Source organism: Oryctolagus cuniculus, chromosome 8 (genome assembly GCF_051225735.1).
Source record: "Oryctolagus cuniculus isolate XC-2025 breed Fujian yellow rabbit chromosome 8, ASM5122573v1, whole genome shotgun sequence".
Taxonomy (NCBI): domain Eukaryota; kingdom Metazoa; phylum Chordata; class Mammalia; order Lagomorpha; family Leporidae; genus Oryctolagus; species Oryctolagus cuniculus.
The window spans coordinates 55,334,644-55,602,233 of record NC_142874.1 but is presented as its reverse complement, the minus strand read 5'-3'; the positions used below and the strand labels follow the sequence as shown (position 1 = coordinate 55,602,233).

Sequence of the window (267,590 nt, the reverse complement as noted above, 5' to 3'; positions counted from 1 at the left end):
AGAGGGAGAGGGAGAGGGAAGGGGAGGGGGAGGGGGAGGGGGAGGGAAGGGGAGGGAGGGGGAGGGGGAGGGAAGGGGAGGGAGGGGGAGAGAGACCAGAGTTCTCCCATCTTCTGGTTCATATCAAATGCCCACAACAGCTGAAGCTGGGTCAGACCAAAGCTTCGCAACTAGAACTCAATTGTGGCTCCCACATGGGTGGCAGGGACTCAAGTACTTGAGCCGTCACCTGCTGCTTCCTAAGGTCTACTTTAGTGGAAGTTGGAATAGGGAGCTGATCTGGGACTCCAATCCAGGTACTCAGATATGGGATGCAGATATCCCAAGTAACATCTTAATGACTATGCCAAACAAACCCACTCCATGAGGTATAGAGCAGATAATCAGAAGAATACTGCAATTAGTTAACTCAGAAATGGAGCTGGGGCCAGCACTGTGGCATAAAGGGTGAAGTTCCCACCCGTGATGCAGTATATATGGGCACTGGTTCAATTCGCAGCTGCTCCACTTCTGATCTAGCACCCTACTAATTGTCTGGGGAAAGCAGCGAAAGATGGTCCAAGTGCTTGGGTGCCTGCCACCCATGTTGGAGACCCAGAAGAAGCTCCTGGCTCTTGGCTTTGGCCTGGCCCAGCTCTGGACATTGCAGCCACTTCTAGGAAGTGAACTAGTAGATAGAAGATATCTCTCTCTCACTCTCTCTGTCTCTGTCTTTGTCTCTGTATCTCCCTCTATATATTCAACTCTTTCAAATAAATAAATAAATCTTTTTTAAAAAGGGAGCTAAGGGTAGCTAATAATGGTATATTACTGTATGGAAAGGCAATATACAGTAGCTGCCCATCAATTATTTCCTTGCTTTCTGAAGAAAGAACAATTAGAAATAGATTTGAACAATTGGAAATACCACTGAGGATTGCATCTTTCACAATAAACAGAAAACTCTATCATAGCAACTCAAACAGACAGAGGTCTCCTAGTAGGGCCAAACATAGTCAATACTGGCCAACAAAGTGGCTTGGTGATTCTATCAGGGAGCAAACCTTTCATCTTTCCACTCCATCATCCTAGAAGGTGACCTTTTGTTTTCATGCTTGCTGCCTCATGTCTGCACAATGGCTACTGCACATCCAGGCATCACATCTAGGTTTCAGAAAAAAAAAAAAAAAAAAAAAAAAAAGAAAGAAAGAAAGAAAGAAAGAGCAAATGGTGGATTTAAAAAAATGCAAAAAGTTTCCCTGAAATCTCTAAAATATTTGTTTATATCTCAATCATCAAAAACATATCAAATTACTACTTCTTGATATAAAGTAATCTGGAATATTGAATTTTAAAAATTTAAGCTCCTTAAGGAAGAAGTGTGGAATGTATATTGAAAGCCAGCAACTAGCTTTAAGACTTATATTCACAGTAGTTTGCAAGTTATCTATAAAACTTTTACATTTTAAGTTCGGTTTTTATATTGACTATAAGTTACCAGTGTAATTTAAATATTGAACTCAATGACCATCTTACTGTCCTAAGAGCCAAAAAAAGATTTGTGATTTCATTGTCTCTTCTCAAGTCTATATTTATGATGGGACTGATGCCAAAGACCATTACTTTAATTGTCATGGACTAATGAGAAAAGAAAAAAAGAGATGGACAATGCATAAATGATGTGTTTGGACAAAGTAAAGATCAAATGACATCATGGCATGCTGTGCTGTTGGGGAAAGTAGATAAAATAGTCTGCAAAACCATTAGACAAGACTTTGCCTTTAGCCAGTGTCTTGAAAATGTACACTTCCAGACAGTGACAAAGAGGTGCTTGGAACAGTTTTCTTTTTGCTTCCAGTATTAGGAATCCAGGTAGTTAGAAGAGCCATGCATTTAGAGCAGCATGAGCCCTCCAATTTAGGCATTTCATTAACAAATGTGCATGTTACTGTTCCAACAACATAAAAACCTAGATTTAAAATAGAAAGAAAAGAAAAACTGGGCATATGTACATTATTGTGTCTAACAAAACCTAACTTCTTCTGTAGCTTTTTTATATAGTCTTGGTTGCTGAAAAAAAGCACTCACTGGAGCTATCAACCCTAGTAATAAAAAAAAAATCACTAACTTTCAATTGACTTCAGAACTGGCTGAGAAATCTGATGAGTGTCCATCTTGCTGTCCAAGAAGTTTAGCACTGTGTTGTTGCTGAGTCCTTGCCCAGTTTCAAAGCATCTTTCCCCTCCATGGTAAACAGACTGGTACAGGTGTCTGCCAAGCATTTTATCCCTCGGACAAAATTATCTCACAGAATCAAAACTAACCCTGTCATCCCACCTGGAATTCTAAAAAATCATGTTAATAGATAGTTACAGAGTCCCCAGAAAGACAAAGCATAGTGGCTAGGATTTTTTTTTTTAAGCTGGTAGAAGGACTTCCTTTTTTTCCCACTCATTGGAAAAAGCAACTCTTTGGATGCTCTACAGATTGCTGGAGCAGCTTCAGGGGTTTTGTGCACGCTGCGCTTCTTTCTAAAGCCCCCAGAAATGAAAACTGCCATTACATGAATAACTAGCCACTGCAGTGCAACACGACAAGTATGGAGCTTCAAAATGAACTTGAAATGGCAGGTTTTTCCATCCAAGTGGCATCTACTTAATGAACCTAACCAACATTCAAAATTTCCCCAAGCCAATCAGAGGTTCCTTTCCATGTGAGCTACATCTTAATCTTTCCTTGAACAAACAGTCTCAACTTGCACCCACCACACCCTTTCCCGCTCCTCGCCAGCTCCAGCTATCTCCACCTCACCCTTCCTCACCCACCTCCCATTCTTCTGCCATGTTAGGAAATGACCGTAAGCCCCTTTGAGGCTATAAACACTCATCCTTCATTAACATGAGTGACAGCTGTTAACCAATTTCTGGTGGACCTGGGCTTCTAGCTGTGAGCCTTGATTCTCTGAATCCTAGAACATTCAAAATCTGGTTTGTAACCACGAATAACTTTTTCTAAATCCCATTTGCTTTATTCCTTTTTGTTTTCCAGGTTTTTCATGCCAAGATGGCCTTATAGTTTTTTCTTCTTTCTCTCCTCCTCCTCCTCCTCCTCCTCCTCAGTTTCCTACCTAAACTCTCTGAGGCTTCAAGGGTTCACCTATTTTCTCCTCACTTCTTGCACTAACTTTGCTTACTTACTTGGATCAACCTGAGCCCTCCCCAGTGTAACACGTCCCTTTGAGAATCTCACCCAATCTATATGACAGAAGGTAGGATATGGGTAACATCAAACAGGTATCTCCAAAGCTTTCTTTAGGATATTGGAGGGAGGGATGCATTTCTATTCAAACTTCTTTAAATCTTTGTCACATATGGCTTAGTAATGCCATCTGGCCTTCAAGTGATCCAAATGTATCTTTTGCATATGAAGACTACCTCTCCTCTTTATGCACCAGTCAGCATAATTAAACTTACAATGCTGCCAGCTTGATCATCAATACCATCAGGCACTGAAAGAGCGGGACTTGGTAATAAGGTAAGTCGTTCAGAGTATAACCTGGCTTTTCTTTTTAGATTATTATCTAGATTTAAAACTCAAAATTTTAAAATCCCTGTGGATAGCTTACAAATCTCCAAGATTTCAGGACCAGTGAGAGAAATTCTGGCTTTGATGGTCTATAAGGTCCTTCTCAGCTCAGACATCCTGTGTGGTTGAGTGAATCCAAGATACACCCGCCCAGAAAGACCGTTCAATGCCTCAATATCACTTCGACACTCTTACAGTTGAAATCACTTCTGAATCCAGAGATTAAATGGCTTTCTCAAGTGGAGATATATCTCATCACTGGCATGAAACAAACCCTATGAAGTTTAACGATGAAATTTTCTAAGGAGGCCGGTGCCGCAGCTCACTAGGCTAATCCTCTGCCTGTGGCGCCAGCACCCTGAGTTCTAGTCCTGGTTGGGGCGCCGGATTCTGTCCCGGTTGCTCCTCTTCCAGTCCAGCTCTCTGCTGTGGCCCGGGAAGGCAGTGCAGGATGGCCCAAGTCCTTGGGCCCTGCACCCACGTGGGAGACCAAGAGGAAGCATCTGGCTCCTGGCTTCAGATCGACGCAGCCCACCGGCTGTGGAAGCCACTTGGGGGGTGAACCAATGGAAGGAAGACCTCTCTCTCTCCTTCTGTCTCTCGCCCACTGTCTAACTCTGCCAAGAAAGAAAGAAAGAAAGAAAGAAAGAAAGAAAGAAAGAAAGAAAGAAAGAAAGAAAGAAAGAAAGAAAGAAAGAAAGAAATTTTCTAAGGAAATGAAGAGAGAGAAGCTGCAGATTACAAGGCTCCATTCATAAGGGGTCATCGTAAGTGGCTGTCCAGTGAGACTTTCCTGCAGAACTCATTGTAATCCTGGAGCCTGAAATACACACCATTCATGATTTGATTATTTTATATCTAACCCTAGCTTGTGATCAAATACTCTGGGGAGGAGTTGTACTCACACAATGTTAGCTACATCCTTTCATCCAGTCTTTTCCACGTTCTGTTGCCTCTTCACATCTCCTCCAAAATACCTTTCTTTTGCCTCTGCACTGATCGTCCACTATATCCTTCAAACTTCAAGTCAAATGTCCACTGCCTTCTGAAGCTGTTTCCATTCCATCTTTGAGTGAGCTTCCTCCTCTACTTTCTCCTTACACTCTAACCATATATTGCATTGTATGTTCTCTTTTCTTCCTCTCTAGTCAAATTCTGGATATCTTATTGAATCTTTAAACTTTGGAGTCACTATTCTCTCTTTCTCTTTTTTGTAAAATTTGGAGCTTAGAAGTCATCATGACTCTGGTTGACACTAGGTCAGGAGAGAGAACAGAAGGATGGGCCTGGAGAGGCCATGCCCATGCTGTGGAACGGGGTTGGGTAGTCCTGGTAGCCCAGTTGGATTTCAGGGTGGACATCAGGCTGTTCACGGCTCCTCTGAGCTTCTGATTTCCTTCCTAACCACAAATTTGAAAGAAAAATGCCAACCTGTGAGCAAACATGGCAATTTGACTCTACACAGGATTTTTATTGTTGTTTTGTTTCCCTGCTCAGCAAGCTCCATCATTAAGACTTACACAAGAAGAAGCATGCATGTCTCCTATCTTACTGCTTGCCTCACCTACCAAGCAGGTGAGCCATTTCTGATACAGCAAGGCTACCCACTGCCATTGTAAAGAACATGATGCTAGCTTGGCAATCACATAGCTGTTCAGATCCCTTCCTTCTGGTCCAGGAAACACCCAGGAACAGAAGCTACAGTGCCTTCCAGCAAGGTTCACGTCCTCCATCACCTAGAGTCTCACAGTTTGACTCTTGTTCTGTATGAAGAAGGGTCACAGAAATTCCTGCATTCATTATGTATGAGGAGCCCCAGTAGGGGTCCACCAGTTGGCAGATGCAGCAGACACAGTGCCTCCTCTCCAGTCTCAGGAGCAGAGACCCCGAGGAGACACTTAAGACTGTCCCTCACGTCCACACAGCCACACATGGCAGGCAATGTGAAAAAGTGAAGAGAAAGATCAAAGAGCAAAAGAGGAGGCCAAATGAAGACACAGAGGAAAGTAGAAGATGGGGATAAAAGGAGGGCAATGGACAGTGAGGGAGAAGAGAAGCAGGAGGCAGGGCGGGGACTGAAGGAGAGAGGGACATGGCCCTAATGAGGTGGTCATCGGGACTGTTTGGTTTGCTCTCCTTGATATTTAATGCTTTGCTCCTGAGAGCATGCCTTCTTCCAGGCTGACTTGCGTGGGATGGTGCCAGAGGTGGATGGTGGCTACAGTGCTGCTGCTGCTCCAGGAGCCCTGGCTTCTGGTCCTGAACAGACCCTCACTCTGTCCTACACCGACTTCTCTGAAGTCCCCACACTGTACAGTACCCACTGCAGTCAGCTCAGCCCTTTCAACGAAATCCATTCCCATCAAATTATCACTTCTAGCGGTGATAGAAAAATTAATGATTTCTTGAAGGGACTATTGTATTTAAATATTTCAAGCCGGTTGGTGTGATGTGTGTCAGCACGAGAGAAACATATTGACTTGGAGCTGCAGCGAATGAGGGCTTTTATAAATATCCTGTCAGATAAAGAATGGCTCTCAATGGATCCAAGATGATGTACAGTTCTAAAGCAAGCAGGGTTTTGCCAAGAGGCTCAAAGGAAACTGCCATCACAATAGCCTGGGCTGAATAATGGAATTTTCGTTTATCTCTCCTACCAGAGAAAGAGAGGTTGGCTCAGCAGGCACCAAGGAGAAGGCAGATTGATTCATCAGATTCCACAAAGAGTCCGAAATTCGAAGGCTGCTAGCTGAGAGCTTCCAGAATACCAAAGAGTGAGCAACATTTCATTTGAATCCATCTGACTCCACGGGACAAAGGAGCAGCCAAGTGGAGGTGCTGCGGGCTTGCTCTTGCGGGATAACCAACAGTCTCGCTTGGCCCGTGGGAGTTGGGGCCGTGCAGAAGGAGCCTGGAGTGGGTGTGGCTCCAATCAGGGTGGCTGGGACAATGTAAGCAGGGCCATCATCCTCTTTATGTCCTGTTATCCCCTTACCCCATTTCCCACTCCTCTATCAGGAACCTTCTCCCATCCATGCATTGCTTCCATCACTCTGCCTGCCTTTGTTCCATTTTCATTCACATCAGAAAACAAATCCAATCAGAAAACTTGAATAATGTCATTCTACTTCCTGAAGGGTTCCAACAATTAGAGGTGGGGCATGAGTGGAAGGATTAAAACTGCAAGACTGAGAACAGATATTGTTATTGTCTGCAAGCCACTGAGGACTGACCCTAATACACCAGCATGTCCACAGTCCATCTTCAGCACAGTTAAGGATGAGAAATTCAAGGGCTTTAAAATTTCAAGCAACCCCACGCAAGGGAAACATTCACTTGTCCTGGACTTTTCTGACCTACTCTGGATGTTTATCATGCAGTCTGCCTAAAGCAATTGAGGATCTCTGCTCTGTAACAGATAATAGAATAGAGAGTAGAACATACTCTACCATCTTTCCTATGAGGATTTAGGGGGAAAAATGCAAACTAACAGTAGTTCTAAAGATCTCATCTTAACTGAAATCTTTTCTTTAATAGTTAAAAATACCTCATATAACTTTTAAAGACAAAATTCCATCTTGTTATTATACTACCACTATATTAAATTTCCTCACGTAAATGAGATAGCTCCATGTTCCTGCCAAGAAGCCATCTAGGTTATCAATGGGAACGAAAAGAAAGTATTACCACAGACATTTTTGGGATGGCTATTATGACTAAACTAAAAACAAAAACAAACCAAATACAAAAGCCTTTTTGTACCTCCCAGTCGTCCTGACCTTTAGTGTACAGAATGGCTGTGTCATCACTGTGCATCAGCAGTCATGAATCACAGCTAAGGTTTGTCCCCTAGAAACCAGGTATAAACCCACGTAAGCAGACAGTTTTTACACTTAAATGTAAAGCCGAAAAGCTGATGCTTCAGGGTTAGACTGCAGGCTTCCCACTTACCCATGTCCTAAGGCACAAATTGCTTTTTCCTTATCTCACCTTTTCCTGAACAAGAGGACCTTTTCAGGATAGATCTAATCTCACCACTTGTAGACCTCAATCAGCAACATGACAAAACAGAGGAAGGATGCACTGTCATTGATCTAGTGACAAATCCTGGCACCTGCCACCAGAGACCTGCCGCTGTTTCAGGATTTTGCCATGTTAGTACCCCTTCCTTGTAGCCCCTTTACAAATGCCAAGACAAATATTTATCCAGCAGAGTGGTCATCCTTGAGACTCATAACTCTGCTATGCTCCCACCTGTCACCAAATTGAATGTTCTCTTCCCTTCGCCCCAAACCCTTGTCCTCATTATTTTGATTGGCACCAGGACAGGGACTAAGGTTTCAGTAACATCCTCTAAAACTCATGCTGGAGCTTAATCCCCATTGTGAGGTAGGAAGAGGGTGGAAATATTATCCAACTTTGGTGTTTAGAGGTGGTGTCCTTGGGAGGTGATTAGGATTAGATGAGGTCAACAGGGTGGTGTCACCATGATTGAATATGGGTGATTTTGTAAGAAGAGGGAGAGGGACCAGTGGGACATGCGTGCATTCCCTGTCTCTCCCCATATGAGGGGCTGCACAACCTCAAGACTCTACCAAGAAGAAGTCCATCAACATATGTGGCCCCTTCAATCTTGGTCAAGAATGGTGAGCCAAAGTAAATTTCTTTTTCTTGTAAAGTACCCAACCTGGGGTAGGTGTTATAGTAACAGAAAACTGACTATTGCAGCCCCTTGACAGCGAGGACACTTCCTGAGAATGCATCATTAGGCAATTTCATTGTTGTACAAACATCATCCTTATATCAACCTAGATGGTGTAGCCTACTATACACCTAGATGATGTGGTATAGCCACTGTCATGTGACCAAAATATCATTGTGCAGTATGTTACTGGGTTTCTATTTACAGTGTATTCTATGAGTGAGCTCTTGCAAGAGGTGTGGCCTTGGCACAGCCTGTCAGATTCACAGACAGCCATTCTTCTTTTTGTACTACACAAAGCCACACTGTGGAGCCAGGAGGGTTGACTCTTCTACCACATACCAGTGATGCAGAATAAACTCTGTGCTGTCAGTCGCAGAGAAACCCTGACAGCCTTCAGAAGAGAAATATGATGGATGTATAATTCACCTTGGTATTTCATGTTTGTAAAGGAATTGGCCTTAAATGACACCAAACCAAATGGTCCATGCCTGCCAGGTGCTCGCTTCTTGGATATATTTTTTAAAGTTTGGGAAAAAAGAAAAAGGACGAAAGCAAATAGAAACTGGTTCCTATTGTTAGGGTCTCTACTCAGCTCTCTGAATTGAGCTTGGAAGCCTGAAAGCCAGGCGTTGCCTTTAAATGTCTGGTTTTTCACTTTGGAAACTGCTAACTGCCCCATCATGCAGACAGCCAAAATACTCTCCCTTCTTCCACGAAGCTATTCTTTCAAATTCGCACTGCTACTCTTGTAGACAGGAGGCTGTCACATGCTAAGAAAGGATGTCAGTCTCTTGTATTTCCTGCCATTAGTGAAAAGAGCCCTGACCTAAATAGTGTGAGGGGACCTGAGTTCCGGACTTTACCAACAGAACATCCTGACTCCTCGTGTCTACTTTGTCTTCCTGGTTTCTTCCTGGAAACTTTAGATGAGCAAATGCAGCAGGCATTACTTTGAAAGGTGTGTGGCATCATGAAATGTGCAGTGTTCATAATCCTCTTATCCACTTGAACTTCTCTTACAAAGCTGGACACCTCTTGCTCTGGTGTCCAACTTCTGTTTCCTCCAGGATTTTTGAGGTTCTGTTGCCATACACCATTATACTTCCCTTCCTCTTCATTCTGACCTTTGGTACTTTTCCAAACGGAGAAACACTTTCTGGAAGGTTATGTTTCACAATTAGCAAGAGGAACATCTTCCCTCCAAAAATTAGAGAAAGCAAAGATCACAGTGAAGGCAGTGCCATTCATTCATGAAACTACTCTTTATGGAATGGGTGCCCTGAGCTGGCCGCTCTGTTGTCACTTCAGATTCAGCAGTGAACAAGACAGGCAAGGTCCCTGCTCTTGCACAACTTGCAATCTGATATGAGGGAAGGACAGGAGAAAAAGAGAAAGCAGGAAAGGGAAACAAAAATAAACCTGATAACTACACGTTGTAGTGAGTCCTTTACTTGGATTTCTAATTTAAGCTGAAAATGGGTCACAACTTGGGAGAGGGGACAGCAGCAACTCACACATAATAAATCCCCTGGTCACCCTGCAGTGGTTATTTCACTCATCAGAAAGTGACTTCGTGTGGGTTTCTTTTTAGTGGGCACAAGGGTGTGCCTATGATCACATAATCTTGTGTGTGCAGAGTCCCCTGGCAAATGCAGTGACCTCTCTTTATATCTAAAATGTCAAAAAGTGGGATTTAATATGTTGCTTTCATTTTAACTACAATTTTGTTCATTCACATTTTATAAGCCAAGAGACTAATAAGGATTAAACACCCATAATAATAATAGTAATTCTACTTCCACAATCCCATCCTCATTCCTAAAGACCTTGTGCAATTTTTCTGTCAGCCTTTAGGACAATCAAATAAAGTTTTTGGAGGATTGTTTCCTTTTTTCTTAGTTTTCTCTGTCTTTCCAGCTCCCAAAGCATTTTATCTTTTCCTTCAAAATGTTTGCAGGCCTTGCTATCACCTACTAAAAACCTAACTCAGAGCCTTTTATTTCCTTTTGATGTGATTTCCTATATTCTTTATTGCAATTCCTCTGGTTATGACATTATCTTCTAACTTGGAGTAACCACCAATACTTCCTTTACCCCTAAACCACAAAGGACCCCCAGGTATCCTGACTCCCAAACACATATTCTGTCTGCTTCTCTTTATTCCTCTCCAAGGTCCTGCTGTCAACTGGCAGCAGAGCCAGGGCCAGCAGCCAGTTATATGGACCCTCCGCTCTGCGGCCCCCTCCTTTTCCTCTAGCTGACCACAGGTATCTTATCCAAAGTGAGCAATAGCTCTTCTGGAAACCCAGTCCACACCAGCAGGCAAGCCTTTGACACTCTCAAAGGAAAGCGTTAGAAAAAGCAAAAATCTTCACTCTAAAGTTTTCAGCAGGAAATGGAATGTCTCCAAAACTGTGCAGCCATGCTGTCCCTTGACAAAGACTGCAGGTATAGCAAACCCATATCTCCAGCCACTCTCCTCTGTGAGATGAGATTTTTCTTTCACAGCAGCAAAGAATGGCACTGCAGAATTTCACATCTTTATGAGCACAGAACAAAATTTTTTCCTCAAATAAGATATGATGAATTTTAAGTATTTCAAATCAAAACTTTAACAATACAATCCTGGTGCCTTCCTGGCAAGACCCCAATCCATCTTTTCATCAGTATCTTCTGTAGCTCCTGTTCATGGGCACTAACGTCCTACTGGGAGCATCATTCCCTGAACAACCAAGCTTTTCAGTCTCTGAGCATTGGCCCATCAGATTCCTCTGTCTTGGAATGTTCTTTCCTCTCGAGCATCCTCTTGGGCTCCTTACCTGCGGCTTCCTCCTGGAGTCCTTCCTTACCCACCACCAAAATCAGCTCCTTCTTCTCTGTGCTCTCTGAGTCCACTGTGTATAGGTCTACAATAAGATTGGCCATTTCCTGTCTTACATAGCAGCTTTTGACTATAAACGCATTGAAGGTGAGTTCTGGGTCCTAATGAGCCTGTTTTTCGCACCAATGTCCAGCACATACAGTAGACAATGTCAGTTCAATATCGGTGATCACAAATAGTGCCTCTCTTCAGCAATAGACTACAGTGGAAATGGAATTTCTCTTGTGAATGCAGACTGTCTTTTGCCACTGTGTGTAACTGAAATGCTGAACAGAGTACCCAGTGCAGAGTAATAATTCCACACATTTTTGGCACTATCAAGGAGGAAGAGGGAGAAGATGATGATACATGTTGAAAAAGTGAAATGGAAAAAGGAAGAGATGGCCACTCTGTGGTTTGAAGATGGTCATGGATTCCTTGACAGTCTTCCCATGGAGAAGTGGGCTCTGTGTCCTCTCCCACCAAGTATGGATGGGTTCTCCAACTGCTTTGACCAGTAAAATAAGGTGAAAGTGACATTCTGCCAGCTTCCAAGCCAAGTCCTTAAAAAACTGACAATTTTCACTATTCATCTCTTGGAACACTCATTCTTGGAATGTGTTACTCTCTGAGGCTCAAGTAGCCCAAGGAAATGTCTGTATAAAAATGAATCAAGGTTCAAATCCAATAGCTTCAACTGTACTTACAACCAATAGCCAGCACTGATTTTCCAGTCATAGAAGCAAGTCATCTTGTAAGTGAATACTCAACCTCCAGTTGAGCCACCCCAGCCTGACATCACCAGAATAAGAATAAACCATCCCTACCAAACTCCACCCCAATTACAACTCATGAGCAAATCACATTAGTGCTGTCATGGACTAGCATTTTGGCTACAGGTTAAGCTCCAGCTTGAGATACCAGCATCCCATATCAGAGCACCAGTTTGAGTTCTGGCTGCTCTGCTTCTGATCCAGCTTCTGGCTAATGTGACTGGAAGGCAGCAGAAAATATCCCAAGTGCTATTCCAGGTGGCTCTTGCCACCCAAGTAGAAGGCCAGAATGGTGTTCCTGCCTCCAGGCTTTGGAGTGCCTCAGCTCTTGCTGTTTCAACCATCTGGGGAGTGAACCAGCAGGTGAAAGATCACTCTCTCTCCCACTTTCTTGCTTTCTTTTTTCAAATAAATAAGTAAATAATTATAAATAAATATATTAGTATTATCACTTTAAGACATTAAAAGTTGAAGGGACCAGTGTTGTGGTATAGTGGGTGAAGCCACTGTCTACACCTCCAGCATCCCATGTGAGCACCAGTTCAAGTTCCAGCTGCTCAACTTCCGATCTAGCTCCCAGCTAATGCACCTGGGGAAGTAGAAGATGGCTCAAGTAATTGGGACCCTGCCACCCATGTGGGAGACACAGAAGAGATCCTAGTTTTGACTTGGCCCAGCCCTGGTCACTGCAGCAATTTTGGGGAAGTAAACTAGCAAATGGAAGATTTCTCTCTGTCCCTCTTTTTCCCTGAAACTCTGCCTTTCAAATAAATAAATAAGTCTTTTTTTAAAACGTTATGAATATTGAAAAATCTAGGGAGTTAAAAGAAGTTCAAAATATAGGACTTACAATTTTAAAAGGGCAAAAACAAAATATCAGCTACATGGTTGTCCCAGTTATTCAATGCTTTATACAAACTCCATCCACTGGTTCACTCCCCAAATGGTCAGAACACTCAGGGCTAGGATAGGTAGAAGCCAGGAACTTCTTCCAGGTCTCCCATGTGGGTGAGGGGCCCGAGCATTTGGACCATCTTCTGCTGCTTTCCCAGGTGCATTAGTAGGGAGCTGGATCAGAAGTAGAGCAGCCAGGACCCAAACCGGCACCCATATGGGATGCTGCCAGTGCAGGCTTAACCCACTTATGCCACAGCTCCAGCCCCAATATTCATAACAATTCAACCTGGCCAATTAGTAAACAAGCTACTCTTTTGAGTGACTCACAGGAGGTATGTGGCATTCAAACTGGACTGCACCAAAAATCTCTCTGGATGGAGCATAGGACTTAGTTGGAAGTGAGACCCCACCATTCTGTCTGCAGAAGCTGTTCCTCTCCCACCTGTTTTCAGTTTCCCTTAAGAATCCACTCAAACAAAAGATTCTACAGCTGCAAAATGTTTGAAAGGTGCTTTTCCAGAGTAGCAGACCCAGCAAAGGTGAGGCTGTGTCCTTTGCTAATAGCTCCAATTACTTTCATGAACCTGTGGGGCAACTGATTAAATTGTTTTCTGTTTACAGACAAAACTAAGCTGAAAACCTTGGATACCTCTCCTACAATCCCTCATAGGGTGGGCACTTTTGCTTCTGCCCGGGGTATCTGGTACATGAAAGGCAACTCCTGTTGCTTTCAGAAGCTTGCGCTAGAAGCAGCAAAGCAATGACACCTGCTTGGAAAAATTCTTCCCAGGGGTCATGGATGACATTTCTGGGAAAGATCCCAGAATGGCACATTGGAAATTAATAAGCGTACCAAGCAAATGGCTCCAGTGGAAGCTGTACCCTCTTGTTCATTCAGCAGAATTGTGCTGTCAGTGTAATGACCTACCTGCCTCCCTGGGCCACTACTACTGACTGCTGAAGCCATTTGACATAATTTCTTAGAGGTTTAGGCTTGCTTTAGACATTAGGACCCCCTTTAGCACTAACCAGGGGTGATTTAGGGATGTACAGGTCAGAAATAAGAGTGTTTCGAATTGAGAATGACCTTGATAATTCCAGTCTGATTTTGAGATCAGGTTCTATCTAGTAACTGGATACGACCTTGCTCCAGCGACCAGGTGCCTACATTCCTCCTCAGCTGACAACCACTGAGCCCCGTCTGGCTCCCCACCTTGAAAAACAGCCTCGCCCTCGGTTTTGTTCAAGCTACAGCCCTGTCCTTTTTGTCATCACTCATTCTGCCCGCCTGCCTGTCAGGGGTGCGTGTTCTCCTGGATCTGAGCATCTTGCCTTTGTGCAAGCCTCCCTCACATGCACTGCATCTCCCTGCAGAAATGCCACCTGTTGGCCGGCGCCGCGGCTCAATAGGCTAATCCCCTGCCTGCGGCGCCAGCACCCCAGGTTCTAGTCCCAGTTGGGGTACCGGATTCTGTCCCAGTTGCTCCTCTTCCAGGCCAGCTCTCTGCTGTGGACCAGGAAGGCAGTGGAGGATGGCCCAAGTGTTTGAGCCCTGCACCCCCATGGGAGACCAGGAGGAAGCACCTGGCTCCGGGCTTCGGATCGGATCAGCTCAGCGTGCCGGCCGCAGCACAACGGCCGTAGCGGCCATTTTGGGGGGTGAACCAACGGAAGGAAGACCTTTCTCTGTCAATCTCTCTAACTCTGCCTGTCAAAAAAAAAAAAGGAATGCCACCTGTCACCTCTTGCTGGCCTGCCTCGACTCTGGCTCTTCTCCAACCTGACTGCACTGCTCAGACTCCCCAGTGCACGTGCAGCACCGACTGCTCCCACCCCTGCAGGCAGAGTCAGCCTCTCCTGGGGCCTGCCCCACCCCATGGGGGCGAACCCTCCCTGGAATGTCCTGTTTTGGTTTATTGGTTTGTCTGCTTGTTTTTAGGCTGCTGTAGCGTTCCTTCCAAGGGAAGAGCAGGGGAGACCCTGTCCAGGCCTCTCTCTTCAGCTTGTAGATCACCATCTTCTCCCTCCTTCTCTTCACTCCTTCCCTCCTCACGGGTCTCCATGTCTGAATTTCCTCCCAGCCTAATGACCTCACTTTCATTTATTTTACTGCTGCAGAGAACCTTTCTGCAAATATAATCGCATTTGAGGCACGAGGCATGAGGGCTTCTGTATATGAACTTGTGGAAGGAGGGGCTGGGTTACCATTCAGCCCCTGATGGTAGTCATCTCTCCAGCTGGATTCATTCCACTCCCTACTGAGGTCTGAGCTTGAGAGGGTCTCGAAGCAGTGATCTTTATACCAACCTCACTTGTATAACAGGAAAATCCCAGCTTGAATCTAAACAGTGTCCCCTGCCAGACCTAAGGCATGAGTGAGACTCGCACTCTGGTGAAGCAAGCCAGTCAAAACCACTTTTTAACCACAGAGACTGGGGAAGCTCTGGGAGCAACCTGGCCCAAAAGAAAGCTGGTGGCCAAGTGACCAGTGACCAGGAAGAGCACAGTATCTGTCATCTGAGTATTACTTCCAACACCTTTATATCCTTATTCCTTTCAGAAAATACAGACTTCTAATTAAAATGAAAGGAATGCAACACCTTGGTTCTAGGGTATGAGAATAATGTTATCCTTACTCCTGTTTCTAAAATAGCACAGCTGGGTGTACTGACAGCTCAGAGCACAGAGGTTTTGAAAATCAGGGGCCTGACACATTAGCTAGTGGGGACATAAGTAGCAGAGTCAGGTGGATGCAGTAAGGCCCAGCAAAAGCAGGAGCCAGAAGTTTGGTGCCCAGCAGATGCCATATTGTAGGTGAAACCCCCCCCAACCCCCATTCATGAGCCTGCATAAATCACCTGGGGAAGCTAGTGGGAAAGGAGGGGTTTTGCTAGGAGCTAGAGAATTTTTAAACAAAGGTTAGCAAAATAAATATTGTCTTAAAAATAACATTTTTGTATAAAATTGGATAACTAGGGCTACTAAAGTCACAAAGAAAGGATTTTCAGAGAACTGAGATTTTAAAAAGAGAGATTCTTTGGCTACTATAGTATTAAGGATTTTGTGATTTTAAAACCTATTTTAGGCTGGCGCCGCGGCTCACTAGGCTAATCCTCCACCATGCAGTGCCAGCACACTGGGTTCTAGTCCTGGTCAGGGCGCCGCATTCTGTCCCTGTTGCCCCTCTTCCAGGCCAGCTCTCTGCTGTGGCCAGGGAGTGCAGTGGAGGATGGCCCAAGTGCTTGGGCCCTTCACCCCATGGGAGACCAGGATAAGTACCTGGCTCCTGCCATCGGATCAAGCGCAGTGCGCCGGCCGCAGCGCGCAGGCCGCGGCAGCCATTGGAGGGTGAACCAACGGCAAAGGAAGACCTTTCTCTCTGTCTCTCTCTCTCTCACTGTCCACTCTGCCTATAAAAAAAAAAAAACTATTTTATTTAAGTGAAGTTCAACATCTTATTTGATTATTGTTTATGGTTCTTTCCTATTTTCTTGCTGTACTGTGCTCTTTTTATTTGTGGAATTCTCTATTTAATAGAACCATTAAGCCTTTGACTATAATGTAAATTAAAAATATGGTATCTCAAAAAAATGAACTATTAAATGAATTTTAAAAAGAGAGATGAACCTGATTGGTTGCAAAAACAATTTCAACTTGGCTTTAGCTAAGTTAGAAAGGTTATAGTTTAATGTTTTAAATAATTACATGTTGTCAGTACATTGTCCCCAACAAACACCATGTTAAAGGGAGGCACACGTCTGTCTCTTGGAACACAGAGTATCTAGATTCTTCATTTGGGCAATGGAGCTGGGTGTTGGGAAATCCTACAAAGACACACATTATTTCACCCCAGTTATTACAACCACATTGAGGAAGAGTGGCCAAAATCAGAACTTCTTCATTTGGCTTCACTGGGATAAACAAAATTCCCAGAAGAGAGGGCATGTGAACCTCAACAGACTGCCAGCAAACCAAATAACTGCCAGGTGCAATTGTGTAAGATCCTACTGAGCCCCATTGACTCCTAATTGTGGTTTGTAGTAAAACCTGGGCTGTTTGCAATGAATCCACCAACCGAGGTGGAAAGTTTATGACAATCTTATTTTCCTTGGTGGAAAGTACATGAGAAAAGCAGGTAGAGAAGGGAAACAAAGAGCAGAAATCCTGGGGCTAAATTACAGGTTTATCTACCCTTGAAATATTATTAGCCTAGTCAAATTCCTACTGAGCTTCTGCATTCTATTTAGAGTTCCCCGGCTTCAGTGGGACACCATGCTCTATGCTCGGCTGCCCCGGGAAGCGTTGTTATTTGATAGTTGATGTGTTCTCTCCAGCTGCAGCAGGAGTTCCCCACAGAGGTTTCACATTAATTTAATTTTTCAAAGCTTTGCGAAAGTTCTTCTGAAGAGTTAAAAATTGTATATGTGTGGGTGTCAAAAGTTAAGCTTAAGCTTACAGGTTTAAACCTTCCTGGTACAGCTGTGAAAATAAGACAGAGTAAAGTAGCACCTTGACAGTAGGGACTCCATTTTGGAGCACTTGAGACTGCATTCTGGGAAAGCACCCTCCCCCCCCCCCCCCGTGAGACTCTGGTCTGAAACTATGATCTCAAATAGTCGGACAATAGCAGTGCACTACATCACCCTTGGCAATGCACAAAACCCCCCTAGCATGATTGCTCAAGCTTAAAAGTAGAAAGGTTGCACCTGGGTTACCTGGGCTAATAATGAAGATGTGATTTGTCTATGTCTTAAAATCATAATTGCTGATTGTAAGATTTTAGCAACCGCTTAGCAACCGTGTATTCTCTCCCCCCTCCCGATTTTGCGGTTTTTGCCTTTATAAACCCTATGCTGTAGTTCCTCACTGCTCCTCTGTCCTTGTCAGAGGGCCCCAACATGTTGGATCAATAAATTTAACCCTTTGCTGGTTGCATGAGAGAAAAAGTCTCTTGGAGTCGTTCTTCGGGCGGTGGGCTTTTTTCAGACCCTAACACTTCAGCTTAACGGAGGTAACATCCAGAGATGAGAAGTATTTTCAAGGTTCTTTCTAGTAGAACTGTGAGTACCTGGAGATGACCAATCTAGACTTCCAAGCTCCACTACGTTAGAAAAACATCAATCTTGTAAAGCACCCTAGCACCTAAACAAGACAGATCCAACAAATATCATGTCCCTCCCATTCCAGGTGACCACATGGCCATGGGGGAGGGACTTGTATTCAATCATGCACACTTTCAAAAAATGTCCCTAATGATATCTAAGACTTCATATTTTCAGACCAGATTTCACACCCACTAGGAGACCCATCTGCTTTGCACTGTGGGATGAGAGCACCCATCTGACGTCATCCTTTCTTAGCTCCAGGACTGGGCTGCCAGGCACAGGGTCACCAGCCAGCGATGTAGAAACCCTTCCACTGTAGGAGGGAGGGAAAACTAACTGCCTCAGGTCTAATGTGAAGCCTGGGTAACTCTGGGCTGACAGCAGAAGCTGAAGATTAAGGCACCCTCGAGTCCTTGGAGGACAGTGTCTGTGTGCCTTCTCCTGCATTCTGACCTTGAGGAAAAGAGGCAGAGACATAGGACATGGCAGGCAAACCCCTGTTTCTGTCAGCTTCTGGTGGAATTCAGCCAACAGGGAGATCCGATAGAAGCCTGGAAATAGAGAAGAGTGACAACAACGTATTTTTCCCCAGCATCTTCCAGCTCGTAACTGCACACCTCCAGCAAACGGTACAGGCCCACCCTAGGTCATTCTCCTTCCAGGTGCCAGGAATGTGCCTTCCCACATCTCTGGAGGCTTAGTGATGTCACTGTCCCCAGATACTTTGCTGTCCATTGAGGTTTCTCTACACCTGCCACACCTTTCTGCTTTGCCTCTTAATTCACACACTCTCAAATTATCCCTAAAAATGGCAGAAAAGTAGGGCTGCATTTATTCAAACTCAGCCTATGCAGAGTAGTACAAGGAAGACCCTCAACCACATTTTATATGAACATCTCTGGACACCAATGTCCAACTCTGCCATTCATTCTTTTGGTCAATGTTTATTTCCATGATTGGTTTCTATCAGCTGAACACAGACACTGTTGTAGGCATGTAGGTGAGTGGTGAGTTAACTGCATGCCCCATATCAGATCTGTATCTCCTCTCCTCTGTGCACAGAGGCCCTGCCTGAGGCCTTCCTTCCTGGTGCTGACTACTCAGCAGTCTCCACATCTGCCTTCTCACATCCTTCCTCCATTCTGCACAGGACAGTCGAAGGCACAGCATGGACCACAACATAGCCCCCACGGAGAGGCTGCTTCTCCAGGAATGAGCATGCTCTGTGGTCCCTGCCCACTTCTCACCCTCTGCTCCCATGAAGCCAAAGCTTGTGGGGCCTCCAAAGTGCCGGCCTCTTACATGCCTCTGTGGTTTTCACATACCGTTCTAGCTGCTTAGAATACCTCTCCCCCATTATCTTCCTAGAAAATTCTGAGCTCAAGTAAGTCCACAGCGGCTTCCAGGAGGACTGGCGGGCAGAATGAAATGCCGCCTCCTGTGTGGTCTTGGGCAGCCCACACAGACCTCGGTCATGTCACTTACAATATTCTGCTGCAAAGCTGGCTCGCACCTTGTCTCCCCAACTACATTTGGATTGTGAACAGGGGCCCTGTCATCTTAATTATGAAGCAGGGTGCTTGTCTAAAAGCTGCCCACGGCTGTTTCTGCATTCTAGGTTGTGCAACACAATTTATGTTTTGGGGGAAATCTTTTTTATTTCTTTGGGAAAACACTGTGGTGTACTTTTTATTTGCAAAGAAAATGCCCAAAGCCTGATAAAAAAAGAGAGAGAGAGAGAGACTAAAACAGTGAGAATCCAAACTGTTCAAACAAAGTGGCCACTTGGGTGGCCAAGTACACCTCTAAGGAGACACTGTCAGGCTACTAAGAAAGTTCTGGGGCCAGTGCTATGGCATAGTGGTGAAAGCAATGCTGCAACGCTGGCATCCCAAATGGGCATTGGTTCAAGTCCCCGCTGCTCCACTTCCGATCCAGCTCCCTGCTAAATATGCCTGAGAAAGCAGCAGAGGATGGCCCGAGTGCTTGAACCCCTGCACTCACATGGGAGATCTTGATGAAGCTCCTGGCTTCTGGCCTGGCCCGGCCCTGACTTTTGCAGACATTGGAGAAGTGAACCATCAGATGGAAATAAATAGAAAAAGAAATTCCTGTCTGGACTTCCCCAGTGAGGAAGCTGAGGCTGGAGGGAAAAGACATGATGAGTGGGTGTGGAGCCCGCCAGCAGCCATTGCTGCTGCTCTGGGAGCTGGGATAGCCAGCGTCTTGCTTGGGCTCTCACAATGGCAGCCTTGGGTGCTGAAGAAAGTAAATACCAGAACATACCAGAACACTTCAGAAAGTTCACAGAAAATGGAATTAAAAGATGTTTATTTGGGAGAAAAAGACTGAAATCTGTACAGTTTTTTTTTTTCATAATTTGTATTTTCCATGGACTTTTTGAAGTGTCCCCATGGGTACATTATCCTAATTTCCCATGAGTCCCCTCACTTGTTTATGCTTTGGGGGAATCCAAGTGCAAACAGAAGAAGCAACTAGAATAAGAGTTGAAAGAAGTGATAAGGGCAGTTGAAACCAGAGAGGAGCAGAGAAAGAGGTAACACGGAAAACAAGTGAGTTCTCACATAGCCCTTGGGAAGGCTGCTTGCACAAACTGCAGTTCACAAAACAGAGACATGTACCACTGTATTGGCTGACAAAAGAGTTCTCCTGGAAGGCTGCAAACATTTACACACTTGGCATTGACTCTGCTCTAAAACCCATTTGATGAGTGACTGGCTGAGTGAGTAATGAATACAGGATTGGAGATTTTACTTCAATGGGGTCTCAAGTACTTGTTCCTCCTCAGTTGCATCCCACTTCTCTTTCCTCTGGTTACTTTATTCTTGTAATGCCCTAATCAGCTGCAGAAGAGGCCAAATGCACAGAGAAAAGGACTGGTTAGTGACAAATCCAAAATAATGACCTTGGTTAAAAAAAAAAAAAATAGGGAGAGTGATTGGCTAATTAGTACAAGGCATCTGAGAGCTTATTCCGGTTCCAACATGCTCACCCCTCTCTGAGCCCCAAGCCAACCTCCTGCAACAGATGGAGCACATCATCATTTCAAAAGGACAGTGTCTGATATTCTCCTGGTTCTGGCTTTCCTGGAGCATTAGCGTGACCCTGAGAGGCTGAGGGTCTCCTTTCTTTAGCCCCTGGGACAAGCAACACTGCAATAGGGGTCTGCAGACCCCTCACATGTCAGGGAAACACTGTGTGTTCTGGAAAGGACAGGAAGCGTTTAGAAAGCTGAGCTTAAGGAGCTTCCAGGCCAGACGCTTTCAAGGCTCTGGGGTCAATAACTGTGTTTCTGAGTGTTCATTCAAAGCAAAACCCTCAGCTCTCAAAGGAGAGCCAGAGACAACTGCGTTCCCAGCTTTGACCTCCACATCACTTCCTTCCTCTTCAATTCCTTGGACGTCCTTGGATTTTGTCCTACGAAGCTCAAAAATTTCTCCCTTCTCCACAGTCCTTGCAAAGGTAAGGTCAGAGGACATCCCCATGGTCCAAGTGCGCTTCGGGCTCAAAACGCAGGCCACTGGCTTGGCTGCCAGGGGGCTTGACACGGGGTGCGCGCATTTACACGTGCCTGACTTGCCGGTGAGCAGGCCTGCAGGCATGCAAAACAACGGAGCCACAGAGCTCTTCCGCCAGTGGGAGTTCGCCACTCGGCTCTTTTCTATTTTAAGTGCTTCTGCGAGAGAATGGGAGTGGCAGGAAAGGTCAAAAATTGTGAGCTGTCCCTTACTGCGCACAGCTCCAAGTCTTGACAGGAAATGGAAAGTCACGGAATTATGATAAAAAGGGAAACGGATCAAAAGGAAATGACAAATCAGCTAGGTTTGACCAGGTATTTAAATATACTCTTCATCACCCTCAATGCAGAGGGCACAAAGAGTTAGAGGCTCTGAGCACACGGGAGGCACTCAGGGGAAAGCATCCAAGAACTTTGATCACTGGGGAACAATGACATCAACACAGGTGAATTCGTTTCTGGGCTTCAAATGAGTGATCTGGTATCTAGGAAAGCAAAGCAAGGAGTTTCACTTTTTAATAGATTTAAAACTGTTAACCAGTGGGTTTCCAAGAAATAAACCCCAAAATATCAGATCCTAAGTTCAGATTTTTTTCAAGATATGAAAAAAAAATCTCAAAGACAATAGACAGGCACCTATTTAATAAAACAGGTTGAATCTGGAGTGGAAACTAGAGCTTATGCATTCACAGCAAATGTAAAATTCCTCCACTAACACAAGGTAGGCAAAGCACTAGGATATAGCAGAGAGGGAAGAAAGAAGGGAATGCTGGGGTGGGGGAGAGGGTGGGTGTCAGATGTCCCCAGACCAGAGAGTTGAGTCCCCATCCCTCTGCCTACCTGGAAGCAACCATGGGGCACTGCCAATCTCCCTGCAAGTCCCAGATTGTTCCATGGCAACTGTGATACAAGAGACTATTATTGGCTTAAACCTAGCACATAGCCATCCCCTGGGAAATACAAGTTCCCTCCTCTCTTCCGTTAGAATGGCCTTGGATAAGCAATGCTGGATTCCTTCTATATGGTTCTGAGCTTCGATTTGTAGAGGCAGAGTGGTGATGAGTAAGAAAGCAGAAGTGAGCTAATGAGTAAAAAACGAAGCTGGAGGAAAGCAAACCCTGGAGTTGGAAAACTTCTCTTTGTTGTGACACAAGTGTAATACACATTAGGTTCTGTTTTCTCGCAGCAGGCAGAATGAATGTGAGTGCCTGGAGAGCCCGTTTGGGGAGCATGGCTGAATTGTGACCTCCGGAGCAGCTGGCCAGCAAGGCCACCTCCCTTTCAGTGTAAGATGAGGGCCGGCTCTTCCTAATAACCAGCGCACTCATGGTTGGAGTGAAAGTCTTGAACTCAGAAAGTGTGGTCGTTCAACTTGGGTTTAGGGCAGGGGTTCCCACTACTTACAAGTAGGAGCTTAGTACTTTAGGCACATATCATCTCACAGTCATGGAAAATATCATGGTGCCATCATGCGATATGAGCTGTCCTTTATGCATGTACTGATTGGGGGAATCTATCATCACAAAATATAAAAGCTGTGCTATTTAACCCCACAATATCTGTGTGAGTTTTTAAAATAATGATGACATATGTGCTCAAGATATTATTTATCCCTCAACAGAGGATAGTTAGGGCAAACACGGCTCTCTGGGCCCTTTCCACCAATGTTGTGAACACTCCAAGGGAGGACAGAGCCCACAGAGGAGGAGCCACTGGGCTGGCACACTGAACCCCTTGCTTTTGTATATGCAACTCTCTTAAGAAAGCTAAAGATGAATAATGATTTGGTCGAAGTTTAAAAATAGGAAAACAGGAAAAACATTGAAAAACAGAGTAAACTTATACATATTGTAATTAATGAACCAAAGATTTGTTTTGTAAAACCAGTGTTTTGATTTATTCCATCTTGTTTGAAGGAAATAACAAACATCCCACTATCTCTCCTCTGAAGCACTAGGAAAAATAAAATAAAGAAAGAAAGACCACCATTTTTGTGAGGAGTTGTTCGTACGATGGCACCAGTATGTCTGGGTCTATACAGAAATAATGTTGATCAATTGTTCTCAATCATTAAATCGGTTAAAGAGGAACTCTGTATTTATTGTTGGAAGAAATTTAAATTTATCCAAATAGCAACTCTTAAGTTATCACAATGAAAAGTCTTTTTTTTTAATTTATTTATGTATTTGAAAGAGTTACAGAGAGAGTGGGAGAGATAAACAGTTCTTCCATCTGCTGGTTCACTTCCCAGATGGCTGCAATGGTCAGGGTTGGGCCAGGCGAAAGCCAGGAGCCAAGAGCTTCATCCAGGTCTCCCAAGCTCTTGAGCCATCTTCACATGCTTTTCCCAGGCCATTAATAGGGAGCTGGATTAGAAGTGGAGCAGCCAGGACTCAAACCAGTACCCATATGGGATGCTGGCATTGCAGGCAGCAGTTTTACCCACTATGCCACAATGCCAGCCCCATGAAAAGTGTTAAAGTCCGGTTGCTAAAACTGAAGGAAAAAGCTCCTGACATTCATAACATTATTCTGCACGATATGCTAAAAGTCTAGGTGGCAACTAAGCCTCCTTTTTACCTCCTGAATCTTTTAAACATGACAGAAAACAATCCCCAGCAAGCAACTCCTATCGGCAATAATCACAGGATGACTCTTTCCCAAAAAATGAGACAAAAATGTCATTTTCATGAAGCTACCCCCTGTGGAACAGGTTCACAGCTTCAAAGCAAACAGTGTATTACAGCTCAGGTGAAAGAAAGAGCAATGCATCAATCCCACGCCTTGGCGTCATCGCGAGCATCTGCCTTCCACGTTTGGTTATGGTATATGTCAACAAACACGGCAGCAGAGAAGGCCCAGCAGAATTATTCAGCAGGGGCCTGTTCACATTTGTACTGTCAATTCTAATATGTTTTTTATTGAATTAAATTCTTCTGCCCTCATTAGAATCATGATTGCCTGTCAGTAGGTATGACACGTATGAGTTCCCACAAAGGTGTTATACTCTCCATCTTGTACATTGCCCACAAGAGGCCAATAACAAGACCCAGATGACAATTTTACCTGTCAGTCTTTAAAATTACAATATAAATAAAAGAAACTTCAAAAAGTTCATAGAAAATGAAAAGATGTTTGTTTTGGTACAATTAAAAAAATTGAATTCTATGCACATATGAGGTCTTCCAAATATTCATGGAAAATTGTGCCTTGGAAAAATGCTACATGGATTTCAAAAAAAAATGTTTTGTACCAAAGTAAACTCACCTTTTAATTCTGTTTTCCACAATCTTTTGAAATACCCTCAATCCATTCCACAAAGAAAATAACCTGAGAATTCTTCTCTCTTGCAGGCAGTTACAATGTGGCAGGTCCAGACAAGCAGAGGGACCCACAGCCACTCAACCTCCACATATAAATGTAGCACCTGCTGGCTCCTCAGATCCTTATTAGACACAACACCCACCACCACAACAGGGAACCTGAAGGGAAGGAGGCGTAGAAGCATGGAGAGCAATTGCACCTGGGATGCTGTTTGAGGTAAGGCTTATTTCTAAAAACAAGTTGAAGGAATAGGGAAAACTCGGGCATTGTGGTGAGCAGTTGATTCTCTGCTGGATAAGATGAGAGAAGCATCCCACTAACAGTCATACTCACTGAGCATTTATTCTGCTAAGCACGTTATTAAATTTTTTACTTAATTATCTTATCTGTTTGAAAGGCAGAGAGACGTATCAAGATCTCCTGCATGTAGTTCACTCCCCAAATGACCACAACAGCCAGGGCTGAGCCAGGCCAAAGCCAGGAGCCAAGAGCTCCATTTGGGTCTCCCATATTGGTGGCAATGACCCAAGCACTTGAGCCATCATCTGCTGACTTCCAGGGAGCGCATTAGCTGGAAGCTGGACTTGGGAACAGAGCCAGGACTTGAACCCAGGCACTCCAGTATTGGATGTGAGCACCCCTAGTGGTATTTAAAGCACTGCACTGAATGTCTCCCCCGCCCCCACCAAGCACTCTTTATACTTCTCATTTCATGATTACAACTCAGTGAGAAACAATGCTTACACCCCTCCCACAAATGGAGGAAACTGATGGCCTTGAGAGAGATTTTCCCACACTCACACAGCCAGTGGCCCAGCACAGCTGAGACCTATGTCGACCTGATGCTATTAGTGTGCCTCCCTCAGCTGTGGCCCTAGCAGGAGGACGCTGGTTCTCAGAGACATGGAATGAGGCACAGACTGACACAGACTTTGGGGACTTAGAAATGGGCCTGCCCGGGAGAAAAGATGGAGCCCAGGAACCAGATTCCAAAGTGAAAAGAAGTGTGGGTACAAAAGTCCTCTTCATCTGGACCAACCCTAAAATGCATTCCTAGTCTGGAATTTGCTCTTTCTTCAAGAATTAAATGGGTGGGGTGGGGATGAGGACTTTACTACCCACTGAGTTGGCGTGGGAGAAGCACAAACCATGTTCTGTTCCCTTTAGCCTTCATGGCCAACCAAGTATAAAGAGATTATTACATGAAACTATCTTTGGTGGGGAATTTTCTTTTTTTTTTTTTTACAGGCAGAGTAGACAGTGAGAGAGAGAGACAGAGAGAAAGGTCTTCCTTTTCTGTTGGTTCACCCCCCAGTGACCGCTGTGGCTGGTGCGCTGCTGCCAGCACACAGCGCTGATCCGAAGCCAGGAAGCCAGGTGCTTCTCCTGGTCTCCCATGGGGTGCAGGGCCCAAGCACTTGGGCCATCCTCCACTGCACTCCCAAGCCACAGCAGAGAGCTGTACTGGAAGAGGAGCAACCGGGACAGAAACCAGTGCCCCGACTGGGACTAGAACCCAGAGTGCTGGTGCCACTGGCGGAGGATTAGCCTATTGAGCCGCAGCACCAGCCTGGGGGGAATTTTCAACCAGCAACAAATTAAACTGTTGTTTCTTCTAAACTCTAAAAGTGTCACATGTTACCTCTGCCCCAGTTCCCAAAATTTCCCTACCGGGGCCTCTTTTAGAGAATCTGCCTTCCCTTGGGAATCTGAATGTGTGGGGAAGGTAGCCCAGGCAATTATCTTCTTAATGAGCTTCCTTCCAGAGAATCTAGGGCCCACCAAAGTAAGAGTCCCTGAGCTAGAAGGCAAGTGACAGCTGCCATGTGGATGTCAACCAGTCACATTCTGTTCATTCACCACAAAGGAGTGGACTGCATTTGGACAGGAGGCCATGAGAGGCAGGCTGGCTGTAGGGAGACCCTACCTTCTCATTGCTGTTAAGTTCATCCCCAAGGGATGTGAAATGAGGAACACTGGAAAGTTTGGGAAAGGTTCTCCTGTCACAGGGAAAGACTAACTGAGAAAGGGTCTTCTTGATGGTTGGTTTGTCTGCACTTGTGAAAGCAGAACTCAGTGCTTAGACAGAGAGATGGTTTTCCTGGTGACCTGCGACTGGCAGCCTGGTCATCTGCCGAAATGATGGTTTTTAGCCATGTCCCTTTAATGAGAAAAAAGCAGATGGTTCCTCTCTTCCTACTCCCAGCTCCTTCTTCCCTCCTACAATGTCTCCTCTCCTTCCCCTGGTCCCTCTTGTTCCCCACTCTGCATCCTGACTTTCTTGGACAACCCATCTGTGCCTTGTCTCTAGACACTTCCTTCTGTTTTGATGCTTTTTTTCTTTCCTTTCAGACTTCAGGATGCCTTCTGTTCGAACATCACCCCTTTCCCTGCCACTCACAGGCTCACGGTTTGGTACCCAAGCTGTTTTCTGTTCACTGGCAGCTAGCCTCGAATTCCATTCTGCCACAGGATTTAGCTCTAAGTCAGGCAGTAAATGGGCTCTTTACAAATCTAGCTTAATTTAAAGAACTCTCTCCGTGAGCTGCATTTCTGGGGACATTTTTCAGGGGTGTTAGCAACAAGGCTGTGTGTGCTTGCTTGTACAACAGCAGATTGGCTGCTGTTTCTGTCACTCTGAGAGTCCAACAAGAAGGCTCAAATTAACTAGCAAGTGTAAACCACAGGAACCCAGGGATGACTACACAGACTCATTTTTTTTCTCTATTTGTATAATTTTAGCTACAAAGGCATGAAGAGTACAGGGTTGCGTGTCAGTGCAGTGTTGACAGCAGAACAATGAGTTCATCCGCTTGGGGGCAGGTGGGATGTTGGAGGATGAGTGAAGATCGGAAGTCATTAATTATGATTCTGTAACTCAATCTGAATGACTGAGGGAGCTGGGATGGCTCAGCCATTGTCTTTTCTTCTCACTGTGGTAACTCGTGTGCCATCTTTTCTCATCCTCTCTAAGCTGGGCCAGATACTTGACTCAATAAGGCCACTTTTTAAAGGATTCATTTGGATAGACAAGCTATCACCTGGTCTTGCAGATGCTAAACAGAGTGACTGCTAAGCCACGTGACTAAGTAGATGGGACCACCATTGTAGAAGTCCCCGAAGGTGCAACACTACCAGGTCTAGCAAAGTTGTGCTCAACAAAATGACTTTACTTTGAAACAGTGAAGTTTTTGTTGGGATTAAGAAATTTTGTCACCCAAGGAAATAAGGAGCCATAGCCGAAAACAGCAATTCCATTCTCCTGTCTGTTCTGAACTGTTGACGAGGAGTAACACAGCCAAGATTCAGTAGCAGAAGATCTCCGTGAGAAACAAGAGCACACAGTGAGATGAGCTGCGATGCTTCTGTATGACAATGCAATGGCCAAACAGCATCAAAACAGAAATCAGCCTCCCTCCTTGCCATTGTGGTGCAGTCTAGTCTTTCACTGGCCACAGCTAACTATTCAGCTTGAAGTTAAAAAGTGAGTTCCTTAATTGCACTGGCCACATGACAAATGCTAGTGGCTTCAATTGGCCATTGCCCACCAACTTGGTCAGGGCAGATACAGAAAGTCCTATTGGACTGTGCCGTCTTACTATAGTCTGGTCTAATGACCTGCTCTGACCAGCAGCTTCCGGGCATAGCCGTTCTCAGCCAAACAAAGCCTTAAAAAAGGAAGACACTCCAGCATAAGTACAGCAAGCTTCCACCCTAAGTAGAGAGGACGCCCCACAGATGCAACCCAGGAGGAGCAGAGACCTGAGCATCTCTGTGAAATCGATTGCTCCTCTCGCTCTGCCTGAGGGTTCAACTGGGAGCAGCAAGTCGAGGAGCAAGTCCTCACATCAATTAGATGGTGAGGGAGAGCCATCCCAGCACTGCAGGCCTTGGGAGGCAACAGCTCCAACGTGATTGAATAATTGAACTGTCTCACCTTGCCCAGTCAAGCTGGATTCCAACGAGGGTAATTAATCTTCCCAGTGCCTGTTATTCCCTGCCCTGTGCATACTTCTCCTCCCATTCAAAGTCAAGTTTCCCACTCTGCCTGCTTCTCGAAAGACAAGAAAAGGGAGCAGGAAGCAAAATAGACAGACTGACTGGTAGAAGGACATTCAAAGATAGGAACCTTCAAATCTAGTCTTTAGGAAACACTCCCAAAATGGTAGAATTAATATTCAGTTGCATGTATACAGATCTCAGAGAAACAAAAATGTTTAGGGGTTAGCGTTCTTAGAAGCTGGGTTTTAGAAATCTCCTTCCAGACTCCTCCAGTCATTGTGATTCCAGAAGTCCAGAAACCAAAGGGGCAATGGCCAAGATAAGGCAGGAAGCCAAGGGAATAGACGCAGCATTGCCTCTGCCACCGAGTTGATCACTGCTCAAAAGCAAAGCCAGGGTGGGTGCTGACCCTGACACTGTGTTTAAATTCATTCACTCAACAAATATTTGCTTAGCACCTTCTGTCCCAGGCACTCTTCTGGGAGCTTGAGTTATATCTGTGAACAAACAGACATGATCCCAGAACTGGTGGGACTTACCTTCCTAAAGGCAATGGCTGGGCTATTTTTACTTTGTCCAAACTTGATCTAACAATAAGATTAGTCCATTTTAAAGATGCAACATTTAGCGTATACTTATTTTGTATCATTCCCTTAAAATAATGGCTTGACTCTTATTAATGTACGTTTATGAAGATGTATAAAAGTAATGATTCCAGGCCTGACATTGTGGTGTAGCAGGTTAAGCCACCACCTGCAAGGCTGGCATCCCACAGGGGCCCTGATTCGAGTCTCAGCAGCTCCACTTCTGATCCAGCTCCCTGCTAATGCATCTGGGAAAGAAGTAGAAGATAGCCCAAGTCCTTGGGCCCCGGCACTCTTGTGGGAGACTCAGAAGAAGCTCCTGGCTCCTGGCTTCAGCCTGGCCCAGCCCTGGCTGTTGTGATCATCTGGGGGAGTGAACCAGTGGTTGGAAGACCTCTCTCTTTCTCTGTCTCTCCCTCTCTCCCTGTAACTCTGCCTTTCTAATAAATAAATAAATCTTTAAAATCATTACCATCATATCCAGAAACTTCCCAGAACCACGTAAATGGTGAACCTGCTTTCATACCAAATTAGGAGAGAGAGCTTTCTAGCCAAGCTCTGTGCATATCCACCAGGCTCCACGAAAGGACCAGAAATACCAGTGTACTGCCAGCAGCCGGGTCTGTCTCTGCCTTGAAAGGACATGTAAGAGAGTGGTTGCATGACCATCAGACAAGCACAGTGAGATAAGATGGCAGAGGTAAATGAAAAGAAGAAAAATAACCTCACTTGCATTATCTACCACCCCTAAGCATGTATTAATGAACCAATAAAATATGCCCTAGAGAGTCTTAATACTACAATATTAAACTCTGTGCACCAAGAAAAGCAAAGATGGTACATTATAACAAAGGGAGTTTGGGTTCTGTGCTGTTGGTTTTCTGGTTCTTGCTAATGTTCTGGTTTTTAGCTTTGCTCACTTAGATGTTATTTTCCTTTAAAGGGCTGCTTGATGCAGAGATGGTTTTCCAACCAAAGTGCAATGCTGCCCCCTGGTGATAGAAGTGGGGAAGCGCACCTATAGAAATTCAGTCTCTCTCCAAAGGCAAGCTTTCGGCTCCACAATTCTGCAGAGATTGCATTTTGCTATCTTCTCATCCTCCAAAGTGCAAATATTTCACCCTTAAAGATTCTTTGCACAGAGATATTTTCTGGCTCACCTAGCTCACACACTCATCAGCAGCATTTTATCCTAAAATATGAACTGTGTACTGATTACAAAATAAGCAGGGGTAGAGAGTGGATTTCTCCCTCTTTCACTTGTAAATTAAGCGATCTCCCCAGAGAAAGCTCAGAAATCAGGCCTATTTCACATAACCTTTAGAATCCTGATTGGAATTCTCACTGGAAAGACATTTACTGAGAACTCAAGCTCAAAGAAATCAATGCCTGGGTCTGGCAGACATTCCACTCTCAGACAAATGTATTTGATTTCAGATCATCCCTCAATCTTTGTGCCAGGAAAAAAGCCTGGGACCGAAAGCTCTGAAAATAACAATGCAGGTGACGCACAGCACGATCGGAAGCCTGCTTCCTGGATTGCATGAAAATATGACTGCAAACTTAGAGAAAATTAGGTTGCATGGAAACACATGGCGAAAGCTTGACCGGAAGGCTAACCAGGACACAATTAGCTAAGAAGTCCAAGTACCTGGCCCCATGCACACTATTTTAACCACCTGCATCAGATACCCTGGGAGTTTGTTAAAAATAAAAATTGGAGGGCCCCACCCAGATCCATAGAGAACAAGAAGTGGAGAAATCTGCATTTTACCCTGTTCCTAGAGCAGCTTCGTGCACGGTCAACCCTGATCTGAGGGTCCTTGAGTAATATTTCGTAAATAAACAAGATTTTCCTCTTGAGGAATTCTGGAACACTATAAGGCTATAGAAAACCCAAAAATACGTAGCAATGAATGCTTCTTGATTTAAAATTAGAGGATATTATCTGACAATGCCAGGCACCAACCAGTAAGCCAATCCATTCACGAACACCACTTGGGAGTTGCAGATGAGAATTTCCGACTCTGCTCGCTAGCCGCACTATCCCTCCAAAAGTAGTACCGGGGAGCAGTGACGTGAAGTGATTTGTCAAGCAGAAACCACCTTGAGATGACTACACAGCTCTTCCCTCAGAGAGGGTCTGGCGAAAATGACCCAAAAAAGAAAAGAAAAAAAGAAACCAAGTCACAAACACTCCCTTGTGTTTCACTGTTGCCGGGCTGCAAACTGTCCCTGGTCCGCCCGCTCGCCCTTGCCCCTCCTGGGCCGTGGTTCTCGCCCGCTCTCTGTCATGGGTTCACAGCCACTTATCAGCGGGTCCTGTTCCAGGTCTTGGTGAGAATGGACTGTGCTCTGCTCTTGCCAAGCCCAGGAGGAGGCGCCAGCACCGTCCGTCGTCCCCATGCTGGCTACCGTGGTTGAACGGGGCCAGAACCAACAGGCTGTATTTTATTGTGCCTCCTATAGGGTGAGACAAGCTGCAGAAGGCGAGAGAAAGAGTTGTGGTTTTGCCTAAAGAATGCGTGAGATAGAGGTCTGCCAACTCTGCTTGACCATCTACTCAGCTGTCGCTTAGCCACCAGCAGAAAGAGCAAAATAAATCAACAAGCAAACAAATACGCGGATCCTAGAAGCTCCGAGCACCTGAGCGCCACGAGGTAGCACCTCCGATTCACCAGGCTGACTCACCGTCCAGAAATCTAGAGATGCCCCGGTGGTCCAGCTGATGGCCGAGAGCTGCCGTGCTGGGTGCATTAGGAAAACAGCCTTTGGGTTCTTTCTGGGGAAGGCTGCATGGACATGGTAGGTCTGCTTGTTCTGACAAAAGAGCGAATACTGTTAGAGCACATCCTTTAACTGCATGTAGAATTTCAATACATCTCTGACAGTGGATTCTAAGTCACCAGCGCCCACTGACAGACAGGGAGGCCCAGGACGAGAACTGACCTTGGAGACTGGCTCCTGCTCTTCATGTCTTGTTGCAGAGGGAAGCAAATTGCAAACTTAATGATCAAATGGCTTCGACAAGAAGGGTGTGTTTTTTAATGAATTATAATATATATATATATATATATATATATTCATCCAAGAGTTTTCCCAAAGGTAGGATTTGAATTTTCCTAAATCAGCTAATATCTGAGTCAATTCCCCATTTGTATCTGGCCCATGTCACATCTTAAAATCCATAGCACTTTCTCTCTCCCACCTTAATTGCTGCATGTGGCAACTTGCATTTACAACCAGGTCTGTTTGCCACTTGACCTTTAAAAGAAGATCAGAAAATAAATTTTTCATCTTGCAAAACTACCATACTTCCATACACATGAAATAAATCACGAGTACAGGGGAAAGGAATTCAATTAATCTGTTTGCCATTTTCAAGCCTGAATGGGACTGAAAACAACGGTTTCAAGGAAGGGGGAAAAAAAGTGTATTGGTGTAGCTCATTTGCCAAACCTGGTTTTCTAGTTTGCTTTTGGTTCCTGTGGTAGGCAGAAAAATGGCCCCAGAACCTGCAAACACGTGGCTTCTCATGGTAAAAGAGACCTTGCAGCTCAGCTCAGCTCAGGACCTTGAGATGGGGAAAGACTGGGATGGATGCAGGCGGGTTCAATGCTGTGGGCAAAGCTCAGGCCAGAGTGGCAACTGCTGGCTTTCAAGATGGAAGCAGGGAAGAGGGGCCCCTGGAAAAGCAATTAAGACATCACTTGGAATACACGTGCCTGGGTTGAAATCCCAGCTCTGTGTCTGACTCCAGTGTCCTGCTATTGTGCTCCTTGGGAGGTAGCAGGTGATGGCTCCAACACCTGGGTCCTTGCCACCCACTTGGGAGACCCAAACTGACTTAGCTGTCGGCTTCTTCCTGGCTCTGCCCTGGCTGTTGTAGGCATTGGGAACTGAACCAATGGAGGGATTGAAGATCTCTCCATCTCTGTCTCTCTCAGGCTGTGTCTCTCTGTCTTTCAAATGAAAATTAACAAATAAAATTGACTATTCGATGTTTAAAAAAAATTTTTTAAGGTGGAAGGGGGCCTCCAAACAAGGAATCTGGGAGTTTTCTCGAAGTTGGGAAGGCAAGGAAATGAGTCCTCCCCTGGAGCCCCGAGAAGGAAGCTGACCCTGAGGACGCCCTGGTGATGGCCCCTGCAGACCACAGGAACCCTGGGAGCCTAAGTGGGTGTTGTGGGAAAGCCATTGGGCTTTCGATTTATTACAGCAGCCGCAGGAAACTAATACAGTCCCCAAGTCCTTTCTGAAGGAAATTGTGACTGCCGCTTTCTATTTTGCAAAACTAACAAGATGGCAGTGGCCAAACATTCACAGTTGGTGACCTTCCCGGCAGTAATTGGGATCCAACACGTACTGCACAGCTAAGGCTGCCAATTACCACTGAAATAACGAATGCTATTGATTTTATTCTTTTAGAGGAAAGAGTATTAAGGACTTATCCCCGTGTAACTGCAATGATGAAATAATGCACATGTAAAATGAGTTGGCAACTGTCCCAATTATTTATCATTTCCTCTGATTTTTTTCCAAGATTTATTTATTTATTTGAAAGGCACAGTTACACAGAAAGAGACAGAGAGAAAGGTAGGGAGAGGGAGAGACAGAGAAAGAGATCTTCCATCACTGGTTCACTCCCCAAATGGTCACAACGGCTGCAGCTGGGCCAGGAGCTTCTTCTGGGTCTCCCCTATGGGTGCAGGGGCCCAAGGACTTGGGCCATCTTCTACTGCTTTCCCAGACCATAGTGAGAGCTGGATCCAAAGTGGAGCATCTGGGACTTGAACCAGTATCCGTATGGGAGGCCGGTACTGCAGGCAGTGACTTTACCCACTACATCAAAGCACCAGCCCCATTTCCTCTGATCTTGAGGATTTAACAAATAATGAGCAACTGACACAGAAACAGCTTTCAAAATGAGAGTGCCCCACTAGAAGAGACTTCCTATTCTATGTATCTACCAGATGAACCAGAATTTATCTGTGGCTCAGAAATGGAAGAGATGATGGGACCAGGCCTAGAAGGCCATGGAAGACAAGGGTATGGGGAAGCCATGACACCTCCCTCACCCAGAGGGAAGAAGACCACACCCCACCAAAAGGGGGCAGCCGCAGTGTCTGTGGTGCACTAGGAAATCTTGCCTTTGAATGGATTCAGCAACATTCATCAGTGTTGCCTCTTTCAGAAGTAGGTTAGGATGCAGTACCTCAGTCTGAAGGGATCTCGAATACCTTTCTCTAATTAAGATCCTGATTAATCTACCAAAGCCTAAGTGTTGCGGTGGATTCATTCTGAGAGGAGTGTGGTGGGGGCAAGAGGCGGAGTCACCACACAGACCCCGGGAGTCGGGAGTCGGGTGAAAGCAGGCCAGAGGCGAGCAGCCCGCAGACTCATTTATTTCAGTTGGTACAGCAGCTTAAATAGCCAAGGCAGCCAATCCGGTCAAGGGGCGGTTTATGCCCTAACCAATCACAGCCTGTTGCCAGGCAGGCTCTGTTGCCAGGTGGTTTCCCAGGGGGTTTCCGAAGCCACTCCTGAGTAACTGACACTCACTTGCCAGCGGCTATCTTGGCATGGCTTTCTTATTCCACCACACATAAGTACTTATTTTATGATTTTTTAAAGATTTTATTTGTTTATTTATTTGAAAGGCAGAGTAACAAGGAGAGAAAGAGAGATCTTCCATTTGCTAGTTCACTCCCCAGACAGCCCCACTGGCTGAGGCTGGGACCAGGCCAAAGCCAGGAGCCCAGAACTCCATCCAGGTCTTCCATGTGGGTGGCAAGTGTCGCTCCCCCATTCGCGGAGGAACGACACTGGACCCTGCGCTGTTCTTTCGTCTGCTCGGCCCTTCCCGGGTTTGCTGCCATTCCCTCACTAGCAGAGGAACGACGCCGTCCCAGGTTAGCTTCCAACCCCTCCACCTCCGTGGAGGGGCTGCACCCCCCACCGCTTTCCCTGCTTCCGCGGAGGAGCGGCACACCGCTGGCCGGCTCTCTCGGGGGCTGCTCAGATGTTATCCGGATGTTCCTTCAGATGTTCCCGGTGCATGTTGTCGCTCTCCTCCTTTATAGTCCTCTTCCACCAATCCCAACTCTGCTACCCACACGCCGAGCACGCTGCTCTCCTCCAATCAGGAGCATGATCAGCTCCTGCAGCTTGTCAAACTGATGAGGCAGCTGCGTAGTTGTTTGCTCCTCCCCAGCGCCATATTGTGGGAGAGCAGATGCATAGAATAAGTCTTAATTCCAGTAACTTAGTCTAGTCTCAGTTGCTCCCCACAGCAAGGACCCAATCATGTGGGCCATCTTCTGCTACTTTCCTAGCTGCATTAGCAGGGATCTGGATTGAAAGTGGATCACCAGGGACTTGAACCCTTAACCCATTGCAACATGACACTGGTCCCCTTATTCTGATACTGAAACCAGGAAATAGTCTGGCTTTTTTGGAGAATATTTTGGTCTTTTCCAAACCCCTCTGAAATATCAAAATCCTAGAAGCTTTAGCTTTCAGTATTTGAAGTTTCACTTTCAAAAGAGCTTAGGTTTTGTTTTCCTATTTGTTGTTGTTTTCTTATATTTTAGATTAACTGGATGTTGAGAGCTGGCCAGGAGTAAGAGGGTGTTTGGAAGTGAGAGAAAGGAGAAAATGAAGAGGCAGCAAGAGACTTAGGCAACCAGACAAACAAATCATCTGTCTTCCGACTCAGCTGGGATCGAGCAGGAAGCCCTGTGTCCTGCACCGCAGCCCTGAGCAGGTTTGGTGCAGCAAACGCTCTTGGGCTCTGAGTTAGAGAACTGGGTAAAACCCTCATGCCTCCCTGAACAGTAAGTACAGAAGACGAGGCTGTGTCCGTCTCATTGGGAATAATAGGAAGAAATTGCTCACAATCATCTCTAATCGGTGGCCACTGCTCTGACAGTGGGCTCAGCAATTAGTTTGTCATTTTTAACCAAATGCAAAAATAATAATAATCCTTTCATCTGCCCTCCCACCTTTCACCTGAGACTTCAAGGCCAGAGGCAGCCTCCATTGGCCTCTGGACGTTTGCCACACCCACTTCAGGCCGTGGGATCAATCTGTCTCATATAAGGTCTCATGGGAACATCCAGTAGCAAATCCCAACCATTCACCCTTTCCTCTCCTGCTTGCTTGCTTATAGCCTGGGCTAAATCAAAGATTGGGCTTTTCAACAATGAATTAATTTGAAAAGCAGAGAGACAGAGTCAGATGGAGATGGAGAACTCCCATCGGCTGGTTCAGTCCCCAGATGCCTGCAAGGCCAGGATAGGGCTTAGACTGAATCTCTGAAATGGGAACTCAATCTAGATCTCTCATGCAGATGGCAGGAGCCTGATCACTTGAGCCATCGCTGCTGCTTCCCAAAGTCTGCATTAGCAGGAAGCTGAGGTCAGGAGCTGGAGCCAGGGATAGAACCCAGGTTCCCTAATGAGGGATGCGGGCACCTTAACCCATGCCTTAACCTCTGGGCCTTTTAAGACATTTGACCTCTCACTTCCTTATAAGACACTAATGCCATGATTAAGGAGTTGTGGCTGCTTAAGAGATATCTCTACTCTACTTCTAGTGCTGTGTTTGTAACAGAAAGAACAACCCTGTCCACCTCTTATGCGGAAGTTACAACAGTCCAGACAGGACCCCTGGGATACGTGCTTGCTGGACCTGGAAAGTAGCTAGAGGACAAGGAGGTGGCATCACACCATGCCATCCAGTGGGCCTAGTGGGCCTGCCATTGTGGCCTAGAGGTAAAGCCGCCACCTGTGACACCAGTATCCCAAACAGGCATCAGTTCCTGTCCCAGTTGCTCCACTTCCTATCCAGCTTCCTGCTAATGGCCTGGGAAAAGCAATAAAGGATGGCCCACATGGGAGACTCTGATGAAGCTCCTGGCTCCTGGCTTTGGCCTGGACCAGTCCCAAGAGTTGCATCCATCTGGGGAGTGAACCAGCAGATGGAAGATCTGTGTATGTGTGTGTCTCCCTCTCTTTCTCTGTAACTGACTTTCAAATAAAAATTTTTTAAAGTAGGGCTGGTATCATGGCACAGTGGGTTAAACCACCACCTGCAACACCAGCATCCCATGTGAGCCCCAATTTCAATCCCAGCTGCTCCACTTCCAATCAAGTTCCCTGCTAACCCACTTGGGAAAGCAACAGAAGCTGGCCCAAGTGCTTGAGTTCCTGCCACCCACGTGGGAGACCCAGATGGAGTTCTTGGCTCCTGCAGCCCCAGCCATTGCGGCCATCTGGGGAGTGAGTGAGAAGATAGAAGACCTGTTTCTCTCTCGCTCTTGCTCTCGTTCTCACTCTCTATCTCTCTCTCTCCCTGTAACTCTGCCTTTCACATAAATAAAATATTTTTAAATATCTCTCATAAAGGAAATCACCTGGTGGCTAAAACATGCAGAACTAGTCACAAGGACCTTCATGGGGTCCTGATTCTATTCATGACATTTATAGCAAGTATCACCGACACGTCTTTGCTCGTCTTTCTCTCCTGGGAGAAACTAATGTCAAGCCCTGTTCCTGCCTCTGGTCAAAGCACTTGAGAGAAAACTCTCCATGACTCCAGCACCCAGGGACCATGTCATTGTATTTCCACTGCAATGCCTGTGCTCTTTCTAAGACTTGAGTTGTTCTGCCTCTGCACGATGGTGGAGAGCCGGCTAAGGCAAGAGAGAATATGTTCCAGCCAAGGGCACACGGTGAACCAGCAAACTACTGAGCAAGTTCCTCCTCCTGAGGCTTGTGTGTGAGCTGATCCCTTTAGAAAGAAGAGAAGGCAGGGAAGTCCGCTGAAACATCAACCCCCCGTGCCATGCGCCCCCTAATGTCCTACTTCTGCGGTCCTCGGGCAAGTGTTTCTGGGATCAAAGACACTACGAACGCTCATTTTACCTGGTGCCAGGATCTGGGATGATGCCACATGGACAGCGTCACATTCCCAGGGAACCTCCTCTGACCCCACAATTCTGTCCCTCACAGCACGGATAGTTTTAGTTATACACTCATTGGCTTGTTTGTGTCTCCTGTAAACTCTTGGAAAGCAGGGGTCAGGTCTGTTTCATTCCAGCACCTACCATAGTACAGCACCTAAAAATCAGTATCTGTATAATTGATATGCCAATTAACTAACTATAATCCCTATGTGGACAGTGGAAATAATGTGTGATCATCCCCATTTTACAGATGAGAAGCCTGAGTTACGATTTTCCCAAGATCACAGAGCTAAGTTGCTGCAGACACCAGGATCCAACCCCAAAACTCTTGGACCTTAACCCTGGCCCCAGGACCCACGTGTATCAACACAGTGCATTGTCCCCATCCTTCCCCCAGCCAACCCCTTCCACTTTGTCCAAAGAAGCACAGAGCCCACCTCCTCCGTAAGCTGTACCTGTGATTTTCTCCATTTCTCCACAAGAGCTGACCTTTGCAATAGGCTCCCATATTTACCAACAAAATAGCTCACATGCACGCTATTTGTTGACCTCAGCTGCATAATGCTTAGGAAAGAAAGGCAATGGGAGGGAAGGAGGGAGGGCAGGAAGCAAAGATGGAGGTAAATGGACTTCAGAACAGGAGGAGGGTTTGTGCGATGCAGCCATGGGCAATCAGAAAGGCTGATGGGGCCGTGAGTGCATCCTGACGAGTAGGAGGAGGGAGCAGGCTGAGGGGGGGCTCCTTTCTCTTGGTTCTGCTGTGTCTGGCGGGGTTTGGGGGGGGTTGCCCCACAGTGATGCAACTCTGCACACTGAGCAGGGGGATGAAGAGAAATGCCTGGCTCAGGACAGCTTTTCTCCCCACACTACACAAAGCCATGGCACTTGACCAAGGCTTCCTCATTTTTCCTTTGCTTCAAATCTACCAATAGCCTGGGGAGACAGGCAGCAAGGCGGCGACTGCTAAGTCACAAGGGCAGGAACTCTGCCCATTCCTGAATACATACCCACACATATGGAGCAAGGGTTTGCTTTCTAAGCTGCCGTGTGCTTTCCTATGAACCCCTGTTGCCTGCCTGGCCACCCACACTTGAGCTGAGGGCTTGTAATGTATCCAGACACAGAGAAAATGAGTTCTTCACCATCCTCAGCACCCACATCTCAAGACATCACAATTGCTCTTTCAGGTCTCTTTACTCCACCCTATTAGGAGTAGTCAGCCATCTGGAGAGCGAGCAGAAAAAGTAAGACTTAAGATGCAAAGTGGAAAACAGCTCTCTGGCTATCTGAGACTCTCACCAGGTTGCAGCCAGGCTGCAGAAGTATCTGCACGCAACTGTGGAGTCCAGTCACAGAACGGGGCAGATCCAACATCACTTATAGGTCACTGCCTTAATGCAGGTGGGCCCGTCCCTTAGCCTGCACCATGCAGGACAAAGAGATCATATATATAAAAAAATCACCTATTTACCACCTCTTTATTCTCTGCAGCAACAGCAAAAGCTGACACCCACAAGGATCCTTTTCAGCACGGGATTATATATCACATCACAGAAATACATAAAAGACAAATTATCCCTGAGATCATCATGGCTGCACTGACCTGCTCAAGGCTTAAAGGCAGCTGCAATTAGAAGCCGTGGTCACAGGGCTGCTGGCAGCTCAGAGGGCCTGCATTTACTTTAATCCTATAGAAACGGAACCGGGATGGATGTTGTGGGCATGTACTGCATCGATGTTTGAATGCTGTGGCTCTGATTCAGATTTGTGGGAGTTCAGTCATTGGCTTTGGTTACTAACCAGCTCTTTCTCAGCTTCTGCAGTATTTACAATATGAGATCTAATTTGAGCTGAAAATGCTCATGAAAATTAACTGCATTACTTTTTAAAATGTAGTTGGGAGGAGATGGAGTGGAGAGAGGATGTGACATGCCCCCAATTTACCACGTCAGCACATTTGCCAGAGCCCTCCCAGCTGCTGGCGGCTGGCGAACCTCCAGGACGCGAATGCTCCAGCCAGGCCTGACTCTCAGATGTGGGGATGGATTAAGACATCCATTTTACCACTTTTTGTAATAAGAGAAATCGAAAAACTATTTCATATGGGAGCATCAAGGTTTCACTTCTTTTAACTCTTGCGAAGCACACAGGCCCCCCGACGCCGAGCTTAAGGAGCTCGGTGGAAACAATCACAACGTGAATGGCTGATCCCTTCTCTTCCCTATAGTCACGAGCTCTCCCTTGCCAGCTGCTATTCTGAGCACTTACACTACCCCAGCACCACCTGATGAGCAGGTCAGAGCACACGGCAAGAAAATAAACTTCCTGAGTCACACAGCTGCGGACAGGCAGGTCCAGAACTCCAACTCAGCTCCCCAGGCCTTCAGCCGCTCTCCCATCACCACTTGCAAACACAGCTTGCTCCAAAATGCTTCTTATGCCAAAAAAAAAAAAAAAAAATCAGAGAAGATCCATTAGATGAGACAGCCACTTCCCCTGAACATACACAATACTTAAAATACCGTAATTTATGAGTTTAATAAAAGCCAGCCAGGTAAAGTGCAAGCCTGTAAAGCAAAGCATGGATCAGGCCAGAAAGTTCCAAGAAATATGGGTGCAGACTTTTAAAAGGGAAATAAACAAAGCTCATTCACCACACAGGACAGTCAGTTGTCATTTCCAGAGAATAGTCAGGGGCTGTCTCCAAAGACTCCTTCCAGCCAGAAATCTCATTTCTCCATCACATAAAGAGTGGGCTCAGGTCTATCTCAGAGACAGAAGAGGAACAAGAATGATGGATAAACCCAGAATCCCTAACTATTCATTTCCAATGAGAAGTAGGTCTGCCGTATGAACCATACTGGAGCATTATCCACCTGATTCTCTCCGGAGGCCGACCCATCAAAAGTCAACCTACAATCAAAAGGGGGAGTGGTGAGCATGAAAGCAGAACATATGCCCTTGGTGAGATGCACGTTAATGGCATCTCATGGCCATGGCTTACCAGTGAATCCAGCTCTGCAACAGGGGTGCCCTTGGGAGTCAGCCTGAATGCAGCTGACTAAGGCTTCCCCTCCCACAGACAAAATTTTGGGCTGGGTGATGTATGTGACCCTTTTGTTCTCCCTGCCTTAAAGTGAACCCACCTTCTCATCACCAGATCCCGCCAGGGAATAGTGAAATCCTTGTTTTCCTGCTTCTGTGAAGAGGTGTTTCTGTGTCAGTCCCCTGATCTCATAAGGGTTGAATTTCAAGAGTCTCCCCTGCTAGTGCCTAGGGAAGCAAACTCTGAGTCACAGCTTGTAGAACAAGGAAGGGATCAGCCCCTCCCCCCCACACACACAGCCTGAAGAAACAGCCCTGGTACACCCTATTCACTGGTAAGCTTTCTCCTGCTACACTCTACACCAAGGAGAATAGAAGCCACTTCCACCTTACTCATTGTCTTGTCCCCAACATCTAGCACAGGACCTGACATACAATACACAGCCAATAAATGTTTGTTGAACAAATAAGACATTTACTTAGGAGAATTCAGTGAAATATTCTCAAATTTACACTGGTATTAAAGCAAAATATGTTAATGTTTAACTAGCTTCCAACAGAGATGTAAACAAAAGAGTGGGGAACTTGGGGGCCCACTAAGAATATGGGAGCCCTATGAACCCTGCTGCAGTGGCAGAAGGGTCCTCCGTCCGTTTTAAGCATTAAAGAGGGTGACTGATGGATTTGACAAAGCTCAGAGATGATTGTAATCATATTCATGCAATACCAGGGACTTACTGAGAGTCCAGAAAGATATTAAGTGTGTTGTATACACAATATTATATCATTAAATTTTCAGTCACTGTGATATAGAAATTATTATCTCATTTTAAAATTTTTATTTATTTGAGAGGAAGAGAGACAGACATGTACACACACACATGCATGTGCAGGGGCAGTAGGGTGGGGGGGCTCCCATTTGCTAGTTTATTCCCAAAATGCCTACAATGGCCAGGGCTGAGCCAGAGTTGAAGCTGAGAACTGGGAACTCAATCCAAGTTTCCCAAGTTGGTGGCAGGAATCCAGTTACTGTTACTGGAGCCATTACCATTGCCTCTCAGTGTATACATTTGCAGGAAGTTGGGGTCAGGAGCTGGAACTCAGGTAGACTGATGTAGAGTAGGGGCTTCTTAACTGCTAAGCTAAATGCCCAGCTGTCTGTTTTTCTGGGGATGAAATAAAGATTGACTGAGATTCAGTCACCTGTCTCAAGTTATCAAACTAGTTAGGGGTAGACTAAGAATCAAAAGCCAGGAGTGCCAGACTCCAAATCTGTGTTCATCTGAAGTACATGGCAAGCTCCCTTCTCTATTGATACTACCTCTCCAAACAAGTGGGTTAAAGTGGGACACTTCAATATGACTATAGATGCACTACTGAAGTCAGCATTATTTTAGTTAAACTTCTGAATTTCTTAACACCATACCAATTTCCCCCATATTGCACACACAGAAAAGGCAGAGCAGAGCTAATTTACAACATCTGAATGGTAGAATAAATATTGACTGCTGAGGTTGATATTTACAACTTTGTCCCCAGTGTGATGGGTTAAGACATTGGGCCCTTGGGAGGCAAATGTGGCACGAGGGGTCCACCCTCATGAATGGGATTAGATCCTTTACCAAAGAGGCTAGAAAGAGCTTGTTCACCCCTTGTGCTGTATAGGGACACATGGGAGGTGCCACCCATCAGGAATGAGCCTTCACCAGACACTAAATATTCTGGTACAACAGTTTTGGCATTCCAGCCCCCATAACTGTTAACAGTACATTTAAGGTATCATATTACAGCAATCAGAATGCACTAAGTCAGAGATGTGGTTTTATAACCAATCCTGTCCCAAATGACTTCTCTTTCCATGTCCATTCAGCCAAGTCCTTTAAGCAATGTGTTACCCTTCACAATGCTTATGCAGAGCCTGAAGATTTTTTTATATGCACCCAAAGCTCTCTATTCACACTGACAGCCTGCATTTACAGTGTGTATCTGACCAATTGTGAGACAGAGGGAAGAGAATTTGGGCTTGTCTCTCATGACAGCATTGCTGCGAATGATGACCTGGATCATGGCTGTTTTTTATCCTGCCTTGTCACACCTAAAGGGAAAAGTGGATTGGAGCAGGAGATCTAAAAAACTAATGTGTTAGAACATTTCTCCTTTTTTAATTTCTATGTTTCCATGGTAACAGAACCATCAACCAACAAATGTGTCCTTCTATCCTGCAAGTAAAAAATGGTTCAAGGAAGAAAATGTTAATCCACACTTATCCACTTTTATAACTAATGTATCTTGAGAGCATCCAATAAAATCCATACTTCCTTTCGTTTCTGTTATTCTTAAAGACTTGTCCAAGAATTGGAATTCTGAATCAATGAGAAAAAAGTCTGGTAAAGTTTTCAATGGGATGAAGAAATGAGTTACACATTTATGAGAAGATCTTAGGTGATCTTTTTCTTGAACCAAAGAAACTCCTAAAATTATTTTTCCTCCACCTAAATTTTTCAGTGCTTTGTTTTAAAACCATCCTTAAATATAAAGAAGTACTTCAAACCTTCATGGAAAAATGAAATGAAAATGTAAGTTTATGTTGGTACAAAAAAGGTTGAAGTCCATGCATATATTTTGCATCATATGCATTTTCCACAAGCTTTTGAAGACCTCTTTTAACTACTGATTGGATCAATCTCATAAATGTAATAATCTGTGCTGATCCCTGGCCAGATATTGTAAATAACTCCATGATCCCTACTCACACTGAAGCCCCTTCTGGCTATTATCTCCCTGGAAGGCACTTGGTGTCACTTCCAGCTCTGCCTTCTTGAATTACCTTCTAAAACCCAAGGCTCCTTGTATGTCCAGTTCTTCTGGAAACTCTACTAGCTTGTCAGCACCTAAAATTAGCTCTTTAGCTGTCCAACTGTCCTGAACCCTCTGAAACAGTGAGGGGTCAATTTAATAGGATTTAATATTATAATCTGTCAAACTCCCTATTTTGCTCCATGTGGCTAATTTTTCTCAGCACAATGGCTCCATGTAATTCCACAAGCAACTGATTTTCTTGACCTCTCCTCCTGTGTGTTGTATTCCTTCCTAGATTGTGCCCAATGAATGGCAAATCCCTACTTCTTCCAGAATAACTGTAGTCAGATTTCTCATTCAAACCAATTTTTCTCAGAGAAACATTTTATTTAATGAGTAAAAATTCCGTAAGTACAACTTTAGGAATATAGTGATTCTTCCCACCACCCCCACCTCCTCCCCACCCCCACTCCCACTCCACCTCCTCCTCCCCCTCCCATTCTCAGCCCAATTCTCCATTAAGGTTCATTTTCAATTAATTTTATACACAGAAGACCAACTCTATACTAAGTAAAGGTTTCAACAAATTACACACACACACAAAAAAACTATTTGAGAACAAGTGTTACAGTTAATTCTCATAACATTGAGGACAGAGGTCCTGCATGGGAAGTAAATGCACAGTAACTCCTGTTGTTAATTTAACAATTAACACTTTTATGTAGATCTCAGTAAAAAAAATAAGAGGGGAATAGGAGAGGGAGGAGGAAGTTTCAAACTGTAAAGCTGTAAAATGCCATCTTAATTGTTAAAGTGATCATATTAAGTGTTAAAGTGAACATATAGATAGGATTAAGTGTTAAAGAGACCATATAAATAGCATCAAGTTCCTGGTAATAACAATAGACAGAATTAAAAAGGAGGGAATGTCCAACATGTAAAGCAGTCCACGCTGCAGACTCCTAGAATGACAATCACTTTAAGTAACACTCTGACCTCAGAATCAGCCCTTAAGGCATTCAGATGCATGAGAGCAATGCAGGCATGGAAAGCCAAGGCACTGTGGCAAAAATATCCTACATGAAGGATCTATGTGAATGAGACCCCAGTGGAAAGAAGGGGCCATCAAAGAAAGATGTACCTTTCTCTGAAGGGAGGAGAGAATTTCCACTTTGCATATGGCTTTTTCTAAATACTGACAAAGTTTGTGGTCACAAAAGGCTTCCATTGCCTTGGCAGCTCATGGCAAGAGCCTTGGGTAATCACTAAGGTCATAAATAATAGTGTTAATTGTTAAATTAACAGAATTCACTGTGCACTTACTCCCCATGTAGGATCTATGTCCTTAATGAGTTGTACTATGAGAATTAACTTCAAAACGTGCTCTCAAACAGTACTTTTTACATTGTGTATGTGTGTGTGTGTGTGTGTGTGTGTGTGTGCAAACTGTTGAAATCCTTACTTAGTATAGAGTTGGTCTTCTGTATATAAAGTTAAAAATGAATAAAGAAGAATGGAATGGGAGAGGGAGTAGGAGGTAGGATGGGAGTAGGGGAGGGAGGGTGTGTATGGGGGGGGAAAGCACTATATTCCTAAAGTTGTACCCATGAAAATTGTATTCATTAAATGAAAGTTTTAAAAAAAAACACTCTTATGTATGTTGTCAGTGATCACCTGAGGCTCTTGACATGAGCTGCCAAGGCAATGGAAGCGTTTCGAATCCACAATCTCCACCAGTATTTAGACAAGGTCACAAGCAATTACAGGGCACCTGGCTATTTAAAAGAAATGTTAATGGACTTAAAGGGAGACATGGACTCCCATACAGTAGTGATAAAGGACTTCAATACCCCACTTTCAGCAATGGGCAGATCAACCAGACAGAGAATCAGCAAGGAAACAACAGTTCATCGACACAATGGACAAAATGGACCCAACAGATATCTATAGAAGTTTTTACCCCATTGAAGAATATACGTTCTTCTCACTAGTGCATGGAACTTTCTCTAGGATAGACCACAAGCTAAGTTATAAAGCAAGTCTCAACAAATTAAAAAAAAATTTTGAAATCATACCATGTATCTTCTCTGACCATAGAAGAATGAAGCTGGAAATCAACAACTCAAGAATCTCTAGAACATATGCAAGCACATGGAGACTGAACAACATACTCCTAAATGAACAGTGGATCATAGAAGAAATCAAAGGGGAAATCAAAAATTTGTTGAGGAATAGTTTTTTAATACTATTTGTTGAACTCTTAGTATGGAGTTATCTTTTGTGTATGAAGTTAATTGAAAATAGATTTTAGTAAAAAATAAGACTAGGAATAGGAGAGGGAGGAGGAAGAAGGGTGTGAGAGTGGGTGGGAGGGCGGGTGCAGTGGGAGGAATCACTATGTTCCTAACGTTATATTTATGAAATTCATGAAGTTTGTATATCTTAAATAAAATGTTCCTTGGGGAAGAAAATACTTCTCTTCTTGTTAATATCTTCATCTTGATTAACTTAAAGCAACATCAATGTATGATCTATTGTGCTGGAGGTCAGAAATCTGAAATCAGTCTTAGGGGCCTAAAACCAATATTTGAGCAGGGATGCATTCCTTCAGAAGGCTATAAAAAGGCTCCTATGATTTGAATATTATTTGGCATCCAAACTTATTTGGTTTAGTTCCCAAAGTCTTATGTTAGTGGTGGTACAAGGGTAGAAACAGAATCCAATTATGATGTATAGAAGTAGAATCTTTGGGAAATGATTTTACTAGATTAGGTCATTAGGGTGGAGCCCCCATAGTTGAATCTCATGTCTTTACAAGGACCATGATAGTAGATGGATGAATGGATAGGCAGGTAGGTAGATAGATAGATGATTGATTGATAGATACAGATAGAGAGGCCTACTCCCAGTCTCCTACCATGCAATACCCTGCATCACCTTGGAATTCTGCCAGCAAGAATGCCATTAGCAGAGGTCAAACTGATGGAGCCTGCCTGACCATGGATTGTGAACCTCCAGAACCATGAGTCAAAATAAACCTCTTTTCTACAGAAAGTAATTGGCTTCAGATATTTTGTTTTAGTAACCAAGAGCTGGATAATACAGAAGTTCTGAAGGAGAATCTGTTTCCTGCTCTTTTCCAACTTCGGTATTGAGGCCACCTGCATACTTTGGCCTGTGGCCCTCAACCAACAATCACATACTTGGGCTCTGCTTCTCTGACGGCCTCCCTCTTCCACATAGAAGGAAGACTGTGATTACATTGGGTTGGGCTCACTGGGATAATCAGGATAATCTCCCCCATCTGAAGATTCTTAATTTAATTACATCTGCAAAGTCCCTTTTGTTGTGTAAGATAATATATTCACTGGTTCCGGGGATTAGTCGTGGATGTATTTGGGGGACAGGGGGTGTTATTCTGCTTACCGTACTCTTCTAGAACTATTAGGGTGGTCCAATTAGACAGTGGATGTCTGCCAGAGGATTCTCTCATTATCAAAGTCTCAAAAACCTCTTTGGCTTCAGCAGCCTGCTCATTCTGCTCACTACTTGTTTCCACTCCTGCATTTCCCGGTTAATGGTTCTCTCCTATTTCATCTCTCCTTATCTTTGCAGATACACAGTTTTGGATAAGACACAATGCTCATTTCTAAGTGAGACAAGTGCACTGCATTTGGCATGCATAAAAGAAAAATAATTTCAGAGCATAAGTTTACAAACTTTGTGCAAAATAAGCTCAGGAAATTCTAGAGCCAAATATTGTCAATCAGCATTCCTGGCACGTTTGCTCATTAAATGCTATGCAAGTCAAGCAGGTCTTTATCGTTGTTGAAATAGCAAATCTGCACATTTTGTGTGCTTCAAAATATTTGTAATAGAACTGCTACTAAATATATAAGCATAGCATTGGTCCTCACATCACAATTCCTTCTCAATAGTGAAGGAAAGTATCATGCCCAGCAGTATAGCTCTCGGGAGTTTTGCCTATGATAATAGAGTACTTTGGAGGGTAAAGAAGGGGAAGGCGGGGGAAGCAATCGTAAAACTGAGGGAGACGGGATCTGGGGCTTTATTTGCTAAGGGAAAAACAGCTGGAAATACACTGCGGTTGTTAGAGAAAATAAGAAAGTTTCTTGGAAATTAAATTCAGGGAAGATGAAATTGAAAGCAAGAGGAAATGAAAATTTTCTCTCATTTAAAAAAGGCACATTTAACAAAAAGTGAAGTGATAGCAAACATTTTTCACATACCTCGATGTATTTCTTGTTTTGTGAACAACCAGTTCTTCTCCATTCATTTTTCTATTATCATTTTCATCTTTTTATTGATTTATAAGCACTCGTTGCTATTAGGGCTATTACATTTTTTCATGAATATGTAGTGCAAGAAAATTTCCAATTTATCCATGTTGTTTGTGTCAAGCGTTTTTTTCTATGCAGAAATTTTAAACTTATAATCAGTCAAACCTAATCATCTTCCTTCATGCTTTTTGCATTTACTATTAAGCTCAGAAATGCCTTCTGTATACCAAGATTATGAAAATGTCAACCACTAGTCATTAAAAATGCAAATAAAATGAAATTTTATTTTTCATTTAATCAGGTTCGCTCACTCATTTCTTCAACAAACAATCCATTACATAATATGCATTGTCCTAAGAGCTGAGGATGCAGAAAAAAAGGAAACAGAAAATAAAATCTCTGCCCTTGTGACGCTGACATTTTCTTGGATCGAGATATGCAATAAACAGGAGCCTGCACTGTGGTGCGACACGTGAAGCTCCCACTTGCAACACTGATACCCACTTCCAACCTAGTTTCCTGCCATTGAGCCTAGGAAGACAGCAGAAGACAGTCCAAGTACTTGGGCCCTGCCACCCATGTGGTAAACCAGGATGGAGTTTCTAACTCCTGGCTTTGGTCTGGTCAATAACTACATGTTTCAGTCATTTGAGGAATGAACCAGCAGATGAAAGATTCTTTCTCTCCCTCCCATCTGTCCTTCCTTCCTTCCTTCCTTCCTTTCTTTTCCTTTCTTTTTCTTTTCTTTCTTTCCTTCTTCCTGTCTCTCTCTCTCTCCTCTCTCTTTCTGGCTCTTTCTAATAAGTCAATAAAAAAACCACAATAAACAAGATGAATAAGTAAACAATATAATAAAGTAAGGAATAGTACTATGAAATAAATAAATAAAGGGTATAGGGACTGTTGGAAGGTAGGGCAGGTGGCAATTTAGCATGATCAGGGAAGCATTCCCTGAGAGAGCCCTGCTGATGCCGGTGGAGAGTGATTCAGGCACAGCTGTTTGGTGTGTACCTAGAACATCAAGGAGGCCCAGGTGGCTGGAGGGCAGGTTCAGGACCACAAGGGTAAGAATGAAAACAAGTTAGAGAAGTACTATGGGGAGTCTAAGTGCCTATCACCCATGTCCTTATAAGGTGAGATGCGATGGCTTTGGAGGGTTTTGACTAGAGAGTGATGTTACCTTACAAGTTTTTACAATCACTCTGGCTCCCCTGTTGAGAGCAGACTCTTTTGGAAGTAGGACAAACTTGTTAGTGGGTGATTCCAGTAATCCCGGTGAGAGGTGATGGTGACTTGGGCCGTGTTGCTGAGAGTGCATTGACACCTGAGAGAATGGCATCCAGCACAGCAACAAGGCCTTTAGCCTGAATGGAAGGACACAGTAGCCATTAACTGAAGAGAAGGCTCCTAGTGAAACATTCATTAGGGAGGAGGAGGAAGCAAGGTTTCGTTTCAGATATGGTGGCTACCAAGATCCAAATGGGTATACACAACAATCGGCTGGAGCTCCAAGGAAAAGTCCCAAAGCTCTCTTCCTTCTCAAAGCAGGAGATCAAGCTTTGGGAATCAAGAGCCTACAGGTGGAATTTAAGGTCATGAGACTAAAGGAGACTACCCAAAGACTGACAAAGATGAAGAATGTTAATAATACCAAATGTTGACAGGTGTACAAGAAAATACACATTCTCAAATGCCCTCCACATAAATCAGGATAACCCTTCCAGAAGGCAGTTAGAATGTTCATCAAAATTTAAACAAACATGCCTTTGCCCCAGTAATTCTATAGCTAGGCATTCATTTAAGAAAGGAACCAAACCAGTGAATAAAAATAAAGATGTTGTGTATCATTAATTATTACAGCAAAAAGCTAGAAACAACCTAAATGTTGAAAAAAAAAGATAGTGGTAAAGACAAATACACAGTTGATATTACTTGGCCATTTAAATTTACAGTGTAAATATTTATATTCATATGTGCTATGGTATCTGTAATTTAGTAAATCCTTTAGCAAATACAGTGTGATACAGATCACTTGGTTGTGTTTTTCTTTTTCTGTGTAGTTTAGGCTACACTCTAGGAGGATACCATTGTTCTAATCAGGAACCCACACCCTGGGGACAGATAGCTAGCATTTTATCAACAAAGGTCACTCTCCAGAGGTGATTACTAAAAGCCCTTCTGTGATCCACATCTCTAATCAACAAGAAAGGTTTTTCTAATTAGCATACTGAATTTCAGAAATGGGTTTTCATAGGGGAAACTAATGGGTTGTTAATGAGCATAATGGATATTAGAAATGGGCAATCATTGGCGAAGTTTATGGTATTCAAGATCTGTGAATTGACTAAAATGTTTTGCAGACACTTTTCACCCTGCATGAACACAGTAAAAAGTATTTAGAAAAGCCTCAGACCTGTACTTTTAGGGACTTTCAGAGTCTTGATCCCTAAATAGTCCTGTATCTAGCCACCACTACAGACTTCTGGTTGCCCATTGCCAACTAAAAGAGTAAGGAAGTTTTGTCTGAATTTTGGGATTTGTCTGCAGCAAACCTTTCACTGAAGTTATGGTTGGAGTCCCTAAGAGAAAGAATTACAGGAGTTCAGTGAATTTATACAGCTAGTTAAAATATTACTTTACTGACAGTTGTTTAGCTGCTAAATGTCTGTCTGTGTGGTAGAAGTAGTTCTGAGATCCACCTTTATTCCAACCAGGGATCAGGATCATGAGCAGCAGCAACTCTCCCAGGGCTACTCCATTAACTCAGTGAAACTAGCTGCCAAGGGATGACTCAGTTGACAGGGGAGAGCAGGACTCCTTAAGATAGGAAAGGGATGGCATTTGGATTCAATGTTTATCATCAAGACAAAAAGATAAAGCTAAAAATACCATTTGAAAAAGGATTTATTTATTTACTTACTTACTTATTTGAAAGGCAGAGTTACAGAGAGAGAGAGATCTTCCATCCATTGGTTCACTCCCCAAATGGCCTCAATAGCCAGGACTGGGCCAGGCCAAAACCAGGAGCCAGGAATTCCATCTAGGTTTCTCACGTGAGTACAGAGGCCCCAGGATTTTGGGCCACCTTCCACTGCTTTCTCAGGATATTAGCAGAGGGCTGGATTGCAAGTGGAGCAACCAAGCCACAAACCAGTGCCCATATGGAATGCCAGCATTGCAGGCCACAATTTAACTTGGTGTGCCACAATGCTGATCACTTTTTTTTTTTTAAGTGAAGTTAAAAATACAATGTGAAGGGGCAGGTGTTTGGTATAATGGTTTAGAAAGCACTTGGGACACTCCCATCCTGTTCTGGAGAGCATGGACTCAAATTTTGACTCTGCTCTGGATTCCAGTTTACTACTAAAGTGCATTCTGGGAGACAGCAGGTGATGGCTGAAGCAGGTAGATCATAGCCACCCATGTGGGAAACCCAGATTGAATTCTGAGTTCTTGGCTTTGGCCTGGCCCACCTCATCTCATGTAGGCATTTGGGGATTTAACCAGTTGGTGAAAAACTGTTTCTCTCTCTCTCTCTTTCTCTTTCTCTCTCTCTCACTCTGTGTGTGTATGTGTGTGTGTGTGTGTGTGTGTGTGGTGTGGTGTATGTTTCTACCTTTCAAATAAAATAAATAAATGAAATTTTAAAAGAGAAAGTAGAACATGAATGGCAGGGGTGCTAAGAGATGGGTGAGAAAATCACCAGAGAAGTGCATCAACTTAATCAGGCGTCTGCATGTTGAGATTTCACTCCCATTCCTACCTCCAGTTTACCCCCATTTTTTTAATAATGGGAGTTATGACCTAACTTACCTATAAAATTTCTCCTACTATTTTCTGACCCTTGGGATCAATCGCCATGTGGGAATTGACTAAATACATTTGGATGAGCACAAACTTGGATTTGCCCTCTCTGGTTTTCTCCACCTCCCCCAAAGGCAGGCAGCAGAACTTAATGTATTTCCTGCCATGTGTTTTAAATAGCAAGATGCTATTTTTGGTTGTTCAAATTACTAACATTTTACATTGATTCCTGAATCTGCCTTTCCCCCTTCCTCTCTCTCCCTTCACTTTTTAAAGTAGCCCCTGATTTATTTCCCTACATCTGCTTTGATACCGCCCTCTCCTGCTTCCTCCTGCCTTCTTCCATCTTCCCTACTCCAATTCTCCCACAACCCCAGGTGCCCCAAGCTAAGAAACAGCTTGGTGAGATGTCCCCTGGTGAGTGATGAGCATATCCCAGCGCCACAGAAAGGGCGAGTTTTTATGAACCTCTGCTCAAAAACTTGCCTTCAGTGAACACTGGAAAGAAATAATCATCAAGCAAAGTCTTCTGAATGATTGTTTCCTGGATGAAAAAAGGCAGACCAGAAACAGATACAGAAGGGAAGTCTCATTCAGGAGACTGAAGCCTCACTGAATTCTGAGAACTTCAGGAAACACTACTCCCTCTTCAAACAGTGCTCTTTAAAATACAATTTGATTTTAAATTCACCCATCCCTGTCTGGATGAATATTTGCAAGCACACAGATTATTCCCTTTGGAAAATAGCCATTGCCCTACAAACCAGCAGGAACAGCGGAATGTCTGCAGGGGGTAGGCAGTAAGACCAGAGAGACCTGACCCTTTCAACAGCCTTAAGTGGCTGCCTACTTCCTTTCCTGTATCTTTCTCCCCTCCTGCTGCTATTACAGTTGTTTCTGCTTTGCAAGGACGTGTCATTCTACTTACCACGCTCTCTCCCCCTTCTTAATTAGTCCGCAGTAAAAATACAAATTGCACCACTGTACTTTATTATTAGCCATTTGATGGGTCAAAAAAATGCCTCCTAAATACTGCCTAGAGGGTATTAATCAGACCTGCTGCTTCTCCTAAACACCCACTTTTATATCTCGAACCCACCCGCCATGAGGTCAGTGGGTGGTAATCACGCCTCCCTCCCACGGGAGTGCTTAGCTGGTCACTGCCTGTGCGTGAGCAGAGGCTCAACCAGGAGGTGTGGCATCTGTCCTGCGTGAGCCAGGTCCACAGCCCAGCTCTCTCCTCTGCCCACTAGTTTTCATGCCTGTGATACTCCATGCCACGTGAAAGCTCTGACTCATTTTCTCCCCTTCTCCTGGGTAGAGACTATAGAGTGAATGTCTGCCTCGAAAGACGACAGCTAAGCGTCATAATCTTTAAAGTCTCATGGGTTGGCCAGGACAGCCTCCTCCCTTAAAAATAAAATGTGGGGAAGTTGTGGTCCCAAAGAGACTGATGTAAGGGTTTCAGCTACAAACATACGGTGACTGCTCCAGGGAGTGTTGTCTACTTGGCTGTTTCCACCCCGTGCAAATGGTTGTATGCTTCAATAGGGAACGCTTACTGAAGATCTGCTTATGTTATGATGATGATATAGGTTTGCTGTGAGATTTCGGTTTCACCAAGCTCTAGTCTCTGTGGAAAGCTCATCATCCACTTTCTCTATCAGATATCTTGAATTCACATCAGCGTGTTTGCTCTGAACACCAAAGTGGAGAAACCATGCTAAAATCCTCCCAACACAAATAAAACACAAAACAGTAAACAAACTAATTATGACTAAATCCCTGCTGCAACTGATTCACTCGAAAACTAACTTGCAGTGCAGACGCACCTCTAGGCCAGGAGCTATCATTTATTACTGAACTTATTGGTATATGCCCACAACCCAGTGTGGAATACGTTAGAACTTCCATTTCACATTTAACCTAGTGGTTTAATGCATAATTTACAGTTTTGTCTAACATTCTATTTTCTCCACCATGTGTCATTTCTTCCACATCTCTATTTTCTGTTCATAAATGTTCATGAGTCCCAAGGTTTTGTGGCCATAATGATTTTTCAGGAGGGCATTTCAGCTCCAAATGAAGCTTTCAATTGCGATGCAGTCAATGCAGTTGTTCTTGGGTTAGAAGAATGTCCAGCAAAGCCCTGGGTTTTTGATGTTACGGTGGTTTCTGCTTCCATCTTGGAAGCATGCGCATTGCTGGTAGATTTCTCCTCCCCTGAAGTCAAGGTTCTTCCAGACCAGTGAACATTCAGCAAACTGGAGGTTGCATGCCTTGTCCTTTTCTGGAAAATTACCTCCTCTCAGACAAGGAGCTCACAGACCACAGGACTGAGAACAGGACTCAAGAAGCACCAAGTCTCAAACCAAATGGAGCATGAGGAGCAGCAGTGAGCTGGAGTAAAAGCGAGGCAGAAGATAAAGAAATGAAGTCACAGAAGCCGAAGAAAAAAGTCCAGGACACTTTCCATGAGGAAGACATGCAGAGGACTGGGAGAAGGGTAGGGACTGTCAGCACAGCCATGGAGACCTCCCAGAAATCAGATGATGTCAACCTTGGCTGCACCTCAAACGATTCAGCCAGTGAACTCCAGACAGACAGACACCAGGACTCTGATTTCCCTTACAATTATCCTAACATCTTGCACAGTGCTAGACAGATGGAGACTTGGCATATAGACAGCTAGACAGAGTTTGCTATAAGTGTACATCCATATATTTTTGACCTGCAGCACAGGAAATCGATGTTGCTGTTATTGAGAGTGTTAGTAGATCACTACATCTGTGATATTAGTTTCAGGAATTAGTGTCGTCCCCAGGAAAGTTGAGTGCATGGCAAGTTAAGGGAACACAGTGACCCCTGGCTGCATGGAATAGTTGCGGTACCTGGGGTCGTATATCATCTCTCTGAGCCTCAGTCTCTATTGTAATATATTGGAGGAAGAGACTCATGTACTTTTCCCTATTAGAAGATGTTTTGCAAACCATCCTGGTTGCTTACCTCAAATTTACCCTTTATCGAGGTACCTTTCTCTGAAGGGAGGAGAGAACTTCTACTTTGACTATGACCTTGTCTAAATAAGATCGGAGTCGGCGAACTCAAAAGGCTTCCATAGCCTTGGCAACTCATGACAAGAGCCTAGGGTGATTACTGATGCCATAAACAAGAGTGTCAATTTGTTAAGTCAACAACAGGAGTCACTGTGCACTTACTCCTCATGTAGGATCTCTGTCCTCAATGTGCTGTACATTGAGATTTAATGCTATAACTAGTACTCAAACAGTATTGTTCACTTTGTGTTTCTGTGTGAGTGCAAACTGTTGAAATCTTTACTTAATATATGCTAAACTGATCTTCTGTATATAAAGATAATTGAAAATGAATCTTGATATGAATGGAAGGGGAGAGGAAGCGGGAGATGGGAGGGGTGCAGGTGGGAGGGAAGTTATGGTGGGGGGAGAAGCCATTGTAATCCATAAGCTGTACTTTGGAAATTTATTAAATAAAAGTTTTTTAAAAATTACCCTTTATCCATCTAGGCAAAGATTTTCCCCTGGCCATCAGGTCCTGCTGACCTCTTAGGTCATGTTCTGGCTATACCTCATTCATCCTTGCACATAGGCCCATGCTCCCAAAAATGTCTGTTTGCTCCAAAGAGTCACAATTGCAGAGCAGCTGGTCTCAGCCTACTGTTGTAAGGTTGTTTTGTTGACTTGGTTGACACTATCCTTCCCTGGTCATTTGGGTTAGTGTGAGGCATGTCTTCCATTTGGCCCCCTGGACGCCCTCTCTCCTCTTTACTCTTCCCTTTTGGGACCCCACTCCCGATGCTCTGGGCCTTCTCGCCAGTGAGAAGCCCTAATGGGAATTGACAGAAAGAAGGAGAGCAGGGTCAGGTCATGTCTCTCTCCAGGTCTTCCTTGGGGGGCTTCCTGAAGATGCCAGATACCTTAATTGGAAAGCACATCTTCTCTCCTGCCTACAAAACTTTCTTCTTGCAGGTTTGAGAACCAGTTTGGTAAGCTCTTGTTTCCTATACCCTTCTAGTCCCAGGAGTGGTAACAGCTCAACTGTTGGAATGTCAATTCCCTGACCTCTCCCTCTTGGTTTCCCTGCATCCACACCTTTGTAAACAACCTTCTTTACTCTTTCCTCAAATTATCCTAATGTGAATGTTTCATTTGTTCCCTGTTAACATCCTATACATAAACAGGGACATCACTGAGGGGTGTGTGTGTGTGTGTGTTTGCAGGGGAGCTGTGTTTTAAAGCCAGCTTGTTGGGAGAAAGCATTTAGTCTAGCAGTTAAGATGCCCACATCAGAGGACCTGGGTTCAATTCCCTACTCTGGCTTCTAACTTCAGTTCCCTGCCAGTGCTGACTCAGGGAGGCAGAAGGTGGCAGTACAAGTAACTGAGTTCCCATCAGCCATGTGGGAGACCTGGACTGAGTTCCTGTCTCCTGGCTCTGGCCCTGATGCAGCCACAATCATTGCAGGTATTTGGGAAGTCAGCAAGTGGATGGGGTCTCTCTCTTTCTCTCTCTCTCTCTCTCTCTTTCTCTCCCCCTCCGCTCTACCTATCAAAAAATAATAATAATAACAGCTTGCTAATGTAAGCTAATCTCTAGTTGGTAAAATGAGACCTATTATTTTGTTTTGTTTTGTTTTGTTTTTAAGCTGGGCTTCATTCTCAGTCTTGGTGTGTGCTTGGACCAGCCTGGTACCCTTCATCCTTCTGTAGCTTCTAAAAGTCTGTGATCCTTGGTCTATGCCAATCCAAACTGTGGCCAGATTTTATTTACTAGAACTAAAAGCACATTTAAAGTTCGACGTGTATTCAGGACCAATTTCCCCAGACTATAGGACTCCTCCGAAATACATACCCTAGAAACACAGTATGTAGAGTTTGCTCCCCCTATTATGAATTACTAATTTTAGATACCCGCTAAGGATAAACACCTACTCATCAGTCCCTAGAAGCTTCTGTTACAATGTGAACATCTCAAAGCAGGCAGCATTAGACAAGGTTGCTTGACCTCTTGGATTTCCATAAAAGGAATGGCCAGGCCAGACAAGGAGAGGGCACCCAGTGGGTTGGATTTAGCCATCCTTACAATACATCCGAACCCTGACAGAAGTGGCTTTTGAAGGTGTTACACCATCTTTTTCACATGTATTTTTATATTGTGTGTTACAGGGGATTTCTTTTTTCCTTGACCTGATTTTGTAATCACTCTCCTAGCAAGCACCGTATTTGGAAGTCTGGGGGTTTCCGTTCCACATGAGCTCCTGAAAATAGAGATATTTTTCTTCGGATACAGCAAACGTCTAATTCCTACATCTAAGTAGTCTAGGTTAATTGCCTCACTTAATGTCCTACAACAGCAAATTCTACAGCCTAATTCAATGTTACACTAGAAAAAAACTCCTTTTGTGTGACATTGAGCCTCCAAGTTGGAGTAGGGGTGAAAGGAAGTAGGTGTTAGCATTCACCTCTTCCCCAAATAAATGTTAGCTTGGTTAATGGGCTCTGGAGGCAAAGCCAGCACTTGTCTCTCTTCTGCATGGAGCTGATCCAGCAAGCATAGGCCATCAAGGAAAAGGTGGCTCTGTAAGGCACACACAGAGAAGCTTCTATCTCTGTATATAAATCACGTCTCTTCCCTGTGACAAGTCGTGTCCAGGCAAAGCTTATTACAAATTCAGCTTGAAATCTCGTGAAGGAATAGGAAAAAAAATAACAGCAGCTTTATGGAGCTGTACTCAGGAAATGACTTGAACTCATCCCAATTTTAAAGTCCCGTCCTATACAACAAGCAGCTAAAACCCCATTTTCTGGGGGAACTGCCCTTACAGGGAAGGTGTGGCAAAGCCATCTGCTGCTTTATAGCCATGGTCTGCAGTCTTGTTTTTCTGGTCCAACTATGAAATTGCACTAATCACAGAAACAGCCTGTTTGGCCAGGAAGCAGTGTATGCCAGACACAAGTGAATTTAAGCCCACATGTATTGAAGCTGCAAGCTTAGTTTGCAATTTATGTGCAAGTGGTTTTGTATTTATTGATCTGGACCGAGTGCAGGTCCTATAGGGGAAATATGACAGATTTCATCTGTCTGACAGCCAAGTCTAATTGTATTTTCAGTCTGAAATGACCAAAGACAAAAGTGCACATGTCGAGGGTCTTCACTCTGGTGCCATATGGAGTATTAGATACAGGGCTGGGGTCACTCTAAGCATTCATTTTCATAACTAAACACAGACTGCATCCTGAACAGCTAAAACAAAAGAGGCGAGAGTTTTTTATTCAAATCTGAATTAATAGACCATCAGATCTTGCCTGAACGTGGGAGGCCCATTCTAAAGAGTGCCTTTTAGAGACAAAATTGGGGGTGAGGATTTAAAAAATGTGTCACATATTATTGATTCATCTGGACCATGAAACTTCTGAGCCAAAAGTCAAATACTTCCCACAATGGTTGTCATTAAAATTATATCCAATACTTCTGAGAAGGCCTGCTACCTTAAAAATCAAAAAGTATCTTCTTTAACCTTACTTTCTGGTGGTGAAGACTAATTGTGCCTGTGAGAAGAGTGGCCTATGATTTCCCTGTCTGTCTCTCACACAGAGAGAGAGAGCAATACACACACACACACATAAACACACACAGGGGGCCATCAGCACTGAAGTTGCACAGAGGCTTATTAGAGGCCATTATATAATTAGTGCACAATGAAACCTGCCCCAAAAGAACATTGCCTGATCCCCAGCAATCCAGAGGCTGCATTAGAACAGAAGGTTGCTGGGGCTCTGAATTCTGGTTGACCAATCTAGCGAGCAGTATTGGACACTGTAGATCCCTCCATCTTCTTGGCTTCAAGGACCCCACTCGATGCAAATTCTCCTCCCACACTGTTCACTGTCTACCTTAGTGCTAACTATGCATATGGTATAAAGGAACAATTACTGGATGACTGAGTGAGGACTGGTTGTTTAACTTCTCCAACTCTGAATTTATCATCTTAAAACTCGCACTAAAACTGTGTCATAATAAAGGATTAATATGGAATGTACACAGAGCTGGCACTTGGTACAGAGGTTTAAGATACTATTGGGGGGAGGGGGACTGGTGCTGGGGTGCAACGGGTTAACGCCCTGGCCTGCAGTGCCGGCACCCCATATGGGCGCTGGTTCTACTCTCAGCTGCTCCTTCTCTGCTCCAGCTCTCTGCTATGGCCTGGGAAAGCAGTAGAAGATGGCTCAAGTCCTTGGGCCCCTACACCCACGTGGGAGACCCGGAAGAAGCTCCTGGCTCCTGGCTCCTGGCTTCAGATGGGCACAGCTCCGGCCATTGCGGCCATCTGGGGAGTGAACCAGCAGATGGAAGACCTCTCTCTCTGTCTCTACCTCTCTCTGTAACTCTGTCTTTCAAATAAATAAAATAAGTCTTAAAAAAAAAAAGATGCTACTGGGATGCACATACCCTATCTTGGAGTGCCCAGTTTGAGTGCCTGCTCCACTCTCAGTCCCCACTTCCTGGTAATGCACACTCTAGAAGACAACAGTTGATGGCTCGAGTATTTGAGTCCCTGCCACCCACATCAGAGATCAGGACCGAGTTCCCAGCTCCCAGCTTCATCCTGGCTGAACCTCGACTGTTGCAGACATCGAGGGGTGAACCAGTAGTTGGAAGATCTCTCTATGACTGCCTCTGTCTCTTTACAAAGAAACAAAATTATTTTACTTCAGATAAAGTAATTTTTAAAATTTTAATAAATTAACACATATTAAGAAATAAAACATACTCTCAAGTCTGTTCAGAGTAGGTGCTCAGTGGATGATAGCTTACCTTCCGTTTTTCTTGCTATTTTTAGACAACTGCAGAGAAATTTTGTGCATTTATCACTTCAACTCCCATCTCATTTCTGTCTTCCAGAGGCAGATTTGCAGTCCCAAACTTTTTTTTTTCAAATTTTTCATCTATTATTCATTATATTAACTTCATTATCATCTGTTAATCTATCATCATACCATGTTTTCCCCAAATCCCAAGACTTGATTCTTCAATCAAGGCCCCAAGTTCAATACCAACACAACTAAGCTGCCTGTTCATTCTGCCCCCCTCCCACACACTCTGTCCTGCTGTCCTACAGCCTGTGGCTCACTTCCCTCCCTCTTCCACCCTCCTGATTTGTTTAGTTGAAAGACTATTCTCTCACTCATCCAGTCCCTCCATTAGCAGGGAGCTGGTTCAGAAGAGGAGCAGCCGGACACAAACTGGCACCCATATAGGATGATGACACCTCAGGTGGAGTCAGCCTACTATGCCACGGCACTGGTCCTTAATTTACTCTTAAATGTCTCTCAAGCCAGATAAAATATTCCTGTGAAATACTCTCACAGTATCATTTATTTTCTTCCTTATTACATATCAATGAATTTTCATTTATACACATATTCTGTGATGACTTGAATAATATGTGTCTCCTCCACTGGCCCATAAGCTGCATGAAGACAAACACCATTCCTGAATTTGCTCAGTTTTGTTCCAGAGCCTAGAGAGCACTTGGTGAGCGTTAAATTAATATTCATTGAATGACTAAATCAGACCAGTAACTTATGACCTTCAGCTGTCATGAATATCAGCAGGAATTGACCCTTATCTCATGTAATTCTCATAACAAACTTCTGAGGTGCCTACTATCACTCCATTTTATAGATTAAGAACTGAAGAGAAAATATGTCAAACAACTTACCAAGAAGACATAGCTATTAGGTAATTGAATCAGAATTCTATTCCAAGTAGATTTGCTTCCTAAGATCATGCTGAGACCCAGAGATTCTTTTCACCTGAGCACTGGGTGGCTGGGACAATGGAATAAGCCCAGGTGAGGAGTGGGCATTTGGCACAGTTAATTCACCACCTGGGAGGCCCACATCCCACATCAGCGGGCTAAAGTTTGAGTCCCAGCTCTGCTCCAGATTCCAGCTTTCTGTTAATGTGCACACTTGGAAGCAGCAGGTGATGGCTAAACTACCTGGGTCCCAGACACCCTCATGGAGACCTGGATTGAGTTCCTGGCTCCTGGCTTTGACTTTTCCCAGGACTAGCTTTTGCAAACATTTGGGGAGTGAATCAGCAGATGGGAGATCTCTCTCTCTCTCTCTCTCTCGCCTTTTCTCTCTCCCTCCCTCTCTCTATCTTTCAAATAAATAAACAATAAATAATTTTAAACATTAAAAAAACAGTTGAAGTGTGGAGGTGAAAAGAGCACAGCCAAGCACATAAACCTGGGCCCTGGCACATTCATTCACAAGCACATCTCTTAATCCTTTAGAAGCCTTTTGGGCAATTTGGAGAACATTCACAGAAGATCTGCAAACTGAGCAGGTATGTCAAATAAAGTTCCATGAACATGACTGGAGTGACATCTCTTGACCCTCACCACATGAGAAATGAACAGGGACGATAAAGACTTTGATAAGTGTGGGTATATGTAAGGCTAGTGATATGGTTTGGATATTAGCTTGTCTGTACACCAAAGACTCTTCTTGGTTTAGAGGTTTGGTTTGCAGGGTAGCTCTACTGGAACATGAGAAGGTGGGGCCTACTAGGGGGTCCATAATTCACTGAGGTTTTGTACGCAGATAGTAGCTCTTGCAATATGGTTGTTATAAAACCTCCATTTGGGCTCATCTTTCCCCTTCCTCCCTCTCTCTCTCTCCCCTCTTCCTCCCTACCTCCTGCATCACTATATAATCCTTCCTCCATGTGCACTGTGACACTGGGGCCACATGATCTTAGACTTAAATCTCAAAAACTGTGCTCTAAATAAATCTTTCCCCTTTTTAAAGATGGTTACCTCAACATCTCATTTTATTGGCAAAAAGTAGACTAATACAACCATCCAAAACCTTCATTAGAGTTGGGCATGATTGTGTAATGGGTTAAGCCTCAGCTTGCAATAGCATCCCACGTTGGAGTGCTAGTTCAAGTCCTGGCTACTCTGCTTCCAATCTAGCTTCCTGCTAATGAGCCTGGGAAGGCAATGTAAGATGGCCCAAGTCCCTGGTCCCCTGCCACCCATGTGGGAGACCAGGATTGCAACCTGGATGTGCAACCTGGATGTTGTAGTCATCTGGGGAGTGAACCAGCAGAAATGGAAAATTCTCTCTCCCTCTCTCTCTCTCTCTCTCTCTCCGTGTGTGTGTGTGTGTGTGTGTGTGTTTCTGTCTCCCCCACACACACACTCCCTTCCCAACCCTCCCTTTGTTGCTCCAACTTTGAAATAACTTCAAAAAGCTGTCATTAATGCCCTAGAGGATGTACTACAAACCCCAGGAAATGCAAAAGACAACATAAGTTAAACATACATCCCAAAGAGAAGAGAACCTTCCTGGCAAAGAGCAGAGGTCTTGCTAGATTCCATCTGCTTTAGGATGGAATTTGCATTTAGGGGTTGAAAACCCCCTTCACCCCTGAACCCAAGGTAAACAAATGTTAGCAGTCCTGTCAGATTATTGGGTCACTCTCTTAGCTACTAAGAAGGTTGAGTCTCACATCTTGACCATAGTAATATAAGAAGAAAGTGGAACACAGCAACAGACCCTGAAAAGTTTGCAGGGCCTCAATACGTCTCTGAAAATGTGACTGAGCTTAACTTGGGAAGTGGCAGTAGACAAAAGCCTCTCTAAGATCAAATGAACAGGATCAGGGGACTTTGGGCAACCCAAGGCCCCAGCCAAGATGACACAACTTCATAGAGAGGCAGCTTTTGAGAAAGCAGACAGAAGAGGAATAGAAGAATCCCATGAGTGCCCTGAGCTACAGTGGAAGAAACCCAAAAGGCCTTCAGAACTTCTTCCACTCTTTCTCCTGTGAGGCCAACCCTTTGGGAGGAGCGTTTTAGGAGGATTATGAGGGCTGGGATATGCTTCTGCTTTCCAAGACACAATCCCTTTGATCAACCCAGAACGAGGGAATCCAGGGGTATCAACTCCAACTTATCCCATGAGTATGATCAATTGAACTGCCTTGTCAAAAGACCTACTGGATCGGAACTTAGGTTTAACTTGAAATTAGGCATAGGAGAAGTTTGGGAGTCTTCCTTTACACTCCTATTCTTTGCTACTTCAATCTCAGCCTTTGCAGATACAGTCTTTATGACATAGAAGTGGCACAAACATTTGCTATAGGAATTCATCTACATAGGGAGACAAAATCATGGAAGAAATCAAATTGAGCTTGAAGTTTGAAGGATGATGTGGTTGTTTCTTCCTGTCAGGGAGATTTTTTCCTGGATTTTTTATTTATTTATTTGGCAGGTAGAATTACAGACAGTGAGAGAGAGAGACAGAGAGAAAGGTCTTCCTTATGTTAGTTCACCCCCTAAATGGCCGCTACGGCCAGAGCTGTGCCAATCTGAAGCCAGGAGCCAGGTGCTTCTCCTGGTCTCCCACGCAAGTGCAGGGGCACAAGCACTTGGGCCATCCTCCACTGCCCTTCCGGGCCACAGCAGAGGGCTGCACTGGAAGAGGAGCAACCGGGACTAGAACTGGCATCCATATGGGATGCCGGCGCCGCAGGCAGAGAATTAGCCTAGTGTGCCAGGGCATTGGCCCCCCTCAGGGAGCTTTTAAAATCCTTGGAATTTACTGAGTGATAGGAGTGTCTTTTGTTACTATTGACCCTAGTTCCCCCAAACCTTATGCTAATGTGTTGACTCAGGGTGGGCACCTAGGTGGCTACAGAAGGGAGGCTGGAACCAGAAATACCAAGTATGTGACCTGAAGGTGAGAAATTTCATCCCCGTCTCCTCTATTGACTTCCAGAGAGGGGAAGGAGGTTGGAGATTGAATTAAAAACACTCTGGATGGGCTTCCAGATCGGCAAACACATAAAGGTGCAAGGCTTCTGCTGACAGAGTGTGAAAGCTTGGCATACCAGCCCTGGATCCAGTGCACGCATCTCTTCCACGTGGCGTTCTTGAGTTGTATCCTTTAAAGCAAACTAGTAATGGTAGCTACCTTCCTGAGTTCTCTTCACTCTAGCAAATTACCAAGTCTAAACAGGGGTTTTGGGAAATCACAAATTATAGCTGACCAGTCAGAAATACAAGTGGCCCTAGGGCTTGTGACTGGTCCCTGAAGTGGGAGCAGTTTAGTGAAAAAAGCTGTAAACCTATGGGATCTGTGCTAACTCTAAAGGTTTATGTCAGAATGTGAATACAGCCAGCTGATATCAGAGAATGGAAAATGGCTTGGTGTTGGGAATCAGAGATGGGTATGAAGTTAGAGATGAAAGGCAGTAACAGGTTGCACTGGGAAATTTGGACCCATAAAGTAACAGGAAGTATAGCCTTCCAGGAGTCCCACTGATGAGGTGGCAAGACACATCCCTGAATGCAAGCTCAGGAATTTATATTTTCTATAATTTGTGTGTAGTTAGCTACTGTATATTTTTTTGAAGGGCAGACACAGAGAGACAGGCAGAGATGTTTGACATACTGATTCACTGCGCATATCTCCACAAGATCCAGGACTGGGTCAGCCCAAAGCCAGGAGCCCAGAACTCAATCCAGGTTTCCCATGTGGGTGACAGGGGCCACTGTCCACCAAGGTACACATTAACAGGAAGTTGAAATTGGAAGCAGAGAAGGGATTTGAACCCAAGCATTCCAATATGGAATACAGCATCCCAAGCAGCTTTTTAACTGTTGCACCAAACACCTGCACCTTCTGTAGCTTTTTAAGCAGGAAATAGCGTAGAAATTTATCTTGTATTACAAGGAAACTTCTTCCCCTAGCAAAGAAATAGCAGCAGCAAGCGTATAAAATATATTTACAATTAAATAAGAAACCAATTTTTTAACTACACACATCAATATCGTTACTTAACATTAATATATAAAACTGTTCATAACTTACAGTTAACTTCATTGAATTTTTACCAGGTAGACAAAGTTAATCAGTCAAAATGTTCATGGTGGAGTACAGCGTGACTTTAAGAATTTTAAATTAAAGCACAAAAAACTCCCAGACAATTCATGAATATGTTACCTTTTCTTCTCAGAGTCATTGGCTGGTTTTAGCCATAACATATCAATTTTCAAAGAATGAACAGTACCTAGGACACTCCCTTATATCTGGGATTACTGTTAACTGAATTGAAACAAATTCTAAGTTCTGCCTCTAATGCTTCTTTTCACAGCCCTCAGAGATGCATTTGGAGTTTTGCACTGTTGGACATCCAATTTACGTGGTTGTGAGGAGCTGCTAAGCAGTTTATCTTCTCTCCATTTTAACGATCAAAACTGAATTCCACTGAAACTATTATACTGTTAGTATTGTGCTCTTCTATACTGGCTGTTGGCCTCATGAAAATGAGCCAGATTTACAGTCAGATTTATTAAGGGGTGTTGTAAACAAACTGTTTTGCATAAAACTCTACAAATCAAGTCATGTATAAGACATGAAAAAAACATGACAAAAACAGAGACAATGTCTGGTGCAGCTGTTAAGACACCACTTGGTATGTCCATATCCTGTATCAGAACGCCTAGATTTGAGTCCCAGCTCTGCTTACAATCCCAGCTTCCTGTCTATGTGCACCCTGGGAGGAGCCAGCAGGTCATGACTCAAGTGCTTGGGTCCCTGACACCCACTTGGAAGATCCAGACTGAGTTCTGGGCTCTTGGTTTCAACTGGCCCCAGAAGATAGAAGATAGCGCGTGCTGTCTCCCTCCTTCTCCCTCGCCTTCTCTCTCCCTTTCAGAAAAAAAATGATACAACATGGCACTTGAATCCAGGCTGCCTAAGCAGGTATATCCCCCAAAAAGGTTCAAAGCATCAGAGTAAACAAAAAGACCTCTCTCAAGCAGATGCCCCAATCTAAGCCATAGAGAAGGAGGACTAGGTTATTGTGCGAATTTAAAATCAATTTATTATTGCCTCTTGCCACAGTGTCACTAACTACTGTTTGTGTGTGTGTGTCTGTGTGTGTGTGTGTTTCCAATTTTAAAAGAAGCAGGGTTGGTGGTGGTTGTCGCCATGAACATCCTATGAATGATTCATTCTCGCTCAAGTGGAACCCATGGGAAATGTTGCCAATAACTTGGCTTATTTCTTATTTCCAGCTCTCAGCAGACAACACATTTGTCTATATTCTTACCAAGAGCCATAAATTTTTCAGTTAATATACAAATAATAACACTCTATGATTTCCATTTGGTCTCAGTCCTCGGGGCTTTGGGAATGAGGAAAAACACCATCATCTTGATCAACAGTGTGGACTGCGATCCTGCAGCCTATTGGGAAGTCCCAAAAGAGAAGTGAAGAAGGGCGAGGTGCACTGTTGTAAATCCTTAGATGCATTGCCACAACAGCAGGTAGCATTTAGCCAGATGACCCCAACCAATTTTCCTCGCTGCAAGGCCAGGGCAGGGAACTCAGATGTTCAGCTGCTGTCACCTGTGGTGGGTCTGAAGTGGCAACACCTCCTGCACAGCTCAATCTCCCTCTTTCACTCATTAAGCCTTGGGAAAATAACTTCATTCAGATGTAAAAAATGGGAAAATATCTTTCAGAATTCTTTTGAGGCTTGATTAAAACACTACAGGAAAAATGCCTCCTGCAGCACTGCATTTAGTAGGTCTTCAGCAAACATCAGCTCCCAACCTCCTTTAATTTCCCTATGAAAAAATATCTTGATGCAAAGTGATCCTCCACACTCCCCCCTCACTCCACAGGAATAACCATTGCACTTAATAGGCCCTGGGTCCAACCCTGATTTGGACACAAATTCAATCCAACTGTTGGCTGCCCCAATAGTCTGCAAAAGGACCAGGCTAAAGAACAAAACATCAGCCTCTACATTATTGGGAGCCAGGGCAAATCTATCCACATAGCTGGAAAATATTTTTTATTACACAATTTCCCAAAGAACGAGAACCGGGCCCTATTACTTTGTGACCGCACAGAAGGGCAAACCATGAATGGACAAGTGTCCATCAGGGGGCCGGCGCTGTGGCACAGCAGGTTAACGCCCTGGCCTGAAGCACCGGCATCCCATATGGGCACCAGTTCTAGTCCCAGCTGCTCCTGTTCCAATCCAGCTCTCTGCTGTGGCCTGGGAAAGCAGTAGAAGATGGCCCAAGTCCTTGGGCCCCTGCACCCACGTGGGAGACCCAGAAGAAGATCCTGGTTCCTGGCTTCAGATCAGAGCAGCTCTGGCCATTGTGGCCATCTGGGGAGTGAACCAACAGATGGAAGACTCTCTCTCTGTCTCTACCTCTTGCTATAACTCTGTCTTTCAAATAAATAAAATAAATCTTTAAAAAAAAAGAGTCCATCAGGAGCTCTGCAAAGGTCTCTACCACCAGGCACAGCTGGGAAGGGTTCACAAAGGCCTTGTTCTCCAGCCCAGAGTGTCAGAAACCCAGCTCCCTCACAAACACTCCTCTGCCCACAGCCCACCTCACTGTGGCCTTTTATCTGACCCACTAAGAGAGCAACACTTGCTCAAGCCACATGAGGGCAATAATGCCTGTTTTCCCCTCTAGTTTAAGGCTTAGAAGAAACATCCCTTCTGCAGCCATGCTAAAACCCTAGCTCCAGACACCTTCTGCTCTCCACTCAAACCTTGTCCCATCATGACATCTATTTCAGTATTTTTTCCCTTCACCGCTAAAGCAAAGCATTCACTCTGAGGCACGCTTTTGAAGCAATAAACAGCTCGCTTCTTTGTGGAAAAATAGGCAATTTTCGAGTAACCTTTGGAAGCATCTAAATAACCCACACATATTTATGGCTGAGTGAGTCTCTGGATTGAGGAAACTTTAAGCCTGTGTTTGCAGAGATTGCCATTAACATCTTTGAGCAACCTCTCCCCTCATTTTAAAACAAACAGCTCACTCAACAGAGGCAAATCTGGTGGGTTTGTTGCATGTTGTTTTCTTGGGTTTTTGTTGTTATTGTTGTTGTTTTCCTTGTTCCTCTTCCTTCAGCTTGGCTTCCTAAGCAGAGATCCGATGCACTCAGGAAAGTTCACATGGTGAATTTTCACACAGGAGGTCGCGGCATCCTGACAGGCAGGGGCCCTCACCACCACCTGGGGTCTCGCCTTCTAAATGAACTTCCATTTCACCTCGCCCCCATTCTCGCCTTCTTGCACGAATAATCCCCCTAGGAGAAGAAGGAAGGGCTCTCCTCTTCCTCCCACCACCAACACTGTAGCAGGAACACACTGTTTTTTAAAGGGTTTGTTCTCGGGAGAAAATGCCATAAGCTATATTTATCTCTAATCCATTTCTCGCTCTACTCCAAGATTAAAGAATTAATGACTGCTACAGCTGCTGTCCTTAGCACATTAATTACTATAAATTGGCTGCAGTCTCAAAAAAAAAAAATCTACTCACCAACAGGAGTGAGAGGGCGAGGTTGTAGGCAAAGCCTCAGGTACCTAACCTCAATAATAAGTCAGTGCAGCATCAAGCCCAGGAAGGCCTACCTGGGCATGGGTGCTAGGTTTCCACCTGCAGGCTGAAGCATGGAGGAAGGAGTAGGGCCAGGTGAGAGACAGGGAAATATATTGTATGCTCCAGTACACATGACTCTCCTCAGGGACCTCATGCCAAAGAAAACTACTCTTGGATTCATAAAAGCCGGCACCATTGCAAGCCTTCAGTCGTTTATCAGTCCGAGGGCTGTTTTACACGTGCTAAAATCTGTGCAGACAGGACACAGTGCGTGTGGGTGTTCACACCCACTTGCCCGTCCTGGCTTCCTTGCGCCCTCCCAGGACTCGGGATACACCCAGCCCCCAGCCCCCAAATCCTTTCATATTCCATTCCCTTCTCCCACTTCCCTTTTTCTATCTCTTCTCCATCCGACTGAGTTTCACAAATTCTCAGCCCCAACTCAAGCCCCCTCACTCTGGAAGCTGAGGTCCCCCAACTCCTCTTGCTTCCACAGAGCTCACATCTTTGCCCCCCAGTTTCAGTGTCCCCAGGCTATGAGCACCCGGAGATCTGGGCTTGGGAAACTTTCACTAACTCAGTGCTGCTCCTCTCTCATCTGCTTATCCATCCCCTCGCTCCACCCCAGCTTCCTCCTTTTCCTTCACACCCAAACTCTCCCCCTGCCCCCACCTCCGACTCCCCGTCCGCATCTCCTTTCCTACACAGCCTATATTCTGGCTTCTGGACACCATCGCTCCAATAAAACTGCTTTCTTGAGGGCAGGCATTTGGCAGAGCACTTAAGACCCTGCTTGGGACGCCCCCATTCCAATATCACCCTGCCTGGGCTAATCCTGATTTCAGCTCCAGACTACTGCTCACCCTGGGAGGCAACAAGTAACAGTTCAAGCAGTTGGGTTTCTGCCACCCATGTGGGAGACCAGAATTGAGTTTCTAGGCCCTGCCTTCAGCTTGACCCAGCCCAGACTGTTGCAGATATTTGAAGAGTAAACCATCCAATGGGAGATCTGTCTGTCTGTCTGTCTCCACGTTGCTCTCTCTTGCTCGGTGTGTGTGTGTGTGTGTGTGCGCGTGCACGTCTTTCAAATAAATTAAGTAAATAAACCCACTTTCTCTAATGCCACCTTGTTAAATCCCCAGGGCACACTTTAGACCTATCTTAGTGAAAAGCCCCAGTTGGAAACCTGAGGTTCATTCTCAACACTGTTGTCATCCTTACCCTGCACAGGAATGACCAGGCCCTGCCAGTTCCACATCCCAACTAGCCCTGAGCCTGTCCACCCTCTCCTCCCCTATTGGTGCTCCCTGTTTCCAGCCTCCACTACCTGTTAGCTTCACAGGTGCATGCCCCTCCCAATAAGTCTCCCCGACTCCCCCAGCAGCCGGAGTGAGCCTTCTTCAATGCAAATCATGTTTCAGCCCTCTAATAACAGCCTTCCATATTTCTGCCTTTCTCCTGGGATGAATTTCCAACTCTTAACAAGATTTACTAGGCCCTTGGTTGTCACACTCCAATCTCATCAATTTTAACTCTTGTTATCTCTGCCTCCTCCTGAATTCCTCAAGGTTTCTTGAGAGTGAACTGCTTCCTCCCATCGCCAGGCCTTTGCCCACGCAGTTCCTAATCCTTCACCAGCCCACTTTGCCCAGATAACTCTTCCTCGCCCTTCATTTCTCATCCTAGCCACCAGCTCTTCCTGGAACCCTTCCCCACCTGCCTCAGTCCTGGCTAGGTGTCCCCATGACCCCCGCAGAGCACCTGACCCTCCCTCATCACAGCGCCTAGCGCGACTTGGCACCTGCCTGCTTTCTGCTTGGTCTTCACATTCTCTCTCTGCAGAGAGCAGAGGTGCTCTCAAGCCAGACTAAGCTGAGCGGTTTTATGCTAAGGATGCTGACCCCCACAGACATGAACTTCATAACAGTGGGGGCATCAAAGCCATCAGAAACTGAGGCTAGGGTGAGAGCGTCATTGCTCCTGTCTGCCCCTCATGCCATCTTCCTCTCTGTCCCCCAGCCAGATCCCCCACACACACACACACACTTCAGCGCAGTCCACAAGGCCACCACAGCCTGTATTATGTTAGCTAACTCTCAAGGTCAATTCTCCTCTCTGGCACTCACTGCTGTAATCTCTCAGCTTCACAAGTCCAAGTTCGTGAAGGAATAATTGCTTTGGTCCCTCCTGTTCTCAGGTACTGTGCCACTGGAGTCTGGGTTTCCCACCACCATCTGGGAAAGCGCCCTTGATTCTGGTCAAATCAAGTGTTGCACAAGGATGGAGAGTGGTGGTGTGGAACTTGGCTGTGCTCACTCGTCAAGGATCTGGGGGTTCAGTTATAAATAATGGGTGCCTCTGAGCCTGCTCCATTCTACTCTGTCTTTCTAGCAGGAAACCAAGCCTTTTGCTGTTCATACTGCTTGCCCTGCAAAGGATAAAGTGCTGGGTTGTGGCTGCGGGAGCATTTAACAGAAGACCCTGTCCAGAAGATGCATTTGGAGATCCTTTTTCAGTCAGACCAGGCTGGGTAAACAAGTCCTTGATCCCCATATAACAAAAATATAGCTGTTGTTCCTTAAAGAGAGTTGCCCAGATAATAAATGTGTTCTGACTCTTCACTTCACTTAGAGTCAAACCTACCACTTAGCTGATAACAGCTCCTAGTAGCTTTAACCAAAACAGCAATAACCTTTTGTAGCTTGAGCCTGCTTGTCTGACCTCTCCTTAAAATAATTGCCCATTTGGGCTTTAAAAGTCCAAGAGAAAATCAGATAAAACACATAAACAGGATTAATGCAATATTTTAACATTGGTGTAATAACAACCGCTTCAGGAACTGGCCCAGTTTGAAGTTCACCTCCAGACTCAGCAGATTTATAAGCCACAAGGCCCATAAGGCACTAAGCATAGCTTCTGATATATGGCAGATGTGAAGGGCTCTATCTTTTTTAAAAATATTTATTTGCTTATTCAAAAAGCAGAGTGAAAGGGAAAGAGAGATCTTCCATCCACTGTTTCATTCCCCAAATGGTTGCAACAGCCATGGCTGGACCAGGCCAAAGCCAGGATATAAGAACTCCATTCAGGTCTACTCTGACATCACCTGCTGCCTGCCAGGATGCATTATTAGGAAGCTAATGGGGAGCACAGCAGCCAGGACGCAAATGGGCAGTCTGGATCCATGATGCCGACATGGCAGGTGGTAGCATAGTCCACTGTGCCTCATCACCAGCCCCAGGCTCTATCTTAAGTCATGTCTTTTTGATGCAATGCAGCCTTTTACTTCTTTACATTTTGAGATATCTCTCTCTCTCTCTCTCTCTCTCTCTCCCTCTCTCCTTCTCTCTCTCCCTCTTTTCTCCATTATTTGCCTTTCAATGCTGATGACCAGTCAGCTACAATAATACTTCAAAAAATTTGTGAAGAATGTATATTATGAAAAATAATGCCAGGGGTAAGCATTTAGCCTAGCAATTTAAACACCAGTTGGAACCCACACACACACACTCCATATCAGTTTCTGGGTTCAAGTCCCAACTCTGCTCCAGATTCCAGCTTTTTGCTCATGTACATCCCTGGAGACGGCAGGTGATAGCTCAAGTTATGTCCCTGACACTCGTGCAGGAGACCTGGGTTAAGTTCCTGGCTCCTGGTTTCAGCCTAGCCCATACACAGCCATTTTGAGTGCCTGGCCTTTGGAAAGTGAACCAGCAAATGGGAGCCCTCTGTGTCCTACCCCCTCACCCTTCACAAATAAATTAAATAAATAATAATTTTTAATTAACCCAAAAGAAACTTACCTTCTCTTTTATTTGAAAGACAGAGAGACAGAGACAGACACAGAGACAAATATAGAGCAATCTTCCATCTGCTGGCTCAATCCCTAAATACCTGCAATAGCAAATGCTAGACCAACCCAAAGCCAGGAACTAGGAACTCCATCTGGGTCTCCATGCGGGTGGCAGGGAACCAAATACTAGAACTATCACCTCTGCTTCCCAGGATGCACATTAGTAGGAAAACGGAATCAGGAGCAGAGTTAGTACTTGAAGCCCAGGCATGCAGATATGTCCTATATGGCATCTTTAACAGCTGTACCAAATGGATGTCCCCAAACTTAACTCCTGATTCCATTTTTCTATGAATTCTTTGAAGTCCTCTCATATTTTATTTGTCTTTTAAGATTTATGTATTTATATATTCATGTGAAAAATTACAGAGAGATCTTCCATCTTCTGGTTCACTCCCCAAATGGCCACAGTGGCCTAGCACTGGGCCTGGCTGAAGCCAAGCACCAGGAGTTTTATCTAGGTCTCTTGGCATGGGTCCAAGCACTTGGACCATCTTCTGCTGTTTTTGCAGGCCATTAGCAGGGAGCTGGATTGGAATTTCAGCACCCAGGACACAAACCGGTGGTCGTATGGGATACAGGTGTCACAGGCAGTAGCTTTACCCGCTACACCACAAAGTCCTAAAACATCTCTGCACTAAGTGATCTGGAAGCAGGGAGAGATAGAAATGCTGTGGATGAGGCTTCTCATTTTTTTTAAATACTTTAGAGATTTATGGGACCCAAACCAGACTTTAGAGGCACTAACTACAGACTCCAGGGCTGCCGTGCTGGACAGCTCCTATTCACCAGCTGTACACTCTTTGCCTTTAAGGCACCACCATTGAAGATCCTTCCTTAGACTCGCCTGGTTTAAGCATCCTCCAGTGGCTTGCTGAACATACATATTCATGGAGCCAACCTCATGTATTGAATCAGAAGCTCCAAGAGTGAGACCTGGGAATATAATTTTAATGAGCACTCCAGTGACCTTTATCAACTGACAAGTTTGGAAACACTGTTCTAGAAGAGAATACTTTAAAAGTTCCTGAAAAATAGAATTAAAATGTTAAGTTTATTTTGGTTAAAAGATATTTGAAATCCATGCATTCAAAGAATCTTAAAAGTTTGTCTAAATGCATAATACGGAAAAACAATGCATACCAAAAAATTTTTGCACCAAAGTAAATTTACGCTTTAATTTCATTTTTTTCATGATTTTTTAAAATCCTTGTAATATCTCTCCTGCCTCTTCCCAAAAGGTATACCATTATTGTAGGGGTTCTCACACCAGCTACATTGTGGCATCACCTAAGGAGTTTCTTACTCAAGCCAGTGTCTCCATCCAGACCCATTCAGAAACTGGAGGGTGGAGAGCATGACAACTTTTAAGTCCCATCCACACTGCCATTTCTGTTCAAATCTGCAGCCACAGTTGGGAATAACTGGTGCAACACCACCCTGCAAGATACCCATGAAAAACCATGGGTTCTCTAGTAAAATCAGTGCAGACCATACTGATTTCTGAGCCATCCCTGGATTCCCAGTACATATTGCCATGGCAAAGACTCTGGAAGTTCTTCAACAAAGAGCCCATTTAATTGTATTTAAATTTATTTAAATTTTTGCTCCAAATTTAATTGTCTAAATAGAGAATTTGTTTTTTGGGTTTGCTTGTTTGGCAGCTGGATAGTTTGCTGGTTTTACATAATGTGAATGATTATCACATACATATGTATACATACGTATTCCTATTTGTATGCATATATTCCCATATGTATTCTTATATTTCTATATATATTTAGGAATATGCCTATTAAATCCTATTGCCCTATGTTCTGAGCCAAGGACTAGCCTCGATGTTCCAATACAGTTTGTGGCAACTTCTGTATTATAATCCTGCTTCTATAAAGCTCTTCATTTCTGCTTCTATTCGATATTTATTCTTTATTTCATTCCGACCTCTGGATGTTATATAGCACTGATTCTTCAAACTTAAGCATAGGTTCTTCTTCAAGGAACGTGGCTGAGACATACCTTTCTCTTTTCCCTTCACTTAAGCTGACTTAGAACTAGTCTTATTCAAATAAAATGACATCTCTAAGTTTCATATAAACATATCAAATTCACAGTTTTTATTATCATGATTTCCAGGTTATCAACTCCAAACAAGAAAGGAATAGACAATGAGAAAGTAGAGATCATGTACCTCCTGCAGCTGGTCCATACTTGGGTCACCATTAAAACAAGAAGGAGCGTCAACCACACTCTTCACACTTTCATCCGCTTCCCTAAGCTGGCCAATTTCCCCAAGAGAAACACAAGCAAGTCACTAAAATACTTGAGGAAAACAAAGTGGAAAGTATTAGACTTTCTACTCAGGAAAAAAAAGACAATACATAGATAAAAGGAATCTTAAATTATTTGACATTAAATTTTCTCCCAAATTACACAGTAGAAATTACCATTCTGACCAGCACTCACTCTACACTGGGATTTCTTCATAGGAGTACTGTTGCCATTTTGAACTAGTGATCATTTGTTGTGGAGCCTCCTTTTGCACTGTAGAACTTTGAGCAGCATCCTTGGGTTCTACCTACTAGATACCAATAGCATGTACACCCCTGCCCACCCAGTTACAGCAATCAAAACTGTCTCTTCACAACGCCAAATGTTCCTTTGTGATAAATTGCTCTAGGTTAAGAACTGACACTCAGTAGGGGAAAAGCCAGATTCAGAAATAAAAAATTAAATTGCAAGTTTTTATTCTGGATTATTTAATTATAATTATATAAAAATAGATAAATTTTCCTATAATTTTTGTTTCCTGTAAAATGTTAATTAACATTGACACTCTTTTCTAAAATCTCTAGTTGATGGGGTAAGGCAAAGGGTGGTGTTCAGGGAGGAAGGTAAATTTCTAAGATGGACTTAGAATGTTTTTTTAGTGATCAAGAATGTTGGGTATACTTATTTTGCTATACAGAAATTTAAAATATAACATGCTAATTTAAAAAATTTGAAGGTGGACATTTGACACAGTAGTTAATCACCACTCAGGATATCTACGTTCTATGTTGGAGTGCCTAGTTTGAGTCTTGGCTCCTCCAGTTCCAATCCAGCTTCTGATAATACACACACCAGGCAGCAGCAGATAATGGCTGAGTATCTGGGCCCCTGCCACCAACATAGAATACTTGGATCCTGGCTTCAGCCTCACCCAGCCCTGCCTGATGTGAGCATATAAGGAATGAACCAGTGTATGAGATTTTCTCTCTCTCTCCCAAGCACTTTGGCCATCTTCCACTGTTTTCTTGGTGGCACATTAGCAGGGACCTGGATCAGAATTGGAGCAACTGGGGCTCAAACAAGCCTCCACATTGGATGCTGGCACTGCAGGTGACAGTTTAACTTTCTAGGTCACAGTGCTGGCCCCAAACAGGCATTTTGCAAAAAAGGAAATTCAAATGGCCAACAGACACATGAAAAACTGCTCAGGATCATTAGCAGCCAGGAAGATGCAAATAAAAACCACAACAAGGTTTCACCTCATCACAATTAGAATGGCTCCCATACAGAAATCTACAAACAACAAATGCTGATGAGGATATGGGCGAAAAGGTACCCTAACCCACTGTTGGTGGGAATGTAAACTAGTGCAGCCATTGTGGAAGACAGTGTGGAGAGTCTTTAGGAATCTGAAAATAGCTCTACCATATGACCTGGCCATCCCACTGCTGGAAAATTATCCAAACAAAATGAAATCAACATATAAAAGAGTTTTCTGTACTCCCATGTGTATTGCAGCTTAATTCACAATAGTTAAGATATGGAGTCAACCCAGATGTCCATCAACCAATGACTGGATAAAGAAAATGTGGTATATATACACTATGGAATACTACTCAGCCATAAAAAGAATGAAATCCTGTCTTTTGCAACAAAATGAATGCAACTGGAAACCATTATACTTAGAGAAATAAACCAGTCCCAAAAAGACAAATACAATGTGTTTTCCCTGATCTGTGGTAACTTATGAGTACAAAATACATAATGTGTATGAATGAAATGGACATTTTGAGAGATGATAATTGTTTACAATTCTTGTCTCTACAGTTGAGGAACAGTGTTTTTTCTTGTTACTGTTTGTTGTGTTCTTTACTTAGTGAGGTACTAATCTTATGAGTATAAAATAAACTGACAGTATGTCGTTGTAAAAATTAAAAGAAAGAATAGGAAGGAGGAGGGGGTGTGGGGAGCCTTGGTGGTAGGAAGGTAGGGTGGGGAGTATCACTGTACTCCTAAATCTGTACACGTGAAATGCATGAAATTTGCTCACCTGTATAAATTTAAAAAATAAAAAGAAGGAAATCAAAGAGAATGAAACACAATTTTTTTCTGATAAAATTAGTGTATTTTTTTAACTTTTATTTAGTAAATATAAATTTCCAAAGTACAGCTTGCGGATTACAATGGCTCCCCTCCCCCATAACTTCACTCCCACCCACAACACTCCCATCTCCCACTCCTTCTCCCATTCCATTCACATCAATATTCATTTTCAATTATCTTTATATAAAGAAGATCAATTTAGTATATATTAAGTAAAAATTTCATCAGTTTGCACCCATGTAGAAACACAAAGTGAAAAATACTATTTGAGCACTAGTTATAGCATTAATTCATATTGAACAACACATTAAGGACAGAGATCCCACATGAGGAGTAAGTGCACAGTGACTCCTGTTGTTGACTTAAAGAATTGACACTCTTGTTTATGGCATCAGTAATCTCCCTAGGCTCTTGTCATGAGTTGCCAAGGCTATCGAAGCCCCCTGAGTTCACCGACTTCGATCTTATTTAGACAAGGTCATATCAAAGTGGAAGTTCTCTCCTCCCTCCAGAGAAAGGTACCTCCTTCTTTGATGGCCCATTCTTTCTACTGGGATCTCACCCGCAGAGATCTTTCATGTAGGTCCGTTTTTTGGGTGTTTTTGGTTTTGTTTTTGTTTTTGCCAGAGTGTCTTGGCTTTCCATGCCTGAAATACTCTCATGGGCTTTTCAGCCAGATCCGCATGCCTTAAGGGCTGTTTCTGAGGCCAGAGTGCTGTTTAGGACATCTGCCATTCTATGAGGCTGCTGTGTATCCCGTTTCCCATGTTGGATTGTTCTCTCCTTTTTTTATTCTATAGGTTAGTATTAGCAGACACTAGTCTTGTTTATGTGATCCCTTTGACTCTTAGACCTATCAGTATGATCAATTGTGACCTGAAATTGATCACTTGGACTAGTGAGATGGCATTGGTACATGCAACCTTGATAGGATTGTATTGGAATCCTCTGGCACATTTCTAACTCCACCATTTGGGGCAAGTCAGCTTGAGCATGTCCCAAATTGTACATCTCCTCCCTCTCTTATTCCCACTCTTATATTTAAAAGAGATCACTTTTCAGTTAAATGTAAACATCTAAGAATAATTGTGTGTTAATTACAGAGTTCAACCAATAGTATTAAGTAGAACAAAAAAAAATACTAAAAGGGATAAAGTATTAAATTGTACATCAACAGTCAGGACAAGGGCTGATCAAGTCACTGTTTCTCATAGTGTCCATTTCACTTCAACAGGTTTCCTTTTTGGTGCACAGTTAGTTGTCACCAATCAGGGAGAATGATGATATTTGTCCCTTTGGGACTGGCTTATTTCACTCAGCATCATGTTTTCCAGATTCCTCCATTTTGTTGCAAATGACCAGATTTCATTGTTTTTTACTACTGTATAGTATTCTATAGAGTACATGTCCCATAATTTCTTTATCCAGTCTACTGCTGATGGGCATTTGGGTTGATTCCAGGTCTTAGCTATTGTGAATTGAGCTGCAATAAACATTAAGGTCCAGACCGCTTTTTTGTTTGCCAATTTAATTTCCTTTGGGTAAATTCCAAGGAGTGGGATGGCTGGGTTGTATGGTAGGGTTATATTCAGGTTTCTGAGGAATCTCCAGACTGACTTCCATAGTGGCTTTACCAGTTTGCATTCCCACCAACAGTGGATTAGTGTCTCTTTTTCCCCACATCCTCTCCAGCATCTGTTGTTGGTAGATTTCTGAATGTGAGCCATTCTAACCAGGGTGAGGTGAAACCTCATTGTGGTTTTGGTTTGCATTTCCCTGATTGCTAGTGATCCTGAACATTTTTTCATGTGTCTGAACCAGGGAGCTTCTGTACTGATATCAGCAAGAAGAAAAATATTTATATTCTAAGGGGAAAAAATTTAAATTAATTTGACAAAATTATTAACTTTATATGCATTCACTGTGCAAAACCTATACTACAAAATTAATCCTAAATATTGTAAAAGCTCATAGGTGCTCATTATAGCATTATCTAAGGTAATGAAAAATTGAATATCACCTAACTGCCCAATAAGTAAGTTATTTTGCAGAAGTTACAGTGTAGAAATTAAATTGCTTCTGTAAAACATAGTAAAACAAGCACAAAAGATATTATAATATATTCCTATGCATACATACATACCTACACATCTATATATATATATATAAAATTAATTCAAACTTTGTGGAAAGTTGGGCTTATTTTGGTGCAAAAAAATTTGAAATCCATGCATATGAAGGGGCTTCAAAAAGCTCTTGAAAAATGCATATTATGAAAAAACTTTCTTAAGTCTCCTTATGTGTGTTTGTGTGTGTGTCTGCATCTGTCTGTCTACGGGGCTTGATATACACCACCTGAAAGCTTGGCCCTAGTTAAATTGAGATAGCTGGAATGTAAACAACTTTTTTTCATTCCTTCTAATTTATATTTCTTAATTTGTGTAGTGAGTATGTATTACTTTCACAATGGAAAAAGTAAACTCCATAAAAAATGATTAACTTTTCCGAAAGTGCAGTTCAGTGTAGTGAGACATTAAAATAAACCGGCTTCTCAGTCATGTTTTCTTCAGAGGAAGCTATTTTGAAAACACTGTCATCTTATAAAGTTTATTGAAGCCAAGGAAACCTAATCCGCTCTAATTTCAAGGTCATCAGCCTCAGTCACATAAGCAACCAGGGGAAGATAGATTCTGAAATACCCTCAAAGAAGACTCACAATGTGATTTTTCTCCCTTTCTTAGTCACTTTTTTTCCCCATGAAGTACATCAAACAAGTTCTTCACATATCAATTAAAAATTCCAAACAGAAAAAAGTGACATCGAGTCAAATCACCAAAATAAATAAGTAATTAATACTCAGTGTATCTACCCTTCTTCATTACTTATAACTTGACCAATAATATCTCAACTATTGCTCTGTTTATTATAGCAATTCTCTAGACATAAGAAAGGAAGCAAAAGATAGGAAAATTTCTCAATTTGAAATAGTTAATATAAAGAGGAAGTAGATAAATGATAGACAGCCATTTATTTCCTAACAGTATCACTCATAATTGAATTTAGGAATTGGAAGTTATGTTAAGTACAACCAGTCTTTCTTCATTTAGTATAGGCTTTGATGTCCCAGTCAAGAAGAGTGCCACAGGAGGTCATCACTGACAGATGTCCTGGCTGGCCACCATGGGCAGAGCCTCGGATTCAAAGTCTTAAATTCAATTAAGGAATTAAATGAAATGAAGCAACTCAAAGCATAACATACTGCTTTTCAATCTCAAAGGTGGGTTTCTTTTCTACACCCACACAGATGGTCATGCGGGCGTAGTCACCCAGATCCTTAAAGGGTGCTGCCTCTAAGAATTATCACTGCTACCTTTACCATCCCCATATCATATGTCATGTCATGTGAATTTTACCTTACAAATATCTCTTGCCTCCATCTCACCCTTTTTTATTTCTACCAATCTGGATTTTTAAAACAATAAGAAAATGGGGGCACTGATACAGGCAAGCAACAATCAGGGCTAGGATGGTGACAAGGAAAAGGAAGAGGGTAGAGTGGAGGTGGGACGTATGTTAAAAGCAAGAAAGTCAGGAATTGATGACTGAATGGATATCAGTATGGTGCCCATGTTTTCTGACCCCCCAAAAAATGGGCTACATGACCTAACAATCATGAAGGTACTTCTGAGTTCAATGGGGCAGAATATTTGCTCTCAGGACCAACTCAGAAAATCCATATAGAAGGATGATTTTGAAAGAGAGCGTGGCTGGGAGTTATAGAATGGGAGTCAGGATGAAAGAATGGGGAGAGCCAGGCAATAGGCAGAAAAGAAGCCCTCTTTAAGCTTTAAGTACTAGGTTATTTTCTTTTTCTATTCAAGCATGTTCTCTTCTGCTGGAAAATGCTTTGTTAAACCGATCTGAGGTCGTTTCCATCCTCATGAGAAATCTGATGCAGTATTTCATCCTAAACATTATAAAGCTTGGCATTAAAAGCTTCCCAAAGTCTATTTTCCCCTGGAGTCAGGTACCGTTTGTCATTTGCGCACACATTCCTTCTGGCAGACTGCTTTATGATGATTCCCATGGGCAACTACAGGGCTGGAGAGCATCCTTCACACTTGACTTCCCACCGAGTCCAAAGGCTGATGGGCAGAAGTAGGAAACCAACCCAGCCCGTTATTGATGATATTTCCCATTTAAGGCACATAAAGGTATGCATTGTCTTCTGTTGGTATTGTTCACCTGGGTTTATAATGCACCACCAGGACTCAGAAAAACAGAACTTAAAACCTGAGAACAAGTTTCATGTTACAGTGCTCATCCCCGTGAATCTAAGCATTACTTTTGTGCGGTGCTTGCCCAAGTCTTTCTGTTCTAGATAGACACAGAACACTCAGTATGTTCATGGGGTAAAGATAGAAGGATTCTGACAAAGACATATATATTTCAGTAGTTAACCATAAATAGGGTGATTATATTTTCTGAAACAAAAAGTGTGACTTATGAGCCAAAAAAATTATATTCAATACAATGGAGACCAAGAGAAAAATATCTTTAAAATTAGGGCTAAAACAACCAAGACACTGATCAGTATAGCTGTAGAGTCACATAGAAAACAGTCTTTAAAAAAAAACTTTGATAAAAGGATTTTTTACAACTTAAGTTATTACATTTGGAAGGAATTAGGACAAAGGAGGTGACTATCAGAAAGTATATTTTACCTTTCTAATTAAATTGGCAAACCACCAACTGCCCATTTTTATAAATATGGTATGTGGTCTAGAAGAGAAATTTTTTTTGTTCCATAGCATTGCTCTCTAATATACTTTTAACCTACAGTTTGAAATAAATAGTGAATGTGAACCCTTTGGGGAGTTGTGGGAAGTATAGAGTATACATTTTTTTTCCTTATCTTGTGACAAGGAGGTAAGGGGGGATGAGCAGGGAGAGATCCTAAGAACAGAACGCCCTAAAATAGCAGTTTTATTGTCTAGTGGTTTTGGTGGTGGTCTATTTTAGTCATAGAGTGCATGCCTAGGAGCCCTTACGGTTAATGAGGGTTGTGGAGATAGAAGAAAATAGATCACTGAACAAGATTTTCCAGCTACTATCTCTGTGAATATGAGATGAAGTTTCTGGTACGTAGTGAAGTTATTGATTGAACCACAAAGCTTTTATGTATCCAGAACTGAGCTCATGTTTAAAATTTTTCTTTTAAATAAAGATTTTCTGTACCTTGTAGCTTCCCCAAATGTAATAGAAATCTTTCTCTGCTCAAAGGGCAACCATGATATAGAAAAAGACTACCACAGGGGAATTCCTAGAGCACTGGAGAAACTTTTTGTGGTAATGAGAGCCACACCTGCCAGGTATCTAACCCCTCCCTGCAAGCCCCCCTGTTGTGAGGGGCTTTGCCTAGGGACAGGGCAAGCACTGCGTCAGGGTTCCCATCCCACAGCCCCAGTGGACTCTGGAGCACTATAGTCAGTGTAGGGTGCTGCTTCATCCATGCTGGCTGGCACACCTGGACTGGGGAACTTGTAAGCACAGGAATGTATTTCTCACAGTTCAGGAGACTGGAACATTCCAGATAAAAGCTCCCATCAATTTGATTTCTGGGAAAAGATGCTCTGTACTTCCAAGATTGTGCCGTCTTGCTGTCTCTGCATGGCAGAAAAACATGGAAGCAGAAAAGGCCCAAGCTACTTCCCTGAAACCTTTTTGCTAATCCCATTCATGAAGGTGGAGCCCCAGTGCTTAATCACCCCCTAAAAGCCCACCTGTTAACACTGTCACATTGAATCTTGGGTTCCAACATAAGAATCTGGGATGGACACATACATAGGAGGCACAGAATCTTGCATGCTCCCCACACACAACAATCTTATAATTTCAAAGAAATGAAAAGAACTGTCTCCTTTTAGGGGAGTGGAGTGGTAAAGAGTATAGAGTTCAAGTAGCCCATTTCCAAGTGAAGTCTTCCATCTCTTCTGACAACCAGATTCTACCACACTCCAGGAAAAAAAAAAAAAAAAAGGCAGGCATATTCTCGGGTAAAAACTTGGGCAAGATTCTAAGGGAAGAGGTTAATGTCACTCTGTCACTCAGTGCTTTAGCCATTAGGGTCACGTCCACACACAGACAGGTGTGTGCAGACTCATTGGACTCACGGCACATACTAGGAATCTTGTGGCCAGGACTTAAATTTATCTTTCAATGATCAAAAACAAAAATGTCAACCAGTATAATTTTCTGTAGCACAATTTGGCAATACTTTCCCAAGGCCTTTGAAATTTGTGTACATTCTTTGACCCAGCATCTTCCTAACTAGAAATTTGTTCTTAAAAATAATAATTCATGGATTTGTACAAAGATTTAGCTGTATGGAGATTCAAACTATGTATGTGTCTAATAGAGGATAAGTAGAAACAAGGAAAGATCCAGCACCAGGGGACTGAACAAAGATATTCTAGCATTTTAGTATGAAATGCTATGAACCATTTTAAGCTGGTATTATAGAAGAATACTTAATGGGATTCAAGATCAGAAACAATATGAATATTGTGTTTCCATGTAGGGAAAGTACAGGCAAAAATCTAAGTAAAATTAAGGAAATAAATCTTTATCATCCTGTTAATATTCTGGTGTAGCTTATAAAATTCATACAATGAACATGTGCTATTTAAAATAAGAAAATAAAATGAAGTTCTTAATTACTATTTGGAAATTTCAAATAAAATATACCTCAATATTAATTATCAGCATAGCTGTTTAAAAAGAAGAAGAGAATCAACACAAGTTGTTTTTACAAATGTTGTTTCTTATTCAATTTAAATGTAGGATCAACCCAACTTTCACTGTCACCTTCTGGTTGATATCAAAGATAATTAGAATGTATATTTTCTACTGAAAAAGGAAAGAGAGATGCCTTGCTTCTCCTCTGAATCTCTTATCATTAAAGCCCCATGATTAAGATTACTTCTTCTATTTACTAAACTGGGTGAATTCCAAAGTCATTTTTTTCCTGAAGTGAAGGTGTTAATTTGCATTACCTCTGATTACTCATTCAAAGGAATAAACCCAGTTACTTCTGCTATATATTATGCAGTGAACTGTTGATTATCTACAGAGACAAGGACAGTGCAAATAATAAAATCCATAGAGAATACCCAAACTTCATTTTAGCCAGAAGTGTCAACAGTTTGCCAGAGTTGTTAGCAAGGAACAAAGCTGATTTGAGTTTTATCTCCCAACTCCCTTCCATATGCTTGAGGATTATGCAAATAAGTGAAATGACCAGCAACACAGGCAGCCCTGGGTAATTCCTAGTCAAGAGAATTGGTTTCTGATTAATCAAGATTTGGCTGAATTTGAGCATGGACATGCAACTCTCTTCCCACAAAGATCATAAACATCCTTTAAATATTCATTGTCTAAAATATTTCATTTACCTAACAACATGTTTACTAGAGTTTAGTCCACTTAGGAAGCACAATTAGTGTTAACTCAATCGATGCCTTAGCTGAACCCTTCAAATACAGAATAAAAATAGGATAATTTCTCTTTGTCATCCTGTACTACTAAACAACTAAATGAAAACCCTAAATATGTGTTATTTATAGTCATTGCAATTCCATTCAGCAGATCCATCTATTCTGGCAGTTTGCAATTAATTTAAAATTCAAAAGCCTAAAATTATTAGGTTTCTGAGACTTGAAAGGAGAATATGTCCTTCTGTGACCTTTTTCTAATAAGAATAATCTATAGAAATTCTCCACTCCTACATATTTACGCACATACATAAACCCTAGCAATGTCCACGGTTTGATTTCACAGATGTCTCTGATACTCCATATGTCCATATATCTCATGTTAAAATTGAAATTAAGAAATTTAAGACAGGCTTTTTCAGACCTTATAAGAAATATCATTTCTCTAAAACTGCTTTTCTTTGAGAGAGTATCATAAATTGACTGACAACAATGTTAACTGCATTCACATTTTAAGATTCTTTCAAGCCACTGTCTTTTGCGAAGTAACTACAAATTGAGGTTGGTGGTTCCTATTGCTTTTTAACCGTACAACAAATAAGAATAAGACAAATTGTACTAAAACTCCTTTGTGCTTTATTGAATAGCAGGCAGTAATAAAGTGGGCTCGGAGAACAGATTCTAATATCAGACACGTGGCATAGTTTTATACACCTTCTATTGCACAGGGTAGCAGATTAAAATCTGCCCCTGAACCGGAGTTTCAAATGCTCCTTCTGCACTTTTCAACAAGAACGTTTAGGTTGTTCCCTTTGCAACCTGATGAGACATTTTTACCTAATTTATACACCTTTTATGTTTCCCTCCCAGGAAAGCGTCTGTTTTCACCACCTCAGAAAATACTGGGCATCATGAGAGGAAGCTGATGTCTGATTTGCTGGGTTTCCACAATATTGCCTTCCCTTTGCGGTGAGTACTACAAGTCATGGTTACCAAGTTAAACGCAAGCCTGAGCAATCATCCTCAGTGACTCTGCTGTGTAAAGTTCAAGAAGCTTCCATAACTGGGAAAATAATTAGCAATGTACCTCTTTCTGGGTCCATATATTTGCTTTCTGACTCACGCTTTCTCACTTTAAATAATGGGGCATTTCCCTCAGGAGTCTGGAGGGATCCTGACTTTCTTCTGTGTATGTTCACCTCAAATCAGGCACCAGTTCACGTCTCAGCTGCTCCACTTCCCATGCAGCTCCCTGCTAATGGCAGGGGGAAAGCAGCAGAAGATGGCCCAGGTGCTTGGCCCCTGCCACCCATGTGAGAGACCTGGAATAAGCTCCTGGCTCCTGGCTTTTGGCCTGACCCAGCTCTGGACATTGTGACCATCTGGGGAGTGAACCAGCAGATAGAAGGTCTCTGTATGTCTCTCCTTCTTTTTCTGTAACTCTATCTTTCAAAGAATGATAAATCTTTTAAAAAATAAGTGAATCAAATATGGTCTATGAGTTTTTTTCAAAAGCTATTTATATAAGAAAATGCTACCTTGGGTTAAAAGCACACTGCTTCTCTAGCTGTTACATGAAGCTAAACTCATTTATATTGCACACACTTATTTCAAGCCAATGTATTAAACTAAACTAGGTCCTTTATCTTTGCTATTTTAAAAAATTCAAAAAACGTCCCAAGTAAAGAGAAGATAATTTCATAGATTCCCCATAAGAATATTCCTCTTTAAACTTTGTGTTATAGCAGCAAATAGAAAGTGGGAATAGAGCAAGGGTCTTTTGATTTCATATCATTGTGTTAGCCATTTGAAAAATGCAAACCAAATGGAGTCTGGTTTTTCTTTAATAGCAATATTTTGGGGCCTGAGATATGTGGATACCAACTTTTCACTTCACATGCAAATCTAGGTGAAACCCTGTAATTAAGACTACCTCACAAGGGTGTTGCAGGCAGAGTTGCCGCCTGTGACCCTGGTATCCCATATGGGTGGCAGTTCATGTCCCGGTTGCTCCTCTTCTAATCCAGCTCCCTACTAATGGCCTGGGAAAAGCAGTCGAAGATGACCAAGTGTTTGGGCCCCTGTCACCCCAGAGGAAGACCTGGAAGAAGTTCCTGGCTCCTGGCTCCTGGCTCCTGGCTCCTGGCTCCTGGCTCAGGCTGGCCCAGCAGTTGCAGCTATTTAGGGAGTGAACAGCAACAGAGGATGCTTCTGTTTGTGTGTGTGTGTGTGTGTCTCCCTCTCTCTCTATAACTCTGATGTTCAATTAAACAAATCTTAAAAAGAAAAAAAAAAAAAGACTTACTTTCCTTCCCTCTACAAGTAAACTTCTCAAAAGAGAAACTCTAACATAATTGCTTTTCACTCCTCTAGGCTGGACAATCTGGCTTCTTCTACCTGCGCCTCTCCCACCCGACTGCTGTCATTAACATTACCAATGACCACTTCAGTTGCTAAATCTTGTGTACACCATTCAGTCCTCACCCTAATTCCCCCATTACTCAGCCCTCAAAACTGTACAAGAACAATCTTCTCCACTGAGCCCTCCCAACCACACCCCTGCAGGGACCCTGGGCTTCCCTTCCTTGGTGACCTGAGAGCACTGTCACATATTCCATTAGGGCCTGGACCATGCGGCCAGAGACCCATCTGTTTTTCTCCCAACCCACTAGAAGCAACGCAAATGCAGAGAGTTTTAGCCTCATCGTCTTTATATCCACATTGCCTTCCCAGTGTCTAGACTCGGCTGGCAAACAATGCCGATTTTTCAATCTCAGGAAGTAGGGCAGAAAGCCCTGGTGACACTGCATGGTAGTTATTCCTCATGGTGCTAAGAAAGAGAGCTTTGCCTACTTTCTTGCAAAGCATGCCACGCCATGAGGATTCTATTTCAAACTAATATGTCATCAGATAGCCCAAGGCTCCTTTTGTCTCTGAAATGGGGCCTGAACAGAAATGGGGTGCATGGTGGCAAGGAGCCCTTGAGGACAGAGGAAGCCTAGAAAGTTTCCAAAACAAATCCACTTTTCCTGCCTCCTTCCCCTCTCTCTGCATTTTCATCTCTTTCACATGCACTGACACCTCCTAGCTATCTAATCAAGACAAATCTTTCATGCGGTAATTAAAATACAGCTCATCTTCAAGGGGAACAGAAAAACAAAGGCTGAAACAATTAGCTGACTGTGCCAAACAGCATGGTTCAGCCCCCTCCTGCCCCCACCCTCTTCCTCACTCCCCACTTCCTTCAATTGCTTGCTTTTAAGTATTTTCACAGGAAGAAAAACTTCATTCCTGCTGAAAAGAAATGGAACACTTAGACTAGGAAATAGTTTAATTGAATTTCATATGAAAAATGCTTAGGACTGTTTAAGACAAACATTGGGTTCCCCGCTCGGCTGGAATCGCATTAGGGGAGAAAGGGAGCCAGAGGCACTTGCTAATTTGTTATCGTCAGGTTAGAACAGAATATTGCATTAGCATGCAAAAGGACGCAGGCCAGCAAGACGGGAAAGACGAGGCTTCCTGAATGAAGACTGCAGAGCAGTGAGGTAAATTGTAGGAGTAATAACTCAGGCGGTGGAAAATGAACTTGCACCTCGGAAGGCTGTGTGTGCCTTGATTATATTAGCACTACTTGCAATATTATGCAGTATATTCATTTTTATTGTATTAGTTTTTGAATAGTCTGTAAAAGGCCAGTGTTTTATTTGGCTCCCTGAGCCACCTGTCTTTTCTACAACATCCCCTACCAGCACATTCAAGCATTAGCGTTCAGGTTTTCTAAAATCTTTTAACCATTGATGGCTGCCAGCAGTCAAATTAAATTCAAAGGGTTTAGTATAGCTCCAGGTTTTAGCTATATAATTTACTAAGAATGCCCAAAGCATTTGCAATCTAATTTGCAGTTCAGCAATGAATACCATTTCCTAACGAAATCTGCCTGAAATTTCCTTTTGAAAAATACACTTGTGACACCTGTGTGTCTTCCTTCTGGCACTGACTCAAAAAAAAAAAAAAAAAAATCTAGGAAGAGAGACTGATATGCCTCATGCAAAGTGCCCGGGGAAAAGGAACCGAGAGAATGGATTTGTTTTTATTGCCAGGTCATCTGGGCTTGTACAGACACTCTCTATTTTTTCTCTGGATTTTGACTTTTTTTTCCCATTTCCTCTGAATTCAATATCCATGCTGTGTAAAGTGCAACTTCACAAGTAACCAGCATAGGTGTAACCAAATTTTTGGCTCTCTGAAAAAGAAATAAACAAATAATGACACCACTACAAGAAATCTCAGATTCACATTTCCATATCATGATGGAAGTAAATTTAGTCTGTCTTCAATGGGAGGCAAACATACCAATTCCTAATCCTAGTGTTCATATCCTTTCTGTCACTTAATCCAAAGACTGCTGCTTACAGTGTCTGTGCCTCTGCTCATCTTTGCAACAGGGGTAAGGCAGACAGGGACTGAGAGTCTACAGATGGCACTGATTTGTAAAATAATAGACCTCTGTGACCTGAAATTTAATAAAGCATAAGGAGTGCTTGGAAAATGTTTTGAGAAACTACTATGAAAGCTGAAAATATAAAGTGTTCTCTAACTTCTCCTTTTAGATTTCATCTTCTCTCCTCTTGATACAAAGGAATTCCAGCTCCTAGCCTTAAGGATGAAATAGCTGAGGGAAAGACAGCTAACAATTGCCAGGGAGAATCTGAACTCTCACAAGCTCCCGCTATCACAGAGAAAGTACTCATCCTCAAAGGAGGCTGTGGAAATCAAATCATCTGGCTGAATTAATTTAATTAATAGGAGGCATAATTTGGAAGCCCATTAGAGAAGTCAGAGATGCTAGCTATCTATACTCAGAGCAGCGTTAATCACTCACCATCAAGCCAACTAAATGTAACTCTAGAAATCGAACAACTAAAGTATAAATTGGAAACAGCCAAGTTCTTAATGACTAATGATCTAAATTCATTGGTTGATGTGTCTCTTTTCATTTCCCGTTCAATAAGCCCTTTACATCTTATAATAAACTCTGAAAATTTTGAAAATCCTAATGGGAGAGGACTTTTAGTGTTTATAAAGGCTACCTCCATAGCAGCCCTTGAATGGAAAACTGAGGCATTTTAATTGAAGCCTAAGTCTCTGGGCATCTGCCCCCCACATACTACTCTTACTCCCACACCCCTCCACCTCCTCACACTTTGAAGGGTGACTCAGTTGTCCAAAAGTATGGCAGAAAACAAAAGTGAATGCTACAATATTTGGATTTTTAAAATTTCTATTACAATAGAAGAAAGCTGTAACATACCAATTTTGTAAAAATGAAAATGAATCTGCTTTTCAAATATCACCTTTCTCCTCACTCCCTGCTTAACCAATCTCCACCCACTTCAGCTTATAACAAGAAACCATATTTGTTTGGAGAGCATCAGTCAGAAAATTAATGTAGTCAGCCATTCACATTCCAATTAATATAGTGAATGAGCAACTAAAGAACCCAATTCTATTAAGTCTGAACATGATATAATGAGCTGCACAGATAACACTTAGTAGACAGAGGAGGAGCAAGAAGAATAAGTAGCATTTTTAAGTACCTTCTGTGTCTGGCACTTTGGAAGGCTCTTGTACACAGCGTTTCATTTTCTTCTTCCCAAGAAACACACAAAGAAGGGATAGTATTTCTATTTTATATAAACATTTTCTTACCTAGATTTAAATAATTTCTCAATAATCTCACAACAGAATATGGCAATAACAAGATGATATCCAATATCTGTCAGATTCCTTAAGTTTCAAATGAAAATGAATGAATGATAAAAAAATGATACTTTTTTATAATTACATTAAATGGGAGTTCATATTTGACAGGGTTAATGAGTGAAACTGATATTTTGAGATTTGATTATTATTTACAATTCTTGTCTCTACCATTGAGGAACAGTGTATTTTTTTCTTAGTATTTGTTGAATTATTTATTTAGTGGAGCATTAATCTTATGATTATAAAATAAAATGAAAGTATATCCTTGTAAAAATTAAAATAAAGAATAAGAGAGGAAGGAGGAGGGAGGTTGGGAGCATGGGTGGGAGTGAGGGTAGGGTAGGGAGTATCACTGTGCTCCTAAATCATATGTATGAAATAGATGAAATTTGTTCACCTTATATAAATTTAAAAATTGAAAAAAAATGTTTTTAAGTTTCAACTTTCTTTTACCAATCTTATCCTTGATATAGTCATCTACCTCTTGAGCAGCAACTCAACATATGTTCATTCCTTTCTTTTGCTTCATCTCCATCCTTTTCTGTCTGCACTGACTTGTTTTACCTTTAAAAGATCCACACTGGCAAGATTATAAAGACTATGATTTTTGGACTGGTGTTGTAGAATAATATGTTAGGCTGCCTCCTGCAGTGCCTACATGCCATGTGGGTGCTGATTCAAGTCTCAGCTGCAGCTGCTCCTCTTCTGATCCAGCTCCCTGCTGAAGTCCCTGGGAAAGCAGGGGAAGATGATCCAAGTCCTTGGACCTCTGTACCCATGTGAGAGGCCCGGATGAAGATCCTGGCTCCTGGCTTTGGCCTGGCCCAGTCCCTGCTGTTGCGGCAATTTGGGGAGTGAACCAGCAGATATAAGATCTTTCTCTCTATCTCTCCCTCTCTCTCTGTAACTCTGCCTTTCAAATAAATAAAATAAATCTTTTTTAAAACTTTGTATTTTAAAGAAGACAATAATTTCATGGAAATTAATGATTGTGTTTAAATATAACTGAATACAGATTGTCACATTTTATTGTGCTTCTCATATGCATTTGTGAATGGAATAACTTTACAGAGAATTAAGGTCCAATAAAATCCTACACAATATACAATATGTGTCAGACATCTAAAAATTCTTGAGAAAGTAATTACATTGAGTGCTAATAATAAATCCAAATGGACAGCAACGATGCGAACTGCCTTTCCTAACCACTCTCCCCCCACCTGACTCTGCTTTTCAATCTTTGCTAGTCTCTCTGCAGAACAGATGTTCTGCTTTGGGTTGAGAAATCAACAGTTACCATTCATATGTTCCAAAAATTCAAGGGCCTAGTGCTGCTGTTTTAAGGATGCTAATTAATTCTAGCCCTTATGCTGCAGTATTCTTGCAGTTTCAATCAATTGCAATCTCACAGGACCCAGGTCCCCACTATCTCCTTTGAAAGCCTATGGGGGAAAAAAAACTAGGAAGTGTTCAGTGACCTATGGAGGAAAAGGATTAATCTAATATGCTCTGCTTTGGTATAATTCTCATACCATTGTCATTGCTGTCCTCTCTGTTGTATTGATTTAAACAGGTAAGCACAGCTCAGGTGACAGATGTAATAATGTATATAAACAATACGTACAGATTTTTTTCGTCAATTTTTTCCCTTTTATCAAACACAGACTAGTTTTAGAAGAAGGCTAGAAAGAGTTACTTGCTGGCTTTTTATTTATTGTTTGTGTGCATAATACTCAGCCATATTAAGAATGCAGGTTCAGTAGATCTGTGACGGTACCAAGGTTTCCGTGCCTTTTATATACACACTCTATTCTGCAGCAGATGGTCTGAGGACCTCACAAAAGGCAAGCGTGTCCTGAACACAGATGTTAACAACCTGTGTGACCTCTGCCCAAGATGAGAGAGCTCAAGCAGAAAGGGTGCTGTGGTAAAGGGTGGTATAAAGATCCCGTTCCATTTGCATTAATGGACCCTGCTCAGCACCCAGCCTACAGAGCCACCTGTGGTTTGAATTACCTGGGGAGAGGACAATGGCTGGAACTGGACCCAGTGAGTCTTTTTGTACTAACCTAGGAGGAAAAAAGAAATCATCTAATTTGCTCTGGTTTTGCTTATTCTTATAGCATTAAATTGTTGCCCTCTCAGTTGTATTGATTTGAACAGGTAGGCATGGCCCAGCTGACTAATATAGTTGATGAGACTGCACAGCAGCTAGGCACGCTGCTATGTAACACCAAAGCAGGTGTGCCTGGTGAAAGAGCATCAGTTGAGGAGTCAGCCAGACCCCGGCTGGAATCCAACACTTTCACTTATAACTGCCTGATTTGAGCAAGTTCAAGTTCCTTAACCATGAACAAGTCTCCTTTCTCTCTGAGCTTTAGTTCTCTCATGACTGAATTTGGAATAATATTATCACCTTTGAAGACATTATGAGAACCGAATATGATATTGTATGTTGGAATCTACAGTGCAGAGTAGCAATTTGAAAACAGCAGGTGTGGGGAGCAACTCGGACTAGACTAAGTTACTGGAATTAAGACTTATTCTATGCATCTGCTCTCCCACAATATGGCGCTGGGAGAGGAGTAAACAGCTTCTACACAGCTGCCTCCAGTTCAACCAATAAACTGTAGGACCTGCTCCTGATTGGAGGAGAGCAGCATACTCGGCGTGTGGGTAGCAGAGTTGGGATTGGTGGAAGAGGACTATAAAGGAGGAGAGAGACAACATGCACCAGGAACATCTATCTGAAGGAACACCTGTGCAGCCCCCGAGAGAGCCGGCCGGCGGTGTGCCGCTCCCCCGCAGAAGTGGGGAAAGTGGCTAGGGGGAACCGCCCTTCCACGGAGGTAGAAGGGTCGGTAGCCAACCCGGGAAGAACCAGCAGCAAACCCGGGGAGGGCCGAGCAGACAAAAGAACAGCGCAGGCTCCTGTGTCGTTCCTCCACGAAGACGGGGAGCGACAAGCAGGAGTGAGGGGGTTCCCATCCTGTGTTGCCCACTCATCTGATGAGTAAGGCCACTGCCCCTTCCCACCAATTATTCTCATGAGTTGCTATATGAAATTCTCTGGCAAATCCTTTTATGTTTTTGCTGAAGGAGAATAAGGGATGCTTTCTTTGTTTTTGTTTCATTTGTTTTTGTCTTAGAAGAATAGTAGAGGGGTTTGGGGAAATAAATAAATAACATAAATGGATCTCTCCCAAATTCTTATATTGAAACACTACCTGCCAATTCAATGGTATTTGGAAGTGGGGCCTTTGGAAAGGGATCAGTGCCTTTATGAGAAGAGACCAGGGAGATAGTGCACTGTCTTTCTGCTGTCTGAGGACACAAGCAGCAGCCAGCTGTCAGAAACCTGGAAAAGCCCTCACCAGAACCCTCCCATGCTGCCATGCTGGTCTGGGACTTCCAGCCTCCAGAGCTATGAGAAACAAATGTTTGCTGTCTAAGTCCATGGTAATTTGTTATGGCAATCCAAGGTAAAATATACGAATATGTTGGTACTAATTCCTTCCCTGACATTTGAACTCATTTATATTTCAAGGCGTGGAAGAATTAGGGCCAGAGTCTGAAATAGCTATTTTCCAAGGCGACTTTTTAGACTGCATATCCAAGCAGTGATGCTTTAGGGTCTCCACATCGCAAAATGAGGGAAAGAAATCGGAAGAGAACCATTTTCCTTTTCTGCCTGGAATCCATTGCCACTCAGAAACCTAATATGAGGCACTGTTGGAAGAATCAAAATATAAAATTTGGTATACAGAACTTAGTATATAAATGGCTTTAAGAACTGGGAGTAAAGGGGCCTCCACAGAAAGCAAGGAATACAGTTCAATGCTGCTGAAACTCTGACAATAAACAATTCAGTTACCAGCACATGCTAGCATCACTGGAAATCCCCTACATACCTGGAGAGATCTTTGCAGGGAAATTCAATGCCCTGCAGAAGCAAATAAGGGACAGGAGCAGGCCCTTTGTGTTCTTGGTATCCCCGTGCCTTGCTTTGCATCTGCAGATGGGTGAGTACTCACAGCAACAATTTTCACCATAAATGCCTGTTGTGGGTCCCAAGGAAAACCAGCGAAGCAAGAGCAGAAAGAAACAAATGCTTTTTCTGTGCCAGGACTAAATGTCAAAACATAAGCTCAGATGGTGGTAACTATTATTGCTACATGGGCTTGGTTGTCACCAACCCGAAGCAAGCTATTTTAACTTATATATCACACAGTCTCCTCATCTGTGAAATAGCCAGGTTGACAGACTTTCAAGGCTTGATATATGAAGATCAAAGTAGCTCAAGATGTTATATAGAGAGCATATGGAAAAGTCAAGAAATTACAGGTCTGGTATATATCTGATTGTCCAAGAGTACAGCCATCTGTGAGTTATATTCAGATGGCTGATAGCCAGAGGGCAGAAACCTGGACTGTTCTGCCAATAACAAGCTGAGGGACCTTGAGCAGGTCCTTGAATCTCTGTTAGCCTCTCTCCTTCTCCATAAAGACAAGAGGCCCATAAGGTCTATTTCACGCCTAGGATTCCAAGTAGAAGGTGTCAGGTCTTGAGAAGGGCAACTACAAATATGATCCCCTCGTGATGCCAAGGGAATTACATCACCCAGCACTTAGAAGAATCCAAATGTTGACTGAGATTGTCTGTAAGCAAAAAGAAACACTGAAAACCCGCATCAGGCATTCTGTAGTCATTTGGTAATGCTGATCTGGCTGTGTCTGTCTTGAGTGTCACCAGATGTTTATTCCATTTGGATGGGTGGCCAAAAGTTATCATTTCACCCAAAGAGATGCAGTGAAGTCCCTTTCTGGTATTAGAGCCACAGTAAGGAAAGGAGGAAGAGCACAACTTGTTGTAACATAGAGAATGACACGCCGCAGTCACAAGCTTATTGATGACACAAGCCATCCGAGTTCAATCCACCCCGTTTCACTCTTTGCTCATCAATAGATATTGACTGAGTAACTTTCCTGATGTAGATACTGAGCAAAGATGTAGGAAATGAGAGGTATCATCCCTGCCTTTCCCAGGAAATCTAGCTTGAAAAGATGGATATATAAGCAACGATAAAACAAGACGTATCACAAGTATCACATGATTCAAGGCAATACATGTAATTTACCAGTGTATTTTAAATTTATTCTGTTTTTCTTCAGCAGGGTGTGACATCAGTTCTAGATGCAGTGCTCCAAGTTTCGATCAGAGAAAATGGAATTTTTGGCCAGATCACATGGATGAGTGAACTGTAAAATGAACTTTAAGAGGCTCACTCTAGTCCAAACCATGACACTAAGTTGGAAAATCACAAAGCAACCAGAAAAAAAAAAGAACAATGTAACTACACCTCATAAAGTGAATACCATTCACCAATCATTATAAACAGTCACAATACTTGTTTCTTTAACCAAATTACTCATGTCATTAAATTAAGTGACTAATTACTAGACCATAGTGTAGAGATCTATAGATCTAATCTGTCACTAACATGGAAGAAAACAGACCTTCCCATTTGGGGCTCACATCCAGTAAGAATAAAAGAGTGTGTGGACCCCCTCTCCTCTTAGCTTTAGGTGGATCTCTGCCCTTAACCCAATGTGTCTGAATTTGCCAGATATCTTTGCTCCATTGAGCATGTTATTAATCTTGTTAGCCATTAGCCACAGGTGGTCTCACATTCTTGCAATGAGCTTTCTTTGCAAACCAGAAAGACCTAGAGCATCATGTCACCAGCAACTGCTGTTGGGAAATAAAGTCAGGACTAACACCAACAGGAGACATAAATATTGGGATAAGCAAACACAGTCATGTACCGTAGAATGGCATTTGAATCAATGAGGGGCCACATAGACTTCGATTGACCCCTAAGATTGTAATGGAACTGAAAAATTCCCGTCACCCAGTGATGTCTATTCATGTGTTTGTGGTGATGCTGATGTAAACAAACCCACAGCACTGCAAGTCATATAAAACACAGCAACACAATTGTGTACAGCTCGTAACGCTTGAAAATCATAATAAACCACTACATTACTAGCTTATGGGTTTGCTATACTGTATTTTATCATTATTTCAAAGTGGACTACTGCCTAAAAAAAAAAGTTGACTGGAAACCTGTTCTGTGTAGTGTCAGCAGCAGTGTCATACATCTCATGTTTACTGCATCTCTTCTTTGCAGCAAGAGGACTGACCTGTGCCATCTAGGTTTATGTAAGTACCCTCCATTAGGGTCCTGCAGATACACATCACCTAAAAACACATTTCTCAGAACATGTCCCCATTCTCAAGCAACACATGACTATATGTATAATGAAAGAGATGTTTTATACCACGCATCTAGCAGTAACTGCTCTGAACTGAGTTGAATGTATCTTAATAATGGTGTTAGCCGGCCGGCGCTGTGGCTCAATAAGCTAATCCTCTGCCTGTGGTGCTGGCACAGCGGGTTCCAGTCCTGGTCGGGGTGCTGGATTCTGTTCCGGTTGCCCCCTTCCTGTCCAGCTCTCTGCTGTGGCCCAGGAGTGCAGTGAGGGATGGCCCAAGTCCTTGGGCCCTGCACCCGCATGGGAGACCAGGAAAAGCACCTGGCTCCTGGCTTCGGATCAGCGCGGTGCGCCGGCCACAGTGGCCATTGGAGGGTGAACCAACGGTAAAGGAAGACCTCTCTCTCTCTCTCTCTCTCTCTCACTGTCCACTCTGCCTGTCAAAAAAAATAATAAGAATAGTGTTAGCCTAGTGAGCTGCAAGAGTGTCAATTTGTTAAGTCAACAACAGGAGTCACTGTGCACTTACTCCTCATGTAGGATCTCTGTCCTTAGTGTGCTGTACATTGTGATTTAATGCTATAACTAGTACTCAAACAGTATTTTTCACCTTATGTTTCTGTGTGGGAGCAAACTGTTGAAATCTTTACTTAATGTATGCTAAACTGATCTTCTGTATATAAAGTGAATCAAAAATGAATCTTGATATGAATGGAAGGGGAGAGGGAGTGGGAAAGGCGAGGGTTTCAGGTGGGAGGGACGTTATTGGGGGGAAGCCATTGTAATCCATAAGCTGTACTTTGGAAATTTATATTCATTAAATAAAAGTTAAAAAAATAAATTAAAATCAGAAAAAAAAGAGAATGAATAACTGGATGGATGACTGAATATGTAGACGGTTTCTCCTTTCTTAACCCTAAAATTAAAAACTCTTATATCATAAAAAAAGAACAGTGTTAGCCTAAAATAATCCTCATTATTTTAAATAATTTTCAATCACTTGAGTACTCTAAAGTCTTATGAAAAGGGGGCCTGGGGGCATTTAGCACAGCAGCTTGAATTGTGTGGGACACCCACATCCCATATCAGATGACTGGTTCAAGTCCTGGCTCCTCCACTTCAGATCAAGCTTCCTGCTAATGTGTAGGAAGAGAGGCAAGTTCTTGAGTCCCTGCCACCCTCATGGGAGATCCAATGGAGTTCCAGGCTCCTGGTTCCAATCCTAACCCAGCCTTTGCTGCTGCAGACATTTGAGGAGTAAATCAGCAGCTGGGAGATCTCTTTGCCTTTCAAAAAAAATAAAAACCATATTTTTTGATCTGAAGAAAAGACTTTTACAAATAAATCATCTCTGTTGCAAGGTTTCTGTTTCAATTCCCTTCTCTAAGACAGCAGGTGTATTGTTTTAAAGTTTAGTGTTTGTTCCCTCACCTCACACATTCCACCCTTTAGCAAGTTCTTCTCAATTGGCAGTTTCTATTTATACTTCAACATATTAGTAAAACAAATTTAAATAAAATCCTCCACTTGTATCATTAATTAGCATTTGGCAATGGGCCTGATTAAATGCCCTTGGCAGCAAAATGATTTAAGTATTGAAAAGGTTATTTTTGTCATTTATTAAAAATGCCTGCTGGAGAGAGCTCTACCTACAAACTCCCCAACCCTGCACAGGGTGTAACGTAGTTCTTAATGTGCCTTTCCAGGTTTTAGTGAGTCAGTCAGAACTCTCAGTTTTATAACAAATGAGGACAGTTTGTCTGAATGAGAATTTAAATGACCTAAAAAAAAGTTTGTAAGATAATTCATCTGCTAACCCATGCTGGAACTTCAAGAGACAAGATAGATTTTTCTCTTCATTATTGATATTTAGGGGAACACAAACAGCAGTCTATTTAACCAGTGGGACTCTCTTCTGTACTCTTCCAACTAGGAAGCTGGAGGGACTTCATCAAACACTCACTAAATATGAACCTCACTGGGCATAGACAACCTTTGCCTTCTAACTATGAACACTGATTCTTAGGTTTCTCTTTCTCACCACTGTATTTCCAGCAGCTACCCCAGTGTCTGCTATGTAGTAAGTGTTCACTACATATGCATTATATAATGAAGTGAAAAGTATCAATGTATGGTCAACCTGTGGGAAGAGGGGATGGTTTAACAACATAGCAGATTGCCACATATTTTCTAGCTGTGTGCTTCCATTTGAATTATGAGATGCCATAATGAGAAGTAAACAACATGGAAGAAAAAATATTTGAATCAAGCAATGAAGTAAATCTTGGAAAGTCAACCACCATGACAGTGTATTTACCCCTTTTGTGAAATGTGAGAAAGAAATAGAGGAAAGGGGGAGAGGGAGAGAAAAAAAGAAATTTGTTCATATTGAACATGGAAAATATGATACTTAACTAAGTATTATCGCTTGCCAAGTTTTCTGACTTTCAAGATCCTCATTGTATAAAACGAATAAAAATATCCATTTGCAGTGACATTTACAGGTATAATGTTTTGTGTTTTTCTGACTCATCAGGAGAATTAGAAACAATATTCCAAGATGAGTAATGCTTCAGTAACTAAATAAAGATTCAAATGTTGCAAATGGGGAGTTTTATTTAATAGAAAAACTCTGGAATTTGGGGGTTTTGCATATAAATAAATATTTATCAAGCCAAGAGATTTAAGACATAAAGAAAGACATGGAGATAAAGAGCAATCTGTGTTTCAAGAAACCCTCTATAAGACAAAAAAATGAAAAAATTCTAGAATAAGAGGAGAAACTATATAATGAATTTAACACCTTCAAAAAAATTCCAGGGGCAGAAGGATGCTCAGAAATGTAATCTACTACCACTTGCAGTCATAGGTACAGTCTTATTTAATTTTAGGGGGAAAATATCCAAATATTGATGGAAGTGAGTATAGATCTAAAGTTATATTGCTAATAAAATATTTATCAGTCAAACATTCATAATCAGTAGCCAGCTACTTCTCAAACATAACTGAACAGTGAATGAGGTGAATTTTAGATCATGGATGTAAAAGAGGCTTGAAATAATACTCTGAATATCAATGCACATTTTTGTAAACACAAACAATTCACTTCTTGGCACAGAGTTCCATCCATCTTGGGAAGCATCCACTGCATTGGTTTTAGATGCTTAATTTTATTTTCCTGTTTCCTTAGTGCTACTAAAAAGCAAACAGCCCAGAAAATGATTACTACTCTTTTCCATAGAACAGTTAAGCAAAAGCATCCAACAAATAGATTGACTTGTGAAAGGTTACTCAGTAGGAGAAGGGAGAAGATCAGAAACAGGATCTGTATAGAGGGTCTTCTATGGGACAGATGAGGTACTGAGGATATTATATGTATTATCTCTCTTAATCCTGAAAATTGGGATACTAATAGGACTATTACTTCTATCGTAGAGATACATGTTAAAAAAAGAGAGAGTCAGTGAGGTTTACCAGTGTTCATAAAAGCTAACAGTTGGTGTAAGAGGGATATAAATGCAGGACCTTGGACTAAAAATATCAATAGTAGGTCCACTAGGCTGTGCAATATCCTTTACAAGAGAAAGATTCAGCATGACCACCATACATGCACCCATGGTTACAAATGTGACCTTCGTTACACTTTCATATGACCTTCATTACACTATGTGAATAAATGCTGCCAGGACTACTGCTTGCTCACTCCACAATATTCATCCATCTGTGTCATGAACCTTGTGAGCTTTTTTTTAGGTGGCCCTCTTGTGTAGCTAACACTGCCTGTTTTACAAATACTACAATTGTTTACTCGCCTTATGTTGATAATTACTTCCAGCACTGCCACCACCAACAACAGCAACAGATTGTGTCCTATTATTTTCTATAGCCCTAACACAGTGCCATGAAAACAACTGGTAGTTAATGGTTACTGAACTGAACTGAATTGTCCTGGATTTTTGGATCAGGGAACCTCGTCCACAGTATCTTTGACTGAAATAATTATTGAGCACCAACTGTAGGCCAGGTGACATTGTGCCTACTTCATAAAAACTTCCACACTATTTACTTTTTTTTCAACATCTTTTAAATAGAAAAAAGAAAGTTACATCATTTTGGACCCAAATACCTGAAGATTAAATAATACTTAGTATCTTTAAACTTTCATATGGAAAGCTTCAAATAATTTTTGTAGACAAGTCTATAGAGTCTTTCTAGCTGATTTTGTTTTTGGAAAAATGAATATCTTGTACTATAATCTTCTTATGAGTAAAATAATTGTGAAAACAAAGAGTGGGCATTTTTCCCAGTGATTAAACCTCCAGCTGGGACACCCACATCCTTATCAGAGTATTTGGTTTAAGGCCCAGCTCCACTCCTTTTTCCAGCTTCCTACTAATGCAGACCTCAAGAGGCAGCAGGTGATGGCTCAGGTAGTTGAGTTCTCTGCTGCCCACATGGGATACTGGACATTTGGAGAGTGAACCAGAAGAAGGGAATTCTCTCAGTCTCCATGCTCAAATAAATATTAAAAAAAATATAATCTTGAGTTATATGGGGCATTGTAGGTGTGGAGGAAAAGCAGGGAATCTGAAACAAATCAAGATGACTTGTGATTTACTCGCTATCCTTTACAGATTCCCACTCCATCTTTTGTTAGCATTGAGAAAACTACAGCTTCTGAAGAACTTAATCTGCGAGCTTCTGATCCTTCTCACTCCTTTTCCACGTGTCCATTCTGTTGGTTAAGATATGTGAATCCTCAGGGATATAATTAAGGAGGCGCCAAGATGCTTTCCCCAAAGGACAGCTCCAGCACTGCGTCTCTGCCGCTGTCTGTGTGGGTTCACTACTTGGCAGTCCTTTCATGTCCTGCAGTCAATCTGTGCTTAAAGGATGGAGGTGAGTGGGCAGGACAGGGCAGTTTATCTTTACTGCCTTCTCATTTATTATCACATCGCTCCCTCACACGGCACCACCTCTGCTGATCAGGATCAGGGACCACATATCACCAGAGTTAGTGGGATGAAAGGCAAAATATATCCTTTGTTCACTCTACATAAGAGTATTTAAAATAATCATGGCAATAAATCTGGCGGAAATACCCAAATACAGAAGTGGGCTATTCCAGAGCAGGAATTACTGTCTTCTTTTTGCTCCCCATGGCAGTCACAGACATCTTTGCATTACATGGACATTCTCAATTATCAGATCAGCTTGTAGAATTGTGTCAGTCCACACACCATGCCTGCAGCCAATGCATCTGCTTCTGATTTTAAGCAGGGAATGGCTGGTTATCAGCACAAGTTCAACTCTATTCTGCTTCCTAACATGAGGCCATAACCCCTTGAAAGATTTCAGAGTAAAGATGGTCTACTCAAATAGCATTCATTCAAGTCATGTTTTCTCTGTGTCCCTCCTAAATTCAACACAATCAAAATGTATTAGGTGTCTATCATGTCCCTAAAGGGTCAAAGTGAGAAACCAGAAAAAGGATAGAAGAGGCAGATGCAGGTAAGAACCAAAGCAGATGGAGAAATGCAACAGAAGATTTTTGAAAATGCCAGAAATCAGACACTGAAATCAAACAAGGACAGAAAATGAAAGCAGAAATATTTTCATCCATTGAAGAAACGTAACAAGTCAATCAACATCAATGTGACAGCTCAGGACCCTTATTAACACAGAAAGCTTGAAGAAAAAAATCTGTGCCAGGAAGACAGATGGAATCATTCCATTGCAGAATCCTGAAATAAGCAGGGCTTTGCAAACTGGCCCTCTGAACTGCAAGAGTCAAATCATTTAGCACACTTATGAAATGAAAGAGCCGTAACATGCATAACAACCATGTGTAGGGGACAGCATTCTGCTGAAAAATACCCAGGACACCTCAAACTTTGCTCACAGACTGAACAAAGAAAACTGTACAAGGCTCCCACACAATACTGAAAATCTGCTTGTTCAATCCAGAGCTATTGAGAAGAGATTACAAGCGCCAACTTATAAGTAGCCTCATTCAAGAAGCACATGATCAGGAATAAATCAGTGGATCATGACCATCTGTTTGCCAAGAGATGGAATGTGGGCTCCACTAAAGAGTAGGGGTAGTGGGGTGAGGTGCAGAGGACAATGAAGAAGTTTACATGGTCTGTCCACAGCTTTCTAGGGGTCTCCAGCTTATGGTATTTTTGCTGCAATGAAATGTTCTCTCTGAACAGGCCATTCCAGCACATGCCAGCAGGAACTAACAAAGCCTGGAGTCCAGTGGAAGCCACCTCCTCACCCTGCCTTATTATCTGTGGCTACTGTTGCTATGACAACTTTTCAAAGTAGCCTTATTGGGGACCAAAAAATAATAATAACCCTACAGGCACAGATTATATCTACAGGACATGAAAGAACTGGTCATTTCAGTGCAGGGTAAATGGACAGGACAGCCTTTAGGCATTTAGAAAACCTATACCTCTGATTTTTAAAATCACCCAAAAATCTTCATTTATATTGTCATAGAAGTATATAGAAGTTTCTTTATAAACCTTAATATAATAATAATTATGTAGAACCCAAAAAAATTGCCCTTTTTAATCCCTTTGACTGAAATGTAATTTTCTGCTGTCCTGGTACAAGCGTCCCACATTGCAAGAGATTTTTATAGCCCACTTGATATTCAAGCCCCATGAAAGAGGACTTTTGATGCAGAGAACCAAGTGGAGAAAGAAGATCAGAAAGTTTGTACATCACAGCTACTGTATGGTCAAGGACAAGCAATCAAAATAATAAGATGGATAATGAAGGACTCTCCCTCATTTCCCAATTCGATCAAGGAAAAAAATTATTTCCCTTAATAATTATTTATTTTCCAGTTTCTACACGTGGTTCTCATGATAATTGCTAACTTTGTGAAATGTTAGAACACTGACACTTATGTAAAGCAAAGTGCCTTTTGACATTTATGAAGTGCTGATTCTCTATAAATATAGAAAAGTGGTAATCATCACAAGAACTACTCAATGGAACAGATCAATAGTGAGGACAAATACTCTTCTTTCATTGAAATGCAGAAAGCGAAAAAAAAAAGTTCATTTTTTATCTCTTTGATAAACTAACATATTCTGTGACTTGCCAAATAAGATTTAAGATCAGAGCTATGACACAGACATGGGGAAATTTTTGTAAGAAAAGAATCATAGGTCAACTTGGTCTATTTCCTTTCCTCATATAGATCTATATATAGATATATGTGTGCGAACACCTTTGGAGACAGATAGCGGCAACTATACTGTCACTCACCTTATGATCTCTTGTTAAAAAAAAGTCACCAATTGTGGGTAGCTTGTAACACAAAATAAGCAGTGATATCTATCACAAAATTGCTGGAAAAGCAGATAAGCTTCGAAGAGTGATTTGGGGAATATTAAGTATAAATTGTGCTTCCATTTTTCAAGTGACATTTCCTTTCTTCACACCTGGAGACCAGTCAGTGTTGGAGAAGACACAGTGAAACCTCGTGCTTCTGTGCCTTCTAGCCCAGGCCAGAACCTTCTCAGAGGGCTGAAGATATTCAGTTATGCTTATTTGCCAATTGAAGTCTTGTTAGTGTGTCTGCAATGTGAGTGGAGGGCAAAGAGCTATAGACCAGAAAGCAAGCCCTACACCTGCTGAGGTGGGGTTCATCTCACAAATTCAGTGTGAAGGCTGGGTTAACTTAGCATTGCATAGGGACAACGTGGCTCTTCCCCCCACCCCACCTTCATCACAATCTAATATGTTAAAAGGATGAGGGATCTGATTATTATTAAAGAGGCTTCAATTCCCACATCAGTGATATATCGAGTGACCTTACTCCTTTACTGAAAAAAAAAAATATTTAACCATTGTCAAAAATGTGGGCAAGTCGCTTGATTAAAATCCCAGTTTGCTAGCTGGGGTGTTCTTGGACAAATGCACACTTAAACATTCTGTGTTTCAACCTAGTCATCTGCAAAATAAAGATAACAATAGTGGTGACTGCTTCATATGAACACTGCCAGGATTAAGGGGTTACTAATATGAATTACCTCAGCAGTGCCTCATGCACCCTGGCCCATAAGTGTCAGTCTTAGGTCCTACCGGATACGTCAGTTTCCATAACAAGGTGAATTAGGAGTTCCCAGTTTAATACGCCTTCCCTGGTCTCTTCTGTTTGATCTATTTGTCATCACCAAAGAAATAAATAAAATAGGATATTCTTCTATTTATTTTTTCCACTTATCCTAAGATATACAACCAGGTATACAAAAAGCTGTTAACTGTGCCTCACTCTTTCCAAATTATTTACCATAACTGACCTCATAATCCATTAGGCCAAAATTTTTGTAAAGTGGTTTGCTCCAGCTTCGAAAAGGAAACATTCTAGCCTTCTAATTTATAATCCTGTTATAGAGAATGATGCCTACCATTTATTGAATATTTACTATGCACTAGGCATTACAGTGAGTGCTGACAGACTATATCTCTTTCAAGCCTTAGCAAAAAACCCATAAAGTTATGATTAGTTGACCCAGTTTATAGATGAAAAGATTCATTAGAAGTGGGTCTCCTGCATAATACTACACATTTAATAGCATAACACCAGCTGCTATAACAAACCAGCTACAGAAGTTGGTGACTCGACAAAGGAAAACTTGCTCACTGGTGCCTCAGTATAGTGCAGCAGCAGTGGGGTGGGAGGGGAAGTGGGCGGTGATACACAAAGCCATTCAAGGACCCAGGCTCCTTCTACTTTTGAGTCCTTTTCCTAGTTAGTTCCTCCCCAGTCCTCTCTATTCAGCCAACTGAGGATAAAGGGAGTGAGGATCACACATGGAAGGGGAAATTTCTGGCCCAGGCCTGAAAGTAGCACACACTGCTCTTGTGCTCATTCCAGTACCTGTGATTCAGTCACATGGCCACACCGAAACTTCAAAAGAAGTGTGAAACTGTAGCCATCCTGGGTGCTCACACTTGCAGTCTCCAAGACAAACTGCCAGGAAATAGCAGAGCCAACACCGGAACCACGTGCACTGAGCTTCAAAATCCTTGCTCCTACTGACTGCACTATTCAGATCTGCGTAGCTTTGCAGGCTTCCTTGTACCACTCTGCCAGCTGACTTTTCCACACACCGTAAGACTAACTCACCCCATCAAAAGTGGTACTTGTGAAATTGTTTTAAAAACAGGCTATATATATTCCTAGTCATGTAAAACTTCTTGACACGGTTTATTTAATCTCGTTGGGAAGATCGTCTAGAACGTTGTATGACTGGCCTTGACTTCCTGTCATCTCTAACCAGCCGTGGATTCCATAAACAGGGACCACCCCTGATGGAAACAGAATGACCTCCATAGGAGCTCCAGATTCTTGCTGTCTTTTCAAAGCCCACATCAAAATATTACCACAATACTAAACTGAAATCTGTGACACAGGAGATTCTAAGTATATGTGTCTTCTGTTTAATCATATTCATGCCATATCAGATTCTTGTTCCTGAACTAAGGAAATAAAAAGATTATGTTGATGATGCATCTTATCAATATAAACATTCTGAGAAATCTTTAAGAAAAATATCAAAATTCTGATGTATTGATGCTACACTCATAAAATTTTATGACACACATAGCAAATATTTTTATAATCAAAACAGATCTACAAAATTGTTAAACTTTAGGAAAGTCTTGGGTCACACACAGCATCATAGAAGTCTGACAAACGTCCTAAATATAATGTAAGAGTCTTGAATAGGATTGGTTATTTCTGCTGCTTGAGCAATACACTATTGAAAACCAATTAATCATTAAAGACGTTATTCCCAAAACAACTGGAAAAATTTTATTGACATAATTATTTCTAATCACCAAATACTTCCATCCTGCTGTCTTCTTTGCACAGAAAATCAGGGCAGGAGTCTAGTTCTCCAGCCTCTTTGAAGTTGGGGGTGGCCATGAGTCCTGTTTTGGTTTATGAAATATGAAGAAAAATGACAATTGTCATGTTCAGACCAACGATTTAAGGACAAGTGCTGACATGGATTCCCACAATCTCATTTTCTTTCTGTGGTGGGAAACAGCAGCCATCCTCTGTCTTCTCCCATCAAGGAGTGGGGTCTTTTCCCTCCTTATGAAACTGAGCTGGCACTGTGACTTGCTTTTTCCTCAAGAAGTGTTGAAACTTTGCCTCTAATTCTCTCTTGGAACAATGCTACCCTTTATACAAGCCTAGGCTAGACTTCTTAAAGATGAAAAATCAGATGGCTAGAGTGATCCAGCCACCTCAGCTGTGTAAAACACATGTCCAAAGTCAGGCAGTCCCAGGCCACAACAGCAGAACTGCCCAGCTGAGCCCAACCAAGCTACAAAAGAATGATCAGATAGTTGTTTCTAGGTTTTAAAGTTGTTTGTTACACAGAAATAGGTAACATAGACAGCTGGCCTGAACAACTGACAAACGTAGAAGTATGCACAGAGATCCATCAGTCTGGATCTTGCATGTGGATGACCTGGGGCAGTGTCCTGTAACCCATGACAAATGAGTAATAAAAGTGAAAAACAGCCCTTTGTTGTTTAAGTCAATTAGATATCTTTTTCATTTCTATTTATTTACTTTTACTTTTTGGAAAGGCAGAGAGCAGAGACACAGAGATCTCCCATGCACTGGTTTACTCTAAATGCACACAATAACTGGAGCTGGTGGGCCAGGCCAAAGCCAGAAACTAAGAACTCAGTTTAGGTCTCCTATATGGGTGGCAGGGACCCAAGAACCCGAGCCATCACCCGCTGCCTTCCAGGTGCGCATAGCAGGAAGCTGGAATCCAAAACAAAGCCAAGACATGAAGCTAGGCATTGTGACCTGGGATGCAAGTGTCCCAAGTAACATCTTAACTGCTACACCAAATGTCCACCCACCCTCCAGCACATTGAGATTTTGAAATTGTTTTTCACTGCAGAATAACCTAGCCATTACTGACTAATTTGGAAATTGGTACCAACAAGTGCAATTCTGCTCTGCCAGAAGAAAACTAAAATTTGAGGTCAGGCAGGAGACAGAAAGGAAACCCTATCAGAAGATGCAAGGAAAACAGTAACTATTACATAAGGATAGAGTGACTGGTAGAGTGTTCACCTGCCAAAACTCAGAAGGCAAAAAATGCACCCAATGGGTCTGGAACTTCAAGGCAGAGTAAGGAGCACATGGAATCGCATCCCAAAGCCACCCTCAAGGGGCTCTTAGTATCAGTGAGAAATACATCTCCTTGCCCCACCGCCATCATTTTGAAGACACTGACGTGTTTGTTATCAAAGCATGTCCTCACTAATTACAACCAGGAGCCGTTTTCAAGCTTACCTAATGTCTTTCAGCACTGAAGGGGAAGACGCACCAAGTCTCTGCGTGTGGCCTATGGAGAAATGGTCGCCCACAGGGGAACACAGGAAATACTGAGCTGGGGCATAAAGCATTTGGCCCTGGAATGCAGGGAGGTAGAAATAGCAGCCAAACCTTCAAACCTTCCTGACTCTCCAGAGTCAAAGCACCAGGTAGTGGGTCAAGCACAGAGCTACAAACAGGGAGAAGCGTGGGAAAGAGCAGAAAAGGGTTCGCTCAGGATTTACTCCACTTTTCATATGCTTATACCCTGTCTACTGGGAGTGGCAACACTGAAGAAAATATAACTTAAAAATAAAAGAGTGGCCAGTGTTATGTCCCAGCAGATTAAGCTGCCACCCATGATGCCAACATTTCATATCAGAGCAGTGGTTCTGATCTAGTTCCCTGCTAATGCACCTATGACAGCAGCTGGAGATGGCCCAAGTACTTGGGCCCCTGCCACTCACATTGGAGACCAGGATGGTGTTCCTGACTCCTGGCTTCTACCTGGCCCAACCCTGGCTGTTGTGGCCATTGGGGAATGACCTCTCTCTCCTCTCTGTGTGTCATTCTGCCTTTCAAGTAAATACATAACTTTTTAATAATAGCATAATATAATGAATACAATGTCATATAACCTCATAAAAAGCGTTATCCTTTACTTCTTTTTATCAATGTGTAAGATGGTACAAACACAGTCAGGGTATTATATAGAACGTGGCTCTGAATAAAATAAAGGAGTTTGCTTGTTTTTAAATTTGGATTTCAGTTAGTTTTGAGAAATGTGACTTTTTTTGTAAAACAGTAGGACAGAGAGGCGCTGATAAAAATTTACAGTGATTCTCATACCTACCTAAGCTTTCCCCTGATATTTTTATAGACCTGACCTCCACTCAACCTTTTTTCCTTCTGGAACTGCAACCACCATACTTGAAGTGTGCAAAAGGGGACTTAGATATCAGCAGGAAGTCCAGGTGGGGGAGTGAGATTTAAGTGCAATTGATATCAGGCATCAGATAAATCTCAACCAAGGGAATGAGTCTGTCCCCTCTCAAGCAGCAGGTTTAAACATGCCCAGATCTAGGATTGATAGATGTGTGCCGCCGTTTCATATACACCAAGGTGACCCCTTTCACTCAGCCTGCCATAGCAGTGATTCTTGAATAAATGTCCCCAACCGAGAAAGAAGTGCAAAAAGTGATTCTAACAAACCAGTCTCATCATCAGAATCAACATCCCCAAGCTCCAGTGATTGAACCAAGCCAGGCTGGCCCTGTGGAGCCAGGGCTTCATCAGTCCCACTTCATGTGGCAACAAATGCAAGTTTCTCCAGCAATAGCTCTGCTGATTCTCAAAGTTTTTTCTGATTCTTATGGAAACAAGCATCCCAATACTAAGACCAGCTGGGCAGCTAATAAGGCAACTCTCTGTTTTCTAAGAAGGTCATTGTTCTTGGCTGCAAGTAAGGGAAAAGGCTCTGAATAAAGCAAACAACTACAGCAGACAACAAATATGAACCCAGAAGAAACATGAGCAGCAGTTCTTGTTTAAATGAGAATGAGTTGAATGCAAGATCAGTGAAATTTGAAAAGTGATTTTTTTATAATTCAAATGATTAATTTTTTTCCAATAGAATTGGACCAACAATGGAATTTCAGCTTTCCCTTTAAATACAATGTAGAGAAGAGCCCTCATTTTTGTTTTTTGTGCTTTGGTTTGTTTTCACAGTATCTCTTTCAGGCTGAATTATTTTCCCCTCTTTAGTACTACCTGGGGATGAAGTCATATAGTTATCAGCTTGTGAAATATCTTTACCGATGTCTTTAAAAATTTAATGCTGTTATAATTTTCTAGCACTTTAATTCTTTCCATAGGTGTTCTTAAATATAAATACACAGTACAATCCCTGTCACCACCACCATGTTCAAGAACTTAGCAATAGGAGGTCAACAAAACTTGGGGCTCAATGGAAAAAAGCTGTCCCCACTATTTTCTTTCTTTCTCTCTTTCTTCTTTCTTTATTTGATTGTAAAGGGAGACAGAGAGGGAGAGCACTCTCAGCCACAGGTTCACTCTCCAATTGCCCACTGTGGCCCTGGGCAGGGATCAAAGGTGGGAACTGGGAACTCAATCCAAGTTTGCTACTTAGGTAGCAGAGATCCAGCTACTTTGCCATTGCCATGGCCTCTGGGGGTAAACATCAGCAGGAAGCTAAAATCAAGACCTGAGCTCAGACCCTCTGACATGGGAGGCAGGAATCCTAATCAATGTTTTAACCAGTAAGTAAAATTCCTATGTCAGGACTGCAATTTTCTGTCAAAAGGCCCATGAAACTGACAAAAAAAAAAAAAGAAAAGAAAAGAGGGGATAAGATGCTTTCAAACACGTTTCAACTATAGGTAGCCCACCCAAAAGAACTCAACAAAGAATCAGACAAAACCTCTTTTAATATCAAATGAAATAATATCCAATCCCTCCTCCCACCCGTGGTTCTGTCACTTTAGACCTCTTGGTGTTTCCCGAACTTTCTGGCCCCCTTCACCCATTTATGTGCTGCCCTCCATGCCTGAAATGCCCTCCTCCCATTCCACAATGTAGTCAGATCCTAATCAAACCTGGTACCAATGGCTCAACTTGATTTTCTCAAACTTTGTCTTACAGAAGGAAACTCATTCTCTTTCCTCTTCCTAAAGACTTTGTTCATATAACTACTTTAGCAGGCACTGCAGCACCACATCTCCTTAAAAACAGCAGTCATTCTTTAGCAACTGTTATAACTTGATCTTTGAATTAAGCACTGTATTAGTTGTCTATCACTACAAAAAATTACCCAAAACTTAGTGGCTTAAAGCACCTTCTATTATTTTATTTTTAATTATTTTATCATTTCTGTGAATTAGGAATCTAGGCATGGCTTAGCTAGGTTTAGATTTCTAGGTCTAGATCTCTCACAAGCTGTAACCAAGGTGTTAGTAAGGAATAAAGTCTCATCTGAAGGCTCAGCTGGGGGTGGAGCAGTTTCCAGGTTCACACAAGAGGTTGTAGACAGGATTCAGTTCCTCATGAGCTGTTGGCTCCTTCAACTCCTTGAAGCATTGTACTCTCCAAAGTGTGTCTCAACATGGCAACTGGTGTCACCAGAGCCATCAAGCAAGACAGGACAGTGTTAGCATGAGAAAAAAACCAGCAAAGCCACTCTTCATCGTGTTAGCAATACCCCATCACTTTTGCCGTATTCTGTTTTTTAGAAGTGAGTCACTGGGTCCAGCCCACTCAAGAGATTATTACTCAAGGAGGTGAATACCTGGAGTTCAGATCACTGAGAGCTGTCAAAAGCTGCCTCCCACAAATGCTTTAGAGAGTAGGCATTCAGTAAGGGTTTATTTATAAAAGCAGAAAAGAAATGTGACATTTTCTTCAAATATCTTTAGCTGTATGATCAATTCTATAAACTTTTAAAGTTACGTAATGATAGAAATTATTGTGTTCAGAAACACATTTTCAAAATAAGCACTTGAATGAAAAGAATTGATTTTGGGGGAAAAGAAAGTCTTGCCATTTTACCAAAATCATTTCAACCATAAAATCTGAATCAAAACATTAAGGATTTTGATGTCCATGACTTATTTTCCAAAGATTCAAAAGAAGAAAAAATAGACATATAAGAAAGATTCAGAAAATGTGGCAAGATATTAACAACCAGTTCATCTAGATAAAGGATATGTGCTCATTGTTCAATTTTTCTAACTTTTCTGCAACTTTTTACATTGTTCAAAATAATAAGTTATGTGTGGGGGTGGATTTTAAAGAACTGTTTCAGTCAGCTCACTGGTACTCTAATAATGTCATCTCAGAGGTAACATGGATGTGTAATTCTAAATGATACTAGCTGCTGTAACTAACACACCCAACAATTCAATGACTTCAAATGATAAATGTTTGATTCTCGTAGTCAATAGTTTATTACCCAAATGACTTTCATTCACATAGTGCAAACTTCCATCTCCTACAAACCCCAGAAGGAGAAGAAGTATGGATAATTTAGTTGAAAAGGAATTTTTATACCCAGAACTGAAAATGACATTCATCACTTCCCATAGCATCTCATTAACCAGGGCCCATTCAAATAGCCCAAACCCGAAGCTAGGAAATACAGTCTTTCTACAGCCAGCACAGGAAAGTGTGTCTGGAGAATATCATGCCAGTCTCTGATCAAGGAATTCTGTCACTCTAGTTGTCTTCCTCACAGATGAAGAACTAAACCTTCCTTAAATACAGATTATACAACCATAAGTAACTAAAATACAGACACGAGTGCTCTCAAAGGAGTAGCTTGAAAATTATTTCCAAATCTGAATAGTGTCCTTAAGGATCAAGCTGGTTGTTTGAATTTATATCAAGTTCTCAAGGCACTACTTTTAACATGTTATGGTCAGGCTCACGTAGCACCACTGTCCTTAAAGACAGATGTGTTGTCCTCCTAGGAGACTGAGATCAGTCTGATCTTGCACTTCTTCATTTAGGCCTGATGAGATAGACTTATATTAGGAACCTGGCCCTGAAGCAAATCTTTTTTGCTTATGTTGTGCAAAAATCTCTAGCAAAGCCAAAATAGAATTCAATGTCTATTGATGAGAAAGGTAACCACTATCTGAATTCTGGATCCATTGTTTTGTTTTTAATTGGAAAACCAATCCAAATCTGGTTAACTGATAGGTTGTATTTCTTTTCCTTTTCAGAATTTCTTTTATTTATTCAAAAGGCGAGTGACATATAGAGAAGGAGTGACTGAAAGAGAAAGAAATCTTCCATCCACTAGCTCACTCCTCAAATGGCCACAATGGCCAAGGCTAGGACAGGCTAAAGCCAGGAGCCAGGAACTCCATACAGGTCTCCCACATGGGTGGCAGGGGCCCAAGCACTTGGGTCACCTTCTGCTACTTTCCTAGACTTATCAGCAAGGAACTGGATTGGGAGCAAAGCAGCCAGGACTCAAACTGAACCAGCACTCCTATATGAGATGCCAGCATTGCAGGCAGTGACTTAACCCACTGCAACACAATTCAGGCCCAGGGGGTTGTAATTTCTGTCCAATATTTCAATACTTTAAATCCAAAATTCTCATGGAAGTGGACAGGGAAAAAAGTTTGAAAGTATGTTTTTATATGCTTACTCATGCAATAGAAATATTTAAAGCTATAAATATACACATGTACAGGTCTATGGTGTATGTCCAATAGACATTCTGTCTAATAATATTGAAAAGATTGCTATTCAGAAAAGAAGAGACCCTATGAATGGTCTGTACTAGTGCAGCAAGGGAAAGGGAACCATACTTTTGCACCACAAATAGTGAACATAGTGTATTGAGCAATGCAGTCTAACCTTAACTGTTAGTATTCTCTTTCACCAATAGGATATCAGAGACAAAAATAAGCACTTATTTTGTTACATATAGAGGAATTTGAGACTAAAGATATATGAAAGTATTGACTATATTATTTCAGTATTTGTATATACTTTTTTTCAAAGTGCTTTTTAAATATCACAGTTACAAGAAAGAAGAATTTTTTTGCAAAAGGACAATTATAGTGCCCATAGTTTACTGCACTATACTGGAACGTGAATTCTTCATGATCATCAGGTAGAATGCTTGGTTTAAGCAGTTGAACTCCAAGAGAGTTTCAGTGATCAAAAGGCAATCACAGCAGTGATAGCTCAAGCTTTTTGGTTCCTGCCACTCACACGAGAGACCTGGATTGAATTCCTGGCTTCTGACATTGGCCCCAGCCGGGGTGTGTGTGTGTGTGTGTGTGTGTGTGTGAAATATTTAGGGAGTTAACCAAGGTATGGAAACGTCTCTTTCTCTCTCTCTCCCTCTATATTTTTTCCATGAGAAGCAAAAACTGAGACTATTTTTGCTATAGTTTAGCAATTATTGAACTTGCTAGAAAAGCAAAGGAAACATCTCTATGGTTTGAACTAATTGTGATTATACTCATCTTATTTATGTCTAGCTGTATAGGAAGGAAGGCACACAATTTAAAAGGCATGAGACTCTGAGTCATAGGAAATAGGGTTACTTGTACCCACTCTGGATATGACTTAAAATTGCAGGGAAGGTTCCATGTCCCATAATTCTGAAAAGATTTGTAAATCTATAAGTCACAGGAAACTGCACAAAAATGTGCCGTTGTGAAGATTTGTGACATTTTTCTGTACAGAGTGTCCGGAGCTCTCACCAGATTCCCAAAAGACCCTTGAGCATGCCAAAATGAAGACACTGGACACTTACCTGGTTCAAATGCAAATCATCCTTGGAGGGTCAGAGCCGCCTTGACACGATCAGTTCTTAGAGGCTGCTTGGCCTTTGACCAGTGCATGTGGGAAATTTCACCAACCTGAAGCCTCCCTCCAAAGTACAATTCTGATTAGTCCTGGTTGGGTGAATAGGCACTCAGTTTGTACAAACCTTTGTGTTAGCAGATGATGTGTGGCACTGTTCTATGGTCTATTTTCAGAAGATTTGCTAACCAGACACCCTGCTCACCACTTAATTTCTCAGTTATCTCATCTGCAAAGAGAATTTTGTAGAAAAGCAATGGACAACTGGAGAGCTATACCTCCTAAGCATCTCAATTCACCCAGAACATTCCAGATTGGGTGAACAAATTTAAAAATATAGCTTACATTTTTGTCAAGTTCCCACATATAAGATTTGATATTTGACAGTGTCTATTCTAAAAAAAAAAGTTTCAGATCTTGATATTTTGATGTGGGTTGTTTAGTTGACAATTTCATGTGTAAAATTGTAAAATAAAACTCAATACTATAATGCTATTGAATTAAATCTGTTGTATCCGTTTGAATTTGCCACCTCACCTGTACTGTGTTGGGCTTAACTAACTTTCATTGTAAGGCTACATCCATCTTAATTTGCAATTAAGCTGCCTCTTTTAAAATTATAGTGATAGAAAATTATGGATGAGAGGCCGGCACTGTGGTACAGCAGGTTAAAGCCCTGGCCTGAAGCACCAGCATCCCACATGGGTGCCAGTTCTAGTCCTGGCTACTCCTCTTACAATCCAGCTCTCTGCTGTAGCCTGGGAAAGCAGTGGAAGATGACCCAAGTCCTTGGGCCCCTTTACCCACGTGGCAGATCCAGAAGAAGATCCTGGCTCCTGGCTTCAAATCAGCGCAGCTCCGGCAGTTGCAACCATCTGGGGAGTGAACCAGCAGATGGAAAACCTCTCTCTCTGTCTCTACCTCTCTCTGTAACTCTGTCTTTCAAATAAATAAAATAAATCAAAAAAAGAAAATTATGGTTGAATAGAAGAGATGGCAATCCAAAATTTCCCTTATTCACAAAAATCCAAAAGCCAAGAACTGATTAATACCATAAAGTGAATTGGTTTGTCAGCTTTCTTTCCATTGTAGAGGGTTCCTCATGCTCTAATGAAGAATGGATGAAAGCGATGGGAGAAATGATTGAGAGAATTAAAGAGGTTGTGAAGCTTGGGAGCCCCGAGGGAGTTTGGGTATCTAAGTTTGTTTTCTGCTACTAAATTAAAATACCTTAGACTGGGTAATTTGTAAAAAAACAGAAATTTATTTTCTACAGTTCTGGAGGTTGGGAAATCCAAGATCTAGGCACTGGTGTGGGCCTTCCTGCTGCATCCTCACATGACAGAAGGTGGAAGGGCAAGAGAAAGGAATTGTCCATGCCTGCAGCCCCTTGTATAGCAGCATCCATCCACGGACCTGACACCTCCTGTTAGGTCTCACCCCCAATACTGCTTATTAGACAGTGAGTTCCCAGCACATGGATGGGGCAGAGGGGGAGAAATATTAAGATAGCTTTCGTAAAGATGGAACATTCTTGTGGGAGTTTGGAAATGTCGAGGGCAAAATCAGGGATCTGGGGACCTGGGTGCCAAAAAGGAAGTGATAGGGTCCCTCCTGACAGATTCTGTTTCTTGTGTCATATTACCAATGGCCTCCCCTAACTGTCCCAGTATATTTGTGATAGTAACCGCCTAACAAAGAGAAAAGCCAATGCCTCCACTGCAAAGGCACATTCGACATGTTGTATTTTATATTAAAACTGAAAATTATATTTAGAAAAGGTCATTTGACATGTTATTTATAGAGAATTCTGAAAATTTTGGTTTTATTTTATATTCAAGGGTCTACCCTCCGGAGATTTTTTTTTTTTTTCAATTTAAGTTTCCTTTTATTTTGAAATTGAAACAGCGGAATGCAGTGGTTTGTCACTGGGGAGAGAAGCAGAGGGCGCCCCCTCCGAAGATCAGAGCCAGCTGTCCCACCCCCCAGACAAGCACAGAACAGACTCGAGGCTGGGAAGTGGGGTACAATCAGAATTGGGGTGGCGATGGCTGGTGGGTGTCCAGTAATGTAGTTTTCAAAGTTGTCACGATTACAGAGTAAGGTAGCACTCGTTCTGAAAATAACAAATCACAAGAGGTAGTGCTCAGCCTTTCCCCCACCCACATTCATAAAAATACACCTGTCACCCTCCCGCGTCAGGAGATGCACACCAACCCACCCGACATCAGGAAAGGGGGCTCTTGTGATACATTCTGGCTTCAGATTCTGGAAAAAGAGCAAGAACTCACACAGCAATAGAGGTATTCATTATGCTAACTCATGATCTGCTGAAATTCATTCTGAACACCCTCCCATAGCAGTGGCGTCCATGAAATCCCCACAGAAATGTTACAAGGGGTCCCTCAGCCGCTACGGAGATGGTGCAGGGTCTAGACTTCAGTGCCCATAACACACACAAGCCTTCCTCCTGGTGGGGTCCCCAGAAGTCACCTGGCTAGGAGCAGGGAGGAGGTGAGGGGCCCAGGTAGGGCTCCCTGGAACGGGGTATAGGTGAGACGAGCAGAGCAGGCAGAATGTGACAGGTGTACCTGTCAGAACAGCCAGTGCGTTATCTTAAACAAGTAAAGAAAATCGCCAAAGAGTGAAACTTCATTAGGGGGGTGGGAGATTAAAACAATCCAGTGGTCACTGGAAAATATCTCCCTCTTTTTATTAAAAAAGTTTTTTGTAGTTTTTTGGAAAGTATTTTTAAGGTAACTTTTTTTTTACCTTTGGAAAAAGATATCTTCCCCCCACCCCCCACAAACCTAAGCAAGTGGAAGTGCCACTACTAATTCATCTCTATTGCCTGCTAAGAGGTAGATAAAACAGAAGAGAAATGGGGCTTCTAGGAGGAGGTCCTTTAGCCAGTGGGGAGGAGCTGACATCACCCAGTGACACTCCCCCACTACCAAGACGCCTGCACATAGTGGAGGCCTGGACCTTGGACCACCCTCTCTGGAGATATTTTAATATATGCAGACAAACAGGGAGGCATAGCTTAAGAATAGATAAAATCTTAATTAAAGCACTTCAAAAAGTTCATGAAAAGTGGAATTAAGGAGCCAGTGTTGCAGCTCAACAGGTTAAGCTGCTGCCTGCAATGTTGGCATCCCATATGGGCACTTGTTCCAGATGGCTCCACTTCCGATCCAGCTCCTGGCTAATCCACATGGGAAAGCAGTGGAATATGGCCCAAGTGCTTGGGCCCCTGCAGCCCTGTGGGAGACCCAGATGAAGCTCCTGGCTACTGGTTTCTGCCCAACTCAGCCCCAGCTGTTGCATTCATTTGAGGAGTGACCCAGGGGATGGAAGATGTCTCTCTCTCTCTACTTCTCCTTTTCTTTCTCTGTAACCCTGCCTTTCAAATAAATATAATATATCTCTAAAAAAAAAAAAAAAACAAAATGGAGTTAAAAGGTAAATATATTTTGGTGAAAAAGAATTCTGAAATCCATGCTACTGTGTCCAGCACGGCAGGGTGTCAGGTTAACCAGAAAGGGGACGGCGTCACATAGACTAAGGAAGCAGATTCAGATTAGAGATTTCAATGTGGGGAAACCAGGGGACACTCTGTCCACTGCCAAAGTTGGAGGGAGAAGCAGAGGCTCAGATGTCTGGTTACTCCAAGTATTTATTATCAACGGTGACATGATCAATTAATCATAAAAAATGTACAGCTTGATGAAAACAAGAATTTATGATGAGTGAGTTTAAACATGATGAAACAGGGAACAATGGGGAGTTTCAGTGTTTACAGGTGTTTGCTTGGAAACTAGGATTAAGAGAATAATCAAGAACAATCACAGGGGCCGGCACTGTGGTGCAATGGGTTAAAGACCCAGCCTGCTGAGCCAGCATCCCATATGGGCACTGGTTCTAGTCCCAGCTGCTCCACTTCCAATCCAGCTCTCTGCTATGGCCTGGGAAAGCAGTAGAAGGTGACCCAAGCCTTTGAGCCCTGCATCCACGTGGGAGACCTGGAAGAAGCTCCTGGCTCCTGGCTTTGGATTGGTGCAGCTCTGGTAGTTGTAGTCATCTGGGGAGTGAACCAGCAGATAGAAGACCTCTCTCTCTCTCTCTCTAACTCTGTCTTTCAAATAAATAAAAAATCAATCTTTTTTTTTTAAACAAAAGGGAACAATCACAATGCAGAGGAACCTTGAGGGGAACTAAATATTATGCAGAGGGAATCCCACTTGCTGTTTAGCTCACAGCATTCTCTTAGCTGCTTCGGCACCAGGTCAATTGGCTTTTGCCATTGTTAACATAACGTGACCTCGCACCCTTGCAATCGTGCCAAGCATGCCCTCAGCAGATCAGGTCATGTGGTGGTCTCTGAAATCTAGGCCTTCAACAGAATTCAGGCCATATGGTTGTCCCCAACACTGTGCATAAGAGAGGGTTGTCAAAAAGTTCACAGAAAATGCATATGATAAAGAAATATATGAATTTCAGAAATTCTGACATCGAAATAAACCTATCTTCCTTTTACACATTTTTTAGCTATTTGGTAGAGACAAAAAGAGAATTCCCATCTGCTGGTTTATTCCCCAAATGCCCACAATAACCAGGGTTGAGTCACACCAAAATCAGGAGCCTAGAAATCAATCTTGGTCTCTCTCAAGGGTGACAGGAACCCAGGCACACGATCCATCACCAACTGCCCCCAGGGTTCACAGGCAGGAGAGGAGCCAGGATGCAACCCAGGTACTCCCATAAGGATGCCGGTGTCCCAAGCAGCAGCTTAACCACTACACCAATTGCCTGTCCCTAAACTTAATTTTAACTGGATTTTTTTCATTAATTTTTTGAAGTGGCCTCATAGAAACCAAAGATCTTGCCTATATGTTTCACTTGGGTCTGGTGATATGGCCACGCTACATGAAAACTCCCCAGAGACCATTCCTGCTTTTCTGAAGATTGTCTCAACCATCCCTTCATTGCATCAGCAAATATTTACTCAAAGTGGCATATTTCCACCCAACCCAATCCAATGTACACCAGCCAAACAAGGATATCGGACCTTTAAACATCAAAGGCCACATTTATATTAAGCAGAAAATATGTCTTTAAATTTCTGAAAGCCCTAGCCAGAGCCCTTTTTTTTTTTTTAAGGAACTGTGACCATCAGTCAGAGAAGTGACCGCTCACCCGGTGGCCTGCTGCTGAAATCTCTCTGGACCACTTGGTGCCTTTGGTTTACAACAAAGAAAGTCTCATTCTGCAGCCATATAAAAGGATCTTCTAATAAAAAAAGCTTCTTACCTGTCTCAAAGGAATATTGCAAGGACGAATTAGATAATGCCTTCAAAAGCTACTTCTAAATGCTTCTATGGAAATAAAAGATGCCATCACTATTGTCATTTTTTTAAAGACAATAGTGTTACTTGTCTCTCTTAGAAAAGGTAGTGTTGCATCAAAAAGAAAAAGCCAAAGAGCAAGCATACTTAATGCAGCCACTTTTTTTTTTTTTTTTTCGCACTTGAAAATGCATTTGCTGCTAGATGGGCATTTTCTTTCTGTGGTTCTCTTCTCCTTTCCTCCCCTCCAAGTTCAAGCAACCCTATGAGACCTGAAGTTTCTGTAGTCAGGGGCTGGGAGAAGAATAGAAAGAGGCAATAGCAATATCTAAGCAGAAAACTGCAGAGAACAAAATTACAGAAACTTATCACAAGAGGAGACTTTTGACAGCATGTAATTCAAACTCTTTGCTATACTAGTAGAAAACTTAGACTAAAAAAGTTTAAGCAACATTCCAAACAATATATAGTTATGAAATAGTCTTGGTAGCTTGCTCTATTTAAATATTTATATTTATTTGAAAGGCAGAGAGATAGAGCTCACATCCACTGGTTCACGCCCCAAAATGCCTATAACAGCTTGGGCTGGGCCAGAATGAAGCAAGGAGTCCGGAATTCAATCCGAGTCTCTCACTTGAGCCATTACTGCTCCTTCCCAGAGTCTACATTGGCAGGAAGCTGGAATCAAGAGCCAGAGTAAGCATTGAACCCAGGCACACCCATGGTTTTCTTAATTGTTAGGCTATATGCCCACTCCCATGGTAATCCTTTTTAACACAGATTTATTTGTTTATTTTAAAGGCAGAGTTACAGAGAAGAAGAGACAGAGAGAAAGGGAGATTTTCTATCCACTGATTCATTCCCTAAAGGGCTGCAACAGCCAGGGCTGAGCCAGGCTGAAGCCAGGAGCCAGGAGCTTCAGTCGGGGTCTCCAACATGGGTGCATCATTCTGAGTACTTTGGTCATCCTCTGCTGCTTTCCCAAGCACATTAGCAGGGAGCTGGATCAGAAGTGGAGCAGCTGGGACAGGAACAAGAGCCCATATAAGATGCTGGCATCACAGGTAGTGGCTTAAGCTGCTACACCACAACACTAGTCCCCACCCCTGCTCCATGGTAATTTTTAAACATAACCATATGGAAAAAGAAAGGTAATGCCTGTTTCAGCACCATTAAAGTCCCAGAATCCATCTCATACTCAAGTTCTTAAAGATGGCATCTGGGCCCTGAGACTCTACAGCATGGGAGATAAGATTTATGGTCCTCAAGTCTGGGGGCCTAGTCTCCTTTCTGACCCTTACCCCGCCCCCCTTAGATGGGTAACCTTGGCCAGATAATCTCTCCAAGCTTAATTCTCTGGGCTGTAAAAGAGGACATCAGCAGTACCTTCTCACCACAGGGTTGTTGAGAGGATTAAATGAGACTACATAGATGGTGTTTAGAACAGTGTGTAATGATAATTGTTGCTGTTAATGTCCCTAGATAACAATATTAAATGAGAATTAAATGGGGAAAATGCATGTAAAATGTTCATCACAATGCCTGTCATCATAGTAAGTGCTCTACAAATATCAGGAAGTATTATTACTTCATAGACCCACACAAGCAATCACTTAACAAGTCCTTGCTGAGTTCTTACTTGGTGCTAGAAACTGTTCTCTGCCCTGGAGGGGGACCTCCCTGAGCTCACCTTGCTTATAGGCAAATGGGAGATACCACCACATCATCAAGAAGTCCAGTATATGGGGGTAGGGAGGGCAAACTAAACCCATAGGCCAAATCCCTGCCTATTTTTGAATAGTCCATGAGCTAAGAATGAGTTTTACATTTTTTTTTAATGCTTGGGGAAAAAAATAAAATGAAGAAGAATATTTCATGGCACATGAAGAGTATCTGAAATCCAAATTTCAGTGTCCATAATTAAATTTTGCTGGAGCACTGCCACGCTCATTCATTTACATATTGTCTATGACTGCTTACACCCTATAACAGCCAAGCTGAATAGATGCAAGAGAGACCATATGGCCAGCAAAACCTAAAATGCTTACTCTCTGGCCCCTCGAAGAGTCATTTGTCAACCTCTGCCCCATATCATGGTAAATCTTACAATACAGATGTGTGCTGAACATTGCTTTAGAAATATGAGGAAGGGGATGTGGGCACCTATTCCTGCCTGAGAATTTGAAGAAGTTTTACTGCAGAGCTAAGTAAGATAAGTGGGAGTTTGCCAGATACAGGAGGGGACTTGCTGTATAAAGACCCAAAATCACAGCAGAGCAAGACAGTGTCTGGGGAAACAGCAACACACTGAGCTGTTCTTCATGTCCACCCTGACCTCATTATCCCAGCAATGCTCTTGTGTGCTACCATGTGTCTTCTATGCAGGAACACACTAGGTTTTTAACGGTCTAACAATCTCTAGAACTTTGTCCTTAATGCCAGAACAGCTATCATGTCTGAGAAGAATCACATAGAGTTTTTGATACCTCCAAGGTTTTCAAGATTCTGATGGAAATGAGACTTAATGGCCTCATTATGAATATGCTCCTTCCTTGTGTCCATGTCTGCTCTCGGTAGCATGTATCACAGGATTAGTTGGTAACTGTGATTGGGTCTTATTGTTATTGGGTGTTAAAACCACACCAGGCTGCAGAGTTTTAAAGAGCACTGAGACATGTGCTCCATGAATAAGAAGGAGCAGAGAAAAAAAAGAAGTAAGAAAAAGAAGGAAGGAGTTAGCAGGTGACACCAAAATGACACTGGTAACAGAATGTTAAAGTCTTCCGATCCTTAGGCTGGAAGATGAGCAGCACTGACTGTTGGAGACACACCTGACACAGGACATGGAGAAGAAGCAAGTGGCAAATGCATAAATGGCTTCACCTGCAGGGCCCTGTGTCATGGACCTGCTTACATCCTATCAGTGAAAGGCCATGATCTTATAAACTCAGAGATTACTATAAACTTGAACTGTATCAAAATGTGAAATATATGCATACATGCACACACATGCGTGCACACACATACTAATCAGTTTATCTCCCCTCTGACTTGGAAGGGCCCGGGGATACCCAGGACAGCTCGGTCTTTCCATTTCCACACAAGGCACAGCACTTCTCCCCAACGTGACCAGGCACCCCCAATGCAGCTTTCAGCATTACTTCATCCTTCCAGCGTCCATCATTCCGCCAGTAACTCAATGACTGAGCCCCTCTGTGAGGCAAACTGTAAGTTTCAATGATACTGTAGGGAATGACACAGAAACCATCTGTGCTTCCATGAAACTGGGTTCCCAGCACGTCAATGAACTGAATCATCTGGAATGATAAACCAAGTTGCCCCATAGAGCCACCCTGGACAGTGATCTACAGTGAGGTAGGAAAGAGAATGGATGGCACCTCTCCACAGACAATACCTAACAGGAAGTTCCTTGGCAACATGATTCGTGTCCTATTTTTGGCAGTGTTGATTAAACAACTCTAACTCTCACTTTGAGCCATGAATGTGAAAAGCCAAGCCAAGGAGACAATTGCAAGTCACAGGCAACACAGGGTACTCAGCATCGTCTCCTGTTGCTAAGTTGATCTCTTCATGCCTAGTTCTCCCTTAACTTGAGATGAGTGATTTCCCCCCCAGATTCTCCTTAGTGCTTCTGCAAATGGGCTTCAGAGGTCATCACCACCAGCTCACCAGAGGTGCCTAGACATACATAGGAGCAGAAGGGGACACTGTTTGTTTCTTCAGCCCTAAGAGAATGCACTTCAATTCACCCAGCCCCTGATTCACTAGCTATGTTGGACATGCCTGAACCACACTTAGTAGCAGCTACAGGCGGACACAAATATCGCTTATTGACCCTGGAAGCAAAGAAACTCTGTGGTTTGGGTAACTGGGATCAAAATTGAATCCACGCTGCATATATATATATTTCAACCCCCAACCAATATTCACATCATAAATCAAGTTCTAGCACTTTGCATAAATGCTTTCAGGTACAAAGTGCCTCATTGCTATGTTCTTCACCTCTGAAACAGTGTATTTTTGTAAATATGGAACTGACAACAGCAAACCATTCAACTAAGTAGCAAAATGTGCTTAATGGAACAAGTGTTCTCCATGCTGCCAAACTCCAGTAAAATCAGAAGGAAAATAATACTTCTTCCTTCAGTAAAAAAGAATGTGCATAAGATTGGGAAATCTCAAGGATACACTGATAATCTCACCCACAACAACAATCCAACAAGCTACCTGCTCTTTGGAGGAATGACTACAAATAAATCTCCTTCAAACAAATGAAGTCACATTGTTATTTTAATATTATATGTGTCATAAGTATACATAGCCTTTTACAATAAAGAAGACTGAACCAAACAAACAGTAAAATCTCTTCAATTTTATTTGAAAGAGACAGAGACAGACAGACAGAGATCTTGCGTCTGCTGGTTCAATCTCCAAATGCCCAAAACAATCAGGACTAATCCATGCTGAAATCAGGGGCAAGGAACTCAATCTGGGTACCCCAATCGAGTGGCAGGGACCTAAGTACATGAGACGTCACCTGCTGTCTCCCAGGGTATACATTAAGAGGAAGCTGGGGCCGGCGCCACAGCTCACTAGGCTAATCCTCCGCCTAGCGGCGCCGGCACACCGGGTTCTAGTCCCGGTTGGGGCGCCGGATTCTGTCCCGGTTGCCCCTCTTCCAGGCCAGCTCTCTGCTGTGGCCAGGGAGTGCAGTGGAGGATGGCCCAGGTGCTTGGGCCCTGCACCCCATGGGAGACCAGGAAAAGCACCTGGCTCCTGGCTCCTGCCATCGGATCAAGCGCGGTGCGCCGGCCGCAGCGCGCCGGCCTTGGCGGCCATTGGAGGGTGAACCAACGGCAAAAGGAAGACCTTTCTCTCTGTCTCTCTCTCTCACTGTCCACTATGCCTGTCAAAAAATAAAAAAAAAATAAAAATAAAAATAAAATAAAATAAAGAGGAAGCTGGATTGGGAGCAGAAGAACAGGAATTCCAACAAAATAGAATCCGGGCGTTTCCAGCAGTGTCTTAACTACTACACCAAGTCTGCCCCCAAAGGACCCTTACAATCAAAATATAAATAAAATGAGAAGGGAAAGTATAGATGCAGCTGGGAGTAGTAATAGGAAACGGGGTGGAATGCTTCAGTCCGTATGTATGTGGCTGCTACAAGTTTCACAGCTGTCCTCTTTGGAGGAGAGGACAAAGGAGAGTATGAAAAAAGAGGGGACTATAATCAGTCAGAGAGTGAAGTGATGTCTCTTCTCCGTCATTTAGGCTGATGTTCAACAGCAACTCTTGACACAGTGACCCAAAGCACAGAGACAGCTTCAGAAGGAGTTGGTTCCACCTGGCAACTGAGTAGCATCTCCAGGATATGACTGCATTAGACTCTGAGCTCTCATTGGGTGAGTGGTGTGGATCAAGGTCCTTAATCACTTCTGTAAACCCTAGTTTTCTCATCTGTAAAATGGGGTAACATAACATAGTATGTAGATCCGTTGGGTTTCAAGAGGATTAAATGAAATAATGAGGAAATTATAGAGCCTGACATGCAAGAATTCTAAATAACTCTTATCTATGAGTTTTAATGTTTTCTTTATTTGCTGGAGAGGCAGTCAGAGATGAAGCAGGATAAGAACTCCCATCCTCTGGCTCACTCCCCAAATACCTGCAATGGCCAGGACTGGATCAGGTTAGCTGGGGCTAGGCTAAGGCCAAAGCTAGGATCCAGGAATGCAATCCAGATCTCTCACAGGTGTAGCAGGAAACTAGCCCCTTGAAACATCACTGCTGCCTCCAGGTTCTGCTTCAGGAGAAAACCAGAATAGGGCGTCCCAGCCAGGAATTGAACCCAAGTATTCTAATGTGGGAGGCAGGAATCTTAAACATTAGGCTAAATTCTGCTCCTCTACCACTTTCCAATAACTCTTTGTCCTTTTATTGAAGAATAAGGGAAGTGGTAGAAAGTTGTGGTGAGGAAAGGGCATAGCTACCAAATACCTTGATTTGAGTTTAGTACCAAAAAGCCATCTAACTATCTTGGGGACAATTTCTTAATAGAATACAAAAAAGTTAGGCTAAATTATGTTGAATGTAACCTACATCCTTAAAATAATTCCATGCCTTTGAGTTTAAAACCAGTAAGTTCCTATATAAATCACATTTCTTGCTAAAGTGCCATGTACCATATGGGCTCTCTTGTTCTCCATAATCTGGATTCAGTGTTGTCATAAATCAAATCAAGTGTCTTAAGACACAGCTGACAAGTTTAGACTAGAGTGTGGGTGTTTGTCCTGTTTCCTTACAAGAACTACAGAAGGGGTCATTCCTTTTTTTAGTTTAACATCAAAGTCTCAATAGCCTTAGGTTGTGACCTTGATACTTTTTCAGAGAAAAAAATCGCATCCTTGACTTTATACCTCTGGAGAATTGCCTCAAGGTTTAGAATTATGGAAATATGCCTAGTCTGTTTCACAAAGAATTCATAAATCTGATACCACTGAAATTTTAAAAATGCAATGCTTACTCTAAATAATAAAAAGTTATTAGAACTGCATGAGTAATTGCAGTAAAAAGAAATCACAGAAATATATCTTTTCAAGGAAAATATCTCACGGTGGGTGATTTCTGAAGCCCAGAGTTGTGATTCTGAATGGCATACATGCAATTTCAAAATGTCTCTTCACTCATGTTTCTTATAACCACAAATGCAAAACTCTTGCTCTTCTGATAACAGCTAGGCATCATTTCATTCCCTTTGTGTTTCACACGTATTCTGAAATCCTGTAACAAAAGGTGTTATGAAACGGATGTATGAGATTTATCTAAAATCCAATTGTGTTTAGCAGTAATACTGCTTATGGAAATCCCCCTTGTATAAGGTCATACGTGATATATTTACACAGTAACATACGGTAGCCACAACAAATAATTATGAGTGATTACTTAAGCTGCAGGTATTAATGTCCTCTTCTCCCATTCCTCTAGCTGTTTGAGTCCTTTTTGAATATAGTTCATTTCTATGGAATCCACATTCCTTTGGTTGAATGTGCTGATTCTCTCACACATGATTTAAATTTTCTAACAGATAAAGCTGGTACAACCACCAAGAGACTAGCTCTGCGTGTCTCCACAATGCTTATAATAACACATGCTGATTTTTGTTCAGATTTACTTATTGAAGAACAATTTCAATTTTTAAAATATGATAAAGAAAAAATTTTTAAATCTATCATATGGTATTTAATCATTTTAGGGGCCTTCAAAAGTACGTGGAAATGCATATTATGAAAAATCTACATGGGCTTCAATTTTCTTCTGCATCAAAGTAAACATCATTTAATTCTACTTTTCCCAAAACTTCTTGAAGTTCCCTCATAGAGACAGCTGATTGGATTGCATGGGATTGGTAAAACACTATGGGGTTAAGTCAGAAAATATATAGTTTCCATCCTGACTTCACCACTTAGTAGCATGTCTCTGAGACCCACTCAGCTCACTTGGAAAATTAGAGCTAGGACAGAAACCTCATAGGACTATTACAGGGATTAAATAAAGTAATTTATAGCAAAAGAAGAGTGCTGTGCAAATATTAACTGGGATTCTGTAATCTAATCGATGGTATATTAAATCCTCTGAGGAGATGTGGAATGACTAAATGGATAAAGATGATAGAAAGATAGATATATCACTCTTGTTATTGATAATGGTCCCTAACACATGTATAATATCATTACAAACCAAACTTTAAAAGTCATGGAGGAGCCAGAGCTGTGGTGTAGTGGGTTAAGCTGCCGCCTGAAGCACCAGCATCCCATATGGGCGCCGGTTCGAGACCTAGCTGCTCCACTTCCTATCCAGTTCTCTGCTATCACCTGGGAAAGCAGTAGAAGATGGCCCAAATCCTTGGGCCCCTGCACCCACATGGGAGACCCAGAAGAGGCTCCTGGCTCCTGGCTTCAGGTCGGCACAGCTCAGATTTTTGCAGCCAGTTGGGGAGTGAACCAGTGGAGGAAGGACCTGTCTTTCTCTCTGCCTCTCCTTCTCTCTGTGTGTAACTATGACTTCCAAATGAATAAATAAATTTTAAAAAATGTCATGGAATCTTCAGACAGAAGAATGGTGGAAGGTAGGGTTTGGTGGAAGAGGTAAATGGGGAGTTATTGTTTGGTGAGTAGAATTTTTATTCACAAAATGCAAAGAGTTATGGAGACAAATGATTGTACAACATTATGGATGCATTTAATACTACCATTAAAACAGTTGAGACTAAATTTTATATTATTTGTATTGTAACACAACAAAAAATTGGTGGATGGACATTTGACATCGTTATTAAGATGCTACATCCTGTATCAAAGTTCCCAAGTTCAAGTCCTAGTTTTGCTCCCAATTCCAGCTTCCTGCTAACATCCTATGAGGCAGCAGATGATGAATCAAGTGGCTGGATTCCTGGTATCCATGTGGGAGACCCAGACTGAGTTCCTGGCTCCTGGTTTTGGCCTGCCCAGCCCCAGCTCTTGTAGTCATTTAGGAAGTAAACCAATATGAGATCTCTCTCTCTCTCTCTCTCTCTCTCTTCTCTATCTCCCCGTGTGTGTGTGTGTGTGTGTGTGTATCTGTCTTTCAAATAAAATAAAGAAAAAATGGGGGAAAATGTCTCTGTATACAGTCATCTAATTTATGTTCTGTGTCAGGGCATCCCCCAGCCAAGAGGATGGATGGAGAGATCCAACTGTACTCCACTCACAGAAGGCATATCCTGTCCCAAGATTGTATTAAGAGTACTTTTTCTAATTTATACAGAACTCTCCTATGGACTAGCTATGAGCCTGATCAGAATTACAATATTAAATCCTCAGATAATTATCAATAGTATTATTGACCCACTCCTACAAATTAAAAAACCAAGACTCAGAGAACTGAAACCAATTTTTCAAGGAATGAAGCATGAATCAAGGTTTTGGGACACCTAAGCCAATGTAATGTCTTGTACAAAAGGGAAACCTAACAGCAAGGAACTCCCAAACAAATAGTGCATAGACTGATATAAAACTGGGCAAGAAATGAGACAGATTCGACCACAGAGGGTAAATTTCATACTCCTTTTATTTTCATCAACAAATCCTGAAGCCACTAAGAGGAGGGGTTATGTCAAGAACCTAGAGCACTACACTGGGGCACAGAAAGCCAATCACCACAAGCAACACGATAACATACAATTCCTTCCATGCAAATGCTTTTAATATAAGTAAAAAAGTTTTTTAGGTAAATAAAAACAATGAAATGTTAATAGGAGCTATGACAAAATATAATATAAATACATTTTCCAATTTACATTTCTAAACTGATGAAGATTTGAATAAATGCTCTCAAGAGGATGTGAGTGGCAGGCATTTGGTTCAGTGTTTGAGACACCTGTGTCCCATATCAGAGTGCCTGGGTTGGAGTCACTCCCAGTTCCAGGCTCCTGCTCATGTGCATGCTGGGAAGGCAGCAGGTGATAGCTCAAGACATTGGGCTCCTGCCGCCCACATTTCTCAGCTCCCAGCTTCTGTCTGGCCTTGCCCCAGCCATTGTGGACATTTGGGAAGTGAATCAGTGAATTGGGATCTCTATGTCTCTCCATCTCTCTCTTTCCATCTCTTTGCCCATCAAATAATTTTTTAAATGAAAGATGGGGTAGGGTGTGGCTTCAGACCTGGCAGGTGCTAGAAGTTGGGAGGGTAGCCTGAATCCATGTTTAACAACTTTTTGCAGAAAATCTGTCAGAGCATACTGGCTGACATGAGTCACAATGGATAGGGCAAGCAGCTGTAGCATCTACATCCTGCAGATAGAGATAAGCAGAAAAGACCCAAGGGATGCAAGTTGAAAGTTGAACAGAGCACATCAAAACCTGTGAGCTGGAGAAATGTGTATCAATGACCCATTGATGGAGGCAGATAATTGGGATGCAGGCAGGATGAGAACAAGGAACAGCATGTAAGCAAGGGGAGTCTGAACAAGCAACAGAAAAAAGTATGCTCTGTGTGCTCTTAAATATACTCTCATTGTGGATGAACTAGTTTCGTTTAAAGGACCAAGGTCAGAAGGGACAGGAGGATCTAAGCCCTGGAGCTCTGGAAGGCCAAACGGTGAGCAAACAGAATCTTTATATGGATTAAATCTTCAGCTTGATGCTGTGAAAGAGTCCAGTAGTCCTGGAGAGGATGGAGTCTTCAAAAACCAAGGTAAAGGGCGCTTGGAAGTAAAAGAAAAATCATAGGAACCTGTACAAAAAAGAGAATCTAGGGCACAGTAAAGCGGCATTCATTCATTCATTTATTCATTCAACAAACTTCACTGGGTGTCCATTAGTAATCTGTATGGTAGTAGTAGCAGCAGCTAAACTTCTGGAGAGCTTACCCTATGCCACACATGTTCTAGGGACTTGTAAATCATTCCACCCTTGTTCCCCTACCAGGCAGTTACCCTTACTATGCCTATTTTGTAGATGAGGAAACTGAGACAGAGAGAGGTTAAATAATTTGCCTGAGGTCATTCAGCTAATGAGTGGCATGAGCAGGATTTAGACCCAGGCCCTTTGGATCCAGAGGCTGAGCTCACATCCTTAACTAGGACAGCAGCCTGCGATATTCTGCCTCTGGGCGAGCTTCCACAGCTACAGAAAGACCTGCTGTTTCTAAAGGGATTTACCATCCAGTGGGAATTCTGGAATGACAGTAACTAAGAACATGAAGGAGAGGACTCCAGGAAAAGTGTCAATCTGTTTTTCTTGGTAGGCCAAGATTTTCTTGCCTTCAGGTGGATCCCATCCATGAAGAGTTTATCAATTCTGGTAACTTAACAGGTGGCATTAATGAGCACAGGAGGAAGACTCACTCTCAAACACTTGAATGATATATTTGAATTATGCGCATATAGTTTGAGTACTTAGCAGATAGCTTGAACTCACTTCTGCTTTCCCTGAAATCCTTGATTGAAAAAAAAAATCTAGGATTCCCTATAGTTTGCCCTTAAATGGATGTGAACCTCTACTCAGAAACTGTTCAAGTATCGTTTAGAAAGTTCTCCGTCAACATTACACAGCCTGCAAAGAAAAGCTCTGAAAACGCATCCATATTAAAGATCACTTCTGAGCTGAATACGTTGTGGAAATTCTGCTGAGGAGAGCAACACGTGTGTCCGTGAAAATGTACAGGAACACTCAGAGACTTCCAACATGCTTTCCTCAAGAGCTGCGTCAGGTGGTTTCTCCGCTTGGTGCTGTGGCTCCAGGTTTTGCTTGTATTGAGAAGCCTCGAAAAATCCATTTTTGAACCCCTAGGTGGCCACACAGATATGGTAAAGGATTGTTAGTTGCAGTTTTTAAGTTGACTTGAACTTAGCTATTTCAGTCACTTTTTGCCTCATAACAAAACACCTTAAGACAGAGTAACTTAAAGCAACAAGGGAAAAAAAAAAAAAAACCTTTTTGGCTCATAAATCTGCAGTTTGAGTGATGCTCAACGGGGGACAGTTCCTCTACTCCACACAGCCCCATCCTGTGGGTCCTGCCCTCTGTCTCCACCACATGGTCTCATCACAGTGGTTGGGTTTCCACATGTTGGCTCAGGGCTTCCAAAGCACGTGGCCCAAGGAAGAGTCAGAGGGAGGCTACGGTGCCTTTCATGACCTAACCTCACACATGCAGCCTGGCTTCTGCCACTTTCTATTAGTCAAGGCAACTGGTGACAAGGCCAGCCTGGGTTCAGTGAGGGCAAACAGACTCCACTTTTTCTGTGGGAGTGACAGTGTCTTGGAAATTCATGTGGAGTGGAAAAAATTGCTCCTGCCATTGTCAATGTAGTCTATGAACCCATAGGAAGAATCAATCTCAGATTCTATACCAGGAACTCAGGTGCAACAACCAAGAAAATGTTCACTTAGCACATGAAGCTGTGAAACTTGTTTCTCTCTTTTCTAGTGCCTTCCAGAAAGCCCAGATAAATGCATTGCCTTCCTCTAGCCACTCCTCTTGGCAAAGTGCACACGCAAAGACTTATTTTGTCCTTATCTTACTTCCCAACCATGTTTCTCCCTTTGCACCAATTTTCTTCATTTTTAAAACACCCTGTTGCTGTGTATGCATTTTGCTAAGCTGCCTTAAAGTGAGATATGAATTTTTAAAATGCTCTAAGAAACCAGAGATTCCACACAATAGGAAGTACAACTAGCAAAAAAAAAAAAAAAAAAAAAAAAAGGTTCCCACAAGTTTAAACCTCACTAGAAATATGGCACCATTTCTTATCATGTAATATAGGGCCTAGGCTCTGTGTGCAGGCCCTCACTAAGACTGTAAATTATTAAAATTATTTTTTTTCCTTTAGTCAAAGGCAGGGGTTGGGGTAAGAACAATGAGGTCAGTACTTCTGCAGTACCTGAGAGAACTGTAAAATCACACAATTTTTATCACATAATAATTTGGTGATACTTACTAAAGGTCATAGAATACCATAGATATGAATGCCATGAGACTACTTCTAGGTTCTAGGGTAACGAATACCCCAAAATCTAAGAAATCTTCATGCTGCATTAGAACATCACTTCCATGTGTTAGGAAGTCACCTCAGCTTATCTGCTTTAATTGTAGCAAAATATCATGTATTTTTACCATTTTAATGATGTTTCAGGGTACAGTTTGGTGAAATTCAGAGTATTCACTGTGGAGCCAGTGTTTGCCTATCAGTTAAGATAACTTCTTCCCACATTGGAGAGCCTGGGTTCAATTCCTGGTTTCGGCTCCCGACTCTGGCTTTTCACCAGTGTACACCCTGGGAGGCAACAGGTGATGGTTGAAGTATTTGAGTCCCTGCCACCAACATGGAAGTCCTGGATTGCTTTCCTGGTTCCTGGCTCTCACGCCAGCCTAGATTGCAGGCTTTTGTAGGGTAAGCCAGAAGATAGGAGCTGTCTGTCAGTCTGTCTGTCTTTGTCTCTTTCTTTCTCTGTTTCTCTCTCTCTCTCTCTCTCTCTGTACCTCTGACTTAAAAAACAAACAGCATCCATGTTGTCATGCAGGCTTCATCAATATCCATGTTCAGAATTCTTCATCATGGCCAACATGAACTCTATATTCACTAAATAATAACTCTATTCCCTCCTCCCTTGCAGCCCCTGGTAACTGCTAGTCTATTCTCTGTCTCCATATATTTAATCTTCTAGATAAATCATATGTGTGGAATCATATTTGTCTTTGTCTTCGTGTATCTGGCATATATCACTTAGCATAATATTTACAAGTTTCATCCTATTGTAGCATGTATCAGAATTTCATTCCTTTTAAAGACTGAATAATATTCCATGTATGACTGTGACGCATGTTTATCCACTCATCTATCAACAGATGTTTGTGCTAGTTCCACCATTTGGCTTTGTGAATAATGCTGCTGTGAACTTAGATGTGGAACTATCTGCTCTGAATCCCTGGTTTCATTTTTTGGATATATAGCCAGAAGCAGAATTGCTTTGGCATATTTTATTTCAATGAAATATTAGAAGTAATCATCACGTATAACAAATGAGGGAATTGCTGATTAAATTATGATACACGCCCTTGATATTCTGTCTCCTTTGACAATGAGAACTCTAGAGACCTCCTGCACTGCCTGCCACCTGCCTTTCCCAGCCCCTGGCTCTCCACATCCTGCCCTTGCTTCTATCACAGCATCTGTCCCACCATGTTGCATTCCCTAGACTGTTTCCTCTACCACAGCTCTGTCGGGAGACAGGTGTTGACTTCCATCACTAGCCTCAATTCCCCAATGCCTGGTACATAAGATGAGCTCAGTAAGTGTTGACTGAGTGAAAAATAGATTAGCTAGAAATGGCACAGTCGGAGAAATCATCTCAGTAAATTTGATTCAGATGCTTATCAGCTGATTGTGGAAAAACATAGCAAGGACATGAACTTATACTCTAATTTGGGGGAAACAAAATGAAAGAATTTTAGAAGTAGTAGGAGAATTTTTGTAGGAATGTGAATATACCTAGCACTCAAAGGCACTGAAGTGGGTTGCATTATCACAGAGAAGGAGTAAAGTTCTTAAAAGACCTGGAATCTTTCAGGAAGGTTGCGTGAATCTTTCCCACATAGAAGCATTTGCAATTATGCACTACTGCTCCCTTTCTGGTCCAAAGAGTGTGCATATGAATATGCATGCCTATGTTCTAAGATAATAAATATCTAATACTCTAAAGTGCTAGATCTAGTACATGTTTAATGATCATATTTCTCAACCACCCCTAAGTCTTAAGAAAATAAATTGATTTTAGTAACAAAATTCAGCAAATGCCAAATCTTACCCTGTCTAGGTATTCTCCCTTCATTCAAGGCCACATAGTCTTTGAGCCAGAATTTTATTCCATGTCACTTCCTCCAGGAAACTTTCCCTGATCCCCACTCCCTTCCAGAGCACACCCACCAATCTCTGCCATCTTCACTGCTTTACTTATTCTTCACATCATTGATTTTCACCTGACACATCACGTATTTAGTCTTTCCTTTGTGTACTTTTTGTGTCTGATTTTATAATATACCAAAAGGGCAAAAGCTTTTACTCACTCAATACCTAGAAAAGCACCTAGAATATGGTAGCAGTTCAATACATCTTGTTATATAAATATGCATCCATCAAAAGTAAAGTTAAATTTAAATTTAAATTTTCTGTGCTTTAAATTGAATTATTGATACACAATGAGAAAAACATGCATATCCACATAAATATGCGTGTGTGCACACAAACCCACTGCCATGGTTTGAATGATGGTGTCCCTTCCAAAGTTCCTATTTTAAAACTTGATCACTAGTATAACAGTATTAAGAGCTCAGTTCTGGGGGCCAGCACCGTGGCTCACTTGGTTAATCCTCCACCTGCAGCACTGGCATCCCATATGGGCGCCGGGTTCTAGTCCCAGTTGCTCCTCTTCCAGTCCAGCTCTCTGCTGTGGCCCAGGAAGGCAGTGGAAGATGGCCCAAGTCCTTGGGCCCTGCACCCACATGGGAGACCGGGAGGAAGCACCTGGCTCCTAGCTTCGGATCGGCACAGCACCAGCCATGGCAGCCATTTGGGTGGTGAACCAACAGAAGGAAGACCTTTCTCTCTGTCTCTGTCTCTCACTGTCTGACTCTGCCTGTCAAATTAAAAAAAAAAAAAAGAGCTAAGTTCTTTGGGACTGAATAGGTTAAGGGCAGAGCCCTCATAGGTGAAATTCTGACCCATCCTTCCATATAAAAAGGGCTGGAGGGAAGGAGTTCACTTTCTTATGTTCTTCTACCATGGAAGGACAGAACATTCATCCCCTCTTGCTCTTCTGCCTTCCACCATGTGAGGAAGGAAACAGAGAGTAGCCCTCACCAGAGACCGATCCCCTCGTGCCTTGATCTTGGATTCTAATCCTCCAGAACCATGAGAATATGAATTTTTGGTCTTTTGAAATTACCCATTCTGTGGTATTTTTTCTAGCAACATAAATGGACTGTAAGACACACACACACACACACACACACACACACAGGCTCACACTTGTATAAAGTGATTATTTGTATACACCAATAGTTAGCAGTAACACAGAAATGGTTGTTCTGGTGGGATTGCAGTTGGTTTTTTCTGTGCTTTAGATGTCCTAGTGTAGATGCGTTACTTTTGTGCATGGGCCCTGTAGTTAGTTAGGAAACTTGGCTGCCAAAAACTGCCATGTTGACACCTGAATTCACAGAGAATTCACAGTGTGCTACAGCTTGAACATGATTTGGCTCCTCAACCCACACAGATGTTTAAACTCCAAAGTCTTCTGTTAATGGATTAAGGATGGAAAGTAATCAAATGACGCTGCCCAAAGTTAAGGTCTTAGAAACTGGACGGATTGAATTTGATTGTTAGAGTGTGACCCCTATGACTAAGTCACAGTGAGTTTATGAGGGGAAATCACCCAGAAGAAAACAATGAGCATGATCCCTATTTCTCTGCTTCCTGAGTCACACTGTGAGCTTTGCACATACCCTACCATCGCCAGCCTCCACCTTCATTAGATGCTAGACTAACGGGGTTGTCCAATTTTGGACTCTGAACTTCCAAAACTGTGAGTCAAAAATAAACCTATTCCTTCATGTCAGGTATTTTAGCTGTAGTAATAAAAAGCTAATTACTATACAGGGCTCTAGAATCTTCTCTCATATTTACAAACTCAGTTCACTTTCCTCACAATTTGACAGTAGGTCATACCTCCATGGATACAGTCACATTTGCCATCTTATAAAAGATTAACATATAAAGCAAAGTAAAATTATATCTGTAAAATAAGAAATGTAACTGTTAAAGGGAATAGACAGTTATGGGGAACTTGGTTGTAACATGTTGACTCAGTGATCCTGGGATCAAATCAACAATGTCTCACTTTAAGACATTGATATGAGGGCTGGCATTGGGGCACAGTGGGTTAAGCAGCCATCTGCAGTGCCAGCATCCCATATGGGCAGCAATTTAACTCCCAACAGCTCCACTTCTCATCCAGCCCCCTGCTAATGTGCCTTGGAAAGCAGCAGATGATGGTCCAAGTCCTTGGGTCTTTGCACCCACTTGGGAGACCTGGAGGAAGCTACTGGTTCCAGGCTTCAGCCTGGCCCAGCCTCAGCCATTGAGGCCATTTGGGGAGTGAACCAGCAGATGGAAGAAATCTGTCTCTCTTTCTCTCTCACTCTGTAACTCTGTCTTTCAAATAAATAAATAAATATTTTTAAAAACCTGATGTTTAGTAGGATTGTCTGTGCACTATGAGGGCCTGCTGACTGCATCATTATTAAGTAGATTATTTTTGTCCTCAGAAACTCTTAGAGAGGGATGCAATAACCTATCTAGTTCTGTGATGTGGTAACTTCCATCACTAACCATCTATTTCCTTTTCTAAACACACATCTTTTTTGATTGAAACATATTAATTCAACTCAATACACAATAGTTTTCTGAAGTGTTAATATAACACATTTTACATTGTACTTTCTGCTTTTAGATCTTAGCAAGATTTATATTTATGTCACGCTTTGCATATATCTAAATTCATCATTATGCTTTTATTTTGTAGCTAATTCCCAAGGGACTCAGAAGCACCTTGTTTTCACTGTTGTCTACACTAAGATTATGAAAATAATTTCTGGAGCACACATTTAGCCTAGCAGTCAACATGCCCACCTCCCACAACAGAGTGCCAGGATTTGATTTACAGCTCTGGCTCCTGACTCCAGCTTCCCATCAGTGAAAATTCTTGGAGGAAGCAGTGATAGATCAACTTACCAGGCTCCTGCCACACAGGTGAGAGACCTGGTTTGAGTCCCCAGCTCACAGCTCCAGTCCAGATCCAACCCTAGCTATTGCAGGCATTGGAAGAATGAACCAGCAGATGGGAGTGTTTTTCTCTCTCACTTTCTCTCTCTTTCCTCCTCTTCCTCTTCCTCCTGTTCAACCTCCACCTCCTTCTCCTCCTCTTCCCCCTTTCTCTTTCTCCTTCTCAAATTTTAAAAATAATAATGTCTAAGGCCAGGAAAGTAAATAACTATATGATGAAAAATTCTTTTTTAAATCATGATTTTAAAAATGTAAACACTTTAGCACTTGGAACAGGGTCCCAGTTCAAATCTAAGGTATAATCACTTCAAAAACAGTATATTTGTATACTGGAAAAGAACAGATGAGGCAGGATCACCAGGAGTTTGTTTTAATTATGATCAAGGCTATTACTAGGAAAGAACTCATCTTAAAGATGAATTTAATGGGTTAATAGCTCAAGCTTGAAAGGGAGAAATAAATGTCATTATAGTATATAACAATCACTACAGATTTCTTACAGCCCAATCCCACAGCAGGTTGTGCTAAGAGGAGTCAAAATACTTCTTTCTCTGAAGCCTCTGTGGACCTTTGGACTCTGGAACAGCAGCAACATTGGCACCTGTGGTGGCTGGGTGGTGGTGGCAGCAGCTTTGTGCACTTGGTCACCATGGGTAGTAATGGCTTCAAAGCCCTAGTTATCAGTGGCATAGAAGTCAGTGCCCTCACTGCCAATCATTCAATAATATAAACACAAACATTGGTAGCTGTAATATCACGGTTGGATGCTACCAACTTGGCTGCATTTAGCATCTGTAGTAACCAAATCATTATGGTAGCTATTTTCAGAAGACATTTTTTTAAAAAGATTTATTTTATTTATTTAAAAGAGTGACAGAGAAAGAGAGAGATTGAGGGAGAGAGAGAGATTCATTTCACTGGTTCATTTCCCAAATGGGCACAATGGCTGAGCCTGGGCCTGGCTATCTGGATCTCCCACATGGGTGGCAGGACCCAAGCACTTGGACCATCATTGTGGCCTTCCTAGGCACATTAGCAGGAAGCTGAGTCAGAAGTGGAGCAGAGCCATAACTCACACTGGCTCTCCAATATATGATGTTACAGATAGTGGTTTAATCTGCCACACCACAATGCCACACCTAGGATATGATTTTGAAGTTTATATGACACAACACTTCTTTGAACCCTTTAGACTATTTTGCCAGATTTGAGACAGCTGAACTTTCTTCCAATGAGATGAGAACAGATATATAGATATATTTGCCCTGTAATTGTTGTTATACTACTCTATACCAAGGTAGCTGTGCCCTGAGAAATGTGGCTATACAGCCAAGAACTAAGTTTCAGTTGAATGGAATAATTTCACTTATGGAAAATGATTCATTCTCAGAAAACAAGAAGGTCAAGCAATCACCACTATTCCTATTAAAGCCAAGCTATATTTAGCTTTTTCAATGTTTATTTTTTTAATTTGAAAAATATTTTTAAAACAGAGAGTACAAATAATGGCATAAAAACCCATTACCCACAACCAAAACAAACAAATATTAACAGTTTGTCATATGTAGGCCAAATCCGTTTCTTATGAAATAAAACATTGCAGTCAAAGGTATTCTCCCTTGGAGCTCATTCTCCACTCCCATTCCCATTCCTCATCCTTATCCCAAGAGGACATCATGGCTGCAACCTCTAAGTGCATAACAAATAATATAACACATTCCTTATGTGTGTAGAGCTGGCAACAAAGCAAATGTATGAAGACAAGCAGTACATTCATACCAAGGTAGGATTTCAAAATAAGAGATAGGAAGAGAATGTTGTACTCTTCCTATAAATACTGAAAATTAGAAAGAAAAATTATTTAATGCATTTTTTAATTAAAGGAAAAGTAACCAGGAATAATCAAATGCCTTCGTTATAGAAAAGTATTTCTGAGTTATTATTTCACCCTTCCTTCTCAGTTGAGTGTAAGAAAAAGATAGAAGAAAGTCGGGAGCTGGGAAACAGAGATAAGATAGTATTTCTTCCTCCCAGCCATCCTTCCTTTAGAAATTGAAAAAAGGAGGAAGCTAGCAGACTCACAGCTGATCTCTGAGGAGTCAGCAGCTGCAGGCACCAGCACACCAGCCAAGCCTAAAGGAGAAAGCAAATGCCTGGGCATGGCCTTTGATTCCAAGCTGAGAAGAAGACAAGGTCAGTTACAAAAAGCACTCTGATCAGAGCCCTGGTGCATTTGATTACAATAAGGAGATAGACTTGTAAAATTGATGGGAAAGCTATATATTTTCTGTAACTTTTCAGTATTTATTTGCTTCAAGAGTGACCATGAAGCTTCATTTAAGTATAATAACCATTAAAAGTACTTAGATGAGATTTGCAATTGAAAGCAAAAGTAATGTACAAATGGGGGATTATACACCAACAACACAATTTATGCTTAAATGAGGAGATTTAGATCTATTCATTTGTCTGTCCTTTCCCAAAATTCAGCCATTATTAATATTAAAGGAATAAAACAATATATTAACATTTGGGTTCTCAGAGCGTGAGTGGGGCTTGGCAACTGAGATTCAACTGGGGGGAAAAAATGGGAGTCTCTCACAAAGCAAATCACAGGAAACAAGACAGTAGACAAAGCAGATGGACTGTGGAGCTTTTGAACAAAGCTTTGGAAGACAGAGAAGTGGACCTGTGCTGACTGAGTCAGAGAGGGCTGGAAACAACCATAGTGGAGCATACAAGAAGACAAGAGGAACAACCCCCTCACATCATAAAATCCCCGAGGGAGTCCAGATTTGGAGATGTTGGAAGACAAGTCAGACAGATCAATAACACTCTCCTTTTTGTCTTTTGAGTATGTGATGAATTAAGACACAGGCACCAGAGCCAGAAAACATGTCCCCTTTAGTGTGGAATCCTGAACTGGATCTGGGATCAAAAAAAGATATGCAAAAAAACCAATGAAATTCAAATAAGGTGGTTATAATGCATTATGAATGGTTTCCACCTGCATACTGTGGTTACTTAAGATCTTAGCATTAGAAAAAGTAGGGTAGAGGGTATACAGATACTCTCTGAACTGTCGTTGAACTCATCCATAAGTCTAAAAGCATTTCAAATTAAACACTTTTTTTTTTAAGGGAAAGAGTTTATTGGGGAAAACCCAGCAGACTGGAGGGAAGGGATGAAGAGGGAAAAGGGAGAGGAGAGTATAAGAGAGAGAGAGACAGAGGAGAGGAGATAGTGAGGAGAGAAGATAGAGCAGAAAGACGAGAGGAGGAGAGGAGAGCAGAGAGCAGGAGAGGAGAGCCAAGAGAGAGAAGCCAAGAGAGAGAGCCACCTGTTCAGAACAGGCCCTTTTAAAACTTTGCCCAAGGGTGGGCAGGGAAGCAGGAGCAGCGAATTTCATTAGGATGGGGGTGGAGCTTGACAACAGAGGTTGGGCCATGTGGCCACCTGGCTTCCAGTAATGGCGGCAGGGGCTAGAGCTTGGGGATGTAAATCAGGGTATAGATCGCGCCATAGATAAAACTGAGCCAGTTTCCTAACATTCCCCCCTTTTGTTTTTTATAAAGCAGGGTTTGTATGGGATTACATTAGTCCCAAGAGTCCAGGAGGGGTAGAGGGACGATGATCTGTCTTTAGAGCTACTTCCTGCTGGCAGGGGGCAATGTCTCAAGCTGCTGTCTCCTGGGTGGGGAGCTGAGTATATCCCTGTACCAGCATTTGGTTGACTGCCTGGTTGCTGAAGGCCTTCGTTTGTTCCATTATCACCTGCTGTAAACACTTAGATACTGTAGTATAACAGACAGGGTGAGAATAGTAACCAATGATCCTAAGAGTAGCATTAACCAGGTAATGAGAGGATTTCATAGAGGAGAGGAAATGGGAGGGTCTCTGGACCCTTATGGGGACAGTCTGATGGATGATGTGCTTTAAGCTGATTCCAGCCAAGACTGGGAGAAAAGCCATTCATCTTTTGCAGGTAGCGGAGTTTGTCCGTAAAGAAATTCTGAACAATCATACAACATTAAGTGGGGGAGAGAACCATCAGTACACACAGGTTGGGAATGGAGCCATTGGTGGTAGAGTAGAGGTTATGATTACAAAGGAATGAGGCCCAAGTGGGCTAGACAGGGTCTAGAACAAAGGACAGAGTCATTATTAGAGGAGCTAAGAAAGGTGCTATCTAAGCTACAAATAAGTTTTCTGATTGAGAGGCAAATAGAACCTGATGGAAGGGGCTTGATAATAATCTGGTGGGCTTTAGGCCTTGTAAGTTAAGAGGCCCAGACCTGTATCTCTTCACCTAGGGTACATCCTAAGGGAGCTGTGAAACTGAACACTTTTTTAAAAGCTAAATGCCTATTTGAGGGATGGGTGTTGTGGCTTAGCAAGTTAAGCCTCCTATGTGGGACACATGTATCCTCTATTACAGTTCAGGTTCAGGTACCAGCTGTTCTATCCAATCCAGCTCCCTACTAATGCCCCTGGGAAGCTGCAAACAGTGGCCAAATACTTGAGTTCCTGCCACTCACATAGGACATCCAGATGGAGCCTGGCTCCTAGCTTCAGCCTAACCCAGCCTCAACTGTTGCAGCCATTTGGGAAGTGAACCAACAAATGGAAGATCTCTGTGTCACTCTGCCTTTCAAATAAATAAATGCATAAATCTTGAAAAAAAAAAAACCTCCTTGATTACTAATAAAGCTGTATGAGAAAAGAATTTATTCTTCCTGATGCCAACTTCATCCCCTGAATTAGACAGATTTACCTAGTGACAAGTGGCAAACAATACATGGGCCTATTCAAGTTTTACCACAAGGTAGAGCCAGCAGGCTCCCAGCTAACCCATGGCCTACAGCTGACCAAGACACCTACTTTCCTACAGACAGGCAAATCTTCAGTTTAGGATACCCAGGTCAACTAAATGAAAGGTGAGAAGAGAGGGCTGAGCCACACCTTCCACCTCTTCCACTCTCTCCAACTAAGTCACTCCTTGTCACCAGGGGAGGAGTCAAGAGAAAGAATCCACAGGCTTTTCACATTATTAAAAATTATTAAAGGCCCCAAAGGGCTTTTCTTCATATTGGTTACACATGAGGAATCTTCAGAGCCTTCGTGGAAAATAGATATTATGAAAAAAAAAAACCTATCCATTGATTTAAAAAAAGTTTTGCACTAAGCAAACATCTTTCAATTCCAATTTCCCATGAGCTTTTTAAAGTAACCTCATATCCATATTTACTACAAAACTGATACCTTTGGTGTTTATTTAATTCATTTAAACTAGATTAATAAACAATAAGCTCAATGTGGTCAACATTAATCTCATATTTTATAAAAATAGTATTTTCTAAAACAAAATGTATATATTTTATTTTACATATGCATATTAGAGAGAGAGAGAGAGAGAAATGGCCTTGCACATTCTTATAGATCTCTGTAATGTCTGCCTTGATAGAAGATAGCTAGATTCTCCCACCTGCTTCTGCATTTAATCTGAAAGCACATAGCATGTTGCTTCTAGAAAATCCTCCCATTTGCTCATAGGAAAATGAGAGTGCAAAAGGTAAACTTTACCTTAGTATTATGATTTAAAATATACATACATATATAGATAGATCTTTCAGACCCCCAGAGATTCCTGAACCATACTATGAAAACTACTGTTCTAATAAAGGCCCCTGCATGTTCAGAGATGGAAAAGGTAAGTGTTCCCCAACAGAAGTCAGAAAGCCCCTGTAATGAAGCCTGGATGAAGGGCGAGTCTGAGCCACAGAGTCATTGGTTCAAAGTCCCCTCTGTCAGCTGGCAGTCTCTCTCCAGACTGGCGATTTACTGAGAGATGAAATCCTGACAGACAACAGACTCACAGATGCCAACAGAGGAACACCCTACCAAAACAGGAAGACTGGGTGGGTGGCGCATAAGGTGCACTCTGATCCCTCGTCATCCTCGCCCTACCTGGGTCCTTAATTCTGGGTAGCTTCATCTGTTACTCAGCCCTCAACACACTCCCCATGAGCAAGAGATGGGCCAGGTTTTCTAAGAGAAAAGTGTACAACCCCAGAAAACAGACCCATAAATCCTGAGATCTGGTATATCCTTCAATGAAACAGCCCCCAAAATTACACTAAATTAAGGACCCAGTCCCAACAAGACTGCCTCTGCACACATAGTTCCAAAACTTTAATGTGTCACTCATATATAATAATAAGCAACCCAGAATGACTAAACCAGACATTCTCAGAGAGAACATAATAAAAAATAGACAAAAATGATATTTAAAAAATGGATGGAAGGACGAAGTTAAAAAAAAAATACAAAGGACTTCTTGGAAGTTAAAAACATAAAAGCAGAAATTTAAAAATCAATAAATGTTTTGGCAGATAAAGTTGAGGATGTTTTTTAAAAGATAGATCAAAGAAAAATTGATAAAAAATAATACTTAGAAGATCAGAGAATTGATATAGGTTAAAGATACAACAAATATGAACCCAGAAAAAGATAGCAGAGAAAAATTATCCAATAATTAAAAAAAAACTTTGCAGAATTGAAAAGTTTGAGTTTCCAAGTTGAGAGAGCCTGTCATGTTCCCAGGAAAATATATGAATGCATGAAGGAGAAAACCCACACACTGAAACAAAGCCCCACAATACAATAGATAAAGAAAAGATCCTAAAGGCTTCAGAATCAGAAAAACAAGGACACATGACAATGGAGAGTCAGAATGGCACCAGACTTGATAGCAACAGTGCTGGGAACTGCGTAAGAGAGCAATACCTTGGAAATTCTGAAGAAAAATGATATCCACCTAGAATCATAAAGCCAAAACATTCAAGGATAAGGCTGGACCAAAGCAATGGGCACAAATGCAACATCTGGAACAGGTGACTTCCCGGGCAGCTTTAGGAAGCGTGCTTCTAGAGGATCTAATTCACAGAAAAGACAGACACAGCCAAATAAGGAGAACGAATGGGGTATCCAAGGTAAAAGCTGAGGCAGTCTGTCATCAAATGAGCACTCACTGTGGGACTAGGGGACTTCAGAAAAGTTCATGGAGATGCAGAATGAAAAGATAAGGTTTTTTGTGCCAAAAAAAAAAAAAAAAAAACAATTTGAGGGGGCCAGTGTTGTGGTGCTGCCTCCCACATCAGAGCTTATAACACCAGCATCCACATCAGAATGTGCCCTGGCTGCTGTGCTTCCAGTTCAGCTCTCCACTAATGCACCTGGGAAAGCAGCAGGAGATGGTCCACATACGTAGGCTCCCACACCCACATAAGAGATTCAGATGGAATGGCAAGCTCCTGGCTTTGGCCTTGCCCAGCCCTGGCCATTGTGGCCATTGTGAGAGTAAACCAGTGGTTGGAAGATTGACCTTTCTCTCTCTCTCTCTCTCTCTCTCTCTCTTTCTCTCTCTTTCACTCTGCCTTTCAAATAAATAAAATATATACTTAAAAGAAAAAATTTAAAGTTTATGTATAGTTTTTCATAATGCACACTTTTCATGAACCATTTGAATGGCTCTCATATCTTTATACCCAACACCCTGTCCTCTCCCATATTGGACAAGGATTGGTCTGTGTAACCCACAGAAGATGGCAGAAGTAACAAATTATCCCTTCTGAGGTGAAGTTACAGGAGCCACTGAGGTGTCCACCTCAGTTGCTGGGTCCCATTCTTTCTCTCTCTTGGGCTGCCTTGATGTGTGTTGTCCTAGAGAGAGGTCCATTTGGGGAGAAATTGGATCCTCCTGCTGACAGCCTTGCTTGTGAGCTGAGGAGCAGAATTGTCAGCCCCAGCCATGTTCCAGGTGATTTCAGCATCTTGAGAAACCTAAGCCAGAACCACCCAGCTACGATGTTCCTGGACTCACAAACCACAGAGACTGTGATAAAATAAATGTCATCATTGAAGCTGCTAAATTTGGAGAGAACTTGTCACATAGCAATAGACAATTAATAGACAGGAAATCCAACCCAGAAGAAAAGTGAAAGAAACCCTAAGATAAGGGGACCCCAAGGCAATACCATGTAACAGTCTTAAGGCATCTTGTTCAGATTTGAGGAGAAAGCCAGGGGGATCTAGGAAGCATGGCTCCCAAAAAAGGGGAACTGATAGAGTTATCTTTTATGTATTTCATGGTAAGAAGTTGCATTTTCTTGCTTCAAGGTGACTATACATTTACTTACTTCACAAACACTTTAATTTCAGACTGTAGTGTTAATAGTTACACAAAAACTAAGAGAAAATTAAAATAATTACTAAATCTAGAGAACAAAAAGTTTATTCAAGAAAAGAAATGTGAGGAAGGCATTTAGTGTAGCAGTTAAACAACTCCTTGGGAAGCCTGCCTCCCATATCAGAGCGCCTGTGTGCAACTTCCAGTGCTGTTCCTGGTTCAAGCTGTCTACTAATGTACACTCTGGGTGGCAGCAAGTGACAGCTCGAGTAGTTGGATTGCTGCTAGCACCAGGGGAGGCCCAGATTGGGTTCTTAGTTCCTGCCTTTGGCCTGGCCCAATTTCAGCTGTTCTAGGCATTTGGGGAATGAATCAGTGGATAGGAGATCTCACTCTTTCTACCTTTCAAATAAGAAAGGAAGAGAGAAAGGGAGAGGGAGAGAGGAGATAAGCAGAAGGAGGAGGAAGAACAGGAACAGGAGGAAGAGGAGGGAAAGGAGGAAGGGAGGGAAGAAGGAAAGAACTGCGAGGTCAGCATTTGACCTGGCAGTTAGACTCTAGCCAAGATGTCCACATTCCACATCAGAATGTCCAGGTCCAATGCCTGCCTCCAGTTGCTGTCTTCCTCCTAATGCAGACCCTGGGCAGTAGCAGTGATGACTCAAGCAACTGGACTCCTGCTGCTCATGTGGGAGACCTGCGTTGAGTTCCTGGCTCCCATTTTTACCCTGGCCCAGTCTCATCACTGAAGGCCTTTAGGGAGTGAACCAGTGATTGCTGGATGGGAGATCTCTGTCACCTCTCTCTCTCTCTCTCTCTCTCTCTCTAATTAAAAGAAAGGAAATGTAACTCAAGCAGATGTCTAACTCAAATGTTAATAATACTTCTGTAATCATAGTCATGTAGACACTGGATGCTGATTTACCCAGAAAGTGTGATCATTCTACTCAGGTTACAGAGAAATCGAAGTGTATACAGTAGGAAAGAGCTGGTGGTAGAGCATGCCATTCAAGAAAGCTGTAATTTATCTTTTGTTGTAGGAAGTTGACAGATAATGTCTAAAATGTAAAGATCAAAGTGTTTCAGTCTATGTGATTGAGAAGTTCAAAGATTAAACAGCTAAAAGAATTGAAAGTAGCTGACTTTAGGGAGCAGAAATTGAGACCGGGGAGTGAGGAACAGAGCTCTTCCATAAGCCTTGCCATTTCCTTTGTCTCAAAAACCTGATTGAAATTATAGCTTAATAGCATGTACCTATCATGAGACAAAATAATAGACAATGTCTACAATTAGTAAATCACAAAATAGAAATTTCTTCGTGTTTGTCATAAAACACCAAGAATGTAAATGTAATCATGCCTTGCTTGATTTTTGGAGCTATGTTCTGAGAAAGGCAGGGTTAGATTTCTTGGTTTTATGGACATCCATAGAATGTACTTAACAAATATAGACAGTATAGCCTATGTAATGGTCAACATTTTTTGTTAATGTAACAAAATACCTGAGGCAGGATACTGTATAGACACCAGGTTTATTTTAACTTATGGTGCTGGAGATTCAGAGTCTAGGGATTGCATCTAGTGATGGGTTCCTTGCTAGCAGAGTCCCAAGATGGCACAGATTATCATATGCAAGAGATGGGGAGCGTGTTGTGTGTGTCTGTCTGATCTCCACCCTGCCCCCTTCTCAGAAAGTCATGAGGATTCAGGCCAGCGCCATGGCTCACTTGGAAAATCCTCTGCCTGTGGCGCTGGCACACTGGGTTCTAGTCCTGGTTGGGGTGCTGGGTACTAGTCCAGGTTGCTCCTCTTCCAGTCCAGCTCTCTGCTGTGGCCTGGGAGGGTAGTGGAGGATGGCCCAAGTGCTTGGGCCCCAGCACCCGTGTGGGAAACCGGGAGGAAGCACCCAGCTCCTGGCTTCGCTTCGGCGCAGCACCTGCCATGGTGGCCATTAGGGGAGTGAACCAAGGGAAGGAAGACCTTTCTGTCTGTCTGTCTCTCACTGTCTATAACTCTCTCTCTCTGTCTCTCTCTCTCTCTCTCTCTCTCACTAACTCTGCCTGGCAAAAAAAAAAAATCATGAGGATTCAATATGAGGCTCCATTCAATGATCTTATATCATTGTAGTTGTTTCCCAAAGACTCAACCTCTGCATACCGTAGTAGGATTAAGTTTCTTTGTACTTCACAATGGAGATTAGACTCCAGCATGAGTTCAGGGGGACAAACCACAGCAGCCTATCACAAGGGTAAGCCATGTGGTATCCACTGCCACAAACACAGTCTTCCTTTGACTGCAACATTATTATGCAGCACATGGCCATAGTTCAATGTGGTTTAGAAGCAGGACTGGAAATGGTGTTCCAATATTTATTGTTGCTTTATACACCATCCCCAAACTTTGAAGTCTCAATCTAACAAAATCAAGACTTCAAATAAAAATAACACAAGGCTTAGTAGGCAAGATGTGCCTCTGCTCCACACAGATGCAGGTATGATGCCTCTACTGGGGCTTAAGTGATATTCATCCCAGATGTGCATGCAGTACTTTGTGCCAAAGCTACAGTCTGAGGGTCAGCTCTTAAATCCGACTCCTTGTGTTCTGCCTAAAGCCCACACTAAATTCCTAATGTGATTTGATTCTAACTTGCTATCAGTCCCTAGAAATAACAGAAAATCATCAAGATTAAAGAGAGACCAAGGGGCATGGATGCAGACAGAGCCCTAGCCTGGAGGGACTCCAGTCTCCCCAGAGTTGAAGTCTAGGGAGTTTTGAAAAGTGTTAGTTATGAGATTGCTTCTTTACACACAGGTATCACTCAGTGCTCAATTTTCCTTTTTTGAGCCAAGACAGGTGGATGATTTGTATATTTTGGGATGATACCATAAATGAAGTGGCCATTTCCTATGTTGCTTCTGCCTGTTTTCAACAGAAAAGAACCACAACCAGCCTTGGCCTTCTACCTAACATCTCTGCAAGACTTACATTACATGCTTGAACAGACAGATGGGTAACAGCACACACCTGGCATGTTCCAGAAGCCAACCCAGAGACAAAGGACTCTAACTCAAGGAATAAAGAAGTGCACACCAACCCTGGACCTCTTTGAAACTATCCATGACATAAGGTGTCTCCTTCATGTCCAAAGCCAAGGGACTGAATCCGGTTGTTGACTTTTAAGGTAAGAGACAGGTGACATTTTTAACACCTGCTTTGATACTGGGTAGTCAAGAGGAAAACAAGACAGCTCTGGGTGTAATAGGACTTCCTGATTGAGAATAGAGTCCATTTTAAATCAATTTTCCTTCCCATGGGTTATGGTGATTCTGAAAACTGGTTTACTTTTCTTTTCTTTTTCTTTCCTTTTTTTCACTTTGCCTTTTGCTTTTGTCTGAAATTACGCTATAGTAATTTTATAAAATGTAAACTAGACTAGAACTTTTCAATTTTCTATGTGAGTGATGATTGATTAGCAATTATGACTGGGAGGAAATACAGCAAGGATGAAGGCAATCAACAGGTAACGACAGGCTGTCAGCCTCTTCCACATCAAAGCCTTTTCTTACACATAAGAACATTCTCTTTGTTGAAAGTGTTTTGTTTAATGAAGCAACCAACAACAAAACCAAAAGGGTTAAGCCTCATCTTAACGTTAACTTCTTTTACTCAGATCTTGTGAGCAGTTTGCTGTTTTATATATGCACTTAAAAATTCAAAGGGAACTGCTAACCTGAAATTTTTAAATATGCAAGGGACTTTATAATAGGTAAATAGATTAATCAAGAGTAGACGTTCAACTAGGAAAGACTGAGAGAAATTTCCATGCAGAAACCAGTATATTTTTACCTCCAGAGCTCTGCATCATTTGTTAGTTCAGAAAATATTTATTGAGGAAGTAGGTTTCAGGAACTATTCTAAGTTCTAGGGAACATAGGAGTATTCTGGGTTTCTATGGCTGCTTCATGAATATCCCAAATTCAGTAGCTTAAAAAATAATTTTATTAGCATGCCTTGTCGTTCTGGGGTTACCTAGTCGGTTGTCTCTGGGGATCTCTAATACAATGGCAGTCAGATGGTAAGTGGGACCCAGAGTCGTTGCAAAGGTTTCTGCCATCACATGCTTGGCAGTTGATGCTGGCTGCTGACTAGGACCAGCTGGGGCAATTAAATGCAACCCTTTTGTGTAGCCCGAGTTTCCTCACGGCATGGAGGCTGGCTTCCAAGACTGGGAGTCCCAGGAGGACCAAGAGGATGTTATATTGCCTTTTATGGTTCAGCTTTGGAAATCACACAGCATAGCCTCTGCCAGTAGTCACTGGCCTGCCAAGATTCAAGGGGCAAAGGCATAGACCTCCACCACCTCTTGATGGGAAGAGTGTCAATGTCACATTCTAACAAGACAATGTGGGACAGGAGATCTTGTTGTGTGCATTTTAGAAAATTCAATCTGCCATGAAAGTAAACAAAAACCAAAGTCTCTGCCCTCATACATATGATTAGGGACTGTAGGCACCTGGTAGTAAATAAAAAAGAGATAAGTGTGCTAAATACCAGCAATGATAACTTGTTTGAGGATGAATAAGGGAAAAGGAACAGGCATACAGGGTGTTGAGCACCTCAGTTATTTTTAAAGCAATGGTTACAAGAGGCTTCTCTGAGAAGAGGTCTTTTGAGCGGAAATCCGGGGGAAACCAAGCAATTGAGCCACACAGATAATAGGGCAAGAGCAATCCAGACAGAAGAAACAAGTAGGATGCTCATGATCATGAAGCCACAGTGACAAGAATTCAAGAAGAGGGAAGAGGGGCCGGCGCGATGGCGCACTAGGTTAATCCTCTGCCTGTGGCACCCGCATCCCATATGGGTGCCGGGTTCTAGTCCCATTTGCTCCTCTTCCAGTCCAAACTCTCTGCTGTGGCCCGGGAAGGCAGTGGAGGATGGCCCAAGTGCTTGGGCCCTGCACCCGCATGGGAGACCAGGAGGAGGCACCTGGCTCCTGGCTTCAGATCGGCACAGCTCTGGCCGTGGCAGCCATTTGGGGAGTGAGCCAACGGAAGGAAGACCTTTCTCTCTGTCTATAACTCTACCTGTCAAATAAATAAATAAAAATCTTTTTAAAAAAATTTTAAAAGAGGGAAGAGAGCTTGATGAGAACCCATTTTGCAAGGCCTTTGGACAAAATGAAGACCAAAGACTTTGCTCTGAGTGAGATGTGAGGCTCTTGGAGAGTTTTTAGTAGGAAAATAGTCAAATTGACTTTTGTTTTATTCTGGTAACTGACCATTTTGTGGGAAATAGAAGCTGGTACTTTTGACAAGTTATTAATAGTGGAATTGATAATGGTCGGGTGCTAATGGCAAAAATATCTAATTTTTTTTTTTTTAGTGTTCTGTCATTGATAGCCATGTCTATCAATCCAAGGATTAAATGATGAATGTTAAAGGACAAAAATGCACAATTATCCTTGGGCTGCACATCACAAACACATTTTCTCCAACATAGCATTATGAGTTTTATCTAAAAACATTTTGGAAAACTTTTCCATTTACAATTTTTTACTTTTTCATCCTATGACATAGTCTAATCCACATATCCAAAGTAAGATGAAAAATTAAGGCAATTATTAAGTATGTCAAAAAACAATTTAACTAAAATATCTAGGCAACTGAAGAAAACATTTTTAGGGGTCCGCATGACCTAAGTAATTCTCTCAGATTTCTGCTTCCTTTACATGCGCAAATAGCAGCAGCTGGGGGAAACTCATAGGTAAGAAAAATGTCACCCCTGTAGGGTAAATGACTTCTGGAAGGACAAGAGAGTAAATCATTCTCCAGGCGACCAGGTGCCCTGAAGGAGGTCATTCCCTCCCACATATCAGATCACTTTATTCCCAGGGAGTTTTACACTCCTGCCGGCTCATTGACCACACAGCCAGGACACTTAGGCAGCTCTTAAAAGATTATGGGTTATTTCTTTATTGTGTTTGCTAAATGGTGATGCATCTAATCATTTTTATCATGTGAAGAAATTTCATGAGGTCTCTTTAGCTTAGCCAAACCCCAAAATGCAGGATTCCCCAGTTTATTCCCTTATGCCATAACTGCAAGTTGGCTGAACCAATTAGAGAGTACATAATAAGCCAATTAGTTGTTCTTTATTTTTCTTAATGAGTGTAAAATGTGTGCCTGCTTCAATTACAGCTCATTTGACAAGATTCTTTGCTACGCTACTACTACTACAATTTGGCATTATTTCATTTCTTTCAGTATCAACGGCATCAATCTCAGTAGCATCTCCTGTGAGCTTCCATAGGAATTTAGATTTTCCTTACAAGATAATCATTCACCCTTTGATTCCAGCATCATGGCCAACTATCTGAATTGCTCCAACGTGCCCACTCAGCAAAACCAAGCTGAGGCCAAACCGTGTCCTGAAGATGAAACACTTCTCTGGGGAATGAGCTGACATTTCCTGTATAAGGACTTTGGGTCCTATATTTCCAAAGCTGACACTGTTCATCAATATGTCTGGTAGGCAGCTTTTGTCATGATCCATCCACCAAGGTCAAGCAAAATCCATCTAAGGACCAAGATCCAAGCCAGGGATACTGAGGGAAGAGAAACTCTTGGGTTATTGTAAGACAGCCAGCTCTAGTATTCAAAGGGAAAATAGCAGCCAAAGAAAGAAAAAAGAACAGAGTCGGAAAATTTTGTAACTTTGTCAACATTTATTTTCACCAAACAACTCATTAAATCACTATAAAAGTCAACGCATATGGTCGGATATGACAGTTTAAATTCTAGGAAGAGTTATAAGTCAAACTAAACTCATAATACATAATGTAGTCTGGGTGTCTCAACCATGAATTATAACATTTTTATTATATCCCAACTGCAAATTACCAACTTGTTCCCTGTCCTGCCAATCTCTTGATTAAATGGAGAACTGTTAGACATCGTGAAAATATACTGTGGTAAAGGATGACTCCATCATTTGTCTCCGTTATTTCTACATCCTTATTTAAAACTTTATCGCTAGAGCAGCTGGTCTAAACTGAATTGTTGATTTAGCAAAGTGATAGTAGGAGGGATGGAGGAGAAAAAATTTTGGTCAAAGAGGCCCACATTCCAGAGCCTTATCTTGCTGAGTCTCATCATGTCTCACTCTGGTATTTGTGTACAGTCAATGTTTTGGGCATCCATTTTGATCACTGTGGCTCCTGCTCTTTAGTTATTCTTGTTTTTACAGCCTTTTTCCCATGGGCCCAACTGAAGGGCATTTTATTCTGTGTCTTGCACTGATAATGGTGCAATAACTTGTACCCATCAAGTTTCTCCATAAAATGGTTTAATGTCTTGAAGTAGTGCCAATGTGTCAGCTGAGGAAGTGAATTACATAGACATAGCTTCACATTTATCAGAGAGTCACACCGCATTTGGCCCCCTTAAAGGACGTACTTCAATATTAGCCTCTTTTAAGAACTTAGAATCTAAAGCTGAAGAACACTTTACTATTTCAAATTACATCACAAGTACCTCAATATTAATTAATTTTAATAATTTTATTTGTATTTTTATTAATGTGGGGTTTTTTTTTACTTTTTTCTAGTTGCAAAGTAGTCCATAATCATTATAGAAAATTTTCAAGGTAAGTAGATCTTTAAAAAGATAATCCCAGGGGCCTGCATTGTGGTATAGCTGGAAAAGCAGCTGCTTGTGACCCTGGCATCCCATATGGGCTCTGGTTCATGTACCGGCTGCTCCACTTCTGATCCAGCTCTGCTAATGGCCTGGGAAAATCAGTGGGAGATGGCCCAAGTGCCCAGACCTCTGCCACATATTTCGGAAACCTGAATGAAGCTCCTGGCTACTGGCTTCAGCCTAGCCCAGCCCTGGCCATTGTGGCTATCTGGGCAGTGAATCATTAGATGAAAGATGTCTACTCCCCATCGCCCCCTCTCTCCCTCTCCCTCTTTCTGTAACTCCGAATTTCAGACAAATAAATATTTTTAAAAGACAATCCAAGGCCGGCGCCGCGGCTCACTAGGCTAATCATCCGCCTAGCGGCGCCGGCACACCGGGTTCTAGTCCCGGTCGGGGCGCCGGATTCTGTCCCGGTTGCCCCTCTTCCAGGCCAGCCCTCTGCTGTGGCCAGGGAGTGCAGTGGAGGATGGCCCAGGTGCTTGGGCCCTGCACCCCATGGGAGACCAGGAGAAGCACCTGGCTCCTGCCATCGGATCAGCGCGGTGCGCCGGCCGCAGCGCGCCGGCCGCGGCGGCCATTGGAGGGTGAACCAACGGCAAAAGGAAGACCTTTCTCTCTGTCTCTCACTCTCACTGTCCACTCTGCCTGTAAAAAATAAAAAAAAAATAAAAAAAAAATAAAAAAAAAAAAAAAAAAAAAGACAATCCAGCTCCCAAAGATATAGATATAGCTTTCATGAATAATTCTGACTTATGTTCTCCACTTACTAAAAGAAAAAGATGTTTCGTTACTAGCAGGGTTTTTCTCAAGGAGAAAACCATCTTTGTTTAGGAACAACCCTAAACTGATATTTTTGGTTATAAGGTTGAAACCTGAAAGACTTGACTTGAATCATCTAAAAAGACAAAGGGATATCAGTTGGCTCTGCCTCTGAAATGGACAAGAATCATATTCTAGAAGGAGAGACGGAGTAAAAGGGCAGAAGGTAGGCCCCAAGCATGACAGAAGCTAGAGTCTAAACAGAAAAGATAACCAGAAATTGTTAAGGAAAATCTGTCCCAAGCATAACATGGAAGTGTCTAATAGGGTTGTAAGAATAACAAGGAACACGGACCTTCTGACCCTCCAGATCAACCCACCATCAATCTCCAAATCTTTAGTAAAATCTGTAATACACAATTTCCTAAGCTAGTGGAATTTTGAGGAGAAAACACATTGGAGAAAGGCAAAATCAAAAGAATAACACAGGGATTGCAAAGAGGTTTCCAAGATGGTAGAATAAGGAGAGAGCTTACCACTCTAGTCTAGGGGAAGATAGTTTAAAAAAACATGGGGAGAGTGAAATCAGGGAAGAGTTAGGCAGAAAACTGCAAAGGAAACTCCACACAAATCACAGGGACATTGTGGACCTGCATGGAGGATCTGGTCGTACACAACTCATGACCCCGGGAGCCGAGAGCCTCAGCACCAGCCTTAGAGTGAAGTGAGACCAGACTGCAGCAGCCAAAACCACTAGTGATGAAGCTGTGGGAAGAGCCTGGTTGTGTGCCGGCTTGGAGCCCTGTGGGGACAAGCATGCTTGCAAATCTAGAGAAAAAAAGCGGGAGGAGAAGACACATTTTTTTTCCCCTGACCAACCAGCACCAGTATTCTGTAACTAATTGAAAGAGGGCACAAAAAAAAAAAAAAAAAAAAAAGATGAAAGAGGGCAACCAGCCAAGAGGAGACACCTGAGTCTGGCTGGGAGACTTGACGGGGGGCTGGGTGTTCATAATGTGGGAGCCTTGTGGGCTGAAACTGTGAAAACACTGAGACTATGTGGGAGGGCACAGGGTGTGGCTGGGTCTTTGGGCAGTCAATGTGCACAGGGATCCCTGATTCCCTGGTGAGGATCATTGCTGCAGATCCATGCTTAGAACGAGGACTGGGGCTGGGGCTGGGGCTGTGGCGTAGCGGGTAAAGCCACCACCTGCAGTACTGGCATCCCATATGGGCGCAGGTTTGAGACCCAGCTGCTCCACTTCTGATCCAGCTCTCTGCTATGACCTGGGAAAGCAGTAGAAGATGGCCCAAGTCCTTGGGCTCCTGCGCCCATGTGGGAGACCCAGAAGAAGCTCCTGGCTCCTGGCTTCAGATCAGCTCAGTTCTGGCCATTACAGTCATTTGGGGAGTACCAGCAGAATAGAAGACCTCTCTCTCTGGCTCTACTTCTCTCTGTGACTCTGCCTTTCAGATAAATAAAATAATTCTTTAAAAAAAAAGAAATTTTATAGCAATTGGTGCCTACATCAAGAAATTGGAGGGGGCTGGTGCTGTGGCGCAGAGGGTAAAGCTGCTGCCTGCACTGCCGGCATCCCATATGGGTGCCAGTTCAAGTCCCGGCTGCTCCTTTTCCAATCCAGCTCTCTGCTATGACTTGGGAAATCAGTAGAAGGTGGCCCAAGTGTCAGGGCTCCTGCACTCATGTGGGAGACCTGGAGGAAGCTCCAGGCTCCCAAGAACAATTACACAAAGGAACAGGAATTTAAGTAAGTGCCTATTTCTACTTCATTATCTAAAATTCTAAGAAATTAACAGGACTCATCAGCCTCCTGGCACAAGATGAGGCAAAGAGTAGAGGAAGATGGTGGGAGTTGTGTAAGATAAAGAACTAAAGTAGAAAAGCAAGCAAACCTAGTGCATTAGTGTCCTATTACTGCTACAGCAGATCACTGCATACTCAGCAACTTCAAATAATGCAAATTTTGTACCTTGTGGTTCTCCAAGACAAAAGTCTTGACTAAAATCAAAGTGTAGGCAGGGCTGTGTTCTATCTGGAAGCTCCATGGGAACATCATGGCCACCTCCAGCTTCCAAAAGCCACCTGTGTTTTTGGTTCATGGCCCCTTCCTTCATCTTCAAAGCCAGCAGCACAGCATCTTCTAAGTTCTTCCTCACACCAACAATCCTACCTCTGTTTTCTAAAACACTTGTGATTACATTGAGTCCAGTACCCTCTTCTCGCCTCAAGATTCTCTGCTCAATCATATCTGCAAATCCTTTTTGCTACGTGAGGCAACATATTCACTGGGTTACGGATTAGGACATATTTGACCCTACCACATCCAGCGTTGTTTCCTAGCAGTACTAGGATGAGGTGGGGTGTTCTGTGCTGTTGATCAGATAAATGTGGACCCAATATCATTACTTTTGAATTAACCACTCATTCCACCAAACTTCTACTACAAGCTCTTCCAAATATAACTGCATCTCCCAAAATATTGATGGGCTAGAGAATGACCTTTTCTCCCACGCACTTCTGAAGTCCCAGTTGTTAAACCAAACTCTTTTTGCCAATATTCCTGCTTACTTCATGCAGTCAAATTTCTTTAGAGAATGTTAAACCTGATGAGTCTCCAATATTCTGAAGTTTTACTATCTCAAAGAAGCTCATAAAGAGGACAAATAATTAATGCAATGTACACATTGTGCCCTGTTCAGGGTAACAGTAGCTGGTGTCAATGTATAAACCAAAAAACTGATGCATGTTTAAGTCAATATAAGTTGCAGGTCTTCAGTTACCTTTGGAAGTGCCTTACTACCAAAGGTAGCTTTCAATTCCTGTATACAGGTGATTCAATATATAATAATAAGAACGGTAATAATGATAATAATAGGATAATAGAAATTAACCTTAACTTACCCTAAAGAGCATAGAGAGTTTACATATAATAAAAGCCATGACCATTTTGGAGGGGAAAAAAGGCAGAGGGAAAAATAGTAGTTTGTACACAGCCATCACTGTTGTCCAGGATTTTCATCTTCCCTCTTTTTCCTATGGATCTGGCCAACAATGGCATGACTCATATATCTCAAAGCCTACTAGACATTCTTGTGGGACTGCCTCTGAGACTATCTGAAAGCCTTGCCTCTTCCCAAGATTAGAATGAAACAGTAATCCCTGGAAAATATCACTAGCCTGATATTTTAGGAGGATTTTTTTTCTGCCTAGGATATCTGTGTAGGATATCCAGCTCTGGGCTATGGAATTGGTGATAATCCAGAGGTTTAAAAGTAAATAGTTGTATCTTAGAAAATGGCAGGCAGGACACAGAAATCAATCCAGGTGTTGTGCATACCTTAGTGTCACTGTGGGTGTTAGTGAGATCAACAGCCCTGTGGCAAAGATTAGGACCAGAAGTTAGCCAGGGTGATGTCATGGGTTAGAGGTTGATAAGGAGAACAATATTCTTGCTGGTATCACTCTCAACCATGCAATCACATCCATACATAACCTATTCAGAAAACAAACATCTTAACAGAAAAGGGAAGACATATAACGGTATCTGTTACTGTGTACAGCTTCTTTTTTAATATACTTTTTTAAGTTGTTATCTAGTAATTGTGCATATTTATGGGATACAGTGTGACATGTTAATACATATATGTCATGTGTAATGATCAGATCAGGGTAACTGGTGTATCTATCACTTCAAATATTTATCATTTCTTTGTGTTAGAAACATTCAAACTCCTTTTTAACAGCTACTTTTGAAATATTCAATTAAGTGTTGTCAACCATAGTTATCTTACTGTGCTATAGAATATAAGAAACTATTCCTTCTACCCAACTGTACTCCTGTACCCATTAACCATCCTCAGTCTACGGCATTAAAAACAGTTTTTTGCCACTTTTTTTCTAGTGAGCTACTTATATGAAATTTTCAATGACGGCAATGGACAATGAGTAGAAGACTATTAAAATCAGTTGGTACTGGCCGGCGCCATGGCTCAATAGGCTAATCCTCTGCCTGTGGCGCCAGCACACCGGGTTCTAATCCCAGTCGGAGCACTGGATTCTGTCCCAGTTGCCCCTCTTCCAGGCCAGCTCTCTGCTGTGGCCCGGGAGTGCAGTGGAGGATGGCCCCAATGCTTGGGCCCTACACCCATGTGGAGACCAGAAGCACCTGGCTCTTGGCTTCAGATCAGCGTGGTGTGCCGGCCGCAGCACGCCAGCCACAGCAGCCATTGAGGGGTGAACCAACGGAAAAGAAGACCTTTCTCTCTGTCCCTCTCAACTGTCCACTCTGCCTGTCAAAATAAATAAATAAATAAATAAATAAATAAATAAATAAATAAAATCAGTTGTACTATGTTTGGCTATTCTTAATAGAAAACCTGACAGTGATTAAAGAATTATGGAGTCTCTTTGCCTCAAATAGCTAAGAGGAGAAAGTGCAGGCCTGACACAGTACATCTGTGGGACCACTGGAACCAAGTCTCTCTGCCTTTTGGTGTTCACCATTCTGAACATGTAGGCCTTTTTCCCCACACTTCTAACCTCATGATGGCCAGACAGCTGCCGCTTCTCCAGGTACCTCCTTCAAGTCCCAAGGAGAAAGAAGAGGACCAGGGAAAAGGCCAAAAGGGCAGCAGAGGTAAATCTGTCTTCCTTTAAGAAGCTTTTATGGAAGCTTGACCCAGCATCCTCTGTTTACATCCATTGACCAGAACCATGCTATGCAATCACTCTTAGCCAGAGTTATGAGTACATGGGTCTGAGATGAGCCAGCCAGACAATAGTGTCATCACATCCCATGAAATGATTTCCTTAAGTGCTTTCAGGAGAAAGCTTTCAGAAGGAAATAAATCATTGTTTCACAATCAAACACCAAGAATGAGGAAAAGGAGAAAGGAGAGAAAAGAAAGGCAGTAGAGAAACGTTTCCTCACAGGAACCATTTTCTTGACACTTGATAGTATTTGCAGGACGCTCGAAACAATTTCCTGGTGAGATGGTGGCTTGTTTCTCCCTGGAGATTTTTAAAGATTTTCAATTGCAATCAAGTGGATGGAAATGTTTTATAATTTATCTCCTACTGGATAGCAAGGAAATGGACAAAATAATTCCCTGAGTTGTCATTCAATCCCAATCTCTGTTTCTGGAATAAGTTTATAAGTTTTAACTGAAAGTGATCCCTGTTAAATATAAGAGTGGAAATAAGAGAGGGAAGAGATGTACAGTTTGGGACATGCTCAATCTGATTTTCCCCAAATGGTAGAGTTAGAAATGTGCCAGGGGATTCCAATTCAATCCCACCAAGGTGGCATGTACCAATGCCATCTCACTAGACCAAGTGGTCAATTTCAGGTCACAATTGATCATACTGATAGGTCTAAGAGTCAAAGGGATCACATAAACAAGACTAGTGTCTGAAAATACTAACCGATAGAATAAAAAAAAGGGAGAGAATGATCCAACACAGGAAGCGGGATACACAGCAGACTCATAGAATGGCAGATGTCCTAAACAGCACTCTGGCCTCAGAATCAGCCCTTAAGGCATTCGGATCTGGCTGAAAAGCCCATGAGAGTATTTCAGGCATGGAAAGCCAAGACACTCTGGAAAAAAAAAAATGACCTAAATGAAAGATCTCTGCGAGTGAGATCCCAGTGGAAAGAGCAGGTCATCAAAGAAGGAGGAACCTTTCTCTGAAGGGAGGAGAGAACTTCCACTCTGACTACGACCTTTCTAAATATGATCAGAGTTGGTGAACTCAAAAGGCTCCCATAGCCTTGGCAACTCATGACAAGAGCTTAGGGTGATTACTGATGCCATAAACAAGAGTGTCAATTTGTTAAGTCAACAACAGGAGTCACTGTGCACTTACTCCTCATGTAGGATCTCTGTCCTTAATATGCTGTATATTGTGAATTAATGCTATAACTAGTACTCAAACAGTATTTTTCACTTTGGGTTTCTGTGTGGGTGCAAATTGTTGAAATTTTTACTTAATACATACTAAATCAATCTTCTGTATATAAAGAGAATTGAAAATGAATCTTGATGTGAATGGAGGAGGAGAGGGAGCAGGAAAGGGGAGGGTTGCGGGTGGGAGGGAAGTTATGGGGGGGGAGCCATTGTAATCCATAAGCTGTACTTTGGAAATTTACATTCATTAAATAAAAGTTTTTAAAAAATAAGTTTATAAGTTTAAGGAAGTGTTCCTGCCAATAATCCAGAAGCCCAAACTATAGGAACAAGAAAAATTGTCCAGACATTAAAAAATCAAAGCATTGCCATATTTCCAAGGATGTATTAACTACCACTGATGGCTTGGTATAGTATCATTTTGTGTGCAAACATGAAGCCTAGAGTTCATAATTCCTATAAGGAGTCAACTTCCACACATGAGCATTCCCAAAAGGCCTGAACATGTAAACTCTGGTTTGAGTTCTCATTCCCTGCTCTTGCTGTACCAGCTCTTCCCACTCTTCCCTCATATGGCTCAATCTTCCTTTTCCCACCTTTGGCTGTGAATTCCAGGTCAGCCATTGCTCTTTTCTAAGAACCTGCAGTATAGCCCTGCAATCTCATTTGTACTTGGCCAGACTGAATATACACAAGTGATTCCCTCCAATAATCCTCTCCTCTTGGCCCATATGATTTATTAAAAGAAATTCTATGAAGGTTTAAATATGGCCTGTGTAATATCCGATTTAATTCAATAAATATTTATTGAGTGCCTACCTAGAATTGTGCTAGGCATTGTGTGGAATATAAAAGAAATATACAGCAAGTCCCTCCTGTCAAGGAGTTTGCAATATTCCTGGGAATAAAACTTGGATGCTGAAGTAATTACAGGATGCAAGATAATACAGAGCAATGCAATAAAGTTATGTAACCAAGACCAAAATACAAGGTACAGACAACATTATGTTTGGTCAGGGCAGGCAGGATGGTGCTATGGGGAATAGTTCATAGAGGAGATGGAATTTGAGTTTGTCCTTGAGAAATGTATGAGTTTTTGCTGGGTGCAGCAGTGGATGGGGGCACTTCAGGCAGTGGAAAGAAAGTGAGAAAAGTCAGAGAGCAGGAACAGTAAGCATGATACATACAAGGCAATGTGAAGAGGTCAGCCTGACTGAAGAGAAAGGGGAACGGAAGTCACAGAGCTTTGTTAGAAAAAGCTGCATAGAAAGAATATAATGAAATCACAGAAAGCCTTGAAGGGTACAATAATGGACTTAAGCCATGTGATCTGAATCCCTCTGTGTCCCTTCCTTGATGTCACTCTGTCAGAGTCATTAGAAAAATTCTTTCATTGACAGTCAGCATGACATGTTGACTAGAACATGGGCTATGGAGTGAGGAAACAGTGATTCTGTCTCATTTACGACCTTAGCAAAGTCATTGAACTGCTCAAGCTGCAGTTTTACAAGTATAAAAATGGAAATATCTGTGCCTGTGATTTAGAGTTATTGTAAGAAATAGAGATTATTTATGCAATGTGTCTCATGGATACAAATAGATGGAATCCTTTCTGAGTTTCATTCACTTAGTAATTTTGCTGGATGTCTACCATATACCACTGAAAAAATGAAAACATATAGTGTTTATTCTCAAGACATGAACAAATACGTTTTAAAACAATGGAAAGAACTGCATATACCTGAAGCTGAAGTCCACTCTCTTTACTTATCAATTGCATGACCTTAGAGAAACTATTCAATCTGCCTGAATCTCGGTGTTATCATCTGCATAATTAGTATAATACTATCTACCTTATAGTCTGCTTTGAGGATTATGTATAAATACATTAAGAGCCAAATATAGTGTCTGACAATTGGAGGTATTCAGTAAGTGCTGTTTGTATGATAGTGGAATGACAGACATGAAAAATAAGCTCATAACAAGAAGCAAATGGCTAGAGGGGAGGTAGAGAAGTGTTCACTAATGACACAGTCCCTGCACTGAGACTTAAGTAATGTATGGGATTTGTTAAGTGGGCAAGTATTAGAGGATATTCCTAGAAGAGGAAGAAGCATGTGAAAAGATACGGAGATAATACAGGGTTTGGCACACTACAGGACACACAGAGAATTCAGTATTGATAGATAAGAAAGTTTAAAACAGAGTCCAGATATGTATTATGTCAGATAGACAGGTATCAAATTACGAAGAGCTAGGAATGCCACAGGAATAGATTGGAGCCCATTCACTATGCAATAGGGAGTCAGTAATAAATGTTGAATAAAGCAACTTGATCAGCTCTACACATTGGAAAGTGCTCTGTGATGTAGAAGCGGAGAGGCAGGAAGAGCATTAAGGAGCTATTGATAAAAATCACTTCAAACAAGGAGTTAGAGAAGGTGGGATGATTATTGGAGCTATTTAGTTGATTCCAACAGAATTTAGCTTTGATTTGATTTCATAGGAGGGTAAAGATTAGCAAAGTACCAGAGTGTTTGTTCTTGTTGCTGTTGTTACTTCTTTGGTTTGTTTTTGTTGTTGTTTTGTTTTGTTTTGTTTTTGTTTTGTTTTGCTAAAAGGTAGTCATTTCTTGAGATTGAGAATATGATGAGAAGTAGATTTGGGGTGAAGATGTAACCTGTCAAGGATTTGATGAACTTGAGGTGCCTGTGGAATATCCAAGTAGAGATTTTGACATTGCTTTGAGATGCACAATGGAGAACTAAGCTGACCGCTGCTGAAGACCTGGAGGTGGTAGTCCTATATGGAAGGAGGTTAGCCATGAGAATAAACTCACCCAAGGGAAAAAGCAAGGGAAGAGGTGGCTCTCAAGTAAAATGTTTCTTACTTAGCTTTAACAATTGAGCTGCTCAAATAGATGAAATTCCTTTAAGGTAGAAAGATAACCCTCAGAAGTAAAGCACGTTTAGGGATGCCCAAGGTCAAAGAAATGTGTTTTCTGGCATACCTCTTCTCTACTTATATAAATTCCACTTGTCTGAAAGAAATGAGGGACCACATAGAGAGCAGATCTTGGATATTGAGGGACTCCACACAGGATGACAATTATAAACACACAGTCTCTAGAAAAACACTTCATTTACAAAGCAGATTTGACAGCTCAAGTTGCTTTTTGGCGGAGCAATCCTGCCTGGCCCCTGTGCGACCTGGTGAGCTTCGATTACAGCTTTGATGCTGGCTCTACCACAGAGACCCCCTAAAAGGGGAGTGATAAATGAGGTCCTGTCAGGCTTCATTCCCTGGGTGGCCTTGAATCTCTGCCGTTATCTGTTACCCTGCCAGTTCTGACAGTGATGAACACGAGGCAGGCGACTAACGACACCCCGATTCATTACCCAGAAAGAAGGCAGAGCAGAAATAAAGAGAAGGTGACTGCGTGTCGAACCTTCTCTCCTGTCAGTGCTGACTTCCTTCTGCAGGATTTGCTGGTGGAAGAAATTATGCAAGTCTGTTTGTCTCATATACAGGCTCTAAATGATATTCAGAACAGAGCAAGTCCCCAGGAAGCTTGCCTGGAAAAGCACACCCCAGTTTCTTCACGGTCAAGTTCTTCATGAGCCTTACAAACACAAGAAGTATTCAACATTATTTTTTTTCAGCCCACTCTTATTCAAGAAAACTATATAAAGTAAAAGACTCTACAATCATCAGGCTTGCCCACACGAAGGAGACTCTGTGGCTTCTCTCTGTGAGAGCATAGTAAGACCAGGACTCTACAACAGTAAATCTGTTAGGCAGGCCTACCGGTGCTTCCCATAATAGACATTTATGTCTTTAAGAGGTGGCTGGTTCCTCCCTAAGAAATATTTCATCATGATTCTGGCTTCAACTGTTCTTCTGACCTAATGGGAAATTAATGCATTTACCGTATTGTCTCCTTTTTCTTTTCTTTTCTTTTCTCTTTTAAGATTTATTTTTATTTTATTTGAGAGGCAGAGTGACAGAGACCAGCTGCTGGTTTACTCCCCAAATAACTGATATGACCAGGACTGGGCCAAACTAAAGCCAGGAGTCAGAAACTCATCTATTTCTCCCACGTGGGTGGCAGGATCCCAGGCACTCAGGCCTTCCTCCATTGCTTTCCCAGGCACATTAGCAGGGAGCTGAATCTGAAGTGGAGCAGCTGGGACTCAAACCAATGCTCTGATTAGGGATGCCATCATTGCAGGCAGCAGCTTAATCTGCTGCACCACTACACCAACCTGTCATTTTTCTTATTAATGGGACTTCCTGTGGTCCCTGAAGACATTGTGCGTGTTGATTAAATACAATTCGAGTTTATGCCCAATGAAGACAAGATTTTTCATCTTAATCCAACCCATCTTAAACCCAGTTTTTAGCTAGAGCACTGCTTCTGTGGGACACTAAGAAGAATGTTTTGGGGATGGGCATTGGTGAAGCTGTCAAGTCACCACTCGGGATGCTCACATCCCATCTCAGAGTGCCTGGTTCAAGTCCCAGCTCTTGCACTTCCAGCCCAGTTTTCTGCTAATGCTCACCCTAGGAGGCAGCAAGTGATTTCTCAAGTACTTGGATCCCTGCCACCCAGGTGGGAGACCTGGATATAGTTCTGGTATTTGCCTAGCCAAACCCTGGCTATTGTAGGCATTCTGAGGCCTAAACCAGCTGATGGAAGATATCTCTCTTTCTCCCTCTGAATGTTGGCCTTTCAAATTAATTTTTAAAAAATTTTTAAGATTTATTTTATTTATTTGAAAGTCAGAGTTACAGAGAGGCAGAGGCAGAAAGAGAGAGAGAGAGAGAGAGAGAGAGAGAGAGAGAGAGGTCTTCTATCTGCTGGTTCACTCCCCAAATGGCCACAATGGCCAGAACTGTGATGATCCAAAATCAGGAGCCAGGAGCTTCTTCTGGATCTCTCACATGAGTTCAGGGGCCCAAGGACTTGGGTCATCTTTTACTGCTTTCCCAGGCCATAGCAGAGGGGTGGATCAGAAGAGGAGCAGCTGGGACTCAAACCAGTGCCCATTTGTGATGCCAGCACTGCAGGCAACAGCTTTACCTGCTACACCACAGCGCTGGCCCCCAAATTAATTTTTTTAAGAAAGAGGAAGACTGTTTTAAAAGATGAAGGAGTTCCATGGTCAGGTATATTTGACCAATCATGGCTTAATCAATTTTATCAGGTTTCTTTCTTACAGGATCATTTTACAGAGCCCTTTTGTTCTTTTTTTATTCTTTTTTTTTTTTTTTTGGTTGACACATAAAACATTATACACGTTTATGGGGTACCATGCAATGTTTCAATACATGTAGACATTTATTAATGTTCAAAACAGAGCAAATATACCTATCTCCTCATCTATCATTTCTTTTGTGGTACAAACATTCAAAAACCTTTTTTTTTTAAAATACAGACTTCACTAACATTATTGGTAGGGGCCAGCATTGTGGCATAGTGGGTAAAGCCTCCACTGGCAAAACCAGCATCCTATATGGATGCTGGTTCAAGTTCTGTCAGTTCCACATCCAATTCAGCTCCCTGCTAATGCACCTGAGAAAGCAGCAGAAGACAGTCGAAGTGCATAGACCCCTACACCCACATGGGAGACCCAGAAGAAGCTCCTGGTTCCTGGCTTTGGCCTGGCCCAGCCCCGGCCATTGCAGCCAACTGGGGAGTGAACCAATGGATGGAAAAGATCTCTCTCTCTTTTTCTCTCTCTCTCTGTCTCCCTCCCTCTCTGTATAACTCTGTATTTCAAGTGAATAAAATAAGTTTTTTAAAAAGAGACTTATTTAGAAAAAATAACCTGTAGTCTTCCTACTGTGCAATAGAACACCAGAATTTACTTTTCCTATATAACTAGAACTTAGTGACTAATAATCAAGGTTTCCATATCCCCTGCTCTCTTTTACTCTCCCCAGCTTCTGGGAAACAGCACTATGTTCTCAACTATAGATGAAATCAACTTTTGTAAATTCCATATACAAGTGAGATCACATGACACTTATCTTCCTGTACCTGGCTTATGTTATTTAACATAATGACCTCCAGTTTCATACACACTGCTGTAAATGAATATATTTCATCCTTTTTATGGATGAGCAGTATTCCCTCTGTTTACACAAGTATATTACACTTTCTTTATCCATTCATCAGTTGACAGACACCTAAGTTGACTCCACAGAGTACCACAGTTAACATGGGAATACAATTGCCTCTTCAGCAGAATAACTTCATTTCCTTTGGATATATACCCAGTAGTGGGATTACTGGATCATATGATAGTCCTATTTTTAATTTCTTGAGGAACTTGCATACAATTTTCCATAAGGGCTATACTAATTTTCATTCCCCCAACAGAGTGTAAGCTTCCCTTCCAGTTACATCATTGCCAGTAGTTCTTATCTTTTGTCCTTTTGATAACAGCCATTTAACTGGAGAGAGATGATACCTCACTGTGGTTTTGATTTGCATTTCCCTGATTATTAGTAGTGTTTATCATTTTTTTGCATACCTGTTGGCTATTTCTGTATCTTCTTTTGAGAAATGCCCCTTGGGGTCTCTTGTCCACTTTTAATTGGAATTTTTAATATTAAGTTATTTAAGTGCCTTTTATACTCTGGATATTAACCCCTGTGAGATGTGCAGTTTGTAAATATTTTATTCTATCCTGCAGGTTGTCTCTTTACCACATTGATAGTTTCCTTTTATACCAAAGCAAATCTAGTCTATAAAATCTCTAAATCTATTTTTTCCTACTCAGAATATTTACATAGAACCACGCTTTGGGGACTGTTGGTCTAGTCTCGACCACAAGCTCCACCTGCTCTGTCATTTATCCCATCAGCAAACTCAAATGATCATTAAACCATGTTCTAAGTATTTTGGCACAACAAGACAGTCTGAAAGTGGTGTAAGTGCTAATGAGTGCATGGTACCTGCCGCCAAAGTGTACAATATCCATTCCCCTAGATCCTTTTCTCACATATTCTATTCTTTATCTCTATTTCCAACTGTCCCTGGCTCAAAGAAAGAAGTGTGGGTTAAAGAAGATAGTTATGCAGATAGAAGAGTGATTATCTTAAATCAGGGAGAAAGGTAATAGGAGTGATTAAGACACGGATTTTACCCTTGCTTTTCTCTAAAGACCAAAAAACCTTTCTAAAAATAGCAGCATGAGAGATCACCATTTCTTTTGGATAACATTCAAGTTTTTCATATAATTATGAATGAAAATGGTCAGAGCTCAAGAACACTAAAAAATTACAACATAAATCTGTTAAGTTCCTAGTCCAAGAGCAAGCCCAAAGGGATGACTCATCGTTACATGACATCTCAGCATCATATGTTTCTTATGTAAAACACATGCAACATAAGTGCCGTTTATACTCTGGATATTAACCCCTGTGTTTCTCATGTTGACTATTTGATTGCTTCTATTTTAAAAAGCCACTAGTTGTGTTCAAAATAACCTAGTTGAGGAAATCTGAAGTCCAGACATCAGCACAAACAAAACTTCAAAAAGTAATATGAGGTGACAGCATTGTGGCCCAGTAGGTTAAGATGCCTCTTGCAATGCCAGCATCCCATATGAATTTTGGTTCAGGTCCAGCTTCTTCACTCGTGGTCCAACTCCCTGTTAATATGCCTGGGAAAGCAGTAGAAGACAGCCCAAGTGCCAAGGCCCCAGTACCCACAGGGGAGACCCAGATAGAGTTGCATGCTCCTGGCTTCATCTTGGCTCAGCCCTGGCCATTGTGGCCATTCAGGATGTGACCAGGAGATGAAAACTCAACATCTATCTATCTATCTATCTATCTATCTATCTTCCCACCATCCTCTCTCTCTGTGTCACTCTGCCTTTCAAATAAATAAAGAACTCTTAAAAAAAAAAAGTAACATGAACTAACCAGTTTTGTTTATCAGTACTTGTTTGTTATTTAAGCTTTGAAGAAAATAAAAATTAAAATTAAAAACAAATTTGAAACTATTAGCAAAAGTAAGGTGTATTAACAAAAGTAAGTTGCAAACTTATAATGACAAGAAACAGACTCTATAGCTCTCTGATCTTTTTCATCTTTAAAAAGCAATCCAGATTCAGGTGGGAAGAACCGATCATCCAAAACTAAAGTAATATCTGAGAGAGATGAAATCATCATTATAAATTAGACATAGCCCATCTTTCATTTTTCTCTTATCTTCTCTCCAGGAGAAACTAGACTCTGTGGAAAACCTTACTGGTGGTGTTTCCTTGTGTGCTCCAAGAATTCAAAAACCAATCACAATGTTCCCACAATAAAGTACAAAAACACTCTTTTATTTATTTATTTATTTGCCTCATTCCCAGTGGCAGGTTATCTGAATCCAGGACTCACGGAATTTATTTGAAATAGGGTGACTATAATTCTGCAGTTTTTAAAAGAACAAGGCTTTTCTTTCTCAAATTTTTTTCTTACCAGTTTCCTACAATCAACAGCAAGCCTACTACTTTTCTTGCCAAGGCATTTATTTCTGGCTGGCCAAACTGAGTGGTTCCATTGCTTTGCTGTCTTCCAGTGACAGATATGCTCCTTACTTCTAAGTTCTCTGAGCTGGAGGATTGATGGATATGAAGGAAAAACTGGAACACCAATGCAAGGAAGAAACTCATTTCATTAGTCTCTGGTTCAAGTTAATCACTAGGGAGAGAATATTTTAAATCCAAAGACTTCATGGAAGTTTCCAGAATTTCTCCAGAGGCACAGATCAATAGACTGGAATAATCAAGAAAAGAGAGCAAGTTTGCCAAATGCCACTCACTTGGTAGGGTGTTTTACTTGAGTAAGCAAAAGGCTTTAAATGGAATTATTCCAAACCTGTGGGGAAAAAAAGGGGGTGGGGACAAATGAACCCTCCAGGGAAGTGCCTCCAAATTGGAGCTGAAGATAAAAGAAAGGGTGACATTTCAATTCCAATCTCCAGCCTTCCACACAGGAATGTGGGTGGCCCGTGTTTGTTAGATTGTTCAGTCAATGAGCAGCTCTCCTGTAGCACTGAGCCATCAACACCCTGTCCACTCAGAATAATAATGTTCCATGATATGGGGGTCCAGGGCCCCATAATTTTGCACACAGCTCCTCTCTTCTCTTTCAGCTAAAAGTCACTGAAAATGAAGCCTGCCTGATTGCCATGAGGGCTCCTTGGGTTTCACAGATGTTTAAATATTAGTCCCCAGGGCTCAGAGCTTCACTCCCATCAGTCAAGCACAATTGTCTGTCCTTTGCCCTAAAACCAGGTACAAAAGTTTCAAAGCAAAGTTTAAAAAAAATCACACATGGTAGGATAGGAATCAAGAGTAAAACTCCGACTCCTGAAAACATTTTTCAACTGTTAATTGTGAAGCATACAGATCTCCTGCAGGGCGAGATGTCAAGGCTTCCCCTCTCCTTCCATCCTGTAAGGAATATCGTCCGTGCCTCTAGGGCTTGGCTCCTTCTGGATGGCTTCTGCCTTCCAGTTGACATGCCCATCTTGTTTTCTTATCCTCTCTGCTCTCACTGCTCCATCTCTTTCTCCGGTCCTCATTGTTCCTCTCTGTCTCACTGCAGGCCCCTTTCTTCACTGGCGACGGCAGCCACTTAAGCATCCATAGACTCTCCCACTTGGCTTACAAGTTAGGGGGCCACTGAAGCTGCCCAGGAGCAACAGGATCCTAAGAAAGAAAGAATCTGAGCTGGAACAAAGCATTTTTTTAACTCAAATTCAGAAGTATTATCCTTAGCCCAGGCTACATGTGCCGCATTGTTAACTTCTATCAAAGGGATTCATATCTCAAGAATCACGGGAAACTTTCAGACATGATTGATGGCTGGTCAAAAGAACATCCACAGTGTGATAAGCTGCAGAAACGGAATGTGCTGAAGCCGGTTCAGGACTGCCCGGCTGTGCCTTTCAAATTTCTTTCATCGCCATTGGTGACTGTAAGCACTGCAGGGCGAGAACAAGCCAGGACTTTGTGGAATATTCTTAACTGCTGATGTGTAATCCATACAGCCAGTAGTAGCGGCCCAAGGATAAAAGATTTAAAGAAATGGAGACACAAGGACTGATTTTTTTTTTTTTTTGAGAAGCAACTTGGAAGGAGGAAAAAAAGGGTGAGAAGAGTAAGATTTATGTTAACCCATTGGGAGTATGCTAGAAATCTCTTTGATGAAGGATTGAGATTGCTTTGAAGCAGACTTTATTGAAGCAAAAAGTAAGTGTGGTGCCCAGAGACTCAGGTTGACTGGGTCACTTATCAGTCTTCCTGACTTTTGAGTTTCCTTTTTCTTCCAAAGTCTGAATGCTACCAAAATCCTAAATGTGACTCTATAAAATATTTTCCCTCTGAAGAAGATGCTTTTATATAGCCTTAGTAATTAGTAGTAATATGACTGATGGGACATATGGTAAAAACAAGAGCCCATAAAAAAATACACACACATATGTACCCCATGTAAAAGACTACTAAAAATTCTCAACACTGTTATGCATGTTCCTTGTGACTGTAAGTTCAGATTTCAAATACAATACTGCAGTAGATTTGGGACAAACCAGGTGAGTGAATATCGTGGGAAGGTGAAAGAAGTTGGCAGTTCCTATTGGTTGAAGAATCAAATCAAATCTGGCTTAGGGAGTAAGAGTAAAGATGCCTTGGCTAGAAAGCAGGAAAAGGTAAACAGAGGGTTTTGACCCAGCAAAGAATTTGCCTGGAACTGAAAGTAGAAAAGTTTCCTTAAACATAGGAGCTCGCTAGTTCAGGGATGATGAGAGAAAGCCTCAACAGAATGGGTAGGGCAGGTAAAGCCATGGTCTGCAGTGCCGGCATCCCATATGGACACTGGATCAATTCTTGGCTGTTCCACTTCCGATCCCGCTCTCTGCTATGGCCTGAGAAAGCAGTAGAAAATGGCCCAACTCCTTGGGCTCCTGCACCCACGTGGGAGACTTGGAAGAAGCTCCTGGCTCCTGGCTTCAGATAGGCGCAGCTCTGGCCATTGCGGCCATTTGGGGAGTGAACCAGCAGTTAGATGATCTCTTTCTCTCTCTCTCTCTTTCTCTCTCCACCCCCTTCGTTGCCTCTGCCTCTCCGTAACTCTGCCTTTCAAATAAATAAATCTTTAAAAGAAAGAAAAAGTTTAAAAAAAAGAGGATTTTAAAAAAATCAATGAGGAAATGAGACAGGTAACAGTGCATGACATTCTAACCAGGAAAAACACATTGCTGATGATTAAGAAAAAGCTGAAACTTGGGATTATTTTCCCTATAATCAACTTTTGACTCTAGCTGTGCTAGGATGTTCTTATAATGACTCTTTTCCACCCTTGTTGGCTTTGACAGTAAAGTAATAAGGCTGTTTTTTTTTTAACAAACAACTACTGCTTCAATGAGCATATTCAAACAGTGTTGATTTTCAAAGAGAGCAATACTGCTGTTCTTAGATGTCAAAGTCTCTGATGTCAGCAAACTCTTTCATTTATGGCCAGTGCTTTGCCTCTGAAGACAGTTACCAAAGGGAAGTTCCAAAAATAGTTCAAATGCTTAGTGGTATCACTGGAGTCAGGGTTGAACCTTCCCCTGGGAACTTTTGGGGAAGGCAAATGTTAATTTTGGTATACAAGTTCAGGAATGATAGTTCAGAAAACAGTTATCGTTCACAAAATAAAATGACAGGATGCCTGGAGCAGAGTTGGTCCTCTTCTCTGGAGGACTTGACACAAATACTGAGAAATATATCAATCTGTCTACACTGGCCAAAGAATAAACCACACAAGTACAGTGGAGAGTCCACCTACCAGATCCTTGTAGTTCCTGAAAAATAATGAAATTACCATGCTGCCACTTTCCCTGATAAAGAAACACAAGCATAATGTATTCTCAGATGTTTGTCACACAGATCTCTTCTCTAGAGAGCCACAAATTATACTAATAGCCAAGGTGGTTCCCAGGGAAATCGATAAGACCACTACTTGGCAAGTGCTGAAACCCACTGTGTCCTCTTCGATTTTCCACAAGAGAGCGAAAATACTTTAAAGGAACACACAGAAACTTCAATGTCTTAAATGAGCAAAGGCTATAATCCTTTTTTTAAGGAAACTGTCTAGGAATGCAACAGTCAATGAGAACATCTTCCCTACAAGGAGGCAATGGGCAGCACTGTCCCACCCAACCTCGAGGGTTGTCAGGAGGACAGACATCACCAACTTTGTAACACCTGGGCCAGTTCCTTTTGCTTAATACAAGTGTCCACCACTGCTGGAGATTTTTATGGATAGTCATCCCAGTGCCATTGAAGTAAGGAATTTACATTACATTGAAGTGAGGCATCTACATTTGTTAAATAAAATAGTAAACACAAAAAACTTGGAAAAGGGTGAGTTTGGGGCCACTTTTCTTGCTTCTGTAAACTGTTGGTTGTCTAAAGCTTTTTCCAAAACACAAGGGAAATGATTCAGCACTAAAATGCTGAATTTGGGCACTCAGGAAAGCTAGAATCCAATACAAGTTGATCTATTGGTAAATGTGATGAGCTAAAGAGTGGTATCACTTCTAAGGCACTGAGAGATGAGCAGGGACCATGGAGAGGATGTCCTCAAGGTCATTGCAGGGAGCAGAGTCAAAAAACTATCATAGGTCCTCCAGGCTCGAGGATAAGTCACCAAAGTCCAAGGAAAGCACTAAAACATTTTGAGGAATGGGTTCTTCACCATAACTGACCAGTTTCTCCAATAAACCAAGAATACACTTGCAGTTCAGGCTACATTTTTGTGCTAAAGCATTAGGAAAGGAGAAGGAATGGAATGAAATGACATTTGTTGAGCCTCTATCATGTGCCAGAGACTTTATGTCACAACGACCCAAGTGTGGGAAGAATCATGACCTCCATTTCTGCACATGAATCAATTGAAGACTCTGAAGTTAAGTGATTTATCCACAGTCAGGGAGCTTACAAATGCTAGATGCAAGTCTCCAAAGCTGATCTGTTGATTCTAAAAGCTCAGTGCTTTTAACAGCCCTAAGCAGAGTTCAAGTGACATCTACAAAGGTGTCCTACCATTGTCTTCTGCTTTCACGCAATTTACACTATAAAAATCTAATTGTATAAAAGATATTAATTAGAAACTCTACTTTACGAATAATTTTCTATTAGATTCCTTCAATGAAGAGCTTATCTGGGGCCAGCATTGTGGTGCAACAGGTTATGCCGCCACTTGTGACACCAGTATCCCATATCAGAGTGCCAGTTCAAGTCCCATCTGCTCTGCTTACCAACCAACTCTCTGCTAATGGGCCTTGGAAGGCAATAAAAGATGGCCCAAGTACTTGGGCTTCTTCCACCCTTATGGGAAATCAGGATGGACTTCCTGGCTCCTAGCTTCAGCCTGGTCCAGACCTGGCTAATGGAGCCATTTGGGAAGGAGATCAATGGATAGAAGAGCTATTTCTCTCTGTCTTTTCTTCCTTCCATCTCTGCTGCTCTCCTTTTCAAAGAGATAAATCATTACGAGCTCATCTATAATATCTTAATACGGGAAATCTACCTGTTGTATGAAGCATGGGGTTTTTTGTACAGAAATGGTGTCAATTTTTTATTATGTACCCAAACTTTTCATTAACTTTCTGCCTCTCCACCCTATCCCCAAACAAGACCACCATTATCAACAATCCCACTATACCAACCAAGCATTTACAGTATATCTAGCAAGGGCTGGTTCTCAGAGGAGACATCCATGAGACATGGCACTTAAACAAGTGGAAACAACAGAGGTATGAACTAGGTAATAATAGGACAAGGTACATCTTTTTCACTTCAAGTTCACCTCTGCTCTATTGTTCATAGTCACTCTCCCCAGCCTCCCACTAGAAAGCTATATAGTAGCCATTTTTCAGTGTCAGGCATCCATTAAATAAAACATAAACACTATACTCCATGGAGCCTGGATTGAGCTCCAAATAGAACCTAACGTGCAGGCAGCACTTAAAGGCCCTTGGTCTCCATTCTGTTCCTCCCATCACCATCCCGGTTAAGAAACTTCATAACTTGTCCTCTCCAAAAGTGACTTGGCTACAGAGCAACTTGTTTAGAGGAGCAGATAACAACTTCCCGTGAAGGAAACTAGAGAAGTGTTTTAGAAAATAGGGTCTGTAGCAAATGGGATCATAGGAAGCACAGCAACCTCTCTGGACTTGTTTCCTTCCACATCACTCTAATGATGCTGCTTGTGATCTAAGTGATAGAAAACAGTTCTTCTGCATCCTCTCAGTTATGTGATGGTGCCATGTTTTTTCTGCATCTCATTCAAGGAGAATTGAAAGGATGACAGTGCCAAAGAACTTTCTCCTGGTTAATAGAGAAAATTTGAGATCACCCGGAGAAGCTCTATCTGTTGCAAAGACTCTGGGGGCAATAATGAGATGTGAGAGATTTATCTGCCTTCAGGCAAGGATTCTCCTAATCTACCCCAAATGAGACTCTAGCCTAGTTTTAAAGACCTCTTAAGAGAGCGGGTTCTTAACTCTTCCTTTTGCACAAGAATAGAGAGGAAAAGATAGAAAGGAGACTCATTTACATCTCAAATCAGCGTGTGTGAGTCAGCATAACTGGCAAAAGCAAATTGCATTCCATGATAACAGGTGAGTTATTCTTAAGTCATTCATAACGAAAGTGGTTTTCTACCTACTGCCTATTTATGAAATCTGAACTAAGGAAATCCAACCAAATCATTTCCTTGATCACAATTCTTCTGTAGCTCCTTGTAATCTAAAGAATCTCACGTAAAGGAGATTGAAGGAAAAAACCCTCTTTTAACTTACTGTTCTGAGAGCCTAAGGCTCATTCCCTCACCTTATCCCTTCTGGGACATAAGTATGCAAATGTCGCTTTCTCAGGTTTTTCATTCCTATTCCATTTAAAAGTGCAACACTCCTCCTCCCCCTAGCCTCCTCCCCCACACACACGTGTGTGCATGCACAAACACAGCCTATAACTCTTTTTTACACATCATTTTTCTCCATAGCACTTAACACCACCAAACATACTATATTGTTTATTATCTGTTTTCCCTATCATAATGTAAATTCCATAAAAAGAAAACATCTTGATCTGTTTTGCTCACTGTTTTGTGCTATAATTATTAAAGCAGAGCCTGTTATATTGCACGTACTCATTTACATGAGTGTTCAAAGAAATGAATGAACACATTGCTTCCTGTAAGATACGGGATCTTTTCTTTGTTTAGAGATGATTGCCTTCCATAGACAGGTCTTGGACTGATGACTATGCAATAACAATTCTCATGTAAAATCTTAACTCTACTGCTCTTTAAAAGTCTGAAGAGGAAGATTTTTACCTGTGATCCTTGGAGCCTTGGCACTCCTCTGAGGATCCCTTCATTTTCAGTTCCCCAAAGAGAGACCAAAATATGAGGCTTCTGGCTGCCTGAATCTTGCTTCAGCCAAGCCATCTCTTCTGTTGTCTGTCTGATGTATTGGGGTTTTGGGGTTTTCTGTAAGATGTTACTGGAGAGGAAACTGTCCCATTGCTAAATACACAGCTAGAAAGCATCTAGCCCAAACCATAAAACAGAAAAGCCTGAAAGAATATTGGACAGAGTGTCAAAGAAACACAGGCTTCATTCACTCAACAAGTAATCATAAAGCAATTAATTGTGAGCCTGGATTTGTACCAGACACTGGGAAAACATTGAGAAGCAGGTCATAGTTAGCCCCACATTCAGGCAAGTTCATATAACAAATAATTATAATATGCTCAGAAATTTGGGGAAATCAAAGGAGCTTTGAAGAAGGATGTCAGGAACGTGTCATGCCGGAGGCACCTTCTGAGACTTAAGTGGAGTTGTTAGGTGAAGCACAAGAAATCTGACCTTCACTTTATGATTTTAAATAAAACCATAGCTCTTTGGACTCAATTTCCCCAACTATAAAATAAAAAGCTGGAAAGTTGATCAAATGTAAATTCCTTTGTGTCTGGCTTTGCATCCTCATTGTCTGTTATAGTTTGAATGTTTGGTTTCTCCAAAACTCATGTAGAAATTTCATTTCCATTGTAAGAGTATGAAAAGGTAGGACCTTAAAGAGGTGATTAGGGCATGAGAGTTCTGTCTTCATGAGTAGGATCACTGCTATTATAAAATGGTGAGTTCTGCACTCACTTGCATGCTCACTCTCCCTTCCTCTTCGGCAATATGATTAACAAGGTTTTCCCTCTCTGGAGGATGTAGTACCTTGGAAGCCAAGACAGGGCCCCTTCCAGACACCATACCATTTGGACCTTGACCTTGGTCTTCTCAGCCTCCAGAACAATGAGAAAGAAATTTTCTGTATACAAATTACACAACACAAGGCAGACTTCAGCACCCTACAAACAGATCATGAAAATAATTTATTCAAGTAATATCGGTAAGTAAAGAAAGCTTCAGTCAATTGATCTGGCACAGGATTATCATCAGTAAGCCCCAAGAGAAGCTATTTTAATCCATTATTGCATTCTTCCATAAGTGAGTGATTTTTGTTTCACTGTCCAGATTCATTCTCAAGAATTCTGTTATGGGAGGATTCCAAGACGGTGGAATAGGGAGGGAGCTTACTGCTCTCATCTAGGGGAAGATAGTTTTTAAAAAGTGGAGAGTGAAATCTCAGAGAAGAGCTAGGCAGAAAACTTCAGAGGAAACTCCATACAAATTAGATGGATACTGTGGATCTACATGGAGGGTGTGGATATACACAACTCAGGACCCTAGCAGACAAGAGCTGCAGCATCAGCTTTGGAGAGTGAGGTGAGACCAGACTGTAGCAGCCCAAGCCACTGGTGATAAAGCTATAGGAAGAGCCTGGCAAGAGTCTGCTTGGAACCCAGTGGAGGACAGTATACCCATCAACTTAAGAAAAAAAGGAGGGGGCACATTTCTCTCTCCCCAGCAACCCAGCACTGGCATTCTGTAAATAGTCGAGAGAGGGCATGAGCCATTTTGGACATACGTAACAGCTGTGCTAGCTCATGTCCACGTGCCCAGGAACCAGCCAAGAGGAGATACCAGAGTCTGGCTGGGAGAACTAACAGGGGACTGGGTGCTCATGACTGTGGCAGACTTGTGTCCTGGGACTGTGAAAACACTCTGGCTGTGTGGGAGGGCATAGAGTGTGGCTGGATCTTTGAGCAGTCACTTTGGGCAGCTCTATATGATCAAAGCTCCCTAATTCCTTAGTGAAGGTCATAGCTGCAGGATCCATGCTCACACTGAGGATGGCACAGATCCTTTATGTAGTTCTTGTAGCATCATGGATGAATATTGTACCCACTCGGGCTAGCACCAAGACATTGATCTCCTTGGAGGAAAGGAGGTGAATGTGAAACTATGCCAACAGAGTTTATCAAACCTCCCATCTGATTAAAAAAAAAAGAAGAAGAGATGTACCTTGCTCAAATTAGGTGTCACTTGGACACCCCCCCCTTACAGTGGAACAGAACTCCCTGGCCATGTGCAGTACAAGCCTCTGGGTACTCACTTAAAGAGCAGACACTCCACTAAGCCACAGGGGAATAGTCCAAAGATAAAAGCCATCACAGGAGAAAAAAACAATAAGCATCTCCACAATTGCCTAAAAATAAATGCAGCAATTCAAAAAAGAAGAGTAAAGGAGACAACATGATGTCCCCAAAAGGACACAACAACATGTCAATACTAGAATGGGAAGATGAAGAGATCGAAGAAATGCCACAAACAGAATTCAAAAAATTAATCATAGGATAACTTAGAAGTAATAAGAATCAAATCCACAAATTAAAGAAATCCATATGACATAAATGAAAAAAATATTCCCATGAAATTGAGATTTTCAAAAAATCAAAATGAAATATTAGAAATGAATAATTAAATAGATCAATAAAATAGTGCCATGAAAAGCCTTAACAACAGACTCAGTACTGCAAAAGAAAGAATATCTGAGTTAGAAGACAAATCTCTGGAAATTTTACAGTCAGACCAAAAAGAAGAAGAAGAAATTAGAAAACTAAAAAACAGTGCTGGAGATTTATGGGATACTATCAAATGACCCAACATATTGCTCTTGCGAGTTCCTGAAGGTGTGCAAATAAAGAATGGATTAAAGACCTTTTTAGTGAAATCATTACAGAAAACTTTCCTAATTTGGAGAAAGAAAGGTACATCCAAGTACAGGCAGCACATAGAACTCCTAATAGATATGACCTGAAAAGATCTTCACCATGACACACTGTAATCAAATTCTTCACAGGAAAACATAAAGAAAAGATGCTAAAATGTACACAAGAGAAATGCTAGATTACTATCAAACTATCTCCAATTACACTCCCAGCTGACTTGACAACAGAAATCCTACAGGCTAGGAGAGAATGGCGAGATATATTCCAAGTCTTAAGAGAAGAAAACTGTCAGCCCAGAACACTGTACCCTGAAAAGCTCTCATTTATGAAAGTAGCTGAAATAAAGACTTTCCATAACAATAGCTACCAAAAAAATCCAATACCTTGGAATAAATTTAAGCAAGAATGTCAAAGACCTCTACAATGAGAATTACAAAACATTAAAGAAGAAATAGAAGATACAAAAAATGAAAATATTCTCTATGTTCATGGATTTGAAGAATCAATATCATCAAAATGTCCATTCTTCAAAAAGCAAGCTACACATTCCATGCAATACCAATAAAAATACCAAAGACATTATTCTCAGATCTAGAAGAAATGATGCTGAAATTCATATGGAAACACAAGAGATCCTAAATAGCTAAAGCAACCTTATATAACAAAACCAAAGCCAGAGGCATCACAATACCAGATTTCAAGACATACTACAGGGCAGTTATAATCAAAACAGTCTGGTACCGGTACAAAAACAGATGGATAGACCAGTGAAACAGAATAGAATGCCAGAAACAATCCAAGCATCTACAACCAACTTATATTTGACCAATGAGCTAGAACCAATCCCTGGAGCAAGGACCATCTCTTCAACAAATGGTACTGGGACAACTGGATTTCCACATGCAGAAGTATGAAGCAGGACCCCTACCTTACAGCTTACACAAAAATCCATTCAAAATGGATTAAAGACCTAAATCTACAACCTGATACCATCAAATTGTTAGAGAACATTGGGGAAACACTGCAAGATATTGGCACAGGCAAACACAGGCAAAGAGTTCTTAGAAAAGACCTCAGAGGCACAGGCAATCAAAGTCAAAATTAACAAATGAGATTACATCAAATTGAGAAGCTTCTGAATTGCAAAAGAAACACTCAGGAAAGTGAAGAGGCAACTGAAAGAATGGGAGAAACCATGCAACTGATAAAGGATTAATAACCAGAATATATATAGAGATCAAGAAACTCCACAACAAAGCAAAAAACTCAGTGAATAAATGGGCCAAAGACTTAAACAGACATTTTTCAAAAGAGGAATCCAAATGGCCAACAGACATGAAAAATATTCAGGATCACTAGCCATCAGAGAAATGCATATCAAAACCACAATGTGGTTTTACCTCACCCCAGTTAGAATGGGGTGAAGGTAAAACAACAAATGCTGGTGAAGATGTGGGGGAAAAGGTACACTTATCCACCGCTTGTGGAAATGTAAACAGGTAAAACCACTAAGGAAGATAGTATGTAGATACCTCAGAAATCTGAATATAGACCTATCATTTGATCCAGCCATCCCACTCCTGGGAATTTATCCAAGGGAAATGAAATCAGAAAATAAAAGAGTTATCTGCACCTACATGTTTATTGCAGCTCAATTCACAGTAGCTAAGACATGGAATCAACCCAAATGTCAGTCAACGGAAGTCTGGATAAAGAAATTATGGGATATGTACTCTATAGAGTACTACACAGTGGTTAAAAAAATGAAATCTGCTCATTTGCAACAAAATAGTTGAATCTGGAAAACATCATACTTGGTGAAATAAGCTAGTCCCAAATGGACAAATACCATACGTTCTCCTTGATCTGTGATAACTAACAGAGCACCTAAAGATTTATTTGAAAGAGTTACACAGAGAAAGAAGTTATACTCCCCAGATGGCTGCAACCACCAGAGCTTTACTGATCAGAAGCCAGGAACCAAGAGCTTCTTCTTCCATGTCTCCCATGTGGGTGCAGGGGCCCAAGGACTTGTGCCATCCTCCACTGCTTTCCCAGGCCACAGCAGAGAGTTGGAACAGAAGTGGAGCAGCCGGGACTCAAAACAGCACCCATATGGGATGGTGGCACTGCAGGCTGTGGCTTTACCCACTACACCACAGTGCCAGCCCCTAAATTGACACTTTGAGAAGCAATGACTTGAACAGCCCTTGTCTTGACAGTCAAGAAACAGTTTTTTTTTTCTGTTCTCCATATTATTTGTTGAACAATTTACTTAACATAGAGTAAATCATATATGTGGAAAGTCAATTGAAAATAGTAAAACATAAGAGTGGGAATAAGAGAGGGAGGAGAAAATTTGTAACTGTAAAGCTATATAGTTCTGCATACATTCCTCGGACTTACTTGTAAGGGTACAGTTTAAATACCTGCCATGTGACCCCAAATCCCATTAAGTTGGGTGGCAAAAATGCCATCTTAAGTGTTACAGTGACCATATTAAGTGTTAAAGTGAACATATAGATAGGATTAAGTGTTAAAGTGATCATATAAATAGGATCAAGTGTCTGGTAATAATAATAAATAGAATTAAATCAGAGAGAATGTTCCAACATAGAAAGCAATCCACACAGCAAACTCATAGAATGACAATCACTTTAAGTAACACTCTGACCTAGGAATCATCCCTTAAAGCTTCTTGACCTGGCTGAAAATCCCATGAGAGCATTTCAGGCATGGAAAGCCAAGACACTGTGGCAAAAAACTGTCCTATATGAAGGATCTCCGTGAGTGAGACCCAACAGAAAGAAGTGGCCATCAAAGAAGGATGTACTTTTCTCTAAAGGGAGGAGAAAACTTCCAATTTGCGTATGGCCTTGTCCAAATACTGATGGAGTTTGTGGACTCAAAAGGCTTCCATAGCCTAGGCAGCTTATTTCAAGAGCCTCAGGTGGTCACTGATTTCATACATAAGAGTGCTAATCATTAAATTAACAACAGGAATCAGTGTGCACTAACTCCCCATGCAGGACCTCTGTCTTCAGTGAGTTGCATTATGAGAGTTAACTGTAAAACTTGTTCTCAAACAATTGTGTGTGTGTGTGCGTGTGTGTGCAAATTGTTGAAATCTTTACTTAGTATAGAGTTGGTCTTCTGTGTATAAAGTTGAATGAAAATTAATCTTAATGGAGAATGGGACTGGGAATAGAAGAGGGAGGAGGAGGTGGGGTGGGAGTGGGAGTGGGGGTGGGAGAGCAGGTACAGTGGGAAGAATCACTATATACCTAAAGTTGTACTTATAAAATTTGTATTCATTAAATAAAAGATTTCTTTAGGGAAAAAAAGTACAAAGGAAATCCAAAGTAAACAATAGGAATATTTATGGAAAAATGGCAGAGCAAAGTCATTACTTATCAATAGTCACCTTGAATGTAAATGGCCTCAACTCTCCGGTTAAAAGATACAGACTGGATAAATGAACTAAAATTCCATCTATTTGCTGCCTACAAGAAACACACCTCAAAAAAAAAGATACATGCAGGCCGGCGCCGCGGCTCACTAGGCTAATCCTCCGCCTAGCGGCGCCGGCACACCGGGTTCTAGTCCCGGTCGGGGCGCCGGATTCTGTCCCGGTTGCCCCTCTTCCAGGCCAGCCCTCTGCTGTGGCCCGGGAGTGCAGTGGAGGATGGCCCAGGTGCTTGGGCCCTGCACCCCATGGGAGACCAGGAAAAGCACCTGGCTCCTGGCTCCTGCCATCGGATCGGTGCGGTGCGCCGGCCGCAGCGCGCCGGCCGCGGCGGCCATTGGAGGGTGAACCAACGGCAAAAAGGAAGACCTTTCTCTCTGTCTCTCTCTCTCACTGTCCACTCTGCCTGTCAAAAAATAAAAAAAAAAAAAATAAATAAAAATAAAAAAATAAAAAAGATACATGCAAACTGAAAGTAAAAGAATGGACTAACAGAACCAAAAAAGAGCAGTGTAGCCATCCTAAAATCAGACAAAATAAACTTTAGCACAAAAACTATTAAAAGAGACAAAAAAGGCCATGATGTAATGATTAACAGATCGATTCAACAGGAAGATGTGACTATAATAAACATATATACACCTAATTACAGGGCATCTGGCTATTTAAAGTAAATGTTAATGGATCTAAAGGAAAACATAGAGCCCAAAGAATACTAATGGGAGCATCAATACCCCATTTTTAGCAATGAACAGATCAACCAGACAGAAAATCAGCAAGGAAGCAACAGAGCTCATCAACACTATAGAGCAAATGAACCTAATGGATATCTACAGAACTTTTCATCCTTTAGTTGCAGAATACACATATTTCTCACCAGTGCATGGAACTTTGTCTAGGACAGACTACATGCTAGGTCATAAAGCAAGTCTCAGCAAATTCAAAAAAATAAAAATAAAAATCATACCATGCAACTTCTCTGACCACAATGGAATGAAGCTGGAAATCAACAACTCAGGAATCTAGAATATAAGCAAACACATAGAGAATGAAAACATGCTCTTGAATGAACAGTGGGTCACTGAAGAAATCAAAAAAGGAATCAAAAAATTTATGGAAATGAATGAAGATGACAATACAACTTATCAAAACTTATGGGACATAGCAAAAGCAGTGTTAAGAGGAAAGTGTATAGCAACTCATGCCTACATAAAGAAATTGGAAAGGCACCAAATAAATGAGCTATCAATGCATCTCAAGGACCTATAAAACAACAGCAAACAAACCCAAAATTAGCAGGAAAAAAAGAAATAATTGCAATTAGAGGAGAAATCAACAAAATTGAAACCAAAAAAATACAACAGATCTTTCTTAGTATAGAGTTGATCTTCTGTATATAAAGATAATTAAAAATGAATCTTAATGAAGAATGGAATGGGAGAGGGAGTAGGATATGGGATGGTTTGTGGGTGGAAGGGTGGTTATGGAGGGAAGAACCACTATAATCCAAAATTTGTACTTTCAAAACTTATATCTATTAAATAAATTTTTCTATAAAAAATAATAAACAAATTAACAAGTGAAAAAAAAAGATCAGCAAAACGAAGAGCTGGTTTTTTGAAAAAATAAACAAAATTGACATACCATTGTCCAAACTAACAAAAAAAAAGAGGGAGAAGACCCAAATCAACAAAATCAGGGATGAAAAAGGAAATGTAACAACAGACACCACAGAAATAAAACAAATCATCAAGAATTATCAAATTATTAGAAAACATTGGAGAAACCCTGCAAGATATTGGCACCAGCAAAGACTTCCTGGAAAAGACACTAGAGGCGCAGGCAGTCAAAGCCAAAATTAACTATTGGGATTGCATCAAATTGAGAAGTTTCTGTACTTCAAAAGAAACAGTCAGACGAGTGAAGAGGCAACCAACAGAATGGGAAAAAATATTTGCAAACTATGCTACAGATAAAGGATTAATAACCAGAATCTACAAAGAGATCAAGAAACTCCACAACATCAAAACTAACAACCCACTTAAGAAATGGGCCAAGGACCTCAATAGACATTTTTCAAAAGAGGAAATCCAAATGGCCAACAGGCACATGAAAAAATGTTCAAGATCACTAGCAATCAGGGAAATTAAAGTCAAAACCACAATGAGGTTTCACCTCACCCCGGTTAGAATGGCTCACATTCAGAAATCTACCAACAACAGATGCTGGAGAGGATGTGGGGAAAAAGGGACACTAACCCACTGTTGGTGGGAATGTAAACTGGTAAAGCCACTATGGAAGTCAGTCTGGAGATTCCTCAGAAACCTGAATATAACCCTACCGTTCAACCCAGCCATCCCACTCCTTGGAATCTACCCAAAGGAAATTAAATTGGCAAACAAAAAAGTGGTCTGCACCTTAATGTTTATTGCAGCTCAATTCACAATAGCTAAGACCTGGAATCAACCCAAATTCCCATCAACAGTAGACTGGATAAAGAAATTATGGGATATGTACTCTACAGAATACTATACAGCAATCAAAAACAATGAAATCCAGTCATTTGCAACAAAATGGAGGAATCTGGAAAACATCATGCTGAGTGAAATAAGCCAGTCCCAAAGGGACAAATATCATCATTCTCCCTGATTGGTGACAACTAACTGTGCACCAAAAAGGAAACCCATTGAAGTGAAATGGACACTATGAGAAATGGTGACTTGATCAGCCCTTGTCCTGACTGTTGATGAACAACAATACTTTATCCCTCCTAGTATTTTTTGTTTGTTCTACTTAATACTATTGGTTGAATTCTGTAATTAATACAGAGTTATTCTTAAGTGTTGATGCTTAACTGAAAAAAATGATCCCTGTTAAATATAAGAGTGGGAATAAGAGAGGGAAGAGATGTACAATTTAGGACATGCTCAAGCTGACTTGCCCCAAATGGTAGAGTTAGAAATGTGCCAGGGGATTCCAATTCAATCCCATCAAGGTGGCATGTACCAATGCCATCTCACTAGTCCAAGGGATCAATTTCAGGTCACAGTTGATCTTAACGATAGGACTAAGAGTCGAAGGGATCACATAAACAAGACTAGTGTCTGAAAATACTAACCTATAGAATAAAAAAGGGAGAAAACGATCCAACATGGCAAACGGGATACACAGCAGACTCATAGAATGGTGGATGTCCTAAACTGCACTCTGGCCTCAGAAACAGCCCTTAAGGCATGTGGATCTGGCTGAAAAGCCCATGAAAGTATTTCAGGCATGGAAAGCCAAGACACTCTGGAAAAAAAAATGACCTAAATGAAAGATCTCTGCGAGTGAGATCCCAGTGGAAAGAACAGGTCATCAAAGAAGGAGGTACCTTTCTCTGAAGGGAGGAGAGAACTTCCACTCTGACTACGACCTTTCTAAATATGATCAGAGTTGGTGAACTCAAAAGGCTCCCATAGCCTTGGCAACTCATGACAAGAGCCTAGGGTGATTACTGATGCCATAAACAAGAGTGTCAATTTGTTAAGTCAACAACAGGAGTCACTGTGCACTTACTCCTCATGTAGGATCTCTGTCCTTAATGTGCTGTACATTGTGATTTAATGCTATAACTAGTATTCAAACAATATTTTTCACTTTGTGTTTCTGTGTGGGTGCAAACTGTTGAAATCTTTACTTAATATATACTAAACTGATATTCTGTATATAAAGAGAATTGAAAATGAATCTTGATGTGAATGGAAGGGGAGAGGGAGTGGGAAAGGGGAGGGTTGCAGATGGGAGGGAAGTTATGGGGGAGGGGGGAAGCCATTGTAATCCATAAGCTGTACTTCGGAAAATTATATTCATTAAATAAAAGTTTAAAAAAAAAGCTATATAATCAACAAATCCAGAAACCTAGAAGGAATGGATAGATTCCTGGACATGTACAACCTACCTAAACTGAGCTATGAAGACATAGAAAACCTAAACAGACCAATAACCAAGGCAGAAATTGAATCAGTAATAAAAAGACCTGTCCAACAAAGAAAAGCCCAGGACCAGAGGGCTTCACTGCTGAATTCTACCAGACATTTAAAGAACTCCAGTTCTTCTCAAACTATTCAAAACAATTGAAATGGAGGGAATACTCCCAAACTCCTTCTATGAGGCCATCATTACCTTAATGCCTAAATACAAAAAAGATACAACAGAGAAAGAGAACTACAAATCAATTACCCTGATGAATATAGACACATTCAGCAGTTAAAAAAAATCAAATCCTATCATTTGCAACAAAATGGATGAAACAGAAAAACATCATACTTAGTGAAATAAGCCAGTCCTAAAATGACAAATACCATAGGTTCTCCCTGATCTATGGTTACTAATAGAGCATGTAAAAGGTAATCTATAGAAGTGAAATTGATACTTTGAGATGCAATGACTTTGAACAGCTCTTGTCCGTACAGTTGAGGAACAGGGTTTTTTTATATTATTTGTTGAACTCTTTATTTAGTATAGAGTTAATCTTAGGTGTATAAAGTTAATTGAAAATAGAACTTAGTAAAAAATAAGAATGGGAATAGAAGAGGAAGGAGGAAGATGGTGGGAGGGCAGGTGGAATGACAAGTATGGTGGGAAGAATCACTATGTCCCAAAATTTTTATGTATGAAATGCATGAAGTTTGTATACCTTAAATAAAAGGTTTCTGGGAAAAAAAGAATTCTGTTATAACCAAGTTCAATACCAGATATGAAGCAATCTAAAAGAAGTATGGAATTACAAACTTTATTGTTTACCATTAGCATCAAGTTTGGTTCCTACATTTCAGACATTCCTCTGCATTTAACATATTGAACATGGAAACAGAGTTCTTGAAGTCCTGGAAAATTTGAAATTAGGAGGGACTTCAAAATGTTTTACTCTTCCAGAGTAAAAAAGATTTATTTGTTTATTTATTTGAAAGTCAGAGTTACACAGAGAGAGGAGAGGCAGAGAGAGAGAGAGAGGTCTTCCATCTGCTGGTTCACTCCCTGGATGGCCGCAACAGCCAGAGCTGCACCAATCCGAAGCCAGGAGACAGGAGCTTCTTCCAGGTCTCCCACGTGGGTGAAGGGGCCCAAGGACTTGGGCCATCTTTTACAGCTTTCCCAGGCCATAGCAGAGAGCTGGATCAGAAGTGGAGCGGGGCCGGCCCCGCAGCTCACTAGGCTAATCCTCCGTCTTGCGGTGCCGGCACACCGGGTTCTAGTCCCGGTCAGGGCGCCGGATTCTGTCCCAGTTGCCCCTCTTCCAGGCCAGCTCTCTGCTGTGGCCAGGGAGTGCAGTGGAGGATGGCCCAGGTGCTTGGGCCCTGCACCCCATGGGAGACCAGGAGAAGTACCTGGCTTCTGCCATCGGATCAGCGCGGTTTGCCAGCCGCAGCGCACCAGCCGCGGCGGCCATTGAAGGGTGAACCAACGGCAAAGGAAGACCTTTCTCTCTGTCTCTCTCTCTCACTGTCCACTCTGCCTGTCAAAAAAATAAATAAATAAATAAATAAGAAGTGGAGCAGCCGAGTCTCAAACCAGCTCCCATATAGGATGCCAGCGCTTCAGGCCAGGGCGTTAACCCGCTGCGCCACAGCACCGACCCCTTTCCATGATTTTAAATGATAACTGGCATGCCAGCCAGGAATTTGCACACCCTCATCAACTACCAAACTATCAAAGTTAATAAGTCAGCATGATGGCAACAGGGGGATTCTGAAGTAAATGTGCTTGGAGAAGTTTTGTATTGAGGTTTTAAGTATATTTAAGGCTTCTTAGATTCATGGTGCCTACGAGCTTGGTCTCTACCCAGGAAGGGTTGAAACAAATGACTTAGCTGCAAAAGAACCAATTTAATCTAACCATAAATGTTGGATGTTCTGATTTTAAGAGGATGCAAAGAGAAAGTGAAAGAATATGAAAAGAGATATTTTCTTAAGTTATGAGCATGCACTGTATTTAATGTCTGTAATTCTACCTCTAACTAGCTATGTGGACAGATCACTTGAGAGTAGATCCCTTGAACTCTTTAATAGATTACTCAAGTTCTTTGAGACTGTCTTCTCATTTAACAGATAAGGGTGATAGCACCTATCTGAGTGGAAATATAAACAAAATGTGGTATATCTAGGCAACAGGCTATTAGTATTAATAAAGTGCTAATACATGCTAGAATATGAATGAACCTTGAAACTATTATACGAAGTAAGCCAATCGCAAAAGACTACATATTGATGGCTTCATTCATATAGGGGGTGGGGAACTTTTACTCTGCCAAAGGCTATTTGGATATTTATAACATCATCCATGGACAAGGCAAAATTGTCAACTTAAAAATTAGCCTGCTATAGACTTATTGAATTTCAAGTCCTGCCTGCAGTTGCCTTGGCAGAGCCAGACCAGATGATTTTGGGGACCTTATATGGCCTATGGGCTGGATGTTCCCCATTCCTGATATTAAGGTTCAGACAAGGCAAATCTTCAGAAACAGAAAGTAGATTCATGATTGCTCGGGCTGAAGGAAAAGAGGACCATGAATGGTAGTGGGGAAGAGGTGGTATGGCAAAGCAACTGGTAAGAGGTAGGGAGTTTTTGGAGGGATACTGAAAATATTCAAAAACTGACTTGTTACAATGGTTTCACAACTCCATGAATATGCCAGAAACAATTTATCATGGACTTAATGTTTTTGCACCTCCCACATGGAACCTCCACTTCAAGTGCTGGAGTCCTGACCATCAATGTGAAATTTGGAGGCAGACTTTGGGGAGGTAATAAGGGTTTTTTTTGGGTTGGTTTTTTTTTTGTTTGTTTTTTTTTTTGACAGGCAGAGTGGACAGTGAAAAAGAGAGAGAGAGAGAAAGGTCTTCCTTTGCCGTTGGTTCACCCTCCAATGGCCGCTGCGGCCAGCGCACCGCGCTGATCCGAAGCCAGGAGCCAGGTGCTTCTCCTGGTCTCCCATGGGGTGCAGGGCCCAAGCACTTGGGCCATCCTCCACTGCCTTCCCAGGCCACAGCAGAGAGCTGGCCTGGAAGAGGGGCAACCGGGACAGAATCCGGCGCCCCAACCAGGACTAGAACCTGATGTGCCGGCGCCGCAAGGTGGAGGATTAGCCTAGTGAGCCGCGGCGCCGGCCAGTAATAAGGTTTAGATGAGGTTGTGAGGGTGGAGGCCCATACTGGTTAGTGTCATTATGAGAAGAGGAAGAGTCCAAAGTTTACTCTCTTTCTGACCTATGAGAAGTCTGCCTTCTACAAGCCAGAATCAGGGTCCTCACTAAGAATCAAATCTTACAGCACTTTGATCTTGGACTCTCCATGTTCCAGCACTGTAAGAAACAAATGTCAAGGCACCCAGTCTATGATATTTTTGTTATAGCAGTCCAAGTGAAGATACCACTGAATGGAATACCTTAATGAAAGATTGTTTGAATTTTATTATTCTGTGTATTTGAAGGGCAGAGAGACAGAGATATCTTCCATCCACTGGTTCACTCCCCAGATGCCTGGAACTTCTGGGGCTGAGGCAGGTCAAAGCCAGGAGCCAGGAACTCACTCTAGATCTCGCAGATGGGCGGCAGAAACCTAAGTATTTGAGCCATCACCTGCTGTCCTCCTCCTCATGGTGCTTCTCGGTAGGAAGTTGGAATCCAAGGGGAGCTGGGACTTGAACCTAGGTACTCCATTCTAAGCCACTAGGCCAAACACTTCCATCTAAAAACTTTAAATAGACAAATTGTATAGTATGTAAGTTTTTTTCTCAATAAGGGTATGCTTTACAAAATAATACCTATCAAGTTTGGTATAAGAATGAAACCAGGGCCGGCGCCACAGCTCAATAGGCTAATCCTCCGCCTGCGGCACCGGCACACTGGGTTCTAGTCCCGGTCGGGGCGCCGGATTCTGTCCCAGTTGCCCCTCTTCCAGGGCAGCTCACTGCTGTGGCCCGGGAGTGCAGTGGAGGATGGCCCAAGTCCTTGGGCCCTGCACACGCATGGGAGACCAGGAGAAGCACTTGGCTCCTGGCTTCGGATCAGCGCAATGCGCCGGCCACAGCACGCCGGCCACAGCTCGCCGGCCGCGGCAGCCATTGGAGGGTGAACCAACGGCAAAGGAAGACCTTTCTCTCTGTGTCTCCTCTCACTGTCCACTCTGCCTGTCAAAAAAAAAAAAAAAAGAAACCAGATAAGGTATATGAAAGCTCTTCATTAATTAACAACATCATATATAATATCAGCCATACAATTATATTTAAATTATCTTTGAAAAAATATTTTCAGTGCCACCATGTCAACCAAAAGATACCCAAAATAAACCTAAAACTAGCAAAGTAAGAGATCGCCACCACCCAGTACCCGCCCTTCAGTTATCCTGTGTGACAAACATAGAGACTGTCCCCGTGATACAGTGGCACTCTGGGGGTGAATCTCACTAGGATTCTGCTACACTATCCCCAGTGCTGACAACTCAGGCAGCAGTTACTTTAGACATGTCAAACTTCCAATTGTCCTACTACTTAATATCTTAATCTGACCACATATCAGTTAAGCAAGCAAGGATAAAAATTATTCAAGGATTTTTGAACAGAGGAAATCTGTGGAAACAGAGGTTATCAGGTATACATAGAACAGGAAAGTTAGAGGCAGATTTTTCTCATGTGACATTAACTATGTTGTTTCTAATTCCAAACCCATTTTCCTTGTGTTTGGTGTACATCTTAGTGAACACAGCTTTCTCTTGGTTCGCTTAACAACGGCTGTTAAAATCTTAGTGACTGAATGAGGAAGTCATTTAGTGGAGATTGCCAAATGTCTAATTAGATGTGGTTGAAAATCAAAGGAAGGGAATTCAACTGCTAAATATAGTAAGCTTAGGCATAAAATCACTGATAAAAAAGAAAATAGCACCTTTACTTTGTTAAAACGGGGTACACTCACGTAAGATATTTTCTATAATTCTTCATTGATTAAGCCCATTAGGACCAGTTATTGACTGAGTTTCTTCTCTACATTGGTTTCACAACTGATTAAGTTAAGATCCAGAATTACTGTGACTCATTGCAACCAGAAGAAATAAAGGAACTAAATTTGTCTTTCTTAAATTAAAAAAGTAAAAATAATAAGAGAAAATAAAAATAATTTAATTTCCAGAAAATTTTAAACTACTGTTCAACAAGACACCTAAAATTCAAAGACAAGGACATGAATGTGAAAGATATTTGAAGGAAATGTGAAGGATAAAATGTTTGTATCCAGAATATATGAATAGTTCCTAAAAATTAATGAGAAAAAAATCCAATAGAAAAATAAGCCAAGGATATATAAAAAAAAAAGGCAATTCACTGAAGAGGGGAAAAAATGGCCAAAAACATGTGAAAAGAAGCTCACCCTCACTTTAACCAGAGAAATACAAATTGAATCACTAGTGCTATTCTGCAACAGCTAGGAAGAGGTTAACTTTTGAAAACACCATACATCGACAACATGTAATAAGAGAGAGATATTTTCATCATGGGATTTTATTGGAACATTCACTTCCCACTGCCTGTTAAAAAATGTTCATTACTTTAAGCCAGTTTTTATACTTCTAGATATCTACTCTATCATATGCAAACACATTCATTACAATATTATCTGTAAAGTAAATAGGGGAATTGTTAAATAAAAAGATGGCAATTCAAGATGTGGAGTATTGCTGGCACTGTGGCGTAGCAGGTAAAGCTGCCACCTGCAGTGCCGGCATCCCATATGGGTGCCAGTTCGAGTCCCCGCTGCTCCTCTTCTGATCCAGCTCTCTGCTATGAACTGGGAAATCAGTAGAAGATGGCCTAAGTCCTTGGGCCCCTGCACCCACATGGGAGACCCAGAGGAGGCTCCTGGCTCCTGGCTCCTGGCTCCTGGCTCCTGGCTTCAGATCAGTGCAGCTCAGGCCTTTGCAGCCATCTGGGGAGTGAACCAGTGGATAGAAGACACCTACCTCTCTCTCTCTCTCTCTCTCTCTCTCTCTCTAACTCTGCTGTTCAAATAAATAAATAAATCTTTAACAAAAAAAAAAGATGCGGAGTATTATTTAGTAGACAAAAGGAATAAACATGTGTGTGTCACCACAGATGGTTTTCATAAGTGATTTGCATAAGATTACAGAAAATATAAAGCTTTTCCTGTCTCAAAACAATATAACAGTATAGGATATATATATATGTATGTATGTATTTAAGTGCAAAAAATGTATTTTAGTGTAAAAAGCATTTGGAACATGTTTTAGTGCAAAAGTCATCTGGAGGGGCCAGTGCTGTGGTGCAGTGGGCTAAGCCTCCACCTGCAGCACCAGCATCCCATATGGGCACTGGTTCAAGTTCTGGCTGCTCTTCCTATCCAGCTCTCTGCTATGGCCTGGGGAAATAGTGGAAAATGGCCCAAGTGCTTGGGGCCCCTGCACCCACTTTGGAGACCCAGAAGAAGCTCTTGGCTCCTGCCTCCTGCCTCCTGCCTCCTGGCTTCAAATCAGCACAGCTCAGGCCATTGTGGCCATTTGGGGAGTGAACCAGCAGATGGAAGACCTTTCTCTCTGTCTCTCCCTCTCTCTTTCTTTAACTATACCTCTCAAATAAATAAATCAAATCTTAAAAAAAAAAAAAAGAAAATGTTAAGAGAGTGGATGTTAAGTGTCCTCACCATAAAAATGACAACTATGTCAAATAATGCAGATGGTAATTGGTTAGATTTAACCATTTCACAATGTATAAACACTTTAAAACATCACAATGTCCATGATAAATACATAGTTTTATCTGACAATGTTTTTAAAAATAAAGAAAAAATATTTTTTTTATTTTTAAAAACACTATACAGTTAGGAAAAAAGTCTAAAGACAAATCTTTCAAAATATTTGAGTATTTTATAATGAGTGGTGTATATATTCAGAACTAGGGTTTTTAAAATTTATTTTATTTCTTTGAAAGTCAAAGTTAGAGAGAGAGAGAGAGAGAGAGAGAGAGAGAGAAATCTTCCATCTGCTAGTTCACTCCCCAAATGGCTACAATGGCCAGAGCTGGGCCTATCTGAAGAGAGGAGCCAGGAGCTTCATCCGAGTCTCCTATGTAGGTGCAGGGGTCTAAGCAGTTGGGCCATCCTCTGCTGCTTTCCTGGCACATTAGAAGGGAGATGGATTGGAAGTGGAGCAGCAGGGACTCGAACTAGCATCCATGTGAGATACCAGCACGGCAGACAGTGGCTTAACCCACTGTACCACAGCACAGGCCCCTGGAATTGTTACTTTCACACATACACATCTGCTAGTGTGTGTAGGTATGTTCTTCAAATTCTTCCAGAAAATAAATAAATAAAACCACGCAGGAAATGTGGCTAGTATAGTTTAATATTTGATCCAATGGATGAACAAACCCAACTTTCAGAGCAGCCTGGATCTCAAAGTGGTAAAAGCACTCTGTACATAAAAGCATGTTATATGGGAGGGATAACTCAGTAACTAATCCACCATTATCCACTAGATTGAACATCAGATTAAAATCTTTATTAGGCTTTAAGCTTTCACCTTGGAAATCAGGGAGCAGATCTTTGAAGAAATGAGCAGAACTCGTAGACTTTTGTGATTAAATATTACTACATAATTTGTCTTAAACACTTTTCCTTTTTAAAATGTCAAGATAATTATATGTTAAGTATTATCTTAATAAGCCTCAGGAATTTAGGTTTTAATTATAGAAACTGAGGAAACATGAGCCTCTAGCCTCACGTCATTTAACTGTGGCCCCACAGAATTCGCAGGTTGCACCAGAATTCTCCATTACCTGGTTACACACTAGTGGACAATATGACATTTTGCTAGGAAATGATATAGGATAATATGATGGAAAATAACTGCACTTTTTCTATTGTGCTTCGCCTGTAAGGCTATAAATAAGTTGAATTGTGCTCCTTTGATTTATGTTTATGACTATTATTATGATGATTTATTTTGGGTTGAGTGCTGACAGTATGCTGAGTGCTATTCCAGACTCATAAGAAGAAATGGTTATGCCCCAGAGGCTTACACACCAAGACAAACAATTCAGCCATAAAACACGCTGGCTAAGAGATGCTTAATCTCAGCAGTGCTATGCTTCTTGGACTTTATATGTAGGTGGAGAAAATTTCCTCCTCCTGGGGAAAGAAGGTTCATGCTCTTTGAAAGACTTTGAGGGCCAGTTTTCAATAGAGATTTCATACAGGGGCAGAGAAACATCAAGGTACACACTCTTAGAGCACAGAAAAAGGTTGGTCGATTGAGGGTTCCACAGCAAACAAAACATTTTAGCTACTGAGTTAGGAGCTGTGGTTATAAGATTGCCCTTCAAGCCCTTCAATGGAGTGAATGCACTCAACTCTATGATTCCAGGCACATTTGAGTGCTGGTTTTACTATCATAGCCATCTTAAACCTGTTCTGGAATAATATTGATAATGGACATTTAACCATTTAGAGCAATGTTTCAAAATTGGAGGATGCTATTATTTGTGACCAAAAAAAATGCAGACTAATAAGTTTGAGAAGCTGGGTTTAACAAAATGAAACTGGTTGTGTGTTGCAAGAATACGCAGAAGCATCATATGGTCATGAAAATTGTGAATCTCCAAATTTGACTACAAAGTCATTTGGAGTGGAGATATTCACGGGATTAGTACTAAGAAATACATGCTGGGAAACACCAGAGTGGGTACAAGATAAAGCAACAAGGAGAATAAATTAAATTTATAGTATGTTTCAATGATAATGTTGCGGAAAGTTTGTTTCCTGATCAAGTGCCACCAGGAAATAGTATGCCCCTGTGTCTCCTCTAGCTGAATACAGCAAAGAACACACCTCCTCACCACCTCCCAAGCATGGTTAAAAGGATTTTAAAAAAATGGTTGCACATTTGCGCTTACACATTTGCGGTAGTCAGCCTCCTACATGGTCCCCAGTGATTCTTGCCTAATTTTCCTGCCCTTGGGTGGTTCCCTCTCACAACAGTTAACTTGTGTTATTAGTAGGATATTGTGGAAATGACAGAGCATGATCACCAAGGCTAGACTATAAAAGACGTTCCAGCTTTTACCTTGCTATTTTGGATCAATTGCTCTGGGAAGAGCCAGCTTCCACATTGTAAAAACACTCAGGCAGTGCTATGAAGAGGTCTATGTGGCGATGAACAGAGAGAGCCCTTCTGCCCTCTACCATATCACTTTGTCTTCTTGGAGGAACCAGTCATGTCTTCAGATAACTCAGCCCCAGCCAACATCTTGACTACAAGTTTAGAAAAGACCCCAAGGTAGTGCTACCAACAAAAATGGTGTGAGACAATACATGCTTGTTTTAGATCTAAAACTTGTTGTTTAGATAACTGTATTTGGGGGTAATTTGTTACACAATGGATAACTAATACAACATTCTAGATTTTTTAAGACTTGAAATATTCTACTCTATTTTTCATCCACATGTCCTAATTTGGGGGTTCAAAACATTGATAACCAAAGGGATTTCTTGCTTTGTAAAGAGAGCTAGAGTCACTAGATCTCAGTCAACACCAAAACCAAAAGAGCTTTTGAGGAAATATCAATATGGGACTCTGAGAATATATGACCACCACCCAGTTTATTGAACTCTTCTATTTCACAGAAAGAGCAGGCCAACTTCTCAATGAATGCATACAATTGCAGAGATAACAACTATCAACGCTATTGCAAGTCAGAAAGTGGCCTCTGCTTTGAAGGTTGGCACTGAAGTTGTCTAACATCTACTCTGGGTGAAGCAGAAAGGTCAAGGCTTTTACATTGAGTTGAGGAAGTAGAATTGAATCTAGCTCCCATCTGTGGAACACTAGAAAGGAGGGAAGTGAATAGTGCCCAAGATTGAAGGCAAGATTGGGAAGAAGAAAAACAACACAAACAGCATGAAGAGAGCTATAGAGATATATGAAAACATGCTAAGAGCCAAGGGGCTCTGGAATCAAGGCAGCAAGAACAGAGCAAGTGGGTCTAGGAGAGTATGCCCCAGGAGCTCTATAAAACAAAGCTATGAAGAGTGTTGAGCTGCTTTGGAAAGAGGATGATGCAAACCAGATGTGTGAATGATCCCCAACTCACACAGGAGAAGCAGACTGACCTGCAAGAAACAGGGCAGGTTGAGGTGCCAAGGAGTGGTTTATGGCCCACATGGGAGACTGTGAGCTTAGTGACAGCATGCACATCTATGGGAAATGGGGTACTAGGAGAGGGTTCTATTGGAGGTATGAACTTGGGGCACCCCAAAAACAGGTCAGGTGAATAGAAAGGAATGGTAAAGGAGGAATAGGGAAGGAGACACAGAGAAATATGAAGAATCCTTTCTTGTAGTAACCACTGTTTCCATGAAGGACATTTGGGCAACACATGTTGTGTGGCATAGAACGCATTTCTGGGTAACCACAGGTGCCTCTCACACTACAGTTTGGGTACTTTCATGTATATCAGGCTACTTTAGAAAGATTGACAATCTTTTAAGGAATTTTGCACACACAAGTTGGGATTATTTTCTCCCATTGCAACAAGTCCTGAAATAGTCCATGACCAATGATCCATTACAGCTGCTGGTAGAAATAAATTTACTTGAAATTTTGCAACAGACTCAATACAGAGTCTTTCCCACAGAAATGCATATAGTGGTAATCAGTATTCCTCTCCAGGCCTATACCTGGTGGATAATTACAATTAAGCTTCAATAGATTAGCTGCCAGCAGGACAGTAGGTAGTGAATGGTATTTTACATCTCTACTTTTTCAGCAAAATTGGGCACATAGGTTTTTTTTCTTCTCCATGGAAAACAAAAAACTTATTTCCAATTAATTCAGGAGACCATCAAAATTACTGAAAATTGTACTGTTCCCTATAGCAGGATGAATGAGGTGCAGAGTGACTCTCCTCGTTGTGTTAGAAATGCAAGGGTCACTCGCATTACTTACAAAGCCCTTAGTTTACATTTTTCAATTAGGAGATAATCAGTGTGCCATTATGAGGAAAAATTGTTGCAATGACCTCTTGGCTGTATATCTTAACCAGCAAATCTTTGGGGAGGGTTTGATTGAAAGCATGACAGGAGAACAAGGCAAGTTATACTGATGATAAATAAGAACAATTATCACACTTATTATCTGATAAATAATTTATTGTGATTTGCCATTAATCCATTTCAAGCCACCTCCTGGATGAAAACACACCCTAAAGACTGACTCCTTCAGCTTTTCCTATGTCATGTCAGAAATTCTTGTCTGAAAAGCACAAAGGAAGCATTTACCTGGAATATAAAGAGCTGCCGCTGCATACTTGATCATTTTAATCAGCACAGATAAATTATGCCCCTTATATAAATGGTAAATCAGTCCTCCCCTCCCAGCTTAAAAAAAAAAAATCTGCAAGAAGCTGCTTTGAGAAGCCACAGTTCAACTCCTGTTTTGTTTTCAATCTCCTTTCATTCTTGCTAAAAGCCATTAGTCTATCCATTTTTAGTCAACGCCTGCAGCATACTCTTAATTTCTGAGAGCACATACTATTATAATAGGATAATTAAATTCTTTTTTATACTCCATAAGTTAAATTGGTAGGGATTCAATCTATAAAAATTATAGGAATGTTGGAGATCAGTGACAATGTTTCTTTTATTACATTCCACTTGTTGCTAATTCCAACAGGCATACATTCCAACTGTGGTGTCGGGTAAGTAATTTAGACCTTTTGGATACTCAGTTCATACTTCTCTAGTGGCTTCATCTTCTACTATCTTGAAAAGTATTAATAATAACATTATTTACTACTATGCCCTCAAAGAGATAAACCATGGTGATTCTCATTCAAAGGTGAGATTTTAATTCTGCTTCCTTATTTTTTGTAATTTTTGTTCCATTTCCAAAAAAAGGTAATCAATGTTACTTTCTATTATTTACCTCTAATTTTAAATAAACATTCTTTGGTTTGTTTCTCATGGCTTTTTATCTTGACATATCTGGTCACTGCTTTGCTATTTGTTACTTGTCATCCTACCTATATGCTTGATTGCCTTTCATAGAATTCCGAGAATATTTTTAATAAATAGGACTTTAAAGATAGACAGAAATACATGTATCATTATCAGAAGTTACAAAGAGATATTACCTGTTTGTGGTCTTCCTTGCCAGGGAACTCAGTTGGCCCTGAGACACCAAAGTGTTCTTTCCTCTGCCCTGAAGTGTCTGAAAGAAATCAAAAAAAAACTTTAAGTTGTGCTGAGAGTATGATTATACAACCATGCAAGCAATTTGACATCCTCAGAGTCAGGAAATTCTCCCTCATAGCTGCCCAAATCCTTCCAGCTGCAGCAGAAGCCCATTTTAAGCTTGATTTTAGGACGGGGAAAGCATATTAGTTTTTGTTGCTAATAGTGAGATATCTAAGAACAAGCTACTTATGAAGGAAGGAGGTTTATTTTGGTTTGAAGATTCATAGTCCAACATCAGACAGACTGCATTGGTTGAAGCTGTTTGAAGCCAGAGAATGGCAGTGGCAGAGTGTGTGCAGTGGGTAGATTACACAGTGAGCTGGGAAGCAGAGATAGCCGCTGGGCCAAACTTGCAGGCTCTCAAGCCAAGCCTTCCACAAGAACTACCATCCCAGGGCACATCCCCGATGATCCCAGGATCTCCCACTAAGCCCGCCTCAGAAACACCATACCTGGATCAAGCCTTGACCCTATTAATAGCATCAGTCTGTGATTTAGGGACCTAACCATTGGCATGAATCCAGGCATCATATTCTCCTAAACCATGGTGGAGACGCACTGATCTCTTATTTATGGTTGGGGTATGGGGATAATGACAAGACACCACAGTGTCCTTAACTTCACTGTGCCTCAGCAATGAGGGGAGTAGGTGACAGCTTCTTGATGGTCATTCCTTGCCCACCACCAAAGGTGAGCCGGTATCAATTTCATAACCTCCAGCTTAGAGAGGGTTGAAAGGCTTCAGCCCCATATACCTAGCAGAGTGGAGCTGCAGAATGGAGAATTACAAGTGTCCTTCATGGCATAGGAATTTTAAATAATGGATAAGAAACTAGATCACAGTCAACTTAAGGACAAGTCAAGAAGGCTACTTTTTGTAATATAGCCAGTCCCCAACATATCATATATAAGTCACAGAACATTTCCCAATCAAAGGAACTGGTTAAAGAAAGCTAAAGGAACTGGGGAGAAAAAATTTCTGCAGTTTTCTCTCTTGCTTGACATGAAAAATAAATGCCACTGATGCAAAGTAGGACTGCTGAAGTTCTCGTGATAATGTAGCATTCAGTATTTTAATGCCAACATCATTAGAATTCAGGAATGGGATTTTTCTTCTCTGTGTCTACTATATACCTGCTTGTGTCTATGTATGGATGTGTGGTCAGATCGCACAAATATAGTATTAGTAAAAAAAAAAAAAAAAAGGCACAAGAAAAGGAGTATTCAACTCTCTCCTAACCAAAGTGAATGTGAATTTCTTACAGCTGTGTTCCCTTTTTGAAACGGTAATAATCTACTTTCAATGCTTATAATCCAGCTCTCCCCTTCTCGAAGCTCTCAGAGAAATCTGGAGGGTGGCATTTGATTCACAAAGGCTGGCAGAATGCTCATGGGCAGGTCCTTCTGTTTGAAGCAATTCCAGAGATGGCCTTCTGTGACAAGGCTTGAGATAGGACATTCCAGCACTCCCTACCAGGCAGAACAAAGCTCACATTTCACACAACTCCAGATATCCTTAAGCCTCCCAAATCACCTCTTGTGAATTCATTCTAAGCAAACAGACAACTGAAAGAGGAGACAAATCATCAGAAATCTCTCAGGTGCTGATCCACAAATATAAGGAGCCCAGGGAAATAACCAGGACAGTCTTGAAGTGATGCGACCAGAGAGGAAATGATGATCTAGTTGGCACTGGGGAACCTGTTGGGATAAATCAAATGATGGAAATGTCAATACTGAAGAATGCAATCTGTGGAGAGAGGACAACGAGGTGGGGGAAAGGAGGGCTGTGCCATACATCAAGACCAGCTCTTTCGTAAACACAGATGGATGGTAAAGGAAGTAGCAACACTGAAGCTTTACAAGTTAAGATAAAACAAATGTATGAAATAAAAGGGAACTAGCAGTGGGGCCCTCTGCCCACGACTAAGTCAGGATGAACTCACTGATAAATTACTGTAGCAGGAAAAAAAATAAATAACCGGACACCAGGTCCCCATAAATAAATGAAATGCAGCCTGCAAGATGATTCTCAGCATGAATGTCTCGTCTCTCGCCTTCTGAAGTATCCCAGCATTCTTCTCCCTCCCCTGCTTCTGACTCCCAAGGAAGCGTGAGTGCTAAGGCCCCTGTTCAACTTCTCGTCTTTGAGTTGATGACGATATTCTTAGTTTCAGACTTTTCGGTCCCTTAGGCAGACTTTGACCGCTCCAGGGCTTAAGGGCACAATACAAATAAACCAAACATAAGTAAAATGCTAAGTGACAAGATCACAAAACTCTGCTACTCTAGATTTCAATTACTGACACATTTCTTAGGGGGATAATAAAAAGAGCCAAAGCCAGGTCATCCGGGGATTTTTGGAGCTGTGGGGCAGCTAGTTGCTTGTTTCACAAAGTGGAAAGGGCGGCTAGAGATGAGGCAATTTGGGCCCACTCAGGACAAATAAGGAAGAAATACTCAGGAATCTTGAGGTGAAGGGCACGTGGGAGTCTGACCTGATTCCATTTGCTATGCTGAGAGAAGCCTTATTTGTGCAACTTCTTGCAGATACACAAAATAGGGAAAAGGTGAGGCCATAAGAGAGAATTCTACCCTGAAAGTTAAAACTCACAAGGGAAAAATCTGGGAAGTAAAATTACGCTGTGAAATGTCATTCTCTAAAGGGCTTAAACAAGAAGTGTGATAAATGTTATTACTCTGCAGTGCCATAAGGGTGTTGAGGACTCAATCACTACTCCGATTTTGCCCAACAAGTGCAAGAAGGCAGTTACAGGAAAACAGACCCTGCCCCAAAGTGCTTTCAAGGCTAAAGGCTGCAAGAGAGAAGGAAAATGGGAAAACCACTAACACAGCCATCAAACTCATAAATAACTATGGATCATCGCTGCCTCATTGGCCTCTTGGGTTTACTGGCTCCACAAGGTCAGGGCAAGAAAAGAATGAATAAAGTTAAAGGTCAGAAAGGCCCAGAGCAAACCCAGTCAAGAACCAAAGGAAAACCAGCCTAAAGCAATCTTCAAGACCGATTTTCTGAAAGACCTCAGCAAAGCAGTCACAAGAAACCTCCAAAAGTCATTGCAAGATCAGGCAAGTGTGTCTAAGACTGGAGAAGAACAGCTGCACTTCTAATCTGGGATACAGATAAGAGCCTAAATAAACAGTTAGAAATTGTCACCCATGGGGATGGTTCCCAGATTTGGGATCACAAAAACTTTACAAAATGTTTGAGTGTATAAAACAGATACAATCACCAGTCATGTCACCATGGACTCCAGTTGCAGTGCAAGAGAAACATTTTTGATGAATTGATAGTGTCATTTCAACATTTTTCTCTTATTTAAGTGTCATCTTTGAAATGGGGCAGCATCAAGGCTGCATTATGCAGGTTATAATTTAACCTCCCCAGGTTATAATCACCCAGATGAGATCTGCCATGAAGGACCCATGAACTGGGGGAGGGTCCTGTGGGCATTCTAAAAGAGAAGAGCAGAAAGTGTCAGGACTCAAAGAGGGTGCTTGCATCACACACACTCCTTGTGTACTTTAACAGCTAGCTGGGAACAAAGAATGCTTTCTCAGACTGGCGTTGGCACATTGCTTGGGATGCCTGCGTCCTATATCAGAGTGCCTAAATTCAGCTCCTGGCTCGGCGTCTGATTCCAGCTTCCTGCAAATTCACACCCTGAGATGTAGCATGTGATGGCTCAAGTACTTGGATCCCTGCCACCTACTTGGGATACCTGGATTGAGTTCTGCCTCCTGTCTTTGGCCTGGCCCAGCTCTGGCTATTGCACACATTTGGGGAGTAAACCATCAGATGGAAGATTTCTCTCTCTCTCTCTCTGTCCCTCTCTCTCTCTTTCCCCTTCTTTCCCTCATCTAAATAAATAACATTAATGAATTAATTTTTAAGTTTTTTTCTCCTAGTGCAGAAGGCCACTTCCATGCTTAGTAAATCAAAGCTAAATGGAACACTTTGCACTCAGGTTGGGGCTTCCTCAGTAAGGATGCAAAAAAGTGCACCCTCACATACCTGCACAAACTGGTAGGGAAAGATATTACACACTAATTTAAAAATAAAGAGGGTGGGGGAGTTAGGTCATACTATGCACTTATGGTATCATTTTTGTTCTGTAAAAAATGCAGGAATGATATATATACATATATATAATGGAAAAGATCTGAAACCATTTGTAAAAATCTTTAACAGGGTTTATTCAGGTGAAAGTGGGAATGAAGAGAGGACTTTTACTTGATTTATGCTTGCATTTTTAAATTTTTATAATAACTGTCTTTTATTTACACCTTTGAAAAACCAACTTTATTTTTTAAAGATTTATTTATTTATTTGAAAGTCAGAGTTAGAGAGGTCTTCCATCTGCTGGTTCACTCCCCAAATGGCTGCAATGGCCGGAGCTGTGCCAATCCAAAGCCAGGAGCCAGGAGCCTCTTCTGGGTCTCCCATGTGGGTTCAGGGGCCCAAGGACCTGGGCCATCTTCTACTGCTTTCCCAGGCCATAGCAGAGAGCTGGATCAGAAGTGGAGCAGCTCTGCTGTGGCCAGGGAGTGCAGTGGAGGATGGCCCATGTGCTTGGGCCCTGCACCCTATGGGAGACCAGGATAAGTACCTGGCTCCTGCCATCGGATCAGCACGGTGCGCCGGCCGCAGTGCGCCGGCCGCAGCAGCCATTGGAGAGTGAACCAATGGCAAAGGAAGACCTTTCTCTCTGTCTCTCTCTCTCACTGTCCACTCTGCCTGTCAAAAAAAAAGTGGAGCAGTCGGGTCTCGAACCAGAGCCCAGATGGGATGTTGGCACTGTAGGCGGCGGCTTTACCTGCTACACAACAGCACCAGCCTCAACAAACCAACTTTAGAATTCAACCTTGGAACTTCCTAGCTGCCCCTGGTGGTTGCTTGTTAAAACAGAGTAACATTTGTTCGTTAAATTTCCATGAAACTCCTATGATCAAGAATTTACCTTCCCTATGACAGAAAGACCACATGGAGGCTCCAGGTTAAGGAGACAAAGGAATTGGACAATCACACACATGAGCCTCACCTGGATCCCAGGTCAAAGACAATTCCTTTTCTCTCTCGCTATAAGGAAAATTATTAAGATACCTACCTGAAAAAATTTGAATGAAGTCCAATAGTACTGTCAATAGTACTGTCAATTTAACTTAGTAATTTTGGTAACTAAATATGGTTAGAGAAAAGAATATCCTTATCCTTGGACTATAAACTTAACTATCTGGACAAAAAGGAGTATCTATATTGTCTTCTACTTTCAAGTCAGAAAAATACACAGATGTGAGTGTAGATATACAAATACACACCCAGCAAAAGCGAATGTGATCAAATGTTAACACTTGGGCAATCTGGGTGGCCATTACTGAAAATTCTCAGTACTATTCTTGTAACTTTTCAGTAAATCTGAAATTATTTCAAAATAAAGTTTTAGAAAATCCAGATGGAAAAAAAGGAAGAATAGAGGGAAGGAGGGAAGTTTGCCTTTCCTGTTGCTGACTGTCTTACAGAAGATGCTGTAGTCACTCTCTCCATTTGTTTGGTTAGTTGACTTTATTCATTCACATAGTCTGATCTTGTCAGTGAAATCCAATATATCTTCATAAAGGAAACAGAACTTTCACAAATATTTGAGACTCATTTAGCTGATAAACATCTCAAGATATTTCATAGGCAAATATGAACAGCGAGTGTGATTAACCTAACTTAGTGGTAGGTAAGAAAATTTAAGGAATTTGGATAAACTCATAAAATAAGTTAGTGAGTGGTAGGATTGGCCATGGAAAGCAAGTTTCCCAAAAGCCTCTTCAGTATGATATTTTAAGCCAGAATTTTGTGATGCAGAAGCTATTCCACACTGGAAAATTGCCCCTGGGAAGCTACAAGAGTTCATCAAAGGCAGAGGGGTAGAGTCCTCTGTCTGCTATGGTGAGACACTGGTCATATTGCTATGCACCCCATAAATCACAAATAATAATATCCTGAGGCACTCTCTTCTGTATTAAAAGATAAGAACTCTGTTTTTGTTTCCAGAACCATTGCTCGCTCTCCCTGACTCACATGGTGCATGTAATTCAGAAGATAGACTTCATTCAAAGAATGAAAAATAGGTGGGTCTGAGTCTCGGTGCCTCTCTCCATCAATTCAGTGAGCTGCAGAACGCTATCAGCCTTGTAAGTAGCTCAGCTCCCTCTAACAAGATGAATTTCTTTCCTAAAACGGGCTGGTACTTAGGGCTTCACCACAGTACTGTTAGCACCACTGTCAGGAAAGAGTGTGTTGATGTAAGAAGCCCAAATGTGTATTTATAGAGTGCAGGTAGACGACATTTTTGAAAGAAGCAAAAAAGACTGATATTATTAAAATAATGCGCCCAACAAAAAATAATAAGGAAAGATTCTCTGTGAACCCCATCAAGTGGAGAAGGAGGTGGAACTCCAAAGTCATCACCAAACAAGCACTGGCTCCAGAGGCGTTATGCAGGCAGCATTCTCAGGGACTGAAACCTTGTTGTACAAAGGGTACTCTGTCCATCAGCAACTTTAGCACTACCTGGGAGCTTGTGAGAAATGCAGAATCTCAGGCCTCCCCACAGGTCGTATTGTATCAGAATCTGTCTCCTAGCAAGATCCCCAGAACATGTGTATTACCCATTATTGGAATTGGACAAATGCTGAACTATAGGAAATGATGCAGTATCTGAACCAAGCCTAGGAGAAGCTGGGAAACAAACATACAAACACTGTTCTAAGGCAACAAGAACCACAAAAGAAGACCTAGTCTAGCCTGAACTGCACCCATACTGGCATCCATAATCTACCACTGCATCCCTCCACCTGGCCCGTCCTTCCTCCCTGGTTCCCTAAGTGAAAGGCAAAGGCTAAGCAGCCTATGGCCTGTTATCTCAGAAACAAGTGAGGTTAAACAGAGAAGTACAGTGTGATGCAGCAATCTCATTCCTGGGCATATATCCAAAGGAAATGACATCAATGCAAGGGCAAGTTTTGAAGTTCATGGAAAAAGGAATTAAAAGAGAAGTTTATTTTGCTGCAAAGTAATACTGAAATCCTTGCATAAGGAGTTTCCAAAAAGTTCATGAAAAAATGCCCACTATGAAAAAACTATAGAATATTGGTCAAAGGAAACCAAATTCAATTCTGAAGGAGAGATAAGCTCAAGAGAGCTATCATACAACTGTTGCCTGCTATTAATAGCCATACACTGTATTCGTGAAAGACGCAAACAGAGTAACTTTTAACTTTTCCCATCACAACCAGTGATAAGTATGTGGGGTAATGCATATGTTAATTGGTTCAATTTAGTCACTCCACAATTTATATATATTTCAAAATAATATGTCATATGCAAAGAATGTACAGCATTTTCCCATTAAAATGTATAATTTTAAATTAAAATAAAAATAAGAAATGTGTTCAAGTATGTAAGAATTATTTGCAAACCTCTGAGCTAGAATCTAGGCCTGATCTTGCCTGAATACCATATAACATAGGGCACCCCAAATCTCACTGGACTGTGAAACAAGACAAGGTCATGTTTTTTAAAATGACCCAGTTTTGTTGGTTTTGTCCATAGCAGGCCCCATTCCCTGGGGAGTTTCACACAGTAGAAACCACTATGGATTTTGCCCACCAATTTTGTCACCTGTCATTGGCATAGGATGGGTTCCTGGAAAATCTTTGTTAAGTGAATGTTGGCATTTCCCCCCGGGGAATTCTGGTCTGCCCAGTGGTATCTACAGGGTACCATTGTTGTCTCTAACACAAACTGCTGACCCTACCTGCATTGCTACCCTTATTAAGCACAGCTGTAATTTCTGCTAGCTAAATTCATGTCTACCCGAGTGCTGCTACCTCCCAACTAACAATGAGGAATCCAATTGGGCATTGCCAGTGGAACATCTGAGGGGCTGAGGCAACAGCTGTATCTTTCTGTCATTCTTTGATGAAAACATAAAAACTGCATGGATTGTACTACAATATCTAACAGAGTGGTGATGAAACCACTCTCGAAACTTGAACTTCCAGTTCATTTTCTTCCAAATACTCGAGAGTGGGCCACAGGCAGATTTGAGAAGAAGATATTATGCAGAATTCAGAATCCTGTCCCTCCTTGGAAATTTTAGATTTGGGCTTGTCACACGATCTCCTTCTTCCCCTTGGAATGAGTTCACAAAGATGTTCCTCAATGCTTATGAGAAACTATCCCCCATTATGCCACCACTCCAATTTGGCATTCTTACCCAAACTTATGTGAAACTCAGTGATGGACACAGCTTGGACTCCAAGTGGGACCTCCAGCTATATTTACAGCTGAGCTCAAAAGTATATTGTATTCTGTCCCTGTGGGAAACCAGGGTCAGCATGCACAAAGTAGCATTTTGAGATGGACAACTGGGAATCATACCCATCATTTAGAAGATTATTATTTCCAGCTTTGATCCAAGTGAACAAGTAGCTAAATATGTGGAGCAGAACCACACCACCATTCCACCCTCACCCTCTTTCTCATCCAAGTCTACCACCAGACATCTTTTAAGTCTAACCCAACCTAAATGGATAGGTGAGAGAAAATACAGAGAAGGCAACCGGACACTCAACCAAGAGACAAAGATAAGCACAAAGACAATATATGGGGGAAATCTTACCAAGAATAGGTCAATGGCTTCTATCTTGTTCCACCCTAACTACCATCCTTCTGTTTTACCATCCCACCCTCAGACAGACTAAGGAGTCTGTGGCAAGTCCATATACACAATAAAAGGCTTTAGGAAGGCATGTCCAGGATAAGAGTTTGTGTCACTAGGTTCCCTTCACAGACATTACAATGGGTTGAAGGGTAATCCAAAAAAAAAAAAAAGTGGCCAAATCCTAATCCAGTGTACTTGTGAATGTGATCTTATTAGAATAAGGGTCTTTGCTGATGGAATTCAAAATCTGGAAATGAGATAATCCTGATCAGCCAGGTAGGCCCTAAACCTAGTATCCTTATAAGAGACAGAGAGGAAAAGACACAGACACCATGGAGAAGGCCATATGAAGACAGAAGCAGAGAGAGGAGTTACACAGCCACAGCCAAGGCATGCCTGGAGTCACCGGGAGCTGGAAGAAGTAAGGAGAGATTCTCTCCTAGATCTTTAGGGGACAGTGCAGTTCCACTGACACTTTGGCTTCAGACTTCTGTCCCCCAGAACTGTGGGGGACATAATACATGTCTGTTGCTGTAAGCCACCGAGTGTGTAGCCATTTGTTAACAGCCTTGAGAAACTAATACAGAAGGCATCTATGCTTATAAGTCAGTGTTACCCCTCGGTTGCTTCATGATCTGACTGTATTATTTTTAATTGTCTGGAGACTAAAGGTAATTGAATTTCTGGAATGACTACTGTGTCACTTATCAAATGACTACTGTGCGCCATTGTTTGTTCTGGGCACGATACATGTATCATCTCATTTAATGCTTCTAACAATTCTGCAAATATAATATCACTAGCCCTATTTTATTCATTAAAAAAAAACAGTGCTTTGTCCAAAATCACACAGCAAATAAGTCTTTGGGGTAGAATTGTACTCTAGATTCTTATTTCTTTGTTCTTTCTTCTATACCACAACACAGAAACTAGGATTTTTAATCCTCCTATTTCTTAGCAAATTAAAAAAAAAAGCCAATTCTATTATAACTCCGATTCCACAGGAAACTAGATTCTGTCTGAGATAGGATATCTAGTTTCAGTATGGCCAGAAAGTGTCCATGTCAGAGATAGGGAGGACATGTGCAGGATGTTGTGAAATCTGTCTGACGGCTTTCTCGGGGCCTCTGGTGCTCTTCCAGGCCAAACACAGCCCAGTCGAAGCATCTCCCTTAAAGCACTGGCTGGAACCACGGCATGAAGAGAAATTACCTTTCACAACAGGAAGCGGCCTGTTCTGTTTAAGCCATTCACTCTCAAGTAGAGCCAAAAGAGGCTCCAAGTCTTTCCTGGAAGCCACCAGAATAATTCTAGATCCTTCCCTACGTCAGCCTGTCAGGAAGTAAAGACATGAAAGGAGAAATTCCTCTGTTGTCTGTAAGTAGGCTTGGTCTCTGACCCTTTCCCCGCATGGCATGATTTCCAGTCTCCTTCCATCTGCTCCATCCTCCACAAATGCACCATTCTACCTGCATTTCACTTTAAAGTGGGCACCTAGAGCCATCCCCCAGGCACAGCCATGGTGTAGCTGGGGCTGAGTCACTTTCTCCCTTTAGTTGTTCCCTGTCTCCCTCTATCTTGACTTTTTTCTTCAACCCCTCACCCTCCTGCTGATCCAAATGCCATCTGTCTACCAAAGGGTGGTGCAGCTGATAGCAACACAAATGCATTAACTCTCTGAAGTCTGTCACCAACCCACTCACCCACCTGCCACCAAAGGCTCCCACTCTGAAGTCGCGATGCCATCAATCAAGTCAGTTTCATGTTCCACAGCCCACACAGAACAAGGGAAATTAATGACACTAACTGTTCTTGCTACAGAAGCAACCCAACTAGACGGCAGGAAAGGAGCACTTCACTTCCAGTCCTCCTGTAAGTAAAGGGGTGGTGGGGAGAAACACACACACAGGAGACACAACAAACCAGTTGCCTGAAGGCCATAGCAGGGCTTTTCCTCTGCTGACCTAAGTAAAAACTAGGATTCCTCTTTTCACTCGGTGCTTAAGCATTTCACAGACGCAAAAAGCAGTGAAGACCCAACTATTTGATTTACAGTCTCAGCCCAGCCCCTGTGGTTTGCAGACCGGGACTTCCAAAGCCAACCCAACGTGAACGGATGCGGTACTAGACGGGAGAGGCCTCCCTGCACCATCCATCACAGCCTCTCAGCGGCTCTGCTTCATTTCCTGCCCACCAGACCTAGGGAGCAAAGACTAGTTGTGTTTCCCCCATCTACTCACTCTCTCTCTCTCTCTCTCTCTCCCTCCCTCCCACCCTCCCTCCCTGCCTACCCCTTTTCTCCTACTGCTCCTTTACTCCTCATTTCCCATGTCTCTAGGCTTACTCAGATTTACAAACCCTACTTATTTGCTTCCTACCTTAGATTCCTACCCTCAGCACTATTTACACAGAATCAATGAGGAGTGAGTTGGAATTAGGACTTTACAGAGCTGACTGTAGGACCATGGTTCGCCTCCTATCTTCCAGAGACCCAGGGTATCTCTGGACCCACTCCAGGGTCAAAGGGAAGGCCTGCAGGCAGGCTTTAGCCCTTCTTGCATTTCCTGCTATTACATGTAGGAATTCTATGGAGTATTTTCTTTATTAGCACTATGTTTCCACTAAAAAAAAAGAGCAAAGTTTCTACAGGAACATGGTCTTCTCCTCGCTTATCTCCCTCTGACCACAAAACACACAGAAAAAGATGTGCGCCTTCTCTGCTTCACCCCGAAAGAGAAAGAGCAAAGAGAAGGCTTTGTGTTGGGCAGAAAAAAGCCACATGCAGGCAGAGTGTTTATTGCCCCCAGCTTCTCCCAGTTCTGAGAACGACACAATATCAGGGCACTCAGGGTCATCCAGTTCAGCCCTTCATTATTCAGATGTGAAGATGGAAACCCACAGTGGTTAATGGTTTGCATTATTAACTTAGAAGTGAAGTGGGTACCACAATTTTTATACATCATTGGCACTCAGTGTTGAAGAATGAATGTTTATGTACTTATAATTTGCCAATATACACCCAATTCATTCCAGAAAAGAGTTCAGGTGATTTCTAAGAGACAAAACAAACAATGACATTTCATAGGATGAGAAAAAAGAACGAATGGATGTGATTAGAGATTTTTTTTATCTTGAATTCAAGCTCCAAAAATTTGCTCTTTGCTGCCCCCAGTACTTAAGACTCAGAAAATTTACATTCCTTGCACTTTTCCAGGCTGTTCTAAATTCTGAGTGATGAACAATTTTCTACTTGGAACTTTAAATAGCTAGTGAGAAGCCAACGAGGACTTACAGGAAAGGAGGTTTCTTTGTGGGCAACATCTTGCATTTAGGTGGATTCTGTTTTGATTTCATTAAAATTTATTTGCTTTTCTCTCAAGACCAGAACCTTGTCATTCACATTTACTGCAGGAAAATAAAGTTGGGTTATGACAAACAGCAGGCCAAGTAGAGGGCCTGAGGGAGGTCATGTGTTGTAATTGGTTTGATCTTTGTGTACAGTTATCTTACAGATGGCTACAATCTCACTTCTCTGGGATTTGCCCATGAACCAGAAATGATGGTATCACCAGAGATTGTTAGAAATGCAGAATCTGGAGAGGATGCTGTTGTACAGAGGGTCAAAACACCACTTGGGATGCCTGCAGCAGGGTGCCTGGGATCCACTTGTCATCCAGCTTTCTGCTAATGCACTAGGAGGCAGCAGATGATGGCTCAAGTACTTGGCTTCCTGCCATTCCTGTGGGAGACCTGGATGGAATTCCTGGCTCCTGGCTTCAGCCTGGCCCAGCCCTGGCACTTGCAGGCATTTAGGGAAGGAACCAGCCAACATGTCACCCAACCCCACTGAATCAGAATCTGCATCTTAGCGATATCTCTAGTCCATGTGACCACACATCCCAGTTTGAGAAGCAGTCCTCAAGGGCATTCTTGGGCTCACTGATGCAGACGTTTAAAATACCACCATAGAATAGCTAAATAAAGCCTGAACCAGACAGTTGGAATAGGCCACATCAATGAGAGTGGTTGTCGGGGAGCAATTTGGGGTTGCTTTCTGCTCCTTTGTTTCCAGAGGTTTGTGTTGTCCCCATTGGTCTTCGGTGAACATATTTAAGGAAAGTCAAATGGAGAAAAGGTGCTCTTGCAGCCAATTTTTGTAGTCATACCTTGGCGTTACATTGACAAAGACATTCGCCCCCAGGGGGCATAATTGTTCTTGAGAAGTGACTTTGACTTGGAGAAAACTTTTGTTTCCAGAGATACAGGCAACACAGCATGGAGTAGAATAGAAACATGGCGATTATCCAGTTCATTTACTTGCTGTACACAGCCAAACAAACCAATCCAGGTAGTGCAGGCCACAAAAATCATTCCAAGGAGCCTGAGTTATCCAGATTCACTGCTAACATTGTTCAGATGAACTGGATCACCGCCATCCTTGCACGTCCTTGTTGTTTTACTCATAATGCAAAGGGAACTATGCACTCCCCTGCCTAAGGGTGGGTATGACAAGGGGAGGGGTAAGAGTGGGAACCCTTGCACCCAGAGAGCATCTGACAAGGGGTGGCATGAGGTTTTGGCAGACTCCAGCTGCATTGCCTGCAAAGCAGCTACCACATGGAAGGCAGGGCGGCCTGCCAAAATATAGACACGGGGACCAACCAAAGGATAATTGCTATAAATTCCTTACAGGGAGCAAAGACAGAGATGTCAGCAGAACATGTCGCCTGGCTGGGGAGCAGCACACAGGACTACAGGGTAGAGTCCGACAAGAAAGAGAAGATTTTTTTAAAAGGCCAAATGTGTTCAAACAAGGTATGGCAGGCCAGCTGGAAGACATGTCAGTCAAGAACCAGACTCTCTGCTCAGAGGTATTTCTGTCACTTGTACATGACAGCTTCTCAAAACTAAATACAAGGGGGAATTGCAGCTAGATTTCCTCAGGGCATAAAGAATGTTTTGATTGCAATTTAGGAAACCAGCAGATTAACTAGTATTTGTTCAGTCTTAAGCGGCAGGCCCCTTTTCAGGTGCTTTGCACAAATTGGCTGTTGTGGGGAGGGTGGCTAACCTAGAGATGCAAACACTCTGAGTGGGTTTTGTTTTGGCTATAGGGATCGTTGGAGTTCCTGAAAGGGGACGCAAACATTTACAAGTATTTTTTTTTCCTCTGGGAGCAGAAACCATAGTTTCCATCAGATTCTCAAACAGACCCGTGGTCCCCAAAGGTTAATAATCACAGTCAGCAGAATGAACTAGCAAGGATGGATGAACTCACATCTATCGAATAGTCTCTGCCAGGCCCTGTACTTGGCAACATCATCTGATTATTCTAAAAACCCTATTGATATCATCCCTGTTTACAGTGAGGAAAAACAAGGCAAACTGTGAACAGGCAGTCTTAGAGGCAAACACACCTAGTAACTGTAAGTCCAAGAATATAAACTCAGACCTATTTCATCCATTTTTCCAACATTTTTCCATGACACTATGATGCTTTCCAGGTACTTTTTTGTTTTGTTTTGTTTTGTTTGCTTTTGAAGAGGATGCAAGATTAGCGAAAGAAGGTGTCAAGGAAGATCAAGGTGGCATGGTAACTGGCTCCTGCAGAATGCAAGTTGAGTTTAGGCCTCTACAGGTAGAAGGAAGGGCATTCTAAATAGAAGGGAAAAGTCAGGAGAGGCCAAGCAGGGAGAAAGGAGAGGCATTATCCGGGGACATCAGCCTCCCTCCTGTTGACAAGGGAGCTTCGTAAAGACTTGAGAGCCAAGTAAAAGTCATAGGACTAAATGCATCCAAGCATTAAACATGTAGCCCATTTAGTCTTAAATTTCCTGTCACCCAAACCCCAGTGCAACCAGAGGATAACCTCTCCTCTCAGAGACCCTGACATTAAGCCCAGGAGCTGCTTAATGCTAAATATTGATTCATACAAGTGCATTTTGTTTATTTCTAATGCATCCCAAGCAGGGAGAGCAGGTTACTGCGGGGCAGGAAGAAGCCGAGAGCTTATCCAGGGCCACTGGAGCCCAGACAGTAACACGCAGCCTCTCAGAAGGAAAAGCTCATCAGTTAAGTGTGCGGGATTTAATGCATCCCCAGTCCCCCAAGACTCCTCCTGTCTCAACATAAATAATATCCAGAGACTAAAATATTCCATGTGCACCACACCACTTACTCGGGCTTTTAGACATGCATCGACTATACGGCGGGATCCTGCTGCCTTCTGAAATGGAAAAGCCACCCAACAAAGGGAATATTAGCCTGGAATCCCATGTAATTGAATTGTGGTTTCAAGCCCTGTGATTAACAGATGGCAAAGTCTCATCCCCGTGTACTTGCGTCCCTCTCCTTATCCTAGGAGACATGCAGAAGTCACCACCAGCCACAGTTTTCAGTTATTTTTAGGAATTCACTCTTTTCACGAGGAGCCATTTCACAAGTGCTATTATGCTCAGGTAATAACCCCAAGGATTCTTGTTATTGCCTTGTAAATGAACTGAAGTGCATAACAGGCCAAGCCTCTTCAGGATCCCTGGACAGGAATTCCTGAGCTCTTTGCTTCCCATGTGTAGAGGGCAAAAGAATATGACAAAGATAAAGGCGCCTATTATTTCCCTTGATTCCATAGATCATAAGTTCCTGTAGGGCAGGGAGAGGGTATTTGGCTGATTGACTTAATATTTATTGAGTCCTAATTATCTTCATGGACCACAGAAATAAATCTATCAATAGACTTCATTACAGGAAAAATGTATTGCTCTCTTCAGAAAGGGCCAAGCAGGGTTCCCTTTGATGTCTTCCTTCCTCTAAAGTGATTAACAACTTGAAAGAGCAGTTTCTGTTCTAAGAAGTATATATATGAGCAGAAAACACAGCATTCTATTCTATAAAACTGGAAGAAAACACTCTCCCTCTCTGAAATAATGAGGTGGTGAGCAAGGGAGTTGCTGTGCAAGGGGGCAGGGGAACTCATCTTCCCTGAAAACATTTCACTTTCAAAGCACACAACACCAAAAATCATCTCTAATTATGAGATGTCAGACTTAGGACTTCTCAAACTGTGGTTTTTCTCTGGAATGGAAGTGCTTACATAAGGAACCCTAAAAATAAGGTTTTCAAAAGCACACACAAAGAAAGCAAACACATTTCTAACACAGTTTCTATGAAGATCAGCCAACATGTACTCATATAACATTTATAAAGAAAAGCACTATTCATGCCCCCCCATTCCCTCCACAAATGCTGTCCTCAGAAGAATAACCCAGGAGAAAGAGTGGCTGAAGTGTCACCTCTATGGATGGCACCAGGACCACTCCGGGAGACACAGCGCTCCAGCCATGCAGCACTGTGAGGCCAACCCTGACAGCTTGTTATCAATTCAGTATGGGCTCTGTTTCATAAACATCTAATTTGGCTTTAAATTTTAATCCATAAAGTCATTACAAAAGGACTCCGGGCTGCTGAAATGATGAACCAACTGCTTCTAAAGCACACAGGAGAGCACCAGAGCCAGAGTTGGGGTTTTCTGTCCTCTGTTCCCTTCTCCTGCCTCATCCCACTCTGGGTTGCAATTTCCCTCTCACCGCTCTGCTGGCTTTCTCATACGTGTTCTCCCACTCAGATTGAAGATTTGCTACACGGGGCCAGCGCTGTGGTGTAGTAGGCTAAGCCTCCACCTGCAGCGCTGGCATTCCATATGGGCACTGGTTCATGTCCCAGCTGCTCTTCTGATCCAGCTCTCTGCTGTGGCCTGGGAAAGCAGTAGAAGATGGCCCAAGTGCTTGGGCACTTGTACCTGCAAGGAAACTCAAAAGAAGCTCCTGGCTCTTGGCTTCAGATTGGCCCAGCTCCTGCCATTACAGCCATTTAGGGAGTGAACCAGCAGATGGAAGACCTTTCTCTCTGTCTCTCCCTCTGTCAATAACTCTAACTCTAAAATAAATAAAATCCTTAAAAAATAAAAATATTTGCTACATGACTGTTCTCTCTGTATCTCTCTCTGTTAGTCTCATCCTTTATCTCTCTCTCTCTCTCTCTCTCTCTTTCTCTCATATACACATACACACTGAAGTTCTTTGCCTCTTTCTGACCCAGTATTCCAATCACTACCTCTGCAACCAACCCCTTCCAATTTAATCTACTTCTTTTAAAAAAAAAAAAAAGATTTGTTTATTTATTTGAAAGTCAGTTACACAGAGAGAGGAGAGGCAGAGAGAGAGAGAGAGAGAGAGAGAGAGGTCTTCCATCTGCTGGTTCACTCCCCAACTGGCCGCAATGACTGGAGCTGCGCCAATCTGAAGCCAGGAGCCAGGAGCCTCTTCCGGGTCTCCCATGTGGGTGCAGGGCCCAAAGACTTGGACCATCTTCTACTGCTTTCCCAGGCCACAGCAGAGAGCTGGATCGGAAGAAGAGCAGCCAGGTCTCGAACCGGCGCCCACATGGGATGCCGGCGCTTCAGGCTAGGACGTTAACCCACTGCACCACAGCACTGGCCCCAACCCACCTCTATACATAAACATTGCTCTTGACAAAAAGACCAAGCACTAGGTGAGGTTGGGGAAAGAAATTATTTTAAAGAGCTGATGGCAGGGAGCACAGCTGGCTAACCAATGAACTGCTCAGCAGGCTGGGACAGCCCCGTCTCCTCATTGCCCTGTTCAAGTATTGGTTCTCAGAGGTAACTGACCCTAGGATGAGAGCTTTGTTCCAAAAGAGACATCAGAAGGTGAATCTTACAAAACGCGGCATATTATAAAATTAGTTTTATTTAGCAGACCATGTGTCAGTAATGTTTCTAAAGGATGTATATATTTTAGCCACCCATTTACCCTGGAAGGGTGAGATTATTCTCCAGTTTCCCAGGACACAGAAGCACAGGGAGGCCGATTAACTTGCCCAAAGTCACATTGCTGGAAAGTGGCTATCAGGATGTCCAGAGCCTCTGCATTCAACCACCACACTCTGATGCTTCTGATTTGATTGACAGCATTTTTGTCTAACAGAAAGCAAAATTTTCATTTATTTTCATATGCATCTAACTGTTAAAGGTAAGCTTTTTCCCACTATCAGGAAAAATAGAAGACTGATGTATGGGTAAATGTATTATTTACCTCCCCACCCTATTGGGTATTTAGTCTGTTCCCTTTACCCTGGTGGGTAAATGTCACCCTTGGGGAAACCAGATATTCCTGAAGATTCATCTTTATGGAACAGGTATGCTGACCAGATCAACCTCTCAATGCCTTCCCCATCCCATTCTATGCACAATCACGGCCCATGTCCTTTCCAAACCACAGCTTCTTGAAGAACCAGTCCCTAGACTCAGCAAGGTTTAAGACTGCAGCCCACAGCAGCCCAGCACGAATGGTCCTGCAGCACCCACCCAGAGGCCCAGAAGCTTCCCTAGAAGAGAATCAGTGTTCCGTGACTTTCTGTGGTGATCTGCCTATCTTACAGTGGGCAAACTGAAGCCCATACAATCTGGGAAAGCCAGAAGACAGGCTCCATTCTGGTTCTGCAGCGATAATGATCACGTTTTCTGTTCTCTAGCACTGGTGTTTTTAGTGAAGTTTTCTTCCAAAGTGTACTATGCATTAGGATTTTAAAACCCCAAGGGCCTGAGGATTTTTTTTCCTTCTCAAAAATGGATGGTTCTGCTTTTCATTTAAGGTGCAGTTTAGAAAGAAGCAGCCTGTGAAACCAATTAACTAATTGGAAATCACTTAATGACTGTGGCAGCATTTTGGATTTCTGGCGTTGGTTCACAGCAGTCAAGAGAAATTGCTTTCCAATATTATGATAAGGTAAACGGTGGAGGTCTCGCAGGGGGCGGTTGAAGGCTGCTGAGAGAAACAATCAGCTCTAATATGCCCACCAAAATAATGGAGACGTTCAAACATGAAACTCAGTGATTGTAAAGTAAGCACAGCATAAAAACCCAAAGATACGCGGAGATCTGCTGAGAATCAATGTGCAGCCGTAGCTCCTTGCTATGATTTTTGAAAGCTTACCATCTTCGCATAGACATTATGCTGCTGAAATTGCTCTCACAGAGAGAGCCAGGCATGTGTGGAAAGGGAGGTGACATGAGGAGAGGGGAAAAGCAAAAATGAGAGTAAACCCTCATCCTAGAACAATTGCTCAATTAATTGTTTTCATATGAATATAGTCATTGTTCACGTTAGGGAAATAATCTAGCTAATTGCTCTAGAGTTAACATAGCCAGAGAAAATAAATTACCCCAAGCACAGTATTTTATACATCTGCCATTTGTTTGTTTCAAGGTAGTGAATCCTCTTAGCATATTTCTAAGTAACATAATCCATTAGAACCAACAATATCCCTGTACAAAACAATATTGGCAATCTCTAATATATGACTAATTCCTTTTTGCTTTATTTTAAGGGAGACATAGGAATATACACAGGCAAAGGTGATTTATATTGCTTTGGCTTAGCAGTTAAGCCACCGGTCAGGATACCTACCTGAGTCCCATAAGTAATACCTGGGTTCTGACTCTGACTCCAGCTCCAGCTTCCAGCCAATGCAGACCCCGGGAAACAGCAGTAGTAGCTCAAGTAATTGGGTTCCTGCTTCCCACACGGGAGATGTGGATTGAGTTCCTGGTTCCTTTCATAAGTCACCAGCCATTGTAAGCATTTGGGGAGTGAACTAGCAGATGGAAATGCGCTCTCTCTCTCTCTCTCTCTCTCTCTCTCTCTTGTTCTCTGTGTGTGATCCTGTGAGCTGCCTGCCCTCCCCATGCAGGAAGTTGAGCGGGCATGGCATGCCATGCTTCCCAGGAGGGACTCTGCAGCCTGGCTGCTGGCAGGTGACGGGAGCCCCAGGTACATTCTCCTCCATCCCTGCCAATCAAGTAAACTGCTCCCAGGTGTGGCCCAAGCCCATCAGGAAAGCTACCGTAGCCCATGTGACCTTCAAGCTGATTGGAGAAGCATAGCAGCACCATTATCAGCTCTATCCTATAGAATTAGTGTTGCCCTGAATTAGCTACGCCCCTTCTGCCTGCCCTTTGCCCCTCTGTCTGCCCTTTAAAAAAGGGTGGTGCATGGTTGTTAATAAAACAGACATGTTCACCGAAACTTGTCTCTGGTGCTTCTTGTCAAAGAGCGCCATCACCCTACCCATGCAGAGGGATGAGCCTGCAGTTCTCAAATTTAAAAAAGAAAGAAAAAAGAAACTGGGGCCAGCACCCACACTGTCAGCATCCCATATGGGCAGTGGTTCAAATCCCGGCTGCTCAACTTCTGATCCAGCTCCCTGCTAATGGGCCTGAGAAAGCAATGGAAGATGGCCCAAATGCTGGGCTCTCTACCCACATTGGAGACCTGGAAGAAGCTCTTGGCTTCCAACTCCTGGTTTAGGATCAGCCCAGTTCCTGCCATTGCAGCCATTTAGGGATTAAACCAGATGGAAGATCTCTCTCTCTCTCTCTCTCTCTGCCTCTGTCTCTCTGCCTCTGCCTCTCTGTAACTCTGCTTTTCAAATAAATAAAAAAAATCTTAAAAAAAAAAAAAAAAGAAAGAAATTGCTTTAGGGGCCGGCGCTGTGGCTCACTTGGTTAATCCTCCGCCTGCGGTGCCAGCATCCCATATGGGCAACGGGTTCTAGTCTCGGTTGCTCCTCTTCCAGTCCAGCTTTCTATTGTGGCCCAGGAAGGCAGTGGAGGATGGCCCAGGTGCTTGGGCCCCTGCACCCACGTAGGAGACCAGGAGGAAGCACCTGACTCCTAGCTTTAGATCGGCGCAGCGCCGGCCATATCAGCCATTTGGGGAGTGAACCAGTGGAGGGAAGACCTTTCTCTCTGTCTCTCTCTCTCTCACTGTCTGTAACTCTACCTGTCAAATAAATTTAAAAAAAAGAAAAGAAACTTCTTTAGTTCTTATTTTTTGGGGGGCCTCAGAATTATTTTGTGAGTATGACAGTCCTCTTCTTCTCCCTTAGTTTTACTCAGCTACAAAATGGCCTGACACCTGCTAGAAGAGATGAAGTATTCAAATAATGGTCAAATTCTTGCAAAAATAAGGTTAGGACACCATGACTTTTCCCAGCAATGATGAACTTTCATTTTTTTATTCCTTGTTGGTACAGTGGTATAGGTAACCAGGACTTCTCCCCGAGATGTTTGTTGTTGTTTCTTAACATGAAGGAAATTCTGTACACACATTTGTTATGCCACTGCCTGCATGCAGGCCTTGTTTAATCCCCAACATTGTTAACTCAGTAGTGATAAGCAATGTAGAGCCCTCCCCTGAGCATTTCCTTGGACGCTGGCTTAGAACTTGGCCATTATCCAAAGGACAGAAGGTATTCTCTTTCCAGGCAGCAACATAAATAAAGACAAGTGTCACTCATGCAAATCACTGTGCCAAGGATTAGCCCAGCAGCCCATGACAATACCTTAGTCCTTTCTCTCACCTGCCACAGACATTAGGTGCTCATTCAAAGAAAGACTCACTTTATAGAGTCACATCCCTGAAAATCCTTCATATGTGAAAACACCCAATAAACTGCCGATGAGATCATCAATAAGCAAAACAGAGCATTGAAGCTAGAGATGAAGTGGGGGGAAAAACCATGTCGAGAATTTTCCAGAAGCTGGACAACACTGTTAAATAAGAGGGAAACATCTGAATCATCTTAATGAAAGAAAACCTCCAACCCATGGAAGGAGAAAATCCTTCAAATTAACCTGTTAGATTGATTTGGAACATTTTCCAGGATGATACACCTGGAGAAAAACACATGGTTTGATGAATTGACAGCATTCTGGGGATTATTTATCATACTTACAACACATTGCACAATGATCCAAATGTGAGGCCAGGCCTACAAAGGCAGGCCTAATACCAACAGGTCCAGCCCCTTTGGCAAAGCCATGCACTTTGGAGTTTAAATGCCCCCTGCTTAACAAGTAGGGAGCAACTTAAATCAGATTCACAAAGACAAAATCAAGCCAAAGTCTGACAATAGTTCCCCCCTCTTTGAGTCCTTGAATAAGTGAATGTTATTACAATAAAGAAATATACTTTTATCTAGGTTGTACTTTTTCCTTCTGCTGACTTCTGTGGCTTTGGCTATAAGCTCACAGTTTGTAGTTAAATTGGACAATTACTGAGTGAGAAGTGCATAATTAATGAACAGTCACTGTATATGTTTGGGAAACTGTGACCCAATCATTGAACAGATAGCTGAACCACTGAAATAAATGACTTGTTCCACTCATTACCTGATCAGCATTCGTTTAGAAGTGCCTTGGTGCCCTATCAAAATTCTAATCAGTTCTATTTAAATTACATTTTTTGCACTGCATTGTTATAAATGCTAATTTATGCCTAGAATGGAACAGCTTTATTTCTTACCTCCTGAAGAAACGGATGAATAAAAACATACTTCTACAGGGCATAAAAGATTATCGAGGGTTCAATGACTATTGGATTTTGCACTTGCCAAAACACATCCTGAAACTCGAACTGAGGCTTTAGGAGACAACAAGGACATTCAAATCCTCCCACAACAAAGCCGTCCCCAAGAGGGAGCCCAGGACTGTCAGAGCAGCATCTGTAGCCACCATCAGGACTCTGCCGACGGGGACAGGGGCAGCATTTCGGGTGGGGAAGGAAAGACGGGAAAATTCTTACTGCTTGAGAATAATGATCCAAAGAGTCTCAAGGCAGATGGTGACTGCAGAATCTCTAGACAACTTTCTTGCACTGGAAGGAATTTCTCCAAGCCTGCGATCCCACCTGCTTTTGCCAAGGATGTCCCTCTCCACCAGCTTGTAGGCGGTGACAGACATCAAATGGTAACCCCGCATCCTTCCTCCCAAGTCATCTGAGCTCCAAACTTAGTACCAAAGTTCCACTCTAAGCAACCAGAGCAGCTCACTCAAGGGAAGATGGAAGCACAGTTTTGCTGTCTCTGGTGTGCAAGACCAAGCCACCTGCAGCCCGGGGCTGGCCCAGCTGGCCCTAGGTCATTTAACACCCAGAAGACCTCAGAAGAGAGAGAAGATTGAGGATGGTGGTCTAGAAATAGCTGGAAATCTGGAGGTGAGGCCACAGTGCTCCTACTTTTAAAAGTGCTTCGTACGGGATGATGCTGCCTATCCATCCTGGGCTCGGTGTCTGTGGATGCCAGGGAGCCCTGTCATTACCCTGCTTGAGTGGGAGGCATCAATTTCAGAATTCATTGCTGGAAGTTTTCTATAAGCTGAGGAATTACCTGGAGAGGATTGAATTTCCAAGTCCCAGTCAGCAGCTGCTAGGGAGGCTGGGGCCACCTCAATCATCCAGCACAAGCAAGGCCCTTGCAGAGAGGGGGCGAGGCGACACTGGATCAGCCGGGCTTAGGTCTGCATGGACCGTGGCAGGTCAGGGTGGTGGTGGGGGGGGGGGGTATAAAAAACACAGGTTCACACAGGCATTTAACCTCGTTTAAGCAGTGCCATGTAGCTGAGGCTTAAGACAAGGCTGGAACATTTTCTCGCTTATTATCACCTTGATAACCTGTGCTTGTAGCTGGGAAGGAGTGTCAGGAAGAAGGGGCGGGCAGAGGGGAGGCTCTTGGAGGGGGCCTGGGGCCACAGCACTGAACACTAAGGCAACGTGCTGCTGCTTTCTGAGTGCAGTTGGGAAGACAGGAAGAACATTTGCTCTCTCAATATTTCTGCTTTTAAATAGTAGCTGTTTGCCATACTGCATGGCTAATCACTTCATGGGAAAGGGAAGAAACAAATGGTTTTCATTCACGTTCTTTGAAACCTATTCATTATGGCTTGAAAGCCAAGTTTCTGTACGAAATGCCTAAGTCGTGGTGCCATGTCTACAAGATCTAAGGGTGGGGTGAGAAGCAAAGATGGGAGAAGAAAACACACACACACACACACACACCTACACACACACAGGAATGGCTGTGCTCAGGTCACCATGGGGGAGGAGACACTCACCGTGTCCATCCCACAGAAAGTCCCACTTTGTCAGCCAGCAGGAAAGCAACCAGGGCTCCCTCCACAAACCTTCACAGAGAGGGGCTGGACAAACGTGGCTGTTCCATGGCCAAAACCAACCCTTCAAAGGAGTCTTTTTACAGCAATTAAATTCTATAGTGATATTTCTCAATCCTGTTAAAACTGTAATAATAATTGACTCTAATATTCATAAAAATCTCTCATCTTCCCCTAAAGCTATTTGAGCTAAACCCAAATCAAAGCACTATAATGAGAGTATGTTGGCTTACAAGCCTCACTGAAATTCCCCCAGCACCGCCACCACCCTCGTGCCTAAGAATCTAGAGGCTGGACATCAGAAGTCCAAGATTGGCTGGTGCTGTGACATAGCAGGTAAAGCTGCAGCCTGCAGTCCCAGCATCCCATATGGACACCAGTTCGAGTCCCAGCTGCTTCACTTCCGATCCAGCTCTCTGCTATGGCCTGGGAAAGCAGTGGAAGATGGCCCAAGGGCTCCTAGCTTCAGACTGGCCCAACTCCAGAAGTTGGGGGCATTTGGGTATTGAGATAGCAGATGGAAGACCTCTCTCTCTCTCTCTCTCTCTCTCTTTTTCTCTGCCTCTTCCTCTCTCTAACTCTGCCTTTCAAATAAATAAATAAGTAAATCTAATAAAAAGAAGAAGTCCCAGATCACACTCCTAACCAAGTCCTTGTATCACTCACATTTGAGTTACAGAATTTCACATTTGTAATCCAAAAAAAAAAAAAAGGAAACTAATTACCTGGAGGAATATGTATTGTCTGCTTTATTTATGGCTGAATTTTCACAGATTGTAATGCACGATTGTTGTGCTTCTTTTCTTATTGTCATTGCAGGAATTCACTATTAGTTGGCTGATTGTAATTTTCCTGACTCTGTCAAAGATAAATGATATAGGAGTTTCACAAAATCATAGCTACCACTGACTGGAGGCCAATAATTTGGCATTTCATTCCAAAGGGTGATGTTTTCAATTAAATCCTGCTTATATTCAAAATGTGAAGTAAGAGGTCCAATGAGAAGACCTATTCCTCTAGGGAAGTAATTCATGCTGTGAATGTATTGATCTAGACTTCATCCATGTTAGTAATAAAAATGTTAAACAAGCCAAGATGGAGTCCTGCAACGTAAAACTTGAGTCTTCATTCCAGATTAAAATGGGTAATTAACCAATTTACATATATAATACAATGGTTCAACCTTTTCAGCAGTTACTCGGAATGACATGGGTCCTGCTTATTAAACTTGAAAATGGTACCAATCTGGGAGAGACAGTTAATATTTTGGATTCTACAAGACTCAAGAGTTCTTGCCAGGCTGGAGAAATTTAATATTAAGGAAATAAGAATAGCCCTACGACATGTTAGGTACATTTTGTTTCATATAAATCATGTGAAAAATCAAAAGAGCTCCAAGTTTTCCATAAAATCAGTGTAAGAAAGTATAATATGACTGGTCAAAATGGTAATTCAATTTGGATGACATTAGTTGACATATAGTCCAATATGAGAGAGGTAATAGCTATGTTGGACGGTAGTCAGGAACATTAATACAATCTCCTGCACCAACTGTGAATTTGAATGTCATGTGATTTTGGCCTTAGTGTTCTCATCTGAAAATGGAAATAATAACAACCTACAAATGCATTTCCATAAAATTATTGTAAAAATCAAATGAGTTTCCATTAAAGTATTTTGAAAATTATGAAATATCTTTGTACTGCTGCTTTTTACTCCACAATCATCCAGCTCCTTCTGACATATACAACCCACCCACCTTGGGGAACCTCTCCCCACCATTTTCAGCCATGCATTGACCCCTACTGGGCTGATGTCACAGAGACTGGTTTAGGAATGAGCAGGAAACCCAGTCAGAGACAATATTTGTGAGGGGACTATGCTAGAGCTTTTGAGAAAAAAAGTTCTTGCTCCTTAGCTGAATTTGGTCATCTAAGGAATGAATATAAAGAATGAATCTCAAGACAGCATCCTATTTGCCTGGAAGAAGTCAGCCTGAACATGAAGCTAAACAAAATGAAAAAAAAAAAAAAAGGCAGAAATGAGGGACAAAGAAACTGAGCCCTGATAATGTCATTTAAATTCTGCATCAGACCCTCCCCAACTGAAGCCAGCATTCCTTTGGCTTGTTTTGTATTCCAATACTATATATTTCCTTTTTTCATTTATTTTTTAAAGATTCATTTGAAAAGTAGAGCTCCAGTGTGTGTGTGTGTGTGTGTGTGTGAGAGAGAGAGAGAGAGAGAGAGAGAGAGAGAGAGAGAAACTCAATCTTCCATCCACAGATTCACTCCTTAAATGGCCACGACGGCCAGGGCTGGGCCAGGCCAAAGCCAGTGGCCTGGAACTCCATCCACCTGAGTTGGCCACAGGTGATAGGGGCCCAAGTATTTTGACCATCCTCCATTGCTTTCCCAGGTGTATTAGTAGAGAGCTAGATTGGAAATGGAGTAAATGGGACTTGAACCAGCACTCATATGGGATGCAGGAGTTTCAGGCTAACCAGCTGTGCCACAATGCCAGCTCCTGTATATTATCTTATAAAGTCAGTTTGAGCAGGGTTTTTAATGTCACTTACAACAGGAAGAGTACTATGAATGTGCATTTATTCTGATGTCTTAGAAAACCCAGTATTCAAAACCGGCATTGTGGTACAGCAGATTAAATCACCACCTATAATACCAGCATCCCATACGGGCACTGGTTTGAGTCCTGCTGCTCCATTTCTGATCCAGTTCCCTGCTTATGTGCCTGGGAAAGCAGTGAAAGATGGACCAAGTGCTTGGACTCCTGCCACTCATATGAGAGAGTCAGAAGAAGCTCCTGACTCCTGGCTCCTCCCTGGCCTAGCCTAGGCCATGGCAGCCATTTGGGGACTAAACCAGAAGATGGAAGATCTCTCTCTTTCTGTCTCTCCCTCCCTCTGTAACTCTTTCAAATAAATAAACCTTTTTTTAAAAGAGAGAAGAAATCCAATATTCAAGTATATCAAAATAATAGATGAGAGCTTTTTCAAATGGAGATGACTGATAGGTAGACAGATACAAACACCGAACTCTAAATATATGTTTAGGTTGTATTAGGTGATTAAGATTATGTTAGGATTTGTTGATGCAAGAAAAACTTCATTCTATGCCTTAGATTCTAAGACTTCCATAAGGAATTACATAAAAACTTTGTTCTGAGAAGAATGGTTTCGCATTCTGCCTCTGGGGAATCCGTGTTTCCAGCTTATCCCATCTTGTCTTCCTTGTCTTCCTGCTGTGCTAATGGCCATATCTCCAACTAAAACAGCAGTGCCCATCTCTGATTACAGGCACCCCATCCCCCAACTTTTTTAATGGCTTCCTCCCATTGCGATTTCAATCAGAACATTGCTGGGAATCCCTCCTGGTGCCTCTCCAGGACCACTTCTATTGCCATTTTTTATATACTCATCCTCAACAGAGAAAAGCCAAAGAAATGTCTCCATACCACAAGGCTCAGATCTATATGAATCTGGAGAATTTTCTAGCTAGAGAGGCTTATAGGCATCATTGAGTCCAGGAATCAAAATGAGCTACATCTAGTCCACCTGATTTTTATTTACAAATGTTTGTGTAAGTAAAGATTTATTTAGACACAGCAATGCACATTTGCTACATATAATTTGTCTGCTTTCATGCTACAACAGCAGAGTTGAGTAGTAGTGACAGAGATCATACAGCCTGCAAAGACCAAAATATTTACTATCTGGTCCTTTATATAAAACATTTGCTAACCTGTAATATAATCCAATCACCTAGTTTTTTAAAAGAAAATTAGCACCAGAAAAGCAAACTATTAGTGTTTTCTGTTCTAGTCCTGCCTACCAACTATAGGGGCCTTGTAGACAAGGATTGTGCCTCATTAATATGATATCCCAAACAATGGATATTTAATACTAGATCTTCATTAAAACTAATTCAACCAGAGCCAGTATTGCAGTGGAGTGGGCTGCTCCCTTTCCAATTCAGCTTTCTGCTAATATGCCTGGGAAGGCAGTGGATGATGGCCTAATTATTTGGGCCTCTGCCACCCACATGGGAGACCAGGAAGGAGTTCCTGGCTCCTGGTTTCAGCCTGGCCCAGTCCTGGCTGCTGTGGCCATTTGGGGAATGAACAAATGAATAGAAGATCTCTCTCTCCATCTCTCTTTCTCTCTGTGTCTCTCTGATTTTCAAATAAATAAATAAATATTTTTCTAAAACTAATTCAATAAATGCAAAGGGACTGAGGAAATAATGGATTCATTCAAAGACTTCTGTGTAAACTGTCTCCTCTCCAGCCTCCACAGCCTCCAAATATTTGTGACCGCAAAGCAGCACTGGACATCAAACCACTGTCTGTGATTGCATCTGTAAAATGGCTTAATGGTACCCAACTCACAGAGTTATGAGGGTTAAATAAGAAGGAATGTGTGAGACCTGTAGCACACCACCTGGCACATGTCAAAAGTCAAAGTGTAGTAAATTGTGATGATGAGCATCATAAAAATGGGGACGTTCTGAAATATAACTGGATTTGAGGGAAGACATGCAATGGTTGACCTACGAATTTCTCTCAGGTCCCTCCACAGCAACAGGGAAATATACAAGAAGGTAGGCTCTAATACTCAATTTCTGCAAACAATTGAACTCATATTTAATTCCTGGCACTAAGGAAGTTAGCACACAAGTGAGGGGTGCTTCCTCCCAGATCCCAACAGTACCTGCAGTGCCAGAAAGAGAGAAAGCAGATTCTTTCCCTGAGACTGAAGTATTACAAATGCCACTACTTTTAAAAGTTAGGTAAGACTTAGCAATGTGCCAAATAGCATGTGTGCAGTGTGTACCCAGTTGTGGCCAGAGCACTTATCCTGATTCTCCCCACAGTGGAAATGGCCTGCACTTGATCCCAGGGGCTGCCCACTGGCCTGGCCTACGCTGGCCCTTCTCTGTGGTGACTACTCTCTCTTCCTTTAGATGCTGTGGCCCTTCTCTCTAAGTCAATAGGAATTTATTGTCATTGCTCAACAACATACCGTGTACACTGCATGAAGGAGTTCTAGCTACAGGCAAAATACTTTCACCATCCAACCCATCCTTTGGCCAAAGAATTCAACATAGAATGTTAGCTCATACTTTGATGCTCCCTAATATGGAAATCAGGGATAAATCATAAACCTTATGATCCCACACAAATGCAAATAGCCCAAGTACTGGTCCTCCATCCTCCAAACCACCGCTCTTCTTGGTCAGAAGGCAGATGGCACTGCCCCTTTAGAACCTGACAGGGACATTTAGTGTCATATAGTCTGCCTCTTCCCGGCTCAGTTCCTTCCTTTGATGCTAATCACAGGGAGTAAAAATTTTTCCAGACTCACTTAGCCCATATTGGGAATGGAACCCTACAGGTGGTCCTCTGTGATGTGCCAAACTCATCTGCTCGTGCCTTGGCAGCCGGGAAGGATCACTGGGGCTAATAACCAGTCAGCTCCCACACGAGGAGGGCCTTTCCCACCCCCACCCCCATTCCCACTGCCGCCATCTGTGTTTGTTCTTTTGCTACAGAAGAACTCAAACTGGGTGGCGGGCCTGTTATTTTTAAAAATCTTTTAGTAGCGTCTATACCCAGAACTGCCTCATCACAATTATCCTCACCAAATGAGGAAACTTCACATTGAGAATGGATGTGGTTTGCAGCCAGCACCAAATGTCTCTCCTTCTGCCTTTTTGTCTCTCCGATCAATCAGAACATGTGAAACTCCCAAATGAAGAGTAAACACACAGCCCAGGTTCCTTTCATCTCCTAACATATGTCATGAGGGGGGAGGGGAAAACCTTATTCCCAGCTTCAATCAGCCCCGTGTTCAGGGGCGCCCTGAACCCTAACTGAAAGGGGTGTTGTGGGGAGCTGCGGAGGAGGGCTGAATGTGGGCTGGCTCCTTGGAAGATAATAGGTACGCGCCGCCGCATACCTGAGTCCTGGAGTCATTATCTCCCCTGTGAGCACTTCTGTATTTATATATAATGAGATCATTACCAGGCAGCTATTCCAATTTTATTCAGACTTTAATATTTCTTGAAGTAAAAAATAGCATACAAAAGGGTTTGTGATGCCAACTCAATCAGACGCGCTGTTGACGGAGAATTATTCAAGTGCAAGCCAGAACAGGATAAAAAATAATTTCAGAGCCGTTTCTGTCAAAGCCGAGTTCTCCTGTGACGATGTTTCAAGTGAATGTGCCGAAGGGTCCAGAGGTGAGGAAGGAAAATAACAACGAACAGAAGAGAGGGCTGTGTATGGGATTAAAAACGAGGTGCAAGGCAGCCTAACTATTCAGGCAGGTAGAGCAGGGGCCTCCTGCTGAGACTGGACTCCCACCCGGGCTTTCACTGGGTAATTAGACCTGGGAAGCAGCTTTTCTCTCAGTCAGTTTCACAAGGAACAGTCAGGGCTAAGAAATTAACCCTTTTGTGGGTATTTCCTTTTGTGATTGAACTCAGGAAGCTAGGCAAGGCAATTTCTTTCTCCTTTCGCAACAAGCTTTCAAGATGGGACTTCCTATCTCTCCAGTCCGATTGCATCTGCTTAAAAAAAAAAGACAAAAGACTATGGAGGGATTTTCTTGCCTTCTGTCCAGTAGACACCCATTTACCAAAATGGCTAGAAATTCGGCAACCCTGTTAACTAAATGTTCTGGGTAAGATGCTATGGTTTTCAGCCAATTAGAAAATCAAATGAAATCAACTCAATACTAAAACTGAACAAAAGGGAATCTCTCCTTGATAACCCAGACAGCACCTCAGGTTTATGTCAAGTCTGGATGATATTATGAAAGTTGTTCATCACCAGGCAGCACTTTTAGGAGTATGCTCTGCTAATAAGAGCTCTCTGAATGTTTGCACTTTGGATAAACACGGGCTTACCGACTCATGTCTGGGATCTATGGTTTATCCTGAGATTACAAATCCAAGAAGAGTATCGTCTTTTGCTATTCACTCCCTGTCCTGAAACTGCAGATGGAAACAAGCAGATGGAGCGGGAATGCAGACTTGTCATCACATAAACACGAAATGAAAGGATTCTGGGTCTTTTCTTATGGCGGCTGTAAAACACCCGTTATTTTTCCCCTAGCACTTCCTAACAGGCTAAACCAAAATAACACTGGGATAAAATTTAGAGTATGTAAATGCTGCCCACTGAACCCCAAAAGTAACTGGAAAATAGAGTTGCCAGATTTTTTATTATTTGTATTATCCTACTGAAAGGGATACCTTATAATGGTTGAGAGTCAGTTCTGATAAAATTGTAAGACTGCTTTATAGATCCAAGTCTTGGGATGTACTCAATATTTAGAAGTCAGTTGGTGAAAAGATAAAAGAAAGAAGAAAAATGAAAATAATGAGAGGTGAAGGGATGGGAGAAAGAGAAGGGGGGAGGAAGAAGGAAGGAGAGAGTGGGAGGGTAGCAGTCTCACACATCAGTGGAATAAGCTAGCTCTACCATAATCTATACTGCCTGAGCAAAGAATTGCATCAGAATAGTCCCAAAAACTCTTGAACTTAAAAGAGTCTTTAAGATGGAAATAAGAACAATTTTCTCTAAGCGAATCCACAATAGGAAGTCATGGTAATGATTCTAAAAGGGGAAAAAGTAGCTCAAGCAAGAATTATTAAATTTCTACCCATTATTCATTATTCTGCATTATGAGAGTCTGCATGTGTATATATAGAGACTTCTGATTTCGTTTACCATCAACATGGATTCTCCAGAGAAGCACTGTGACCCAACCATGTTCCTCCATTTGTCTCCTTCATCCCAAGGGCACCCTGGTCTCTACCTCTTGATCTTCTCTCATTGAAGACAGGGGTTTTTTTTTTTTGTTTGTTTGTTAGTTTTGTTTTGTTTTGTTTTTTTGACAGGCAGAGTTAAACAGTGAGAGAGAGAGACAGAGAGAAAGGTCTTCCTTCCATTGGTTAGCCCTCCAAATGGCCACTTCAGCCAGCGCACTGTGCCGATCTGAAGCCAGGAGCCAGGTGCTTCTCCTGGTCTCCCATGCGGGTGCAGGGCCCAAGTACTTGGGCCATCCTCCACTGCACTCCTGGGCCATAGCAGAGGGCTGGCCTGGAAGAGGGGCAACCAGGACGGAACCCAGCGCCCCAACTGGGAACCCAGTGTGCTGGCGCCGCAGGCATAGGATTAACCTAGTGAGCTGCGGCGCCGGCCAAAAGTTTAATTCTTGACAACAGGTCTCTTCTTTTCTCAGAAACCTCACCAGCGTTCTCACACTGGCCTGCACTGGTCCTTGCCTCTGCCATGTGGCCTATAGCCCCCGCTGCTCCATGTACTGCCGAGAGACTGGCAAGACTGCAGTAGGATGCCCGGAGCATCATTTTTCCTCTCAGGCTCAGATCTACACCAACGCCAAATGTTACTTTATTTGCATCTCTTCTTGAACAGCCAAACCAATAACCTCAACCATACATTCTTCCACGAGGCATCTGAAATGGGGCTTTCACACACACAAACACACCCACGCCACCGAAATTATTCTTTGGGATCTCAAAGCCAACCTTTCTGCCAAGATGTGCAACCTCCCACTGATTCTTCATCCCACGTACTTTTTGGCTAAATCTGACACAACCACGGAAACTCTTCCTACAACCCTCTTCCCTGAGCTCCTCATGCTGAACCCTTTGTTGCTGGTTCCTTTCTGCTCCATTTGGTCTGGTCCTACCTGTTTGCTGGGGGCCCTTGGCTCTATGCAGCTCGGCAGCTGGCCCCACCAACAAGGCTCCAGTGATGATGTGACATTGCTGTCCAATGCCGCCCTCTGCCATCACCACACTCCGAGCCCCCCTCTACAGCAATATGTGGTGGACGATCTGTGCTGTTGGATAAAACTGCTGTGTCTCACAGAATCTTCCATCCAACAAATATCTTTTAAAAGCATGGATATTAATTTACCTACTAATGAAGATAATTGCATATTGCCTCAGAAATCAAAAAGGAACCACTAAAGAAATGAAATCCATTTTGAAGGACTGTCAACTCTAGTGTCTAAATGGGATGAAATAAAGTCATGCTCAAGAAAATATATTTTAATACCGAGAGAAACATGGTTCACATCATTAAAATAATATAGCTAATTTACATAATTGACAGCTAGCAAGGTAATCCCCTATTAACTCTCCAGAACTCTGACCAAAGATCACAAATCGGATATCCCCTCAGAGAGTTAAAGGTGTTTGGTAAGGAGGATTCTGGGAAAGTCAATTATCAATATCTATCTATGAAGGTTCTAGAATAATAGGATTTACTGTCAGAAGCTCAAGAGAATTTTCCTAATCTACTAAATGTTGTGGTGCTTTTTAGCTTCCCCTGCAGTCTAACCAGAGAACGTTGGTCATAGGTTTTGGCTGCGAGTCCACAGGACCTGATTCCTTTGTCCCAAAAATAGCTTTCTGTGCACATGTGCTCTGTGGGGAGCACATGACCCTGTGTCCCTGCTGCTGATAACTCTTGGCATCTCACCCTCTGGATTGGCTCACTACCATAAGCAGCCATTGGTGACTGCTATGCTTATATAAAGCAGTTTCTGGTACTCTTTATTTACCAGGGTTCACACCCTAATTTCTGTGGCTGTCCAAGATGCTTCTTTTTGACAGTTGCAGAACCTAGTTCAGGTGGTAGGAAATTGTCTAGATATCTATGTGAGAGGGGCCAAGACTAAATTTCTGTTTTCTCTGCCTGCAAGATGTACTCTGGTACAGGATTAATAAGATTACACCTCCACTGTGGAGCCAATGCCACCTTTAATCATTTCCAGAAGTGGGACACCTGAACTTTCACTTATTAGGTCTATAAACAACAGGATAAAGATCACCAGGCAGCGTCAGAGGCCAAAAATAGCTTGTCTCTGAAGACCTTCTCGTCATGAAGGGTCTCAGGAATGAAAGCAAGGACATAACCACCTGATATTTCACAAACTGGGAGAAGAAAAATTGAAAACCCCTGGTGTTTGTAATCAGGGAAAGTACAAACTGTGTAATATCAGAAGCACACAGCATTTGCAAGTAACATCCTTTACATTGTACAGTAATATCATACAATGAAATTCAAGGGCATCATCAAAACGGGGTGGATTGTGGATTTGACTGTGAGGTGATCCTTAGGTTCTTTGCCTCTTTATGAACATGACTGGCCATGTCTGCTGGGAGAAAATAAGCTCACTGTACACTAGCCCTTGCCTAAGTTGTCTCTAAAGCTCACAACTGCCTACATTGAGCTTCTCCAAAGAAACTCAGATTGGTTAAATGATTTGCTCAAGATGAGACAGCAGATCCTGGACTCACACTCAGATTCCGTCATTCTTCCATTCCATAAGCCACCTCAAAATGCAGAAAGATGCCATTTGAGAGATTATACAATAAGCACTAGAAATTATGTTTTTTCTAACTTCTCATTCTCTTAGCAGTTATGGGTCACTCTTAGTGGTTTGAATGTTGTATGTTTCTTCACAATTCATATTGAAACTTCAACAGTATTAAGAGGTGGGATCTTCAGAGCGTGATTAATAGGGCTCTGCCATTGTCAAGGGGATTAGTATGTCTTATAAAAGGGTGGGAGACACCTGGCCAGACCCTTTGTTGGCCAGTTTTGCCCTTCCACCTTCCTCCATGTGATGACATAATGTTCACCCCTTCTGCTATGTGAGGACACAGCAATGGCACCACCTTGGGAGTAAAGAGCAGCTCTTACCAGACACTGAACCTGCCAGCACCTTGTTCTTGGAATTCCCAGCCTCCTAAACTGTGAAAAATAAATTTCTGTGCTTTATAAACTATCCAGTCTCATTTTGTTATAGCAGCAAGAGCAGACTCAGAAAGCACACTCAGGTCCTAGCCCTCATTTAGTCATTAACTACGCATGTGGTCCTTGGAAGGTGGTTTGATGCCTTCAGTTCTCAGTGTCTTTGCTAGCAAAAGGAGGGAGTTCAGGTTGGGTGCTAAGATATTTCAAGAACAAAGTTCTCTAAACCTTTAGTTCTGTTCTCTCACTGAGTTATGCGGTCATTTTTGCTCGCCTATGTGTGTGTGTATGTGTGTGTGTGTGCGCACATTCTCGGTAATTTCAAACACCTATCTGAAGAACCACTTGAGTTCCTGATTTAAAACTCCTTGCCTGAGATAATCTCTCATTATGTATCTTAATTGCCTTCCATTAAACAGAGAGGCTGAACTAAAGCCAACTCCTACAGTCACTTATCATTTCAAGATGGCTCATGAAAATAGCTGCTTCCTCCTAGAACTCAAAGAGGTCTCCAGACATTTATGACTCTTACTCCTTCTTCATTCATCCTGTTGTCTCTGATTTGATATATTTCAGCTAATTGGTTAAAAAGCCAATAAGATATAATTCCTGAGACCCAGATGGGTCAAATACAGTAAAATGTATGTTGGATATTATGGGGATTGGTTAATGTCATTGTTTTCCTTTGTTACAACATTTTAAATCACTACCATCAATCTGGTAAATTAAAATAAAATGCATTACAAATCATAACAGGTAGGGCTTTCCCAACGGGCTATTTTAGCTGTATCTTATCTCCTAAACATTTTCTCTGTAGATTATTTCAAACTTTAAGGACCATTGAAGTCGCCTCTTGGGTGCATTTAACAGGTTAAACATGGCTTCTCAAAGTGGAGAGCAGAATAAAGGTCCCCAGAGACCAAGAGGGGAAGGTGCTGGGAGAGACGGTAAATGCTCGGTACCAAAACGCAGTTAGAGCAAGGGAAGCAGCTCTAATGTCCTATACACAGAAATAGAACACAGGCTTTGAAGGTTCCCAAAGAGATGATAATATTTGAGGAGACAGAAATCATTAACTTTGGCCAGTGCCGCGGCTCACTAGTCTAATCCTCCGCCTTGCAGTGCCGGCACACCGGGTTCTAGTCCCAGTCGGGGCGCTGGATTCTGTCCCAGTTGCCCCTCTTCCAGGCCAGCTCTCTGCTGTGGCCAGGGAGTACAGTGGAGGATGGCCCAAGTGCTTGGGCCCTGCATCCCATGGGAGACCAGGAGAAGTACCTGGCTCCCGGCTTCGGATCAGCGCGGTGTGCCGGCCATAGCGCGCCGGCCACGGCGGCCATTGGAGGGTGAACCAACAGCAAAGGAAGACCTTTTGAAGTAGCCCCTTGACAGTAGGGACTCCATTTTAGAGTCCTTGAGACTCCAACACCCCCCTCACCGTGAGACTCTGAACTGAAACTATGGTTTCAAATAGTCAAACAATAGCAGTACACTATATCACCCTTGGCAGAGCACAAAAACCCCCTAGCATGATTGCTCAAGCTTACAAGCACAAAAAGTTGCCCCTGGGTTACCTGGGTTCATAATGAAGATGTGATTTGTCTGTGTCTTACATTAATGTCAAGTCCTAATTGCTAATTGTATGATTGTAACTAGTATTGTCAAGATTATGATAAATATTAATTTCACTTAGGATTTGGGTTATGTTGACCCCAGTAACCATGTACTCTTTTGATTCTCCTTTGGTCTTAACAATTGTGTATAGCAACCGTGCATAGCAACCGTGTATCCCCCCCCTTCCCGGTTTTGCGGTTTTTGCCTTTATAAACCCTAACCTTTGGTTATTCGGGGCTGCTCTGTTCATGTATGATCAGACAGCCCCAGCATGCTGGATAATCAATAAAACTTCCCCGTGCTGTTTGCATAAGAGACGTGTCTCTTGGTGACGTTTTTCGGGTGGTCGACTCTCACACTTTCTCTCTGTCTCTCTCTCTCACTGTCCACTCTACCTGTCAAAAAATAAAAAATAAAAAAATAAATCATTAATTTGATTGTTGTAAGTTGTATATATGTATCAAACTATAGTATTGCACCTCATAAAAAATTAAAATAGTGTATGTTAATTGGAAAACAAAAATAGGGGTCAGTGTTGTGGCTCAGCAGGTTAAGCTGCTGCCTGTGACACCAGCATCCAATATCAGAGTGACAGTTCAAGAACCAGATGCTCTGCTTCCAACCCAGCTTCCTGATAATGCACCTGGGAAGGCAGTGGAGGATGACCCCAGTACTTGGGACACTGCCATGCACATAGGAGACCAGGGTGGAGTTCCAGACTCCTGGTCTTGGCTTGGCCCAGCCCTGGCCATTGCAGCCATTTGGGGGGTAAACCAGCAGATACAAAATTGTGTGTGCGTGTGTGTGTATGTTTGTCTCTCTCTAGCTATCTATCTATCTCTATCTCTCCCTATAACTGCCTTTCAACTAAGAAAAAAAATTAAATTTTTTTATTAGACAGGTAGAGTTATAGACAGTGAGAAGAAGAGACAGAGACAAAGATCTTCCTTCCATTGGTTCACTCCCCAAATGGCCGCTACCGCCTGCACTGCGCCGATCCAAAGCCAGGAGCCAGGTGCTTCTTCCTGGTTTCCCATGCGGGTGCAGGGACCAAGCACTTGGGCCATCCTCCACTGCCCTCCTGGGCCACAGCAGAGAGCTGGACTGGAAGAGGAGCAACTGGGACTAGAACCCAGCGCCCATATGGGATGCCAGGGCTGCAGGCAGAGGATTAACCAAGTGAGCCACGGCGCCAGCCCATAAATTTTAAATTTTTAAAAAAAGAAAGCTAAAACAATTTTTAAAGGTTTCTTAAACAGATGCTGGGTTGTAACAATTGCCCTCAGAATGTTTTCATTGGTGGTGCTTTTCAACCAGGTCCTTCACTTTGACTGATGGGCAAAACTGACATAAGAAAATACTTTTATTGAGTTTACTTCATTAAGTGACTAAGTTTTAAAAAATGGGGTTGAGAGGAGGGGCATCATGCCAGTGATCTGTTTAAGCCTTTTTAATTGCAAAATTCTTTTTATGGTGCCACTGACCTACCCTTAGAAGAGCTCATTTCAGAAATGTGCTGAAGTGGGGACCAGCCTGAGAAATGCTTTGGGTATCACAAGTCTACATTTTTCTCCCATCTGGAAGGTTCAAGGATTCATCCGGTCTGAATCATGCCTGCCCTTTGTTTATGCATGAATAAGATATTTTAGACACTGAGAACACAGCATGGGTACCAGCCCTTCCTGCAAAAGCAAGACCTGGACCTCAAAGAGAGTGAGTACAGGCACTCTCCCCAATGCCAACTAATTTCTAAGTGTGAATACAGACACATTGGCTAGCAAGCTTTCTCCACTTCTTCTATTGGCATCTAACCTTTAGCAAGACAAAAATGTCATGTCTAATGGATCCTAAAATTAACGACACATTTTGCTTTTCAGTTGATCAGATCAGCTGAGAATGAGGTCAGTGTCTTTCTATCCCAGGATAAGAGGTTGTCATTATCTGAATGCATTTAACAGCAGCAGAGCCATCAGGCCTCAGAAAAGATCTGATAACTTAGAAGTTGGCTCAAGAGTAAATCTGGAAAAGGCCTTGCTTCCTGACTACTGATAGGACCACACCTACAAGCTCCTGCTGCTACCTTGCTAGGAAAACCTCTTCCCCAGACATTGCTCCCTCCCTCACTGAGTAACCATTTATTGGGCACCTACTATTTGCATGATACTATTCTAGACCCTGGAGATATTCTGAAAACCACAGACAACATCCTTTCCGTAATAGAGTTTTTATTCTAGTAAAGGAGACAGGCAGTAAACAAATAACATACAACAGTTTCATATAGTACAAATGTATTGCGCTATTTCAGTTTGGGTAGTCAAGAACAATTCCCCAAGGAGTCGACATTTCAACTGAAAGGTGAATAAAAAGCATAGCACCCTGTGAAGACCACGGCTAAGGGACAAATCCTCCAGGCACAGGGCATCCCCAGGGAAAAGTCCCTACGATGGAAGGAAACTGGAAGTTTCCAAGAAATAGCTAGGTAAGAATGAGAGGGGAAGGGAGAAGAGGTCAGAAGGGCAGGCAGAAGCCAGATCTCCTAAGGGCCCAAGGACTCAGGGAGAAAGCTTCATTTTTGATCCAATTATTATGGGGCTATACCGTGTAAACAAAAGGGAGACGTGTGATTTAATGCTTCTTTAAAAAGAGTACCCTAGCCCCGTGAGGGGAATAGACGGTAGGAAGGAGACAACTGCTGTGGTCCAGGTGAGGGATGATGGTAACTAGTGAAGATGGGGAGAAGCGGGCAGCTGAGGGACATCGTTTGGAGACTGGACAACAAGATTTGTTGACAGATTTGATGTCAGGGGTGAAAGAGTCAAGAACGACTCTCAGGTCCCGGGTTGGCTCCTAGCAAATGAGACCTGTTCACTCCTTTGGCATCTGAGATTGTGATGTTTCAGCCAAATGGCACCAACTGCATGACCAGTTGCACTGTCAATTTGAAATGCACCAGAGGAAGCTGATATATTTTATAAACTATCATCAGAGAAATGATCACTGTTCCGGCTCTCTCCCACAGAGCAATTGTGTGAGCTGAGAGAGCATCTGAGCCCGCCTGCGAAAGAGTAGTATTCTTAACTTAAGCAGAAAGAGTGCAGTTCCTCATTATGTTCTCGTAGCCGGGAGGCACATGAAATAGAGAGTGGGCTGGGGACTCGGTGCTTTGTTAGAGTGAAGGGACAATCAGCATCAGGAACATTGGCCATGGCAGCGCACAGGATTGCTCGACAACGTATGAAAAGAAAAACCAGTCGTCTGAATTGAATTTTCAGCTGGAGCCTAAGAGGCCAAATTTAATCATCCACCTAAAATTATCACACAAGTCAATACTTCCCCCCTTTTTCTTGCAAAGGGAAAGAAACTGCTTCTTTATTTTCAGTCAAGCAGGTGGCCTTGAGGCAGCTAACCAGCTGGCTGAAATCTAAATACCTTCGCCACGACAAAAGCCAGTAACATGATTGATTGTCTTCTCATTGCACAAGAAGAGGCCCTCCCTCAGCAAATCAGTATGCAGAACTGCTATCAGATTATTGCTCAACAAAACCAGACTTAGAGCTGATAAACGCAAGTGCCCAAACCACAATCCCCGATTGGCTGGGACTCTGTCTACCAGCTCAATTCCACTTAATGCATTGATTTCTAAGAAGGTTCAGTTAGTTTCTCAGTTGTGAAGCTTGGGCTTTCTCCACCAGTCTTAGAATGAGTATCCACACTTCCAGTCCGTCATTTCACTGTATCTATGTCAGTGTTGGAACTGGTCTGCTCCCAGAGAGAAGGTTCTGCTTCCAAACATCTTGACAGTGCAAGGGTATTTCAGAAAGCTCATAGAAAATAAAATTCAAAGGTAAGTTTATAGCAGAGGCTTCAAATGCCACTTGCATCATGATACTCACCCATCTTAGTACTTTGAATTCTTCATTGGTAAAATGGAAAAGAAGAGTTGCAAAACTAAAAACATTAGATGGGACCTTTAAGACAGGCAAACTAACCTTCTCCTGAATTGAAATCTCTTTGGCGCGGCAGAAACACTCCTCTGACACACATTAATATGGTGGTGTCCTGTATTCCTAAGACAATAAAAGGATGTTGTTTGCACTCTGAGAATCTGGATTTTTCTTCTTGGCCACTGCTGGTGTCATGGTTTGTAAGGTTTATTATTAATCATAGTATTTGGGTTTATGAAAAAGGTCCTTATAGCAAAAAGTTATCAAAGAGGTATCAACCAAGCTCTCACTCCCCTAAAACCCATCTTCCTCAAAGCTCAAGGTATAAGCTGTGGGTCTCCCTGTAGCAGCACAAATATCCTTTTCCTCGCAACTCAAGAATGTAATTTTCCTCCAAAAAATCTGAACATCAGACTTGCAGAAATTCCTCCTTGCCTAGAGTTAGATATTTTCTGAGCAGTCTCCTTTGTTTCAGAGAAAAGCTGAAGTTCTAAGGGTAACTCCAACCAGGAAGGCAGAGATCGTGATGAGCCAGAGGCACACCCAAGCCTAGAGATAGAAACCCTGGGATGAGAAGCAAGAATACAGGCGATCCAACAATGGGGAGGTGGGGTGGGACAGAGACACAAGCTGACAGCTCAGCTCCTGTCCTCTACAACTGGATCAGGGAAGTGTGGCTGTCCCAGCTCTGCTTGTATTCTCTCCTTCAATGCTTTCAGACAGAAGCATAAATACACCTGGTGAGAAAACCTGATATCAGTGGTGGGAAAGAAATGCTGTTTTGAAAAGGTTCAGTTACAAGGCAGCATGTGGGCCTGCATCCAAAAGCCCCTCACCTCCCAGGGACAACAAAGCCACAGACTGCACGACCTGTTTCACTCCTGGGAAGCTCCCAAAGGTGCCTCCTTACCCAGGGCGATCAAAGTGCAACCAGGGTCTTATCTGCAGGGAAGAAAAGGCAGAGAAGAACCATTGTACAGGGGCTGGCACTGTGGCGTAGCGGGTAAAACCACCACCTGCAGTGCCGGCATCCCATATGAGTGCTGGTTCGAGTCCCGTTTGGTCCACTTCTGATCCAGCTCTCTGCTGTGGCCTGGGAAAGCAATGGAAGACGGTCCAAGCCCTTGGGCCCCTGCAGCTGCACAGGAGATCCGGAAGAAGCTCCTGGCTCCTGGCTTCAGATTGGCACAGCTCTGGCCATTGCAGCCAATTGGGGAGTGAACCAGCAGATGAAAGACATCTCTCTCTCTCTCTCTCTCTCTCTCTCTCTCTCTCCTTCTCCTTTCTCTGGTAACTCTTTCAAATAAATAAACAAGTCTTTAAAAAAAAGAACCATTGTACAGTCCCTTTCCACAATAATGATATCCTTTATACTCTCTGTTTTTTTAAATGGTAAAAAACAGAAGGAAGGAAGGGAGGAGGGCAGGAAGGAAGAAAAGAAGGGAGGGAGGGAGGGAGGGAGGGTGGGAGGGAGGAAGGGAGGAAGGAAGGAAGGAAGGAAGGAAAGAAGAAAAGGGAGAGGAGGCCGGGGCCATGGCTCACTAGGCTAATCCTCCGCCTGCGGCACCGGCACACCAGGTTCTAGTCCCAGTCGGGGCGCCGGATTCTGTCCCGGTTGCCCCTCTTCCAGGCCAGCCCTCTGCTATGGTCCGGGAGTGCAGTGGAGGATGGCCCAAGTCCTTGGGCCCTGCACCCGCATGGGAGACCAGGAAAAGCACCTGGCTCCTGGCTTCGGATCAGCGCGGTGCGCCGGCCACAGCGCGGCGGCCATTGGAGGGTGAACCAACGGCGAAAGGAAGACCTTTCTCTCTGTCTCTCTCTCTCACTGTCCACTCTGCCTGTCAAAAAAAAAAAAAAAAAAGGAGAGAAAAGGGAGAGGAGAGGAGGAAAAGGAATAGGGAGGGCATGGAAGTCACCTGTGATGTCAGCATCCCCTATCAGAGGGCTGGTTTGAGTCCCAACTGTTCATCTGCAATCCAGTTCCCTGCTAATGTGCCTGGAAAAGCAGAAGATGATGGTCCAGGTGCTTTGATCTCAGCCACCCACATGGGAGACCTGGATGGAGTTCCAAGCTTCTGACTTCAGACTGGCCACTGTGGATATCTGGGGAGTGAACCAGTGGATGGAAGATAGATCATCTTCTCTCTCTGTCTCACTCTCCCTCCCCCTCTTCCTCGCCCTCTCTCTGTCACTCTGCCTTTCAAATAAATAAAAGTAGATTTTTAAAACCTAAAATAAAATGATAAACTTTAAAAAAAATCACAGAAGGAGTAAAGTCTAGGACTGTACAGCACAGTTGCAGTGACTACAGCTCACAATAGCACGGGATGCAAGGGTACTTCCAAAAGTTCACAGAAGCAGAATCAAAAGATAAGTTTATGGGGTGGGCATTTGGGCTAGCAGTTAAAACATCCACATCCCACACAGGAGAATCTACATTTAGCACCAAGCTCCAGTGCCAGCACCAGCTTCCCAGTAATGCAGGAGGCAGTGCTGGTGGCTCTCCACCACCCATATGGGAAACCCAGCTCCAATTCCTGGCTTTGGCATTGGTCCACATCTGGCATTTGGGGAGTGAACCAACATATGGTAGGGAGTGTCCTCTCCCTCTTTCAAATAAATAAACTTTAAAAAGAGATAAGTTTATTTTGGTGCAAAAATTTTTGAAATTCATAGATAGATAGATGGGGATCTTCAAAAAGTCAGTGGAAGATGAATATTAAGAAAGACTGTGGCCAGCGCCGCGGCTCACTAGGCTAATCCTCCGCCTTGGGGCTCCGGCACACCGGGTTCTAGTCCCGGTCGGGGTGCCGGATTCTGTCCCAGTTGCCCCTCAGGCCAGCTCTCTGCTGTGGCCCGGGAAGGCAGTGGAGGATGGCCCAAGTCTGTGGGCCCTGCACCCCATGGGAGACCAGGAGAAGCACCTGGCTCCTGCCTTCAGATCAGCGCGGTGCGCCAGCTGCAGCGCACCAGCTGTGGCGGCCATTGGAGGGTGAACCAATGGCAAAAGGAAGACCTTTCTCTCTGTCTCTCTCTCACTATCCACTCTGCCTGTCAAAAAAAAAAAAAAGAAAGAAAGAAAGAAAAGAAAGACTGTGCATGCAGTTAAAGTGTTTTTATACCAAAATCAACTTATATTTTAATTTTACTTCCACAAAATTTTTGAAGTCCCCTCATATATTTTATGAATAAAGACAATCAATCTCCTACCTTACACCCCATACAAAAATCAATTCAAAATGAATCTAAACTTAAGACCTGATACTATCAACTTACTAGAGGAAAACAGGGGAAACTCTGCAAGATATTGGCCTACCCAAAGACTTCTTGGGTAGGAACCCAGAAGCAGAGGCAACAAAAGCCAAAAAAATAGGGGGCTGGTGCTTTGCCATAGTGGGCTAAGTCTCCACCTATGGTGCTGGCATCCCATATGGACTTGTTAAGTCCCGGCTGCTCCTTTTCTGATCCAACTCACTGCTATTGCCTGGGAAAGCAATAGAAGATGGCCCAAGTGCTTGGCCTGTTCTCCCACGTGGGAGGCCCAGAAGAAGCTCCTGGCTCCTGGCTTTGGATTGGCCCAGTTCTGGCCATTGTGGCCATTTGAGGAGTGAACCAGTGGGTGGAATATCTCTCTCTGTGTCTCTCCCTTTCTCTGTCTGTAACTCTACCTCTAAAATAAATAAATAAAATCTTTAAAAACCCAAAGCAAAAATAGACAAACAGGATTATATCAAGCTAAGAAGCTTCTGCATAGCAAAGGAAACAATAAAGAGGTAACCAACAAATGGAAGGAAATATTTGCAAACTATGTATGCAATAAATGATTAGTATCCAGAATATATAAGGAGTTCAAGAACCTCAACAACAAAACAATCCAGTTAAGAAATGGGGAAAGGATATGAACAGGCATTTTTCTAAGGGAGAAATACAAATAGCTAACAAAAACATGAAGAGATACTGAGGATCACTAGCCATCAGGGAAATGCAATATAAACCACACTGAAGTATCACCTTACTCCAATTAGAATGGCTACCATTCAAAAATCAAAAAACAACAAATGCTGGAGAGGTCATACAGAAAAGGCTACCACCCTAACACACTGGGGGAATGCAAATTGCTATAACCATCATGTGGAACAGTATGGCGATTCCTCAAACACTAAAAATAGAGGCCGATGCTGTTGCATAGTGGGTAAAGCTGCCGACTTCAGTGCCAGCATCCGATTTGGATGTTAGTTCGAGTTCCGGCTGCTCTATTTCCAATGTGGCTCTCTATTATAGACTGAGAAAGCAATAGAAAATGGCCCAAGTGCTTGAGGCCCTGCCACCGATGTGGGAGACCTGGATGGAGCTCCTGGCTCTTGTCTTCAGCCTGGCTCAGCCCTGGCTGTTGTTGCCACTTGGGAAGTGAACCAGTGGATGGAAGCACTCTTTCTGTCTCTGCTTCTCCCTTTTTCTCTGTAACTGATTTCCAAATAAATAAATATTTTTAAAAACTGTTAAATTTTAAAATAAAAAAATACTTTAAAAAATACAGAGAAGAGAGGAACTCAAAACTTCGAACATGAAGTAATGAGAAGGAGCTGGAGATGCTAACTACACTGATGATCTGAAGGGCTCACATTGTAGACACCCACTGAAATATCTCACTGTACCCCTTAAATTGGACTTAAATTTAATGATGTCGATTTTAAGGAGATGGAAATGCTGGCTAACCCAGTTTGGTCATTACATAGCACAATGGGCGTCACGTATCAAATGTACACTGTGTCCCACAACCGTGTGTGATTACAATAAGAAGAAAGTAACTAAGGACGCCTGATGTGCCACCAAAGCCCAGCTTCAGGGAGGATGAGAGGAAGTGACGACGTCACCACAGAGGCCTCACCCAGCCGTACCTGGGCCGTGGGGAGGAGTCCGAGGTTGATCCGCAGCTACCAAGGGGAAAGATCCCTAATGGTCTCAAGTGGAAAACGCAAGACCCAGAAGCACAGCTTTGCATACAGAATGGTGCGGTAACCGGATGTCCTGCTGGCACACCGGTGCAGCCTGGAACAACATGGTAGCATGTCCGGCAAACATGACCAGCGGTGTCTCCAGGGGCCAGGGTTGTGAAGGGCTTTCTCTCTTAAGTTACATTCACTGGGATATTCCAAAGTCCTAGCCAGTTTATTCCCCCCGCTAACTAGACTGAACCCAAGCCCTGAACTGGTCCCCGGGCATACACTGCACACAACAGAGCAAGAAAAAATGGTGCAAATGCACATACTCGACTTGTAAGAAGAAACATCATGTTTTTTATTTCCCCCTAAATCTCAGGCAGGGAGATTCTGTTGTACCCACTCAGAACAAAGGTTTATCCAGACCGGGGGCGGGGGGGGGGGTGGTTGGAGAGGAGTCCCCAGGGAAGACTTGAGCGCTGGAGAGGTTATGGTGTTAAATGGAGCCTTGCTCTGGGCCAAGATGGGGGCAGATGGAAGACAGAGCAGAACACAGCTCCCGGTTTATGTTTTTACTTTTTGCTACATACATGTGCTGCTGCTTTTGTGATGAGAAACTTGTTTTGAAAGAAGCCAATGTGTTCAAGCTGACTTGCCCCAAATGGTAGAGTTAGAAACATACCAGGGGACTCCAATTTAATCCCATCAAGGTGGCATGTACCAATGTCATCTCACCAGTCCAAGTGATCAATTTCAGTTCACAATTGATCATAATGAAAGGACTAAGAGTCAAAGGAAGCACATAAACAAGTCTAGTACCTGCTAATACTAACTGATAGAATAAATAAAGGGGAGAGTGATCCAACATGGGAAGCGAGATACACAGCAGACTCATAGAATGGCAGATGTCCTAAACAGCACTCTGGCCTCAGAATCAGCCCTAGAGGCATTCTGATCTGGCTAAAAAAGCCCATGAGAGTATTTCAGGCATGGAAAGCCATGACACTCTGGCAAAAAAAAAAAAAAAAAAAAAAAAAACCCACCCTAAATGAAAGATCTCTGTGAGTGAGATCCCAGTGGAAAGAACAGGTCTTCAAAGAAGGAGGTACCTTTCTCTGAAGGGAGGAGAGAACCTCCACTTTGAATATGACCTTGTCTAAACAAGATAAGAGTCGGTGAACTCAAAAGGCTTCCATAGCCTTGGAAACTCATGACTGGTGCATAGGGAAATTACTGATGCCATAAACAGGAGTGTCAATTTGTAAAGTCAACAACAGGAGTCACTGTGCACTTACTCCTCATGTAGGATCTCTGTCCTTAATGTGCTGTACATTGAGACTTAATGCTATAATGAGTACTCAAACAGTATATTTCACTTTGTGTTTCTATGTGGGTGCAAACTGTTGAAATCTTTACTTAATGTACACTAAACTGATCTTCTGTAAAAAAAAAAAAAAAAAAAAAAGAAGAAGAAGAAGAAGAAGAAGAAGAAATTATCAATTCCCAACTTGACTCTCACTGGGATTAAACATGACAATAGGTCTGATCTGATTTCATCATCATTTAAAAAATCATCTATTATTTTCCACTTTCTGTTTCTGTGTGGGAGCAAACTGTTGAAATCTTTACTTAATGTATACTAAGCTGATCTTCTGTATATAAAGAGAATCGAAAATGAATCTTGATGTGAATGGAAGGGGAGAGGGAGTGGGAAAGGGGAGGGATGCGGGTGGGAGAGACGATATGGGGGGGAAGCCATTAATCCATAAGCCGTACTTTGGAAATTTATATTCATTAAATAAAAGTTTAAAAAAAATTACACAATAAAAAAAAAGAAGCCAATGTGACTCAAATTCACTACTCACCAATTCGACACTCAGCATTGGTTCTGAAGACCTTCCCTCCATTGGGACAAGGCAGCCTCTCGTTTAGGTGCCAAAGACACCTGTCCCCATCTGTAGGCACACAGGTATGAATGTATGCACACACATACACACACACATGTGCACACACAACACCCCACACACATGTACACATGCATAAAAACACATGTGTGCATATATGCACATATGTACACATGCACGGTCTCACCAGATCTATTCACATACACATGCATACACAGCACGCACACCTATACATGCACACATACACAACACATATACATGGCACACACATGCATACACACCACATATATGTACACATTGCACACGTGCATGTCACAACGATATGTACACATACATAGTCACACCACACACACGTACACATGCACACAGAGATATGTGCACCGTACACATACACACACACCACACCACACACACATATGCCACACAACAGATACACACTCCACACATACATGTATACATGCATGTCATACTCATACTACTCAAATACACACACCAAACACATATACCATGCATCACACCAGGTACATACCCATTGCACATATATGCACACACAAATATCACACACGCTATACCAGACAATACACACTACACATATGCACACACACATCCACACATATATACTATAAACTGCAACATACACATATACACAGCGCCCACACACCATGCCATAAACCACACACACTCCCTGTACACAGACCATACCAGATATAAACACACCATACCCCAGACACACACACACAAACACATCCACACACAGACACCACACATACATGCACCCCGCACACACACATCACACACTCACACTCCTCAAATACCCAAGTGCCTTGTGTGGCCCCAGCTGGGAACACACCGGGTGTCTCCAGTTCCCCACGATGACTTGGTCCCGGGGCCTCCCTTGCAGTTGACTGAGTGGCCGTGACCCACCTCTCGCCACAGCACTGGGACCGCTCCCTCAGGAATGGGGTTTTTCACCGCACATGCACGGCTAATCCTTGCTACAGACGGTCCCGCCCAGTCATCCAGGCCCAGGTGCACAGTGCCTAGCAGAGGGGTTTTTGGCTATTTTTTGGTAGTGGGTGGAATAAGCCGTCCCTTTCCAGACTGGCAAAGAACCGTGATGCCGCCGAGCAACCTTTGCATGCAATCCCACCGGTGACACGGGTCTCCCCCGTGTGCTGTCCCCTCACAGAGTCCTCCAGGTCCCTCATGCACACTTATGGAGATGATCCCAGGACCCCTTCCACAACCCCAGGCCCCAGCCTCCCCATCAGGACAGGGAAGGAGGAGGAGGAAGAACTTCAGCCAAAGAGGGCTTGGGGGAAACACCTGCAGGCAGACAGCTTTGGGGGGCGTTATGCTTCTGGGAGTCCTGAGAGCGCCCAGTGCACTTGCTGGGGATCAGGGGAGCTGGGGTTCCTGGCACAGTGAGGGCATCAGGGACACGGCTGAAAGAGTCCCCTGAAGCCAGACATTCAACTCTGCCCAGAGGGAGTAACTCGCACAAGGAGGGGTGGCAGAAACATGCAAACCCTCCAGACTTGCATTGCCTTCCATTTGCTTCTCAACAAGTCCAAGGCCACAGAGTCTGGCTGAGCAAGGAGCCGGAGGCTGCTCCAGGTTGCCGCTGCGGAGGAGGCATGGGTGTGCGTCCCGCTGCACCCACAGCCAGCTCGCTAGGGAGGCAGATGGCACGCGTTTGCAGCCCCAGAGACAGAACCACCCCCATTCAGAGACCAGAGACCACGACTGACCCCATCCTGAAGGGAAAGGAAGACACTCAACACCTTGCCAGGAGGTGAGAAGAGGGAACACAGGGCCTTTGGCAGTGGAAGAAACATCTCCAATAGCGCATGCCCACTTCCTGCTCCAGTATCCGCAAAAAAGAAATCCTGTCTCCCCTCAATGAGGGTAAATGCCTTGCTCACCTTGGAGTCCATCCGTGATTGCAAGGTTCACTGCAGATGGCCACAGGGCACGGGCTAAATCCAGCTGACCACTCAACATCCTGCAAGCCAGAAAAACACCACCAAACTCCAGAAAAGACGACTTCTGAGATGTCCACGCCCCCCCCCAACCCCCACCTAGAATACAAGTAGTAAGGGCTGACGCCGTTGCACAGCTGGTTCAAGCCCTGGCCTGCAGTGCTGGTATCTCATATGGGTGCTGGTTCGAGTCTCAGCTGCTCCACTTCCAATCCAGCTCCACTTCAAATACAGTTCCCTGCTAATGCACCTGGGAAAGCAGAGGAGGATGACCCAAGTCCTTGGGCCCTTTACCCACCTGGGAGACCTGGAAGAATCTCCTGGATCCTGATTTTGGATTGGCTCAGCTCTGGCCATTTGGGGAGTGAACCAGTGGATGGAAGGCCTCTCTCTCTTTCTCTCTCTCTCTCTCTCTCTCTCTACCTCTCTCTCTCTCTCTCTACCTCTCTCTGTAACTCTTTCAAATAAATAAAATAAATCTTTAAAAAACAATACACATAGCCATAAAACCCTGAAAATCACTGTTAAAAATGACTTGTTGGGACTAGCGCTGGCATAGCAGGTAAAGCCACCACATGCAGTGCCAACATTCCATATGGGCGCCTTTTTGAGTCCTAGCTGCTCCACTTCTGATCCGGCTCTCTGCTATGGCCTGGGAAAGCAATGGAAGATGGCGCAAGTCCTTGGGCCCCTGTACCTGCATGGGAGACCCAGAGGAAGCTCCTGGCTCATGGCTTCAGATAGGCACGGCTCCTGCCGTTGCAGTCATCTGGGGAGTGAACCATTGGATGGAGGACCTCTCTCTCTCTCTCTCTGCCTCTGTAACTCTGCCTTTCAAATAAATAAATATTTTTTAAAAATGACTTGCCACAGTGTGTTGTGCAAAGCATGGTTTGAGTCCACATTTTGCACATGACGACCGACACATAAAGAGTTCACCCATATGGCACCAAAAGGTGCTTAATAATCAGGAACTCAACCCTTTTTGCCCGGTGGCATAGCCAATAAAAGGTTGGGTTTTAAGAATAACTTGAGATGGAAATGAATACATGGTATCATTATATTTTCATGTGCAGATTCCGCTGTTATTTCTACCACTCGGCAATTTGTTTCAACATTCCGTGATTTCCATTTCCCACAGGATGTGGAAAGCTTCGGAAAGGAAGAGGTCAGAGGCAACAAAGAAATGTATTTCTATACTTCCAACATTTTTTGGTATACTCTCTCTCCAATGGGTAAATACATTTTAAATGAAAGAAATTGGTCTCCTGTTTTTCCCTTAACGTCCCTTCCATAACAGAGAGATTTTCTGTAAACTTGTCTCTCTAGCCTGCAGATCCTGTCTTAGTGGATCAATGAGAAAACGTTTTTGACAAGTCAAATGTTCATTTTTTAAGGGAAAAATACCCCCCCTCTCTAGGCTACTGAGACTGTGGCTTATGTGTTCTCAGTCCCCCAAGCTATCAATCCGCATTGCACTCCAGACAGCGCCCAGACATCTTGGTCAGTGCACATTAAAGGCTTAGTTTGCTGGCTTCTTAGGAGAGAGATTTAACATTTGCACAAGTTAGATGTAAAGGAACATCCTTCTCCATTGAAAGAGAAATTTTATTTCTCAGGGAGAAAAAAATACAACATGTAGTCACCAGGATGCATTATGAACCTGCTATTGCGTGTGGGATTTATGATCAAGGTCTTTCTCTCTCTTCTACAAGGATTTCTGCAGCTAAGGGTAGAATTACAGAATTTGGTACCCACAAAAGTGTTTCACAGACCTTTGGCTCCATCTAGTGGTTGCATCCTATCATGACTCGCAGACCCTTCCCTCGGAATTTGAAAAGAACCAGGGGGTTCTGGCAGTTAGAGCTCAAGAGCTCCTGCTCTAAATAGGCTTGGCAGGAGATGGAGTTGGCCCACACCAGAATGCTGTGCCTCAGAACCCAGTGCTGCGTACATGACATTTTCTCAGAGGTCCCCAGTGACAGAGCCGCAACCGGTTCTCATGGCATTTTGATGAGAGCCATCTTCAAAGCAACCTGGAAAATGTTTTTGCTCTCAGCTTAGTCGTCTGTGTAAAGTATGCTGTCTGTGGGGGGGTGGGGGGTGGGGGTGGAACGTGGCAGGGCATGCATGTACACGTGTGTGTGTGTGTGTGCACGTGTGCTTGAGCTGAGGAGGGAGCCACATGAACACACTCAGGGCTTTGCAGTGCTTGCAGTGCCAACTGGCATCAGGAAGGGACATATGCAAAAATCACACTCCACATGGCCTCTAAATTTAGATAAGCTGTCAATATCCTGCACTAGAGGGGCCTTCTTTCTCTGTGCCCTGGTTTACAGGCTCAGAAATGGAAGCCAAGTTTAGCCCATCTGAAAACACATGGTGCCATCCGGAAGGATGTCAAACACAGCTCACACTACTGACAATGTGATGGGAGATCCTACAGCCGCTCAGAAGCAGCGACTCAGCCCAGTCCACTGCCTCTCTTCAAGCCCGAACCTAGGCTCGCAGTCAGAGGACACGACCCCATAGGGTTCGCTTTCCTTAGCCCTTCCATCCTGAAAGAGCTTGCAGGAGTGAAGGTCAGTAGCAGTCGGGCATGGACGGACAGCCAGGTCCACTATGCTCAGAAACGTTGCACTCAGGGGGAGGGGAGGCACAGAAAGGCTCACCGTGGCTGTGAGAGGCATTGCAAGCAGCCGCGCATCTCAGAGATATTCTCAAGAGCAGACCAGTGGCCAAAGATGACCACGGGGTGACATGGGGCACTCCTACTCTCTCCAACTCTGGCAGATCGTGAATCCAGTCATCATTGCTCCATTTTTTTCTCTGCCCTATTTATTCCTATTGCCCTATTTTTGCAATTATTTTAAAATTATTTTTGCATATCAGTAGGGAATTTAAAAGTAAAATGTGAATAGGACAGAAATTCACTTTTTGGATTCCCCTGTCTGTTTAATCCCCAAGAAGAATATACGTCTTAACCATCAAAAATATATCAGTTTCCTTATTAACCCCTTTCCTATAAAATAGGACTATTCATAGTATCTACCCCAATGGGTTATGGGAGAGTTGAGTGCACGTTAATGCACGTAAAACACTCACAACCGTGCCTAAGCTTTCACTCAATAAATGTCAGCATACTAAAGCAATTCTGACAAGCCAAATGAGCAGGGCCAGGGAGCTAACAGACTATTTGCTCTTGAGCGATTCCTTTTGGAGGATGTATGAGTGTGTGTGCTTTTGAGAGACGTGTCTCTTAACAAAGAAGACCTATTGCCTTGGCAAGGTGGATCCTAAGAGAGCCCCTCCTTGGAACTCTGCAGCCACCCCACTCTACCCATAACCCAGGACACAATCAGACTTTGAATAGAGAGATGTGGGCTCTGGTCGCCGCGAGCAGGTGCCTGGGGATGCCCACTTGACGATCACACTAAGCTCTCCGAGATCCCTCAGAGAGGGGCTCTCACTGCCAGCAGCTGGAACCTCCTGGCCCGGAGCTCCTGAAGGCTCTCGAGAAAGATTGTAGATGTGAGCTTCGACTTTCAGGGCAGGCATGGAATTTTAATTCTGCGAAGTGATCTGAATAGTCCACTCAAGAGAAAGATTGACATCCATGGATGGAGAAAAAAAAACTGCTTCATTATTCATCCTTACTGGGAAGACAAGTAATTTCAGTCTGACGAGACAAAAATGAAAAGAGGCAGAGGAAGTGAGCAAGTGAGATAAAAAGGCAGAAAAGCACATGAAGGGATGGATGGATGGGTGGATAATGATACATAAAGATAATAGATACAGATAGGAGATAGAGGATGGTAGAGATGATTGACAGAGACAGGAGATAGAGACAAGAGCGATAGAAGGGAGATGGTGGATACGTAGATCCAACAGATACAGATATGAGATGGAGGTGATAGAAATGATTGATAGACACAGGAGACAGAGATAATAGAAATATAAGATGACAGAGACCTATATACGTGGATGCTACACACCGGAACTCATATGTACACATACGCAGACATGCATAGACAGATAGTTCTCCACGCTGCAGGGAAGAAAGGTTGAACAAGAAATGCACTAAATCAGCCTTTTTGTTCCTCATCTGAAAAACATAATGGCATCCTAGTTTCTGGCCTGTACATCTTCCCTTAAAAAGCTCATTGAGAAGTTCAGTCATGATCCTGTCCTTATCCCAGAGCTCTTGGGAAACCTTGCCATTAACTCTTACAATTGCTGCACCTGCTCATTCACTCCTGGGAAAATGTCAAGATCTTTTTCCTTTTGTGGAACAGAGGCTACAGTGAAGGCACTTTTCTTTTACTGAGATTTTTTTCAGAAGGGTTTTATTCCCACCACCACCACCCCTCTTAGATTCCAAAGATTCTATTTCAGACTGCAGTGGAAAGCACAAAGAGGCATTCAGCTCAGCCTGCAGATTGCTAGAAAACCCTTCACATGCCACAGAAATTAGGGAGGCAGCCGCACTCATCAGCAGCAGTGGAATACATTTGGAAGGAGCGATTTAGAGAATCAGACTGCTTTAGAATGAGAAGAAACATACGTCCATCCTCTTTGCCTCCAAGAGAGGGGACTGGGATACTTAGGGCTTAATCTTTGCCCACTCAGTGCCTGGCTTTTCCCATCTGTGAAGCAGAAGAATGCTAGCACAGGGATGAAATTCACAACAGGTTGGCATTCAGGTGCTATGCTGTGATTAGAGAACGAGCTTTGTCTCTTTCAGGGCCCTGAGCCAGGGCTGCCTTCTCCATGCTGCCGAGCAGAGCAAATCAGGCCCCTTGCACCCCAGCTTCCCAAGAAGCAAATCCACAGAGATGCCTGGGCTGGTCCCCGGCCGCCCAGTGATTCCAATCCTCGGTGTTGTAGGCTCACACCTGTGGCAGGGAATACTTAATTCAAATGTTTGGGAAGCCGCTTTGCCAAAACTGTTGGAAAATGCAAGTGAGGAAATTATCCTTGGCATCTCATGGTGGGGATTATGTTTTCTATTGTCCTTGTATTTTCAAAGGTGTGGTTTCTCAAAGGCCACTCCTTTGAGGGTATCAGGAAAGGAGAAGACAGGAGAGGTGAAAACAAGGGGGAATGTGGGGAGCAACTCGGACTAGACTAAGTTACTGGAATTAAGACTTATTCTATGCATCTGCTCTCCCACAATATGGCGCTGGGAGAGGAGCAAACAGCTTCTACCCAGCTGCCTTTCACCAACTTGACAAGCTGCAGGAGCTGCTCCTGATTGGAGGAGAGCAGCGTACTCGCGTGTGGGTAGCAGAGTTGGGATTGGTGGAAGAGGACTATAAAGGAGGAGAGAGACAACATGCACAAGGAACATCTATCTGAAGGAACACCTGAGCAGCCCCCGAGAGAGCCGGCCGGCGGTGTGCCGCTCCCCCGCGGAAGTGGGGAAAGTGGCCAGGGGGAACTGGCGGTAGCCAACCCGGGAAGAACCAGCAGCAAACCCGGGAAGGGCCGAGCAGACGAAAGAACAACGCAGGGTCCTGTGTCGTTCCTCCACGAAGACGGGGAGCGACAGGGAATAACACACGAGGGACCCCCTCCTGCAAAATACCCTGAACTGGGCGAGCACCATCACTCTGCTGCTGCTCTACAAGGTACTGGGGACTAGAGGTGCATCTGGGAAGAGCAGGCAATGGGGTAAGGATAGACTCCAAGAGCTTTAAGGTGGAAAAGATATAAGACACAGGTGCCCGCAGGCTTTCTTAAGAAGACAGACCAAAAGTGTAAAGTGAGAGAAAGATGATGACATTCAGCTAACAGAGCATCAACCATTAGCACTGGCCAGCAAGGAGCAGCCAGCATCAAAGGAGCAGAGCAACCAGGCTCCACAAGACAGCAGCACTTCTGGGGCGACAGTCTTCCAGGAAGAGCAAAGGGACATCTTAAAGGAGCTGTCGGTGCCAACATAGACGATGTCAGATGAGAGCTACTTGGGCTGCAGCCTGCAAGAGCACTGCAGGGAGAGGCAGGGCGGGAAGGTGGCCTGTGATGCACACGTGGCTCCTTTCTGTCTGTCCCTGACCAACCAGGCTCCACACTCAGAAGTAGACCTTGGGGGCTGCAGCGCAGAGCGTCCAATGTGGGCAGTGAAGATGACCAGTCTCATTGTGGATTCGCTGACATCCTAGAGGCAAGACAGCCTGGGTGTGTCTCCTGCCCTAAGAATGGTCTGGGAGGCCCAGCACTGTGGGGTAGCAGGTAAAGCTGCCAGCTGCAGTGCCAGCATCCCATATGGATACCGGTTCGAGTCCCGGCTACTCCACTTCCAATCCAGCTCTCAGCTGTGGCCTGGGAAAGCAGTAGAAGATGGCCCAAGTCCTTGGGCTCCTGCACCCATGTGTGAGACCCAAAAGAAGCTCCTGGCTCCTGGCTTTGGATTGGCACAGCTCCAGCCGTTGCAACCAATTGGGGAATGAACCAGCAGATGGAAGAGCTCTCTCTCTCTCTCTCTGCCTCTGCCTCTGCCTCTCTGTAACTCTGCCTTTCAAAGAAATAAATAAATCTTTAAAAACAAAAAAACAATGTGGAAGGGAAGAGAAAGGACATAAACCAAGGGCATGAAGGTCACTGGCCTTCTTGTTGCATGGAAGGCCACAGCAGGTGTCTCGTGCATAGGATAAATGAGTCCCAGATTTGTGAGTGACTCCACACTGAGGCTTGGGGTGAAGCCCAAGTGGCAGTGAAGAATGCCCTGTGTGTGGTTCTGTGCTCCGTGCACATGCCATCAGGGAGGCGGGGTCGGAGTGGCTGTGATGAGAGCAGAACACCCGGCCTGCACAAGTGACCGGGCAAAGCAATGCCAAAGAGGAATCTCAAGGAGCCTGAGGGAGAGGCCCCACACCATAGAGATTAGCAAAGACTGCCAGAAGGGTCCACACGCCCATCAGTCCAAGCAGCACAGGCCAGCATCCACCCAACTCAGACCAAGGGAGCTAAACTCAGCCAGAGAAACAAGGAACCCAGGAACGTCTCAAGGGCATTTCCTTATCCTTAGGATAAGGACATCAGAACTGTATGGATCATGACCCACTGCTCTAAGAATGTCGTGGAGATGGCCTTGAGTCTTTGCTACATCCCTGTGGCTGTTCCTTTTCCCTTGTTCTGTTTCCCCACGATGCCCCCTTGAGTTACAAGTTCCACACACGGCAGGAAATGGGCAAGCTAGAGAAAGACCCTCTTAAGCCACAAACAGACTTAGACCTGGGAAGGAGAAAAGGCTCCCAAGGAAGAGCAGAGGATGACAGCTCAGAAGAGCGTGAGGTTCAGGTTGAAGCACTGGATTCTCCAAAGTCGATAAATGAGGAGCCAGTTGCAAGGCATGAGGAGGGGTGAAAGTGCAAGAACTCAGCCCTGGGCCGTGAGGAGTCATGAGTTCAGGTCGTGACTCTGTAGCTACCTCAGTGTCCATGCACAAGTGTTCTCACCTCTCTGGGTCTGTGGTGATCAGTAGAAGAAGAGTTGTCTCTTTCTCTAAGAACTTGGCTGGTACCAAGGTGGGAGTGCAAAGTGGCCTGCCCCGTGTGCAGGAAACAAGAGTTGCACTGTCATTAGAGAATGCTAAAGCAATGATAAAATAGACCCGGGCATCGTGCTTTGTATCATCATCATGTACAGGCAGTGGGAAGCCATGTCATGCTTCATGCCTGGCTTGTGGGGGAGGAGGGGGTGTTCATCTCACTCCCTACCCCCTTGGTGTGTCCCAAGGTCAAACAGCCTAGTGTTGGCAGGAGGTCCAGGGAAGCGCTCTCCCATGTTACTCGGTGATGACAAATATTCAAGCTACACGAATGCTGAAACACATTACTGAAAAATTAAGAGAAGGAGTGCAGTAGGCTGAGATCAAGCCCTAATGCTTGGAACGTGTACATGTTACCTTATTTGGCAAAACCTTTCCAGATGTGATTAAGTTAAGGATCTTGAGATGGGGAGATTATCCTGGCTTAGCCCTGTGGGTCCTAAATGCAATCACAAAGATCCTTAGAAGAGAGAGGCAGAGAGGGCGGACAGAGGAGGCTGTGGGCAGCCACCAGAAACTATAAAAGAAAAGGAGTAGGTTCTGTCCACAGCCTCCAGAGGATTCAGGGCCCTGTGACACCTGGATCACAGCCCAGAGAGACTACATTCAGACTTGTGGCTTCCAGAACCCTAAGAGAACACACTTCTGCTGTGTTAAGCCACCAAGATGTGGCAATTTGGTAGAGCAGTAATAGGAAAATGACATAGAAAGGAACTTTTTGGAATTAAAAGAAAAGTTGATTTTGGTGCGAAAAGAATTTTGAAATCCATGCAAACCAGGGGTCTTCAAAAAATTTAGGGAAATGTGTATTAGGGAAAAAATGTAAATTTCATTTTTTGTACACATAAAATTATCCTTTATTTGTTTATCTGAGAGGCAGAGAGACAGAGAAAGAAACACAGGCAGAGTTCCCATCCTTTTGCTCACTCCCAAGGGCTCACAATGGCTAGGACTGGACCAAGCCTAAGCCAGGAGTCAGGAATTCAGTCCAGGTCTCCCACGTAGCTGACAGATACCCAACAACCTGAGCCATCACCTGCTGCTTCCCAGGCTGTGTGTTAGCAGGAAGCTGGAGTGAGGAGCCAGAGCCGGCTATCTAACCCAGGTACTGCCACATGGAATGCAGGCATCTTAAACACTATGCTAAACACTTGCCCCTAAACTTATCTTTTAATTCCAAGTTCTATGACCTTTTGAAGTAGACTGGAAGGCAGTCAGAGGACCCGCGCCTGCAGTGCGAGGAGAACCTCTTCTCCTGCGGAGCTCAGGGTCTTCCCAGAAAGGACTTCCTGCCAGCCCACAGCTCACTTCAGTCTTCTCCTGGGAGCCCAGCATCCCAGAGTGTCAGAGCGCCAAGAGGTGCTAGAGGCGAAAGCTCATGAACACGAAGTCAGAAAACAGCTCCAACAACTCTGTCCCAAAGAAAGCCTCACCGCAGCTAGAGCCCTTGGACGTTAGGTGTGAGTTTGCTGCCAGCACAGAGCTCCTGACGTCCGCAGATCCAGCTGGACCATGATGTTTCTGCTCAAAACAACATCCTGAGCGATTCCTGGAAAGCGTCCCCCAAGTTGGCTTTGTCACTCGTTCTCTAGGTTTGGATTGTCCCTTCGGTAAACATCCTTTGTGTGCTGTTCCGATGGCCGATCATTCATCCGTTGCACAGAGCATTTCATTAGTGACCTACTTTCTCACTCCACACATCACAGAACTGAAAATCCCTGCTTAAAATGAACACAGAACAGAGCCATGGGCCCAAGTAAATGGTTTGTGTTTTAAACCCCAAGTGGGCAGAAGCAAAACAATAGGCTCATCTGGACTTGACTTCCCCTCTAAGAGAAACTTAAAAAGCAGGAAATTGCCATGAGAAATAAGGACTAACAGTGGTTAATAAACTTCCTGAAAATGGAGCTGTCCCTACGGCTTGCCCCAGCCAGACCTCACATTTTCAATCAGCGTGCAGCTAGAAAAATCCCAATCAGTAATGAATTTATGTGAATCAAAAACCTGCTTTAAATACATTGAGGAAGAGTTGCTCACTAAAGATATCTCCCAGCCAATTCTTTCATAATGTGAGGACTCCATTTTTAATTTATTTTTGATGAAAATCTGGATTCTTCTCATCCTATTTGCTTAAGGAGAGGTACAGATTTACAAGTACAAATTCAAGTGAGTTCTGCTCCACTGCCAAGGTTAATTGCCGTCCTTCTTTCAAGGAAAAGCTAGGATTCTAAGCCTCCACTGTGCCACTTTCGCAAGCATCAACTTGCCTGGCCCTTGGAGAGTTCCCATAACAATTTCGACACCTTAGACCCAGAGCAAGGAACATTAGGACCACTGAGGTGGAAAATCAGCAAGAGTCCCACAAAAGGAAAATGGGCCTCATTGCAGGTAGCGGGGAAGCTTTTAGTGAGCAAATCATAAAATGCGACGTTGATACTGCTACAAAAGAACAAACCCAAAACACTCCAGTTCCGTAATATAACTGGTTATGGAAATCAGAGAAAGTGAAAGCAAAGTGTCCAAAGAGAAAATAGAGAATGAGGAAGAAGAAAAAAAATCAAAACAAAAGAAATAAAAGTGTGAATGAAGGGGAATTAAATGCTATGAATGGAAGCTATGAAGAGAAAATAGAGGAAACCTCTTTGTCCTTAGACCCGTGAAGTTAAAGTACCCCCAGACTACCAGCACCCTACATTTGCACAATGTCTTACAATTTCCCAACAACCATCCCTTTTGATCCTTATGGCAACAGGAGCCGGGCCATGTTGCTGAGTCACCACAGTCTGGATCTCTTCCTGCTCTGTGTTCAGAAGTGAGGCCAGCAGAGCCTGACTTTCTGACTTCCAGGCTGCCTAGGGCATCCTTCCGGGTACCCTCCTGAAACACAAGTGTGTGCATAATGCATGCTGGAATCCTCACCTGCCGCTTTCATTGTGTATGAGAAAATATCTTGAAATCACCCCCAACCCATCAGCACTGAAATGGGCTTCCAGCCTGTCTCAGCCGGCTCAGGCTGCTATAACAAAATACCATAGACTGGGTGGCTTAATCCCCAGACATTCACTTCTCACAGTTCTGAAAGTCCAATATTTAGGCAGCAGCAGATGCGGCATCCAGGGAGGGTTCTCATCATGGCTTGTAGTCAAACCAGCCTTCTTGCTGTGTGCTCCCGCAGCCTTTCCTCGCTTGGTGTGTGCTCGTGGAGAGAAGGAGAGCTCTTGCGTCTCTGCCCCTTCTCCCAGGGGCTCATGTCACTCTCATGACCTCTTCTACACCTAGTTACTTTTCAAAGCTGTATTTCCAAGTCCCATCACACTGGGGAACGGGCTTTCCACATATGCTAATGTGACTGCATAATGGGTGGCATTTTTTATGTGATCCAAAGGAATTACTGAAATGGTTGACTTTCTAGCAATGTTGCAGATCTATGGAGTCCAGGTTTCTTGGTCTCCTCTTCATTTCTGCTTTTCAGTAGAAGACTCTGCCACCAGCTAGACAGAGGGCTCATGTGGGGTGCTTTTGGTGGCTGTGCTACCCCTGCAAGCCAGGGAAGCCAGAGCACCACCTATAAACTCAATGTGACTCCAAACATGGGGATGAAAAGTAAAGATCCTGGGGCCAGTTTGTGGCTCAGCAGGTTAAGCCACCTTGTGATGCCAGCATCCCATAGCAGAGTGCTGCTTTGAGCCCCAGCTCCTCTGCTTCCGCTCCAACTCTCTACTCAGGCATCTGGGAGAGGCAGCAGAAGACAGCCCAAGTATTTATGTCCCTCCCACTCACATAGGAAACTTGGATGAAGTTCTGGGCTCCTGGCTTCCGTCTAGCCTGGCTGGCTATTTGGGCAGTGACACAGTGGGTGGAAGATCAGTCTCCCTCTCCCTCTCCCTCTCCCTCTCCCTTTCCCTCTCCTTCTCCCTCTCCCTCTCCCAGGCTCTCCCTTCTATCACAATATATCTTTTTAAGAAAAGAAGTATAAAAAAACTTAAAAAAAAAAAAAAGAAGAAGAAGAAGAAGGGAGCTGGCACGTGGCGCAGTAGGTTGATCCTCTGCCTGCGGCGCTAGCATCCCATATGGGCACCGGTTCTAGTCCCGGTTGCTCCTCTTCCAGTCCAGCTCTCTGCTGTGGCCTGGGAAAGCAGTAGAAGATGGCCCAAGTGGTTGAGCCCCTGCATCCACGTGGGAGACGAGGGGGAGGCACCTGGCGCCTGGCTTCGGATTAGCGCAGCTCCGGCCGTGCAGCCATTTGAGGAGTGAACCAACAGAAGGAGGACCTTTCTCTCTGTCTCTCCCTCTCACTGTCTGTAACTCTACCTCTCATATATATAAATAAAAAATCTTAAAAAAGAAAAGAAAAAGATCCAGTTGACCACTAATTCTGGATGTTCCATGCCAAAAGACTGGTAAAACTAAAATGTTTCTCTCCTCTAATTGACTGGGTATTTTTATATTGTGTTGACAAGGCCATACTCCTCAAAACAGCCATGCACGTATCACCAATCAAGTTCTTTCAGACAAAGGCTCACATAGCCTGCAACGAGGGGCGAAAGAAAGCAGGCTGCCTGCTCTGCTCCAATGCCCTTGACTGAGGTTTAGCTTCCTCACTCTCTTTCCAAGCACACACTATTTTTAAAAAGGACAGCCGAGCCTGCAAATCCTCTCATCAAAGAGGCATTGACTTTTAATTTTACAAATGTGGCGCTTCCCATAAGGAATAGAGAGAATTCATTAGGCACCGTACTCGGGAGACTGACTCCACCTGCATGTTTCTTCTGGCTATCTCATAATTACACCGCAGACTTCTGATTACAGAAACTTTTCCTCTTCACCGCCATACCATTTTAGAATCTCTCCTTTTCCGGTCACCCATTGCAAAGAAGGGAAACCAGAGCCTGCTCAAGGGAAGTCTGTGAGTAGTCACCAGCATCGCCGCTCCTTCCTTCCCAGAGTGCGCTTTGTCCATGGAGAGAAGCAGTGGGTGGGCCTGGTGCTAATGAGGCTCTCAGGGTCCCTAGGAAACAAGTCTGCCCTGCTCCCATCTCGCAATGGGCCAGGAGCCCCCTGCTCACCACCCACACGGGCAAACAGAAGAGGCGTTGAAAGGGAGCTCATTGAACACACGCGCTGCGATATCGACCTGCTCGTGGCACGTGTCCCAGCCGTGTTAATCACCTCACAGCCCGCAACCTGCCCTCGGCATTATTTTGCCAAGCATGAAGAAGGAATTTGTGTGACTCCACAGCCTTCACTACCGATGTGTGGAAACCCTCTGCTCCTGTGGCAGTCCGGGCCATTTCCAAAGCCCCTCTCGGTACCAGAGCGTACCCAGCCGGTGTGCCCTGGTGAGCAGGTGGGCGGCAATGGGCTTGCGTATATAAACACGCCAGAGCCACTAACTCAACGAGGCAGTAGCGACAGTCTCCTCTCCTCTCTGGCCTATGCCCAGCCCCGCTCCTCAGTGTCACACCCCCACCTACACACACTCAGCATTTGTTCTTTCCAGAAAGAAAATGTCTCCTTAACTTTTCTGTTCCTCATCTCCAGCGGTGAACAATGGTTGGAAATTCTGAGAAAATAAGCTGTTGACATTATTATTCACTCCTTGCTCCAGATCGCTCGGCGGGCTTGGAGCTGCACGTTCTGCATTCGGTGACGAAGGCCCCGTCCCATGTGTGTTCCCAGTTCAATCAACTGTGCTAAGAACTGTCACAATAGCCCTTGACAACAAGAAAATAAAATTTAGGGGAGATTGGGAAGGCTGACTGGCATTGCGATTCTTGCGTGCACCTGTTTCTTTGCCTCTAACTTCAACCCTCCTACACCTCGATGACAATGTCGGCAAACCTTTTCATCCACCTTAATACAAAGGAAAAGGAGTGGGTTATTTTTCCGGTTTGGATAATTGCTTCTGAAATGTTGTCACAGTCTTCCAAATGACTGTATTTCTTTCATGACAGACCACCGTGACTTCCACGCAGCACAGGTTGCCGCTTTGTTAGGGTTCTGATCTGCTGAAGGCCTTGGGAATTTTGTTTGTTTGGGCTTTTGAGTTTTTTCCTTTAAAAAAAAAAAAAAAGACAAAGCCAAAAGCAAATAAGTCACAGTGATAACTTATGACAGAAAAATCAACACCTGAATCGCGCGGTAATGGCAGGAGCCAGCAGCAGCGAAGGCAGGCGTCATGTGCCAAGAAAAGGAAAGAAAGTTATTTAAAACTGATCAAAACCCACTAGGAGTCACAGTCCCATCATGGTTTCCCTTTGGAAAAGCAGTTTTCAGAAGCCCCAATTAACCTTAATTGAATTCTGCCTTAGTAATATCTGGAATTTTAATTGACTGGGAAGGCGATCATAAATCTCCGCTCAAAATGCGGCTTAGCGGCTACTAAATCCCCGGATGGCGCGCAGCCTGGTCACGTCGGGGACTGTTCTGCAGGTGAGGCTGGGGTTCAGCTCGCAAAACAAACATCCGGAAGAGAGACCACCCCCCACCGTGGGAGCCAGTCTGAAAGCGGCTTCAGGGCCCCGGCTCGGCTCCGGGTAGGACAACTGCGTTCAGACACACCCAGGGGCCGCGGTGCAGCCTCAGTGCCTGTGGACGCACAGCAGGCGCGCCGCACCCCAGAGAGAAACCATCCTTCCAGTCTTTCAGGATGAGCGCTGAATTGTTCATGTTCCCTCTTCCAGAAAATCAACCATCGGTTCAGTCTTGTTTTCTTTAAACAGCTGAGCTTCAGACCCGACTTGTGGCATAAGGGGATTAAGCCACCACCACTTAAAACGACAGTATCCCATATGGGCACTTCCGATCCAGCTCCCTGCTAATGTGCCTGGGAACAGGTCAGATGATGGCCAGTGCCTGGGCCCCTGCCACCCATGTGGGAGACCCAGGCGGAGTTCCAGGGTCCTGACTTCAACCCCAGCTGTTGGGGCCATTTGGGGCATGAACCAGGTAGAACATCTCTCTTCTCGCTGTCTGTCTCTTCCTCTCTCTGTGTCACTCTACCTTTCAAATAAATAAATCTTAAACACACACACACACACACACACACACACACCTGAGGCCAAGGAGATATTTGAGGTCTTTGAGTCGCCTCAACAACTCAAATAACCTTCAGGAAAACCTTCAGAATGAACTTTGTGTCTTCAGAAACACCTTTGTGTCTTCAGAACCCCAAGGGCATGTCCCAAACAGGCCTGCAAATGCACATTTTGAAGGAAAAAGAAAATGTCCCTGGTAGCTTCTTTATTTTTGTTTTGTTTTGTTTTGTTTTGTTTTTGACAGGCAGAGTAGACAGTGAGAGAGAGAGAGAGAAAGGTCTTCCCTTGCCATTGGTTCGCCCTCCAATGGCCACCGCGGCCGGCGCACTGCGGCTGGTGCACCATACTGATCCGATGGCGGAGCCAGGTACTTCTCCTGGTCTCCCATGGGGTGCAGGGCCCAAGCACTTGGGCCATCCTCCACTGCACTCCTGGGCCATAGCAGAGAGCTGGCCTGGAAGAGGGGCAACCGGGACAGAATCCGGCACCCGGACCAGGACTAGAGCCCGGTGTGCCGGCGCCGCAAGGCGGAGGATTAGTCTAGTAAGCCACAGCGCCGGCCACTTGATAGCTTCTGATTTAACATCACCTCCGCCATATGAGACACATCACTTCAGGTTGAAAACTCATGGGTTAGTTCAACCAGACTGATTGATTTTTGTTTCACTAAATTAAAAGGACCTTTGAATTAACTAAGTTCACCAATTACTTTGAAGTCACCAAGAAATAGTTGAGAGGTGAGCTGGCATGGGAAATCCCACGGCTCGGGTGAGTTACTCTCTCCTTCCTCGCCTTGGCACCCATACATCTTTTTTTTTTTTTTTTTGACAGGCAGCGTGGACAGTGAGAGAGACAGAGAGAAAGGTCTTCCTTTGCCATTGGTTCACCCTCCAATGGCCACCGCAGCTGGCACGCTGCAGCCGGCGCATCGCGCTGACCCGAAGCCAGGAGCCAGGTGCTTCTCCTGGTCTCCCATGCGGGTGCAGGGCCCAAGCACTTGGGCCATCCTCCACTGCACTCCTGGGCCACAGCAGAGAGCTGGACTGGAAGAGGAGCAACCAGGACAGAATCCGGCACCCCAACCAGGACTAGAGCCCGGTGTGCCGGTGCCGCAGGCGGAGGATTAGCCTATTGAGTCACGGCGCCAGCCAACCCATACATCTCAACCCTTTTACCACAGTCAGAGAAAAATCAAAATATTTCCCCCGCATAGTGTATTCCTTGCTTTTGTGGGGTTTTTTAATTCCAATCTTTACTAATGCTGCCAGCAGAGACAATTAAAGTCTTAAAAACTCAACGATGGAATGAAAGTTCTGTAAGCTAGCCAGCCGGAGAGATGAGTGAAAAGGTAATTTTTTTTTTTTTTTTTTAATCCTAAGGGAGGGCTTTGGTGCAGCAGTTAAGACACCACTTGGGATTCCTGCATCCTATATGGGAGTGCCTGGGTTCGAGTCCTGGCTTCACTCACAAATCCAGCCTCCTGCCAATTTGCACCCTGGGAAGCAACCAGGATGGCTCAAGTATTTGGGTCCCTGCTACTCATGTAGGAGACCCAGACTGAGTTCCCAGCTCCTGGCTTCAGTCTGGCTCAGCCTCAGCGGTGGCAGGCATTTGGGAAGTGAACCAGCAGATGGGAGACCTTCCTCTCTTTCTCTTCTTGTCTCTCCACCTTTCAAAGAAATAAAAAACAAACTTTAATTTTTTTAATTAAAAAAAAATCCTGGTTGAGGACTAGGGAGGATTAGTCACTCTTTCAAAGATCTCTTATTCTCTCTTTTCTCACACCAATTCTATTTCCTTCAGAGACGACTGCGTTGTTCAAGGTGAAGTGGGTCAGAAATGCAGTATGGAAACTCATGCAATGCAAACTCAGACAAAGGACGGGGTCATTGCTTTAAGTTCTTGTTCACTTTGAAAGTCACAAAGAACCCTAGAAGTAGCAAACTACACTGAAACTCTCCTTCTTCTGAAAAAAAAAAAAAAAATCCTGAAACTCAAAAACTTCAAAGGAAATTACAGTTGTTATTATTGATCTTTAAAAATTTTACAAAGTCTGTCCTGCATTTTTCTTATCTCCCTCATTGTCTGTCTGTCTCTCTCTCTCTCTCTCTTTGACTTCTATACACATTTTGAAACTTTCTCATCAGAATCACACTTTTTAGGAAATGACACAGAGAGAAAGGAAGCCGAGGCCATTAAGAAAATCTAGAAAGTGATTAATTTTGCCCCCTGCTTGCTGTGGAATATTTTGAGCCTGCTCGGGAAATGGGAATAAGAATGCCAGAGACTGGTTGAAAGCTGAACAGGGCCGAGATGCTAATGATATGAATTCCCTCTGTATGCCTCACGTGGAGTGGAAAAACCAAGGAGACCAGGGGAAATCCTGTGAGGAGATCTGGCGCATGGAGGGTTCACTGTGGGGGATTGGCACGAGAGCACTGAGACTTATTCTCCATTGGCTTGCTTCCGGAAATGCTTCCAATTATCTGTAATTGGGGGCCAGTCACAGAGCAAGGCCAGAGAGGAGACAGAAATGGGCCATTTCCGAATCCATCATTAATATTTAGGCCAGTCTCTGCAAAGCGTGATTGGTGAAATGCCTGCCTCACAGCTCTCCTGGGCCCTTAGCGCCAGTGTGGATTCCTGAGCCCCATCCCAGACTTACGGAATCGCTTGGCTGCAGCAAGCCCAGTACGAGTTCTGCAAGCTTCCATTTTCGTTCTTCACAAATGCTGCCAACAGAGACCACTGTTGATTATGTTCATTAAAGCTAGAAATCACCAAAATAGACAGCCATAATTATCACTTATAGGGAATTTTCTTGTCCAAGTGGCCTAGCTGTTTGAAAATTTGACTCAAGGGAAATTTTCCCCAGATCTGTCATTGAGTTGACAAACTAAGGGAACTTCTTAGCTTGTTTTGCTTTAAAAATAAGAAGAAATGAATTTGAGCCCTTCAGGACTCAAAAGTCAGCCCTTTGAAGTAGAGTGACAGAATAACACCTTTGGGTCTATTATCAGACTAGGCAAGCCACAGTTCAGGATAAGGGCCAGAGGTCCATCAGGTGACACCATGACTCAGCTAGCTCTTGCCACATAACATGCACTCCAACATGTAATGGCTACAAAAAAACATGCATTTCCTCAAGGCTCAGAAGGTTGATTGGCTGGTTCTTTGGTAGCCATGATGGTCTAGGATGGCTTCACTTACATGTCTGGAGACATCTGAGCCTGGTTTGGCCCAGTTCCCAAGGTCTCCGTTGGCTAGCCTGGACTAGCTTGGGCCAGCCCAGGTTGCCTTACCTGGTGACTCTACTTAACGGGAGCATCAGGAGCATGTCACACTTTGCAAGGAACAGGCTTGGATCTTGCTCAATATCGCTTCCACCACAATACATGTTGGTCAAAGACAGCCCAGATTCCAAGGACAGAGAAATGGACTCTACCTCCTGAGGGAAGGAAGTGCTGCTTGCGATCACACTCCCCAGGATGCCCAGGCAGACACAGGAGGAGATTCAGAGACAGGAGTGGTGTTGACAATAGGGTCTAAGTGAGTGCTGCCTTCGCGCCCCTCCCCACACACGCTCAGCTCTGTGCTGGAACCCCCTAATAACTCTCCTTGGCAGCTACCTGTCACTCATCCCTTTTTTTTTGTTTGTTTTATTTTCTATTCTCTTTTTCAAAAAAAATCAAGCCTCTTTATTCTGCCAATATTGTCAGGACTGGAAACTATTTTAATAATTTTCCCCAAGCCATTCAGCCCCAAACCGTTTAAGTCCACATTAACCCTTCCACTCCCTGGTAGTTGGACATTGCCTAGCCCTGGGGATACTATCTCTGCAAAATGGTTATATCTTCTGAATCCACTCCCTGCTGGGCAGTCATGCCACCATCACCCTTATTCAGGCTCTCAGTCCTTCTCCATCATGTACTAGTTATGAGACTTTGGGCAAGGCCTGTGTTCTGGCATAGTGGGTTAAGCTGCTGCCTGTGACACCAGCATCCCATATGGGTGCCGGTTCAAGACCTGGCTGCTCCGATTCCCATCCAGCTCCCTGCTAATGTGGCCTGGGAAAGCAGCAGAGGCTGGCCCAAGTGCTTGGGCCCCTGCACCAAAGTGGGAGACCAGGAAGAAGGTCCTGGCTCCTGGTTTCAGCCTCGCACAGCCCTGGCTGTTGTGATCATTTGTGGAAAGAACCAGCAATGGGGGGGGGGGGGGGTGCTGTGGTGTAGCAGGCAAAGCTACCACCTGCAATGCCAGCATCCCATATGGGCTCCAGTTCGAGACCCGGCTGCTCCACTTCCTATACTGCTCTCTGTTATGGTCTGGGAAAGCAGTAGAAGATGGCCTGAGGCCTTGGGCTCCTTGCTCCTGACTTTGGATCAGCACACTCCAGCCCTTGCAGCCATTTGGGGAGTGAACCAGTGGATGGAAGACTTCTCTCTCTCCCTGCCTCTGCCTCTGCCTTACAAATAAATAAACAAACAAACCAGCAGATGAAAGATATCTGTCTCTCACTTTCGCTCTCTCTTGCTCTCTATAACTCTGCCTTTCAAATTAAAAAAAAAAACTTTAAAAACAAAAGACTTTGGGCAACTTTCTTTAGCTTTCTATGCCTCTGTTTCCTCATCTGTAAAGTGTATGTCTGTCAGAGCTATAATGGAGATGAGTGCGGTGCTCTATGGGTAGTGTGTAGCACAGAAGACAGCCCGGTAGGAAATGCTCAGTGACCATAACCTGCTATATTCACCCTACTACCATTCAGCCTGCTTTCAGCTGACTGTTTTGCCAGTTCAAAAAACATCAAGGAGTTCCCCCAAGCCTTTGAAAATAAGCTCCACAAGCTGGCATTTAAAGCTTTCAGATCTGAACCTAGTGTATACCTTCCCATCCTTTCTCACTCGTCCCCTCAAAATGCCGCATTCTATCGATGCACCATTCTCCTTGGAGATCCTCACCCCTTTCCCCCTACCGCGGTCATACCTGCCTTCCCAGAGATGTACCCACACACACCCAGAGTCCACCTGCGCACCCAGGCACTGTCCCAGTGTCTCAGCTCATTTGGGGCTGCTTTAAATGAACACCACAGGCTCCATACTTGAAAATGAACAGAAACTTCTTTCTCACCGTTAAGCAAGCTGCGAAGTCCAAGATGAAAGCACCAGCAGGTTTGGCATCTGGCGAGGGTCTGGTCTCCACTTCCAAGATGGCGCCTGGAACACTGCAGCCTTCAGAGGGGAGAACCAGGAGGGAGCAAACCCGCTCCCCAAATCCCTTGTTACTGTGTCGTGAATCCATTCGTGAGGGCGGAGCCCTCATTGCAGAAACACCTCCCACCTCCCAGCACTGCTGCATGAGTAAATTGCCAGCCCATGAATTTTGGAGGGGACAAACATTCAAACCAAAGTGACTGATGTCCTCGGATACACAAACAGCCCATAGTCCCCATCGTGGGAGTTCTGTCACCTCAAAAGACACCTCTTCTATGACACATTTTCTCATTCAGCAGTCTACAACCTCAGCCTCAGATGATTCTTGCTCCCTTTGAACATCTGAAAGAATGGACTTATGCTCCTCTCTTGGCGTTTATGAAGTGCCCCATGTCGTAGCTCTAACCCCACACACTGGGTCACAAGCTCCCAGAACCATACCTGTCATCCAACTTCCCCAGTGCCGCACACATACTAGACCCTGTAATCATTGGCAGAGCTAAGACATAGGACTAGCCTGCGTCATCAGCATACTGAATCCACATCAGGCTGTAAGGATTAGACTTTGACCCATAATTTAGCTGGCCTGAGATACACCATAGCATTACCATCTTCTGTTCTACTTGCACTAACACACAAATATGCACAACTCACCACTCCAGTGTCTCCCTCTGTATTTTACACTGGTGGGAGCAAGAGGTTCTCAAAGGTTTTTTTTTTTTTTTCTCACTCCTGATTTTTTCCACTTTTTAAAGGACCCATGGGTCCACTATCATCTCTGATTGATGGTATTTTAAATGTACCCAACGGTATTTAAATGTATCTGATAGCATTTTAAATTGATCTAGCGTATTTAATTTATTTAATCTAATTTAATTAAACATCATCTCCACCTGATGCTTTTTAACTTCACCTAATGGTACTTTAAATTGATCACAGTCTAGAAGTTAATCACAATCAATAAAATTGGTTTTGAGCAGTGCCCCTCAAGGTGTCGTCCCTGGAGCAGCCATGCAGCAGGGTCACCTGGAGACTCACTAGAAACCCAAACTCTCAGATCCAAATCCCAAACGTCCGAATCTGAAATTCAGGGGGTGTGGCCCGGCAGCCACAAGCTGCCCAGGTGGTTCTGTGCATTCTGACTTCTGAGAACCACCCATGAAGGGACTGCTCGCAATTGTTCCTGGACAAATAAACTGGTAACACGGATGGAAGACAGCAAAACTCTTCATGCGAATGAACTACTCCTGGGTTATGGTTTCCATAGACCGGTCGAGATAGCAGACGAGAGCAGTGGCTGAGACCCAATCTCTACGATTGGCCGAGATACAAGATACGCATCTG

At 42.9% G+C, this 267,590-nt stretch overlaps 1 long non-coding RNA gene across 6 annotated transcripts; it reads right to left on the bottom strand.

Annotated features, from left to right (window-relative positions):
• Positions 1 to 56,008: 56,008 nt before the first annotated feature.
• On the bottom strand, positions 56,009 to 217,179 carry LOC149125024 (uncharacterized). Of its 6 annotated transcripts, none has more exons than XR_016212277.1 (4): positions 216,711 to 217,179; positions 197,383 to 197,459; positions 182,174 to 182,228; positions 128,719 to 130,919 (listed from the first exon to the last, which is right to left on the bottom strand). It is a non-coding gene; the product is annotated as an uncharacterized LOC149125024 (long non-coding RNA). The 6 variants fall into 6 exon arrangements; XR_016212276.1 differs by lacking the exon at positions 128,719 to 130,919 and adding an exon at positions 167,924 to 169,271; XR_016212280.1 differs by lacking the exons at positions 128,719 to 130,919; positions 182,174 to 182,228 and adding an exon at positions 56,009 to 56,133 and having other exon boundaries at positions 216,711 to 217,178.
• Between the last annotated feature and the right edge of the window lie 50,411 nt (positions 217,180 to 267,590).